We start from the raw sequence: 288,358 nt of genomic DNA, 5'->3' as shown, positions 1-288,358 counted from the left end.
CTGTGAACTTGGTCAGCCATAGTCGTCCTGTGCTTGCCTGTACCTCTGAGAAGTATATACCGAACAGAAGGGTTCCCAGGACTGAGCCCTGGGAGACGCCACTTGTAACCGGTTTAGAGTCGGACCTAGAGCCTGCAACTCTGACCGTGTGGGTTCTATCTCTGAGCCAATTGGCAACCCATCTCATGACGTAGGGGTTTATGTTCAGGCTGGTGAGCTTGTCTATAATACCAGAATGGGGAATAGTGTCTAAAGCCTTTGCGAGGTCTAGGTAGGCTGTGTGAAACTCCTTTCCCTTGTCTAAAGCCTTGGTAACTGTCTCAAAGAAGTCCATTAGGTTTAGGAGGCATGATCTGCCCTTAACATTTGGACGCAACATGTACAGCTATCACCCCACTATTGCCTGGAATAGACTCCCACTAGAAATCAGGACCCTTACATATCCTAAACAAGTTAAGACAGCCACCAAAGAGCACTTTAAAAGTCACTGGTCCTGCCACTGCACTCTCCCTGCTTAAACATCCCCTACTTCTCATACCGTAATCTACTTTCTGCCCTTAACTCACTCTTCTCACTAGATCGCCCTCTAATCTTCCTTGACTACTCTTTCTACTGTCTTCTAAAATCTATTAAGCAAATTGCCTCAGATAAATATTCTATTGTAATTGTCTTGCCTACATGCAACTGCATCATGATAAAACTGGGTTTTTGTACCACTTACCCCAAAAACTATACTCATCTTAATGACATATTTCTTTTTATACATCTTGAAATAGTTATGCTGTACTCCTGATTATTGACACTGTATAACATTGTATTGCTACTTAATGCCTTGTAGTAATCGTGTAACATTGCTGTTTAATGCTAATTTATAATGAAAATTGTATAATATGTTGAAGCTTTTCTCCCCGAGCCTCCGCTGAAAAAAGGCTTTGCAGTTGAGTCGGACAATCCCGGTCAACAAATGTAAAATAAATAAAAATAAATAAATTACATTGGGATGAAACAGCTAGGCTTGAAATAACCTGCAGGTCAATGGCCTAGTAATCTCCTGTGATCCTATGATATGCAGCAAAGAGAGGTAGATCGATCACTGTGGCTCAGCCTGCCATCCCTTCACAGGTTGCAGCACTGACCCCCAGCACTTTGGGGTCCCAAGCCGTCAGTGTTCCCTCCACAACCCCTGCTGTACATCAGTGCTCCCCAACCTTTTTTGCACCATGGACCGGTTTCAAGTAAGACAATTTTCCAAGGACGGGCTGTGACATCCGTGCCCTGGCCCAGCAATCAAGGAGGCTCAATCCTCACCACTAACACCAGTGAGGGGCATCTCATATAGGAGGAAAGGATAACAAATACACACAGTAAAGTGCAATTTCCCTTAAGAGCACACAGAGATTACAAGACAAAGTTCAAGTGCCCAGGCTCTCCCAGGCTTTTTCAAGACCTTGGCTCCCTTGCTCTCCAGGTCCCCAATAAGACTCCCCACTGGCACAGCTATAGGGTCCAGATCTCAGCATAGTGGACAAGCTAAAACCTCCAGCACCTTCTCTGTCCAAGCAGTGCTTCATGTCCCTGCCCAAGTAGCTGACACACACACACACACACACACACACACACACACACACACACACACACACACACACACACACACACACACACACACACACACACACACACACACACTTTGAGAAGAGTTTATGTAACCACACAGACACTCCTGGGGAAGGCTGGCACATATTCTCCAGCTGTGCCCCCTTTTCCCAGACTATACGGTAGTACCAGCTGCCACCACCCGCTAATATTTATTAGCTACTCAAAGACCCTTAAAAGGGTGTCCAATTATTACTGTGCAATATTATTATCCAATTGGTAGTATAGCCCAGGGCTAAAGCTATTAGAGTGGCTTTGTACAATTTTAACAAAGGCATGCAAGCACTCTAAAGAACTTAAATTATCTCTACACAAACTGCCACAGTTGAAAGGGTTTAAAAATATTTAATAACAAATAGTCAAAACACAAGACAATACTTTTTCCTACACCGTGCCAGACAAGAGTTCAGAGATCACAGAGAAATACTTAAAATAATCCAGCAGTACAGTTTTGACATCACAGAAAAACACTTAGTCTAATCTTTCTAGTTTCTAGCTATTTCTAAGAGAAAGCACAAGTCTAAGATAAACTTACATATAGAGCATGACAGTGTTGGATTGTCAAGACAAAAATGCTTAATGCTCTCTGATTCTCTCTGTTTTTAAAATCACATTCCTGGCTCACATTACATCATTCTTCACACTTCCCTGGGTTCCCAGGCTAGCAGAAACTGCATTTACATTCTTCACCTCTGGGCAGAAGCCAGAACAATAAAGGACATTTATGCATGCAAATTCTGGCCATTAACTGTGGCCTTAAAATAATAGCAAGAATTCCTTCATCTAGACAGGCCGGAGCCGTGTTTACATCAAAGGGTCACAACATGCTTTACATGGTCAGCAGAGTGCGCTCTTGTTACATTTTTTTCAGTTCCACATGTAAAACTATTTTACCATTTAAGACAACAAGCCTGTGGTTTACATTAATATTTACAGATGACAGACTTATCTCCACAATTCTATCTGGCAAGGCTGGGAGCCTTCATCTATCTTCACCCAATCTTCACACCGGCCATGACGTGCATGCATAATAAGCGAGCAGTAATACCTGACTGGTTGTGTATTAATGTGTAATTAATGTCTACCCAGGAGTGCTATGAGGCCAGACGCTGCAGATGAAGGGCCTCTACACCCCTGGAAGGGCATTAATTGCACATTAACACACACCCTGGAGGACATTATTGTGTTTACAGAATGGTCTCTCTGAAATTGTTGTGTTGTATTTATTTATTTTTTAAGTACTATCATCTTTTTTTATATTTTTGATGTAAAATTGTTCCTCTGTCTAGTGTTTCAGACTTGCTGTAGTATATCTTAATGGTGTTGGAGGAAGCATTTTACATCTAAAATATAACACTTAAAAATAACCAGGCATTTTCTTTATTTTTTTGGTCCCTTACTCCTAAAACATTTGGTTTGTTGCCAGTCATTGGAGACTGAAGTCACTAAATGTCACACATTTGAGTTTCAGACTATTATTTTTTTCAGAAAATTCATACTAACACAAATCCTTTTATTTAAGCGAGTTTGAAATTTTATAAGATCAGTAATTAAAATCTGTTCCTATTTTTGAGCCTTTGTTCCCTCTTTATTTTAGGGTTTACCCAGATTTCATTAGGTGAAAGGTCCAGAGATATGCAAACGTCTTTATTGTCACTCTCACTCACTTTTTCACGCACACATCTGTTTCAGAAAGTGTATGCCAGCACAAATCCTAATAATCAGGTAAACTTAGTAAATATGTTTCTGTTTTGAGCATTTGTCCCCCATTTATTTTAAGTTTATCCATATATCTTGATCTAAAAGTCAACAGAGCATAATTTTCAACTGTCCAGTTTTTTGCAGAATGTCCAGATTTTTGCGTCGAATGTGTGGTCCCATCCTCATAATATGAGTAATTTTCTGGCAAATTATTGTGGATTGAAGTCATTAAATAATGACAGGCATTTGGGTTTCAGACTTCATATTTTTCAAATACATGCTCCTGAACCCCAGCATGAGCGACTACTGAATTCTGATTAAAGACCCACACCCAGAAAAAGAGATATATGCCACTGGTGTTCACAATCTGGAAATTCCACTCCTTAAGCGAGGTCACTATCTATGAATATGCTGTGAATGACCAATGGATGGGGCAGTTTTGGTCCATTTTCATGCTTGGTGCGGTTACCACACCACTTTGTGGCATTTGTCCCTCAGAGGCTAAAAGAGCAGGGTTCCCAAACTCAGGTGTTCCCCGCACCAGCAGACTCCTCATTCACAAAAACTGTACCAGCCGTACATTAAAATTTATTTCCTCATTTTACAGTTAGTCCTATCACAGCCAGAATTTAGTCTTCTCAGCCTATGTAAAAGAACCTCAGCCACTAAACATTCCACTCAGCCGAAGAAAAGTAGCAATTCACCCTATTTGCTAGCAAAACACCACTGTCCATTCCCATTAGTCCTGAATCTTCACCCTATCATATACCATAGAACTAGGTTAAGCACCAATCAATTTTAGAGAACAAACTCTCGGCCTATTGGATGGTCCTCAAAAATGACTAGCCACACAACTTAATCAATGAATACAAAAAATGACAAATGACATGTCCTCCTAAAGTCTTAGTACTCATTGGAGCACTTCTCCCAACCTATGGTAGCTTAGAATCTTGAACTGTCTCCAATCAAAATTATTGTAGCTGCCTACCAGACTAAAAAGAGAATCGACGATGACACAGGAACCCTAGCATAAATAAAGGTTTTTGGATTCCTTTTGCATTTATCTGCCAATGAACTTAATAAACATGATTTGAATCCGTGACAAGCTTTATTGAGTCATTCTTTATTTTATGTTTTTCTTGGCAACATGCTCCACTCTGTCCTTGCTTTTATAATATATGCTAATGGAAACCCTGTTTCTCTAGCAAATTTCTATGTTTATAAGAGCAATATTTAAAGTCACTACCTATTATTTGTGGCTCTGTCCAGATTTATTGTACAAAAGGTTGAGAGGTATGGTCAAGAGGTATGCAAACTTCAATCATTGCTGCTGCCACTGCTGCCAGGGATCGCTCTCACTCTTACTTTCGATCTCACACACACACACACACACACACACACACACACACACACACACACACACACACACACACACACACACACACACACATTCTGCTTTCATTCACGCATTCACTCACACACAGACAGACACATAAAACACACTCATATACATATGTACACACATTCCCTTTTTCATTTCACTCCTTTACTGAGAGTTTCACTTCTTTCTGTGCGGCCTGGTACCAAATGATCCACAGCATGGTGCCGGTCTGCAGCCAGGTGGTTAGGGATGTCTGCCTTACATGATCCATCTGCATCAGGTAGCTGTGTCCCGGCAGCTGGTGTACTGGTACCCTCTGGCATTATTAGTAGTGGAGGTGGTGATTTTGTTACCCGCCAAGAGCTGACAGGGCTGGGGGGGGGTATAATGGAAAGGTGTCTCAGTGCCTGTATCAGCCATGTAGAAAAGGTGCATTTTCATATTGCCAAGACAATGCCACATCGAGCACTGACACAGGAAACTGAGACAGGAGACAGTGATGGAATTTGTGAGGGTGAGGACTAGATTCTCACTGTTCTCAGGCTTGATGTGGGTGCACCTTCGATGTCCCCTACCTGTCCCCAGTCATGGTGTCCCCTAACCTTTTGTGTCCATTGTGAAAATAGGAGGTACTGCCAGCCATGCCAGGAGAAGTAGGGCAGTGCATGTATAACTTATGCCAGCACAGCTATCTGGAATTTTGCAAATAATTATATGTCATTTGTATATCAAACTGATTTGTACAGATGCTTGTGCTGAAAATGTATTTGTAAGGTTTGCTTGTATTAAAATGTATCAACAGTGTGCCCTGCATGAAGAAAAATAAATGAATTAAATGTATACATTGTAACAGCATATACTGTAAGGGAAGAGGTTAATCCACCTGACTTTAAAATATATCTGAAATTAAATTAGTTTATGGTTTAATCCGTAAAGATGTTATCCCACAGTTTTGAAGGGAGCCAGAAACACTATGTTTCTAGTAGAGAATAGGTTGTAGCTCCTGTAGGAAGAGTAGAATGGTTTTATCATTTTATGACTTCCAGCAGCTGCTCCACATTTGAGCAATGCTCTGTCTGTGTGTATGGTAACATGTAGGTGCTAAACCCTGACTGCTTCTGTCAGCATGGATTGCATGGGAACCAGAAGTCAGATGACCAGATGTATGTGATGTCATTATGTATAGAAGTAATGTTTTAACACCTTTTCTTCAAAAATACAGACAACTGAGGAACCTTGCAAAAAACATACAACTAATGACAAAAAGTTATACTATAGCTCTGCTCAGCTTAACAACAAATCCAATCCTCGAAAATTTTGGTCAACTCTCAACAACATCCTTTATCCTGGAAAGCCTTTTAATTCCTCCCCATACCCTAACTCTTCCTCTCAGGAAACAGCTACCCTCCTGAATAAACACTTTATCTCTTCCATCCAAAATCTGGTAACCTCTAAGCCAAACTCTTCTTTGGCACCCACTTCTCTAAGTCCCACTAAAACAACTTTGTTTTCTTTTGAGCCAGTTCCCATTACTTACATCAAATCTCTACTACTCAAGCTAAAACCTTGCTCTTCTTCCAGTGACAATTTATCTCCTACATTCCTCAAACTTTCTGCTGACTCAATTGCCTATCCTGTATCTATACTAATTAATCGATCTATTCTGGAATCAACTGTCCCCACCCTTTGGAAATCTTTCTTCACTATCCCTCTTCATAAAGGTGGAAACTCCACTGACCCCTTAAACTACCGACCCATTGCCATTCTGTCCCCCCTCTCCAAGGTATTAGAAAAATGTATTCACTCACAGCTTCTCAATCACCTCCTCACACACCACTTACTTACCTCTACCCAACATGGATTTTGTTCTCACCACAGCACCACCACTGCCCTCCTCTCCTTCACTCATATAATTGCAGAGGCCCTAGACAACAATAAACTAATTTCCTGTCTCTTCCTAGATCTTTCCAAAGCCTTCGATACTGTCTCTCATCTTCTACTACTATCCAAACACGCAAATCTCCACCTATCCCCCTCCACACTTGCCTGGTTTAATAGTTACCTATCTGGCAGGGAACAATCTGTCAAATGGCTCTCATCCTCCTCACCTTTCCTTCCCATCTCCACTGGTGTTCCCCAAGGCTCCATCTTGGGACCCCTTTTGTTTAACATCTTCACCAATGATCTTTACACCTCATGCAAAGAATCCTCCCTTATTCAGTATGCCGACGACTCCACACTTATATCCATCTCAAATAACATTCCTGAACTACACTCCCTGACCCAACAGGCCCTACTATCCACTGAACAATGGCTCTCTCTCAACCTATTTATCCTAAATCCCAAAAAGACCAAACTCCTACTTTTCCTTCCCCGTTCTCTTTCTCATCACAAAACCTCATTTTTTATTACATCTTCTAAAAATACAAGCATCCAACCTGACACCCACACAAAACTTTTAGGGGTCATTATTGATGACGAACTCAAGTTCAACCTACACATACTCCAATGTATAAAAAAACAAATGAGAAACTAGGTCTGCTATATCAGAACAAAAAATTCCTAACCCATGAATCTAGACTTACCCTGGGCCAGGCACTCCTCCTCCCCTCCCTCTTATACGCCGCCCCAGTTCTTACCAATATCCAGGCCTCCAATCTAAACAAACTGCAACAGACTTACCATAAAGTAGCCAGATTCATTACTAACTCCCCATACAACTCACACCACTGCATTTCTTTAAACTCTTTTCAATGGCTTGAACTTCCCCAGTTTCTGCTATCTTATCAATTTCATATGCTACACTCTATTCTTTATAAACCCTCCTTCTGTCCATCTCTATCTTCCTTACTCTCCATCTACATCCCATCCCGGACCCTTCATACTTCTAACCAACAATTACTTGATATCTACCACCCAAAAAGGTCAGTAGGCAAACTACTCTACAAACACTCCCTTGTCCATGCTTGGACAGACTTCCCCTTGACTTACATTCAATCTCCCACACCTCACACTTTAAAAATGAACTAAAAGCTTATTTTCTCAATTCCAGAACCTGCCCTTGCCATGACCCTACCTAGTCTTCCTTCACTTTAGGTACCCTCAAAAGGACCATACTTAGTACCTCATTACACCTCTCTCTCCAATGTGTCTACTATGCATTTGCACAATTTTATACAAACAAAAAATGTTTATTGTTGACCTATTGAACTTATCAATGTAAAATTGTTACTTAGCTTCTTTTTAATGCAACTTTAACCTTATGCATGTAACCCAACATATATGTGAATTGTTTTGCTATAACTGCTATTATATCAGTATTGTTCAAAATTGTACTTGTTTTAAAATGCATTACTGGAGCTTTTCTCCTCGGGTCTCCACTGAAAATGGGCCACAAGCCCAGTTGGACAAACCTGGTTAACAAATGTCAATAAATAAATAATAAATATAAATAAATAATATTAGAGGAGACTGTAGTCTCAGGAGCATTCTGTATTTTGTCTTGGATCTGTAAGCAAGGACCACTCACCCATCTTGCCTTGCTCTATATTCAGTAAGTAGGAACAGTAATTATTTTATTCAATCAGGAATAGATAGTGAGACTAGCTAAATACTGTTTTTCTATAATTGTGTGAAACTTTATATGTGTGTTATTTTTAATATTCCCTGTGACTGAAACTCTGGTGTTTATTGTAAATAGATATTTAGTATTTTCATGTTCTTTTATTATTTATTATTAAATATATTTAAACTTCTCATTGTGAATGGTCCTTTTGGAAAATATTTAAGTTTTGAGAGTATTTGCACATAGTTATTTGGTAATAACTCTGGCCACTCATGAAAGCCTGGCTATTTGGTCAACATTACCATTTGTATTACTAATAATTTTATCGGTATAATTGGATACCCTTTTAAGAGCCTTGTAGTAACTGACTAGTGGCAGTGAATATACCTTATAGTCCTGGCAAAGTTGTTGGAGAAGGTAATCTATCCCAGCCTTTCCCAGGTGTGAGTGTGTGTGTGTGTGTGTGTGTGTGTGTGTGTGTGTGTGTGTGTGTGTGTGTGTGTGTGTGTGTGTGTGTGTGTGTGTATGTGTGTGTCAGCTACTTGGAGCAGGCACACAACGCACTGGTTTCACAGAGAGAGAGTGGTGGAGGGCTTGACCTGGGCACTAGGCTGAGGACTTAACTCTGCAGCTGTACCAGTGGGGAGTCTTATTGGGGACCTGGAGGGAGACAGATAGAGAAACCCAGATCCTGAAGTGAGTGTGTTCCCTGTGTTCTCTTAAAGGAAAGTGTGCTTGATGCAGGGAGGTCTGCATTTGAAAATACTGAGTGTATCCATTTGATTTCCAAATGAAAGTCCCTTTCCAGTTTCAGTGGTGAGGATTCAGGCTCCTTGATTACTGGCCCAGAGTGCGGATGTCACATCCATCACCATTCCTGTCTGTCTTGTTTGTCCTGTATGTCTGCACCTGCTTCCTCACCTAGCCTACCTACCTAATCTAATATCTTTCGGCTTTTCCCAGTTAGGGGTCACCACAGTGGATCTCCAGTCCGCTAATGATTGGCAGTGGATTTTTACGGTGCTGAGTTGCCCGGCCGACACCCAATCTTCAAAGAAGGCACACCCATTCACGCATGCACCTACCTGCATGTCTTTAGATATCAAATCGACTGCGGGGAGGACATGCAGACTCCACACAGAAGGCGCTCCAGTCGAGAATCGAACATGAGAACCTCTTGCTGTGAGGTGACAATGCTAACCGCTGCACCACCGCGGCCCTAAGTACCTAACCTACCTACCTGATCCTTATATTCCTAAGCCCCTCCCTAACCTTCCTCTTTGAAAGTAAAAAAAAAAAAAAAGTAAAATAAAAAATGGGCAGCTGTCCCACAAAAAAATAAAGACCCCATTCATAGATCTCTACTTCGCCTATGTGTCTACTTGACACAAATGATTTGGTACAATTTGCTATACCACATTATTCTGTTGTTGTCACATACCCTTGGTGTGGTGACAGCCCAAGTTCAGCAAATTCTGTCTAAACTTCTACATTTATGTTGTGAAGAAGTGGATAGCTGTGGTTCTCTCCCACTACCTTTTTGCAAATTCCTTTATTCTTTCCCTTGTGCCCCCCCCCCCCACCATTTCACCACTTACCTGTCAACCAATTTTTCACATGGTTAATCTGGTCAAAAAATAGAATCACATACAACACATATGGCCAGAAATGGCGCATAAGAAAGCTTTACCCCCCCCCTCAGCATTTGCGCAGACATTGGCATCACACACCAATAACAACTGATGAGGGATGGCTTTTCATGTCATATGGCAAAACTTGGTTAGTTGTTGACATCATCTGAAGTATCAGTTATCCTTGCACAACGGTGCTTAAACATGCCTCCAATCAAAATACAGAGTAAAGGCAGAGTAAAGGAAATAATTGGCAACAGTTACTCTAACAGTTCTTTGACTACTGGATGTAGCCAAATGCAACTTCCTGTGTGAAATGTTGACATAAATCAGTTTTCTAAAGATTCATTTTTCACCACAGCATCAAGAGTTTGATTCCAGATGTACTGTATGGGATCTACCTGACAACATCGACACATCATAACTCCGACAACGACTTCACCGGCGCCAGAAGATCGACAAGTCAGAAGACCGACGGAGGAAAACACCGACGCCGAGAACACTGAGATGGGGAAAGGATGTCTAAGTATACGGTAATGACGGCCGTTAGGGTGCTAGTAAGGTAAGTGTGCGATGTTGACTGTCTGTAGGGATAGGGGTGGGATAAGTGAGTTAGGGTTAGGGCGCGGGTTAGGTAAGGGTGCAAGTAAGGTAAGTGTGCGATGTTGACGGTCTGTAGGGATAGGGGTGGGATAAGTGAGTTAGGGTTAGCGGGTTAGGTAAGTGCAGTAGTGATATTTTTGGGTTAGGGCGGTTAAGTGAGTTAGGGTTAGGGCGCGGGTTAGGTGAGTGTGTGATAGTGACGGACCTTAGGGTTAGGGTTTCGGTTAGGGTTGTAGATAGTTGTGTATGTAAGGGTTAGTGTTGGTTTGTAAGGATTTTGGTGTGCTTGTGTTGTGTGTGTGGGTTTTGGACAGGGGATTTGTTTTGTTTGTTGTTATGATGTGTCGAGTGTATGAGGTGTCGTGTTTGTGAACTGTCGATTATGTGGTGTCGGTGAAGTCGTTGTCGGTGTTATGAAGTGTCGATGTTGTCAGGTAGATCCACTGTATGTCATATTATTTTTACTGTGATATTACACTTTTATGATATGTTTCATGACACACACCTTAATAATTTTTCGAGTTAAAACCTTTAATTAACAGATTTTTAATAATGTTGCAAAAAGCATTTGCAACCACATCCATGACCATAAGGAAGATTTAGTAAATCACCCTTTATTCTTCTCATGTCTTAATCAGGTTTTGCCTGTCCTGCAGCTTCTTGATACCCAAAGCCATCAGTTACTGATGCAGAGCACGCCTGATCAATACTGAGGACATACCATAAAGAAGTGCATTTATGACCCATAATACCACCCTTTCATATCTGTCAGTCCAACTGTCTCTGCCTTTACCCCTTCTCTTTTACCACATTGTTGTTAATTATTCATTATGCTTATGAATGTAAATATAATCTTATGGCATTTTCATACTGTCATTATGTTGCTGAAGAATAATGCCTCAGTTTTCCATTGGCTGAATAGAATATCATTCTTCCTTCAAAGGTGTGGTTTTAACATGTGTAAAGTAAGATTTCCTTTGTGGTGTGCTGATATAATGATAAAGTTTATTGACTTAATTTTTCATCTTGACAACAGTTTTAATGCATTAGGTGAAACTCTTACTCCCTGTTTTTATGTGTCTTTGCTGTGAATGTGTTGCCTTTGTATCTGTGTGACCCCCTTCTATTTTATCAGTTGTATTCCTCAGCATTTGTGTGAGGGCTGACAATGAGCAAGTGTAGTATATGATGCTAAATGGCATTTCAAGTGTTATTGCAAAATATAGTGAGTTTTTGCCTTACATCGCATTGTACACTCAATTAATTTGTGATTTCCCTTGAAGCATATCTCATATGTAGTAGGTATAAAAGATTATTTCAGTAGGCATTACTGACACAGTTTGGCCAAGCAACATGTTTATGATAATCATTCCTATGTATTCTTACAGTCATGATCAAAGTGAATTATGATAATCACATTCTAACTCTTTTCTGTAAAATGATCTCCATACAGGTTTTGAATCCTGCTTCAACTCTGCTTTTTTATTTAGCTCACTGAGCTTACACCTTGTGTTACAGATAAAGTTAGGTTGTTGTTGTTGTTGTGTCTTTCGGCTTTTTCCTGATTAGGGGTCGCCACAGCGGAACTCCGGTCCGCTAATAATTGGTAGTTGATTTTTACTTGCCGAGTTACCAGCCCTGACGCACAACCTTCAACGAAGGTACGCCCATTCATGCATGTCACCACGCAGAAGACGCTCTAGCTGAGAATCGAACTGGACACTTCTCCACTAAGTACTGTCCAGAGTGCTGATGGCCGTGCACATCGCCACTAAGCCTGTTTGCACTATAGAAGGCTAACCTGATTAAAGTATTTACTTCTTTCCAATGTTTGCTCTCCTGCAAATGTCACGCAAACGGGAAAGCAAGCACAACATTTAACTGTTCTAAATTTAATCAGAATCACAACATTTCCTCTATACTCCTTATTTGTGCAAAGGTTGTCAGAGAGCACCAGTGAACACCACTGAACACTGGTACTTCGTAGTTCAAGTTCAACGCATCAACGTATAATCAAGCATAATTTAACACTTGCCAAAGTCTGGGTAAAATACATTTTTCAGCATTGCACTTCAGGAGCAGATTTTAAACAAAAACAAGTATTATTACTGGATTATATTACTGCATTATATGGAAATTGCTTAATGTACTCATGTGAAATGCAGTGAACTGTGTGGTTAACTGACCATTTCATTCTGGGCAGTTAGATGTGCACTGCAGTACTGATGCTTACAAATAATATACAACCACATACAGCCTTGGCACGCATACTTCATCTTTACTTATCCCTCCTGCGTTACAATATTAAGTGTTGCTTGGAATTGAAAGTACACATTCCCTGTGCATGAGTACATACCATTGCTAATATCAGTACCATTGGATTGCTCTGCAGGCCAGGCATAAGTCTCCCCTAAGAAGTCCATATGATACAGAATATAATGACAGGGACATTAGTCGGTCTGTGTAAGGCACATGTTGGAGCCCCTTGATTTTCTTTGTTAGAAACCTCTGAGGTCTGTCTAATTGCTGCAGGTGCTTAGTACAGTGCATGCCAAACAGGGTGTTATACTCAATTATGGGCTGGATAAATGCAGTGTATGGGGGGATTATAACTTCTTCTGCTCTCAAGGTGATGTGTTTACTAATCAAATTTGCTACATAGAAAGCTTTCCTTACTACTCTGTAGCATATCGCCTACTCAGAGGTGATCTCTGCCTAACATATAAACCTATGTCAAACCCAGAGCTGTTGGACATGCTACACCTAAAGAAATCCCAATCCCTCTGAGCTACACGCTCTAGGGACCTAAACCTTGTCACCACAATAAACAAGACATGCTGGAGGGATAGATTCCTATCCCAGAGACTTCCCATACTCTGGAACAGGCTACCCATCTATGTCAAGCAAAGTTCTTCATTAGCACTCTTCAAGAAAATTCTTGACGAGTGGATGGGAAATAGGAAATACACCCTGTGGATCACTTCTGTGTCTCTGCTCATCAGCGGCACAGGAAAATAACTTTCTTGGGTGGCGTAAGCCAGGGAACCTTGTTGGCTAGGCTTGCATAGGCCCTGGGGCCGATAGCCTAGTACCTACCTATGAACCTATGAACCTATAGTAGACACATGGTGGTCGAATCTAAGGTTGCAATCAACTTTTGATCCCAGGTCCCTTACCACTTCATGGGTACTTAGGTTATTGTTGTCGATTTGATAGTGTGAGGAGACATTGTTTGTGCCAAAGGGAATGATATTGCATTCCTTTGCATTCAGTTTGAAACTGTGACTAATACCCGAGTCAGTGGTCTGTGTGAAACCCACCTGGAGTATAATGACATAATTTGGGGATTCAATGACTGGACCTAGTTTGTAGTTGTCTGCAAACTTGGTCAGCCACAACCCCTTAGTTTGGACTTGAGCTTCTGAGAAATATATACCAAACAGTAATACCAAACAGTAGGGGGCCCAACACTGACGCCTGTAGCACCACACTGGTAACAGGTCCGCTGGCTGATGTGGAGTCACCCACTTTGATAGTGTGTGTCTGGTTTGTGAGCCAGTTGGCAAACCATCTTACAATGAAAGGGTTTACATTCAGTTTGCTAAGTTTATCAGTAATGATTGAGTGTGGGATTGTACCGAAAGCCTTTGCCAGGTTGAGGTATGCTGTGTGCACAGATATTCCTTCATCAGTGGCCAAGGTCACATTTTCAAAGAAATCCACCAGATTTAACAGGAAGGATCTGCCCTTCACGAAGCCGAATTGGGTAGGATCCAGGGTTTGGAGGTCACCTATGTCTTTATTTATGAGGTCCATAATGATACGTTCCATGGCCCTACAGATGAGGCTTTTCAGGCTTATGTGTCTGTAATTCCCTGGGCATGTTGCTAGGCCACCTTTGTGGAGGGGAATAACTGTTGCTGTTCTCCATTCCACAGGAACAAAGCCTGTGGTTAGGCTATGATCGAAAAGGGTACATAGTGGTGATGCTAGTTCATATTTTAGCCTGTTTAGAAGACAGCTTGGGATGTCATCTGATTCCATAGAGGCTGTGTTTTTGCCTTGAATAAGGCTTTGAAGACCTGCTCTTCAGATATGTAGGGTGGTGGGGAAGTTTGGGGGAAGGTTTGTTGTAAGTTAGCAGGGGATAACGGGAGTGAAATTTTAACTAAACCTATCAACTAGCAAGTTTGCTGTCTCTGTGGGGTCAGTGTGTTTGATACAGTTGGCCACTAGTTTTGCAAATGATTGGGTCCTACCCTTTAGGTTACATGTCTAGCTGTAAAAGGCCTTATGGTTATACTTGGCTGTACTTGCTAAATTCCTCTCAAAGAAGCCTTTGGAGGATTTGATAAGTTGTCTTATTTGCCTGGTTAGGCAGAGGAGGGTGTTTTTCCATTGTTGGGGCCTTGCCTTTGTTTTCTTGGACAGTAACATTTTGCATTTATTGTAAAGTTTGTTAATGCTGGATGTCTAACATGACAGCTTCTTTTTACTTTGGCCTCTGGGTTTGATTCTTTTTGGTATGGCCGAGTTTATACACATGCAAGTGATTGTACAGGGCTTTAGTGTAAGCTTTGGCATAGTTACTACTTCCAGCTTGGGTTGGGGCTTGGAATGCATTTATACTTTCACCTAGGAGGGTATAGTTTGCCATGGTGAAGTTTTTCAGTCTGATTTCAGCCTTTGTGAGTTCTGGTGTTAGTGTCAGCTTGAAGGTGACTGATTTGTGCTCAGCTTTAACTAATGAGGGTCCGACAGTTACAGCAGTGCGTCTGTTTGACACGTTGGTGAGGACCAGATCCATAATGTTTGTCCCACTTGTCGGGTATGAACAAATTGTTCCAGGGCATTTGAATTAACAAAATTGAGGATCTTTTGCACTAATGAGTTAGGGCTAGCGTAGGTTTCCCATTTGATGGTAGGATAACTGAAATCACCCATAATCAGTGTGTTTGGTAAAATTTGGATTGTCTCCAGTTTGGTCAATTAGGATTCGTGAGCATCGTGATGCATTCTTAGCTATGACTTGAATGGTGGTATTACCCACTATAACCTGGACCTGGAGTAACTCCATGGAGTTGTCCATTCTAACTAGATGGGAGGTGAATGTATATCTACTATAGATTGAAAAACTGTTTCCTTTGGTTTTTACACATTCATTTTGTAGTCTGAAGGTGTGGAAGGCATTGCAGCCTTGCAAGGCCGGGATACTTTCTGAGGCCTTAAACCAGGTTTCTGTGACTGCACAGACATCTGCATCTTCTAGTGATAGAAGAACTTCCAGGGAGTGCAATTTTTGGTTTAGTCTCCTAGCATTTAGCAGCATGACCCTTATTTTGTTTTGCTTGGTTAATTTCACATTAGTAATGTTGTTTTCCAGACCTTGCCTAAAAAAGGCACTATGGGGGAGGCAACAGCCTTTGCCAGCAGCCGAAAGCCTAGAAGTGCCAGGAGAAAACTGTCTCTGGCAAAGCAGTGAGGTTTGTCAACCATGGATTTCCAGGATGACAGGAACTGGAACCCCTTTGAATGACACCAAAAATTGAGCCAATTATTGAAATCAATCATTTTTTGTTTATACTGAGCATCATTCTAGGTGAGGGTAGTATGTTGCTCAAGGCTAGGGGCATACCTGCCTGGAACACATATTGAGAGAGCTCAATCATGTCTTTCTTCATATAGTCCAGTGACGTACATCTCAGGTCATTCACACCAACATGAGTAATGACAGAGTCATAGCAGTACTCGTTACTGAGAGACCTGAGTGCATGTGTGAGCTAATAAATCCTGGCACCAGACAGGCAATGGACAGTGACTTACTCTTTGTCCAACCTGGTGAGTGGGACATCCGTGTGTCTCACTATTGAGTCTCCAATGACAAGAAAATTTGTTTTTTGAGTAATATGCCTTACTGGCTTGGTGGGTGTTGCTATATGTCATGGGTACTGTGGGGACTGTGTTAGTTGTAGCAGTCTTGTGTTTTGGAGGTCTCTGGTGTTTCAATAAGTTTTTCTTGAGAACCTCTGCATATATAAATTTATGTGTTTGATGTGTACTATGTGTATGAGTACTGGTATGTGTATGAATAGTGGTCCTATGAGCATATGTTGTGGTGGGTGAGTTGACAGCCTTCTCTGTGTTACTAGTTTGAGTGAGAGAGAGCATGAATTCTAGATTCTCTGTGTAAATACATCTCTTGACCTCTGTACTAGAGTGTATAAGTAGAAGGCTGTCTGCGTACATGAGGCAATTGCTAAAGAGACCCAAGTCAACAAGGTTGGCAGGAGAAACAAGGGTAGTCCAACTGTCCATAATGCTAGTTTGATGACTGTTATCACTAGAAGTGGGTATTCAGAATCAATCACAGAACAGCTCTGTGGATGGATATTTCTTCCTGGGTTTTAGGGAAAACTTGTTGAATTTATCTGTCTGACTTTGGCACACAACTGTGCAGTAGTGCACAGTGCTGCACAATATGCAAACAAGCAGAAATCTGCTCAAATGTAGGGTCTAAATACCAGTAGCTAAACACTTGAAAAAAATTAAAAAAGATTCAAAGGGACCAATGAGGATGCTTATTCCAAGCCCTAGACCAGCCTTCCTTTACCAGACAGGTCCCAATCAGCCCAATTCTCTCACAACAGTGCAGATAGGCCCCTTCCAATCCAAGATGGCCTGGAAAACATGCTCAGAACAAACAAACCACCACAAACAGTTCTAGAAGCAGCAAGCCTGTATCTGGACTATTCTGCAGCTACTTGCTACCCTAGTTTCATGGAGAAACACTAGAGAATTTTTAAAATAGCAGAAAAATAGCAGTGAGATACTAAAACATGGTCAAAATGGAAGAAAATCAGCAAGGAGGTTTTAAAGAATGTTTTAAACAGTTATCAAATGAGTTATTTAAACACTGCTTGGTGAAAAAACCTGCACAAGCAGAACAGATATGTTAAAAATAGTGCAACATACCAGTAAATATTTAGCAAACAGTGAAACTAAAAAAAGCCTTGTAAACAGTGAAAACAGCAATAAAATGTGATGTAACAGGCACAGTAAAGCAGACATTTACAGTACAACAGTGTAATTTAGTACACAGTAAATTAATACAGTATATGATGATCCATTACTGCTTCCTTGTCCATCCTGTGTTTTACAAGTGTGTATGTCTCTTGTACACAACACAGGTATATATCATTCTCAGTTCTGTAATATACATTGACAGCATAACTGACCTAAGTTGACAGTGTGTATTTATTCTTGATCACAAGACTGTAATCGCTCCTTCATATCAACAATTATGGATTTGCAGAAAACCTTCAACATCACAATATCTTCTCTGACACAGAATGCAAAGCTACTCCTATCTACAGTGCACTGTTAGATTGTAGAAGTCAGACTTCTGCAGTGGTGTTTGTGTTAAGTACTGTGTCCTCTAGCTTGTGTAACTAGATAGGGGTTTTAATCTCACAGTAGTAAATGTGCGTGTGCATATGTATAGAGTTGTGTAAATATGGCCTTAAGTACTGCTGGCCTCCATAAAATAGAAGCCTGGAGTACATTTTGCTCTGCAAGGTGAGTCTGCATCAATGTCTGACCCTTCTGCTAATTTCATCTTCTCTGCAATGCAATGCTGATGTCATCCTCTATAAAGTGCACTGTCACACTGTAAAAGTCAGACTTTTGTGGTGGTGCTTACATTAAGTACTGTGTCCTCTAGACTGTATAACTGGGAGTTATAATCTCATAGAAGTCAATGTGTGTGTGTGTGTGTGTGTGTGTGTGTGTGTGTGTGTGTGTGTGTGTGTGTGTGTGTGTGTGTGTGTGTGTGTGTAGAGCTTTGTAAATATGACCTTACATAGTACTGGCCTCAATAAAATAGTATCATGGGGGAACTTTTACACTGTTGAGTACACATCAATGTCAGACCCCTTCTCCCAACATCACCTTCTCTGCAACAAAATGCTGATTTCATCTTCTATAAAGTGCACTGTCACACCATACCTCTCAACTGTACTAAATTCCCCAATATTTACCGGTTTTGAGGGCAAAATAATGGAGTGCCACAAATTTCTGACTGGCCCCTTCAATTCCCGATATTTGAAGGAAGCAAAGAAAACACATTCTATTGAAACTGTGGAAGTGTTAAAAAAATCAGACCAAACTTGTGAAAATGCCATAGGCAGCAAAATCTGTGTAGTCCTTGCTATCTTTTAAATGGTATTCCAAGTCCGAATAATATGTAGTAAAATCTTCTGCAACCATGAATTGTTGTGATTCATTAGATCACTGAGCATGTCATGTTTGTACGGATGCTGTGGTGTGCAAATTACTTGTCTGCAATGAGACAAGCTAAATCTGCATGACAGCAAAGAAGTTACCTCTGACCAATAAAGGGTGCAACAGTGACAGTTAACATCACACCATCGAGTACCGTTTACTTTCTTCACAGCATTCAAAAGCTGCAAAACACTTCGGAATCACAGTGCCAACTTTACTATAGACCTCCAAACAGCTCTCATTTACTTTAAGTTCTTGGAGATACAGAAACACAATGCACCCTTAAATCCGACTTGCCCACTGAGCTACACCTGCTGGAGACGCATAGTAGGATGGTATTTTGGATGGCTGCCAGAATACATAAACATGGCCAAAAAGAAAGAAAAAAGTTCTGTGACAAGAGTAAGAAATAAACAAAATTTGCAGAACACAAATCCATAAAGCTTTCCCAAATAATGGGTTTTAATCATGAGTAGCCATTTAAGTTCTCCACAATCCCATCAAAATAACAGAACATTTGAAGTTAATGTAAACTCTGATAATCTATCAAAACCCCAAAAGACAAAGACAATCCTACACACGTTTCACATGCTCATCACCTTAGTCTGATAACAGAGTGTCGAAATAAAGCTACCCTGAGCAACTAACTTGATATTTTACACAACTTCCAGCTCCGCCCAAGTCCCACCAAAATGGGCCTGTTATGTGACATAAATGAGAGCCACATTATTATGCCTTTCAGTATACAGTCGTCCTGCCATTAGTATGTCACAACCATCAACAAGGTGTGTGACTGTTTCCAATTCAGTTTTACAACAGGTTCATAGGTAAGTACTAGGCTATCTGCCAGAGGGCATCTATAAGCCTAGCTAGAATATGCTGGCTTTCGCCGCCCCCCTTAGATTAGTTCCCTGTGCTTCTGTCCAGCAGAGCCATTAGTTCCCTGTGCCTCTGTCCAGCAGAGCCATTGCAGTGATCCCCGGCATACATGTTCTGTTTCCTGTCCACTCGTCAAGGTTTCTCTTGAAGAGTGTTAGTGAGGGGCTATGCCTAATGTAGACTGGAATCCTGTTCCAAAGCATGGGGAGTCTCTGGGACAGGAATCTATCCCACCAGCATGTCCTATTTATCGTTGTGAGGTTTAGATCCTTAGAGCTTGTGGCTCTTGGGGATTTGTTTTTTTTAGGTGAAGCATGTCCATCAATTCTGGGTTGGACATGGCCTTGTATGTCAGGCAGAGATCACTTCTGAGTAAGTGGTGTGCAACCGAGTACAGCTGGAGTTTCTTCAGTGGAGCTGTATAGGGCATCTGTTTGAGGCCAGTGATCCTCTTGGTGAGGTACTTCTGTGGTCTTTCCAGCTGTTGCAGGTGTCTTGTAAGGTACATCCCAAATGGGGCTTTGTACTCTATGATGGGTCTGATGAGTGATGAGTAGAGGGGCACAATAACCTCTTTTGTTCTAGATGCAAACCCTTGTGTGATTGGATGGGCCACATAGAAGGATTTTCTAACCACCTTGGCAATATGATTATCAAAGGAGAGATTACTATCTACTTGGGTCCCCAGATCCCTTATTACATTTTCTGTATTTAGGGGACTACCACCTATGTGGTAGCTCGCAGGTACTTTGTTTTTTCCAAAGGGGATGACTATGCACTTTTTGGCATTTAGCTTGAGGCCATGATTTTGATACCAGGTATCCGTCTCAGTGAGACCCTTCTGGAGGATGTCTGTATCAGCCGGAGAGTCAGTTATGGCCCCCAGTTTGCAGTGGTCTGTGAACTTGGTCAGCCATAGTACTCCTGTGCTTGCCTGTACCTCTGAGAAGTATATACCGAACAGGAGGGTTCCCAGGACTGAGCCCTGGGAGACGCCACTTGTAACCGGTTTAGAGTCGGACCTAGAGCCTGCAACTCTGACCGTGTGGGTTCTATCTGTGAGCCAATTGGCAACCCATCTCATGACGTAGGGGTTTATGTTCAGTCTGGTGAGCTTGTCTATAATACCAGAATGGGGAATAGTGTTGAAAGCCTTTGCGAGGTATAGATAGGCTGTGTGAACCTCCTTTCCCTTGTCTAAAGCCTTGGTAACTGTCTCAAAGAAGTCCACTAGGTTTAGGAGGCATGATCTGCCCTTAACAAAGGCAAAAAGGGTAGGGTCCAATGTTTGGGGGTTCCCAATGTCTCTGTTATTTTTCTCCCACATGTTCAATGGACTTTGTAAACCAGCATGTAAGCAGCGCACTATCTTGGGCCACCAATATTAGCCTTACATCTCTTGGTTTGAATTCACATCTCCTTAACCATTCCTGCATTTGTTCCTGATCACCTTGAGGATATTCCAGAAGTTTTCTATACTTGCAACTATATTTATGCATTTTTCACATTTATTGCTTTCTCATCTGGTCCCTCACCTTATATTCTTTCCTTTGTTTTTTGGCACATTCAGTTGCTGTCTGATTTTTATCTACTTCTGTTTTGATTTCCATTCCTGCTTGATGCCAATATGGCTCCGCTAGATTAAGCAGACAAGTCATCTTAGATTTATTCTCCTCATGTTTAAAAACTTTCACTACATTTGGGTCTTGTGAGGTCCGCAGATATGTGTGGAGTCCCATGATTGCAGATCTATACATGTAATCAATTTCAAAGGAGGCCCATCCCTCCTTCTATAATCATGGTATGCACTGATTTTTTTTATAAATCATTTGATGAGCATGAAGCATCCTTCTTATTTTCATATATTCTATGCAACATGTTTTGGGGCCAGTCAATCCCTCCAAAACTGTAAGTTAGGACAGGAAGAATAAATTGGTTTATAGCTTGGATTTTATTCCTAGATGGCAATGCTGTTTTCAGGATTACTTTAAATCTTCTAAAGTATTCTTTACAAAATTTTATTCACATTTGTTCATGTTTTATTGTTGATCCTTCTTCAATTTCCAAATATTTATACACTCCTTCTTGCTATGTTCTTTTATATCACATTCTTGTCCCAAACTGATGTTTTCCTGCTTTAAAGGTTGCTTTTACACATTTATCAAGACCAAATGGCATTCTTATATCATCTGAAAAAGTTTTGACTACTTGCAGTTGTGCTTTCAGTTCGTCATCTGATGAACTATACAGTTTTCAATCATCGACAAAGAGAAGATGAGAAGTCTTTACACTTCGTTGTTTTCTATGAGCAAAATTATAGTTACGGCCTAAGCTGTTAAATAGACAGGTTAATGGGCTAAGGGCAAGGCAGAATAGCAGCGGTGACAGACAGTCACCCTGGACCCCTTTGAATTTTTATCCCTGGAATAATAATTTGCCCTTTATCATGGCTTAATTACAAAGTGGTCTGCCACTGTTTCTTGGTCACTGTAATGTAGTCGATCAGTGTAGGGTGTGTCCTATATACATTTTTAAGCACTCTTTTATCCATGAGTGTGGGATACTATCGAATGCTTTTTTGTAGTCAATTCATGGCATACTTAGATTCTTTCCCTTTTTACAGTTCTCCACTATGACTTTATTCAATAACAAATGATCCTATGTTCCATATGACTTTATTTTTATTGCCCTTTTGTTCTACTGCCATAATTGAGTTTTCTTCTAAATGACTATAAACTCTGTCGGCATCAATTTCCATGTATAGTTTATATGTTATTGGATGGCAAGTTATTGGTCTATAATTTTTAGGGTAGCTTGTAGATTCACTGTTAAGTAGGAACATTGGTTTTCCTGTTGTTAGCCAGGTTGGTGTCTGTTCAGGGTGTGCATATAAATAGTTCTTACTCATGGGTAAATCTTCATGCAAAGATGTTAATCCTTTTAACCAAAAGTTAGGTACTGCATCTGGGCCTGGGAGTTTCCAGTTAGAGGCTTTTCTTAACTTTGTTTCAATCTCTCTGGCTGTTACTTCAACCCATTTCATATCCCATACCTTTAAACTTCCTATTCTTTTTTACTTCTTCTATCCATTTAAATCTATACTGCCAATCATTAGCGGACCGGAGTTCCACTGTGGCGACCCTTGTCCGGGAAAAGCCGAAAGACAAACAACAACAACAACCTCTTCTATCCATTTAGCATCTTTGTTATGTTCCACAGGATCTTCATAGATACTTCTCCAAAATGTATCTATTTCTTTCTTTTTTTTTTTTTTTTTTTTTTTTTTTTGTGGTCTTTCAATTCCTTTTACATTGTTTCCTAATTCTCTATAAATCTTTTTTGGGTCATCAATAGATTGCTTATTTTGTACTTTTCCTTAATATTTATCTGTGTATCTTCTAAGTTTTTCCACGTGTTGAGATTTTTAGTTTATTTCCTTTAGTGCATGATAGATCTTGGTCTGTTCTAATACTGTGCATTGCTTTTATCATGTCTATCTTTCTTAATATTTTTGTTGATCTGTTCCCTCTTCTATAATCTTCTAACAGTGACACTTCTTGTCTTAATTGGTTTATAGTTTTCTCTGTTCGATACTTCCATGATGGTATTCGATTTCTCCCCTTCCTTTCCCGCACTTCTCTGTGTTCTTATGGTAGAACTTTATCAGTTATCAATTTAGCTGCACAGTAATATATTTTATTTACTTTTGTTATATTGCATGGATCTCTGCGGACAGTCCTAATTACTGTGTTCATTTGTTCTATCAAAACCTCTGACTTTTTTGGGTTTTATTGACCTTCTGCAGTCTATTTCTTTCATTGATCTTAACATGTCTATCTATGTCTATTAAATCATGTAACTCGTCTCTTAGCTCATTTTCTTCTAAACTGAGGGCACAATTTTTATTTTCCATTTCCTGTGGGCATTATATAGAAAGTTCTATAGCATCTTCCTGTGGCACATTCTCTTGAATTTCATCCTGTGCCATCCATTGCTCTGTCATATGGGAACTCACTGGCCTGCCACTCCTCAACATTGACTGCATCAGAGTTTCCTGTTTCTTCCCTTGCTGTCTAGCTTCTAGTGAATGTTTATACTGTTTACTGTGGAAGGCTCCAAAATGTCTTCATATGGCACCAGGCCAATTGCTTTCTTGTTCCACTGGTTTCCCCTTAATTTGGATATCCATTGCTGTATCCTGTTGTGGTGCTTTCTGAATTAGATTTTCTACACTGAATCCTTCACTTTGCAGGTAATCCATAACCTCAGTTTCTATTTCTTTACCTTCTCCATTACTAATCTCCTTTTCTACCTTTCCTCTTTGTCTTCTTATTTTTTGTATTGTAAAGTTTTCTATGTCGGGATTCCTTTGCCTGTATTTATCTTCAAATATCTTTGGTGCTGCTCTTTTTATATTGATTAGTTTTGCTTTCTCCTTTGCATAAAATTACACCATATTAAATCTCTTTTTCTTTCCCATGTCCATATTTGTTCTTCAGATGTCTCCTGATCTTCCTGCTTTTCCTTACTTTGGGGAATCACTCTATCATGCTGTGATGTAACCTGTGTTAGACCTTTTATACCAAATCCTTCACTTTGCAGGCACTCCATAACTTCAGCTTCTATTTTTTTAACTTCTACTTTACTAATCTTCTTTTCTGCATCCCTGTTTGTGATGTATTATAATATTGTGAATGGCCGTTGTTATTCTTCTTATGGATCTGCTTCCAAAGTCCCATTCTCTCTTTATTTCTTGAATATCCCCCTGCTTCATCATCATCCCTTTCCACTTTGAATTATTGCTTAATGGTTCTGTTCTGTACATGAGCCTTAACTGTGTAGCTCTAAAATATCCCTTCAAATCATGTAATCCTAAACCACCTTGTTCTGAAAGGAGCAACTTATCCCACCTGACCTTTGCCCTCTTTTCCTACCAGATAAAATCCTTCAACTCTTTATTAGTTACTCTCCACAACTTTTCCTCTGGTTTATAAAAACACTTTTACTGCTTGTATCTTGCTATCCACATCCATAAGCAAGAGTTTCCAGTTTGTCAGTTTTTGTATTATCTTTTGTTTAATCTCTTCCCACATATCCTTAGCTGCCATAAAAGAATCCTTTTTATCCCATACTCCTAAATACTTCATTTTATTGTGTCCCCTTACATAATGATATTGCTGAACTAATTCATGTGTGGTTACATAGTTTACAGCTATAGCTTTTGTTTTGTCTGCATTCATTTTATATTCTAAAAAAACTTGAAACTGTCTCAGAATGTTCCACAATACTGATATGTCCTTTTCTGGTTTTATCAGGTACAAAATAATATCATCTGCAAATAAAGGCAGTTTTTCTTGATTACCATGCCAGTTACACCATTGAATTTCTGAGTCCCTTATTTTCTTTGCCAATGGTTCTAAATATAATGCAAATAACAAAGGGGAAAGAAGAAACCCCTGCATGGTTTCTCTCCTTTGATCCAATTTATCAGAGAGACAATCTCCCAATTTAATTTTTGCCACCAGTCCATTATATATCCTCTTAATTAACCCTATTATTATATCAGGGATGTCACAGGTTCTGTAGTGTAGTAGTTATCACATCTGCTTTACTCGCAGAAGGTCCTGGGTTCAATCACCAGTAGAAGCATTATGCTCCCAGTGATAAGCAAATGCTTCCATTACCCTACTCATAAAATCCCAGCTTAGTCTGTTATATGCCTTCTTTGCATCAAGACTTATCAAGAACAGCTATATTTTCATACATTCACTTCCCTCTGGATCATCATTGTTTTATTAATGTTGTCAAATGTTTGCCTCCCCTCCAGAAAACCACATTGATCCATATCTATTAATTTTGGCAACACCTTTGCCATTCTTTTAGCTATTAGAGACATAAACAATTTATAATCATGATTTAAAGTTGAAATGACCCTAAGTGAAGTTGGGTCTAATAGGTCTTTACCATCTTTAGGTATTACAGCCACCAAAACTTTCTTCCAAGATGTTGGTGCTTCCCCTCCTTTGAAAATGCTGTTAAACAAAACCTTCTTGATCTTTATCACTTTTTTTCCCTCCAAGCCTCCAAACCTTCACAGGAATACCATTCACTCCTGAACACATCCCCTCAGAAAGACCACATGTCACCATCCTCATCTCATCTCCTGCCATCCCAGCTGACAGCCGTTGATCCTCATACACCTCCAACCCTGGGTCCATAAACATCTCCACCTGTACTTTTTATTGATTACCACATTCCTCTGCTTCATATAAATTTTAGCAAAATTTCTGAAACATCTCCAATACTGCCACAGGATATTTGGTCTTCTTTCTTCTCAAAGGTTCCCCAGGCTTGGTAGCAACCCCCTGTACCCTTCGCATAAGTAGTTGTGCCAACAGCCTTTGGGCTCTGGAGTTACAGTCAAAAAAAGCTGCCCAACAGCAATCCCTGTAAACTTATGCATACCTTCCAGACATTCCCCCACCTTCTCCCCAGCACCTTGCAGCCACACACCCCACCCTGTGAGGCACCCCCACTCTGTAGCACTTCAACCTCCATCAGACCCTCTAAACAACTCCTGACACTTCTCAACCATCTCTCTCTCTCCCCTCAATTTCTACCCTGTTTTTAAACTCCATTCCATCCCACTCACTAGCCATAATTTCTGAAGAAATCTCCATCCTTCCCAATAGTTCTTGAATAATTTCTACCACCCATTTCCCAAATTCGTCTCCTTTCAACAGGCAGGTGGGAAAGTGACAGAGTCTCATTCCTACTTCATTACCCTTCATTTTTATCTTAGTTGTTTTTGGAGCATAATCTGAAATAGTCATCGGATGTGTGTTGAATCGCTCAACCAAATGCACATGTTCCCACAAAATACAATTTCCATCTAATCCAGCTCAGTCATTGTACCTTGTAGAATAATATGTAAATTCTGTCCAAGTTTTTACCACTGAATTCATGTCTTCCATGCCAAATATTTTCATAAATTTCTTCAGAAATCTACCCTCTGTTGCTATATTTTCTCCTCTAGGTCCTCAGATACATCCTCACTGTTGCAAATTACCCCCCCCCACCTATAAGTAACACTCTCTACTGAAAGCTGATTATTTCTCCCAAAATTGTCTGAAGATCCATAATAGCAGTTTTAAGTGGAATATGAATACATGCCAGCATAATAATCCTCCCCCACCAGTAGCCTCTTAATGCCACAAATCTACCATTACTGTATTTTTTCCTCTATAACTATTGGAGCTCCTCTGGTAATTAGTATAACTACTCCCCTTTTCTGTTGTGCCCGATGTTCTGCTGAAAAGCAGTAGTGCAGGTTTTGATAAAAAAAAAAAAAAAAAAAAAAAAACAAAACATCCATTTGGGTGCAGAATCTTCCTGAGGTTATTGGTCCTTCACAGTTTATGCATCCTTTTGTCCTTTTCTGCCAGATACTTTGCCAATACAGGCTTTCTCATTTGCAGGGTTCCAGATTCTGTTAGCTGGCCCCAGTAACATAAGATTCATCCATGTGTACTCCAGAGGACTTGTAGTTGATTGGTGAAGAGTAGTCTATTTGCTTTGGTGAAATTCCTGTGCTAAAAAAACAAATGAGTATATAGGTCATCTCTACACCTCTTCTGGTCATTTCAGAGGAACCCCTCCACAGGGAAACTGAGTTAGAAAAATATACCTGGGAGTCTCTTCTTAGCCTCCTATTGAGCTAAGAAATAGGAGCCCAGAATGATTACAGTACATCTAACGGCTCTTAGTTTGTTGGCTAGAGTCTCTGATTTACAATATGTTGCTACCAAACATTTGCTGACAAGTACATTGCTGAAGAGCTGGGAATCCCTGGGATAGGCTCATGGCAGTGGTAACTGATGCTCAGCAGCCCATTGGGAAAATGCTATTGCAAACTATTTTGTGGGGAGGGTCCATTTGTTAGTAGCTGATTATCACACCTATGCTCAGTGCGCCAAATTGATCACAAGTGCTTTTCATGTTAGTGAGCTATTGGGCTGACCGAACTTGGAGTCATGTTCATTGTGGATATTGCTGTCTTGGTATGGGTTGGTAGGTCCAAGACTGATCAAGCCAGGTTGGGTCATTATGTGATCCTGGACAGAGCTTCAACCCTCATTAATTTGTCCCCTGAGATGGACTATCAGTCTTAGGTATTTTCCTTTTTCTAGTGCATATGACAGTTTTTTTTTTTTTCTTTCTGAGTGGGGCACCTGTGGTACCCAAAGATCTGTATGTTTGACTAAGCAAAGGTTTGGCCATCCTGCTCCTCCCAAGTACTTGCTAGTCATTCTGTTTTTTTTTTTTTGCACAGGTCAAGGTTTGGATTTTGCTTGAGAGGGCCAGTCCATGGATGTAATTAAAAAGTTGGGAGGCTTTTCTTCAAAAGCTTTTTTGTTATATCAGATAGGTTTATAGTTTAAGTTGGGAATGTTGTCCGTTGCACCATCTAATATTTGGTGTTTTGCTTTCATATCATCTACAGGCTTTGATCTTAGGCCATTCAATTATTTAGCAGATAGCCAACGCAGTGAAGGTTCAAGGTCTTTAATGTGACCTATAACCTGTGCAATTTAATTGAAAAACAAACTTTGTTAGGGGAAAAATATAAAAAAAAAAAAAACGTACAATAAGCTGGTTGCATAAATGTGCACACCCTTAAACTAATACTTTGTTGAAGCACCTTTTGATTTAATTACATCATTCAGTCTTCTTGGCTAGGCGTCTATCAGCATGGCACATCTTGACTTGGCAATATTTGCTCACTCTTCTTTGCAAAAGCGCTCCAAATCCATCAGATTGCGAGGGCATCTCTTGTGCACAACCCTCTTCAGGTACCCCACAGATTTTCTATTGGATTTAGGTCTGGGCTCTGGTTGGACCATTCCAAAACTTTAATTTTCTTCTGGTGAAGCCATTCTTTTTTTTGATTTGGATGTATGCTTGGAGTCATTGTCATGTTGAAAGGTGTAATTCCTCTTCCTCTTCAGCATTCTAGCAGATGCCTGAAGGTTCTGGGCCAAAAGTGACTGGTATTTGGTACTGTTCAGAATTCACTCCACCTTGACTAAAGCCCCAGTTCCAGCTGAAGAAAAGCAACCCCAAAGCATGATATTGCCAACACCATGCTTCACTGTGGGGATGGTGTTCTTGTGGTGATGCGAAGTGTTGTTTTTCCGCCAAATGTACCTTTTGGAATTGTGGCCAAAAAGTTCAACCTTGGTTTCATCAGACCATAACATATTTTCCACATGCTTTTGGGAGACTTGATGTACTGTTTTGCAAGTTTTAGCTGGGACCGGATGTTTTTCTGTTTAAGAAAAGACTTCTGTCTTGTAACCCTACCCCATAGCCTAGACATATGGAGAATATGGGAGATTGTTGTCATGTAGTACACAACCAGTACTTGCCAGAAATTCCTGCAGCTCCTTCAGTGTTGCTCTATGTCTCTTGGCAGCCTCCCTGACCAGTTTTCATCTTGCTTTTTCGTCAATTTTGGAGGGACATCCAGTTCTTTGCAACGTCACTGTTTTCCTATATATTCTGCACTTTTTGATGACTGTCTTCATTGTGTTCCATGGTATATCCAATGCTGTGGAAATTTTTTTGTACCCTTCTCCTGACTGATATCTTTCAACAATGAGATCCCTTTGATGCTTTGTAAGCTCTCTGCGAACCATGGCTTTTGCTGTAGCAGTCAACTGAGTACATGTCAGGAAAATCCTACTAGGACAGCTGAACTTTATTTGGGGTTAATCAGAGTCTCTTTAATTGATGGCAGGTGTGTACCCAAGAAGACTGAATGCTGTAATTGAATCAAAAGGTGCTTCAACAAAGTATTAGTTTAAGGTTGTGCACACCTATGCAACCAGCTTATTGTATGTTTTTTATTTTTTTTATATTTTTCCCCTAACAGATTTCTTTTTCAATTGAATTGTACAGGTTATAGGTCACATTAAAGGTGGGAAAAGTTTTGAAATTATTTATTGTGATCTCATTTTTTTATATCACAAAAACCTGGCATTTTAACAGGGGTATGTACACTTTTTATATCCACTGTGTATGGGGAGTTTAAAATATCAAAGACACACCTTGTAGTAATATCTTGATATATTTATCTAAATGTCACTATACTGCTAGTTAATCAATAAATCTATCCATGTATCCACAACCCTTTTCCCATTTTCCCATGTGGGTTTAGTGTCACTTCAAGCTAATCAATAAATAATCAACAGCAAAAATAATATTCACTTTACTGACTTAGCAGCTTTGTTTCTGCCCCTCACACTGCAGTTGTAAAAAGATGAATTTGTCAGTAGCAAATGGTGACTTGAACAATCATCTTTATGACTATTACTGTAAAAAAAAATCTACAGTGAAGTAAAGATCTGGCTAAATGAAGTTTTATACTTGCTCCTCTGCAAACAGACCCCGGGAACTATCACCCTATAAGCCTAACTAGCTTTGTCTGCAAGGCTATGGAGCGCATTATCATGGAATTCATTAACAGAGACACTGGGAACCTCCAAACACTGGTTCCTACCCAGTTCGGCTTTGTTAATGGCAGATCATGCCTCCTAAACCTGGTGGACTTCTTTGAGACCATTACCAAAGCTATAGATGAAGGAAAGGTGGTACACACAGCCTACCTAGACCTCACAAAGGCCTTCAACACCATTCTCCATTCTGGTATTATAGACAAGCTCACCAGCCTGAACATAAACCCCTACATCACAAGATGGGTTGCCAACTGACTCACAGACAGAACCCACATAGTGAGAGTTGTGGGAGCTAGGTCCGACTCTTAACCGGTTACAAGTGGCGTTCCCCAGTGCTCAATCCTAGGACACCTCCTGTTCGACATATACTTCTCAGAGGTACAGGCAAGCACAGGAGGACTATGGCTGACAAAGTTCGCAGACGACTGAAAACTAGGGGCTATAACTGACTCTCTGGCTGACACAGACATCCTCCAAAAGGGTCTCACTGAGATGGATACCTGGTGTCAAAATCATGGCCTCAAGCTAAATGCCAAAAAGTGCATAGTCATCCCTTTTGGAAAAAACAAAGTACCCACAAACTACCACATAGGTGGAGGTCCCCTAAATACAGAAGACGCAATAAGGGATCTGGGGACCCAAGTAGATAGTAATCTTACCTTTGAAAATCACATTGCCAAAGTGGGTAGAAAATCCTTCTAAGTGGCCCACCTAATCACAAAAGGGTTCACATCCAGATCAAAAGAGGTCATTGTGCCCCTCTACTCATCACTCATCAGACCCATCATAGACTACAAAACCCCATTTGGGATGTACCTTACAAGACACCTGCAACAGCTGGAAAGACCACAGAAGTACCTCACCAAGAGGATCACTGGCCTCAAACAGATGCCCTATGCAGCTCGACTGAAGAAACTCCAGTTGTACTCGGTTGCATACCGCCTACTCAGAGGTGATCTCTGCCTGACATACAAGGCCATGTCCAACCCAGAATTGATGGACATGCTCCACCTAAAGAAAACCTTATCCCCTCGAGCCACACGCTCTAGGGATCTAAACCTCACCAGAAAAATAAATAGGATGTGCTGGAGGGATAGATTCCTGTCCTAGAGACTTCCCATGCTTTGGAACAAGATCCCAGTCTACATTAGGCAGAGCTCCTCGCTAACACTCTTCAAAAGAAACCTTGATGAGTGGATGGGAAACAGAAAGTTTACCTCTGGGATCACTTCAGTGGCTCTGCTGGACAGAGGCACAGGGAACTAATCTAAGGGGGCGGCGAAAGCCAACACATTCTCGCTAGGCTTATAGATGCCTTTGGGCAGATAGCCTAGTGCTTACCTATGAACCTATAATAGCATTAATAAATAAATATCAGTTTGTAAGATCAGATTACATGCAAACTTAAACTCATAGTTTGTCACTGTTCAGAATATTTTAAGAGCAACTGTGACAGAATGAGCCAAAGGGATGGGCAAATAACTTGGTATACAAAGATGTATCTGTACATTTAAATGCAGTACATGGATTTCATTTTGTATATTCCTGAAGATCGTAACATTGTGGTTTTTTACTTGATTTACCATATTTTTGAAAACTATTAACTTGATTCCAAAAGTCCTGCTCTCGGGGTGTGTCCACATACACCGAGAGCAAGTTTTTTGGAATCTGGTTCCCAGTGTAAGCCTGTTTATAGATCTGCCTTACACCAAAGTAAGTCATTTACACTGAGACCAAGTCTTTCACAATTAGGGCAGACCTAAACTGAGAGCAAATCTTTTGGATTTTGGCCCTATGTTTTGTGTGCTAGTTGCATTCTTTCCTACAATAAACATTACACTACTCATTCAGTAATAAAACATGCTGGATCTCAGATGTATCTGGTAACAGGCACTGTTATTGTAACAAATGTATACCAACAATGCACACGTACTGTTTTGTTTTGTGCCCCTTTTGTCCTTGAGCACTAAAATGTCTATTATCAAAATGTGAGCAAATCCCCCCCTACTTAAATATACCAACTCTGAGACCGCACTACAGTGCCAAAAATGGTGGGCAGACGTTGGATAACTCTGTTAAGAATGGTTGACACCTTAGCAGGTATAGCAGGCAGTGCTCCAACATCAGTGTTGTTGGTGGTGGGCATTATCACACACTGCAGCATTCCAAGACAAAGGCATGAAAGTGAATATCTGAGAGGTTGGTCACAAGGGGTGACCAACCTCTCAGATATTCACTTTCATTCTTTGTCTAGAATTCTGGAGCAAAGAAGTTGAGGGTACCCCTCAACTTCTTTGCTCCAGAATTCTAGACAAAGCCAAAGGTAATAGAGAGGCAAAGTGCCAAAATCAGGGACAACTTTTAAATGTTACTGTAGTTCAATTAAAAAAAGTTAATAGGACAACAGGTTTTGCATCAACATATATTTTCTGAACAATACAATGGAAGTCTTTCATAAGTTTCCTTTAATAGTTGCATAAAGCAATTGTTTTATATCTGAAACACCTAAATATTATAAGAAACAACATAAACAAATAAAGTTGTATAAGAATGAGCTTTTATTTTTGCAAACAATAATGAAGTCTTCGCCTTTGCATTGATTGTGAGTATGGTTTATCCTGCAAAAATGTTATGTTTCTGTAAAAAGAAAATTGCCCCACTTTGGACAATTGAAAAGGTGGTAACCCTAGTTTGAAACTGACAAAATAGCAGTATAGACTAACCTGGTGGCCACCTAGAAAGCTGCTCTAGCAGGAGCACTTTTCCAGTGTTTGTTTATTTTTTGGTGTAAGAAATTGTTCCTTTAAATACACGTTGAATGAATATAGGAAAGACTGAAGAGAAATTGTGAGAAAAGGGAAGAAAAATGTAATCTGGGTGATGCAGGTAATTGGTGCACTGGGTTTTGTGGGGGAGTGCTTTGGAAATGTTTTGCCTAGTGCAGCAGTTGACCAAAAGCCAGTCCTGCCCCCCCCCCCCAAACAAAAGACAATCTTCCTCTGTAGTCCTCCTGTACTGGATTGGGATGAAACCAAAGGTTCAAAAGGTCACAATTATGTATTTCAACTGACTGCTGTCATACATATACACAGCACACCTCCTCACTCTTTACCCCTTCCACCAAGGCAACCACCTGTATGTGTGTCTGATTTGTGACTGTTAGGAAAATGAAAAAAATAATGACTACAGATATGTATTCTACTTCGTTGCTCCTAGACAGTACACTGCCCCTACAAGGTATAATAACTTTCTTTGTACACCTCTGAGGTCTGTGAGCAAAGGCGGATCATGATCAAATGAAGTCTTGGGCAGGGTAATGGACCAGGGATCCCCCCACCCCCAGCAACCATTCTAGTGTCCCATTGCTTGGTTTCACACAGACACAGTAGCCAAAGTATTCCAGCTTAATTCTCTCTCACACAAGTCCTGCAAAACCAGATTATTGACTTGTTTAAACATTTCTAGATAGGTGCATAAAGTACTTTCATCCAAAGAGTCCCCACAACTATAACCACTATGACTGTGTACACCCATTATTGTTATGAAGAAATAAATTGCATGTACTTTAGTGGTAGCTTTGGATAAACTACATGAAATTGTATAAAGATCACTAGCACCATACCATAAAATCCAGCCATGTGTAACAATTTTAATAGAAGAGTTGTGTCTTTTGGCTTTTCCCGGTTAGGGGTCGCCACAGCGGAACTCCGGTCCGCTAATGATTGGCAGTACATTTTTACGTGCCAAGTTGCCAGCTCTGACGCACAACCTTCAACGAAGGTACACCCATTCACGCATATCTCCACACAGAAGACGCTCTAGCTGAGAATCGAACAGGACAACATCATACTGTGGGGCGACAACGCTACCGCAGCACCACCATAATTATAAGATTTTTATTTCATTTTTATTTAACATTTTGTTTACTGGGAAAGTTTGACTTGGAACGAGCCAGTTTTCAGAGGAGGCCTGGAGAGAAATGCTCCAAACGCATGTCTTTGAAGATGTGGGAGGAAAGCCTCACAAAAACAGGGAGGACATGCAGACTCCACACAGAAGGCACCCCAGCTGAGAGTTGAACCAGAGAACCTCTTGCTGTGTGGTGACATGACGATGCAAACTGCTGCACCACTGCATGTGTTATCAACCACCTGATAACACATTCTAAGCATACCACTCAACCATTTAGAGCAAGAAATCTGGACAAAGCCACAAATAATGGGGGGGACAAAGGTCTAAAAATAGGGAGGGGAACTTTTTAAATATTCCTCTTACAAACTTAGAAAGTTGATAGAATAACAGGTTTTTCATTAGCATGAATCTTCTTAAGGATATGAAGTCTGAAAATCAAATGTCTGCTATTATTTGCTGACTTAAGTCCTCAATGATTTGCCAGCAATTTGCCAGAAAACTACATGGAACAAACAATATGAGTAAAAAATCTGAACAGTTGAGAGCTAAGTCAATATATGCAGTCTCTGCAGAAGTAAGTCATCTGAATAATTCCAAGTCAAAGAGAGCCATTCTAATGCAGAGGTTGCTACTGGCAAACAACTTTGTATTTAAGTTATCAACAGCAGCATGTATAGCAACGTTTTTAATAGTGGCATTATTGTGTTTTAAAGATTATGTTCACTTCATAAAAATGTGGTAGGCTGCCTTTAGTCTTCCTTACAAGGTGTCTCTACCCTGGCTGCTGCAACCAATCAGGTCCTTGCTTCAATGAAGTGGACTTGATGGAGTGCAGCTTTTAGCTGATGTCATGAGCAGCTACAGTAAAGGAGAAAAAGAAATGAAACCGTTTGATGGGCAAATCACGGCAAAGGCAGCAAGGAGTTGGCTGCACTATTGGGGGCCCTTGTATGCAGGGGGATAATTGAGGGGGGGCCCGCAACCGTGGGTTTGGCAGGTGCCTAACGCCGGCTATGGTGTGCTCACAACCACACATTTGTCTGTGCTGTTCTGTGTGTATCTGCCTATCCCATGCACACTGACCAGTCCTCCTTTCTCCTGTGTTTTACTATCACCCCTCTCGTCTTCCTCTTTCAATACATACATGAAATGTAAATGTTACCCCCTCCAAAAATGAAAGTCTTGCCTTACCCTCAACTCCCATATGCTGTTCTTGTATGTGTCCCTCAGCTTGCTGTGTTACCATTTTCCCTTTCCTTTAGACCACTTTCCTCCCCTTAATGCATCTGACAGCTGCCCATAGATGTGGACCTCATACCTCTGTAGTTGCAAGCTGTACACGGTTATGTGCTGCTTTGTGCCATCCTACTGGGAGATCCATTATCACATAGGTTCATAGGTTCTTAGGTTCATACTAGGCTATCTGCCCGAGGGCATTTATAAGCCTAGCCCATAGTTTTGTGGCTTACGCCACCCCTTTAGTTTGGAGAAACTATGCCCATTATTTTGCTGTGCCTCTGTTGAGCAGTGACACTGAGGTAACCCCTGGGGTGTATCTGCAATCTCCCATCCATTGGTCAAGATTCCTCTTGAACAAGGCCAGCGAGGTGCTCTGCCTCACATAAACCGGGATTTTGTTCCACAGCATAGGGAGTCTTTGGGTGATGAATCTATCCCTCCAGCACGTCCTATTAATAACCGTGTCGAGGTTTAAGTCTCCGCCCTTGTGGCTCTGAGGGATCTAGATTTTTGAGATGAAGCATGTTCATCAAATCTAGGTTTGACATGGCCTTGTATGTCAGGCATAGGTCACCTCTGAGCAAGCGGTAGGCAACTGAATATAACTGGAGTTCTTTCAGTCGGGCAGCATAAGACAGATTTTGAGACCCTTTATCCTTTTGGTGAGGAACTTTTGTGGCCTCTCCAGCTGCTGCAAGTGTCGGGTCAGATACATTCGAATGGGGCATTGTACTCGATCATTGGTCTGATGAGTGATGAGTATAGGGAGACTATGACTTCCCTTGATCTAGATGTGAATCCCTTCATGATAAGGTGGGCAATGAAGAAGGTCTTCCTAACTACTTTAGCAATATGAGTGTCGAATGAAAGGCTACTGTCAACCTGGGTTCCCAGGTCCCTAATAACTTCTTCTGTGTTCAGGGATTGCCACCTATATGGTAGCTAGGGGTAACCTTATTTTTCCCGAAGGGTATGACTATGCATTTCTTGGCATTTAACTTAAGGCCATGGCTCTGGCACCACTTATCCATTTCTGTGAGACCCTTCTGAAGGATATCTGTGTCGGATGTGTTTTCAACTACGGCGCCCAGTTTGCAGTCATCTGCAAACTTTGTCAGCCATAACCCTCCTGTGTTTGCTTGTACTTCAGAAAAGTAGATGCCAAACAAGAGTGGGCCCAGGACTGAGCCCTGTGGGACACCACTTGTGACAGGCTTTGAGTCTGACATGGCGCCAGCAACTCTGACCCTGTGGGTTCTGTCACTCAGCCAGTTTGCAACCCATCTTGTAATGTATGGGTTTACATTTAAGTTGATGAGTTTTTCAATGATACCCGAGTGAGGTATTGTATCGAAAGCCTTCGCCAGGTCTAGGTAGGCTGTATGGACTGTCTTTCCCTCGTCAATGGCCTTGGTGACTGTTTCGAAAAAGTCAACCAAGTTTAAAAGGCATGATCTGCCTTTGACAAAGCCAAACTGGGTTGGATCCAAAGTCTGCAAATTCCCTATGTCTTTATTTATGAGATCCATTATGATCCTCTCCATGGCTTTGCAGATAAGGCTTGTCAAGCTAATGGGACGGTAATTTCCAGGGTCGGTGGAGGCACCGCCTTTGTGGAGTGGGACCACAGTCGCTGTGCGCCACTACCTGGGTACGTATCCGGAGGTGAGACTAAGATTAAACAGCTGTCCTAACTGTGGGTTTAATTCCTCGTTGAGTTCATGGAGCACACAGCCGAGGACACCATCAGGTCCCATGGATGCTGTGTTCTTTGCCTTGGAGAGAGCAGTTCTCACCTGGGCATTAGAGATGTTTGGGGGCTACAATCATTTGGTATAGATATCTCTCCTTTAGGGGGGGAGTTTGCACTGAACCTGTCAGCCAGTATGTTGGCAATGTCTGTAGGATCAGTAATCTTCACATCATTTTGAACTAATTCTGAGCATATCTGGGAGTTTCCTCCTAGGTTTCTGACATAGCTAAAGAATGCCTTATGGTTGTCTTTAGAGTCCTTAGCTATTTTTTCTCAAAATTAGCTTTGGATGATTTTATGAGAGCTCTTAGCTTTTTACTTATAGTGATCAGCGGTGTCTTACCTTTTAAGGATTTTGCTCTATCTTGTAGTAGCTTTCTCCTTTTGTTGTAGAGTTTGTTTATGGCTGGGGTCCACCAGACTGGGCGCTTGCCTTTGGTACAAAGAGTCTTTGTTTTGCTTGGGATTGCCTGATCCATGCAGCCCTGCAGGTGCTGGTAGAAGGCATTTGTAAGTGATTCAGCGGTTTGAGTAATGTTAACCGCCGGCTCAGGGGCCTTAAAGGAGACCACACTAGTCTTTAGAAGTGTGAAGTTGGCTTTCGAGAAGTTCTTTACTGTGGTCTTTTCATTTCGGAGGGGCGGGATGAGGACCTCCAGCGAGATTAGTTTGTGATCAGATCTCACCAGTGAGGGGTATACTTCTGGCGTTGAACATTGTGCTCCCATGTTCGTGATGATGAGATCAAGTATGTTCTCTCCTCTTGTGGGGATGGTGACTAGTTGTTCCATGGCATTTGAGTTTATGAATTCCAGGAACTTTTGGGCTAGAGTGTTTGGGCTTGAGTAGTGTTCCCAGTCTATATTAGGGTAGTTGAAGTCACCTAGTATGATGGTGTTCGGAGATACATTTATCCCCTCCAGTGTTTTCAGGAAGGCCATATGAGGTTCCTGAGTTTGCGAGGTGGCCTGTAACATGCTACAAATTGCAGAGCAGTCTTGCCTATGGTTAATTGCACCTGGATGGTTTCCGATGCATCGTGCGATGCCACCAATCTTGAGATGTGGGTGTCCTTGATGAATATGGATACCCCTCCTCCTTTCTTGGTATTGTCCGGGTTTTGGGGCCGGAACGCATGATATGAGGTAAAACCTGATAGTGCTGGGGTGCTCTCAGGAGCCTTGAACCAGGTTTCTGTCACAGCACAAACATTGATGTTCTCCATACTGAGAAGGACCTCGAGTGCATGCATCTTGAGGTTGAGACTTCTGGCATTGAGCAGCATTACCCTTAGTTTTTTTTCTTTGTTTTGTTCTAGGGTGGTAAGTTTAGAATTTGAGCCTTGCCTAAAAAAGGCACTATGGGGGTGGCAAGAGCCTTTGCCAAAATCCGGAATCCCAGGGGTGACAAGTGCAAGCCGTCCCTTGCGAAGCAGCGTGGCTTGTCCAGCATGTCATCCCAGGCAGACAGACATTGGATCCCCTTTGAATGACACCAGAATTTAAGCCAATTGTTAAAGCTGATCATCTTATCTCTGTATTGTGGCATCATTCTTGGTGAAGGTAGGATACTGCTCAAGGTCAGGGTCATACCTGCTTGGGCTACATAATCAGAGAACTTCTCTATGTCTCTTTTCATGTAGTCCAAGGAGGTACGTCTCAGGTCGTTAACACCAGCGTGGACAATGATTGAGTCATACTTGTACCTGCTGTTGAGAGACCTGAGTGCATGCATTATGTGGCGGATTCTAGCACCCGACAGGCAGCTTACTGTGACCTTCTCCTTACTCAGTCTGGTGAGCGGGACGTCAGTGTGTCTGACTATGGAGTCACCAATGACTAGTGTGTCTGGCATTGTGTTTGGCCTTAAGGGCTGTGACTGCTTGACACTCTGACTGTGTGGTCTATGTGTTGCAGGTGTTGTGTTCTGCGGTGGTAGTTGTTTGGGTGTCTGCTTTGGTGGCCTCTGCTGTTTTGGTAGATTTTTGATCAGAGCCTCCGAGTATGTCTTTGTGTGTTTATGTGTATGATTTGAGGTTGTGATGGTATTATGTGAGACTGGGTCTATGGTGTGTGTGGTTACCTTCTCCTCCTGTCTGGTCTTGCCAGTCCTATGTTGAGAGAGCTCAGCCTCCAGCTTGGCCGTATAGTTGCATCTCTCATGTATTTGTGTTTTGTGGGAGGAGGAGAGGGTTGTCTGTGTACATGAGGCAATTGTAACATTGCCTCAATATTCCCAGGTTCACCAGCTGAGCAGGAGAGGACATTAGCAACTGATCCCTCGACATGCTAGAAGGAATAGACAGAAAAACTTTAAAAAAAGGTTCTGGGGGATGTGGGTGACCGAGAAATGGGGTTTGCTTTTTTGGGGTACTTTCTATAACAAAAGTGCTGTATCGAGGTGATAAGTACTGTAGGAGCAAGTGCTTAGCTATATAGATAGAGAATAGTCTACTTGGGAGTCAAGTAGAGATAATTTATAGTTGTAGGATACACTAAATAGTATATAGTGGTATAGTAAATAGTGGTATAGTCATTTGAACTATTACACACTGCTTTATCTGGATATGCAGTGGTTTATGAGGTACTGTTTTCATAGCTTTCATAATTCACATCCACGGTTCCATGCAGCTGCTATAATGCCTTGTGTTTTTTGTATATTTAACACTGCACCAATGTGCCTGCTTGCATATTTGCACTGCTCTTCTGTGTAGAACTGGATGTAGCTATCTGCATAAAAGCACTGCCTGCCCTACTTTAGAGACATGATTAGTCTACGTGTTGCCTGGCACAGCCACAAAGCTGTGCAAGCCCTGTGCAGGCACATGGCTCATTTCAAGCTTGTTATTTTCATAGCTTGTAAGCTTCAGTTATTCTTTATTTCTACATAGAGTAAGTCTTATATTTTACACTTGCAACTCATTATGTATAAAATTTCACTGCACAGTTCACAACTCACTGACAACACGCATCTATGACTTTTTTCCAGCATGAGATTAGATCAGTGGCTTTTTCAGTGTCAAATCATATTCTCTCAACAGTCTGCCTCTATTTATATATGCAGAAGCAATAGACTACCCCATCTCAAATCTCCATTGCTCCATCAGTAAAGCATAGGTCCTTACCCTCTGGAAAAAAGGCACATTCTTCCTCTCCACAAAGGAGGGCATGCAACTAAACTTTCCAACTACAGACCGTCCTCTCAAAAATACTCAGAAATGCATTCAGTCACAACTCTTACATTATCTCACACAAAATAACCTCCTCTCTTCATCTCAATGGCTTTCATCCCCACCACTGTACTGCTACCACTTTACTTCATTTTACCAGTACAGTAAATACAAATAGAAATGACAGAAACCTGGTGTCTGCCCTCTTCCTTGATTTATCTAAGGCCTTTGACATGGTCTCTCACCCTATTCTTCTAGACAAACTTCATAACCTAGGACTCAACACCATTATATATCATGGTTTCATAGCTACCTCCAAAATAGAGCTCAAGTCGTCAAGTGTCAAAAAGACATCTCATCCTTTCTCCCTGTCCCAGTTGGTGAACCACAAGGATCAGTCTTGGAACTTATTCTCTTTAACATCTTCATCAACAACCGACATAAAACCTGTAAAGCTGCATCCCTAGTAAGGTATGCAAATGATGCCACAGTTATCTGTATCCCAAAAAACATCAACAAACTACAAGAACTTACCCAGGAGTCCTTCTGCTGTACAGAAACCTGGCTGACATCTGCCAAGATATTCTTTAACCCAAGTAAATCCAAACTAATCTTATTTGCTCCCAAACAATTTGCAATCAACAAAACCTCCTTCTCAATTATGTCATCCAAAAATCAAACTTGTCATACATACTAAACTGCCAGACATCTGTGTAGATGAGAACCTAAAATCTGACACACATCCAAAATATAATGAAACAAATGGCACCAAAAACTACATTCTCTCTACACAGCCAAATCTTTCCTCTCAGACACTATAAGAGACAGTGCCTCTTCTCTCCTCTTGCCTACTCTAATGAATTCTGCTTCCATCCTTAACAACATCCAAGTGACCTTGCTAAAAACCTGAGCAACATTACTAGAAAATAGCATGATTCACTGCCAACCTTCCAAATAGAATCCCACCACTGTGTCACCCAAAGGGAATTACAGTGGCTGGCATTCCCACATTGTCAACTGTCCATCCATTTCCAAACTCATATAAATATGTAACCCTTCCAGGCCACTACGGTCATCAGAAAATACCTATTATATTTATCTAAACCAAACAATTTTGCTGGTAAATCACTATTCTCCCACCACCTCACTAAATCTTGGGAGTCCATTTCACTAGCAATACAACAAGAATATTCCGTTAAAATCATTTAAAACTCAGCTAAAGTCCTACCTACTCATTTGCCAGCTCTGTACGTCTGATGTTCCTGGATAATTTCCAAACCCTTACTGTCACTGATATGTGCTGATTTGTGCCATCCTACTGCGAGATGAGGTATCCAAATGGAGAGATGATGGGTCCGAATGGGCAGATGATAAATCAGCAAGCAAAGAAGAGTAGTATTACTGGAACTGAATTCATTATCAAGTCTTGGTGAGTACCTTCACAAAGTGGACCCTTTTTTCACAAAATCTCACCAAAATGATACTGATATATAGACCATATTTTATACAGCATATATCATGGACAGAAGTAGGTTAAAAATAAAAATGACAGCTGGGTGCACAAGACCCAGGATAAAAAAATTACCCAATCCTAGTAGGCACACTGTTTCCAGGACTGGTAAAAATGACAGTGTAGAATCCTTAAGACATTCCTACAATGGGGCTAGGCCAGGCTCAGGGGGAGAATGTGCCCCCTGTTGTAGAAGGAAGTAGCAGTCCACAAAAATCACAAAAACTGATAGGCCAAAAAAGAGCCATAAAGATGATAGAGTGGACTATTGAGGATAAGAAAGAAATTTTGTATTGTTACTAGTATGCAAGAAGCCCAGAATTTCCAGACAGAAGATATACAAAAAGATTAAGAGAGAAATTAGAGGAAAGAAAAATACTCGCACAAGAAAAACTGCCAAAAGCTTCAAATGAAAATTTGTCTTCATTAATACAACAGATTTATGAAAAGCATTATATAGACCAATAAATCTTGGGCCATTTGGTAAAAGAAATGACCAAGGAAGTGCAAAAATATAAATAAAATCTACAGATTTTTGAAAGATATAAAAAAGAAATATGGACAGGAGAAAGAAAGTAAGATCTGATATGGTGCAATTTTTACGCAAAGGAAAAAGACAAATTAATACAAAAGAAGCAGCCCCAAAGATATTTAAAGAGAAATACAGGCAAAGGAATCCAGATATGGAAATTTTCACAATACAAAAGGTAAGATCACAAAGCGGGAACACAGAACAGAAGATTAGTAAAGTAAAAGTTAAAAAAATAGAAGCTAAAGTTATGGAATACCCGAGAAGTGAAACATTTAGTGTAGAAAGTCTAAAACACAGGTTATATCATAGCATGAAGGAACATTTTACAATACAAAATATAAGAAAACAAAGAGGAAAAGTAGAAAAGAGGCATAGTAATGGAGAAGTTAAAGAAATAAAAACTGCAGGTAAGGATTATTTGCAAAGTGAAGTTTTTTAGTATAAAAAAATGTAACTCTGATAACACCACAACAGGATAGAGCAATGAATACCCAATTTAAGGAGAAACCAGTGGAGCAGGAAACATCTGATCAGCTGCCATATGAAGATAATTTGGAGCCTTCTACACTAAACCAGAACAAAAGTTCAGCTGGAGTTGCACAACAAGGGAAGGAACAGGAAACAGTGGTGACTCTGATGCAGTCAATGCTGTGGAGTGATAGGCCAGTGAGTTCCCATATGAAAAAAGCAGTGGGTGACACAGGATGAAATTAAAGAGAATGTGGCACAGGAAGATGCTCTGGAACTTTCTATAGAATGCTCACAGGAAATGGAGAACAAGGAATGTGCCCTTAGTTTAGAAAAAAATGATCTAAGAGAAGAGTTGCTTGATTTATTAGAGATGGACAGATGTATTAAGATCAATGAAAGAAATAGACTACAGAAAATAAACAAAATGTTAGACGTTTGATAAAACAAATGAACACATTAATTAGGACTGTTCATAGAAATTAATGCGATATAACAGAAGTAAAAAGGATATAGTACTGTGCAGCTAAATTAATAACAGAAAAAGTCTTACCACAAAAAAATGGCAGGAAAGAAAAGGGAGAAATCAAATGCCATCATGCAAGTATCAAATAGAGAAAACTATAAAGTAATTAAGAAGTGTCACTATTAGAAGAATATAGAAGAGTGAACAGATCAACAAAAACACTCAGAAGGATAGATATGATAATAACAATGTGCAGTATCAGAAGAGATCAGGATCTATTGCCATTATCTCAAATAATAAACTAAAATTATCAGCACAGGCAGAAAAACTTAGAAGATATAAAATACATATAAAGGAAAAGTATAAAATAAACAATTTATTGATGATCCAAAAAGGTTTTATAGACAATTGGGAAACAAGGTAAAAGGGGTTAAAACACCACCAAAAAAGAAGAAATAGATACATTTTGGAGAAATATCTATGAAGATACCATAGAAAACAACAAAGATGCTGAATGTAGAGAAGAGGTAAAAGGAAGAATAAGAAGTTCAAATGTACATGATATGAAATGGGATGAAGTAACAGCCAAAGAAACTGAAACAAAGTTAAGGAAAGCTCCTAATTGGAAAACCCCAGGCCCAGATGCAGTACCTAACTTCGTGCTAAAAGTATTAACATCTTTACATGAAATTTAGTCGCGAGTAAAATCTATTTATATGCGCACCCCCAAAATAGACAACAGGTTGGTTAACAACAGGAAAAACAATACTCCTATTTAACAGTGAACCTGCAAGATGTCCTAAAAACTATAGACCAATAAGTTGCCTTCTGATGGTGTATAAACTATACACTGGAATTGATGCAGACAGAATTTATAATCATTTAGAGCAAAACAGGGCAGTAGAACAAAATGGTAACAAAAGAAAGTCATTGTGACGATGTGAGGTATTGCCAGCTATGCCAGGAGAAGTAGGGCAGTGGATGTATAACATATGCCAGCACAGCTAGCTGGAATTCTGTAAAGAATTATATGTCATTTGTATGTCAAACTGATTTGTACAGATGCTTGTGTTGAACAATGCATTTGTAAAGTTAAGTGTTAAAAACGTATCAACAGTGTGCTCTGCTGGACAGGAAAGAAATATACATGTACGTCACAGTGTACTGTATTGTAACTGATTAAATGTATACATTGTATCAGAGAACACTGGAAGAGAAGAGGTTAAGCTCAGCTCCAGCTAACATTGAGAAATAGTAAGAAATTAAATTACTAATTTAGGCCATAAAGATCATATCTTACAGTTCTCAATGCACCCAGAGACAAAATGTCTGTACTAGGAAGCTTCCTGCATTGTCATTGGGGTAAACTGATTGCTTCTCTGGAAGGGTGGAGGTTTGAAATTGTTTTATGACTTCCAGGAGCTGCAGCAGATCTTAGCAAGGCTCTGTGTGTGTGTTATTGACACATGGGTGCTAAATCCTGACAGCTTCTAGCCAAGGGGTTTGCATAGGAACCCGACATTAGATGACAGATGTATGTGATGCTATTTTGTAATCTAGGACTAAAATAACATTTAAAACTATGTGAGATTGAAGTCTCAGGGCACTCTGACATAGGACTACTCACCAAATTCAACTTGCCTTGTGCTAGTAAGTAACCAGGGAATAGTAACTCTTTAGATTAGTCAGGAAAATATAGTGAGATTAGTTAAGTACTGTTTTTCTGTATCTATGTAAATCTATTCATCTGTGTTATTTTAATATTTCCTGTGGTTGAAACTCTGGTGTTTATTATAAATAGATATTTAGTACTTTCATATTATTTTCTTATTTATTATTAAATATATTTAAACTTTTCATTGTGGCTGGTCCTGTAGGGAATATTTTAACCTTTGAGAGTACTCATATCTGTTTGGTGACTGTGTGGCCACTCCTGAAAGCCTTACTGCATTGGTCAGACTACTAATTTCACTCAGTATAATTGGGTACCCATGTAAGAGCCTTACAGTAGCTGGATTGGGAGGGTCTGGTAGCAGTAACTACCTTACAGTCTGGGCAGAAGGGGGAATAGCTAATAAACCTGTGCCAGCCTTTCCCAGGTATTTGTGTGTGTGTGTGTGTGTGTGTGTGTGTGTGTGTGTGTGTGTGTGTGTGTGTGCAAATCAAATCTCAAAGACAGTTTGTGTGTGTGTGTGTGTGTGTGTGTGTGTGTGTGTGTGTGTGTGTGTGTGTGTGTGTGTGTGTGTGTGTGTGTCAGCTACTTGGAGCAGGGATACGAAGCACTGGTGTCACAGAGAGAGCAGTGGAGGACTTGGCTTTCACACTTGGCTGAGGACTTAATTCTGCAGCTGTGCCAGTGGTGAGCCTTATTGGGGACCTGGGGAGAGACAGAGAGAAAAAACCCAGACCCCAGGCTGAGAGTGTTCCATGTGTGCTCTTAAGGGAAATTGTGCTTGATGCAGATAGCTGCATCTGGAAATACTGGGTGTATCCATCTTTGTTTCAAGTGAATGTCCCTCTCCAGTATCAGTGGTGAGGATTCAGGCTCCTGGATTATTGGCCCAGAGTGGGGACGTCACAGTCATATGGAACATAGAATCACTTGTTAAATGAAGTCATAATGGAGACCTGCAAAAAGGGAAGACTCTAAGTATGGTATGGATAGACTACAAAAAAGCATTTGGTAGTATCCCACATTCATGGATAAAAGTGTGTTTAAAAATGTATAAGATATACCCTATATTGATCGATTACATCACAGCAACCATGAAACAATGGCAAAACACTTTGCAGTTAAGCCATGATAAAGGACAAATTATTATTCCAGGGATAAAAATTCAAAGGGGGATATTCCGGTCTGACTCTGACAATGCTGCTGTTTTGTCTTGACCTTAACCCATTAAGTTGTCTTCTTAGCAGATTAGGTCATGACTACAGTTTGTCTCCCAGAAACCAACAAAGTGTAAAGACTTCTCATTTTCTTTTTGTGGATGATTTAAAACTGTTAGTTCATCAGATAAGGAACTTAAGGCACAACTGCAACTGGTCAGAACTTTTTCAGATGATATAAGAATTTCATTTGGTCTTGATAAATGTACAAAAGCAACTTTTAAAGCAGGAAAGCTGCAGCACCAAAAAAATAGCATGGGACAGTAAGTGATATAAAAGAACACGAGCAAGAGGGAGCGTATAAATATTTGGGAATTGATGAAGGATCAACAATAAAACATGAACAAATGCAAATAAAATTTAATAAGGAATTTTTTAGAAGACTAAAATGAATACTGAAAACAGCACTGACATCTAGGAACAAAGTCCAAGCTATAAACCAGTTTGCTCTTCCTGTCCTAACTTACAGTTTTGGAGTGACTGACTGGCTCCAAAAGGTGTTGGATCAGTTGGACAGGAAAACAAGAATGATGCTTCATGCATATCAAATGATTTATAAAAATCAGTGTATAACAAGACTATATATTCCCCATTCTGAAGGAGGTATGGGCCTCCTTGAAATTGATTACAAGTATAGATCTGCAGTCATAAAACTGCATACTTATGTGCTGACCTCACAAGACCCAAATATAGTGAAAGTTTTAAAACATGAGGAGAATAAGTCTAACACGTCTTTCCTGCTTAGGTTAGCAGAAGCATAGCAGGAATGGAAGTCAAACCAGAAGTAGATAAAAATGAGGCAGCAAGTGAATGTGCCAAAAAACAAAAGAAAGAAGATAAGGTGCAAGAAATGTAGAAAATGCATAAATATAGATGCAAGTGTAGAAAACACCCAGAATAATCTTATGTTGATCAGGACTGAATGCAGGAATGGTTAAGGAGAGGTGAATTTAAACCAAAAGATGAAAGGATAATATTAGCCACCCATGATGGCGGACTAAGTACATGTTCATTTACAAAAGTCCAATGAACATGTGAGAGAAGCAGAAATGTAGGTTTTAAAATAGAATTGGAAACAGTTGCACATCTTCTTGCTAGTTTTGTGACATACTAATGGCAGAAGGACGGTATACAGAAAGGCATAATAATGTGGCAAGACTGTTGGATTTGGGATTATGCAAACATTACAGTACTGAAGTAGCTGAAAAACATTGGAAACGTGAGCCACAAAGCATTATAGAAAATGATGGTGTATATCACATGAGATGACCCATTACCAACAGTTCAAAAAATAGATGTGAGAATATCAGATATAGTTGTGTATGAAAAGAAGACAAAAGTAGTAGTGATGGTTACAGTGCCTTATGTACAGAGAGACAGAAGGTCATAAAATACCAGAATTTGCATGCAGAAATGAGGGCAGTGTGGAAGAAGGATACCCAGACAGTTTCAATAGTAGTAGGAGCAATGGGTCTTATAAAGAATAATTTACAGTTATACTTAGACATGTTACTGATACATGTAAATCAGTATGAATTGCAGAGGAGTCAACACAGGGAACATTGCAGGTGCTGCAAAGAGCACTTCTGGCTAACATCAAAGACTGAAACAATACTAATTTCATGAACTTTAATCATATTTTGACCTAGGAATGGGGTCCATTCCTGCCATGGTATTAGAAACCCAACAAGACTTGGAGAAATGAAAAACAGGTATCACCACTCTTTTGTGTAACTGTCCATATTACAACTACTTCTTCACAATCTCTATCTGAGTATCATCTACCCCCCTCCACTACTATCTCTAGCTCCCTTTTACCTGGACCTCTTTCATAATTTGTAACCATCTTCATCCCATGATTATTTCACCGTCTCCTACTCAGTATCTATATTCAGCTGATTCCATTTGAACGTAATTACACTCATAAGCCTGATATTTGCTAATATTTTATTGTATTCTTCATTTAACTGTAATGGTTTCAATAAATGTCATATCATTACAATTCTGTGCATGTTTACTATTCTATAATCAATTAACTGTCATATCATTACTAGTCTATGTATGTATGTATGTATGTACATTTATTATGTAAATCTTCTCTAACTGGCTTCTTCTCATTCTGTAAAATGGAGTATTTCTCCCCGGATCTCCACTTAAAATGGGACTTGTGCTCAGTCAGACTATTCTGATAAACTAATGCCTTTTGGCTTTTCCCAATTAGGGGTCGCCACAGCAGAACTCCAGTCCGCTAATGATTGGCAGTGGATTTTTATGGTGCTGAGGTGCCAGCCTGACACCCAACCTTCAAAGAAGGCACGCCCATTCACTCAATTACCTACATGCATGTCTTTTAAACATCAAACAACCACGGAGAGGACATGCAGACTCCACACAGAAGGCACTCCAGCCAAGGGTCGAACCAGAGAACCTCTTGCTGTGAGGCGACAACACTAACCACTGCACCACCATGGCCTCCAACTATTCTGATAAACAAAAGCAGTAAATAAATACATAAATGTAAAACAACAGTAGTATCCAGCCAAACACAGCATGACACAATGTATAAAAAGATATGCTTTATTAAAATAACAAACAATGAGTTTATTTTAATAAAGCATATCTTTTCTTCTGATATTATGTCAGATCTGTAAAAATCGAAGTGTTAATAGTTACTGCACTAGGTCAAGGCATGAAATCCATCAAACCTTTACTCAGTAGTATTGAGCCCTTGTTTACTAGTCATATGCCCTTATTCTTTATTGTGTTACTGTTTTATGCCTTGTTGCAGTTATTTTATTTGTATTTGTTAATTAGTGTACTTTAAACAAAAACAAAGATAGGCAGCAAGCTGTAGAATTCCAACCAGTTGATTGTTAGTGCTTTCGTTCAGGAAATACATGAACTTCTTCAGACAAAGAAACCCCAAGAGTCCTCAGTTAAAATAAAACTGTCAGTTAAGATGAGATAATTAATTATAAAACCAATTAACATAATTTGAGAAATTTAAAGAGACAGTGTTATACAAGGTAAAATGTATATGTAAATATACAGAAAAAGCATGTTGTAATCTGTGTCTGTTTTTTTTTTTTTTAAATACTTGGCGTAGTTTATTTTAAATACTTTATGGTGTCTCCTCTTTTTGTTTAAACTACCAAAGGAGAACAATCTATATTATATGAACATGTACTTACCTACTGTCAATGTGGAGCTTTTCTCCCCGGGCCTCCGCTGAAAATGGACATATATCCAGTCGGACCTTCCCAGTCAACAAATGTAAAATAAATAAATAAATAAATAAATATAAATGCTTTTTTTTAAATCAGCAACAATTTTAACATCACAACACATCAGTCTTATTACTTAATTTTCTTGTGTATATAAATTAATCTAAATACTGTTAAATGCTAGATGACAACTTGAACATTGATGGTGTAGATTTTGTTACGTATGCAAACTTTATTAGTTACCATAATGTGCTGGCACTGCTGACATCTCCACACTTTCTCATCCCCGGTTGTTGGGGCCTTTTTGATTGTTCCTTTCCAACAAATCTTTAAAATTTAGGCCTCTTCTATAGGTAATATCTGATCTATCTCCCAATTTCATATCAATAGCACTGTCCCCTGATATTATAGCTCAATTTTTAATCATAATATTCTTAATGGCATGTGCATCAATAGAGAAAGTAGTAAGAAAGCTTATTCTGCCATCATAATTCCTAATACTATTCTCCCTATGCTCATCAGGGGGCGTATCACTTATTGTTTCTCCATAACCCCTGCATAGAATAGTTTTAAAATGACCAGTAGTCCTTTTAGTAGCCACTTCATCAGACAATTGTTGAAAAATCTGTTCTGGGTAGCCCCTTTCACGAAACATGACTTTCAATGTGTTACATTCAAACAGAAAGTCAGTCTCTGATGAGACCATTCTGGCTGCCTTAACCAGTTGGCCTTTAATAACTGCCCTTTTCTGGTGGAATGGGCGGCTACTACTAAAGTGTAGAAAAGCGTTTGAGTAAGTAGTTTTCCTGAAAATACTAGCCTTAAATCTATTATTGGGTCTATCTTTAGAGAATGACACGTCCAGAAAATTAATGGAGTGTGTGTAAAACTCAAAAGTGAAATCTAGGAAGTCTGTGAATTTGGAGATTTCATTAATAAAAGTTGTTACTAAATCTAGACTTCCTTTCCACATAAAAAACATGTCGTCCTGATATCTAGTATACCATTTTACATTTTCCTTGAAAATGGAGTTCTGAAATAGGAAATGTCTTTCCCAAAATGCGATGACTGAATTTGCAAAACTGCCTCTGCATGAGGAGCCCATGGCTACCCCAGTTTTTTGCAAAAAATATTCTTTGTCAAAAGCATAAAGTTATTATTCAAAACTAGGTCTAACAAGGACACAATTACATTTATCTCTTGCTGGTCCATCCCTTTCAAAAATAGAAATTCACTAACCCATTCAATGCCAACCTCTTGAGGTATGACAGTATACAGATCCTTTACGTCTACCATCAAAAAATTACACCCTCTGTCGAATTCAAGAGAATTAATATTCTCTAAAAAAACCCATGAATCCTTACAAATTTGGGGTTCGCTGCAAATAAATGGCTTAAGTTTACTGTCTACATATTTAGCACATGCATAAGTAATGGATCTCCTGCCATCCACAATTGGCCTAAAGGGTGGATCCATTATACTTTAGTGGATTTTGGGAGATCCAAATAACACTGGTGTTACTGGTGCTCGCATGCATACGTAATTATATGTGTCTATATCAATACTATTTTCCCAAAACAGGTCATTTAAACTTTCTTTGATTCTTCTGTGTGCACTATTCATTTAATTTAAACTAACTTTAGAATAACATTCAGTAGATAAAACATTTGACATTTTGTTAATATAATCCACTTCATCCATGAACACAAGGCCACCACCTTTATCTGGCTTCATTACTCTAACATGGCAAATTTTCAAAAAGTTAAATTGTTCAGATTCATCAACTGTCATATTTTTAACTTGTCTCTGTTGATTTTTTCCCAGTAAAGACCTTATGTCCATCTCACAAATACGTTTGAATATAGCAAGAGACTCATTAACAGGAGGGCTGAAAACACTAGATATACGCAAATCATTGTGTATAGCAGACTGATTCCCAAACAAAACTGCTAAATTCATTTTACGTATGTATAAATTTAAGTCAATGATAGTTCTTGCTATATCAGCTCTCTTATCTGGTATGAATGTTAATCCTTTAGCCAGTAGTTCGATTATTTCGCTGCTGATGTACATAGAGGAGAAATTATACACTTTAAAGTCCTCAGATAAGTTAGTAATAATGTCTGGTACCTTTTTTATTTCCTCTTGTGATTCTGCTGCTTCCGTTGGTATCCCCCATTCCTCTCTTGTTGTGAATTCTTTTGTTTGTTTCTGACCACCTGAAAATCCCGGCTAGTAGAAGAACCATTATTCTGGCGTTCATTTAAGTATTGTCCAGTGACTCTTTGCTGATTTTCTCTAACCTGTTCGTTGCACCTTGGTAAAGGTGTCTGTAACATGCTGTCATCATTATTCTGGTCAGGTGAGCTTAGTTGGGGGCATTGCAAAGTATTTGAAGCCTCTCCTTCACTACTGCTGTCAAGGGAACTAGAATTTGTTGAATTCAATGGGCCTGAATATGCGTTCTCATTAGAATATGCAGTTACATCTCTTTTAATTTTCTTCTTTTTAACTTCAGCCACTCTGTTTATTGTGTGATCTGTGCTTGTAAAAATGCGAGCAAAGTCATACCTGTATCGCTGGAAATCAGTATCTGATAATATTTGATGCTCCAAAATCTCTAAATCACTTTGCAGAGTGTCAGTTTGTGAAATATATTGTGTGATGAGCATTTTTTAAAAATTGAAGCCTTGCTTATCAAATACGCCAAGCAACTCCAGATGGAAGGGTAATTTATTAATGAGACCAACTGGATAGCGCCATTGGCGGAGTCCCTTAGGTACAATTTTCTTAGCTATACTCTCCTGGAAGTAAGAAACTTCCAATTGAAGTTTCTGACATTTTAAAAGTTTTTGATCAAAACATTTCAAATTACTACAGATGGAAATAAGCTGGGGCTCTTCTGCAGCATTAGAAATTACATTAGTGTTGCTGGAGCTGAAAAACTGTGGAGCCCTTAAATAGTCAGACATTGTAGGAATTGAATTCAATGCCAGTTGTTGTGTGGAGTGTATATTATGCATTGTACTCGTTGTATTAGTGACCCCTTCACCATGTGAAGTGGAGGGTAGTCCATTATTGATATAATTATTTAGAGGTGATGCAGAAACTGCTGCATAAGACAAAATGTTACTGCTTACATTTCGGTTGTTAAAACCAGATCCAGGTATTCCACTAAAAGTTGTGTTTGATGAATCCAATCTCCTGGAAAGGTTATCCACTCGCTCAAGTAGTTGCTGTACTAGGAGGGTTAAATTCCCTACAACATTCGCCTCAGTGTTGTACCCTCTTGGTGTACTAGCTCCATCTTGGGAAAAAAGTGGCTGAGAATTAAATGCAGCTTCTCTTGCCATACCAAACTGAATAAACACAAAACAAAAAATAACAACAAACAAACTAGAAAAACTCTGTAAAAACACCAAGGCGAACTGGAACGCAATAAGAGAAGGCTGAAATAATAAAATAATTTATTGAACTCTCAATAAAATTAGCGCTTTCGGCGGAAAAACATACACCGCCTTCTTCAGATTACACAGCAGGACTGAGGAAACAATTATTTATACATTAATGCAAGGTAGTTACCCAATGAAGGTAAAGTGCATTGTTAAATGAAACATTGTCATGACGACCTAAAAGTTAAATCAACCACCCGTAAGCATTTGCAATCCCCTAACAGATGCAAAAAACACATGTAAGAACGAAAGATCTAAAATGCATTTCTTGCTCATCGTATTATTAATGACCAGAAAGATATCTTCTGTAACATTTAAATAAACCTTATTCAAGTTGTCAAAATACTAGAATTATTGTTAAAACAAACAAAGGCTAAAATAGGTCACATTCACAAAAGCTGTACGGTAAATCCGATGTAAGGTAGCAACAGTTTAGGTATCTCTTTAAGTTGCCAGATCGCAATAAAAAAGTTGCAAAGATGCCGCCAGCTTACATTGCAGTGTGAAAACAAGTAAAAATACATTTCTATATACAATTACAAGATAGCCTTATGTTTTCAGATGAATTCCTTTACCATTGAATAATTATAAAAGGTAAGACAAACGCTAACTGAACTAGTATGCTAAATAGAACTAGATGTTACCAATGTATATACAAAAGAGACATATGTACATTATAAGCCCTACAGTTTATGCGTTTCTGCCAAGAATGGAGCAAAACTAAAAAGCTAAACTCACAGGCCTAATAAGTACTAGAATTTATCTATTATAGGCTAGCCACTTCAAAACGCATTTTATAGAAAGAGCCTCATTTATACCTGGTGTTACATGTGCCCTGGTGCGAATTCATCTGAAAACATAAGGCTATCTTGTAATTGTATATAGAAATGTATTTTTACTTGTTTTCACACTGCAATGTAAGCTGGCGGCATCTTTGCAACTTTTTTATTGCGATCTGGCAACTTAAAGAGATACCTAAACTGTTGCTACCTTACATCGGATTTACCGTACAGCTTTTGTGAATGTGACCTATTTTAGCCTTTGTTTGTTTTAACAATAATTCTAGTATTTTGACAACTTGAATAAGGTTTATTTAAATGTTACAGAAGATATCTTTCTGGTCATTAATAATACGATGAGCAAGAAATGCATTTTAGATCTTTCGTTCTTACATGTGTTTTTTGCATCTGTTAGGGGATTGCAAATGCTTACGGGTGGTTGATTTGACTTTTAGGTCATCATGACAATGTTTCATTTAACAATGCACTTTACCTTCATTGGGTAACTACCTTGCATTAATGTATAAATAATTGTTTCCTCAGTCCTGCTGTGTAATCTGAAGAAGGCGGTGTATGTTTTTCCGTCGAAAGCGCTAATTTTATTGAGAGTTCAATAAATTATTTTATTATTTCAGCCTTCTCTTATTGCGTTCCAGTTCGCCTTGGTGTTTTTACAAAACAAAAAATACTCTTGTAACCAAAAACAAAACAAAGATAGGCAGCAAGCTGTAGAATTCCAACCAGTTTATAGTTAGCGCTTTCGTTCAGGAAATACATGAACTTCTTCAGACAAAGAAATCCCAAGAGTCCTGAGTTAAAATAAAACTGTCAATTAAGATGAGATAATTAATTATAAAACCAATTAACATAACTTGAGAAATTTAAAGAGCCAGTGTTATACAAGGTAAAATGTACATGTAAATAAATATAAATGCTTTTTTTATAAATCAGCAACAATTTTAAAATCACAACACGTCAGTCTTATTACTTAATTTTCTTGTGTATATAAATTAATCTAAATACTGTTAAACACTAGATAACAACTTGAACAACTCAAACAAATGGAAATATGAAATTTGTATAAATTATACTGATAGATATGTATAAATACATACTTATAAATTCATTCAAGTATTAGAAAAGTTGTTATACAACTGAATTTCACCTTTGTAGGGCTTTTAATTTCAAAATACATTTTATCGAGCAGTATTGTGGAAAATTTAACTGTGAAACAGCAGGAGTAGTATATGCTGCTTTATGCCAATGTTGTCAAAGCTACTACATTGGTAAAACTGAAAGAATGTTTAAGCAGAGAATTTCTGAACACCAATACCAAATTAGTAGGGGTAATACCACAAATGCTTTGGCTAGACACATCCTAGATTACCCCACACATAAATTCCAGTTTACAATATTACAACAAATAGTTAGGAACATTAGAGGTGGGCCCTGGGAATTAAAGCTTGAAGAACAGGAACTTGTATGGCAAATTAAAACATATGCACATGTTCCACCAGGACTTATTGAATACTGCTCGATAAAATGTATTTTTAAATGAAAATCCCTACAAAGGTGAACTTCAGTTGTATAATAACTTTTCTAATACTTGAATGAATTTATAAATATGTATTTATACATATCTATCAGTATATATGTATACAAATTTTATATTTCCATTTGTTTGAGCTGTTCAAGTTGTCATCTAGCATTTAACAGTATTTAGATTAATTTATATACACAAGAAAATTAAATAATAAGACTGATGTGTTATGATTTTAAAATTGTTGCTGATTTAAAAAAAAACATTTATATTTATTTACATATACATTTTACCTTGTATAACACTGGCTCTTTAAATTTATCAAGTTATGTTAATTGGTTTTATAATTAATTATCTCATCTTAATTGGCAGTTTTATTTTAACTGAGGACTCTTGGGGTTTCTTTGTCTGAAGAAGTTCATGTATTTCCTGAACGAAAGCGCTAACAATAAACTGGTTAGAATTCTACAGCTTGCTGCTTATCTTTGTTTTTGTTTTTGGTTACAAGTTTATTTTTTGCTTTGTGTTTAATTAGTGTACTTTAATTAATCTACGCAGTATTTGATTACAGGTGCCTTCATGAACTTAATGTTGAAGTTGATTGCTCTTCTTGTAATGACTCACATCTCATGCAACTTCTACATTTTAGAAGTATACTGTTTCATACACTAAGTATGTGACAGTAGTTAATAGCATTCTGAGGCAAGACTATCAGACTACTCAATCCCATCTTAAAAGGTAATTTCATTTTTGTCTGAGTGTGTGTGTGTGTGTGTGTGTGTGTGTGTGTGTGTGTGTGTGTGTGTGTGTGTGTGTGTGTGTGTGTGAGCATGCATATGACAGGGGAATAGCATAGGAATAAACACATGCAAGGATTTTGTTGAAGTTTATGTCATGATGTTCTATAGATGATATCATGCAAATCTGGAATAAAAATATTGAACAGTAATGTTATGAAGAAATGTTTGCCAGAAAAAGTCCATAGTCACAACTCTGGCAGTTAATAGTACCATAGGAAGTTACTAGGATGATGGCCCTGGGGCCCTTACAAACATAGCCAAGTTCTGCCCTTGTTTCCATGATCAACACCTATTGCCCCTGTCCAAGAGAGACACAGGGGGAACCCCCCAGGTGAATTTGTGGTTACCCATCCAGTCGTCCAGATTGCACTTCAAGAGGGTCAAAGAGGTGCTTTGCTTGACATGAATTGTGAGTCTGTTTCACAGGTGCAGTAACCTGTGGGAGACAAACTGTTCCTCCAGTAGGTTCTATTAATGTCACATATTGGGTTAAGGTCTTTAGAGCGAGTAACTCATGCGTCATTGGACTTACAGATATGCAGCATTTCCAATAAAAGAGAGTCAGAGATTGCCTTATACGCAAGGCGGAGATCGCCTCTGAGTAGTCTGTATGAAATGGAGTAAAGTGGCAGTGATTTCAGCCATTGCATATATGACAACTGCTGAATATCTTGAATTCTCCTTGTGAGGAACTTTTGTGGTCTCTCCATTTGCTGTAAATGCCTGGAAAGGTACATACCAAAAGGGGCATTGTACTCAGTTATTGGCCTGATGAGGGAAAAGTACAGGGAGATTATGGCTTCTTTTTTTTATGGAGGCAATGCCCTTACTTATGAGATGAGCAATATAGAATACCCTTCTTACCATTGTGGAGACATGGTGATTAGGTAAGATTGTTGTCAACCTGTGTGCTCAGGTCTTTCACAACTGGGTGCATGTGTAGGGTGTTTCTGTTGATGTGGTAGTTAGCAGGAACATCACTCTTACTGAAAGGGATGATAATACATTTTTTTGCATTGAGTTTAAGGCTGTGACTTTGGCACCAATCATTTGTTTGCATAAGACCCTCTTGTAGGATATTGACATTGTTTGGGGATTCTATAACCGCTCCCAGTTTGCAGTCATCAGTAAACTTTGTCAGCCACAGACCTTTAGTTTTTGCTTGTACTTCTGAGAAATAGATTCCAAACAGTAGAGGTCACAGGACTTATCCCTGTGGAACACCATTGGTTACAGGTCTGCTGTTGGAGGTGGATTCCCCTATTTTGACTGTATGGGTTCTATCAGTGAGCCAGTTAGTGACCCACCTAACGATATAAGGGTTGATACCTAGCTGGGTGAGTTTGTCAATAATGCCTGAGTGGGGAATAGTGTCAAAAGCCTTGGCCAAGTCCAAGTAGGCTGTTTGCACAGTTTTCCCCTTATCCAGGGCTCTGGTGACTGTCTTAAAGAACTCCATCAGGTTTAACAGGCATGATCTCCCTTTGACAAATCCAAATGGAGTAGGGTCAAGTGTTTGGACATTACCTATATCCTTGTTGATAAGGTCCATGATGATTCACTCCATGGCCTTGCAGATAAGGCTAGTCAGGCTAATAGGTCTGTTGTCCTCAGGGTCAGTGGAAGCACTATCCTTGTGCAAGGGGATAATGGTGGCCATTTTCCATTCAGCTAGGATGAAGCCGGGGCTTAGACTATGATTAAAACAGTACCCAACAGTGTTGCTAATTCTTGTTGGAGCCCATGTAGGATGCAGCATGGGATGTTATCAAGTCCCATAGATGCTGTGTTTTTGGCTTTATAGACAGTATTTACAACCTGCTCTCTAGAGATACAAGGTGGGGTCAGGTGTAAAGAATGTCATGGGGTATGTGTGGTGTGGACAGGGGAGTGACGTTTTCTCAGAACCTGTTGGCTAACAGGTTTGCTGTGTCCACAGGCTCAGTGTATGTGGTATCATTAACTACCAGTTTGGTGCAAATCTGGTACCTTTTAGTCTACAGATGTAACTAAAGAGTGTCTTATGGTTGTCCTTAGTTGAGGATGTTAATTTGGTTTTGTAGTTTGCTTTGGAGAACTTCTTGTGAAGTCTTATTTGCTTGTTTAAGCTGAGGAGGGAGTGTGTCCAGTTTAGGGCATGCTCCCTCTTACATTTAGGTTCATAGGTAGGTACTAGGCTATTGGCCCTAGGGCCTATACAAGCCTAGCCAAAAAGGTACCCTGGCTTTCGCCACCCAAGAAAATTATTTTCCTGTGCCCCTGTCAAGCAGTATCACAGAAGTGATCCCCGGGGTGAATTTCCTATTACCCATCCAATCATCAAGATTTTTTCTTGAAGAGTGCTAATGAGGAGCTCTGTTTGACATAGATAGGTAGTCTGTTCCAGAGTATGGGAAGTCTCTGGGACAGGAATCTATCCCTCCAGCATGTTCTGTTTATTGTGGTGACAAGATTTAGGTCCCTAGAGCATGTAGCTCGGAGGGATTGGAATTTCTTTAAGTGGATCATGTCCAACAGCTCTGGGTTTGACATATCTTTGTATGTTAGGCAGAGATCGCCTCTGAGTAGGCGATATGTGATGGAGTAAAGCTGGAGTTTTTTGAGGTGGTCTGCGTAAGGCATTTGTTTGAAGCCAGTAATCCTCTTTGTGAGGTATTTATGCAGCCTTTCCAGTTGTTGTGGATGTCTTGTGAGGTACATACCAAAAGGGGCGTTGTACTCTATAATGGGTCTAATGAGTGATGAGTAGAGGGGAACAATGACCTCTTTTTTTCTGGATGATAAACCTTTTGTGATGAGGTGTGCCATGTAGAAGGATTTCCTGACCACTGTGGCAATGTGATTATCAAAGGAGAGACTACTGTCCACCTGTGTCCCAAGGTCTCTTATCACACTTTCAGTGTTAAGTAGACTACCGCCTATGTGGTAGTTCATGGGTACAGAGTTTTTACCAAAGGGGATGACAATGCACTTTTTGGCATTGAACTTGAGACCATGTCTTTGACACTAGGCATCTGTCTCAGTGAGGCCCTTTTGTAGGATGTCCACATCGTTAAGAGTTTTGATTATGGCTCCTAGTTTGCAGTCATCTGTGAATTTAGTTAGCCAAAGACCTTCTGTGTTAGCCTGTACTTCAGAGAAGTAGATACCAAACAGGAGAGGACCCAGGACTGAACCCTGTGGTCCTCCACTTGTCACTGGTCTGAAGTCTGATTTGGAGTCTGCTACTTTCACAGTGTGGGTTCTGTCAGTAAGCCAGTTGGCAACCCATCTTGTGACATAGGGATTTATACCTAGTTTAGTGAGTTTATCTATAATTCCAGAGTGGAGATGGTGCTGAACGCCTTGGCGAGATCTAGATAGGCTGTGTGAACCACCTTACCCTCATCTATGGCTTTGGTGACTACTTCAAAGAAGTCTATCAGGTTTAGGAAGCATGATCTACCTTTTACAAACCCAAACTGTGTGGGGATCCAGAGTTTGGAGATCTCCAATGTCTTTGTTTATGAGTTCCATGATGATACGTTCCATGGCCTTGCAGACGAGGCTCATCAGGCTAATGGGGCGGTAGTTCCCGGGGTCTGTTGTGGCCCCCCTTTGTGGAGTGGGATAACTGTCGTGGTGCACCATTCAATGGGCACAAAGCCTGAGGTGAGGCTATGATTGAACATGGTACTTAGGTGGGGTGCCAGTTCATTCTGTAGTTCATGTAGAAGGTAGCCTGGGATGTTGTCAGGTCCCATGGATGATGTGTTCTTGGCTTTGGAGAGTGAGGTTTTTACCTTTTGGACAACAATTACTTTTTATTATTGTAAAGCCTGTTAATGGCAGTTGTCCACCAGGCAGGTTTGTTCGTCCTTAAAGAGCTTGTTTTGGTCATATTAGGTACAGCCAAGTCAATGCAGATATACAGGTGTTTTTAAAAAGGGTTGGTGTAAGACATGGCATAGTTGCCAGTTACATCTGAGGGGGCAGGTACAGTGAAGCTATTTATACCATCCCTTAGAAGGATATAATCTGCTTTGTAGAAGGTTTTTAGTTTAGTTGCTGCTGGGGGGGGGTGATAGTTACTTCGAATGAGACTGATTTGTGGTTAGATCTGACAAAGGAAGACCTCACAGTGGGGGTGCTACAGCGGTCCCCCATATTGGTAAGCACCAGATCCAACATGTTGGCAAATGTAGTTGTGGTGCCTACCAGCTGGTCCAAGGCATTGGCGTTAATGAATGTGAGGAACATTTGGGAAGTGAGTTTGAGCATGAGTGATTTACCCAGTCAATGAATGGGTAAGTAAAATCATCGAGAACCATGGTGTTTGGATGTATCTTGATCGATTCCAGTAGATTAAGTAGGCAGAGTGGGTGTCTTGCTTCATGGAGGGGATCCTGTAGCTGGCAGTTACTTGAATAGGTGCCCTGCCAACAGTTACTTGCACCTGAAGTGTCTCCATGGAATCATACTGTTTAACCAATCTGGAGGTGTATTTATCTTAAATGAATATTGATACATGGCATCCTTTAGTTTTGACACCTTCTGTTTGTGGTCTGAACATGTGGTAGGAGGTGTAACCCAGTATGGTTGGGGTGCTCTTTATTGCCTTGAACCAGGTCCCCATGACTGCACAGATGTCAGCATCTTCCAAAGTGAGGATTGCTTCCAGTGAGTACAGTTTCATGTTAAGACTTCTAGCATTTAGCAGCATAACCTTGGAGTTGTTGTTTGATGAAATATTTATGTTGGGAATTTTGTCCTTGTGACATTCCCTAAAAAAAGGCACTATGGGGGTGGCAAGAGCTTTTGTTTGAAGACAAAATTCAGAACATTCAGGCATCTGCATCATAAAGTCTGTGAGATCCTATAGGTGGAATTTTGCATAACTGGTATAAATATACTGAACTTTAATAATCTTACTGAGGAAATAGTTGCCAGTTTAAGTACATATGTAGAATTTTGACTGTAGTAATGTTTTGTGATAAAGCTTTCAGAATTCTCAGTTTATATGCCTATTTTTGCAGTCTGGAGTATTCTTTTTATCAAGATCATTTTTCTGACCCCTGTCTCTGCCAAACCTCAAGCCTCTGCCAGTGTCCATCCATTCATTCTTATCCCTGCATTGAGAGCAATCCATGGCATGGTTGTTACAGACAACCATGAGGAATATTTTCTGTTATGGCCCTATCCCCATCCCCAGTGCTTAACTTGCATGTCCTCTGCTATTCCCCTGGCAAATGTGTGCTCACACACACACACACACACACACACACACACACACACACACACACACACACACACACACACACACACACACACACACACACACACACATCCCATGAGGGCTACATTCACTAGCTTGAGAACACCAGTTCTCTGCCCCCTGGGGGGAGAGCCAGAGTGAACTGCTCAATCCTATCCTCACTGTCAGACTCTGAGAACATACTTGAACTTGAGCCACTGGTCATAGTTCGGACTTTATCCTCATATGTCAGATTTCCATGAAGACTGTAGTATCATAGTGCAATTATATCTTGAAAGATGAGTTCACAGTCATGTTGCAAAATTTTGTTTCCTGTCTGAAATCATCTTTTGGGATCAAAATAAGCATGGGCAGTACAGCTGTTTTTATGAAAGGGTCCCATAGATGTATTTTGCAAATCTAGTACAAAATATTGAACTTAATGAAGTAAGGTTATTAAAAAAATCCTTTCCAACCTCCCTGACCAAATGGCCACTTCATTCCAGTGTCTTGCAGTATAATAGGAGTAAGATCTATCCAGTGTTATGCCATCTTCTGTGTATTTGGCCTGTTTTTATTCCCTGATATCCTTCTGCTTTGTAGTTGCAGGTGGCCTGCCAAATCAGGGCTTCAACGCTGGCCTTAGTATGTGTTTGTGCTTCCACATATAAGTATGTACTTGCACACAATGCACTTGATAATGTAAGACCCATTTACCAGGTGTTCCATGTTGCCACACCACCCAGTGTTTACCAGATGACAACTGCAGAGTGGCTGATACCATCTCATGCATGCTGAGACTAGAGAACCTGGACCTTCTCCCATCTCAGGCTAGCTCATTCATCTCCCAAGTCACTAAATGAACCTATGATGAGATGTTGTCAATTTTCATTATGTCCTCAACCTGTGGGATTGGCTCCGATCCTTGGAACCAACTCAGCTGCTACAGTAGCTCATGGGAACGAAAAACTCTCAAGTTCAACCCTTACCCACAATGCTCCTATCCTAATACCTCAGATCTTGTTTGCCACTTTGTGTTAGATATGGTGTCATTTCTCTCAAGCCAGATGAATGATTTTCTCAAAAGTCTTAAATTCTTTATGTATTTAAAACTCTTTACCTTTTTGTATGTTTGTACTTTTTGATACTATTACTAGTATCCCCCTTTTTCTAAACCTAGTTTTCCATCTTGTACACTTCTGTGTAGCTCTTAGATATCATCACTGATATCTTCTGTCTTTCTATCTCCTCTACACTTTGTGTAGCCTTTAAATATCATAGTTGATATTTCCCTCCTGTAAAAAAAAAAGTTCTGCTGTTTTACTGTTTACCTTTCTTTTGTTGAACTTTGTAAGGAGAGTGTGTGTGGTGTGTTTAGTTGCTTCAGTGATGGATAAAGAAAAGGCCCAGTGGGCTTTAAGTGCTGTGAGAAATGTGGTCACAAGATTCTCTACTCTGACTTACATTCTCTGTGTGTATATTCTTTGGCACTCCTCCCTCTTCAGGAGGACCACTCCATTTGCCACTTCTTCAGTCTTTGTGCTGTCATTGAGAGAAAGATTAAATTGATTCTGAAAGGACTCCATCAGTTCCAGGTTTGAAGAAGGCAAAATATCGGTTCTGTCCTCTCCTTGAGATTCAACATCTAAATTGTCCAAGCCTTTGGCTCCGATGGTATTGTCAGAACTGAAGAGTACTTCCACTCAGCCATCAGACCCGACCTCATCTTAATTTCTGATCTGACAGGAAAAAAGACAGGTTTCAGTGCCGAGTTCTTCAGATCCAACACCTCAAATTAAAGATTACTATCTACTACAATTTTCATACTCGATATTCACCTACAATTGACTCTTTCCCAGACAGGCTTCCTTCTCCCTTTTTGGGAAGACCCAGATCTCCATCTGTCTTGTCCACTCGTTCTTCCAGATGTCTTACTGAAGATGATGTGGAGAGATAGGGGAGGAAAATTCTCTGGGTGCAAGGTGTGACAGGGACAACCTTGGTTCCTACCCACACAGGTTAAGGACTGTAGTCTTTTGCTACTCCTCCTTTACTTCCTCCTCTGACTTTGCTAGAAGCTTCAGAGTCCATGGTTTCAAGCTGTCTGGTACTGACTATGACAGATCTGAAGACATCCTCACCTCCAGACCCATGATTTCTCTGAGTTCTTTGGTTCAGTTGGAACCGGAGACCTCTCAGAGCCATATCTGTCCTGTTGGTTCTGAGGGGCGAAAGTTGACTCCTGATTTTTCGGAGCAGTCTCTGCACCTTGGGGCTTCATCACAGATCAGCTCAGCTCTGGCTTTTGCCTTGGGAGGAATCTTCTCAGGGCGGGGAGACTCCATGGATCCGAAGTCTGCCCTCTTGGATCGAGGATCCTTTCCTTCTCTGGATGAGCCTGCTTTTGAGGCTATGGAGAGAGCCATGTTTTCTTCAGTCACTAGGTAAGTCTCTTCTGTCTCAGAACAGCCAACTCTGTCACAATTTCCTTCAGAACCTCAACCTTTGCCTCCGCAGGGACAGCGAGTAGCAAAGTCTCAGGTTTCCCAGAAGAGTGCCCCCTCTACTTCTGATACCTCCCTAGAACACCCCACTGAGGTGGTTCCCAGGAAGAAGGAGAAGTGCAAGAGGAAGCACTTGGAGTCTCTGGAAGACTTTATCATAGAGGACACAGATTTTGGTGAGGGCGAATGATCCCCACTGTCACCTCCTGATGATGTTTCATTTGGAGACATCCTAAAAGTCCTTAAGCAGAATGGTGATTAAAGCTCACCAGTCCTTCGTCTGAGGAAACCGTGCACCTGCAGGCCTTTGGTACCCACCCTTCTACTTCTTATGTCACTTCGCCCACTGATGAGCTCATTGAGTTGTTCTCTCAGTAGGCATGGAAGGCACCTGATTCCACTGAGTCAATCTCCCGGGCACCTGACAGAATTATCACTGCCCCCAGGCATAAGCCGTTCTGGACAAAAGGTTTACCTGTGCATGCCATGGTTGTGGCAGCAGCAAAAAAAAACAGGAAGTAGAAAGTTCCATCCATCCAACAAACAAGGAGCCTCTGATGGATACAATGGATAGATTTAGAGCTGTGCATTGACCTCTGCCTGCCTTCTTATGAACTACCTGGCACCTGGCACACACTTTTCAGAAGACTTGGAAGGATTTGATTAAAGATTCCAATCCCCTCTCAGAAGCTCTTTGAAGGAAGGTCTGTTAGTCTGTTATCCTCCCTCAAGGCCAAATTTCAAATTCAAGGCATAATTTCACATGTAGCCAAAGGAACGACCAGAGCAGTAGATGGGTTCGCTATTAGAAGCTTGTGATGTTTTGCAGAGCCATTTTAAGTATTTGTTCATCAATGCTTCTTTTGATGGCATGTCATTATTTGGCTCTAAAGTTAAGGACACATTGACCAGCTGTCAGAAAGATGGAAAAATCCTTTCTGCTGTGGGCGTATATTTTTTTCCACTCCACAAAGATCTTGTTCAAGGAATCAGTGCAGGGGTAGAAAAATGTTGTTCAGGAAATCCCAAAGGTCTTCTCAGGACACATGTGTGCTGGTTCTCCCTGGGGCAGAGGAGGGAACTCTAATGGGAGACGCCACCCTCATGGCAGAGGGGGCCTGCAAAACCAAGGGTACAGAGATTCTTTCTTTTGTAAACCCTTTCAACTCTCCTGAAAGAAGGCCCAATTGTCCTCCTCCGGAGACATTTGGGGGTCACTGGTCCCTGCATCAGAGAGCTTGGCTTCAAATAACTATTGATACATGGGTGCAGAGGATTATATCCAGAGGTTAGATTATACCATTTTCCCTTCCTCTGTCCACTTACAAAAATATCCCAGATGTTCCATCCAGTCAAAGGGAGCAAGCAGCAATACAAATACAAAAGCTGCTACAAAAAAGAGTCATCCAGGACGTCCCACCAGGCCAGAAAGAATCTGGGATTTACTCAAGGTTCTTTTTAGTGCCAAAAAGACAGGGGACTGGAGACCAATTCTGGATGTCAGCAAATTAAAGAAATCTGTTGGCGAACCAAATTCTGAATTGACACAGTTCAGTCCATTCTTCTTTTTTTAGAACATGGTGACTGGATGTGCTTAATAGACCTTCAGGATGCATACTACCATATAAAGATGCACAAGCGATCCAGAATGTTCTTGTGCTTCGGGCTGGGAGCTAGTCACTACCAATTCAGAGTACTGCCCTTTGGCCTCACCACAGCCCCCAAGGTGTTCACCAAGTGCATGGCAGCAGTAGCAGCTCTCTTGAGACTGCAAGGATTTTGTGTGTTTCCATATATGGTTGATTGGCTCATCACAGCAACTACTAGGCATCGACTACTAGATGCAAGAGAAAAAGTTTTCCAAACATGCTCCTCCCTGGGCATAACTATAAATTACAAAAAATCTTATCTGGAACCAACACAAACAGTGGATTTCATAGGGCTTCCTTAAACACAAAGACCACAATTGCCTCCCTTAACACCACAAAGACTGGAGACAATCCATTTTCGAGTCAGGAAAATAACAGCAACAAAGTTCCAGCAAGATTAGTTATTCAAATGCTGGGGTCCATTGCAGCATCAATAACACTTGTTCCCTTGGCTAGATTTCACATGAGAATTTTACAATGGCTGCTTGCAACACAATGATCCATTCTTTATCAACAAATGTCAACACCGATTATAATCACCAATATCTGCAAAAGAGATCTTATGTGGTAGGTTCAGTTGGATCAAATTCTGCAAGGTCGTCCTTTCATTCCCCCATAGCCCAAGGCCACAGTGACCACGGATGCTTCCCGGCTAGGGCGAGGGGGCATTGTCTGGGGAGGACAGTTCAAGGCACTTGACCCCCAGTAGAAGACAATTTGTATATCAACATCCTAGAGATGAGAGCAGTGCTTTTAGTGCTGGAGGCCTTCCAAAATGCTCTTCCCTTGGGGATGATTGCAATTCAAACTGACAACATGTCAGTGGTTTGATACATCAACAAACAAGGAGGAACCAGATCATACCCATTATGTCGAGAAGCTCTCAGAGTGTTATAATGGGTGATCTTATTCAACCATTTTCTAATAGCAATGCGCATTCTGGGGAAGTCCAATGTGATAGCAAACAAATTGAGCAGGTGCATACTTTTATCTCATCAATAGTCCCTCAATCAGAAAGTATCAGAAAGGATATTCCAAAGAAGGGGTCAGCCATGCTGTGATCTATTTGCCTCTCCCCTAAACAACAAGTGCAGTAACTTTTTTGCCATGTTCTCCCCCCAGAGGGAGAGTTACCAAGGGATGCTCATCTTCACAATTGGCCCCCTGTTCTCCTATATGCTTTTCCACCAATTCCATTAATTCCCAAATTCCTACAGAATGCAATCAGGTTGAAGAGCACAGTTATCCTCATTGCATTTTATTGCCCTCGACAGACTTGGTTCCCCTTCTTTTGGCCTCACCTAATTCAACAGCCTTGGATTCTGGATCCAATGCCACATCTCTTGTCTCACCCGACAGCCATGACTCATCCAGACATTCCAAATCTCAAGCTTACAGCTTGGTTTCACCAATTCCATTAGTAGTCAAACAACCTATGTTGTCTTCCCCTGTCCGACACATATTGTTATCTTCTCGTAAGCCTTCTGCCCAAAAGCTGTACTCTAATAAATGGAAGAGATTTGCATATTAGGTGCTCCAGAATGACACTGAACCTTTTTTGGCTCCAGTTCATGACATTCTCCATTTTTAGCTGCGCTTTTCATTGAAGGAGCATTGGCTTCCACGATCAGTGTACAATTAGCAGCAATATCCAATTTTCACATAGGCTGTCAAGGCTCTTTAGTCACTTCTCACAAGCTTTGTAAGGCTTTTTTGATGGGTACACTTCTTTTAAAGCCTCCTTACAAAGATTCTCCTCTTGCTTGGGACTTCCCTTTGGTGTTGCAAGCAATCACCCAATCTCTCTTTGAACCTACAAATAAGTGTGATATTAAGTTTCTGACTTGGAAAACAATTTTCTTGGTGGCAGCAACTTCTGCAAGAAGAATTTCAGAGATTCAGGCTTTGTGTTCTAAACCTCCATGTCTAATTTTTTACAAAGATAGAGTCTCACTCAGGACTAACTCCACCTTCCTACCTAAGGTGGCTTCAGATACCAATATCAACCAATGTATTAATCTGCCAGTATTCTTCCCCAACTTTTCTAACAAAGGTGAATATTGTTTATATTTGTTGGATGTTCATAGACAATTAAGATTCTGTCTTCTTAGAACAGAAGATTTCAGGAAGTCAGACCAATTATTTGTCTTCTTCTCTCATACCAGACTGGGAAAAAACTGTTATCAAAGTACGTTTAGCCAGATGGCTCACAAATTGTATCTCATTCATTTATACCAAATTGGGTGTTTCCTTATCAAAACCCTTGTGAGCCCATTCAACCAGGGCTGTAGCAACTTCAGCTGTATTTCAGTCTAGAGCTTCCATCTGTGCAGCAAGAACTTGGGCTACTCCCCATACCTTTATTACTCATTACGAATTGGATCTGGTCTCCAGGGGTAGAGCATCATTCGGCTCAATGGTGCTGAGGAACATCCTTCCTTAAGTCCACCCAGGATATCAAGAAGCTAGGGACTCTGTCCCACAGGTTCAGGATAGAATGAAAATTGACATCAGATAAAGAAGTTATGTACTCACCATAACATTCCATCTGTGTTGTCCATTTTCATTCTTCCTCAACTACCCACCCTCAAACCCCCTGCCCCTGACTGCTGGAAGAAAGGATAATAAATAAAATATTACTCTCTTTTTGGTATATATTTACAGTTCAAGATATAGTCTCCATGAAAGCATTTATCTTTTCTTTCAGCAAACTCGTTCTGAGGTAATTAGGATATGTGCTCAGTTACAGTTAGGATTCCATTCCTTTAATCCATAGAACCGGCAATTTCAATAGGAATAACAGTATATATATATATATATATATATATATATATATATATATATATATATATATATATACAGGTAAATGTTATTATGCCACTAACAAAGGAGTGTTAAAAAAAGGTAACTTAGTTGTCTCAGCACATTTCTCTATGCTTTGCAAGTTCACCCTAGTATCCCATGTACCTTTAGAAATACTAAGAAATAGCTATTTCATGGCCATAAGCTTTGTCATTGCTATCATTTAGTACAAAAATGTTACCATTCACCTGCACAATTTCTCCCTCTTTCAGTTAGTTTCTTCATGTACATGAACTAGCATTTCTTTCAGTATGTTTCTTTAGTTCCTAGCCTTATAATAACTCTAGATTATTTATTCATGCCCATTATTTGGCTCACAGTCCTTTCATATTCTATGAACATGTCACTGAGTTATTTGGAAGCTTCAGCATACATTCCTGTACAAGGAATGCTATGCTGTATTTCGCAGTTTTGCATAATATTTGCCCCTGTGTCTGCTGACCATTAAGTTTCCCCTAGCTCTGGAAGGGCTGTCATCCAGGCAGCCAGAGGAGTTGCTTTTGCCATCGCTGGCATCATGGCAATGAAGGTATGTTTCTTGTAAGTTTTAGCACCCCACCTTGAATGGGAATGTGCAACTAGGCTCACTATGGGGGGGTCATATGTCTTCTTAAACATGTATGCACTTATGTGCACCTGCTGAGTGAGTGTGAGCCAAACGCACTGCCTAAAAATATTGACACCCCTCCTCTGAGGGATTACGGTATAGGACACCCCGATTTTCTCTCCTTGGCATAAGGATAAGAATGCCCATCCTCATAATGCTAGTTCCAGCAGCTACCCTTTGTTCACCTGGATTATAAGTGTTGTAGTTATGCCTTTATCTTTCTAAACCAATAGAGCTAACTTTGTATTCTGTATTTGCAAGACTTCAGCTCCATGAATTAAATTCAGTACAGCATATACTGCACAACTTGACTGATATCTCCTGCATGTTCTATTTAATCTTAAACTCTGTTTCATAGTCACAGATTCATAGATATTCCAAGGCTATTGAGTCTTATGATGATTTACACCTTGTCAGTACCCTCCCACAAGTTGGCACTTCCTTTCTCCAGCAGGGCCATGCCAGTCAATCCTAGAAGAAATTTGTGATAACCCATCTAGTTGTCTAGGTTATGTTTAAAGGAAGATAGTGAATTAAGCTGGTTAACATGCAGAGGAAGTTTATTCCAGAGGTTAGGGATGTGTTTGGTTATATCTGCTGGTGAAGATTTAGCTCCCTACTTGGAGCCATTGGGCATATGTAGATACAGGAGTCCCAGGGCATCTAGGCCTCTAATGGCACAGTAAGCAAAAGAGAGACCTTCCCTCAATCATCCATAAGACACTGAATAAAGGTACAGAGCTTCCAGCCTCTCTTGATTGCGCAGGGATTTTAGGCCTGTAATGTTTTTGGTTAGGAACCTTTAGGGTCTTTCTAATTTTTTGATCTGCTTAGTGAGATGCATTCTAAAGAGGGCACTGTAATTAATAATTGGCCAAATCATTGCTAAGTGTAAGGGAGTTGTTACCTGTTTAGACCTTGAGTAGTATTCCTTCGGCAGTTAGCTATGCTAAAAAAGGGAGGCTTCTCTGACAACTGTTGTCACATTGTAGTCTAAAGAGGGGGAATTATCAATACAGGCTTCTAGAACCCTGGCTATGCTTTCATTTTGTACTGGTATGTTGTCTATATAGTATAGGGGGTTTTCTACTAAAAGTGATGATATTACAGTTGTTATTTAAGTACAGTTCTTTCTGGAGGGTTTGTGTGTCAGAGGGTGACTTAACAACAATCCTCAGTTTACAGTCTTCTGCAGTCTTTGTTAGCCAGAAGTATTGTCTCTCTTCTTAGAGATCTGAGAAATAAAGGCCAAAAAGGAAAGTTCCCAGCACCAAGCCTTGAGGGACATAGTTGTTCACTTTCATACTTTTTGATGAGGCTCCCATTTTGTTATCCAATTTACTAGTTATGGGCTGATTTTTAAAGCATTTAACTTCTGCAAGATGTCAGAATGGGGAATGGTTTTGAAGGCCTTGGCCAGGTTAAGATATGCCGTGTGCACTGCATGGCCACTGTCTACAGCCTTTTTAAAGAAGTTTATAAGATGGAGTAGACATGCCCTACCCTTCCCAAAGCCAAACCACTGGAGATAAAAAAGCCAAACATGGGGGGCCAGAATACCAAAGGTAAGTAAATATGACATCGGCTGTCGTCGGTTGTAAAGGACGTCAGGGCATCCAATACAAAGGGAGGCAGCCGACGTCACTTCCTCAGTCTTCCTTGCCGTGGAGCCTGAAGCAGAAGCATTTTTTGCATGAGTGCCAGCCGGCAGTTTACCTTTTTCATTTCCAACTACAAAGTCGAAGTCAACTGCAGCTAAGTACCCCGTTGGGGATCCTCTTTTCTTGCCTTAAAGAATGTCAGAAAAGGTTAATAATTGTCTTACCTATGGAAAGCAGATTCCCCATAGAGATTTTCATTCCTATTGTATTATTTGTTTAGGCGTTGACCACGACGTTCCTAATTGTGATCTCTGTGCTTCCTTTAATCCGCGTACTATTCGTCGTCGGGCTAAGCATTTTACTAAACATTTTGGAGTTTGGCCTAAGTTTGTCAGAATGGCGTCCACTGGTCTTCAGGCTTTGGATATCCCTAAGAAGCATAAGGATAAGGACCACGACAGGCTTCAGAGGGTCAAGTCCTCAGATGATGTTAAGTTGGTCATCAGTCCTGAGGTAGCCAGTGAGGTGCCTTTGCAGCCCCTGCAGTCCGTGGAATTTCAACTGCAGGCCTTGGTTGAGACCATTTCAGAGTCCCCCAGGCCTCTGGCTTCCATTTTCTCTTCTGACCTTCTGCCTGTCGCCTCTTCAGCTGGATCCGGAGCCGCTAGGCTGACTCTGGTGTTCGAGGCCTCTGTTCTTCGTTCGGACAGCAAGCTCATGCCAACGACCTCTGCTGCAACTTCGCCGGTTGTCAGGCCTCCTGAGTCCTTCAGACTTGCAGGTAAATCTTTCAGTCATAAGCCTGTAAAAAAGCAGGCTTCGGTTTCCTCTCGTTCCCCTCAATCCCAAATGGTTAAAATGGCTAATGACCTGTTGACTCTTATTAGGGGTTCACAGCCTCCTCCTTCTATGAGGAGTAGGGATGTCTCTCTGGAGGCTTTGTCTTATTCTGGTTCTGATACTTCTAGCATTTCAACTGATGAAGAGTGAGTTTTTCAGTTTTTTTCTCCTTTCGAGGATTCAGATGCAGAGGAGTCCATTCCTTCTGCTTCTCCTCCAGAGGATTTCTCTTTTGGTGATACTTTGAATACTCTCAGGGAGCATTTTAAATGGGAGAGTCAGGATTATCCCCAATCTAAGAAAAGGATTAGGGGGGGGGTTGGATTTGCCTCAGCATAAGCCTCTGGCTATTCCCCCAGTGTTGGAAGTGGTTGATGATGTTTTTCTGGAAAATTCCTTGACTCCAAATTCGGTTCCTCCTGCTCCCAGGAAACCTGACAGGTACTATAGAGTCCCTGATTCTCATGTGTTTCTTTTCAGGAATCCATTGGCTAATCCAGAGGTTATTTCTCAAGGCCCTAAAGGAGTTAAGGCCAGTGTTACCAAAAATCCTGTTCCTTCTGACAGGGAATCTAGGAACCTTGATAGGTGGGGTAAAAAAGTTTATACCTCTGCCACTCCTGCTATTAGGTCTACCAATTGTCATTTTCATATGCTGAAATACCAGCAGCACACCTTCGAGGCTATTAAGTCTAGGATAGCAAGTATGCCTCTTTTGGCAGAGAGTAAGGATATGCAGGGTTTGCTGAATTCTGCCATTCTTGTCAATAAACATTTATTACATTGTGGTTTTGACATTCTAGAAGCCTTTTGCAGGGCTACAGCCACTGGATCTGTTATTAGAAGGCACGCTTGGCTCAGGGAACAGCTCCTTCCAGAGCCTGTCAAGGCTAAGCTTTTAGATGTACCTTTGCATAAGGACAATCTTTTTGGCAACAAAGCAGAGGAAGTGCTCAAGAAGATGGAGGATAAGGCCAAGTCTATGCAAATAGTTAAGGACTTTCTGCAGGTTCAACCTCCTCGCTTTAGCAGGAATTACCCTTTTAAGAGTTGGACATTTCCTGATACCAACAGACAGACCCGTTCTAGGACTAGGGGCTACAAATCTTCTAGGGGGCAGGTGGTTACCCCTTAAAGGTCTAAGTGTTGGCATGCTTCCACTTCCAAGGCGGGAAGTTCTAAGCCTGCATTTCAATCCAAACATTCTCAATGACTCTATCCAACTTTTGCCAGTTCTTGCCTGTCCGGAGAGTCCTTTAGGGGGAAGGTTGGCCTTTTTTGCAAATGTATGGGCCACTATCATGGATGACAAATGGGTACTGAGAACTGTATCCCTAGGTCACAGGTTTTCTTTCCACACCTTTCCAGTACCCAAAGGATTTCCGGGCACTCCTCCAAATCAAAGGGCAGAAGTAGAAAAACAAATTTTGTCTCTGTTACATCTGGGAACAATAGAATCAGTTCCTGCTCAGCAGGTAGGCCAGGGGTTCTATTCCAAACTTTTCCTAGTTCCAAAAAAAAGCCACCTGGTGTCCTATCCTAGATCTATTCATTCTGAACTCTTTCTTGGTAACTCCAAAGTGCAAAATGCTCACTCTGCATCAGTTACTACCAATGTTAGAAAAGGATTCCTGGCTGGTAACTTTGGATCTCAAAGAAGCTTATCTGCACATCCCTACCAGGAAAAGTTGCAGGCAATACGTTCATTTCAGGGTGGGCAAGCAACATTATCAATTCTCTGTGCTGCCCTTTGGCTTATCTACTGCTCCCAGAGTTTTCACAGAGTGCCTGGCTCCAGTCATTGCTTTTTGCAGGCAGAAGAAAATTCAGATTTATCCATACTTGGACAACTGTCTAATTCAAGTAAATTCTCAGGAACAGCTGTTAAAGGATTTAGAATTTGTAAAGACTCTTCTTTCTTCCCTGAGTTACACTCTCAACGAGGAAAAATGGTGCCATCCAAGGAGATAACATTCCTGGGAGCGAGTCTGAACACAGCCACCCAGAAGATATATCTCACCTAGGAGAAGCAGACAACTCTTCCAGTTTACTTCAAGGATTTGGCAAGCCTGTTCCAGCTCCCTGCAAGGAAATACCTGCAAGCTCTGGGATACATGGCTTCTTGCATTCTCATGATTCTGTATGCAAGACTGCATATGAGGGAATTGCAATGGTACCTCAAGAACCTTTGGTGTCAACACACACAGGACCTGAATATGATAATTCCACTGCTTCCATGTCTGCAGACAGAGTTTCTATGGTGGACAACAGCCCATCTACAAAACAAAGGCATGCCTTTTTGCCCACCCCCTGCCACTCAAGTTCTTACCACAGACGCATCGGAGTATGTCTAGGGAGCTCATCTGGATGGCAGATGCATACAGGGAAGTTGGAATGCCCAGCAGATGCACCTGCACATAAATCTGGAGGAGTTGATAGCAGTTCAGCAGGCCTTAGTAGCTTTCAAGCATCTTCTTTCTCCAGGAACTCTGCTCATCAGAACAGACAACACCACAGTCATGTGGTACATCAACAAGCAGGGAGAGACTCATTCTTATCCCCTGTGCAGGCAGATCATGAATCTCTGGTACATAGCAGCATCTCTGGGCCTGTATCACCTAGCTCAGTTTCTTCCAGGGAGACTCAATGTTCTAGCAGACCAGTTGAGCAGACAGACCCTGGATCCTCATGAGTGGCAACTGAACAGAAGAGTCTTTTACAACATCATTCAACATTGGGTCACTCCTCAGGTGGATCTTTTCTCCTCCCCAGGCAACCATCTTCTACCTCTTTTTTGCACCAGACAGCATCACAGCAGAGCCTGGAGAGTGGATGCTCTGTCCTTCCCTTGGACGTGGCTGTCAGTTTATACCTTCCCTCCCCTTCCTCTTCTTCCCAGAGTATTATTAAAGATCAGGGACGAATGGCCAAGGACTATTTTCATAGCTCCAGACTGGCCCAGACAGCATTGGTATCCTCTGCTTTGCAGTCTCTCCCAATTTCCTCCTTGGCATCTTTCTCTGAAGCCAGATCTTTTGGTTCAGGAAGGGGAAACATTCTACATCCTCATCTTCAGTCTCTCCATTTGGCAGCATGGTTCATTGTATGACTCCGTCCTTTTCTTCTTCCCTTTCCCAGCAGGTGGTTAACGTGCTTCAAGAGGCCAGGAGGCCTAGCACTAGGAAGTCCTACGCTGGCAAATGGGAAAGATTCTCCCACTGGATGCAGGCTAGAGGGGAATCTTCTTCTCAGCCTACCCTTCCTCTGATCCTGGAATACCTGGCTGATTTGCTTCAGGTTGGTCTTTCTTTTTCCTCTATCAAGATCCATACTTCAGCCATTTCTGCTCATTGTTCTTTTGAGCAACCCATTTTCTCTCATCCCCTGATGAAAATGTTTCTCAGAGGTGCTTGCAAATTAAAACCTCACAGAAGGGCACCTACTCCAGCCTGGGACCTTAATTTTGTTGTAGAGAAGCTCACTCTTCCTCCTTTTGAGACAGCTACCACTGCAGATTTAAAGTTTCTCTCTTGGAAGACTGCCTTCTTTTTGGCTATAATGTCAGCAAGGAGAGTTTTGGAGTTGCAAGCACTGATGGCTGTGGAGCCTTTTCTTATTTTCCATGCAGATAAGGTCTCTCTGAGAACCAACCCCTCCTTTATGCCTAAGGTGGTTTCCAGCCTGACTCTTAATTAATCCATACACCTTCCTACCTTCTTTCCTAATCCCCGAAATAGAAGTGAAAAGATCCTAATTCTCTTAATGTGCACAGACAGCTCAGGTTTCACCTGGACAGGACTAAAGACCTTCAGAAATCAGCACAGTTATTGGTCAGTTTTGCCTCAGGAGCTCAGGACAAGGCTGTTTCTAAGCAAACCATTTCTAAATGGATTGCACATTGTATTACTTTTGTTATTCTTTTCATGGCAAGGCTCCTCCTCAAGGGGTTAGGACCCACTTAACAAGAGCAGCTTCCACTTTTGTAGCCTTTTTAAGGGGTGTCCCTAGTAAAGGCATTTTGGAGGCTGCCACATGGTCTTCAGTTCACACTTTCACAACGCATTATAATTTGCCTTTGTTTTCTAGAGCCAGGCCAGGGTTTACCACTGCTGTTCTGCAGGGCATTATCTCCAATCCTTGATTCTGTTGGTTCCTCCTCCCTTTTCTTTGGGCTTTGGTAATCAACCCATTGGTTAGGACTGCAACAGTGAAACACGATGAACATAGTACAGTTGTGTACACTTACCATAAATGTAGATGTTTGAGTGTATTCACTGTTGCAGTCCTGGTTTCCCTCCCTCCTTCCCCCTTGTTGGTCCTCTCCTATTCTTTTTTCCTAAGGTACAGGCAAAATTTGGTATTATTTGCGAATGTTGGTTTTGGTTTAATCCTTGTTTTTGGGGGGCTTCTGACTGTTATGGCAAGAAAGACTGAGGAAGTGACGTCAGCTGTCTCCTTTTGTATCGGACACCCTGATGTCTTTTACAACTGATGACAGCCGATGTCATATTTACTTACGTTTGATATTCTGGCCAATCGAGGGCTACCAGGAGCCGGATAACCCATTGGTTAGGACTGCAACAGTGAATAAACTCGAACATCTACATTTATGGTAAGTGTACACAACTGCATTTTTCTTCTCCGTTTGCAAAGAAGATAGAGAAAGTAAAGGTTCAAAAGGAGGTTGTCTCTCTCCTAAGGAACCTGGCAACGAATGATTAAGAGAGAGAACAAAAAAACAGATCAGATTAGTCCAGTAAAACATCATTGGATCAATCGGAGATGTCCAGTCTGGCCCCAAAGACACCCAGATGTTCAGATCTGGAGCTTCATCAGATCCAATCACTACCACTCCCTTTACATTTTTCTCTGTAACTTGTGAGTCTGAGGTTTTATTCCCCAAATCTGCAAGAGAAACACTGTTCTTGTCTTCCTTCAGCAGCTTCATCCTTTGGGTCCTTCAGTTCATCAGAGTCTTTCAAAAGCTGATTTAGAATATTCAGCTGGGAGTCATCCTGGTACTGTTCTCTTCAGGAGGTCTGGGCACAACTTCTACTGCCCAAACACTGGTTTCTCCTGTTCCAGTTTAACTGTCTGAACTGAAGCTCATGGATCCAAGTATAGCCAATAGAGCACCACCACTGGAACCAATGGCCTTTTTGACTTTGGTATCCCTTACTGTTTTGACTCTGGCACTGTCAGATTGGGTTAAGTCTCAGCGCCAAAGCATCAGAGCCGAGGCCCAGGGGTCAGAGTCAACCCTGAAATTCTCAGATCCATCCATTCCCCTCAGTGTCTCAGTACTCGAAGGCTCAGCACAGTTGTTGGCCTCGAGCTGGGTCAGGTCAGTGCTGAGAGTATGCCACTCTTTTCCCCTGCAGATTGGCTGGCTGCTGTCTTAGTCCTGATTTCTTCTTATGCCTTTGAGGTATTTGAGAGGGTTCTGTCCCTGTTGAGAGAGGTCTCTCTGCCACAATCTGCTCCTGACCTCCATTGGATCTTGTTTCTGTATCCACTCATCAGGCAAGCTCCACATCTGATGCTGAACCTTCCCCAGAAGACCACATATGGTGTGTGTGTGTGTGTGTGTGTGTGTGTGTGTGTGTGTGTGTGTGTGTGTGTGTGTGTGTGTGTGTGTGTGTGTGTGTGTGTGAGTGAGGAAATGGGCTTGTAACAGGAGACACTTAGACTCTGCATTGTCATCAGTCACTGAAGACACAGATTTCAGTGAGAGAGAAGGTTCCCCATTATCCCCTCTAGAGGATGTCTCCTTTGGAGACCTTCTGGAGTTAACAAAGCAAAGAGGAGGTTGGTGCTGCAAAGCTATGTATCCTGAGAAGTCTGTGTTCCTTGAGACATTCAGGGTTGGCTATTATACCTTCTCGGTACTTCCACCTACTGATGAACTAATAGACCTAGTTTTTCAGTGGCATGGAAGGAACCTGATGTGGTGGAACCAGTTCCCATGAAAACCTGATAAGATTTTGGTAGACCCCCTAGGATTAGACTCCACTGGAGCAAGGATCCCTAGTAGATGCTATGGTTGTTGCAGCAGTATGCAGAAAGAGCTGTCTAGAGAGCCTATGGCTTTGTTCAGATTTGGGAAATGAACATATGCTTCAGCATCTTTTGCAGTCAGAGAACTGAACTAGCTAGCTCATATGACACATTTTTAGAGGGAATTGACAGGTAATCTACCTGCAGGCATCCAAAATTCAATGGAGTCCCAGATGTCTACTCCTCAGTCAATAACTAACGTATCAATGCATCTACTTTCCAACACAGCTGCTGGTATAATCAGGGCAGCAGGCACTGGCATTGCCATTTGATGGCAAACCTGCATGCACCTATGCAACTTCACAGAAGGCTTAAAGACATCCTTCGTCAATGCCCCCTCTGACGCCCCTGCCCTGGCCCAGTAATCAAGGAGCCTCAATCCTCACCACTAACACCAGTGAAGAATGTGCACATTGGGAGGATGACAAGTACACACACAGTAAAGTACAATTTCCCTTAAGAGCACACAGAGACCACAATCAGTTTGGGGCTGTTTTCCCCTCTCTCTCCAGATTTCCAATAAGACTCCCCACTGGCACAGCTCTAGGATTAAGATCTCAACTGAGTGGTCAAGCCAAAACCTCCAGCACCCTTTCTGTCCAACAAGTGCTTTGTATCCTTGCCCAAGTAGCGGACACAGGCTCACACACTTTGAGATTTGATTTATATACAAACACACAGACACTCCTGGGGAAGGCTGGCACTGGTTCACTAGCTATGCCCCCTTTTGCTCAGACTATAAGGCAGAAAGCACTGTCACCAACCACCCTTATCAGCTACTATAAGGCCCTTCCCAAAGGGTGACCAATTCTGCTGTGTAATGTTACTGTTATCCAAATGGTAAGTATGACCAGAACTATTAAGGCTATTCCAGAGTGGCCTGTACAGTATCACCAAATACATATGCAAGTACGCTAAGAGCTTAAATATCTCTATACGAAACCAGCCACAATTAAAAGGTTTAAATATATTTAATAATAAATAATAAAAGTAGAAGACAATACTCATTAACTCAACACAGTGACAATATACTTCAGAATCACAGGAAATATTTTAAAACAACATTGCAGAACAGTCTCACATAAATACAGAAAACATCTAGATTACTCTTCAGATACTATGCCCTAAATGTCTTACTTACAGATCTAGGCAAATACAGATGAGAAGTGAAGAAGAGATGTTTACAAGTCCAGAACAAAATACAAAATGCACAGACTTTCTCTCTAAGATACTTCTTAAATTAATACTACACATTACTGCTGGGTTAGCTAGACGACATCACTGTTTGACACCTGCATCTAGTTCCCAGGCTAAACAGATACCAACAGAATTTAACGTCTCTATGAAAAATACTTATCTTTTAGAGGCTGACACTTATCTCTTAGAAGCTTGCCTGAAACTGGAAGTCGTAAAACAATTACCTTGGAAACCTGTAATTACTTTTGTTTCCAGACAATAGAAAGAAACCCATAGCTTAGACATCCTGTCTCTTAGCAGAGATAAACCAACTTTATAGCAGATCATAAAACTGTTTACTTATTTTCTCAGAGTTTGCAAGTTAACTCTGTATATCCCAAATTCTACTATGAAAACATACATTTTCACAGGCATGTAGTCCATATACATTTCTGCCCTTCTCCAGCAGAGTGCACTGTGGTTACATTTTTGAAGCTCAGCACATAACATATAGTTTAATCATAACATATAGTTCTCTTACATTTGTAAAACAAGCCTGTGGATCATATTAATATTTACAAATGATATGGGATTATTTACAAAATTCTATCTACCTGGACTGGCAGCCTTCACAACCCCCCCTCCCCACGAGAACTCAAGCTAGTTTTTCCAAGTAACCCTTGAGAAACATTGCTTGAGAGGGTTGAGTCTATCTGGGAATACCTTACCCCATTCCCTGTCTTGAGAGTCCATCTGTGTTGCCATTGCTATCCCCATTACGGTGCTGCATTGTCATATCATATGCTTGCAACCTTAGGCTCCCCCTTAGCAACTTGTCATTTTGCTTGCTGGCTCCATGTAACCATGTTAGGGGATTGTGATCGGTAACTACAGTGAATTTTCTTCCATACAGATAAGGCTGAAGTTTCTGCAGTGGCCACACTATGGCTAGACATTCCTTTTCAACAGCTGCATAGCATTCCTCTCTGGGTAGGAGCTTACGACTGAGATAAACCACTGGGTACTCTTCTTCCTCTGAAGAAATCTGGATAAGTACAGCCCCCACACCATGGTTCAAAGCATCCACCTGCACAACAAATTCTTTGTGTAATCTAGACTGGCTAACATCCCAAAGCTTCTTTAAGCTTCTGGAATCCCTGCTCACATGCTGGGGTCCACATTACCTTACCTGGCCTGTTTTTCCTTGTCAGGTCTGTGAGGGGAGCAGCTATGCTACTATAACTGGGGACGCACTTTCTGTAGTACCCTGCTCTCCCTAAAAATGCACTCACCTGCTTTTTGGTAACAAGCACAGGCCATGCCTGAACGGCTTCCACTTTGGCCAGTTATGGCCTGATCTTACCTCTCCTCACTCAATGTCCCAGGTAGGAGACCTCTTCCATACCCACCTGGCATTTGCTCACCTTAGTGGTCAACCCTGCCCTCTATAGTCTGCCCAGCACAACCCTGACATGCTGAAGGTGCTTTTGCCAGGAATGGCTATAGATGGCAATATCATCTAGGTAAGCCAGGGCAAAATCTCCTGCTCCTGCTAGGATATGATCTAGCCAGCATAACTAGGAACCAGAACAACAAATACCAAAATGAAAAACACAGTCCAAATGTTCCAAGCAGGTCCACACCAGTGAAATAAAAAAACAATTTCTTTATTGCCATAGTAGATTTAGCACTTTCGTCTGCTTATACCACAAGACTTCTTCAGAATCTACCTTCATACTGTTCAAGCACATTTAAATACTGCAGGAACAAAACCACCTGATCCAATAAAACAATTAAACATTTAAAGAAACACTACTTTCAAATATATACATAAACATACAAACATAAAAATACAATTATGTATCTAACGACATAACATGTGTGTGTATGTATGTCACCTCTAAGCAAACCATCTTTTTTTTATATAAAAATATAATGAAATACAAAATACAATATATAGAAATTGTATAAAACAACCCAGGTTTAAACATTGTAAGACCTGAGTTTCAAAATGCTGCTAATACTAAAGTCTTCATTAAGCCCAGGAGAAATGTGAGCCTGCATCCTAATTTGCCAAATCAATTCTTTGGCTTCTAACAAATCCTGCCATGGGCCACCCCTAGGATTTTTATACACCTGCTCAACTCCAAAAAATAAAAGCTTATGTTCAGGGTGTTGGACAATGTGTTTCGCTAACACATTAGTCATTTTCTGATGTCTAATGTCCAACAAGTGCTCATAAATCTGATCTATAAAACGTTTCTGAGTTTTGCCAACATAGAATTTAGGGCAATGATTACATTGGGCCACATAAACAATACCTCTTGCATTGCAGTATTGGAATGCCCTTCAGCTGGACTCTGCCTAAAAAGGCATTAGGGGGCATCAAAGGCTTTAGCTAGTATGTGAAAGCCTTTGAATGAGAAGTGCAGGCCATCCTTAGTGAATTAAGCTGGACTGCCAAGCATCGTGCTTTGTACTGACACATACTGGATTCCCCTAGAATGACACCAACTATTTCATCAGTTATTGAAACCAGTTATCTTTGTATCTAGGTACCATTCAAACTGAAGGAAGGATTCTGCTCAGGATCAGTGTTTTACCCACATTTGTAAAATTCATGAAATTTTCTGACATGTCTCTATGTATGCCCATCAGGGTTTTACATCTCAAGTCGTTCACTCCCATGTGAACCACTACCATATCATAGTCATATTTGTTAGGAGTTCTTAGGGCCCTTGCAATGTTAAACATCTAAGCACCTGAAATACAGCAAACAAAAGCTTTCCTTGTCCAGCCTAGTGAGTGATGAGTCAGTTTGCCTAACAATAGAGATACCTATCATTAAAACATTTCTGTTGCTGCTGGATTTATGTGCGCATTGTACTATGCACTGTACACATTGCAGATATATTGCATTTGTTATTTGCTGCTGTTGGTAGCTAAGTGCCTGCACTTTGGACTGCTTCTGAAAATGATCAGTCAATGAAGAAATAATGATATTGGTTTAATTTTATTGTCACAGAAAATTGCATCATTCCATGGTAGACTATCACTCACAATGAATAATATAACTCATTCAAAATGCTTAACAAAAATAATATACCAAATGAACTAGTAATACTACATAAAAGATAACCACTTAAATAGAAAATAATTTCCCAAAATAACACAGGTAGTTTTAGTCAGTGTTAATTCAAGTAAAGTTGCAAACAGGGATAAAAAAAATCATTTGTTTAGAAAGAGCGTTCTGAAGTTTTTTTATGGGAAGTACATGCAAACAAGGTAGTCTAATATGCAAAGCATCCATGTGTCATAAAAAATCTAATTTGTTTCCTTATCGGTTCTTATGACAGAGAAAATGTCTAACTAAAGATTGCCAGCAATGCACTTATAGGACATTCATTAGTATCTTACTTGTGATAACAAAATTTGTTAGTACTCTGTGAACTAATTAACCCATTAACTGCACTGTTGTACAATGTTCCTTTTGAGGGATTCCCAAGTACTAACTTCATGCTTCCCTATTTAAATTAATACAACTGCTGTTCAGAATTGAAAAGTATATGCCAGCTTCACAATCAATTTATATATATATATATATATATATATATATATATATATATATATATATATATATATTCAGTTCTCTTAAAAGACATACATTGCTTGACAGACTAATCAGTTATATACTGCTAGATCTCAAAACAGTCCTAACTTTAGAATGAGAACTATACTGGCTCAGTGGCTGCTGCCCATGTTTATGTTTGGGTATGGGAATGCGTAGAAGTATTTAGGGTAAAGGCATATCCCATTTAAAAGTAAATCCATCTGTAATGGGTCGGAAGATATTTTGTATGCCAGACGCTGGTCAACTCTTAGCAGTCTGTTGGATACTGAGTATAGTGGCAGGGCTTTGAGTCGGTCCATGCAGGACATGTTGTTTAGGCCGTATATCCTTGTAGTAAGGTATTTCTGGGAGCATTCTAGTTGTTGCATGTGTCTGGACAGATACATGACAATGGAAGCATCATATTCAATGGCTGGCCTAATGAGAGCTGAGTAAAGGGGACAATGACATCCCTAGATCTAGACACAATCTGTTTATAACCAAAAATAAGGCACTGGAAGGTTCATTAGAATAAAATCCATTATTTTATTGATCACACACAATATTACAAAACATAAAGCACATCTAGAATGCATTAACTGTATCACCGTGTTTTCATCACAAAAAATTTTTCAGATGAGCATACCAACTTCCGAAACCCCTTTATATACAGAAACATCCCCAATTAATCAATTAACAAACTGTTATACTTTTAAAAACACAGTGCAAAAAGCTATATACACAAACAATGAAACACAATCATTTGTTGGTCAAGCAGGAATCTTATAAAAACATGTAAACAAAAAATAAGTATTTAAAAATATTTAAAAATATAAAACCCTTGTAAAACCATATATAAAACACAGTTGTGTAGGGCATACAAAATGTTAAACTGCACCATCTGCTGGACAGTCACATAATTTAAAGTTTAGCTGACCTAAGCTTTAATACTGGCATCAATGAAACCATCTCACTCAAACCAGGATACCTAGTAGCTTCAAGAACTAGCTGCCCGTACAGTTCCCTGTATTCTAGGAATGTTTCCCAAGGGCCGCCCCTAGGATCAATGGGTAATATTTCTATTACATAAAAATAAAAATTAGCTCCTGCACAGTTCAAAGTATGTTTATACAGAGAATTGTTACTGTTCATCTTTTTTATATCGTACCTGTGTTCATACATTCTTAACTTTAATTTTCTCTCAGTTTTATCTATATAGAATGCTTCACATTTGTCACACAAGGCTAAATAAATAATACCATTAGTATTGCAATTGGCAAAACCATTTGTCTTAATAAGTCTGTCTCTACTTTTCAGATGAATCATCTCTCCAACTTTGACATAAGGGCATTGGGGACAACAACCACACTTGTGTGTGTCCCTTTTATTAGAAAGGTAAACAACTGTCCTAGGGGTACCATTCTCCAAAATGATTTTAATACAGCGCCCCCTTCTTTAAATACACTTAAAAGGCTTATCAAATATATACTGCAGCTTTGATGTACTAGCAAATCTGTTCCATTCTCTTTCTATAATGTTTCTGGCCAACCCAGCATCCCCGTCATAAGTAATAAACAAAGCACTGTTGTACCCATTATCACCTGACCTCTCCGATGTTTGAATATTTTCAAGGTCCTGATTGTAACTCCCGAAAACGTGGACAAACCTAGATTTTCTTGCTTCCAAAACTTCATTATATACTTCTGCTAGAAGCTTTTCTGGGTACCCCCTAGCCCTGAACAAATCCATAAGATAAGCAGTTTCATTAATAGAATCATTGTCATCTGAGGTCATTCTGGATATTTGAACAAACTGACCCTTTACAACCCCTTTCTTCTGGTGATGTGGGTGTGCACTGGTATAATATAGGTAAGAGTTCGAAAATGTTGCTTTTCTATAAACTCTAGTTTTGAAATTCCCTCCACCCTTACTGATACTGAGGTCCAAGTACCTCATCTCGTCAGAACTGATTTCATACATAAATCTTAAAAAATCTGTGGTGGAATGGTACCCCTAGGACAGGTGTTTACCTTTCTAATAAAAGGGGTACATACAAGTGTGGTTGTTGTGCCCAATGCCCTTAGGTTAAAGTTGGAGTGATGGTTCATCTGAAAAGTAGAGACAGACGTATTAAGACAAATGGTTTTGCCAATTGCAATACTAATGGTATTATTTATTTAGCCTTGTGTGACAAATGTGAAGCATTCTATATAGGTAAAACTGAGAGAAAATTAAAGTCAAGAATGTATGAACATAGGTACGATATAAAAAAGATGAACAGTAACAATTCTCTGTATAAACATACTTTGAACTGTGCAGGAGCTAATTTTTATTTTTATGTAATAGAAATATTACCCATTGATCCTAGGGGTGGCCCTTGGGAAACATTCCTAGAATACAGGGAACTGTACTGGCAACTAGTTCTTGAAGCTACTAGGTATCCTGGTTTGAGTGAGATGGTTTTATTGAAGCCAGTCTTAAAGCTTAGGTCAGCTAAACTTTAAATTATGTGACTGTCCAGCAGATGGTGCTGTTTAACATTTTGTATGACCTACACAACAGTGTTTTTATATGTGGTTTTACAAGGGTTTTATATTTTTAAATATTTTTAAATATTTATTTTTTTGTTTACAAGTTTTTATAAACTGTAAATAATGTATGTTTTTTATAAGATTCCTGCTTGACCAACAAATGATTTTCCATGTACTTCTGTACTTATTGTGTTTCATTGTTTGTGTATATAGCTTTTTGCACTGTGTTTTTAAAAGTATAACAGTTTTTTAATTGATTAATTGGGGATATTTCTGTATATAATGAGGTTTCAGAAGTTGGTATGCTCATCTGAAGAAGTTTTTGTGACGAAAATGCGGTGATACAGTTAATGCGTTCTGGATGTGTTTTATGTTTTGTAATATCGTGTGTGATCAATAAAATAGTGGATTTTATTCTGGTGAACCTTCCATGCCTTATTTTTGGTTATCAGTTTACTTTTGGCACTTTTTCCACTTTCTTTGTGTATACAATCTGTTTATACCTACTTTATAACCTTTTTTTCATAAAACAGTCTCTTTGTTTCATAGTGAAATCCTTTATCATTTCTTATGCTGATTTAAAAAAAACTAAAATGTCATACTTTATGGCAATACATACAAATTATTATTTTGTTTTCTCTTTACCATGTATACTATAGTGATTTCAATGTTCTGAATACAGGCCAAGTTTTTTGGCTACTTCAGATTTTCTTGGAGTTTTTTTCTGTGGGAAGGGATAGTGAGGATATGATTCTGCTAGAAATCTGGGAGCATGCTGATTTGTGAAGACCACAGGAGTTGCATTGCTGGGAGAGGCCTCCATCTGGACACTAAGCAGAAAGTCTGTACTGCTTCTAGCCACATCATGTAATGCAGCCATATCTTTGTGTTCATGTGTTGCATTCATTGTCACTGGCACTTCACAGGTGAGTAGCTTATTCGCTGGTGACTCATTTCCTGGAGAAGATGATAATCCTTCATTTTCAAGTGTCATTTCTTCATCTGCATCTGTCACTTCATCTTCACTGTAAGCATTGCGTAATTCTTTATCATGGTTAATTCCAAGGTGAATAAGCCATGGTGCATTATGGTCCTGCAGACTGGTATTACAGAGCATGTCTAAGGTGAAACCATCATCATCATCATCAAATATGTGATCTTGATATGCTGTTGGTTGTCTTCCATCTGCATTAACCAAGACTGCACTAACCAGTGCTTCTCCACTGATGGACCTGGGGTTAACTGTAACAGAAAAGGGGCATTTATTGAAAATCACAATATATTTCAACTTGTGTGTTTTATTTTTTCAACAATATAAGTTCAGCATTACCAAGACTATTAAAGAGAAGCATTATCCTGCTTTGTGGTACAGTTTGTTGATGGTACAGATACACTACTTTTGTGGCCATACACTGTAATAGGTATGAAACATTGCTATGTTTTAAGGCTGAATGACTCACTATTTATGTTTTTAGCTATGGAAGGGAAGACTATAGATTCTACTTCCATCTTCTCTGGTACACATCATAGTAGGGAAAACACAATAAAGGTTTTTGCAACATTAAGGTAATGGCCGACTTTATGGGGGTTTATATTTACTTAGTGAAGTGCAAAACAATACAAACTGAAATCAAAATCCATGTGAGCACACATAATAAGATACTTAGACAGCAACAGTTAAACAGTCCTGACCTGACAGCAGCCATGTCAAATTACACAGAAATGGTAATTAAATGTGAAAAGTAAGTAAGTAAAGAATGATATGGATTGCTACATTATATATCTTTACAAATCATCAGTGAGAAACAGGAAGTAATGCATTTACTTTTTGATTTTTGTTTACTGGAAAAGTCTGACTGGGCTCAGGTGCCCTTTTTCAGTGGAGGTCTGGGGTGAAAAGTTCCAAGATATCATATTTAATGCAATCAATATTTACAGTAACACATTTTATGGTGCAGTTTCAGTGAAAATGTAGCATAATAGTATAATAAGATTTGTATTAATAATCACAAATACTAAATTTACAAGCCTTGTACTAAGACTTTACAGTTAGAAGAGTAGTGTATAAGATAGGTAGAAGTAATTTAAGAAGTACAATAGAGTAAGGTACTAGGGGAGATAAGCAAGTTTGAGTGTTAATGGAGAAGTAGTGATAGAATAGTAATGTGGTTTTGCTAATTAGAAGTAGGTATAGTAGTTTAAGAAGTACAATAAAGTGAGGCATTAGAAGTTGATACTCAGCTTATGTGATTTAGTGGTTTAAAGGGAAGTATTGCAAATGTGATGAAGGATGTTAGAGAGCTATGTTCCACATGAGGAGCAGGTGTAAAGCCATGAGGCAGAGAGGAAGTCTTTTAGTAACGGTTTGAAAAGATGATTCAGTCATAACTGATTATATATAGATAATAAATGTTGATAATAAATAGATCTTTGACAGATGAAAATTATCCTTGTGCAGAAGTAGTGGTTGAGAGCCTTCTGGACTCTTCATGAAGTTTTGGAAGCCTGGTCTCTACAAACATAAAAAGGATGTTTACTATTAGAGAAGGATAGTTAGAGGTTGTACAGTATTTTCTTTTGAAGAATTAATGAATTTAAAAACGAGAATTGTGAAAATGGCGTAGGTAAACCAGTCATCCAAGCGTATATAAATAACTGCAGGAAACAGATAAAGGAGGCTCCGGACCACAGCAAATCCAAGCATTACCGAATAAATACTTTAATGCTTGGATTTGCTGTAGTCCAGAGCCTCCTTTATCTGTTTGCTGCTGTTAATTAATGAATTTAGTCTAAAGGAAGTTAACTACTAGAGAAAAGAAGCTATAATTAAACAATCTTGAGATGTCTCATGGATATTGACAGTGCCATGAAAAATAGTGAGTGGGATTCACAGAAAAGTGCTGTGGATATGTACAGAGCTTTTATAAATCTGTGGCAATCTGCTGCAGTGAACATTCTTAATTATGAATGCAGATGGGGACATGCAGTGCTCTGGAATGGACAGCTCTGCTCAACTGCAAAAAACAAGCAGGGTGGCAGCCACATAATCTCACAAATCTGTGCAGTAACACAGTTGCCCAGTAGAGTAGAACAAGAGAGTTATATCTGTCACATAAGTAACCACAGTGTCTGTGAGCCCATTATGTAGCACTCACAATACCTGTGAAGAGAAGTGCAGAAGCTGTACGCATCTATGACTACTAACAAACATCTAGCAGTAAGACAGCCCAGCAACACATAGCAGTATATAAAGGAAAACTAGCATGCTTGGTAGTGCATCTCATGGCACAGCAGCACAAATCATTGTTCCACAGACATCCGTTTATACCATAATAGCATCTACAGTGTGTTATGAAGATGCATATATGAATGCCATCATGATGCATAAAATGGGGTGAAAATAGGTGTGTAGTAAAGCACAAAATGGGGATGGCAGCAAACAGAGCAACACACACTAGTGTAACATATAGGAGGGTGCAAGATAGGGAAGGCAATTCTTCTTTTTTTCAGGGATAGATCTCCCTTTTACATATATGAAATAACAAAGATCACCAATGGCTCTGGTGAAAATGCTTCACAAACAGGAACACTGTGCATCATGAAAAGTGAGTCACAAGATAAACAAATACAAAAACCACAACAGAGCTGCAAGGAGATGGCGGTCCTCAGTGTTAAGGTAGATGACTGTCTTCTCTTCCTTGTTATTTGTGCAAAATTAAAAATAAGAACACTTAAATGTTACAAAATTAAGCAGCAGTAATAAACTGTCCAAAACTTCAGATGTTAATGCCAACAACCTGCATAGACTTAATTCTGCTTTTTCAATTAAATGCATTCTTCAGCTTAGGAAACTGGACCACAAATTATTTTATTAATGTTTTTGACATGACATGTTTGCGTCTTTCTTCCCTTTCCTTGGACATTTCTTATGCCTGTATTTTTTATGGTTTTTGCTTGTTTACTGTTCTACTACAACATATACATATGCATAGTCATTTGCATTTTTCCACACATTTTACTGATTTTCCTTTATCAGTGTATGATTGATTTTTATGGAGGCTACATTTTGTCAGTGATGTGAAGAAGCCCTGTGGGTGAATGTGCTTTTCTTTTTTGTTTGTTTTTAATACACTTATGATTACAGCTTTCATTTTGATTGCATTTTTATCTGTGATGTTTCTTTATATTGTATCTTTTCCAAGTTTACTATAGTGGGTACTATTTTCTTGATTCATGTTCCTGTTGTCACAGATGCATGTGCGCATGTGAGCACACACATAGACACACACACACACACACACACACACACACATAGACAAGCACACACGCGTGCGCGCGAGCGAGCGTGCACGCAAACACACTCCACTTCAGCTGTCTCTTTTTTGTTTTGTTTCTTTCTAGTATTTTTTTTTTTAGTTTATCACTACTTTTGGAAGAATCTTGTTATCATTGATGCTAAATAGCGTTTAGTGAAGGGAGTTTTGTGACACCTTGTTCCTGTCTGGAGACAGACTTGGAGTTAATTACTAGTTCTGCACTTCAGTTTGTTTAGACTTTATATTAGTACTCTTTCTGTTTCTTTTCTTTAGCTTGGATTGTAAGAATTGGCATGTGTTACTTCAAGCTAACTTTTAGTTATAGGCTAGGGTCATTAGTATGTATGAGGTTGTCAATCTTGATTTATGATCCTTTGTGCTTTTTATGTACGTATTAGTTTTCCATGGATTAAAGCTGTTATTGAAATGCTGATCTGATGAAGTCTAGTTGGTGGGCAAAACTGCTTATCACAAATTAAAGCTGAGTTATTCCTTTGATTAAGCCTGTTTGAGTTTGTTGCTTCAGTAACTTCCTAGAAGAGGAATTAACATCTGAAGTTTTGGACTGTTTATTACTGTTACTCAGTATTGCAACATTTAAGTGTTTTTATTTTTCATTTTTCACAAATAACAAGGAAGTGAAGTCAGTCCTCTATATAAATGCTGGGGACAGCTATCTCCTCACATCTCTGTTGTGGTTTTTGTCCTTTTTTTATATGCAGATAAGAAATGAGGGTGAAGGGTAACAGGAAACAGGGGGAGGAAAGAATGGGCTTAGGTGGACGTGCAGAGATAAACTGACAAATACATAAGTACAAACAGGGCAAATGTGCACATGCACAAGGATGCAAAGACATGAGATAGACAGCGACACATAGAGGGCTGACAAATGATGTTGGGCAATGCAAAATGCATAGGGGTGCATACACTTTGAAGGGAGCACATGGTGGGGGGGTGAGATGCTGGCAACTGTGTAAGCTGTTACCTAGCCCAGAGGGAAGCTACACTGAGCCATCACTAGCATATGTTGAACGCATGCCTGTTGGCATGGATGAATTCCCCCTGTGGTAGCCAAGAGTCAGTAACCATCAGTTGACTGACTCTGCAATCTTCTCTAGAAGGTGTTGTGTGCAGGCAAAGTATAGATTCAGTTCCCTCTCAACCACAGACTTCACCAACTGCTGTAGTTGTGACTGGTCATCTACAGCAAGGATGCTGGGCTACTAGTTGGCAAGCAGTCAACCCTCCCCCAGCAAGATGCTGACATCTCTTTATTTTATTTTTATTTATTTATTTTACATTTGTTAACCGGGCTAGTCTAACTGGATATATGTCCATTTTCAGTAGCGGCCCGGGGAGAAAAGCTCCACCTTATGCTAAATATAACTGTAGAGCACAAAAACACAAACACAACAGAAATTTCAAAATAATACATTACAATACAAAATTGCACCTGAATAACATTGTAAAAACACCATCAGAGAGAACATGAATACACGGTATAGTAATACAATAGATCTAGGAGCAACTGCCAGGATGAGGGGTTGACAGTTGACATGAGGGGGAGTAAGAAAAAAAGTAAGTTAGGATAAAAATTAAATTAATAATTTAATTTCAAAAAGAAATATATACTCAATTAAAAGCAGATGATAAACATACAACAGTTAAGATAAGCCTGCTAGAAGTAGTAGCAATTTTAGGATCGGATATACTAAAGGGTAGTACTCTGACAATAAAAGACTGTGAAGAGGAAGAGCCAGAAAGGAAACTATATATCCTGACTGAGTTATTTTGGCTGGGGAATAGACAGTATTGCTAAGCAGCCAGTTTAATCTGGGTTGGTTCATGGACATAGCCATTGTGTTTTAAGGAATGATTTTAGCTGAGTTTTAAAGAGCGGTAATGATGTAAGTAATTGTAGATTGCCAGGAAGCCTGTTCCAGATTTTCCCTACAGAATTAGCAAAGAGGGAGTCTCCAGCCTTGTTAAAGGATTTCTGAATGGTTACTAGTAATTTATTTGCTGAGCGAAGGGTAGTAAGATTTCTATAGGGAGGGATTAACTTCCTGAGAATAGGAGTATTATTGGGCTGATGAAGTATTTTATGGGTGATAGTAAGTTCTTGAAGTAGTAGCTGATTTTGTAGTTCAAGCCTTCCTAATTGTTTAAGATTGAGACAATGGTGAGTTCTGAAAGGTGTGCCAGTGGCAAATCTGGCAATGTTGTTATAGGAGGTTGCCAGTTTGTTAAGGTTACTTTTGGAAAGATTGGTATAGATGGGTGCGGCATAGAGGAGGGTAGAGATTAAGTGGGTGTGGGCAATGTTGGTTCTGGCTTCAGGGGTTAAGAAAGATTTTATTCTGTACAGAGAGCCAAGTTTTCTGTTAACAGTTTTGATAGTTGTGTTGATATGTGCATCAAAGTTCAGATGTTGATCTATTGTTATGCCTAATAGTTTGGTGGTTGGGTCTGGAGCCATCGTAGTACCATTATTGGCCTTGACAAACAAAAATGAGACAAACTCTAATATGCATCTCTGTCTAGGAGTGTCACATTTTCAAATGCATGAGATTGTTTTATGAAAACATAATTTTCCAGGACAACTTATACCCTGTAGGGGTTATGCAAGATAGCGGACTTCGCTTTGTTGTCAAAATGAAAGGTTTTTTTTATTATTATTTTGGGTGGTTTCTGCTGTTTCATTTCATATTAAGGTGTTTTGGATACAAAATAACTGTTTGGGAACTATGTTATCTGGAAATTCTTGGAGTTTTGGACATTTTCCATACTTTTTTCACAGGTCACAACTGCCCAAATTGAGACAGTCATACCATACAACTGTGCATATTTCCATAGAATGTGGAGATTTTTCGTAATATTTTTGGTTTGCTCCTCATAAAATTTGTAATTTTCTAGCAAATCTCTTAGGATTTAAGTCACCAAATACTGACAAACCTGATGTTCATAAGGATCATTTGCATATATCCCAAATGCCTCTGATACAAGAGGTTTGGGAGGTCACTCAATGGAAGTTCTAGCTTTGCTGGAGTTTCCATTTTAACTCCGCACAGCTAATCAGGACCCAAAACCTGCAGCAATAATATTCCACTTTTAAGACAAATGCCATGATAGCTCAATATGTCCAAAAACAGCAGCCTTTATTAAAACATACACAATAGCCAAGCGCTTTCACCTGGATATTACCAGGCTTTCTCAAGGATCAAGTTCATATACATTCAATGTAACTCTTTAAATAGTTAAAATCCTGTCACCTGACTAACTAATCAATCAATTTAGTTGAACATTCTGCTTTGCAGTAATTACAGAACAAACTGTTGTTATAAAAACTAAACAATTTAAAATCATATTTTAAATTAAACTGTATAAAAAACACTAAGAGCATTTTATGCATAAAACTTTCATCCAATTTACACAAATATAATTGGTGTTATGTGTTCTATTTACTGTCTATTGTTTCTTAAAAATGTTCCTGAAGAAACTTTATATTAAAATGATCCTCTCATGTTTCAGGGTGCCTAAACAACTCAAATAGAATGGTAAACTCTACTTCCTCACTAAAATTTCTCATGTGCACATCTGTAAAACCCCACTTATATCTAGTATCTTACCATATGCGCTAAGTTGATTAGAGGGAAATTCTTTTCTCTTAATATAAGTTGCCCTGTGCTGTTTCAACCTATTAAGGAAAGGGGAATCCATAGTGTTACAGGCGAGCTTTCCTTAATTTCAATACGCTTTTGATGTTAATACTGTCATTCAAGCCTGGGGACCTGTTGGAATTCAATTTCAGTTGCCAATACAGCTCGATATTCTAATCTGGTTTCCCAACTTCCACCTCTGCTGTTCTGTGTTACTTGTTCTAGTACCATAAATTTGATATTCATTTCTTTACATGTAAGGGAGTGTTTGTAAAAGGCATTACTCTCTTTCTGCTTAGCTACATTGTTAAAATGTTCATAGACCCTTTTCCTCAAGTGTTGTTCTGTTTTTCCTATATAAAAACTGTCACAGGTTTTACAGATCCCTAAGTACACTACCCCTTTTGTACCACAATTATGATGTCTCTTTGAGATATACTTAAATTTCCTGGAAGGGATGTTCACTCTATCCTGATTTATCATGGCTTGACATTGCTTACAATTGCCACAAGAATAAGTGCCCCATTTCTTTTTGTTTTTATCCATGTCCAAAATATGTATAGTTTCAAAAATTTCCTTGAGATTCTTATTTCTTTTTCTTACAAAATGTGGTTGATCTGTAACAAAACATTTTGTTTCTTCATGTAGACTCAAAATGGGCCAATATTGAGAAACAAAGCCCTCAATTTCTTCAGCATTTTTATTGAAGGTGTAAATAAAACTGTTTTTAACTTCCGTTACATTCTGTTGATGTTTCTGTGTAGGGTTGGGAGAACCTGCTCCCAAAAGAGGGGGGGTAATAAACTTCTCTTTTCCGGTAAATCTCCTGTGCTAAATTGTCAAACAGGACCTCTGGGTAACCTTTCTCCATAAAATAACTTCTTAAATTTTGCACTTCTTCTGTGAAATCTCCTAATGTACTACACATTCGAGATGCTCGGATCAACTGGCCCTTAATGATACCTTTCTTTTGGAAGTATGGATGTCCACTGTTAAAGTGGAGGTAAGAGTTGGAGTATGAGCTTTTCCTATATAGTTTGGATTTAAAACATCTGTTGTCATAATCCTTCTCAATGGTTACATCTAAGTAGTGTAATTTATTCTTGTCAATGTTGTATGTAAACTTCAAGAAAGGTGTAGTGTTGTTGATGTATTGCCAAAACTCTATAAAACTCTCCTCCTCTCCCAATTAAAAAATACAGATGTCATCCAAAAACCTTCTGTAGTACAAAATGTTATGCTGCCATCTACTGGAAAAAACAAATTTCTTTTCCCAGAAGTACAGGACTATATTTGCATAGAGGGATGCACATGGGGCCCCCATTGCCACACCTTTCTTCTGACAGTAAAATTCTCCGCTGAAATGGATGAAATTGTTCTCCAGGACAATCTCCATGAATTCTAACAATAGGTTAGTGGTTGTGGCCAATTGACCCCCCTCCTTTGCTAGAATTTGGCTAAACCATTCTAGACCTGTTTCATGTGGAATACTCGGAAAGAGTTCGACCACATCCACCGTAACCATTAGAACCTGGGAATTAAAAGACTTTTGATCAATTTGTCTTAAAAAATCCCAAGAATCTTTACATATGTGGGCAATATATAGTCCTGTACTTCTGGGAAAAGAAATTTGTTTTAAGGGCCAGTTGATCCGAGCATCTCGAATGTGTAGTACATTAGGAGATTTCACAGAAGAAGTGCAAAATTTAAGAAGTTATTTTATGGAGAAAGGTTACCCAGAGGTCCTGTTTGACAACTTAGCACAGGAGATTTACCGGAAAAGAGAAGTTTATTACCCCCCTCTTTTGGGAGCAGGTTCTCCCAACCCTATACAGAAACATCAACAGAATGTAACGGAAGTTAAAAACAGTTTTATTTACACCTTCAATAAAAATGCTGAAGAAATTGAGGGCATTGTTTCTCAATACTGGCCCATTTTGAGTCTACATGAAGAAACAAAATGTTTTGTTACAGATCAACCACATTTTGTAAGAAAAAGAAATAAGAATCTCAAGGAAATTTTTGAAACTATACATATTTTGGACATGGATAAAAACAAAAAGAAATGGGGCACTTATTCTTGTGGCAATTGTAAGCAATGTCAAGCCATGATAAATCAGGATAGAGTGAACATCCCTTCCAGGAAATTTAAGTATATCTCAAAGAGACATCATAATTGTGGTACAAAAGGGGTAGTGTACTTAGGGATCTGTAAAACCTGTGACAGTTTTTATATAGGAAAAACAGAACAACACTTGAGGAAAAGGGTCTATGAACATTTTAACAATGTAGCTAAGCAGAAAGAGAGTAATGCCTTTTACAAACACTCCCTTACATGTAAAGAAATGAATATCAAATTTATGGTACTAGAACAAGTAACACAGAACAGCAGAGGTGGAAGTTGGGAAACCAGATTAGAATATCGGGAGCTGTATTGGCAACTGAAATTGAATTCCAACAGGTCCCCAGGCTTGAATGACAGTATTAACATCAAAAGCGTATTGAAATTAAGGAAAGCTCGCCTGTAACACTATGGATTCCCCTTTCCTTAATAGGTTGAAACAGCACAGGGCAACTTATATTAAGAGAAAAGAATTTCCCTCTAATCAACTTAGCGCATATGGTAAGATACTAGATATAAGTGGGGTTTTACAGATGTGCACATGAGAAATTTTAGTGAGGAAGTAGAGTTTACCATTCTATTTGAGTTGTTTAGGCACCCTGAAACATGAGAGGATCATTTTAATATAAAGTTTCTTCAGGAACATTTTTAAGAAACAATAGACAGTAAATAGAACACATAACACCAATTATATTTGTGTAAATTGGATGAAAGTTTTATGCATAAAATGCTCTTAGTGTTTTTTATACAGTTTAATTTAAACTATGATTTTAAATTGTTTAGTTTTTATAACAACAGTTTGTTCTGTAATTACTGCAAAGCAGAATGTTCAACTAAATTGATTGATTAGTTAGTCAGGTGACAGGATTTTAACTATTTAAAGAGTTACATTGAATGTATATGAACTTGATCCTTGAGAAAGCCTGGTAATATCCAGGTGAAAGCGCTTGGCTATTGTGTGTGTTTTAATAAAGGCTGCTGTTTTTGGACATATTGAGCTATCGTAGCATTTGTCTAAAAGTGGAATATTATTGCTGCAGGTTTTGGGTCCTGATTAGCCGTGCAGAGTTATTTTATTGGTTTATCACCTCATTTTGACTTTTTACCGGAGTTTCCATTTTGTTTTTACTGAATGGTTTTTCAGTATACTTCTCACTCGTTTTAGTTTGTTGTTTGGAATATTTTTGCAGTGACCGTAATGATAATGGACATCAGCTGGGAGTAACAGCCCTGTGTTTCAAATGCTTAGTGAAATACGTTGATGAGGTCATAAGGCAGAAATATGCATATCCACAGCTAGTGGGGTTTGGCTTTAACCTGAAATTGTCCAGTAAAACTATGAAACAAGGCTTGAGTTTTCATTTTGTTTTTACATTCACAAACGTCTTAGTCCAGAAAACAGGGAAATATTTTAAATAGGGAAATATTTTAAATATTGCTTTTATAAACTTAAGATAGTTGCTAGAATAACAGAATTTGTGTTAGCATGCATTTTCTGAAGATATCCTAGGCCTTAAACACTTGTCCTATATGGACAGATAAAAAACTCCCAACTATTCTGTCTTAAATGGCCTAGTTAGAGGCGATCTCTGCATGACTTACAAAGCCATGTCTGACCCAGCTCTGTTAGAAATGCTCCATCTAAAGAAATCCCAATCCCTCTGCAGCACACGCTCCAGAGACCTCAACCTCATTACCACAATCAACAGAACATGCTGGAGGGACAGGTTCATAACCCAGAGACTGCCCATGCTATGGAACAGACTTCCCATACATGTCAAGCAGAGCACCTCACTGGCCTTCTTCAAGAGAAATCTTGATGAGTGGATGGGAAATAGAAAATTCACCCCAGAGATCACTCCACTGGCTCTACTTGACAGAGGCACTGGGAGCTAAGGTCAGATGGCACAATGCCAGGGTAATACTATGGGCTAGGCTTGTAAAGGCTTCAGGGCCATTAGCCTAGTACACACCTATGAACCTATGACAGTAAGAACAGTAGGTAAAGACTTAATCGTTGGAGTAAAAAGCAGTAGTTTTTTTTTTTGGCATTTAGTAGGAGGCATCGTTGTTGGAACCATTTTTCCACTGAGTTAAATACAGCTTGTGTAATGGTTTGAAGCTCATCGAATGAGGAGGCAGTACACACTAGAGTAGAATCATCTGCATACTGAATGCAGGTGGCTTGAGGAATATCTAAATGCAGATTGTTAATAAATATAGAGAAGAGGAGAGGTTCCCAGGATAGATCCTTGTGGGACCCCTAGATTAATAGGAAGATGAGATTAAAGGTCATTGTCCCAGAGGACAGCTTGCTGTCTGTTTTCTAAATAGGACTTGAACCATTTTAGTGCCTGTGAGCTGAATGAGAGTGTTTTTAGAATGTCCAGAAGTATTTGATGGTTCACCATATCAAAGGCTTTAGAAAGGTCAAGAAAGAGTGCTGCAGAGAGCTTGTTATTGTTACAGTGTTTATTAATGCAATCAGTGAAGGACAAAAGAGCAGTAGTGGTGCTATGGAAAGATCTAAAGCCATGCTGACAGTCAGATAGTAGGTTATTTTGGAGAAGGTGATCAAGCAGTTGCTGGTGGATGCATTTTTCCATTACTTTGGCTAGAGGAGAGAGTAGGGCTATGGGGTGAAAGTTTGAAAGTTCAGTTGCGTTACCACCCTTGTGTAGTGGGATTATATGAGAGATTTTCCAGAGAGATGGAATGGAGCCTTCGGAAATGGTTCTATTGATAAGAATGGAATTGGGGTAGGATAGTACTTTAGCTGCAGTTTGCAGATATTCCGTTGGTAGAAGATCAGCAGAGGGGGTGCAAGGTTTAATTTTGGTGAGTAGGGTAAAGATATGGGATGTAGGAACCAGCTTAAGTTGAAAGGTTGGGAGTGTGCTAGTCCGAGGGGATGGGAGGGATGAGTTACCAGGAGGTACGGAGTTGGCAAGAGAATGAACGGTTTCAGTAAAGAAGGTATTAATGGTGTCAGCAATCTCATTAGGGAGGTTTGAGGAGAGTCCAGCAGGGGTTGGAGTCTTGGTGTGGCCTGGGTGTAAAAGTTTACGTATAGCAGACCAGAAAGTTTGTGTTTTTTGTTGATGTTTGTGATGGAGTTTAAAGTAGTAGTTCTTTTTGTCAAGGAGTATTGCTTTTTTGGTGGTATTTCTTAAATGTTTATAGTTCTGGTGGTCTATTGGGTTTTTAGTATTTCTCTATTTATACCAGATCTTATTTCTTACTAAAATTTTTTGTCTACTCTCTTTTGTAAGCCAAGGAGCAGTTTTACTTCTAGTTCTTATAGATCTAGTAGGGGCATGGTATTCAAGGATTTGTAGGAATTTGGAGTTAAAAAAGGATACTGCTTCCTCAAGAGGGAGCAGTTTTAAGGGATACCAGTCACAGGCCTGCAGCTCAGCTTGGAAGTTAGATGGATTAAAATTTTTTTTGTTCCGAGTGGTTTTGAAGGTGGTTTGGTTGGGAATAAGGGTTTTTTTGCCTAATTATATAGGTGAGGTAGTGATCACTTATATCGTCAGGAAGGGTATTTGCTTTGTAAGAATGGAGATGGCTATTTACTAGCATCCAGTCTAAGGTGCTTTCTCTTTTAGTTGGTTTATGGATTCTGGTTGGAGTAGTGATAATTTGTGAAAAACCATGGAGATTTATATAGAGTGTAGATTGAGATGAGGTACAGCTATTCCAGTCAATGTTAAAATCACCAAGTACAATGGTTTCTTGAGGGAAGGAGGAAGAAAGCCATGACAGGATAGTTTCAAGGGTGTTGATATTGTTGCCTGGAGGTAGGTAAGAACATATTATGTAAATGGACTTGCTAGCATTGATCTGAGACTTAGAAATGAGGATTTCTGCATGACTATCTAATGGGTGCTGTATGTCTACTGTGGAAACCTGTAACCCTGACTTAAACAAAATAGCTACCCCTCCACCCTTTTTGGTTGAACGGTCTAATCTTATTATATTATAACCTGGTGGGATAATTTCATTGTCCTTTGTTACTGGTTTAAGCCAAGTTTCAGTTAGACATAGAGCATCAAAGGAATGGATTTCTAGGAGAGCATGGAGTTGGCTGATTTTATTATTTAAGCTCTGTATGTTCAGGTGACCAATGAGTAAGGTGTTAGTAGTTTGAATAGAGGTAGAGGGAGTAGTAAGTTGGGGATGGTAGGAGTTGGAAGGGGTGTTGTTGCCTGGTCCTGGGTTAGGATGAATATCACCATGGAGTAATGGGTTTTGATGAAGAATAAGTAAGAACTTTAGAAGTTTATAAAGACTATTTTGCGACTTTCTAGATTGTTAGAAGGTAATATGAGCTATTCTATGAAACTGTGGGGAGAGGTAAGTTGAGGTAGAGGTGATGCATGCATGATCTGCCATCATCCTTCCAACAACCTTAGTGGGAGTGTGTTGTGGCTGAGGTTCCTTGGCAACTGCAGAGTGCAGACACAATGGGAAAAGTGCCTTAAGTATGTTAGTTCAGTGACTGCAATGGTTATACCCTATGGTATGGCATATATCACTAAAGACAAGCTTTTCTTTCTAAAAGTCTTTTCAGCCTTCTGCAGCCAATCACACAGTTAAGGTCAAATTCTGTCAATATTGCAAAGGGAAAGGATACATTTATGAACTGTGAAAGGTAGAGGGGACATGGTCAAAACAACACATACAGTCCAATCACCCACAGCCTTGCTGTTGATTGTCCAGAAGTCATGCAGGTGTGTGTCCCCTGCACATAAGTACACAAAACTACACAGTTCTATTACCCTAGAACTCATGGTGACTGACCAGCTACTATAATGTTCCTTTCAAATGTATATGTATCACCCCCATTCGTATAAGCTCCTTGTACTACCTTACCATAAAGAGTGCAAATTACAGACAGACCTACAGAAAGCAGGAGAACATCCATACAGTGCAGTAACATTACTTTCCATTACCAAATCCTCACCATATTTTAGCCCCTCACCTTACATCACCATAAATAGCAATTACATATGACAGACATGTAGGTTTTAGAAACATAGTACAAAACACTGAAAACACATCCCAAAAAATGTGTCCAATGACAGACACAAATAACAGTAAGATTGTTGTTGTCTAGGCTCTGCTTCCCACTGTTGTTGTTCTTTAGGGTGGTGGCTGTACAGGTCAACAAGCTTATGCTTGTACTGTTCTCCTGTCCCAGCAGAACCCATAGCACAGGTGAGAACCTTGGCCAGGTCATACCAGACATCAGTTTTCCTAAAAGAGCTATCACAAGGGCCCACTAACTACTTCCTTTACTGGCTGTAAAAGACATACAGCATAACTTTTGTCTCCTTCATGCAAAAGGTAGGCACTATTCAATGGGCACCAGCAGAAGTAGCTGTTAGTTTGCATCTATACCCAGAAAATAGTAGCAGTTTTGAGGTATATAATGGCAGCTAGTGAATCAAACACACCATGATTTCTGACTCATTAACAGCACAGTCCAGCAATGCACAGTTTGTGTGACTTATACAAGTCATCTTCACAAATCTGTGGAAGTTATACCTCTTTTGCATGCCTCAGAGATAAGCTGCTTCGTTTTGTCATTCTGTGTGACAGTGGAATTAGGGCTCATTTACCTCTGGGCTACTTGTCTAGGTATAAAATTGCAGTACTTGATAATGTGGCACTTTGTGCAAGGTTTTGCACTTATTCAGTGGGTTAGGAGAGGTGTCTGGAGTAAACATTTATCCACATCTATTCTACTTACTTAAAGGTGTGCATCTACAGCTGATGCTCACTTAGCGCTACCCTCTTGTGTTGGAGGTCCCTCTATGTCCATACAGATGTATGTACCTCAAAGTCTTAGACTGCAGACATTTCCACTATATGTATGCTAGTTCATAGGTAAGTATTTGGCTAGCTGCTCTTGCAGGCCATTTTAAGCCTACCCAATTTCCTTTCAAAGGTGAAAATTGAACCTTGTACTTTGTGTTTGTGAGGTAAACACCTTAACCATAATGCCATCCCCTCAACTCCCCTTATACCATTAATGTATCTTTACATCTGATGTTGCCTTCATTTTTCTTCAACCTGTGGGTTTCGGATCTGAGCATCAAATTTGACTCAGCTGTATACCAAAGCTCTAGCCTCCAACATCTGAGCTCCTCCCCTACCCATGATGCTCCTCCCCTCCAATTCACTCTGATCTCATTTGCTGCATGTTTCTAAGCATTGGATTCTTGGACTCTGAGCTTCTCAGGGCTTTTTTTTTTTTTTTTGGTCAGTGAGTAGAAATTTGTTGGCTATCTTAGCTTAAATTTATAGTTTGCCTTCTGTATCTCCTATCTTCTATTTTCTGCCGTATAGCAGTTTCTAGGATAAAGTTTTTTGTCTCTTTCTTTCCCTCCCTTCCCTACCAGCTTAAAGATATATATATATATCAAAGATTTCTTATTGGTGTAGAGGTTTAAGTTTAAACTTAACTCTAACTATTTTAACTTTATCTTGGTGTGTGTGTTTTTGCCATGGGTCTCTGATTTTTTTCCTTTCAGCATGGCCAATCCTAAAGCTGCTGGGTTTAAGAAGTACAGCACTTGTGGGCACAAAATCCCACTTTTGGGTCTGCACTCAAAATCTGCGGTTTGTTTTGGGGTGGCTCACCTGGATTCTGCTTGTTCTATCTGTGCTGGCTATACTCAGTGGGTGCTCATGGATTGGTGCAACAAGCTTATTCTGAAAGGGCTCCTTCCTAGTTCTTTATTTTCAGCCACTCCATCCACTTCAGGGGCTCAAACCCCTGCTAAAAACATAAAGAGCAGAAGAGATCCCCCAGTAGATCCTGTCATTTGGGAGAACCTCCCACCAAAACCTACAGACCCTCAGATTTGACTACTTCGGCTCCTATAATCATCTAGGCCTCCCCTCCATGCTGGAGCTGAAGCTTCTCCCCAGAACTGGTGACAACCAGACCCAAGTCCCCTCTCCTACAACAACCCAGGCCCTGTTCCAGGCCTGCTTCAGTAGCTTCTTCTGTTAGGTCCTCCTGAAGCCTTTCTGAAGCTGAAGTAGACAGCATGATGTTCAAATTTCTCAAGGCACAAATTCAGCTGGGGATCTTGCCTGCTCTGCCCCCTCCTGGATCTGCGAACAATATTCCTACCTTCATTCCTATCTCTCCTTCTCCAATCCAACCCCGGATTTCGAAGTTATCAGGTCTGAGCCAAAACAGAGCTGACAGGTACAGTTACCTCAACTCCAATAGCCTCCCTGACTTGCCCTTCTCCAACTGTTTTGGAGCCAAGTGACTCACAGATCCATAGCTTTAGTGTCGGTTCCAAGAGGTTGACATCAGCTATGAAATTTTCAGAGCTCTCTCTTCCTCTCAGGGCTTCGGTGTTTGACAGCTTGCCTCCAACTCCTCACTCAGATCTGGGGGTGGTTGGGGTTTGTGGAGCTTCCCCATTGACAGGTTCAGCTCCAGTGGGGGTGCCTATTGTGTCCCAATCTCCCTCGGCATTCAAGGTGGTGCAGAGGGTTCTCTCTGCACCCAGAAGAACCTCAACTCTACCTGGTTCAGATGCCAGCCCCCCTCCAGCAGCCTTTGTGCCTGAGACATCTACTCTGTCCCCTCTGGGATAACCTACTCAAAAGGACTTCCAGTCTACTTCCCATGTGGAATCCCCGGAGTATTCCCCAGAGCACCCCACCGAGGAGGTTCCTCAGAAGCATCAGTGCAAAAGTAGACACTTGTATTCCCCTTTGGAATCCCTCACAGAGGACACCGATCTCGATGATGGGGAAGGGTCCCTAGATCACCACTCAAGGATGTCTCCTTAAGAGACATCATGGAAATCATTTGCCAGAAGGGTGGTTGGGTTGGTCTTTCAAAAGCCCTAACCCAGAGGAATTGGTGTTTCTGAAAGCCTTTGGGTAGGGTCCATCTGCTTCTTGGGTACCCCCCTGCGGACCCCCCCCCCCTTATTGACCTTGTGCCCTGCAAGGCATTGAAGGAACCAGAAGCAGTGGAACCAATTCCCAAGTGGCTGGCCTGATAAAATCCTTAGTGCCCCTTCTGACTGCCCACACTGGACTAAGGGAATTCCCGTCACCAAAAAGGAGCAGGCCCAGCAGAGTTCCACTGTTCATCCCCTAATAGGGAATCTAGGGCTTTGGACAGGTTCAGAAAGTGGGTTTACGCTTCAGTGACCTTTGCATTGTGAGTGCTGAACTACTTGGCACATGTAACCAAGGTACAGAGGGACTTAGTTAAGGAACTCTCTAGATCTGTCCCAAGGTCTATGTCTGCCGAGGAACAGAAGACCTTTTCCTCGAGAATGGCCACCATCCAGTCTATTTCTAACACATCCATGAGGTTGATTTCTCATGCTGCAGAGGGTGCCTCATTGGCGGCCGGATCAGGCATTGCCACCAGGCACCACGCCTCAGTGCGGCTATGTGACTTTTCAGAACCCTATAGGGCATCCTTTGTTAATGCTTCCTTCAATGGATCAACACTTTTTGTACCAACAGTTAAAGACACACTCTTCCAAAGTGAAAAGGGTAAAAAAACCTTGTCTGCCATTGGGATATACTTCTGTACCCCACAACTGACCTTTTCCAGGAACCAACGTGGAGGTAAAAAGTTGTGGTTTCATAAATCGCACGGTACTTTTCATGATTCACAAGGGGACCTTTCTCCCAGAGGTAGAGGGGTAAATGGTTACAATGGCTGCCCACATGGCAGAGGGGTCTGATGAACCAAGGGTCTCAAGATTTTTTCTCGGACAGACCCAATCAGCGATCTTAAGGGATTGCCCAACTGCTTGACTCTGGAGGCAGTTGGGGTGCATACCTCTCATCCTTTTAGAGCAAGAAATCTGGACAAAGCCATGAATAAAAGTGGGACAAAGGCCTAAAAATAGGGAGAATTTTTAAATATTGCTCCTACCAACTTAGAAAGTAAATAGAATAACAGGTTTTGCATTAGTATGGATTTTCTGAAGGGTATGAAGTCTGAAACTCAAATGGCTGTCATTATTTTCTAACTTCAGTCTTTAAAGATTTGTCACTAATTTGCCAGAAAACCACAATTTTATGAAAAACGGACCAAAAATATAAAACAAAAATCTGGACATTCTGCACAAATCTGTACAGTTGAGAGGTATGGCCACTGGGGGACATTTGTCTCTACACCCAACAGCCTGGCAAGCCATCACAAAAGATCACTGGGTGTTGAAAATTACATCCAGAGACTTCTCTTTTTCTAAAAACCCTCGCCAAAGAAAATCCTCCCCGATGTTCCACCCAATCAATGGGAGGCTGCAGCGTTAGAGATTTCAACGCTGCTCACAAAAAGAGTAATTCAAAGTGTCCCCCCAGACCAATTTGGATCAGGCATTTACTCCAAATTCTTTTTATTGCCCAAAAAAATGGCAGAGGGGTCTGATGAACCAAGGGTCTCAAGATTCTTTCTCGGACAGACCCAATCAGTGATCTTAAGGGAATGCCCAACTACTTGACTCTGGAGGCAGTCGGGGAGCATACCTCTCATCCTTTTAGAGCAAGACATTTGGACAAAGCCATGAATAAAAGTGGGACAAAGGCCTAAAAATAGGGACAATTTTTAAAAATTGCTCCTGCCAACTTAGAAAGTAGATAGAATAACAGGTTTTGCATTAGCATTGATTTTCTGAAGAGTATGAAGTCTGAAATTCAAATGTCTGTCATTATTTTCTAACTTCAGTCTTTAAAGTTTTGTCACTAATTTGCCAGAAAATCACAATTTTATGAAAAACAGACCAAAAATATAAAACAAAAATCTGGACATTCTGCACAAATCTGTACAGTTGAGAGGTATGACCACTGGGGGATATTTATCTCTACACCCAACAACCTGGCAAGCCATCACAAAAGATCATTGGGTATTGAAAATTACATCCAGAGACTTCCCTTTTTCTAAAAACCCTCGCCAAAGAAAATCCTCCCCGATGTTCCACCCAATCAATGGGAGGCTGCAGCGTTAGAGATTTTAAAGCTGCTCACAAAAAGAGTCATTCAAAGTGTCCCCTCAGACCACTTTGGATCAGGCATTTACTCAAAATTATTTTTATTGCCCAAAAAGATGACCTCAGATCCATTCTGGATCTCACCTCTCTAAACAAGTTGGTTGCCAACTCAAAGTTCCAAATGGTCATGATACAGTTCATTCTGTCCTTCCTGCAGAAGGACTACTGGATGTGCTCTATAGACATTTCAGACACGTACTATCACATCAAGATGAAGAGGCACTCCAGAAGGTATCTCTGCTTCAGGCTGGGATCCAATCACTATCAGTTCAGAGCACTGCCCTTTGGTCTCACCACAGACCCCATCCAGGGTGTTCACCAAATGCATGGCAATTATGGCAGCTCACCTGAGATTGCAAGGATTCTAGGTGTTTCCTTACCTAAACGATTGACTCTGACTTGCTCCCACCAGGCATCAACGTTTAGAAGCCAGAGAATACCTATTCCATCTAACTTCAACTGTGGGCATTTCCATCAATCTAAAACGTCTCATCTTCACCTGGTCTAAGTCATAGACTTCACTGGAGCACGTTTGGACACAGTTTGATCTCTAGCCTTTCTACCTCCAGACAGGATTTCCAATGTCAGAGTTCATGTCAAACAGATAATGGACATTCCTTCCCCCAAGCAAGTCTTGTCCTAAGGGCTTTAGGGTCCATGGAATCCACAATTACTCTGATCCCATTAGCCTGCCTTCACATGAGAGTACTTCAATGGACCTTAGTCGTACAATGGTCTCTCCTACACTATCCATTAAATTACTCTATCAGGATCTCACAAGCTTGCAAACAGTCTGTTATTTGGTGGATCCAATCCGACGATCTTCTCCATGGCTGCCTGTTCATCCTACCTCCTCCCACAGCCACTGTGACAATGGACATGTCCCAAATCAGGTGTGGGAGGGTATTATCTGGGACAGATGAGACTGGTGCTTCTTGTGCTGCAAGCCTTTTATTCCTCTCTTCTAATGGGAACTACTGCTATTCAGACAGACAACATCTCAGTGGTATGGTACATCAACAAGCAAGGAGGAACCACGTCTTACCCCTTGTGTCGAGAGGTCACGAGGTTGTGGCAATGGGTGATCTCTTCCAACCGCTTTCTCATAGCAATGCACATTCCAAGGAAAGTCAAACATCCTGGGGGACAGATTTAGCAGGACCATTCTGAGGCCTCACGAGTGTTCTCGCAATCCTTCAGTGGCAAATATGATCTTCCACAGATGGGGTTAACCTTGCTGCGATCAGTTCACGTTGCCCTCCAACAGCAAGTGCAGCAATTTTTTTGCCCTGATTCTTCCTCAGGGACAATCATTGAGAGGCGTTGTAGCCCATGCTTGGCCCCCTGGTCTGCTCTTCACCTATCCTCCTCTTCTGCTCATTCCCAAATTTCTGTAGAAAGCTCAGAGGTTGAAATGGCAAGTCATCCTCATCGCCCCTTTTTGGTCAAGTTTGGTTCCCCTTCCTTTGATCTCACCTAGTTTGTTCACCTTGGACTCCGGATGCCTCTCTAGGCCTGTTGTCCCATTCCTCAGGACACTACCATCTGGATCTTCCAAACCTGAAACTAACTGTTTGATTACTCTACATCCAATGATGGCTACAACTCCCAGGATTTCTTCCTGAGTTAGAAAAATTTTGATTGCGGTACACAAACCATCCACGTGGAAGCTATACAACAGCAAGTGGAAGAGGTTCTCCATATGGGCTCATCAGAACAATCTAGATCCTTTTTCTGTACCAGTTTCAGCTGTGTTGGACTTCTTGCCATATATTTTTAGTAACAGGGCTAATTTTTTAACAGTGAAAGTGCAACTGGCAGCCATTTCCAATTTTCACATGGGGAAAATTCTTTCTCTGTAGTGTCATCTAAGTTGCGCAAGACCTTGGAAGGTACTTTTCTCCTATGTGCTGTACTTCCCTGGGATCTCAATTTGGTTTTACAGGTTTTAGTTTCATCCCCCTTCAAACCTTCAGCTAAGGTAGACTTAAAGTTTCTGACTTGGAAAACCAATTTCTTGGTGGCTGTTACTTCATACAAGAGAGTATCTGAGTTACAGGCTTTGTCTTGCAAGCCCCCATATCTGATTTTTCACAAGGACAGAGTTACTTTGCGCATTAAATAAAATAAAAATGGGACTCTGATAAAGGACTGGTACTAATACAAACTTGTATATAATAAAACAAAATTAATGTCTCCTCCTTAGGTGTCTGATACTAGAGGTAATAACTGAAGGGATAAGAGGACGAGACTTTAAAAATCAGACAGAATTAGCAGAGCAGAAGTGGATTCTCCTCTTTAATGCAGATAGAGCCCCCGGTTTCAATGGGGTTCTTTCACTAAAACCTTTCCTTAAAGCACATGCCTTGAAACATTAATTTAGACAGGACAACATTTTTAAGAAGATTTTAAATAGAATGTACTCATTAAGTTTATAAATTTTAGGATTTACATTTTTCTATATATAACTGTACATATTTTTTATCTATACTTGCATTTTTCTGATTGATTTTGAATAGGTATACTGCATTTATGAATCTTGTTTCTTTAAGAAGTATGGGTCAATACAGTCCTAACTGGAGTCAGTTAGTTTTCAATTGCTTGTACCCATTTTACTTGTTTGTGTTTTACTATTTAAACAGAGTTTGTATTTCACAGAGTGAGTCTGATGAAGCGATTTGAACTATCGCAAAAGGGCTTACTTTTATTCTGAATAAATTTCTTTTTGTCTAGCTGTGTTGGTCCGGCACTTTTTTGTTTTATTATATACTTTGCGCACTAACCCTTCCTTTCTGCCCAAGGTCACTTCTGAGGCTAACATAAACCAAGTTATCAATCTGCCTGTTTTCTTCACTAAATTTCAAAATAAGGGAGAGTATTTGCTTAATATGCTGGATGTACATAGACAACTCTGCTTTTATTTAGATAGAACCAAAACCTTTAGGAAATCTGACCAATGTTTTGTATTCTTTTCTAAGTCCAGATTCGGTAAACCAGTTTCCAAGGTTACACTAGGTCATTGGATAACTAGTTGTATTAAACTTGCATATTCCACTAAGGACATCCCCTTACCTTGCTACATTAAGGCCCATTCTACTAGATTTGTTTCTACCTCTTCAGCCTTCTGGTCGAAACTTCCTATTGATGAAATTTGTGTAGCTGCTACTTGCTCAAATCATCATACCTTTATTTCCCATTACAAACTGAACATTATTTCTAGGAACTGGGCATCCTTTGGTTCTGCTGTGCTCCGGAATATCCTTCCTTGAGGGCTGCCCAAGTTTTTTCTGTAGTTGGGGACTCTGTCCCATAGGATGAAGAGCAAATGAAGGCAACAACATCAGATAAAGAAGTTATGTACTTACCATAACATTCCATCTGTGTTGTTGCCTCTCATCTGCTCTTCAACCTTCCCTCCTTCCATCCCCCTGCCTTCTGAAGGACCTAATGAAAAATTTTGGACAGATACTTCTGTTCTGATCTTTGAGCTCCTGAAGTATCCCTGCATGACTTATTCTTTTACCTGTAGATAATTTCTTCCTGTTTATTGGTATCATGATTATGTGATATGCTATGCAGCAGCAAACTCAATCTGAGGGATTTGGATGAGAGGAGCATCATGGGTACGGGAGGAGCTCAGATGTTGGAGCCTAGAGCTTTGGTATGCAGCCGAGTGGGATCCGATGCTTGGATCTGAAATCCATTGGTAAAAGAGCCAATGAGAGGCAACAACACAGATGGAACATTATCATGAGTACATAACTTCTTTATTAGAGGGCTCATGTCCCCTTCACCTGGCACCCTGCAGATGACTGTGATTTTAGCGGGCAATATGTCAGCCTGCCATATGAAGCCTTCTTGTATACATACCTGTAGTACCTAGTGGAGGTGCTGTCTCTGCAGATAGTATATGGGACCCTAGGGGAAACAGGTACATCACCAGTATCTGTACACCTATCTGTTCCATTCTGAACATTACTATATAGCTGAGTTACCTATATTTCTACAAATACCATCTTAACTGATGTTATCAGTATAGTTTTATGTGCCACTGTTTTCACAGCTGTCATTATGCCCTCAGACTGTGATAGCAGACAGAGTCTGGATAACTTCATCCCAGCTACAAATCTTGCTGCAGACACTTAGAACCCATGGTTAACACCTGCTATGGAGAAGGGGTGTTGATCATTCGCTACAGGGGCAGGCATGTCTGGCATTGCTCTGTAACATTAATGTTATTGATAAACACATACTGCAGCAATGCCATAGGCATGTTACAGACATGACTGGCTATGTTAAGGTGAAGGTTCAAAAGACAGCATCCAAGATTTCAGCCATGGGGTGGCCCACGAGACACAATCGCACTGATGGATGTGGGGAAATTTCTGGTTCCTCCTTTTTTAATTTCTCCATATGTTTTGGGTTTTTAATACTGTGACAGGAATGGAACCCATTCTTAAACCAGGGTACGATTAGAGTTCATGAAACTAGTAGTGCTTCAGTCTTCAGTATTAGCTAGAAGTGCTCTTCCCAGCACCCGCAATGTACCCAGAACTGCCTCCTTTTGCAGTTCAGATTAGGTTACAACATACCTGTAAATTCTTTTTCTTTGGTCCTGTTGTTGCTCCTACTGCTATTGGCACTGTCTGTGTTTCTTTCTTCGACATCGCTCTCATTTCTGCAAGCTAATCCTAGTATCCTATGATTTTGTTTCCCTCTGTAGATAAGACAAGATGATTGCTGGGTGTTACAATTTCAATGATTAATGCTACTTTTATCTTTTTGTGTATTTTTGGACTACTACATCTTTTTTTTCTTGCATCCATTTTTTGAACTGTTGATATCTGGTGATCCCATGTGATCCAAACTTCACTGTTGGTAATACTTAGTGGTCCATTTTTTCATTACTTCTCAGTTACCTCTGTATTGTAGGGTTTGCATAATCCCCAGTGTAACAGCCTTGCAACATTACTGTGCTTTTCAATGTATAGACCCTCAGCCATGAGTGCATCACACTCAGCAATGAGCTGTGTAAATTTTCCAGTTCTGTTTTACAGAACCTGCATTGTCTGTTTCTTCCATTTTTTTCAATAAACTTTGTAAACCAGTGTGTATTTAGTCCAATATCCTGGGTTGGCATTAGTAGCCTTTCATCATTTAGTTTCAAGTCATCTCTCCTTAACTATTCCTGCATCATATCTTCATCAACATTGGGTGGTTTCTGACATTCTCTGTACATGCCACTATATTTCTGGACTTTACGTTTTCCTTTTCTTCTCATCCCTTTCTTGATATTCTTTGTTTTTTGGCACTTTCAGTTGCTGTCCGAGTTTTGATTTTTCTAGTTTGATTTCTGTCCTCATTTTGTTCCAAAATGCTTCTGCTAAATTAAGCATAGATGTAATTTTAGACTTCCCTTCATGCTTTAGAACTTTCAATATGTTCGGATCTGATGAGGTCAACAAATATGCATGCAGCCCTACATCTGCAGATTTATAATTGTAGTCCATGTTGAGGAGACTCACACCTCCTTCAGAGTGAGGGAGATACAATCTTGGCTTTGCACTGTTTTTTTTATATATATCTAATAAGCATGAAGCTTTTTTTTTTCTTGTGTTCTTGTCAAAGTGATTCAAACCTTTTGAGGCCAGTCTATTACACCAAAGCTGTAAATTAGAATGGGAAGAGGAAAAATTGATCTGTAGCTTAGACTTTATTCCCAGATGTAAATGCATTTTTCCATATTAGCTTAAAGCTTCTGAAATATTCTGTAGTACGCTTTGTTCTCATTTGTTCATGTTTTACTGATGACCTTTCATCTATTCCCAAATATTTATGTAATCCCTCCTGCTTTATATCACATTCTTTTCCTAAGTTGATTCTTTTTTGTGCTGCAGCTATTCTTTTTTTAAATATTGCTTTTGCACATTTATAAAGACTAAATGTCAATCTTATATCATCTGAGAATGTTTTAACCATTTGTAGTTGTGCTTTCAGATCCTCACTTGATGAACTATACAATTTTAAATCATCTATAAAAGAAGTTGATGAGATGCCTTTAAACAACGTGGTTTCCGGGAGTTAAACGGTAGCTATAACCTAGCCTTTTAAGTAACTGTAACTGTAAACTAGCCTTTTAAGTAAACAGTTTAATGGGTTAAGAGCAGGACAAAACAGCAGCAGCAGCAACAAGGAACCCTAAATGGAGAAAGCAGTGATGATCCTACTTCCTAGGATTAACCAGAAATACTCTTTGCAGCCAGATATTACGCAGTTACATCTGAACACTCCATATATATATATATATATATATATATATATATATATATATATATATATATAGTTATCCTTTGAAGATGCAAATCTTTATGATGGCTTCATTTACATTTACACTTTCACTTGATTCTATCGTTATTCAGACAAAAGTTTGTTACATTTGACATGTAAACTCTCTGGAGTCTTTGGATCCTGATAGACTTAACATACTCATTTATTTGTCTTCCACTTTAGTATTTTTTCATATCAGACACACACACACACACACACACACACACACACACACACACACACACACACACACACACACACACACACACACACATAAAATGTTTCTAGAAAGCCAGTCTTGTTAATATATACTATAGAATGATGGTTTCAGAAGTGATCTGACATTTGTAAATGGTACCAAAAGATTAGATGGCTGTGGGTTCTATCCCAATACCAGGCCTTTTGGTTTGTATTCCAGCACTAACACTGTATTATGACATGGAGCAAGCTGTACTACTGAATGGCTGTCTTTGAGATAATCATCTAAACTAAGTTCCTACATGCCTCCTCCAGTGACAGTCTAGGATAGTGGTGAAGATCTCCTGGCACTCATTCATCAAACGTTTCTTCTAAGATCATTTTCTACTTATTATACATATTGCTTCCATGTACTAATATCATATCTATATATGTTTTATACATTTAGGAAGTCCTGTGGTAATGTACAATTTGTATCGTTTGCCACATCGCATATATAACATAAGAAAATATAATATTTATTGTACTTATTTAAATCTACCAACTGAGGTATAATATTTTGTCAAAAAACTGTTCTTCATTATATTGCCACATCCTGTTTAGATACACCCAATTTTTCTCTTAATGTCATGCGAGAGAACAATTTTTAAAATTTTACTATTGTAGCTCTTCTTTTTCATCACAATATTCTGTTGTGTATCTTTACTGCAGTGCTTTTTTGGGATTAATGTAAAATCAATCAACCAATCAATAAATAAACGTACAGTACGTATATGTCCTGCATTAGTCATTGATAAAACTTTACTTTTATAGTTCAGACTTCACACCAGTCTATTTTTTTACATTACAGTTGTCATTTTATACATTTATTTTCTTAGTGTCCGTCACTTTATCCAAGTTTTTTTTCCATTTTTAATGAAAACAAGTATCAGTGCCCCTTTTTTCCGCCAACCCTGTCTTTCTTTCTCACCTTACGTATCCCTCCTTTCCTTATATATTCACATTATTATTTATTTGACACTAATTAATAGTTCACTATGGATCAAATAAAGAGACTCAATCTAAATATTAGCTGGCACAGTAAAAGTTTTGATTATTACCCTGGTGCTTAATCCCCATTTATTGCACAGTTCAGCTTTCATTTCAGCTTTCCTTATGTTGTTCACCCATTGCTGTTTAATTCATTTTCCCCCATTGATTCATAAAATATTCACTCTGTCATTTTCAGAGTTTTTCTTTGTACCTTTCATAGCAGAAGCATTTCTGATTATGTTTTGTTTATAACACATTTAGTTTTACTGGTAAAATGCCTATAGCTATTGGGCTTTCCACATCTCTTTGCTACTGGTAACTGAAGTTAAAGCAACAGCACAAATCACATCTTTAGTGAATGCTAACTATTGAACAGTAATTTTTAAATATATTATCTTTAAAGGACCACTATGGAAAAAAAATGAAAAAAACTTTCTTTTATCTTTTCTTGCATTCCCACACATTTCAAACCTATATCCACAAGAAAAAAAGTAGTCACTACTAATTTTATTCTATTTGTAATCCCTCAATGCCCTCCTAGGGGCAGATATCCTGATGAGTGCTTGTTTTCTTTTGAAGCTGAATATTCCCCATAATGCACTCTGTGGGCACTGTATATGTGATTGCAATGCCCTTTGCTGGACTGTCACATCACAGGCCCATTGACTTAGAATGGAAGAACTGAGAAGCAGTGCTAATTTTGAGTGGCCTCAGTAAAAGTATCATTTACTGTCCTGCAGTGTCTCTTACAAATGTGTTTCCTGCTGATGTGTTACCCATTCTGTGAAAAAACTTACAGAAGTTTTAGCCCACTGCTGACATATCATACTTTTAAAGTTTCAGCTTTTGTGTACTTCATTTGCTTTACATATTACTCCTCCCATCTTCTCTCCTTTAGTCAGCTATCACATTTCAGCCCTGCAACCTTCAGCTAATTAGTCATTTATGCATTACAGTAGACATCAGACAGATCAGTCTGCCTGGTGTGCCAGTATAAGTGCCCCCTCATCTTTCTCCTTACTCCTATCATCTGAATAGCACTTTCACAGTAAATAATGATACAGAATGTTTTTATCAGTCCTTAATACACAGTAATGATACAGAATGTTTTTATCAGTCCTTAATATACAGCAGTCTAAGTATTCTTGAAACTGTGCTCTGTAACATACACAGATTGCAACTCAAAGTCTGCTGACAGACATGTATATGTCTGAAAGTTAATACTTTTATCATCAACTTAAGAATGGTCTTATTTCAGACAGAAGTTTACATAGCTTAATAATTTTAATAATTTAATAATTTTCTTGGGTGGCAAAAGCCAGGGTACCATTTGGCTAGGCTTATATAGGCCCTAGGGCCAATAGCCTAGTACCTACCTATGAACCTATGAACCTATGAACAATGCAACCTTCAGACTTGTTACTTCTCAGACAGGCCAGTGATGTCACTGCAACATTCTTAAGCTACCATATAGTGTGTCTCAGTTGATATAATAAAATCTTTCTTCTTCTAAGGCGCACTATACCTTTTAAAAGCATCTGGACTACCCAAATAACAATGTTCTCTAAAACAGCCATATTATTATTTATATTCACCTTCCAGATCCACAAGTCAAGTTAAGGCCTGGTTAATGCACAATGTTGTTGAATTCTGCCTAATAAAATATTAGACATGATATTATACTCACTATTAAGTACTCTCAAACACTCCTGCTGAAAAGAGTTTAAAATAATCCTTTTGGGGACATGGAATTCATAGAAACTTTGCATACTATGCAAGTACCTCCGTATAATACACAATAAATTTGTGATTTATAAAAGCTTTGCTGCATAGCCATGCAGAAAGGCTCTATTCATTGCCATAGTAGTGCAAGATATTATGTTAATGGAGAATGTAAAGGTGTGACCTATGTTAATGAGATTTCTTCCCTTTTTGGAGCACATCCCTGCAAGCAACCTTGTGCTGTATGGGATTCATAGATGTTCATACTACACACATTCTGTGCAGACTCAGTTCTTCAAAGTTGTAAGTGTGTACAACAGTCTTACCATGCACTCCTGTGAATTTCAACAATGGGAATTTTTGCAAGCCAATGTAGGTAACCCATGTTCTGTTTGGATGGGAGTCCATATATGTGTGCCAATAAGTGTGTATCTGAGTCCTGGGACAGTGTGTGAGTAGGTCTATGAGTGTCAGTACATGAATGCCTAGTGTGTGTGTGTGTGTGTGTGTGTGTGTGTGTGTGTGTGTGTGTGTGTGTGTGTTTGTGTGTGAGACTATGTCTGGAGGGACTCAACTACTTTTTGTGGTAGCTTTCCAATAATGATTTCATTGTCATATATATATATATATATATATATATATATATATATATATATATATTAGAGGGAGATTTCCAATACTAATTTGTAATACAAGTAATTTGTAATAATATGTAATACCATACTTTGCATGTGTTTTGTGGAGCTTAAAAAGGCATATGCCTATATACCCTTCAGTTTCTTGTGGAAAGAGCTGTGGCAGTACAGGGTCTCAGGTCTGTTTTTTCATGTCATTCAGTCCCTGTATTAAAGGAGTGGGAGTTGTGAATGTATTTTCAGTGTTAAGGTAAATACATTCAGGATGAGTGTAGGTTATGTCTTATCTGCCCTTTTGTTTGTTTTTTCGTGGACAGAATATCAAGGTGTAGTCGAGGACTTCCAAGATGGCTGCATATTGAGTAACAGCTTCACTCTAGCTCTCCCAGTCTGAAAACAGAAACAAAACAGAGAAGGCCAGTAGACCTTTGTGTTTATGGGTAAATTTCAGTAACTGGCAAGTAAGTGTAGTGCCTGGATACCAGGGAAAAAGAAGTAGAGAGCACCTAGAGAAAAATCAGCTACAAAAAGTGTGGAAGAAACTCTGACTGGGGAAAGTTCTGCAGCTGTTCAGCAAAAAGCAATGTAACCTCCAGATATGACATTCAGTAACCTACAGGAAGATATAAGACACCTGCTCATAGACCTGGTTAAAATAAATGAAACACTGATGGAGTATATCAACACAAACAACAAAAGACTGGAAAAAAATGGAAGAAGCTTTAAACAGATGTTCAGATGAGGTGAAAAGGCTGCAAAAATCAGAAGCTGAAATGAAGAAAAGCTGGCTGAATATGAGGCTGCTCAGGAAGAGATACTTTAAAAAAATAATAGAATTAGAGGACAGAGCACATAGGGAAAACCTGACATTTTCAGCTATACCAGAAAAGATGGAAGGAACAGGCTGCATTAATTTTATGAAAGCACAAATAAGCAACTGGACTGGTATTCCACAGCAGGAGTTGTTAATTATAAGGGCACATTGTGTGTGTAAACTCCCAACCTGGCTATGAGAAAGCAACCTAGAACTTTAATAGTAAAGATGCAGTCCTACCAGCAGAAGGAGATGATTCTGACAAAACTGTGGCAGAAGGACAAAATATTAAAATTGGGAGACAGCAGAGTGTTTGTAGAAAATGATTACTCATTGTACACCAGGCAAAAGATGAGTAAATTAATCCCACTGTTCAGGGAATGTTGAGACACAGGTATGAGATTCAACCTGCTGTACCTAGCTGTCTTCAAGGTATTCTTCACTGGAGGGACAAAATCAATTTTTTGATAAAGTACAGTCTAAACAGGAAATACAAAAGTTTGTCCAACAAAAAGTGAGCTTTGAAACAGAAAGATATTCTGCTTTTTTTTCAAACACCTTTATTGAATTATCACTTGTGACTTAGGCAGATTTGCATTCATATAAAAGTGATCAAACTATATTAACATAACAAACATTATATTTCACATATATTTCTATATATCATATAACCTAAGCAATATTACATAAATTATTCAATTCCTGCTTTTTTTATACAAGAAACATCTTCATTAAACCATCACTTACTACACAGGCAATCATACATTTATATAAATGAAAACAAACTGCACCAACACAATCCTAGTTGCAACCATTTTACATCACAAACCGTACTGACACACTCCCAGTTGCAAATATTATATATCACTTATAATCTACCCAATCTTTCTCACTCAAACATTGCATAACTCGTTTAAGTCCTACTGCCTTTTAGGCCTCATACCTCCCTTGTATGAACTGTTCCCACAATTCCTGTTTTTTTTTCCTATGTAGTTTACTCCTACCCTTTTCTAAAGATCTCAGTTCCAGTTGTTTTATCTGTTAGTATATTCACTACTTCCAGTATAGTTGATTTAGATTTTGATTTCCATTTTCTAGTAATTGTTTGACAGCCACCATTATTAGACACAGCAAGGCCTTACCATGTCTAGGCAATTATGATTCTTTATGGTAGCTCAGAAATAAACATTTCCCTCATCAGAACAATCTGCTCACCTAGCACCTCCAACAGTACATCCCGCAGGGAATCCTTAAAGTCCGGCAACTCACCGCAATTCCAGAAAATATGCCCCCAATTATCTCTCTTCCCCTTCACACCTCCAACATGAGATTCTGCTCCTTGTTCTTCTGTTAGTAAAGACCACAGAAGACTGTATCTTTGAAACCTTTTCCACAGTTTCAGCGGAAAATGTTGGAGAGAAGGAAGGGAGCACATGAGTTGACTAGAAGAATTGAGAGTACATTGGAAATTAATCAGGGGCAGGATTTGGGAGATGGAGATGAACAGTAATAAAACCAATAACGTAATGTAGGATTACAATGCAATAATTATATTTGTGAAATATGACAGAACAAGAACATTTGGAAATATTGAATTTGTTGGACTTGTGGGGGACTCTACAGTATATATCCTACTTCATGTCATTAATGTTCAGAAAATGCTTTGGAAAGGGGAAGAGAGGGGAGAAAGCTAAATGTAAATAAAACATTTTTTTCTTAATAATGCTATTTTATGTGGTGTATGGTTTTCTTTGCATGCTATAAAGTAAAGCTTTCTCAGTTATTTTTAATTGTAATGGGGATTGTAAACAGGTGCTGCTATTTTTTTACTTTTTCCATTTTTCTTTTTGTTCAGTTTTAAGAAATGTAGGCACTGCAATGTAAAGAAAAAGCCCAGTTAAAAGACCCTGACAAAAGAAAAAAAAATGTGCTTTTTCTCATTTTTGCAGTGGGGAATGATTGGATTAAGGGACTTCGATTGATTTAGTAATGAGTTTTAAGAGAAAGCAAGTAAATGAAAAAGAATATTGAATATTATGAGTTTTTTTCTAGCAAATGAATGTATGCTTAGTAGCAATTCTGTATCAGGCCCTCATGTCTCCATTGAAACAATCTGATAAAGAGAAATTGACTGTCTCATTCTTATTTCCCTTGTAGACAATCTGACAATGAGAAATTGGCTGTCTGGTTCTCATGTCTTCATGGAGACAGGCTGATAAAGAGAAATTGGTCACAGTCTGGTGGAGAGTGATAAGCTGGGGGAAAAAAGAGAGAGAAATTGGCTAGGAGATAATGTTTTCTGAAAGCATTCAACTGGGAGAGCTACAAAGATAAGACAAAACCAGTTAGGACTTAGTAGAAGCACAGGCTGTACCATGCATCTTAGCATAGATAACCTTTCTTTTAGCTTAACTCAAGTTTGTGAGTGTGGTTGTCAGTTTGGGACATTTGTTCCTATTAGGAGGGTAAAACTTCAATATTTGAAGATGTACATAGTTTTGTGTTTTAGTATTAAATTAATAGGTTTGGGGGTATTGGTGGCTTGTTTATTTTTTGTTTGAGGGCTCTCAGTAAAACAAAAAAGTTTTCGAAGATGTTACATAGGCTCAAGTGGATGTGGCAAGAAAAAATATATTAAAGTTCAACCTGCCAAACAGTTTATGCATGCAACACATTAGAAGGAACTAGACATTTAACAAAAAGGTGTTATACGTAAAAGGTTTGAATAATAACTTTTTTAGTACAATGTTGCTTTCTGTAATGTCTTTAAATGTCAATGGTCTCACAGATAAATGCAAAAAAGAAAGAACAGTGAACTACATTTAAAAATGTAAAGTTCAAATAACTATGCTACAGGAGATACATTTGGAAGGAACTGAACATGAGTATTTGATAAAGAAACGTTTACAGTATGGTTATTCAGTGGACTATCTGGGACAAAGGAAAACAAGAGTACTTATATTAATTGCAAAATGATCTACAATAATGATAGCAGAGGATAAAAAAGATAATAATGACAGGTTTGTAGTGCTAAGGGCTACTGGCAATTGAAGAGGATTACACTGGCATGTATTTTTATTCCACCTAAAACTGTTATAATGGAGTTAAGAAAATTCGGGGAGAAATAATCAGTTTTCAGCAAGGAATATTACTTATAGCTGGGGACTAGAATATGATTTGTGGCAGTGAAGAGGTGTCTGGGAGGGCCTAGAAGGGAAAGTATAACAAAGGAGAGTAGACTTTTGAAGAAATTTATGAAGATATTTGGCATGGGAGATGTGAATTCAGTAATAGGATTTCGAAATGAATTTACATATTATTCCCCAATATATAAAAACTGGGCTAGGCTAGACAGAATTTACTTTTCACAGGAACATGTGCATTTAATTGAAGGTCTTGATGCATACCCAATAACTATTTCAGATCATGGGCAAATAATAACTAAAATAAAATCACAGGTTAATGAAATAAAAAATGAGACACTGGTGCTTTCCCACCTATCTGTTGAAAAGAGAGGAATGTAAAGAATGGGTAGTGGAGATTATTCAGGAGCTATTCGAGAGGATATAAATTACTTCTGAAAATATAGGTAGGGAGTGGGTTTAAGGTGGAGTTTAAAAATAGGGTGGAAATAAAAGAAAGGGATCTATAATTAAGAAGTAACAAAAATTATTTAGAGGGAAAGTTTAGAAAGATTGCTGTTAAGCAATTGTTTTTTGATAACACTAGAGCACAAACACTTTTAACACAACAATTCAGGCAACAGAAGATAGAAAGGGCTATCACCAAGCCTACGGAGCCTGTAACAAGGAAGGTAACAAGAGATCCTGTAGAGGAATTGGAAATGTTATGGAAATTCTATGAAAGTCTGTATAAAGCAGAGAATATGGACGTCAAGAAAAGATACAAATGGAAATGTTTATGGAAAATTTAAATATGCCAAGGTTAGAAGTAGCTGAGGTTCAATTACTAATGATTAGGATAGGAGGAGATGAGATAGATGTGATATATAACCAATCTACAGGAAAGTCTTCAGGAATAGATGGTATTCTTGTGGAAGTTTAGAAGCTAGGAGGGAAAAAAAACTGATAAAGATCTGGAATCTTTTGTTTAATGGTATTTTAAGAGGAAGAGAAGTACCAACATCCTAGAAGAAAGCAGTGGTACCTGTAATACCTAAAGAGGGTAAAGAGCAATTAGATCCAGCTTCATACAAGCCCATTTCAATACTAAACCAGGATTATAAAGTGTTCTTGTCTATAATGGCTAAAAGAATGGCAAAAGTAATGCCAAAATTGATAGATATGGATCAATGTGGTTTTGTGGAGGAGAGGCAAACATTTGACAATATTAACAGAACACTGATGATACAGAGGGAAGCAGAATGTAAGTAATTGCCATTGTTGTTGGTGGGTCTTGATGCAGAGAAAGTATTTGACAGAGTAAGCTGGGACTTTATAAGCAGGGCAATGGAAGCATTTGCATTTTGTGAAAAAATGTAAGGTTGATTAGGAGGATATATGAGGGATCGGAGGCAAAAATTAAAGTGGTTGGGGTCCTCTCTGATAATTTCTGCTTGAGCAGAGGAACCAGGTAGGGGTGTCCTTCTTCCCCTTTGTTATTTGCATTACATTAGGAACTATTGGCAAAGAAAATAAGGGACTCAAAAATTCAAGGATATAATTGGTATGGTAGTCAAGGAAAGCTGGCTCTATTTGCAGATGATATTATTTTATACTTGACAAAATCAGAAAGCAACATTGCAGTGTTGTGGAACATTTTGAGACAGTTTCAAATATTTTTGGGATGCAAAATTAATGAAGCTAAAACAAAGCCAGTAGTGGTAAATTATGTACCCACATATAAATTGGTTCAGCAATATCCATATTTATGGGGAGATGATAACATAAAGTATTTAGGAGGGTCCCCTTTACATGGTCTACATTCCATAAAGTTGAAGACCATATGGTTGAGACCATATGATCGACTTTTGAAACGTCGACCAAGCAGAACAGGCTTCTCCATACAGTGCAGAATGGAAAGATCTTGAAGTTGGTATATTTAAGTTCCGGGGGATGGCTTGCCCCCCTGCTAGCAATGTGAAGGTGATCGTTGTGTTTTTTTTTTTCTACATGGTCGGCATTTCAAAAGTCAATCATATGGTCTCGGCCATATGGTCTTCGACTTTATGAAATGTCGACCATGTAAAGTAGGCCCGTTTAGGAGTATGGAATAAAAATGATTCTGGTGTGACAACTACGGATGTGTGGGAAGAAACTAAACAAAAGATAAAACAAAAACGGAGAAAATGGAATCTTTGTTACATGGATATGGACAGTAAGATACAAGCAGTTAAAATATTTCTAGTCCCATTTGTTTTATACACAGTTCAGACATATTTTTATCAACCAGAGGAGAAGTTGTGGATAGCAATTAATAAAGAGCTTAAGGACTTTATCTGGGAGGGGAAGACAGCAAGAGTCAAATGGGATAAACTGATTCTTCCAGTAGAACAAGCCAGCTTGGGATTACCCGGTTTGAAGGAGTATTTCAGAGCTGCACAGTTAAGGCTCCTAGACATGGCACAAGCAGAAAACTATAATTCAAAGTGGAAAGGGATGATGATGAAACAGGGGGAAGCTCAAGAAACAAGGAGAGACTAGGATTTTGGATGCACACCTTTAAGAAGAATAACAATAATCATACAGACTATTAAATTTATAAAGTAGCAGAAAGTATCTTGAGAACTAAGCCAACACAGGACTGGAGAAAGGAGACTCTGCAGATAAGGATGACTGCAATTAGGCATATAGATAATAGGCAAGAGTGAGCTGGAATTTATTGGAGAAAACTGGCAAAGGAGCCAAGGTATTGGGAGAAAATAGCTGGAGAGGGAAAGATGATAAAATGGGAAGACATTGAGAATTTATTTGGACTGCTGGTTAGAGATTGCCTTCTCTATCAATGATTGATATTAGAGTATAGGCAAAGAGAAAGAAACAGGGGGTACTAAATGAAAGACCAGCACTGGTAGAGTGTTTAGTCGAATCTAGAACAGAAGCTGCCATTAAAAAAGGAATAATCAGTAGAGCATATAAAATATTGCATGACAGCTATATGAATCAATCAGAGGAGGTTAGAAAGGATTGGGAAGAGAGACTGGATAAGCAATTCACAAAGAAACAATAGGAAGATATATTTATGTCTCCCAAATATGCAACAAAATCTAGAAGATTTAGGATTTTTGCTTGGACATGTTTACATAGATATTTTTATACACCAAGTAGACTCCAGAGAACTTTTTCCTCAGGTAGACAGCAAATCGTGGAGGTGTTATGTGGAAGAAAGAGGTAACTGAGAACATATTTTCTGGGAATATAGTGAGCTGAGTTAAGGATTCCCTGCATGATGAACTGTCAGAGATGCTGGGTGGGTGGATTGTTGTGATGAGGGAAATTATTTTTCTGAACTATGATACAGAATCAGAATTGCTGTGTCTAATTATGGTGGCTGCCAAAAAAAGCAATTAGTACAAAATGTAAATCAAAATCTAAACCAGTTATACTAGAAGCAGTGACTATAGTAACAGAGATAAAACAACTGTAATTGAGATCTTTAGAAAGGGGTAGGAGCAAACTACATAGGAAAAAATGGGAATTGTGAGAACAAAACATACGGGGGGAATGAGGTTTAAAAGAAGGCAGGACTTAAATAAGCTATGTAATGTTTGACTGAAAATGATTGGTTAGATTATTAATGATGTATAATGCTTGCAACTAGGATTGTGTCGGTGTGGTTTGTTTTGATTTATATAAATATATCATTGCTTATATCATAAGTGATGCTTTAATAAAGATGCTTCTTGTTTAAAACAAGGGTAGGAATTGAATAATGTATGTAATGTTTACTTAGGTTATATGATATATAGCAATATATGTGAAGTATAATGTTTGTAAATGTGAACTTGTTAATACAGTTTGATTACATTTATATAAATGTAAATTTTCCTATTTCTTAAGTGATAATTCAATAAAGGTGTTAAAAAAAGAATATCAAGATACAGTCAAGGTCTGGATTTTATCCATTATAAGAATGTAAGGGACACATCTTTGTTGTTTGCAAATGATGGTGTCCTTTAACCTTATTACACCATGATCTCCAGTGCATATTCTAATGATTCAATGCTGAGTAAGAAGAGATCTGGGTAAAAATCATCAGCTCGGAATTATATGTTATGGTTCCTTTCTGTAAAAGAGTGGATTAGTCTCTCCAAGTGAAGGGGGTGTAGCTATTTTCCATGGAAAAGTTTAAGTATGTTGTGGTTTGTTCTTGAGTGACACTAACAGGAAGTGGGAGATGGTACAGTGGACTAGTGCAGTGGCAGCAGCAGCACTAGCACTTCAAGCATTTTACTGGAGTGAATCAACTATTTACTGTTAAGTCTATGTCTTCATCCTTAGCGATGGTCACAAGCTTTGGGTGGTAGCCCAAAGACCAAGATCATGGATGAGGTTCCTTCTCAGGATAGAGAAACTGGATAGAGGAACTGCCTCTCAATGGCAGAGTGAAGAGCTTGGTAGTCTAGAAGGATTTTAGAGTACAGCCCTGTTGCTTTATGTGCTGAGAAGTCAATTGAGATTGTTTGGGCACCTTGTGAGGATCCCTCGTGGGTATTCCCCATGGTAGGTATAACAGGCACAGTCAACTGGGAGGAGGCCCTAGGGACTGACGCAAGATATATTGGAGGGTTTATGTTTCTCAGTTTGCCTACGAATGATTGTGAATCCCACAGGATTGTTGCTGGGGTAGGGAAGTCTGGTTTACTATACTTGACCTACTACTGCCTCAACCCTTGTCATTTCAAAGGGTTTAATAAATGATGGTGCTATGAACTCCTAATGAGCATCATCAGGAGTTTGACTGTTCCAGTCTCTGCGTGCAGACTTTGTGATTCTGAACAAGTCAGTTAACCAGACAGTGCTTCTGGGTTGCTCTTGAAGAAGGAACACATTTACCTCGTGGGCTTTCCCATTTAACTAATAAACTAAATACATAAATAAATAAACAAGCAAACAAATAAGTGAATGAATATTGCCTGCACATATGAAGCAGGATGGGTTTATTCATGTATTCAGTATATGCTGTTCTCTAATCTGTTATACTTCTGGTCTGGTGTGTGTGTGTGTGTGTGTGTGTGTGTGTGTGTGTGTGTGTGTGTGTGTGTGTGTGTGTGTGTGAACGTGTGCGCTAACTTATTTCATATGCGTTCTCAAAATATTAACACTGCAAGTGTTCAGAAAGGGAGAATAAGTTTGTCAGTCTTTTCAAATAATACAGCTGGAAGCCCGAGAGCAACAAAAAAAAAACAATATTTAAAGAAAGTTAAAGAATCCCATATATTGCAAAAACTGCTTTATTCAGGACATCATAGAATGAAAAACAGCAGCTTGTAAGAAACATGAAAACTTTTCAAAGAAGTTATTACAGGATTTACTAAAGGCAATACTTATTTATACACCACAAGGAACATGTTCTTAAGCTTCTTAAACTACAGTAGAAGGGACATGAATTAGAAATGCAAGAAATAAAACAACAAATGCCAGAATATTTTTACAATATATAGCAGTTATACAAGTCCTTTATCGAAAACCATTTCAAAAAGAATAAACTAGACTTATTATGAGTAAAGGAAAGATAATACCAAAAATATAGCATGTTGGACTTTATAGAAATGGGACTATAACAAGAAATGTGTAAGTTATGCTAAGAATTACCTTTTGATATTGTGGTAAGCAGCACAGAACCTCTGTCAGAACTATCAGACTACATTGGAAGAGTAAGTAAACATAACGTTTTTCAGAAATGCAGGGCTTATGTAATCCAGTTAAAGAAATTCTAGGGAAGAATGTAGCACATTAGGTTAAGACTAAAGTAACTCCATACTTAGTTACACAACATAAACTTCACAAGGCATTTATGCATTGGAGTAAACTGTTTTGGTTTGGATATATAACTGTTTTAAAGAGAGTTTATGAGAGCATGTAGCTTTAATTGTTCTCATCTGTGAAAAGAATGAGAAAATACAGTGGTGTAAGTAAACTTTCCTTAACTTTAGATGTTCGAATGACTACTGCTGCAGTAGCCTAAGCTAAGTGCTGTTATATCCTTTTACGGATATAATAGCTAGCCTGATTCCAAAGCTTCAGGGCATCTTGTATGTGCTTAAACCATTGTCAGCTTGGGAATACCAAGTCCTTCATAGCTTTCATGCCAACAGAGAAAGGGAGGCTAAAGCCCTGAGAAGTACAATGCTAAGAAAATAATAATAATATTAATAATAATAATGATGATGATGATAAATATCCAGATCCTGGCATCAAAAACCTACAAAATAAGGGGGACAGAAGGTGAGTATGGCTACTGCAGCAGTGATCATTTGAACATCTGCTGTCATGTTAAGTTTACTTACACAAATGGACTATGTTCTTCATATGGATCACTGCTAACAGTAGCCTAAGCTATTGGGATAGATTACCATAGTTTATATTGTCTGTGGGGAGGAAGGAAGAGTGTCTGCAAGCCCTTGGAAAAAGGTCCTAGCAAAGCCTGTCCTAGACCTGAGATGGAATCTATTTCATAGTACTTGTAAAAGTGTGCACAGATGACCAATTTGCTACTTCTAGAAAGCTTCTAGAATTCAACCATTTCAAAAAAGCCACAGATGAAGCCAAGGTCCTAGTAGAATAAGCCTTGACTCTGCCTAGAATAGTTTTGTTGTGATGGGTATAACAAAAGTTAATAGCAAGCGACAGCTGTTATTAAACAGTCTGACTTGACACAGGTTGCCCCCCTTTTTGTTTTTATACAAGAAAAGAACAACAGATCATGGATCTTGCAAGACTGTGTTCCGACAAGATAGTACTCAAGTTGTCTGTAGACAACCAAGGTAAGAAGCATCCTATCTCCTACGTATTAGGTTCATAGTGTGAGAATTAAACCTGGCACAGAACCGACAGCAAGAAACGTCATGGTCAGGGCCTAAGCAAGGTAGACAGTAAGAGTGGAAATCTTTATGAGGTATTTGTTTTCCACACGATATACAATTATTAACTTTTTCTGACATCGGAGGAGCAAGAAAAAAGTTTCCCCAACGGGATACTTAGCTTGAGAAGAGAAGTAGAAAACTTCGGACCGATGACAATCAAAGCACGTTGTTCTGAATGCGCCAACCAACGACTTGCGAGCTGCTTTCCACCGCACAGCAAGAAAGACTGGAGAAGATGGCGTCGGCTGTTAGCTTTATACCTCTGCGTTCTGACGTCAGGGTACTTGCTGGTGCAGCCGATGCCGGACCCAGACTTTGGAATTCTGGCCGACCTCGGGCTGCCTGCTGGCAGGAACACCCTACAGTTATGACTGCAACAGTGAAACATGAAGAACATCCTCAAATACTACTACATGCATAAATAAAATATTTGTTCTAAAGGATACCCTGTTTTTGCAGAAAATAATATAAGTCTGGCCTAGCTTGCAACTCAGATACACTTCTTGCAGAAGGGCAGAGCTAGCAGCAAAACTGTTTCTCATGTTAAGAACCTCAGCATACCCTGGTGAGCTGGTTCAAATAAAGTAACAGATAAATCTTCATGAGAAAAACAGGTCATAGGATATTAACTCACATAAATAACATGGAACCAGAGAACACTAGCCATGAATAGGTGTGGGTTCTTTTTTTGGCAACAACTAAAAACCCTTTTCCCTTCAGTAATAATGATTTTCTAGTAGCATGATTTGTTGCCTCCTTTATACCCGGTGCACATCCTCAAAGGAAAAAAAAAGCACTTAATCTGATTATTGGAATAAATATTTGTTTTATTTATTGGACTATTCTTGTGGAATATTGTCATTTTTTGAACAACTTTATGGTGAAGCTGCCTTTATTGGGTGCTGCGTGTTGACTGGACCTTGTGTGTTATAATTATATTTAAAAAAGGTGCCAGAAGGGTATAACATTTCTAAGATCCAAGAAGTCAGTTATAGTTGTTATGGAAAGCTGTATCAGACACCTATGGTCTTGTGTGAGTAGATCCAGTCTGTCAAGAGCTTGTGGAAATTGACCCTGGTCATTCCAAAAGAAGGGAGAACCACTGTTGCCTAAGCCAGAAGGGAGCCACCATAGTAATCTTTGGAGAGTCCTTCTGATTCCTCATAAAGACCCTGAATATAACTGGAAAGGGTAGAAAAGCATAGAGAAAAATTCCTGTGCAGGGAAAAGGAAAAGCGTATGTCTTCCAGGCCTTCAGTGATGGGGACCTGGAGAAGAAAGTCTCCAAGTAATAGCATGGAGGCAAAATATCTATTTAAGGTGTTCCCAAAGATGCATCAAATATTGGATGACCCCCCCCCCCCCTCGATACAATTTTCATTTGTGAGGATCTGTCCTGGTCTCCAATGCAATTTTGCTCTAACAGTATGTAATATGCCTGTAGATTGAGATTGTACTGAAAAACTGTATTCCAGGCTACCATAGCTAGTCGAAATGAAGGGTAAGAACTGGTTCCTCCTTGCTTGTTTATGTACATCATTGTAGTATTGTCTGTAAAGAATTATAAAGGTCCCAGGGACAAAAAAAATGAAGAGATAGTGGAGTACATTTATCAGTGTCAATATCTCTATCATTTTTATGTGTTTGGGTCTGTCTTGTTTGTACAAAAGACTTTGCACTTTTATCCCAATAGACACTGCACCACAAGCAAAGTCTAGTGTGTTGGCTGTGACCTGTGTTGTAGCTAGAAGGGATAATGGGAGATCTGGATTTTGAAATATGGTGTCTCCAAAAAAAAAATTAATAATAATAACTTCCCTATTCATAAACCACAAAATTGGAAACTGAATTGTCAGGAGATGTACATGTTAGAACCATAGACATTTTAGGTATCAGTAGAGTCTTTCAGCAGGTATCATGAGAATTATAGATGCCACGGGAACCAGAATCCTGAGAAATTCCCTTCCCAAGACAGTAGTCTAAGTAGAAAAACTCAGGAATAGATCTAGTTAAAAATCTATGTTCTCTCATGGAAGAAAAGCTGTTTGAACTGATGTGCACTAGAGACACACCAGGAAAATAATCATGTAAAAATGTCAAAAAAGATATCTGCAAATTCTGCCTGGAATCCAAGTCTGTTTAGGAGATCCTATACCCAAGTGAGATATCCCTGACACTTTGAAAAAACCTCTGTAAAGAAAGGCCAGTTGTCTAAACCTGTACCTGAAATGATTCTAATATCACAAATACCTCTTCTTTGGAGTATTTTAGCAATAGCTAGAAAAACAATTACAAAAAAAAAAAAAATGGAAAATGAAGACTACTATCTCATTCAATAATGAATTTATCTGTTTAGCAAAATCAGTATGTAATAACAAAACACTTAAAGAATGAGAACTAAAAACTAAAAATGTGACAAATTATCAGCATAAAAAAAATTAAAAAGCTTACTAGAAAAGTATTAATTATATTAGAAATGTTTTGAATTTTATTATAGACTTTGTAAACAGTATGTACATAGTTTCATGAGATTGTTAATAATTTTGCAAATTATTATTGTTTTTTTTTTAAATCAAATATTTTTTTTAAATAAATATGTAAATACCTTGCAATCTGCAATTGGCTAGCACAGGAGATAGACACTTTGTATGTACCCTTAAAACACTGGATAGAACAAAGTGTAATGTAAAGTAACTGATAGTATGATCCAGAGTCAGAAAACCTTGAGAAACTTCTGGCATGTGAATCTAGGAATGTGATGAAATATATTTTTTGAAAATATGCAGTTGTCAAAAACTCAAAAAGGAAATTAAGGAATAGCATATAAAAAAGCAAAACTGAATAAAACTATTCTCAAAGAGGAATAAGGAGAGTTTCTAACACTCTCAGAGTAAGTATATGTTCCATGAAAGGATATAAAAGAAGGGTTAAGAGTGGCAAGTGAGGGAGGAATCCTTCAAAAAGGAGGAAGAGCTTCCCACTGCCAAAAGTAACCTTGATGGGTTTAGGGTTTGCCAGGGTGGGAGTGGAGAAAGCCTTGTAAAGAGTCATGCAAACTTATCAGACTGTCTACAGTACTGGGGTGTTCCTCCAATTTTTGGAAACTCCCTGCCAAAGCATTTTAAACATATGTCTATCAGCAGCTTCCTGGGACTCTTTATTTGATAACCATTTGAAATACAGAGATTGAATATCTGAAAGTGTGGGCTTACTTATACTAAGTCCGAGATAACAGTATAAAACCAGCTACTTTCCCAGCAACTCATTTTTATCCACAAGATTTTACATCATCCCACAAATACTCCCATACTCTGTAACCTCTTCAATACCTATAAAAATCTTCCAGCCCTAAGATGCGCTAAGAAGTTACAAGTAGCCACCATAAAATCCAACAACAAATCTGGGCACTGCCTGTTCTCTAACTCTGTTGGTAAAACTTGGAACAATCTTCCAAGCAAACTAACATCCCTTACATCTACCGATCTTTTCAAGAAACAATTAAGAATCTTCTTAAAAGCCCAAAGGCTCTGCCCTTGCTCCAATCCTGATTGATACTATTCTCCCCTTGTCTTAACGCTTCTCAACTAAAAACATTTTTTTTTTCTGATACTTTTCTCTCCTCTACTAGCTTTGTTGGAACAAACTTTTTTTACACCCTTACTATGCTGTGTAAATTCATGTACATAAAATGTTTTCTTGTGATACAAATGTCCAATAACAAAATGTCTTCCTATCTGTAACCTTAGAACTGCTGCTTCAACATATGTTAATCGGTTACATAGTTATGTAATTGTATTTTTCAGTTTTTTTGACTCTATGTATAATATTTTTTCTTGGAGCTTTTCTCCTCAGGCCTCTACTGAAAATGGACATATATCCAGTTAGACTAGCCCAGTCAACAAATGTAAAATAAATAAAATAAATAAATAAATAAAAAATAACATTTCTCAGAATATTCCCTTCCTCCGAGGTATAGTAATTTTGGAGTTGGTATATATAAGTTGTGGGGGTTTGAGGGATTACCCCCCACATTGGGAAATGCAGGGGTAGCTTGCCGCCCCCCCCCCACTGGCAAAAATAAGTTTAAAGGAGAAGAACAATTTTTTGAGATTTTCTCATTTCTTGTGTTTTTGGTATTTTTGTTTTCAGCTGTTCCAGCACTTGGCATTTCAAATGCCAAACTTTCAGTAGGAAACCATTTATTTTACTTTAAAAGAAGGTAATAGGGAGAGCATTAAATCCCTTGACCAAGTTGGAGAAGGAGGGCTGAAAAAATGAAAGAAAGTACAGTTGTGTACACCTACCATAAATGTAGATGTTCAAGTGTCTTCACTGTTGCAGTCATGACTGTAGGGTTCTCCCCTGCCGGCAGGCAGCCCTCGGTCGGCCAGAATCCCAAAGTCTGGGTCCGATGTCGGCTATTCAGCTACGCTCCCTGATGTCAGAGCACCAGGAGTACAAAGCTGACAGCCGATGCCATCTTCTCCAGTTTTTCTTGTCCCAGATGTCAGGAGTCCCAAAATGAAAAAGGTCCCAAAACCTTTGCAAATACACCTCAGAAGAATGGTGAAAAGTAAAAATAAGAGGGGACAGGAGGGAGGGAAACCCAGACTGCAACAGTGAAGACACTCAAACATCTACATTTATGGTAGGTGTACACAACTGTACTATGTTCATCGTGTTTCACTGTTGCAGTCATGACTGTAGGGTAGAATCCCAAAGCTGAAAGAAAGGGAGGTGGTCATAAAGAAGAAGAAGGGGCGGCTAAAAGGCCCTGCAAGACTGCAGAGGCAAAGCCTGCCCTAGACTTAGAGTAGAGAGGTAGATTGTAGTGCTTCGAAAAAGTATGCACTGAACTCCAAGTTACAGCTTCCAAAATGTCTTTGGTAGGAACTCCCCTGAAGAAGGCCACAGAAGTGGCAGCAGCTCTGGTGGAATGAGTCTGTATACTCCCTGGGATTTGCTTTCCATGGTGTGAATAACAAAATCTGATTCCATGAGCAATCCATTTAAAAATGGTCTGTTTTGAAATGGCTTTACCTTGGGAACTTGAAGCATAAGAAACAAACAATTGTTCTGATTTTCTGATGTCCTTGGTTCTGTCCAGGTAAAAACGTAGTTGTCTGTGTACATCCAAGGAATGTAAGATCCTTTCCCCTTTATTTTGAGGAGTGGTGAAAAAGGTTGGCAAGTGGATAGTTTGATTTAAAGCCACTTTGGAAACCACCTTAGGCATGAAGGTAGGATTAGTCCTCAAAGATACCCTGTCTTGATGAAAAATAATATAAGGTTCCACAGCCATAAGAGCTTGTAACTCTGAAACTCTCCTGGCAGAGGTTAGGGCTAACAAGATAGCTGTTTTCCAAGATAAAAACTTGATGTCAGAAGAGGCAGCAGGCTCAAAAGGAGGCAAGGTTAGTTTTTCCAGAACATAGTTGAGATCCCAAGCAGGAATGGGAGGAGATCTAGGAGGTCTTAAGTTCTTAGCTCCTCTGAGAAACTGTCTCATGAGCTGGTGGGAAAAGATGGGAGGGTCTGTATTATAATGAGCAGAAATAGCAGAGGCATGTATCTTAATGGAAGAGAAAGAGAGACCCTTATGTAAGAGATCTGTCAAGTAAAGTAAAATTAAGGTAATGTTAGGAAGAAGAGGATCAGAATCCTGAGCCTGCATCCAGAAACAAAATCTTTTCCATTTTCCTGCATAAGATTTTCTAGTGCTAAGACGTCTGGCTTCTAAAATGACATCCATAACCTGCTTGGGTAGGAAAGAAGAAATCAAAGGCCCTGGATTAACCAGGCCGCCAGGCTGAGAGTTCTGACATGAGAGTGTAGAACCTGACCCTGATGTTGGAACAGAAGGTTCGGAGACTGAGGTAAAACCCAAGGGGGCTCCAGACATAGGTTTTTTAGAGTAGGATACCAAAACTGCCGAGGCCAATTTGGAGCCAGCAAGATTATCATCTTGGGCTTGTCCAGTTTTATCTTCAATAAGACCCGAATATTTTGGTGTCCAGCATCCACTCGTGTGGATCCGAAAGGTTTCTGCTCAGACTGTCTGCCAGGAAGTTTTGTTTCCCTGGTAGAAACTGAGCTTGAAGATCCAGATTGCAAGCTAGAGCTGTGTTCCATAGATCCATGGCTAGTCTGCAAAGGGGGTAGGAATGAGATCCCCCTTGCTTGTTTATATACCACATAACTGTGGTGTTGTCTGTCCGTATTAGTAGTTGTCCTGGTTGTAAAAGATTCCTGAAGGCCAATAGAGCTTTCTGAACGGCTAACATTTCCTTTAAATTGATATGCAGGTGCTTCTGATCCTTTGTCCAAAGGCCCTGCAGACAGTTGCCCTGAAAATGGGCTCCCCAAGCATAATCCGAGGCGTCCGTGGTTAGAATCTGAGTGGCAGGAGGCAGATGGAAGGGTTTCCCTTGTTTAGAGCACATGCCCTGGACCACCAAAGAAATTCCTTTTGAAGGCAAGGAAGGACAGAGATCAGAATGTCTAAACTGTGGCAATGCTGAGACCATACACTTTTTAGGTACCACTGTATTTTCCTCATGTGTAGTCTTGCATATGGTACGAGAAGGATGCAGGAGGCCATGTAACCCAAAGCCTGCAGGAATTTCCTTGCAGATAGCTGAGTTAAAGTTGCCAAGGTTTTGAAAGTTGAAGCCAGCTGAAATTGTTTTTTGGATGTCAGAAATGCCATCTGGGTTGTGGTGTTTAGAAGAGCACCCAGAAAAGTTATCTGTTGTGATGGTGTCAAATTGGACTTTTTTATGTTTATAGAGAATCCCAGGAACTTGAGGAGGTTCTGTACAAATTCTAGATGCTGGAGTAAGACATCCTTGCTGTCTGCCTGAATTAGACAATTGTCCAGATAAGGGTAAATTTGAATTCCCTTGAGTCTGCAGTAAGCTACTACTGGAGCCAGGCATTTAGTGAAGACCCTGGGCACAGTAGATAATCCAAAGGGCAGCGCAGAGAATTGAAAGTGCCTCGATCCGGCTATGAACCTGAGGTATTTTCTGCGATCCTGCCTGATGGGAATGTGTAAATATGCCTCCTTTAAATCCAAAGTTACCATCCATGCATTTTTGGACAGCATTGGAAGTAGCTGCTGTAGAGTAAGCATCTTGAATTTTGGAATCTCTAGAAAGGTGTTCAAGATCGACAGATCCAGAATGGGTCTCCATGAGTTTTGCTTCCTTAGGACTAGAAAGAGCCTTGAATAAAACCCTTTTCCCCTCTCTGAAAGAGGAACCAGTTCTATGGCATTCATAGCCAAAAGAGCTTCCACCTGGTTTAAGGCCTCCGTCCATTGATGTTTTGGAAGGTCTGGTCATCCGCTTGGCCTTGGCAAGGTATGAAAATGGAATTTGTAACCTCTTAAAACCACATCCAAAACCCATTTGTCTTGGGTTATTTGAGTCCAATTTTGATAAAAAAGAGAGAGTTTTCCTCCGAGAGGGGCTTCCAGGGAAGAAATTCCTGTAGCCCCACAGAGGGAGTCATTGAGTTTGTTTCCTTTGAGATTGTGACCTGTCCTCTCCTCCCCTAGGGGTGGATGCAGTCCACTGTCTTGGTCTATAAGCAGCTTGTGATTGAGGCCTCCCTCTGGAACATCTATATCTACCCCTCTGAGGCCTATCTGAAGTGGGAAAGGAACAATTTTTCGAAGGACAATTCCTGCTAAATCTAGGAGGCTGTACTTGTAAGAAATCTTTAACTGTTTGCATTGATTTTGCCTTATCCTCCATCTTTTTAATCACCTCTTCAGCTTTTGATCCAAACAAAACATTAGGCTGAACAGGAGCATCCAATAATTTTGCCTTTACCTGTTCAGGTAAATTTTGTTCCTTTAGCCATGCATGCCTCCTAATGACTGTGCCAGAGGCCGCAGCCCTACAAGAAGCCTCCAAGGCATCAAATCCACAGTGTAAACCATGCTTCCCAACCTGTTCAGTGGCATGCAATAAATCATGTAATTCCTTATCCTCTGCACAGGCAGAAATGGAAGTAAGCTTTTGTTTTAAGACAGACAATAGAAATTGCTGGTATTTAAACATATGAAACTGACAGTTTAAAGCCCTAATGGACAAAGTAGCAGAAGTGTACACTTTTTTGCCCCATCTTTCTAAGGATCGAGAATCCTTTTCAGTAGGAGTAGGATTTTTGGCAGAAGCGGCCTTAGGACCCTGGGAAATGGTTTCAGGGTCAGCAGAAGGGTTCTTGTATAAAAACTGATGGGAATCAGGAACCCTGTAATACCTATCAGGTTTCACAGGAGCAGGAGGAAAAGAGTCAGGGGTTAAGTTAGCCTCCGAAAAGGCATCATCCACAATATCCAAAACAGTAGGGATAGCCAGGGGTCTATGTTGGGGGAAGAAGAAGAAATTCCCTCAGCCTTTTCTTGGATTCTGAATACTCCTGTCCTTCCCAGTGGAAATGTTCCCTCATTTCATGCAAAATTTCCCCAAAAGAGAAATCCTCAGGGGGAGAAGCTGAAGGAATGGATTCTTCAGCATCAGAATCCTCATAAGGAGGGAAAGAATATTCCTGATCAGAAGAAGAAACTGAGGAAACAGAAGCCTGATCAGAGGAATCATAAGAAATATCCTGCCTTGGCCTTTTGTCTGGAGGGGGATGAGAACCCCTAATCATAGTAATCAATTCCTCCGCCGTCTTGAGTAACTGCTTCTGTGACTTGGGAGCTGGTTCAGAAGAAGCCTGTGTAGAAGTCTTTGATTTTGAAGGAGTCTTTGCCTTTGTCTTTGGCTTTGCCTTTATTAGTAGCTGAGTAGGCCTGAAAACCCCTTCGGAAGCCGGTACCTGCACAGCGGCTCTGGACCCATCCGAAGGAGCGTTGTCTGAAGGTCCTGCAACAGAAATATTTAAAGGCCTGGTTGGCTCCTCACGAGAGTCCGTTTCGGCTATCGGTTCTGAAATGGCCGACGACAGGGGCTGCAAAAGCGCCTCACTGACGGCCGAACCTGAAGCTGGCTCCGCTTGTGCGTTATCATTAGATTTGGACCTCGGAGGCCTGTCTTTATCCTTGCGATGTTTATGAACTCCGGTAGCCGGGACCGTATCCGACGACATTATGTAGTTAAAGCGCCTACCGAAGTAATGAAAAGCAAAATCGTACCTTCGCTTAATTGTACGTTGATTGAATCTAGCACAAAACCAACAACTAGCTACATCGTGGTCAGGGCCCAAGCAAGCAATACAGTAAGAATGAAAATCCTTATGAGGTATTTGCTTCCCACATGAAATACAATTATTAACTTTTTCTGACATCGGAGTGGAGCAAGAAAAAAGTTTCCCCAATGGGGTACTTAGCTTTGAGTGGAGAAGAAAGTCTTTGGACCAAAGTATATCAGTAACATTCATCAGGAGTCCGCCGACCGGCAAATGCGAACTACTATCACCGCACGGCAAGAAAGACTGGAGAAGATGGCGTCGGCTGTCAGCTTTGTACTCCTGGTGCTCTGACGTCAGGGACCGTAGCTGAACAGCCGAAGCCGGACCCAGACTTTGGGATTCTGGCCGACCGAGGGCTGCCTGCCGGCAGAGGAGAACCCTACAGTCATGACTGCAACAGTGAAACACGATGAACATCTCATGAATCAGCATACTTCTGTCATAACACTTCATAGGGACCTCTGACGCAAATGGTCCAAAGCTAATATTCTATCTAAAGAATTCAAAACTGCATTTCTAACATCTTTTGGAAGGTTTTGAGAATGCAGCCAAGCAAATCTCCTCAAAACAGTCACTGACAAGAGCCCTGAAAGTAGCATCAGTAAAAAAAACAATTACAAAAAGCAGCTTACTCCTTAGAAGACGGAAAAATGCCGAAACCTTCCTCATTTTTTAAGAGGCAAACAAACAAAAACAAACATAAACATAGGAGCTTGACAGCTGAGAATTTTAAAAGCAAGTATTGTAAAAGAATACCCCCTCACAAAACTATCTTCCCATCTTAGACAGAAGAAGGGAAGAATTAACCAGATGTTTAGCAGCATCTGGGTTCAGAAAAGTAATAGCTGCTGGATTTGATCTGGGAAGAGTGTATAAAAACTTAAAATGCTGAATAACATATACATTCTGTCTGCTTTCTAGGCTGGCAGCATGCTGGCTATCAAGCAAGATACAGGCTGTGACATCTAAAGCAGAAAGAACAGAAGGAATAGGAGAAGCTTCTTGAAATTCCATTTGTAAGAAATAAATATTTACTGAGAGATTGAGAAATATATTTCCCCACTAAAGCATCTGTTTCATTCTAGAAAAAAGATACAGAGAAAGAGGATCCTTCAAAGGGACTGCACTTTTATTTATGTCCTGCTTACTTAATACTGTATTTTAATACTGTAAACTAAACTGCACTGTTTGTGCTGCACTTGTCTGCCTTACTGTGCCTGTTAAATCATGTTGCTGTTTTTACTGATTGCAAAGTAGTTGTTGCTACTTTTCACTGTTTGCAAAGCATCTGTTTTATGTGTTCTGTTTTCTTGCCAAGCAGTGTTTTAAATAACCAATATGTTTACTGTTTAAAATACTCTTCGGTGTCTCCTTGCTGTTTTCTGCTGTTTAAAACATTTTTAGTGTCTTACTGCTGTTTTTTTGCTGTTTAAATAAATATTTAGTGTTCTCTGCCTAAATTAGTGTAGCTAGCAGCTGTAGCATAGTCCAGATACAGGTTTGCTGCATCTGGGTCTGTTTGTAGTGGCTGTTGTATTTTGAGCACATTTTCCAAGCCATCTTTGATTTGAAGGGGCCCTTCTGCACCCCTGTGAGAGAATTGTGCTGATTAGAACCTGTCTAGTGAAGAATGATTGGTCTTGGGCTTGGAGTAAGCACCTTCACTGGTTCTTTTGAACTTTTTAAAAGTTTTTTTTTTAAGTTTTTAGCGTCTGGTATTTAACCCTGAGTTTGAGCAGGTTCCTGCTTGTTTGAACCGAGCTGAACTGGGATGGGCCACCAGCAACATCTCAGAGCTGAGATTCCAGATGACTAGAGACTTCTGAGCTTCTCAAAAAATAAGTTGCCTTTTTTTTGCTTGATTATACAATTTACTGCACTTTTATTTGTGTTCTGCTTATTTAATACTGTATTTAATGCTGTAAACTAAACTGTGCTGTTTGTACTGCATTTATCTGCCTTACCATGCCTGTTAAATCATATTTTGTTGCTGTTTTTACTGTTTGCAAAACTTTTTTATTTTCACTGATTGCAAAGTAATTGTTGCTACTTTTCACTGTTTGCTAAGCATCTATTCTGTCTGTTCTGTTTTCCTGCCAAGCAGTGCTTTAAATAATGGATATTTTGCTATTTTAAACATTTTTAGTGTCTCACTGCTGTTTTTCTGCTGTTTAAATCCTTTTTTAGTGTTTGCCTAAATTAGTGCAGTTAGCAGCGTAGCATAGTCCAGATACAGGTTTGCTGCATCTGGGTCTGTTTGTAGTGGCTGTTGTATTCTGTGCACATTTTCCAAGCCATCTTTGATTTGAAGGGACCCTTTTGCACCCTTGTGAGAGAATTGTGCTGATGAGAATCTGTCTGGTGAAGGGTGATTGGTCTTGGGCTTGGAGTAAGCATCTTCACTGGTTCTTTTGAACTTTTTAATTTTTTTTTTTTAAGATTTTAGCTTCTGGTATTTAAGCCCTGAGTTTGAGCAGGTTTCTGCTTGTTTGAACCAAGTGGAAGTGAGATGGGCTACAAGCAACATTTCTGAGCTGAGATTCCAGATAACTAGAAGCTTCTGAGCTTTTCATAAAAATATAAGTTGCCTGTGTTTTTTTTTTTTTTGCTTGCTTATACTGTTTACTGCACTTTTATTTGTGTTCTGCTTATTTAATACTGTATTTTAATACTGTAAACTAAACTGCAGTGTTTGTACTCCATTTGTCTGCCTTACTGTGCCTGTTAAATCATATATTGTTGCTGTTTTCACTGTTTGGAAAGCGTTTTTTGCTATTTTCACTGACTGCAAAGTAACTGTTGCTACTTTTCACTGTTTGATAAGCATCTGTTCTGTTTTGTTTTCCTGCCAAGGACTGTTTTAAATAACTAATTTGTTTGCTGTTTAAAACATTATTTAGTGTCTCGTTGCTGTTTTTCTGTTGTTTAAAACATTTTTTAGTGTCTCACTGCTGTATTTCTGCTGTTTAAATAATTGTTTAGTGTTCCCTACCTAAATTAGTGTAGCTAGCAGTTGTAGCACAGTTCAGATACAGATTTGCTGCATCTTGGCCTGTTTGTAGTGGCTGTTGTATTCTGAGCCCATTTTCCAAGCCATCTTTGATTAGAAAGGGCCCTTCTGAACCCTTGTGAGAGAAGTGTGCTGATTGGAACCTTGTGAAGGGTGATTGGTCTAGGGCTTGGAGTAAGCACCCTCACTGATTCTTTTGGACTTTTAAAATTTTTTTTTTAAGTTTTAGCTTCTGGTATTTAAGCCCTGAGCATGAGTGGGTTTATGCTTGTTTGCACCTCACACAGCATCATGCACTGCCACGCAATTGTGTGTCATAGCCGGACAGATAATTTTGACAATTTTTCCCTTAGATACAGTGGTAGTACATTAGTGTAGTCCTGAACTTTTGTATATTTCTGGTCTAAAAAGTATTCCTAGTGAGGTGTGACCTATTAAACCACTAGCCAAAAACACCCATCTACATAGCACCTCCTAGATCAGTACTGAAAGCACCCCCTTTGGGATAACAGTTCTTTAAACCTAACATTATGGACAGTTGGATTACCCTTGTTTCTCCTGCCAGCCTTGTTGATTTGGGTCTCCTGAGGCAGTGTAGCAACTCTCAACAACCAAAAAAAGATGGAAAACCAGAGAAAGAATAAACTAGTAATCCAAAACAATCTCCAGCCACAGCAGGTACCCAATAAAAGCAGTCTCACGATATAGTTTCACTTGGTTTGTTAACAAAAAACAGGATTGAACACTTTCATTTCCCTCCAGGAAACTTAATCAGAATCATAATCTTCTTCTTTCAGCTTTTCCCGATTAGGGGTTGCCACTCATGATTGGCAGTGGAGTTTTACAGTGTCAAGTTGCCAGCCCGGTGCCCAACCTTCCACAGAAGGCACACACACAGACACTCACACGTAGGGCCAATTTAGAGTGTCCAGTCCACCTACAGCATGTCTTTGGGATGTGGGAGGAAACCGGAGCACCTGGAGGAATCCCAAGTGACCAGAGGGAGGACATGCAGACTCCACACAGAAGGAACCCCAGCCGAGGATCGAACCGGAGAACCTCTTGCTGTGAGGCGGCAACGCTAACCACTGCACCACCATGGCTGCCCTTCATCAGAATCATAATACCAATTGTAATTGTAGTTTAAATAACAATCAAGGTCATCCCATTGGTCAACCTGAATAAAAACAACCAATAGAGACAAGACTTCAATTAAACATTCAAAACATTCAACTCTTGAAACAAAATTCTAAGTATCAAAAGCACAAAAAAATATTTTATATATATATATATATATATATATATATATATATATATATATATATGTGGATACAATAAAAATATAAACATATATGTATAAATATATAAAAGGCATATATGTGTGTGTGTGTGTGTGTGTGTACATAATTAAAAACATGCATAAAAATGCGCAAAATTACGTACATTATTTTCATACTAAAACCATAGTCATGGCCAATTTTAATGTGTCCACTATACTTTATCATTTATTTTAACTTGTTTGCTCTAAGTTTTAGTGCTGAAATTAGCGATATATGGTCATTTAATCCAGTACATGTTGTTACATCCAACCGTAACTGCCATATAAACTCTCTAAATTCCAGTCTACTTTCCCAGTCACCCCCCCACCATCCTTTGGAACTGTCTCTAACACCCAAAATTTGACTTCAGCATTCCTACAGTGCAATATATGCCTAAATAATGCATTGGTCTCTCTCTTTTGTTTTATATCATAAGTGTGTTCGTATATCATTTGTGTCAAATGTCGTTCCATTTTACTCACATAGTATGCCCAACAGGTGTACAGTAGGCAAGATATACAACTCCTTTGTTAAACCAAGTGTGGTAACCAGTAACCCTTAATATAAAAGGTATGGTGGGGAGCAACAAATTGCCCTTATTGGAAATAAAGGCACATTGGGAACACCTTCCACACCCGAACGTTCCTTTAGTACGATCCATCCTAACCTCTGATTTTTGCCCACATTTCTCCAACATATCCTTAAGGTTGTTATTCCCTCTAAAACTGTATGTTCATTTTCTATTAAATATATCCAACATATTGGGCATTCTTTTGAACATTTCCCACACATTATTAATGGTCTTTTTTATCCAAATAGTGTCTGGGTTATAGGTAAAGACTAAATAGGGTGTTTGACTGTTTTGAGAATCTGGAGGAATTTGTGTCCCTAAATCACCACTAAGATTTTGACTTGTGGTGGTATCATCCAAACCACCATAGGTAACAAGCTTTGTTAAAAGAGGGACATATTTAGTACCCCAACCCCTCATAACTTCCTCTTTAAGAGGATTAATAATATTGTCAGGGTAACCCCGTTCTGAAAAAAGCTGATGCACGTGTTCCAGTTCATTGAGATAATCTATCTGTTGGGAAGTCATCTTAGCCACCCTAACCATTTGCCCTTTTACTATGTTCTTCTTCTGTAAAGGGGGATGGTTGTTGTCAAAATGTAGGTATGAACTGGAGAAACATTTTTCCTCTATACCTCAGACACATAACACTCAGAAAAAAGATCCTTTATAATGCACACATCTAAATATTGTAACTCATTGACACTGAATTTGTGGGTGAACCTCAAAAATTCAGTACTGCTATTTAAATATTCAAAAAAATTGGGTATAAGATCATGGGGTCCTTTCCATACTACAAATATATCATCCAAAAAAAGGAAATATCTTGCTATATGACAACTAAAAACTGAATCAAACACAAAATGTCATTCCCAATATAGCATAACTATATTAGCAAAAACGGGAGCGCAACAGGCTCTTATAGCAACTCCGTCTAACCGATGATAGTATTCCCCCTGAAAGAAAAGAAAATTGTTCTTAAGGACCAGTTCCATATTTTCCAGTACTATTCTAAATGTGTTGTGATCCAGAAAACTAAATTCAATTATCATGTGTTCAAACCATTCAAGCCCTGTAGTGTGAGGAATAACTGAAAACAAATCCTTCACATCAATGGTGAGAAATGAATAATCAGAGTTGAACTCAAGCTGACCCATTTTACTTAAAAAATCCCAAGAATCAATTAGGATGTGGGGGTATGATTTGTAGAATGGTTTTAATTTTGTATCCACATAAATGGCCAAAGGTTGGTTTTTAGAGCCTTCCGACGTCACTATAGCTCTGAGGTGGGATCCTGGGAATTCGAAAAATGCTTGGCACAAGTGGTTTTTCAACTTTTAAAAAATTATACAGTTTGCAATCTATAAGCCCTTGTAGGAAATTGTCTTCTAAAATCAGGTCTATTTTCCTATAGGCTATGTGAAGTTCATTCCTAGATACAACCGTATATCGTGCATCTGTATTTAATATATCCATTATTTTAGCTGTATAATTCCAGTTTTCCATAAGGACAACACCTCCCCCCTTGTCCAGCTTCATCACACTCACATTGAAGTGGTTATATGTTAATTTCTCCAGAACTTCTTTTATTTCTGGATTTAAATTACTATGGAAGTATTTGTTATTATAAAACTTGTTCCTTACCTTCTTAATGACCACTGTCTCAAAATTGTTAATATCATTGTGCAAAGGAGGATTGTGAAGTTAAACAACCTTAAACAGTAGTTGAACCAGAATCAGTGGCAAACATCACATTCAAATTTAATTTCCTAGTAAATAGTTTGATGTCAATAACTATTCTAGCTAGATCACCTTTTTTGGTAGGGATGAAAGTAAAGCCCTTCTTAAATAAAGAAAAATGACTATCCTTAATAGTCATGTCAGTATAGTTGTAAATGAAAAAATTACTGTTAGGTTACTTTATCAAATAATTGTCCATAATAATGTAATTATTTTGTGAAAAATTCCCATAACTCTCAACAACCCTCTACTAATAACTCACTCTAGTACAGAGTGCGTGCGAGAGATGTAGCTACACCAAGAATCTTGAATGCCTGCTTTATCGCTCTCAAAACAGTAACACTGAAGAGGTTGTCAACTCACCCACCACTATTCATGCACATAGTACCACTACTCATACACATAGTATGCATCCAACACATAAATCAGCATACGTGGAGGTTCTCTCAAAAAAATTACTGAAACACCAGAGACCTCCAAAACACATGACTGCTACAACTAACGCATTCCCACTGCAAACAAGACACATAGCAACACCAGTGTCTCACCTGCCAAGCTCTTAATGTGTAACACTTATAAACCAAATTTTCTTGTAATTGGAGACTTCATAGTGAGACACACGGATGTTCCACTTACCAGGTTAGATAAGGAGAAAGTCACGGTCAGCCGCTTGTCTGGTGCCAGGATTCAACAGATCACGCATGCACTCAGGTCTCTTTGCAACAACTACCGGTACGACTCTGTCATATCTCATGTTGGAGTGAACGACCTGAGACATACCTCATTGGAATATATGAAGAGAGACATGATTGAGCTCCCTGAATATGTGTCCCAAGCAGGTATGTCCCTAGCCTTCACAGCATATTACCCTCACCTAGATCTCCTAGAATGATGCCAAAGTATAAAGAAAAAAATGATCGATTTCAATAATTGGCTTAGTTTTTGGTGTCATTCCAGATAACTAGAAGCCTGAAGTTTCTGTCAGCCTGGGATGACATGGTCGTCAAACCTCACTGCTTTTCCAGAGATGGTTTGCACCTGGCACTACTAGGCTTTCAGCTGCTGGCAAAGGCTCTTGCCTCCCCATAGTGCCTTTTTTAAGCAAGATCTCAAAAACAAAACTGCTGAAATGAAAATTGCCAATCATAACAAAATAAGGGTTATGCTGGTAAACACTAGGAGCTTAAACCAAAATTGCACACCATGGAAGCGCTCCTATCACTGGAGGATGTAGATGTTTGTGCAGTCACAGAAACCTGGTTTAAGGCATCTGAGAGTGCCCCAGCCATGCAAGACTACAATACCTTCCACACCTTCAGACTGCAAAATGAACGTGTGAGAACCAAAGGAGGTGGTGTTTCTATCTATATTAGAGGTAAATTCATCTCTCGACTAGTTAGACTGGACAACTCCATGGAGTCACTCCAAGTTCAGATTACTGTGGGTAAGGCCTCCATTCAAGCCATAGCTAGTTATAGATCCCTCTCCATGGATAATGATGTGCATGAGGCCGACTTGACCAAACTGGAGTCAATCTGAATATTGCCAAACACTCTGGTCATGGGGGATTTCAATTATCCCACCATCAACAGGGAAACCTACTCTAGCCCTAACTCACTAGTGCAAACATTCCTTGACTTTGTTAACTCAAATCCCCTGAAACAAATTGTTCAACCCCCAACAAGAGGAACAAACATAGTAGATCTGGTCCTCACTGACATGACAAACAGATGTTCCACTGCAACTGTCAGACCCTCATTAGTTACATCGGACCACAAATCAGTCACCTTTGAACTGGCACTAACACTAGAACTCACAAAGGGTGAAGTCAGACTATTTAACTTCACCAAGACAAACTCTACCCTCCTACGGGAAGGTATAAATGTATTCCAAGCCCCACCCCCAGCTGGAAGTGGTAACTACACCAAAGCTTACACTAAAGCCCTGTACAATCACTTGTATAAGTGTATAGACTCAGCTCTTTCAGAGAGAATCAAAGCCAGAGTCCCAAGTAAAAACAAGCTGCCCTGGTGGACATCCAGCATCAACAAACTTTACAACAAAGGCAAAAAGTTGCTGTCTAGGAAAACTAAGAGGAGGCACCAAGAATGGAAAAGCACCCTCCTCAGCCTCAACAGCCAAGTAAGACAACATGTCAAATCCTCTAAGGGTAACTTTGAGAAAAACTTAGCAATCACAGCCAAGGATAACCATAAGGCCTTTTACAGCTGCGTACGTAGCCTAAAACGTAGGACCCAAGCATGTGCCGAACTAATGACTAACGGTATCATACACACTGATCCTCGCAGAGATAGCAAACCTGCTGGCGGACAGATTTGGTGAAAATTTCACTCACTTACCCCCTTCAAACTTATCACAAACCTTGTCCCTAAAACCGCCCCCCCCTACATATCCAAAGAGCAGGTCATTAAAACCTTGTCTAAGGCAAAAAAACACAGCCACTATGGGACCAGAAGTCATCCCAGGCTGTCTTCTAAACAAACTAAAACATGAACTAGCATCACTATTAAGTACTCTATTCAATCACAGCATAATCACAGGCTATATTCCTGCAGAACGGAGAAAGGCAACAGTTATTCCCCTCCACAAAGGTGGCTTAGCAACAGACCCAGGGAATTATAGACCCATAAGTCTGACCAGCCTCATATGTAAGGCTATGGAATGTATTATCATGGAATTCATAAATAGAGATATAGGTGACCTCAAATCCTTGGATCCAACTCAATTCATCTTCATGAAGGGCAGATCCTGCCTATTAAACCTGGCAGATTTCTTTGAAAATGTGACCAGGGTTATTGATGAGGGCAAATCTGTGCACACAGCATACCTCAACCTGGCTAAGAACTTTGACACAATCCCATAATCAGGCATTACCAATAAAGTTATCAAACCGAATGTAAACCCCTTTGTTGTAAGATGGGTTGCCAACTGGCTCACAAACTGGTCACACACTATCAAAGTGGGTGACTCCACATAGGATCATAAGAAGTTACTAGGCTAATGGCCCTGGGGACCTTACAAGTCTAGCCAAGAGTTTATCTCCAAAAAAGAAAACTCAGTCAGCCCCTGTTAATGAGGGACAAAGGTGGAACCCCTGGGACAAATTTATGGTTTCCCATCCACTCATCAAGGTTGCGCTTGGGTCAGTGAGGTACTCTGACATGTACGGAAAGTCTATTCCAGAGATGGGGCAGCCTCTGGAAGACAAACCTGTTTCTCCAGCAGGTTTTGTTGATTTGGCATATTAGATTTAGGCCTATCGAGTGGGTAATGCGCAAGGAGTTAGACTTATGGATATGGAGCATCTCTAGTAGGCCAGGGTCCGATATTGCCATGTAGGTGAGACACAGATCACCTCTGAGCAATCTGTATGACACTGAGTAGAGTGATCGTGATTTAAGCCTGTCCACATAGGATAGGTGTTGGAAGCCATGGATTTTCTTTGTGAGGTATTTCTGTGGCCTTTCCAGTTGGTGCAGGTGTTTGGAGAGGTACATACAAAATGGGGCATTATACTCAATTATACGTCCAATAAGGGAGGAGAACAGAGAAGTAATAACCTCCTCTTTTCTGGACGCAATACTTTTACTTATGAGAAGAACCAAGTAAAAGGCTTTTCTGACCACCGCCGCCACATGATGGTCAAATGTGAGACTGTTGTCAACCTGAGTACCCAAATCTTTCACAACAGTGTGTGTACTTAAGGGGTTGCCGTTGATGTGATAATTAGTAGGGGCCATGATTTTTACCAAATGGTATGATAATACATTTTTTTTTGCATTTAATATAAGGCCATGACTTTGGGACCAGTTATTTGTAGCTGTGAGACCCTCTTGCAGTATGTTAACATCAAATGGGGAGTCAATGATAGCACCCAACTTACAGTCATCTGCAGACTTGGTCAGCCACAGGCCCTTTGTCTTTGCCTGGACCTCTGAGAAGTATATGCCAAACAGGAGTCGTCCCAGGACAGATCCCTGGGGAGCACTACTAGTGACAGGTCTGCTCTCGGAGGTGACGGCACCTATTTTGACCCTGTGTGTCCTGTGAGCCAGCTGGCCACCCATCTGACTAGATAGGGCTTAACACCAAGTTATGTTAGCTTTTTGATGATGCTGGAGTGGGGGATTATGTCAAAGGCCTTGGCCAGGTCAAGGTAAGGTGTATGTACTGATTTTCCCTCATCCAGGGCCTTAGTGACAGTCCCAAAAAAGCCAACTAGGTTCAATAGGCAAGATCTGCCCCTGACAAATCCAAATTGGGTGGGGTCGAGTGCTTGGAGATTGCCTATGTTCTTGTTTATGAGATCCATAATAATACACTCCATGACTTTACAGATCAGACTTGTCAAGTTGATAAGGTGATAGTTTCCTAGGTCAGTAGTGGCACCACCTTTGTGCAAGGGGATGACAATGGCAGTTCTCCACCTTGCTGGAATGAAGCCCATAATTAGGTTGTGGTTGAATAGGGTGCTCAATAGCAAAGCTAGTTCTTGCTGGAGATGGTGCAGAATACAGCCTGGAATACTATCAGGTCCCATGGAAGCTGTGTTCTTTGCCTTGGATAGGGCTTTTAACACTTGATTTATGGAGGTGTGAGGTGTGGGACAAGTATCGGGATGTCAACTTTGCCTTTGGGGGGTGATAAGAGGATGCAGTTTGCACTGAACCTATCAGCTAGCAGGTTGGCTAAGTCAGCAGGATCAGTGTAAGTGGTACCATTAAGTACTAGCTTGGAATGGGCTTTGCCATGGAGGTTCCTAAGATAACTAAAGAAGGACTTGTGGTTTCCCTTTGTTTTGAAGGATAGTTTCAACTCATAATTGGCTTTGGAGGTTTTCACTAGTGATCTAATTTGCTTGTTGATGCTGAGGAGGGAGTTTTTCTGATTTAGAATTTGCTCCTTTTTACCCCTGGACAACAGTTTCTTCCTTTTGTTATAAAGCCTGTTGATAGAAGATGTCCACCAGGCAGGTTTGTATTTCCTTGAGGAGCAGATTTTAGTTCTGCTGGGTATGGCTGAGTACGTGCAATTGTATAGGTGCTTGTATACTACATTGCTGTACTGTGCAGCATAGTTGTCTGCATCATTTGAGGGGGCAGTGGTGTGAAGCTGCTGATACTCTCCCACTGGAGGTTGTAGTCAGCTTTTGAGAAGTTTATTTTGCCTGGTTATGGCTGGGGAGGAGTTGGGTGGGACAAACTTCAAATGAGACAGACCGATGATCTGATCTCACCAGGGAAGAACATAGTATGGGAGTGGTGCAGTAGTTGCCCAGTTTGGTGAGCACCAACTCCATTATGTTATCTCCCCTTGTGGGAGATGAGACCAGCTGATCAAGTGCGTTAGAATTGAAGAAGTCAAGGAAATGTTGCGTGAGTGCATTAGTGGAGGAATAGTTCACCCAGTCTATGGTGGGGTAGTTGAAGTCACCAAAGATCAGGGTGCTAGGGGGTACCTTGATGGAGTCAAGTAGGTCCAGGTAGGAGATGTGGGTGTCCTGAGACATGGGGGGTCTATAGCTGACTATAACATGGATGGGTGTCTTGCCAACTATCAGTTGCGTCTGGAGTAATTCCAGTTCATCATGCTGGTAAACCAGACTGGAGGTGTGCCTGTCCTTAATGAAGAGACACTCCACCACCCTTAGTCTTTCCGACCTCATTGTGGGGTCAGATAGTGTGGAATGAGGTATAGCCTGGGAAGGCAGGGATGCTCTCTGCTGCCCTGAACCAAGTCTCCATGACTGCACAGACATCAGCATCTTCCAATGTGAGGAGAGCCTCCAGTGAGTGCATTTTCAGATTAAGGCTCCTAGCATTGAGCAGCATGACCTTCAATTTGCTTTTTGAAAAATATTTTATGTTGGAAGATTTGTCTTGGGACATAGCCTAAAAAAGGCAAAATTGGGAAGGCATGAGCTTTGGCCAAGATCCGGAACCCCAGAGGTGACAAGTAGAGGCCATCTCTGGCAAAGCATCAGGGCCTGTCAACCATGTCATCCCAGGCAGACAGATACTGGATCCTCTTTAGAAAAACACCACAAACTAAGCCAATTGTTGAAGTCAAACATTTTTGTTGGTATTGTGGTATCATTCTTGGTGAAGGTAGGATGCTGTTTAGGGCTAGGGTCATACCTGCCTGGAGTACATACCCTGAGAGCTCAATCATGTCTCTCTTCATAAAGTGCAGGAAGGTACATCTCAAGTCATTCACACTAACGTGGACAATGACAGAGTCATACTTGTACCTGTTGTGGAGAGACTTAAGTGTGTGTGTGATGTGGCGTATTCTAGTGCCTGACAAAGCTGACAGTGACCTTCTCCTTGTTGACCCTGGTGAGGGGACATCAGTGTGTCTCACTACTCTGTTCTCATTGACTAGTGTGTTTTGTGTATTGTTATGCCTTATGGGCTGCATTGGTTTATTGTTATGCCTAATGGGCTGTGTTTGTGAGACACTGATATGTTGACTACTGTGTATGATGTGATTGGTGTTGTGTGTAGTGTTTGTGAGTGTGTTTTGGGGGTCTCTGTTGTTTAGGTAAGTTTTTGTTGAGGACCCCTGCATAGATGGGTGTATGGCTCTGTGATGTGGGTGGTGTGGTGCTTGTACTGGCTATCACCTCTTTGTCAGGAGTACTAACTGTGGTGTGAGAGAGCATGGATTCCAGCTTGCTGATGTTGATGCATCTTTTGCAAGTAGAAGAATTATGTGCTAGAAGAAGGGGTCTGTCCGTGAACATGAGGCAATTGCTACAATGTCTCAGTATCCCCATGTTGATCAGGCTGGCAGGAGAAACTGATGGGAATTGTCCAGACATAGTGCTCTGAATATCTAGTGGCAAACTAAGGTAATAAAGTAGAAGGCAGTTAAGTAATAGCAGCTGAATAAAACATAAATATTTTTTTTAGTTTACTGTAGAGGGAGAGAAGACAGCAGATTAAGAGACTATATGGATTATCCTTCCCAAGTGCCCTTTCTCTGTACACAGCAGAAGAGATGAGACTGGTAGGAGTATCTGAAATCAAAATATGATCAACCAGCAGACCTGTCACCAGTGGGGTGCCACAAGTGTCAGTGCTGGCCCCTTACTGCTTGGTATATACTTCTCAGAATTTCAGGCCAAAACTAAGGGGCTGTGACTGACCAAGTTTGTGGATGACTGCAAACTGGGTGCAATTATCGAATCCACAAATGATGTCAGCATACTTCAGGAGGGTCTTACACAGACCAAGAACTGGTGTGTCAGTCACGGTCTCAAACTAAATGCAAAGAAATGCATCATCATTCCCTTTGGTAAAAACAATGTACCTTCACAGTATCAAATTAACAACAATACCTTCGTACATATGAAGTAGTAAGGGATCTGGGATCACAAGTAGACTGTGACCTTAACTTTGACCACTATGTGTCTACTGTAGTAAGGAAGGCCTTCTACATAGTGCACTTGATTAGCAAAGGCATCGTCTCCAGAGCAAAGGAGGTTATAATCCCTCTATACTTGTTGTGAAGAGTGGGTGAAGACAGATGAAGGCTGCCAGCCGAGCCAGATAGAATTTTGCAGATAATTCTGTCATTTGTAAATGTGAATGTAAACTACAGGCTTGTTGTCTTAAATGTAAAGAAATAGTGTTACATGTGGAACTGGGAGAAAATGTGACAACAGTGTACTCTACTGACCAAAGTAAAGCATGTGGTGACACTGATGTAGACAGTGGTGCCGAAGGGTCTAGATGAAGGAATTCTTACTGTTGTTTTTACCAAGAGCTAAATTGCTAGATTTAAACATGCAAATGTATTTTTATTGCTCCGCTTCCTGACCAGCTGCAAGATAACAAAATGAGATGTTAAGAATGTAAATGCAGTTTCTGTAGCCTGTGAACCCCAGGAAAGTGTGAAGAATGATGTAATGTGAATCAGAACTTCAATTTCAATTTAAACAGAGAGAACCAGAGATTATTAAGCATTTTTGTCTTGACTATCCAACTCATCAGCACTCTGCCTGTTTTCTTATGTAAGTTATCTTAGACTTGTGTTTTCTCTTAGAAATAGCTAGGAACTAGAAAGATTAGACTAAGTGTTTTTCTGTGATGTCAGAACTGTACTACTGAATTATTTTAAGCATTTCTCTGTGATCTCTGACCTCTTGACTAGCACTGTGTAGTAAAAGGTATTGTCTTGTGTTTTTTTATTTATCATTAAATATTTTAAAACCTTTCAAATGTGGCTGTTTTGTGTAGAGATAATTTAAACTCCAGAGTCTGTGTAGTTGTATAAACTCTTATCTCAAAGTGTGTGTGTGTGTGTGTGTGTGTGTGTGTGTGTGTGTGTGTGTGTGTGTGTGTGTGTGTGTGTGTGTGTGTCAGCTACTTAGGCAGGGACACGAAGCACTGGTTGGACAGAGAGGGTGCTGGAGGTTTTAGCTTGCCCAGCTAGGCTGAGATCTGGACCCTATAGCTGTGCCAGTGGGGAGTCTTATTGGGGACCTGGAGAGCAAGGGAGCAACCAGCCCCGGACTGACTGTGATCTCTACGATGTGCTCTTAAGGGAAATTGCACTTTACTGTGTGTATTTGTTATCCATTCCTTCATATATGAGATGCCCTCTATGGTGTTAGTGGTGAGGATTGAGGCTCCTTGATTGCTGGGCCAGGGTACAGGTGTCACACTTGGCACTAATCAGGCCCATAATTGAGTGTAATACCCCTTTTAACATGTACCGTACAAAGCACCTGTAGCAATTGGACAGACCGCAGAGGTTTCTACCAAAAAAGATCAAGGGACACATACCTTACACAAACTGACTAAAGTCCCTGTTACTATACTCAGTATTGTGCAGACTTCTTAGTGGAGACTTATGCCTGGTTTACAGAGAAATCTCTGACCCAAATCTGATGAATTTGCTGCACATCCATAAATCAAATGGGATTAGAGCTAACCATTCCCGGGACCTAAATATGGCCTGTGATTTGAACAGGATGTGCTGGAGGGACAGATTTGCCTCCCAGCAACTGCCACATTGTTGGAATAGGCTGCCAATTCATGTGAAGCAGAATACCTCTATGACACTGTTCAAAAGGGACCTGGAGGAGTGGATGGGGTACTGTAAATTCATACTGGGGATAGTGCCCACAACCCTCCTGCACATGGGCAGTCATTATTAAACACATTCCTGCGTATTGATGGTATTACATTGGGATGAAACAGCTAGGCTTGAAATTACCTCTGGACCGATAGCCTAGTAACCTCCTATAATCCTATGATCCTAAGCTACACTGTCCTCAGAATCTGAGTCAGAAGTTTGTGGAGTCAAAACCTAAACTGTCCCTGACAATTAGAGGTTTAGTTTCCTAAATCTCTTCAGAAAATGAAGAATCCCTTTTTCTTTTACCTGGAAATAGCCACACATGAAGAACCAAGAGCCTGCACTAAAACTAGAAGCAACCCCAATAAATTACTCTTATCCTAACTTAGACAGGAGAAGACATACGTTTTTGTTTCTTTTGACAGGAATTTTTGAAGAATCAGAACCACTATTGCCTGCAAAAACTTCCCTAGAGATGGGCACGACTTTCTGGCCAGACAGAGTGGCATTTTCTGACCCTTCTCCCAGGACCTAAAAGAGTGGTTCTCCTTTGTTCACCAAGGGCACTCCAGCAGCTGCAGAGAACATGTCTAACCCCAAGCCCAAGGTGGCTGTAGGGACTGTATCAGTGGGACCCAAAGAAAAGTCGAGTTCTCCAAGGACCCAGCTTTGGCTACAGCAGAGTCACACACCTGCAGCTGAGGCACTTTAACAGCTTGCTGTCAGGGCAAAAGCTGTATAACAATTTACTTTTTTTGTAGCTGGAAGAAGGAAGAACTGAGGAATCAGGAGGCTGTTCCATGGTTAAACTGAAAATGTGCTTGATTCCCAAGGAAGCATAGTAGCAATTGTTGGAAAAACAGGTGATTTGTAAAATAAGCAATTTATTCCCTGTTAAAACACAGTAAAACACTTTAAACACTTACCCCACCCCCCAAAAGTAAAATAAACCAACGTTCACCAAAGAAAAGGTAGTTTAAAATAAGATTTAATACATTCTTACCACAAAAGTAAAAAAGTAAAAAAAAAAAAAAAAAAAGCACACAGAAAACTCTCTTTGGCATCAGGAAAGCTCTGAAGGATTGTCACCCAAACATGTGTTTTAGTCAGTTTAGCTTGGGCACGTGCAGGGTGCCCTCAAGCTTTGGAAGCTGCCCAGCTGTTATATCCTTAGCAAGATATAACCCACATAGCTTAGGCTGCTGTGGCAGTGATCCATATAAAGAACATTACTGAATACTGGAGATGTATTATGTTGTCATGGCAATATATTACTAGTTAGTAATATGCTCAAAAGAGACCAGTTGGCATAATGGTTAAGGTCTTCGCCTAACATGCATAAGGTACAAGGTTCGATCCTGACCTCCGACCAATGTCTGTTTGGAGTTTGCACATTCTACCTGTGTCTCCATGGGGTTTTTCCCACATCCAAAAAACATGCTGAGTGTTCCATCTCAAAAAACTCACCAATGAATGGAGCTGTGAGCAGCATCACGGACTCTACATGGTGCCTTATAGGGGGAAGAGTTGTACAGACCAACCGCTATGGGGATCTACTGTGGTGTGTAGTATCAACAAGACAGGAAAACATGGATCACAGACTGCTTGCCGTAGCCACTCAATGGTGTAAACAAATATGGCTGTAGGTGATTCAGTAATGTTGACTAATGTCACCAAAATGGGCATGGGTAGTTACCAGTGATAAGTGGGTTGAGGACCTGGTCTACTCTGACCTGTGCCAGGGACCATTGCTAATGATGGGAGGGGTATATATGCATCTATTGGCCAGTGTGTGCCCAGCATAAAGCCCAGCAGCCCTGGGTCAATAAGCTACTGGCCGGCCGGTGTCTAGTTGCCCAGCCTGGGTTACCTGGGATAGCTCTGTTGAGCAAAAATGGACGTAAAACCAGCCAACCTGCAAACATGAACTGAGAATTACTATGCTTAATGTAGGTTCACTGACAGGGTGTAGCTTGGAAGTGGATGACATGATGATACGGAGGAGGCTAGACATCCTATGTATCCAAGAGATGAGATGGTAGGGCAGTGCAACAAAGCCACTTGGCTTGCTATCCAGACTCTACTACTCAGGAGGGGGACAGGCTAGAAATGGTGTAGGAATGGTGGTGAGAGAGAGGCTTCAGAAGGCAGTGAGGGATATCATCAGAATTAATGACAGATTTATGGCAATCAGACTCTAGTGTAATGATAGGGCAGTATTCATAATCTCAGCCTATGCCCACAGCAGGGTTGTGATAGTGAGGTAAAGAGTGCATTGAGACAGCAGTTGCAGGACCTACTAGATAAAGCAGGCCAACATGAATTGATGTTAATAATGGTGACATGAATGCACATATTGGGACAGAAAGAACAGGATATGAGGACTGCCTGGGTCCACATGGGTGGGGCAACAGGAATAAAGAAGAAGCCATTCTAGATTTCTGTCTGGCAAATGGCTTGATAGTAACCAACACATGGTTCAGAGAGAGAGAGAGAGAGAGAGAGAGAGAGAGAGACAGTCATAAGATCACGTACAAGCGTAGCCAACATGCAACTCAGGTAGACTTCCTCCTAGTAAGGAAAAGGCACTGGGGTAGAATCCATGATTGCAAAGTCATCCCCAGTGAAATAGTTGGCCCACAGCATAAACCACTATTTGCCATAGTCAGCTGCAAGCAGTGGTCAGAGAAGGCTCTAAGGTCAACAGGGACTAGGCTGAAGACCCAGAAGTTGACTGGAAAGAAAGTACAACAGTTCAAGGAATTACTCTAGCACCCCAGGAAGAGGAGGAAATAGCTGGAGTTGAACAAGAATGACAGTGCCTAAAAACAGCATGTGTGAGGACTACAGAACATGTATGTGGCTGAGCCAGGTATGGAAATAAGGTACAGAAGGAAAGCTGATGGTGGAATACAGAAGTCCAGGAAGTCATAAAAAGAAAGAAGAAGTGCAGGAAGATAGAAAAAAACTGACCAGGCTATGAATGACTACTGGTTAACTAACAAAGAAGCTAAGAAAGAAGTTGCAATAGCAAAGAATAGGGCATCGTAGGCACTCTACCAACCTCTGGAAAGTGACTCAGTAAGTGGCACAAAGAAATTATATCATGTTGCAAGGCAAAGACAGAAAGATAAAGAAGGTAGTCAAACACACTTCATAAGGGATGCTAGCAACAACCTGCTCACCAGTCCACAGGACATCAGAACAGATGGAAGGAGTATTTCCAGCATCTTCTGAATGAAAAAAACCCCACAGAAACTGTACTGTCCCAGAAACAGCCTACGATGAGAGAAGAAGAAGAGCCCACCCTAGAAAAAGTAAGAACAACACTAAGGAAAATGAAGTCAGGGAAACCAGCAAGCTCAGATGAGGTCACAGCAGATATGATAAAGATGCTGGGTGAGATAGGGGAGAAATGGCTCCTGAGGGCACTCCTAGCAGTGTGGAGAGAAAGGCATATCCCAGATGACTGGAGAATAAGCATACTCATGCCAGTGTACAAGAATAAAGGGGACATCCACAACTGTGGGCAGTACAGAGGCATCAAACTCCTATCACATTGGCTGAAAGTTCTGGAGAGGGTGATTAATAAACAGATATGCAGAGTAGTAGAATGTAAGATGGGAGATGAGCAGCTCAGATTCAGATCAAATCAGGATGCAGCACAACTGACCCAATGTTTGCAGTGAGACAGATATTTGAGAAGAAGCTAGAAATGAGGAGAGAGTCCAACTGGGCATTCCTAGACTTGGAGAAAGCATATGACAAGGTCCCAAGAAAGCTGATCTGGGCAGTACTGCGGTGGTTTGAAGTCTCAGAAACACTGGTAGAATTAGTGCAGGCTATGTACAAGGACCCAATGGCTCAAATATGAACAGTGTTCGGCCTCACAGAGGGGTTCCCAGTGGGAGTGAGTGTACACCAGGGTTCAGCTCTGAGCCCACTGCTGTTCATACTGGTGATGGACTACATTAGCAAACAAGTTGAAGGTGGCGAATCAACAAAGTTGCTGTATGCAAAAGATGTGGCATTACAGGCAGACTCTGAGCTAGAACTTCAGCAAATAATAGGAGAATGGAATGCAAAACTAAAGGCACATGGGATGAAACTAAGCACAGATAAGACAAATGTAATGGCAGCAAACTAGGGAAAATCAGAAGAAGCTGAGAATAGAGATAGAAGGGAAGATAGTGGAACAGGTAAACAGCTTCAAGTATTTGCAATGGTTGGTTGAGAAGAAGGGAAGTTTGAATGAAGAGGTCAAAGCTAGAATCAGAGGGGTTGCAGCCAACTTGTATAGAGTGTCTGGTGTAGTCTATGACAGAAGAATGCCAAAGAAGCTGAAATGTAAGGTGTACAAGACAGTGGTGTGACCAGTACTACTGTTGTTGTTTGTCTTTTGGCTTTTCCCAGTAAGGGGTTGCCACAGCGGAACTCCGGTCTGCTAATGACTGGCAGTAGATTTTTACGAAACGCTGAGGTGCCAGCTTGACGCCCAACCTTCAACGAAGGCACGCCCATTTACGCACACATGTCTTTCGAACGCTACCCAACCACGGGGAGGACATGCAGGCTCCACACAGAAAGCACTCCCAAGCCCAGCCGACTGTATGGTACAGAAACCAAGGCAGTAAAGGCAGAACATAAAAATAATAACATTACCGGACCAACATGGCTGGCACAGAAGCTGTAATTTTATTAAAAGTATAAAACCAAGTAAGCACTTTCGTGATAGTACTATACTCATTGTCTCGTAATATTTTAGTTGTTTCCCATTGTACTAATGCTAAGTTGGAGTACCTATTCACACATGCTGTGCCTATAGCCACGTCAACTCGCTGTAGAAAGAACTCATCTCCAAATATGAACACATTATTCTTTTTGCTGATTGCAAAACTAGAAACAAAGTATATTTTAGTTTTTTCGTATATGCTGTGTTTTTTTATATAGGCAAAACTAACTGTTTTTTATAGGAGCGAGTCCTAGAGCACTATCGGGACATCAGGAATGTTAAAGATACTAATGCATCAGCAACAGCATGTCATTAAGGAAGGTAGTGAACTTTTAGTTATGTACTTACCATAACTTTAGATGTTTGGAATCCATCTCGCCTACATTCTGTACTGATGGGCTCGGAGCCGATCCTCGGCTCCGACTCGGCATGCCATGCTATAGAGTGAAGCCTCTTATTGGCTGAGCTATTCTCTATCCCAGGATGCACCACCACTAATCCCCCAGATCTTGTTTGTCCGCATTCATGCACACACACATAACTGTTTATATAACATTGCCAGATGTTTCAAGATGAAACAATACAATTCGGACCGTCTGATCTCTTCTGATCTCCAAGGCGGGGGGAAGGAGGGTGGGTTATTAGGAATGTAGGCGAGATGGATCCCAAACATCTAAAGTTATGGTAAGTACATAACTAAAAGATGTTATGTGATCCTATCTCGCCTACATTCTGTACTGATGGGACAGCGTCCCTAGCACCTAATTCCTGGGTGGCTCACTGTAAAACACTCCTGAGCACTGTGGAACCAAATGAAGCTCGCCCCCGAGATGCCACATCCAATTTGTAGTGGGAAATGAAAGTGTGCGGGGAAGACCACGTAGCTGCAGCACAAATGTCACTAATGGCAAGCTTAGAATGGAATGCTATTGAAGTAGCCATAGCTCTTGTAGAATGAGCTTTGACAGAGGTCGTAAGCTCTTTATTAGAAGAGGAATACGCCTGACTAATACAGTCCCTGATCCATTTGGCAATAGTGACCTTTGTGACGGCTTTGCCCAATTTATTATCCGAAAAGGGCACAAACAATTGATCTGTTTTCCGTGTTTGTTGGGTCCTGTCTAAATAAAAATGCAATTGCCTATGAACATCCAATGTGTGGAAGATGTATTCCGCTTTGTTTGAGTACTTTGGAAAGAAAACTGGAAGTTCTAATGACTGTTGCAGGCAAAAACTGGAACAAACTTTAGGGACAAAAGATGGATCAGGCCTGAGGGATACTCTATCTTTGTGAAAAACCAGGTACGGTGGTTTTACAGATAGAGCTTGAAGCTCTGAAACTCTTCTGCCAGAAGTAATCGCGACCAGAAAGGCAGTTTTCCAAGAAATTAATTTCAAATCACATGTTGCTGCCAGTTCAAAGGGGGAGGAGGTTAAGGCACGTAACACCACATCGAGATCCCATGGAGGAGCAGGATGAGAAATCGGAGGTCGTAAAAGCACAGCACCTTTCATGAAGGTTTTACACAATCTGTTGCTCATTAAAGGTGGGTTTATAGATTCATGGAAATTGGAAATAGCTGCCAATTGGACCTTGATGGTAGAGACTGAAGAACCTTGATTGAATAGGGAAGTCAGAAATTTCAGGACTTCCGATACCGGAACAGTGATGGGATCCAGACCCCGGAGTTGAGCCCAAATAGCAAATCTCTTCCATTTGCTAGTATACAATTTCTTAGTGGCAGACTTGTGGGCCGAGGATAAGATATGTATGACTTCCGGGTCTAAGGGGCAACTAAAATCATTTTGCTCCCCAAGTGAGACGCCTTTTGGATCACTCTGGGAAGGAGGGGAACTGGAGGGAAGGCGTATAGCAAGCCGGTGGGCCAAGGATGGGCTAATGCGTCCATAGGACTCTCCCCTGGAGCTGGAGTGAGAGAGAAGAACTTTCTGCACTTCGCATTCAGCGGGGTTGCGAAAAGGTCGCAACAAGGAGTTCCCCATCTGCTGAAGATCTGAGTTGTCACTGCATCATTCAGAGACCACTCATGAGGAGAGAGGATAGTTCTGCTTAGTCTGTCGGCTATCACGTTGGATTTGCCAGGGATATGAGTTGCTACCAGAAAATGTCTGGTCGCCACGGCCCATTCCCAAACTCTCATGGCCTCTCTGCAAAGAGGGTAGGATCTGGTCCCTCCCTGCTTGTTCAGATACCAGACTACTGACATGTTGTCAGAGTGAACAGCAATTACGCCCTAAGGGAGGTAATCGTGGAGGGCTTGTAGAGACAGAAATACCACCCTCATGTCTAAAATGTTGATATGATGGAGACTCTCTTCTGAATGCCATTTGCCTTGGACTGACCTGCCCAGAGAATGCCCCCCCACCCCATCTGGGAGGCGTCCGTTGTCAATGTGGCCATAGGAGGAGGTGGAACAAAGGGTCGTCCCTGATCCAGATTGGAGGGCACCAGCGAAGGTCCCATTTGCAGGTTTCCGTGATCCATATGAGGTGACTGAGAGGGAGATCCTGAAAGGACCACTGTGTCGAAAGGAGCCACTGGAGAATTCTCATATGCAATCTTGCTAAGGGGACTAGAAGAACAGTGGCCGACATAGAGCCCAATAGCTGCAGGACCATCCTGGCTGGAGCTTTGGATCTGAGAAGCAAGACTCGGACTTGAACCTGTATAGTTTGTATCCTTTCTGTAGGAAGATAGACCCGCATTCGGTTTGAGTCTATCTCTACTCCGATGAACCTTATGCGCTGAGATGGCAGCAACACAGACTTTGGCCAATTGAAGGTGATTCCAAGGGAAGTGCCTAGTGATATTGTGGCTTGTAGGTTCTGCAATAGTAGACGCCTGGAGGTGGCAGTTAGGAGCCAGTCGTCCAGATACGGAAACACCTGGAATCCTAGACTCCTCAGGTGAGCAGTCACAACCACCAAACATTTGGTGAACACCCTGGGGGTCTGTGGTGAGACCAAAGGGCAGTGCGCAGAACTGAAAATGACTGTCTCCCAGGCTGAAGCGCAAATGTCTCCTGGATGCCTGATCTACCAGGATGTGGTAATAGGCGTCCTTGAGATCTATGGAGCACATCCAAACACCTTTCTCCAGCAGTGGGAGAATGGATTGTAAGGTGACCATTCGGAACTTGGACTTTTTGACTGATCGATTTAGGATGCTGAGATCCAAAATGGGCCTCAAGTCCCCGGTCTTTTTTGGCACCAAAAAGAATCTTGAGTAAGTCCCTAATCCGATCTGGTCTGCGGGGACCGGTTGGATGACTCCTTTTTGAAGCAGCTTTGAGACTTCTAAGGCTGCGATTTCCCGTTGACTGGGTGGCGGGTCTGGGATTTTCTTGGACGGCGGTGGGGAGTGAGAAAAGGGGATGGCGTAACCAGCGGCGATGATTCGAAGCACCCATTGGTCCTGAGTGATACCTTCCCAGGCTTTTAGGTGCCTTGAAAAACGACCCCTGACTGGCTCCGGAGCTGCACAGTCGGGCAATCCTTCAGGGATTGTGGAAGGCTGAAGAGCCACGAAAGGACTCACGGTCTCCAGTGTTGCGGGGGCCTCTGCCGCCTCTGGGACGGCGTCTTCCAGAAAAATATTCCCCTCCTCTGCCTCTAGAAGGGGGATCGTCCTGCTGCAAGGGATAAGACTTCTGGGATTTACGGAACCACATTTTCCCTCCTCTTTTAGCCTTGGGATAAGGCCGAAAGGGAGTGGAAAATCGTGCCCCTACGTCAGTCAAAGTCTTACCTTCTTGCTCGCAGCGGGTCAATGTGTCCTTTACCTTGGGTCCAAACAAAGAGGACCCATCAATGGGAGTGTCGGCAAAGGAAGACTTAAAGGCTTCCGCAAAATGACACAGGCAGAGCCAGGCTTGCCTCCGTAGAGCAACACCAGTACCCGCCGCTCTACTCGCCCCCTCGGCTGCATATGAAATGAGCCTCATGGACGAGTTTGATATCGATGACAGCGTAGCCAACTGAGAGCCAACCGTCTGGGCCAGCTGCTCAGGTAGGTTACCCAAGAGGGTATCTGAAAGCTCCTTGATCAGATCCCTCTGAAATCTAGTGAAGTGCGTTAAATAGTTCAGGGACCTTAAGGTAAAGGCCGCTGAACTGAGGGTGTGCTTCCCGTACCGATCCATGCTCCTAGACTCCTTATTAGGAGGATGGACGGACGTCGAAGCCTCTGCTACATCTTGTTGGGTAGCAGATGCCACCACCAAGGCATCTACAGCCACACCTTTGGTCAAAAACTCCTTCTCTGGGGGTGCTAATAAGAACTTATTTGGGCGAGCAGACACCGGTTCCACAGAGTCTGGATGTTCCCACGGCCTTCGACAGATCAAATCTAGGAGCTCATCGAAGGGCGGAGACACCCAGGAGGCGGAGGGCTGAGCCCCGAAGGCCTTGAGGAACACCGACTCATCAGCGGAAGGGGGTTTGGAATGCCAGCCGCCTCGTTGTTTGAGGGCTTCCAAGATGTCTGCAAAGGAGACATCATCTGAGGATGACTTAGGGGACCCCCCGCATCATCAAGATCAGTGTCCGACGTGAGAGACTCATTGGGGGAGTCGACGTGCTTCCTCTTGCACAGTCTTTTCCTTGGGGGTTCCTCTGAAGAAGCTTCAGAGGGACCTCCAGGAGGGGGGAACCCCCACTGGGGGTGACCTCAGGCCCCGGGGCTCTGCTGTCTAGGGACAGGGGGACTACCAAAGACCCAGTCTCCATGTGTAGGGAAGGTGCTGGTGAGACCGTGGAGGTAGCCAAAGAAGATTTGGCCAAAGCACTCCTCATGGCCCTGAAGGCCGGACCGCCAGAGTCCTGGGAAGGTCCAACCCCCTTGGCCACAACAGTAGACGGTACCCCCGCAGCCGACGCACCGAGAGGAAGGCTTGGAACCGAAAACATCGGTCCCGAAGCGTCCCCCCCCAGGGCCGATGGAGGAGGTCCATGTACCGAACTCCGACTCAAGAGCTGGGGTTGGAGTAAGGGTCGGGGCCGACCCGAAAACCTCCATCGGCTCCACCAGCACCAGCTCCAACGGTGCCGAGGCTGTTGGAGGAGGAACCAGAACTACAGGGTGGGCCATCGGCTCCGAAGCCGAGTGGGCTGGAGCCGAAACTAATTTCTGGAATACAGGAGACTGAAACAGTCTTAGGAGCACCCTGTCGATGTCTGAATCCGACATCTTGGAAGATCGGGAGGAGACCGACCGGGTCCAAACCGACTTCTCCATCGGCTCCGAAGGACTGGGGGACCGGCTCCGAATAGACTCAACCAGTATCGGTGCCGAGGGAGATTCCAAAACAATTTCCCTCGGTGCCGAGGAGGGCTTCGGTGCCAAAGGGGAAGAGTCTGAGCCGGCAACCCTTATCGGCTCCAAAATAAGTGGAGCCGATGAAGGTGACCCGCCTCTCGAAGCCCCAGCCATCGGCTCCGAAACCAGAGGAGTCGAGACTGGAGGCATCGAGGCAGACCGTTCCGCCCTCGGCTCCGAAGTCCGTGGAGCCAATGGAGAAGCCTGCCTAGATTTCTTACTAGTCGGTTCCGACGGACTGGTCGGAGCCGACGATTTCTTTTTCTTGGCTGGAGAGGAAGAGGAAGATAAGGCCTCCTCGAAGGAGGGTTTAATCAGCCCTTTCAAGATCAATTTATTCTTCCTCTCTTGGAGGACCCTAGAGGAAAAAGCATGACACACGCTGCAAGACTCCTGTAGGTGTTTGGCGCCTAAACAGTACATGCATAAGGAGTGATCATCGGTGATGGACATTTTATAGTTGCATCTCATGCACTTCTTAAATCCTGAGGGTCTATGCTCTTTGGACATAATGCCTGTAAACCACTCACTATATCAGCAGAAAAAAACACTATGTATGTCACTGAGTAAAGATTTTAACAACAATAAAACCCTTTTTTTTTTTTTTTTTTTTTTAAAACGAAAGGCCAAAATTAACAAGTACAAGTACAAGTACAAGTACAACCACAAAAAACACCAAAAAGGAGGGCCAAGAACCCTCTAACTTAAACAGGTACTTGACCTCTCTAAAAATAAGAAGACTCACTAAAGAATAGGGGAAGGCCCCTCTAACTTAAACGGAAACCTTTCCCTGTTCAATCACACAAATTCACCACAAAAATTATCCAAAAACACACTGATACACAACGATAGCTGTTAAAACAGCTTTTGGGTAAAGAATAAAGAATTTCCTGACAGGAAAACTTTAAGAAAAAACAGCACTTAGCTCAGCCAAGTTCGAGACCACGTCCTAGCTTGTAAGCAGCAAACGAGATCTGGGGGATTAGTGGTGGTGCATCCTGGGATAGAGAATAGCTCAGCCAATAAGAGGCTTCGCTCTATAGCATGGCGTGCCGAGTCGGAGCCGAGGATCGGCTCCGAATCCATCAGTACAGAATGTAGGTGAGATAGGATCACATAACATCATACTTTTAAATTCTTAGTGTTAGAAATTATAGGAGATGGAATAAGAGGGGGTGATATAAAAAACTTAACAGGGATGGCTGAACATAAATGTATACTATACGTTAATGCCAATAAACCACCTAGTTTAAATGGCATGTGTCACTGAAACCATTTTAAAAGCATGACCACTTAAACACTGAATGGTTAATTCTTATAAGTAATGATACAAATGTATATGTGTATTATTAGATGTGTTCTTAAGATATATATTTTTATATATGTTTACATAACTGTGATAGAGTTTTAGGTACACATCCTTTAAACAGATGGTTTATCTTTGTTAATTGTGTGATGTAAGAAGTTTTTATAGGCAGAAGTGAATGCTGAGTACTTGATTGGTTGAACACTAATTTAAATTGTGCTATGATTTTGTATTACTTCAGTCTGATGAAGCGATTTGACTATCACAAAAGCACTTACTTGGTTTTATACTTTTAATAAAATTACAGCTTCTGTGCCAGCCATGTTGGTGCAGTAATTTTATTATTTTTACGTTGTTTGTTGTATTTACCTCTGAAACTTTATTCAGTTCTTGTTTTTACTTTTTTTCATTCAGTAAAGGCAGAACAGTTGAAGAAGCTAGAGGTGATGGAAGTGAAGTGCTTGAGAAGGGTGCTAGGATGCACACCGTGGGACAGATGAAGAAATGAGGACATAAGAGCAGACACCAATGTAGCTCCAACTGCAGAAAAGATCAAAGAGAATAGATAATGGTAGTTTGGACACGTGTAGAAAAGCAGAAGACAGTCTGGTGAGGAAGATTTGGGACAGACAGGAAGAAAGTAAGAGGAAGCGAGGACGTCCAGCAAAGAGGTGGATGGATTGTGTGAAAGATCTGCGACAGTCAGGCAAGAATGTTGAAGAAGGCAGGAGTGTGGCACTGAATCGAGAGAATTGGTGACAGTTAACATGATACTCTGACGCCATGTAGAAAACAATGGGAAAAGGGGGGGGCTGATGATGATGATGATGACAATATGTTCATTAAGATAAAGAAATACATGTGAGTGGATGCATGCATTTGCACATGCATATGTAAGCATGGAGAGAAAGAGAAGAAGAGAGAGAGAGAGAGAGGCACTGACTTAATTCTGTGACGTAAAATAAACATGCAGGTCTTAATTGTGCTAAGACAAATTTTCCAGTTAGGCCACTAGAGAGAGCAGGAGAGCTACATAATACCTATGTTTTGTCAAAGCATTTTATTTATTTATTTATTTATATTTGTTTACTGGGAGTGTAATGCTGGTGCTGTGCATTGAGGAATTCTGCCTCAAGGTTTGGTTATTTCTTGAAGTTTTGAACAACATGACAGCTTTAAATGACACAAATTTTATAGCAAACAGACAGAAAGGTGCAGAGATGCACACATACAGATTAGCAATAAAGCTCGTTTTTATAAAAATTGTTCATACTATAACTTTGTTTAGTTGCACACCTTATTCCAGCACCCTTGGAAACCTCACTTCAGTTTTTCACCTATGTATTTTTATTTAAACAAATCACACAGACTTGAACAATTTGTATAAACTATCCTAAACACAACAAAGCTAATTATTATTTACCTTAAAGCAATTAATCTAAAAATGTTTTAGCAGATTAACAAAATATATGGTATGTGCATCACACCCCATGCTTTTCAACCACCCCTTCATTAATATTCTTCATTACTTACTCAGATCACCACAATTATGTGTCACCCATGCTACACACATATGTCACCATAAGCCTTCAGGAAAATTTAGGATTACTTAGAAGGTCAGGGAGAGGACACATTCTACTATCATAGCCATAATGAAAGCACACACTCAAAACATTTAATGGAAACTTCTCCAAGGACTGAGCTCACTTTTTATCTAATCCAATTCCCCCTCCCCCTCATAAGACTCCAAAACCTTCTTCAACCATTGTTCAAACTTAGCAGCCAGTGTTACTGTGCACTTCCTGTTGGTTACATGAAGGCCTAAAGCGACCAGTGTTATCATGCTGCTTAATGTAATTTAGTCATGAAAATTAAGGAACAAAAGGAAGCTATGACATTTGGTAAGAGGAGGTCCATCCTCCGTAAACCTACTAAAACTAATGCTGTCAGGCGTTAGGACTGCTGGGCAGATGAAGCTTTCACAGGCTGCCAGAAACTCTGCCTATTCTATAACATACCATGGTGGCTAGCATTTTCAGACGTCATTGTCAGATTTATGATTTCTGACAGACATTTTACAACTTTTCTGTGAATAAATTTTTTTTTTCTATTCTACCATTTCAGTACTCATAACACTTCACTTTTTCTCAGTTTTGGAGTTTTCTTCACCTCGATTTTCAAGTTTTTTAGTGGGCTTACGCTAAGCTGCTCACAAAAATACATTTCTCTTGTACTTGTACATAATGCATATATTGTAAATAAGTTCAAAATGTTTATACTGTTCAGCCCATGTAAAATGTATGCATGCAATGTTTATACACTGCAAATAGCTAACATATTATACTATTTCTTTACATGTGTGTAATATGCTTGCATATGTCATTGCCTTATGGCACAGCTTATAACTGTAAATGAAAATGGTCATGTGAATAGCTGAAATAGAAAGATAGATAGATATATAGATATATAGATAGATAAATAGAAACTTTTAGGTTACCTCTAACCCTGTTTCCATTTTTCCACTTTTGATCCTTTGTGTACTATTGTTAAATCAGACTATTTGTTCTTTAATTTAGCTATGAAAGGAGAATTCTGCCCTAGAGAGAGACACAAGGTCTGTGTTTTCTCTGTTTTCTTTCTTACCTTTGTGGAACAATGCAACATACAGCAGTGACAAATGTGTAGGCAAATTACTAGTGGAAACTCTTTCTCTTGGTGATAGATCTTTGTAGTCAATCAAAAGAGGAGTTTACTTTCTTGGTTTTTGAAGTTTTCCCAAGCAGTTCATTCTTTACATTGTAAAAAAAAAAAAAAATAGAGTGTAAACACCCTAAGCACAATCATTCTACTTCAGTTGTTGTGGTACAGCCTAAAATTATGGAAGAGCCAGCTAAAAAATGTTAGCTGTTCATAGGTGTTTAGTAGGCTAATGACCACAAGGGCTTTTTTAAGCCTAGCTGTGCATCCCATACCAGTCTGGGACACATATTCTGAGAGCTCCATGGTGTCTCTCTTCATATAGTCTAGGGAGGTACATCTCAGGGCATTTACACCCATATGGAGTGTGACTGAGTCATACTGGTACCTGTGATCTATTGACCTGAGTGCATGCATAATGTGGTAGATCTTGGTCCCTGATGAGCAACTGACTATGACTTTCTCCTTACTCAGCCTGGTGAGAGGGGCATCAGTGTGTCTCACAATGGAGTCTCAATGACCAGAATGTTGGATTGTGTGGTGGCTTGCCTTATGGACTTAGAAGTAGAGGCTCCATGAGATGTGGTTGTGTGTGTTGATGTGGGTGTTGTTTTGAAAGATTGCAATCGGGGCTGCTAAGGGAATTTGGTATGTGTACTTCATCTAGGAGGTCTTTGGGGTTTAGAAAGGTTACATTTAAGTGCCTCAGCATACATGGATCTATGTGTCTGCTCTAAATTGTGTGTGATGTCCTGTGTACTGCTGACAACATTATTGACATTAGGAGTACTTTTATGTGAGAACTTTACCTCCAATGACATTGTATAAATACATTTCTTACAAATTATATCACTTTGTTTGAGAATTAACTGGTTGTCAGTAAACATTAGGCAGTTGTTGCAATGCCTCAGGATGCCCATCTCCACTAAGCTGGTAACAGAGATGGTGGGAAAGTTCATATCCTTGGCAACAGAACCATTTTTATTGATTAGACAGTTGGAGTGAGAATATAAAGTAATGTCATAAGTATCTGGTTTGCAACTCTGGGGGCAATGCTTGCATGTGTGTATGTCTGTATTTATGTTCTATTATATACTAGGTATGTTGTTTTTTCAGTAGTATGTCTATTGATCACAGTGAAAAGAGGGCATACCTACAAGTCATCACTGACTCTGCCTTTGTGTGTCTTTAGTGCGACGATATTCCCTTATGGTGAGTTTCATCGCTGTGTAATGTATTGTGCAAGCCAGTGGTACTTTTGTTTTTTTTTCCCCTTTTCTTCATTGTTATATGACCACGGAGTTGGGAGATATAACTTTGGGGGTTGTTTGTCATATTTTATCTGCTCACCATTTTTTGTTATATAATTTGCAATAAACAGTGAGTCAAAAGACAGTGCTTCACATTTGCACAGGTAAACTATGAAAGCAGACATACACAAGGGATATCTGATAGCATATACCTGTGTAGCTCTTATCATGTACCATCCCTGTTATTTTTAGTTACATAAATTCAGCTTGTGTGAGAGTGAAAATGTCTGCTAAAAATAAAAAGTCAGTAATGTGCTCACTTACACAAAGGTGATGTATCCAAATGTGGACCTAGTAGCTACATGCCATGTCTTCAACAGTTGAATTATATAAATATTTTTTTTCTTACAAGCAGGTGGCATCATATACTAACTTTCAATGTGATGTAGTTTTAAGTTTGCTGTGGTGTGTAGTGAGTTCTCTGCATGATCATATGCGATGCACATGTTTGTGTGAGATTATATGTAATAGTCCATCATATCTGGTTGAATATGTACTCTTAAGGCACTTTTAGTAATACCTCAGTTCACTCTATCTGCAGTTTATACATTCTTATAGTCACTATGTTTGTGAATTTTGCACAAATGCACTTTTATGCCAGTATATAGTTGAAACATGTTGGTAGGTTCTTCTACAGGTGTTTGAGTACCATATACTGAATTCTAACTACTCGACTGATGACCATGTTTTTCCACGGATCAATGGTTACACTGTTAAACACAGCGCTATCCCTGTTTATGCAAGACTGTTTTGCACTTTAATGAGGATTTTTTTATTTTTATTTATTTTTTAATGTGGCTTTTTTAATGTGAATTTTATACCGTCTTTTTGATAATGTGTTTATATTTTTCCATCATTTTTGTCACTATCTTTTCTTCTCTAGATGTGTTTCTGAATAGTATCCCACAACCCTACTCGAAGGAGGAAGAGTTGTGTGCTGATCTATATTCAAATTTTATATTAGTCAGATGTAAGATTTTTGGCTGGATATACCTGTTTTTTAAGGGCCTTTCATCCTACTTTCAATGTCTGCAGGTTGAGAGGTATGCACCCGTGACAGTAGATCGCCACTGGTGACAAGATAGGACAGTGATGAGAACACATGACCCAAAGCAAGCTTCGGCAATCACTGAAAGAGTGGGAAGAAGTGACATCATCATATGTTTATGGTGCAGAAGTCTCACTTGGGAGAACAGACCTAGGTTTTCTGTCACTGTCTCATGAACCTAAACATTTTCCTCAATATTTTAACAAGTTAGAAAATAGCAAAAAATTCATAATTTTACTTTACTAATTTTACTATAGATTCCTGAAAGCACTTTTATTTATTTCTCTCTAATCAGAAATGTCTCCTTTTAAACAGGACATAAAGCAGAGGAAGATACTATGAAGGTAATGTTTAGGAGGAAGTTAAGATCTGCACTCCTTAGTTTACCCTTTTAGCCAAGGATTTCTTATTAAACCTCTGCGTAATCCTCATAGTTTTTACAATTATGATCCTTCCCAGGACAAGATAAGCACATAATATGAACATCTGTAGATTAAATCTAACACCCACAAAGGCACTTGATTGTTGTTTTAAGGGAGTAATCCATTAGTTCCTAATAGCAGTGAAAGATTACATATTATTACTTAAAATTTCAAAACCAAATCCTGGAAAATTCAAAAGCAGCAACAGTTTATTACTGTTAAGGCTAGAATCAATGAACTAATGGCAGATGATTGAAGAACAATAAAATAATCAATAGCTTCATAAAAGGAAAAAAAAAAGAAGAAAACTGAGTTAGACCATGATCTCTTTTATAGGTAGTCTCCCTATAATGGACACAGCTTGAGATGACATAATCTTGTGTTGGACTATGGGATGCCCCACTCTTAAAAGATCTGGCTGCCACCCCAATATCTACCTGGCAGCTGACTCACAACTATAGTGGCCATGCTTAGCAACAGAGAGCCTTATGATTTACACTTTCAGTTCTAGTGATAATGTCAGAAAAAAAGTATTTTCTAGGATCCATGAAGTGCAGTATGTACTCAGATGGATTCTGAGGATGGGTCTAACAGGAAAGAAGCTGAACCTTTTGATACAAACTTTAGACATAAGGAATGGTTAGTAGAGTAGAGTCATCATATGCTTATGGAAAATGGGGTAGGGATCAGAGCTCATACAAGCTTGTAACTATAAGACTTGCCTAGATTAAACAACTAGTAAAGTAATAACCATGAATGAGGTAGAAATGTATAGAACATATTCCCTATTTACTGCCTCAAAAGGCTTCTTGTTGATATATCCAAAAATTTGAAACTGTGCATTAAGATGGAGTGCTATGTGACACATTTCCAGTATAATGCATGTGGGAAAGGTAGAAACCTCATGAATGAGATTACTTGTATATTCTGTACTTTACGACTTAGATGATCTGCGTGAGTATTGCTTCTCCCAATATATTACTACCTGCCAATTACAGGTTTAAGGATAGGCTAACTTCAAAAGCAGCACGGGCTTTACTTGTTTATATGCCACATTACCTGTCAAGCTGCCAGTACTGAGCTGAAAAACTCCAGTGAATAGATGAATTTTGAATTGTTGACAGCTAAGGTCATAGCCAGTATATCTTTAAAGCTGAGATGGGAACACAGCCCCTTAACTAAACAACACTCCAAATGCACTCTCAACCCTCAGCCACGGCACTCATCATTAAAAAAGAGACTGGGAAGGAAGAGAAATTGAACTCTTGAAGTTCCAGCTAACATATTTCACTCATCGGTTAGTTCATGGAATCAGTTAAATACTCCAGTTCAAGTGATCCTCAGACTAGTCCCAAAGACTCTTCTAGTAAATGTAGAAACTACATTATGTGAAGCCTGTCACTGTATACCTTCATGATGCCGGGCAGCATACAACTCTGAACAGTCAAGAACATCCCAGATTGTACCCACTAAGGTGCAAACCACGTAACAAGGATAACATGTCTTCATCATTCAAGCTCAGAAAGCCTCATCACCTCTGGAGATGTCCAAATTGAGGCATCATTTCTTAATGAAATGCAAGATTTCACAGAACAAATCACATCCTCAACTCACAAAGGAAAGCTGTTTAGAAGGTATTAATAAAATGAAGAATAAGGTTTGAGGAAGTAACATCACTGATTTTTTTTTTCAGTAAAGTACAAAGACATTTGAAATTGCTCACGTTTGTTCATGTTTTGCCAGCAGTTTGCATAGCCAGCTCTTTAACAGATAATTTACATCATCAAAATGTTAATTAGTTACTGTCTTTGAGAGCAGATAATACTATCTGGTTAATATTATAAAGTAAAAACACAGTAAAGGCTCCTTACATAGCACAAGCAGAAAACTAACTCAAAGTGGAAATGGATGATGATGAAATGGGGGGATGCACAAGGCACAAGGAGACACTGTGATTTTTGGATGCAGATCTCTAAGGAGAATAACAATAATTACATAGAATATTATATTTGTAAAGTAGCAGAAAGTATCCTAAGAATTAAGCCAATGTGAGAATTGAGGAAGGAGATTCTGCCAATAAGGATTACTGCAACTAGGGATATAGACAATAGGCAAGAGGGGGCTGGAATTAATTGGAGAAAACTGACAAAGGAATCAAGGGATTGGGAGCAAATTACTATAAAGGGAAAGGTAATAGAATGGGAAGATGCCAATAATTTATTTGGACTGCAGGTTAGAGATTGCCTTCCCTATCAAGGATTGATATTATAGTATAGACAAAGAGAAAGAAATAGGGGGGGGGTCCTAAACAAAAGATCAGCAGAGTCTTAGAGTTTTTAGTATAATCTAGAAAAGAAGCTGCCAATAAAAAAAAGAATAATTAGTAGAGTATATAAAATATTGCATGATAACAGTTAGAATCAATCAGAGGATGTTAGATAGACCAGGTTTCAAACAGCTACATAAAAACACAGAGCTTTCTGTAAAGATTCAGAAATATAATACAGATTGACATACCTCATTCAAAATATTTGAAAACTCCAGCAAGAAGAAAAAAAGCTGTTATGAAATTTGAAGGAAAAGAATATTGTGAAGAACCACAGTTCCCCAAAGTACTTTAAAATGTGTGCTGGTAAAGAATATGAACTAGGCTATGTTTACATTATGTTACACAGCAGCTAAACACTTCTTAATCCAGATTTGGAATAAGAGCAGTTAACTAACTACTCAGAGAGACCAGAGGTGCATTAATTCTTGAAAGATTTAAGTACATCATTTGGCTTCACACACACACACACACACACACACACACACACACACACACACACACACACACACACACACACACACACACACACACATTCTTATCACAGTATCCAGATTTTTATAAAACAAAAATGAAGAAGAATGGTGTATATTAAAATAAAGCCAGAAAATAAAGTCCCAAGCATCTTATGCAAGGTTTGTCATTTCTTAGGATTAATATCAGATTTCACATAAACGTTCTGAAGTTAGATGAAAATGGACCTACTCTGAACTTCAGAAATAAACTTATCAACTTTTACATCCAGAGTTAGTGACAAAACCAAAGTTATTAGGGAAAAGGCTTCAACTAAAGGGATACTTTATAAATACTATAACTGTTGACTTAGAATTTCTCAAAATAAGTTCTAATTTTATGGATGTATGGAGCAAACGTCTGAGAAAAACTTAGGGGTTAGCCCCAAAAATCTTGAGAGTTGAGAGGCTAAAAACATTCACTTATACTGCTTCTGCTACCCAAAATACATGCTGGAGAGGGGCAGACAGTAGATTAGAGTTAGTTTGCAAATGAAACACGTTTCGTTTTACAGCAAACTCTTTCAGATTTCTGAAACAATATCCCACAACATCATTATATGTATCAACTGAGAGAAAATTACTATTCAGGGAGAATTAGCAGCAGCAAGTTAAGAACAGATTTTACAAGAAAAAGAAAAATAATCTGGTTCCACACAGCAGTGAAAATCAATATGTCCTTGTAGTAAGGTAAGTGCTTTCTCAGAATAACATCCGCTTCATCAGACCAACAGGGATAGAATAGCAGTTACATTTTTAAACACTAAAACATCCAATCAAAAATCAGATAAAATGTGCATCAAAAACTAGCTTTTTAACAATAACTTTAATGTTATTAACATTGCCACTTCTGATATAGTGTGAACCATTTCAACACAAAGAACATTGAAAACAGTTAAAATTACAAGACACATTTTTGTTCAAGAGTTAAAGTGTTAACTGTCATAGAACATTACACAAAGGTTTTGAAAAAGCAAAATCAAAGCAAACTGTCCTGTATTCACTGTAATCCAATGGCATTGTTCATAATGGTGAAAATACATTAAGATTCCAAATCAGCTATAGTGGGAGTCGTTGCTCGTTTTTCTGACGAGGAGTTTCTTGCTGAAAATTGAACGCTGCAGTGAGTTTCATTGTAATGTGTTGTACTGGGTGAGCTGGCGAAGCATTTTTAGGGCTTTCTCCTTTTTCTCCACTGTGGTGTGACTATTGATTTAATATATATAATTTAGGGGTGTGGTATCCCCACATGAAGGGGTGCAAGGGGCTTGCACCCATGCAAAAAATTATTTTTCTTTTCTTTTTTTTTTTTTTTACAGAGTATTTTTGAACTCTTATCTTTTGATGACTGGAGAGTCAAAAAACTGTGCCACAATGAATCATAGGCAAATCGTCCAGAGTTATTAATACTTTTAAAACAAGTGTTGTAAATAACTATTTCCTTCATATTGTCTTCATTTGAGCAGTATATTCATTTTTAAAGTCTGCTCAGGACACCAGCTAAACAATGCTGTGACAGTACCATGTCATTGTATGAAACAATATCTAAAACATTATTTTAAACCATCTTTGCATGCAACAGATAACTGCTTCCCACATATGGTCTTACATGCAGTAAATGATTAAAGTATTGAAGTAAAATATTCTAATACTTCTTATATATCACTGCCTAAAAAATGAATACAAGGAGCAGCACTGAGAAGAACCTAAAACGTTTTGAGTGGCTAAGAGATCTGGTTAAGCCCACCCTGAAGAGTGGGTTATTATTTTATCAGGCAAGCAGGTGAGAAAGACCTGGCTTGTTAATCAGGAAAATAAACAATGTGATGCAAAATCTAAATCAAATGACCATCCCTTAGTAGGGGATATAATTCAACAAAAAAAATAGGGACTATACAGATATAAAGAAGAGGTCATTGTTCCCCTCTACTCATCACTCATCAGACCCATTACAGAGTACAATGCCCCTTTTGGTATGTACCTCACAAGACATCTACAACAACTGGAAAGGCCACAAAAATACCTCACAAAGAGGATTACTGGCCTCAAACAGATGCCTTACGCAGACCATCTCAAAAAAACTCCAGCATTACTCCATTGCATATCGCCTACTCAGAGGCAATCTCTGCCTAACATACAAAGCTATGTCAAACCCAGAGCTGTTGGACATGCTCCACTAAAAGAAATCCCAATCCCTCCGAGCTACACGCTCTAGGGACCTAAACCTTGTCACCACAATAAACAGAACATGCTGGAGGGATAGATTCCTGTCCCAGAGACTTCCCAGACTCTGGAACAGACTACCTATCTATGTCAAACAAAGCTCCTCATTAGCCCTCTTCAAGAAAAATCTTGATAATTGGATGGGTAATAGGAAATTCCCCCCGGGGATCACTTCTGTGGTTCTGCTTGACAGGGGCCCAGGAAAATTATTTTCTTGGGTGGCGAAAGCCAGGGTACCTTTTTGGCTAGGCTTGTATAGGCCCTAGGACCAATAGCCTAGTACCTACCCATGAACCTATAATGGGGTTGGGTACTTGGTTTGTCTTAGTTTTGATCTCAGTAGTCCATTCTTTCCAATTCATTTTTTTGTAGTTGTATTTGTATGGTACTGTCAGGCAGCAGTTAACATGTAATTATGTGTACACTGCTTGTACACACAATGGAGCATGATTATATACTCAAGCATGATATTTTGATTATTACATTGTGTTGCATTCTCTAACTATGTATTCTCATCTTAACCCCTCTTGCACTATAAGGTATGAAGTATACTTAGCCATTTATTTACTGTCTGCCTTTGTCTGCACGTGTGACTTCATCTTAGTGAAGCATTGTATTATCAATCTTATGTTTTACACTGCCATTATGGATTTATTCTACTGCCTTAATCATTCAATTTTTCATACATCTAAATAAAAATTTTTGTATCCTGTCTACCTTAGAGATAATTTATTCTTAGTATCAATCACATGTTAATAAAGCTGATTTTGAAATTATTTTCGTAGTAGTTTAGCACACATCTTTATACAAAGCATGTGTATTCTGCTTACAAGATTGGTCTGAATTTCCACATTGTTAGTTTAGTATACTGACATTCTACAAATGTTCATTTAATCTGTTGCTTTTACTTTCAGTTAAAATGTAACCTGCATATTTTGTAAGCATGTCCTGAAGGCAGAATGACAGGTACATCTACAGTGACAAAACAGGATACAAAATAAAATCTTGCATTACGATAAGTTTATTGAAAATCCTTTGTATGAGTAAACCTTCAATACTTACTCTAATTTTGACTCTGTTAATTAAAAATGCATCTGTTTACTAATTGTGGTGTCTACGTGAGTGTTAAAGAGTTATTCATTAATTTTAAAAGTACGAACTAGCTCATTTAATAATAAACTTTTACTTATAGCACAACTTTCTCTTTCTTATATAAACACATTTCACTTAAAATACATGTTGAGTATTAATTTTATTTTGCAAATTGTCATGCTTTACACAAGTAATTAAACTCCATCTTAAACAGTTATAGAGTTCAGTGGAAATGGCTTAACACACCAGACATCTTCTCAGGTGTACGATACATGCAGCTTTACACAAGTAATTAAACTCCATCTTAAACAGTGATAGAGTTCACAGACATCTTCTCAGGTGTACGATACATGCAGTGATAGAGTTCAGTGGAAATGGCTTAACACACCAGACATCTTCTCAGGTGTACGATACATGCAGCTTTACACAAGTAATTAAATTCATCTTAAACAGTTATAGAGTTCAATGGAAATGGGTTAACACACCAGACATCTTCTCAGGTGCACACATGCAAACATATATTTGTTTGGTAGAACTATATTTACCATGTTTTATTTTGTTTTACCATGCTAACAAACTGTATATATGCAAATTAGCTGTTAGGTCCGAATAACTAAATGATTAGTGAGTGAGATAATGACATTACTTCAACGTTAAGATGGTTTCCATAATTATATAACTTATCTTTCACTCAGGAGAAAAGATTGGCAGCTCAAATGTTATAGTCCTTCACCTCCACCCTTCAGCTTTTCTCTTTTATTACCATAGATGTAGATAAGTTCACTGTGGTTCTATTTTAAGCACATTTTATAGTATGGGCTTAAATGCAAATACAGTCACTTAGTGAATGTTAAACAATGTGATTCATAACAAATGACAGCAAGAAGAAAAATACTCCCTTTGAATTCATAAGCCTAAATTCATAAGAATCCAAGTATGGTTATCACTTGACTACTATTAATGTGTCTAAACTTTACAGACAATCCTTAGTTTGTCAATAAAAAAGCAGATTTGTAGCAGAAACTACACTTTGGGTAGGGTTTCCTTAAGTGGCAATTATGTACTTTATATGCTACATGATTTATTGTCTGTTTCATGCACATTATAGATAAAACAGGAGACTTGATAACCAAACCAAGTTTAACCCAAAGTGACTTGTGAGGTGAAAATAATGTTGTGTATTCATTTTATTCTTACTGATTTGTTTTGTCTGTGAATAAAGCTGAGAGCTGTAGCCAGTCATCTCAATTATCTTAAAGATCCCCCCATACTTTGCCTTTTACCACCAGATTCCTGCCCCTTTACTGTAGACTAACATGGAGCACATGACACAAAGATAATAAGCATCTTGCTTATGGGTGGTATTACTTCAGTGTTAAACATTGCTCTCCATGAAGACAAGACAATATTACTTGGTGTGATCATGGTTTTGTAGTCTAGAATTGCAATGGACCTGGTGATGAAAGACAGATGAATGTAGCATTAGCACTGCTTCTACCATTATTGTATGGAACTGGCCCACATACATGCCAAAACATGTATTTCAGATAATTTTTCATCTGTTATTGCTGGCTGGTGATCAGTGCATTTTGTTTCAGCTGATAAGAACAACCATATAAATACACCATGAAAGACCCTCCATTTTCTCCCATTCATTACAGCAGTTGTGACCAGCCAGACACTTTTCAAAAGGCTGGTCTTTTGGCACCAGCAGAAACTGAAATGTATCTCCTTTCTCCATCTCTTTAGTTCCACATACATAACAGAACTTAGACAGCAGTTCCCATCAGTAGTAAATAGAACTCATCTGTGTTCCACATTATTGAAGAGGAAGCTAAGGTGGATAACATAGGAACAAATGAAGAATAGTTGATAAGTGATCACAGGGACCATAAAATGTCTGACCATATATAAGTCCAAGCAGACATGCACATAAAATGTCTCAATATTCTTTTCTGAGCACTTTATAGCGCTTACCTCCCAAATCAAGCACGGCCATGCATTTATTTATTTCAGATTGTAACTGGGGAAGTGAGCTGGTTGATAGATTCCTTTCAGCAATGGCATGGCTCAGAAGTACATTGTAACATATTTATTTTTATTTATGTATTTAACATTTGTTAAATGGGAAAGTCTGACTTGGGCAGAGTCCATTTTCAGCGGAGGACTGGGAAGAAATGCTCCAGACATATGTCTTTAGAATATGGGAGGAAACTGGAGGACCAGGAGGAAACCCATGCAAATGCAGACAGGATGTGCAGAGTATGTGCAGAAGGCACCCCAGCCAAGAATTAAATCAGAGAACCTCTTCCTGTGAGGTGACAATGCTAATGCTGCACCACTGCACCCTCCCTTGTAAATAAGACAAGGCAAGCAAACAACTTACTTAAAAACAATACACATCAACTAGCATTTTTACAGTATGTTTAGTTAAGTTTAGAAAGTGAGTTAGAAACCTTTTCCTTCAGGTCTTGTTTATTTGTTGGTATAGATTTAGGTTCCTAGTGTGAGTATTTGCAGAAGCACTGGCTTTGTGAAGGAGCAATAGGCTATAAGAGTTGCCTCCATTCATGGACATATATAACATTATAGCGCCAAGTGAAAATTTGATTTGTTTAATTTCTCCAGTGTCACCTGATAGCACTCTTCATTCTGCATTTCATACAGTTTCACAAGTGCTTAACTGCATTGCATAGATGTACACTACATGTGCTGATCTAAAAAATATATATCTTATAGGTTCATAGGTTCATACTAGGCTATCTGCCCTGGGGCAATTATAAGCCTAGCCCGATTCTGTATGGCTTATGCCACCCCTTGATTTGAGTATACTGTGTCCTTTTTAAGGTTTAGTTTACTGTGCCTCTGTCTAATAGTGACATGGGAGTAATCCCTGGGACAAACTTATGATCCCCCATCCACTTGTCGAGATTCATCTTGAAGAGATTCAGTGAGGTGCTCTGCCTCACATGAACTGGAATTCTATTCCAGAGCGAAGGGAGCCTCTGGGTTATGAACCTGTCCCTCCAGCAAGTTCTATTTATTTCTGTGCTGAGGTTCAAGTCCCTCGAGCGTGTGGCTCTAAGGGATTTAGATTTACTGAGGTGGAGCATGTCCATTAATTCTGGATTTGACATAGCTTTGTATGTCAGGCTTAGATCGCCTCGAAGTAGGCGGTCTGCAACTGAGTAGAGCTGGAGTTTTTTTAACCGAGCAGCATATGGCATCTGTTTGAGACCCTTGATCCTCTTGGTGAGATACTTTTGGGGTCTTTCTAATTGCTGCAGGTGTCGGGTAAGGTACATCCCAAAAGGGGCATTGTATTCTATGATGAGCCTGATGAGGGATGAATAAAGGGGCACAATTACCTCTCTTGATCTAGATGTGAAACCCTTTGTGATGAGGTGGGCTATGTAGAAGGTCTTTCTAACCACTTTGGCAATGTGGTTTTCAAAGGAGAGATTGCTATCAACTTGGGTCCCCAGGTCCCTAATAACTTTCTCTGTACTTAATGGGTTTCCGCCTATGTGGTAAGTTGTGGGCACATTGTTTTTGCCAAAGGGTATGACTATACATTTTTTGGCATTTAGCTTTAAACCATGGTGCTGGCACCTGTTATCTGTCTCTGTGAGACCTTTTTGAAGGATGTTTATGTCAGCTGGAGAGTTGATTATGGCGCCCAGTTTGCAGTCGTCTGCGAACTTGGTGAGCCATAGTCCTCCCACGTTTGCCTGTACCTCAGAAAAGTATATACCAAACAAGAGTGGTCCCAGGACAGAACCCTGTGGGATGCCACTTGTGACCGGTTTCGAGTCTGACATGGCTCCAACAACTCTCACTCTGTGGGTTCTGTCTTTGAGCCAGTTTGCGACCCATCTTGTGACATAGGGGTTTATATTTAAGCTGGATAGCTTATCTATGATGCCCGAGTGGGGTATTGTGTCAAATGCATTTGCAAGGTCCAGATAGGCTGTGTGGACTACCTTCCCTTCATCTATGGCTTTGGTGACTGTTTCAAAGAAGTCAACCAGGTTCAAAAGGCAGGATCTGCCCTTGACAAAGCCTAACTGGGTAGGATCTAGTGTCTGTAGGTCCCCAATGTCTTTGTTTATGAGCTCCATGATGATCCTCTCTATAGCCTTGCAGACTAAACTAGTCAGGCTTATGGGGTGATAGTTTCCAGGGTCCATAGAGCCTCCACCTTTGTGGAGTGGGACCACTGTTGCTGTACGCCATTCTGTGGGCACATATCCTGTAGTAAGGCTGAGATTGTATAGCTGTTTTATTTGAGGGATTAGTTCCTCTTGTAGTTCATGTAGGACGCAACCTGGGACGCCATCTGGTCCCATGGAAGCAGTGTTTTTTGCTTTGGAGAGGGCAGCCTTCACCTGAGCATCTGAGATGTTTGGGAGGCAGCCCTCTGCCGGGATAGATACTTGCTCTTTTGGGAGGGATGGGGGGGGGGGGGTTTGCACTGAACCTGTCTGCCAGGATATTGGTGATGTCTGTGGGTTCAGTGTATTTTTTGTCATTTAGAATCAACTCAGAACAAGTCTGGGAGTTGCATCCCAGGTTTCTAACATAACTGAAAAAGCCTTATGATTGTCTTTGGTGTCCTGTGCAATTTTTCTCTCGAAGCTGGCCTTGGAGGATTTTATGAGGGATTGTAATTTTTTGCTAGTACTGATCAGAGATGCCTTCCCTATTAGGGATTTTGCTCTATCATGTAGTAGCTTCCTCCTTCTGTTGTACAGTTTATTTATGGCAGGGGTCCACCAGACTGGACGCCTGCCTTTGGATGATTGGGTCTTGGTTTTGTTTGAGATAGCATGATCCATGCATTCCTGGAGATGTCCGTAGAATGCATTTATATAGGATTCTGCAGTTTGGGCTGTAGTTTCCACTGGCCCTGGGGCCTTGAAGGATTCCACTTCGGTTTTGAGAAGTGAGAAGTTCACTTTTGAGAAGTTTTTCACTGTGGTTTTATGGGCTGGGGGTGGGGTCGGGATGTGGACATCCAGTGAAATTAATTTATGGTCTGATCTTACCAATGAGGGATATACTTCTGGTGTGGAGCATAGAGTCCCCATGTTGGTAATGATCAGGTCTAGTATGTTGTCCCCTCTTGTGGGAGTGGTGACTAGTTGTTCCATAGCATTTGAGTTTATAATTTCTTTGTTTTCTATTAATATTTTATGAAACTAGTTCTTCATATTAATTTATGTGTACAGTTTCAAAGGTCAGTATTAAGCTAGCTGCTCTTATGGATCATTTTAATCCTAAACAATTTCACTTAATGAGAATCAAACTCTGTACCTCTTGTCTAAGAGGTAAATATCTTAACCATTATGCCAACTCCCAACCCATAAGTGAGGATATATTTTTGTCTCTCAACAACACCATTGAGACAAATGTCTAAATATACAGACCTCTTGCATTGGCCAAGAATTTAACTCAGGTAAATGCTTAAAAGGGAGCTATGCTCACCTCTATAGTATCAATGCCACAAAAGCCCATCCACTGATTAACTTTGTATAATTGCTCATTCTTCATCAGACATTTCTTTTTTTGCCATTAGACATCGATTTCTGTTGTTTTTTGGGGGAGGGTTGATTCTATCAACTGCATGTTAAGCCTGCTGACTCAAAAGTTCCAAATTTTTAAAATGATCTTTTCAGCTATCAAACCCCATGAAAGAACTTTGTAGCAAAATTAAACCTGTTTTGTATCTGTGGCCTTACATGAAGTGACAGAAACTAAATCTTGAACTGCTATGCTCAGGAATAAAATCAAGCAATATCAGTTATAAATTTCAGACTTTGGTCATACATAGTTTTCTTGTAAGCATGTCTGGATGAAAATTAAATTATAACTGATGGTGGTAATAATATGAGCTACAGTCAGTTTATCAAGCTGGCTTTCATCAATGCAGATGGATGGAGTCAGTCAGAATTTGCTGACAAATGTGCACATTTAGAATAGCACTCTTCATTATTGAACACATTGTAGTGATAATAGTATCATCAGCCATTCTCATATATATATATATATATATATATATATATATATATATATATATATATATATATATATATATATAATATCCACCAAGGTGATATATAACATAGGAGGATGCAGTCTTTACCCCCATTCCAGCCTCCTACACAGGGGTCTGTGTCCCCTCTAATTCCTTATTAAAAGAAACTGATGACAATCAAGAGATGTTTGAATAGTTAGTTAACAGAATATCCTGACTTTGTTGTGTTGTTATGACCCTTAACTAGCTGTAATAAAAGCTTATCTAATATTGTATACTGATCTATAACACAGCGATTAAAAAATGCAATTTATTAAATTAAGGCAGATCTTCTATTTAGTTTTGAAGTCATTCCATTTATTACACAATAAAGAAAAAAAAGACTTTGATGCTACTTGTTCTGCTCAAGTCTGTCTGCACTTAAGCAATGGAATTCAGTGGCTAAACTCAAAAGTATTTTCACAGCATCCTCATACATTAACTATTAATAACGAAAACATATTTGTTTTCCATATTTGAAAAAAAATGTCCTCTCATTTTGTTCTTTTGCATGACAGTCTAAAAGATATAACAAATTATATCAATGTTTCAAATTTTAAAAAAAATCATAGCTTATGATAATGGTTGAATTAATTCAGACTTTAAAATTTAGGACACTGTCACATTTTCTCACTAAAACAAAATGTACAATTTATTATACTTCTTTGAAACTTTTTAACAAAGTCCATGTAATAAATATCATATATTACACCACTGTGTACATTCATGGCAAGTAAATAAATCCTGAGTAGGGTTGTGAAAACATGTGGCTTTGTTTTGAGCCTCAATGAATCCCATTAATGTTATTCATACCACACCAAGAGTTATACAGTCATGGAGTTCGATTCTCCAAATTTGCTAGGAAGTTAATACTGCAGACTCCTAACCAGGCAAGTTGTCAGGAATTGCATAACTCCATCACTAACTAAAAACAAGAATGCTCTAAGTAGTTTCAAGGAAAAAGTTCCATAAGTATATCTTCTTCAACTAAAATACAAAGTGTTATACTTCTTCATGGTCAGGTAAAGCTTATAAAGATGTACTTGCATACTACTCATACAAAATTCTAAATTTGTAATCATGGCATTATAGTTCAGCTTTATGGAGGAGATGGAGTAACTAGGGAATGGAAATTTTGTTTGTTTGATAATTATCTGCTCACACAGAAAATAAATGTAATTATTAGAAATTATTCTTCTTAGAAGTGGTAGCTTTAAAACAAAATATGGTAGACCTGACTAGCTTAAAACCAAAAAGTAAACATCTTGCAACATGATACAGTTTACCTTCCTCCCATCTCCAGCAAAAAAAAAAAAAAAAAGAATAATTAATGCAACACCATCTCTAAAATGTCCAATAATTCTTAGTGTCTTCAATATAAATCTTCTTGGTCATCAAAAGAATGGCATTAACAAAATACTAGCAAGCCTTGGTCTGTAAAAAATAGTACAAGTATCTACCCAGTCTAATCATTGGTCAGAAAAAGCATGGCTTTCATAGGAAGACTTTACATATGATAGTTCCAGTATAGCCTAAAGTCACTTACTCCAAAGATTTTATCATTTCATATTCTTCATAACAAACATGTTTGGAGTGACCATAGCTTTTCAAGTTTAGCTCCAAAACTTTGGGACTAATTGTCTGGCTCCTTGAAAAATAGTGAGAGGTACCTATTTTTCTTTTTCGAAACAAATTGAAAAAGGGGCTCTCAAAAACTGCCAAGTACAATTTTTTCATAGGATAATATACTCCCATAATCTTCATAGTTGCTTCTATTTCTTCCACTCCTAAACTTTACCTAATAGTAGTTATCACACGGATGTAAACCTTAAAGTCTTCCAAAAAGCCTAGTATTCCAAAGAAGTAAAAATTGTAATACTGGATATTTTTTTTCTCTTCTGGGTATGCACCCTAAATGCTAAAAAAGGAAGCAATTTACATACAGTGGGGATTTTCTCATGCCTAAATCATCTGAAAAAGGTATATGACTCTGTTTACCAGGGTAGAGTTCTGATCTCAATGGACCAGTTTCAGTCTCAGCTGGAAGTACATAAAGTATCAAAATAAAAGTATACAAGATTGTACAATGATGTAAAGATAGTTACAGTTGAGTAGATATTCAGTAACACACTTAAAAGGGTCGCATAAGACAGATGACCTCATAACTGCATATAGTACTACATATTTCACACATATATATTATGTACAAAATGCTTTTTATAAACAGGAGTAAGGAGAAAAGGAATTTTGGGTGATCAAAAAAAATGTAATCACCCCTTAAGAAACTTTATTGACATTTTGAATTGAGGAGGGTGGGCTGCATAGGTAAGCTAGAGGCTGGAGGTTAGTGTGGGTGAAGTGAATGTCTATTGACTGTTTAGCATTATATGTGAGAATATGACATAAAGAAAAGTGAATAATGGTATTATCTCACATGTCCTGAATAGTGGCATTTGCATTTAGAATTGTTTAACATGTTGGTTTTCAACTCAGTCCATTAAGATGGGTAAGAGGTGACTTTTTGAGAAGCGATTGGAGAGAGTCTCTTAACTTTCAGTACACTGAAATTTGATTGTTGGAATTTCCAACAATAGTTTCATAGGTTACAGGATGATATCCTTTAGGTAAATTTAGGAGCTAAATGAGCAAAGAATCAAAGTGTAAGAGTTTAAATAACTGAGAGATCAGTAAGAGATTAACCCTATCTGACAGGAAGCCAATTTGCCTTTTCTATTTTAAAACAATGGTGCTTTTTTATGTGGAAAAATATTATAGGATCATAGGAAGTTGCTAGGCTAATGGCCTTAGGGCCGTACAAGCCTAGCCAAGCTCTCCCCTTATTTCCATGATCAGCACCTATTTCCCCTGTCCAAGATGGACACAGGTGGACCTTCCGGGGTGAATTTGAACCCATCCAATTATCCAGATTGCTTTTGAAGAGTGACAATGAGGTGCTCCATTTGACATGAAGTGGGACTCTGTCCCAAAGGTGTGGTAACCTCTGGGAGACAAATCTGTCCCTCCAGCAGGTTCTATTAATGTCATATACCAGGTTAAGGTCTTTACAGCGAGTGACCTGTGTACCATTTGACTTGCAGATATGCAGCATTTCCAATAAAGCAGAGTCTTAATATGCAAGACAGAGATCGCCTCTGAGTAGTCTTTATGAAACAGAACAAAGTGACAGTGATTTCAGATTATCCACATAGGACAGATGCTGAAGACCTTGAATTTTCCTTGTCAGGAATATCTGTGGTCTCTCCAATTGCTGTAGGTGCTTGGAAAGGTACATACCAAAAGGGGCATTGTACTCAATTATTGGCCTGATGAGGGATGAGTACAGGGAGGTTATAACTTCTTTTTTCTGGAGGCAATGCCCTTACTTATGAGATGAGTAATATAGAATGCCCTTCTTACCACTGTGGAGACATGGTGATCAAAGGTAAGGTTGCAGTCCACCTGTGTGCCCAGGTCTCTCACCACTGAGTGTATACTTAGGATGTTGCTATTGATGTGGTAGTTAGCAGGAACATTGTTCTTACTGAAACAGATGAGAATACATTTTTTTACATCGCATTTAATGCTATGAATTTGGCGCCAATCATTTGTTTGTGTAAGACCCTGTTGTAGGATGTTCACATAATTTGGAGATTCTATGACCACTCTCAGTTTGCAGTCATCAGCAAACTTTGTCAGCCACAGACCTTTAGTTTTTGTTTGTACTTCAGAGAAATAGATTCCAAGCAGTAGAGGTCCCATAACTGATCCTTGTGTAACACCACTGGTTACAGGTCTGCTGTTCGAGGTGGATTCCCATCTACAATATAAGGGGTGAGTTTGTCAATGATGCCTGAATGGGGGATAGTGTCAAAAGCCTTGGCTAAGTCTAGGGAGGCTGTATGCACAGGTTTCCCCTCATCCAGGTCCTTGGTGACTGTCTCGAAGAATTCCACCAGGTTTAACCGGCATGATCTCCCTTTGACAAATACAAACTGAGTAGGGTCAAGTGTTTGCTGATAAGGTCTTCTGCTTTTTTAATTTCTCCAAACCTTCTGGGTTTCTAATACCATGATGGGAATGGACCCCATTCCTAAGTCAAAGTATGAATAAATTTCATGAAATTATTATTGTTTCAATCTTTGATATCAGCCAGAAATGCTCTTTGCAGCACCTGCAGTGTGTCCAGTAATGACTCCTTCTGCAATTTGTATGGAGTAACATATATTAGTAACATATCTAAATATGATCGTAGATTCTGTTCTATAAGACCCATTGCTATTACTACTATTGGAACTGTCTGGGTAGCATTTTGCCACATTGCTGTTGTTTCTGCCTGCAAATCCTGATACTTTATGACTTTGTGTCTATCTGTACGCAAGACACTTTAGTCACTCGGTGTAGCGATTTTAATGATCAGTGCTACCTTTGTCTTTTTTCCATGGACCACTATATCTGGTTTTCTCACATCTGTCTTTTAAACTGTTGGTAATGTGTGATCCCATGTGATGTACACTTCAGCAATTTCTATGATGCTTTGTGGCTCATGTTTCCAGTGTTTTTCAGCTACTTCAATATTATAATATTTGCACAATCCCCAGTGCAACAGTCTTGCCACATTATTATGCCTTTCAGTATACAGTCCTTCTGCCATTAGTATGTCACAACCAGCAACAAAGTGTGCAACTGTTTCCAATTCTGTTTTACAAAATCTACACTTGTCTGTTTCTGCCACATATTCAATGGACTTTGTAAACCAACATGTATGTAGTCCACTATCCTGGGCCGTCAACATTAAACTTTCATCTTTTGCTTTGAATTCACCTCTCTTTAACCATTTCTGCATTTGATCCCGATCAACATGAGGTTGTTCCAGGAGTTTTCTATACTTGCAACTATATTTATGCATTTTCCACATTTCTTCCCTTCTCATCTGATCCTTCACCTTATATTCTTTCTTTTGTTTTTTGCCACATTCAGTTGCTGCTTGACTTTTATCTTCTTCTGGTTTGATTTCTATTCCTGCTTGATGCCAATATATTTCTGCTAGACTAAGTAGGGAAGTCATCCTAGATTTATTCTCCTCATGTTTCAAAACTTTCACTATGTTTGGGTCTTGCCCATGAGGTGCTCCATTTGACATGAAGTGGGACTCTGTTCCAAAGGTGTGGTAACCTCTGGTAGACAAATCTGTCCCTCCAGCTGGGTCAGCAGATATGTATGCAGTCCCACGATTGCAGATGTATACGTGTAATCAATTTCAAGGAGGCCCATACCTCCTTCGGAATGGGGAATATATAATCGTGGTATGCACTGATTTTTATAAATCATTTGATGAGCATGAAACATCCTTCTTGTTTTCCTGTCTAATCTATCCAGCACCTTTTGGGGCCAGTCAGTCACTCCAAAACTGTAAGTTAGGACAGGAAGAGCAAATTGGTTTATAACTTGAACTTTGTTCCTAGATCTCAACACTGTTTTCAGGATTAATTTAAGTCTTCTAAAATATTCCTTACTGCAATTTATTTGCATTTGTTCAAGTTTTATTTTTGATCCTTCACTAATTCCCAAATATTTATACACTCCTTCTTGCTCAAGTTCTTTTATATCACATTACTGTCCCAAACTGATGTTTTCTTGGTGCTGCAGCTTTCCTGCTTTAAAGGCTGCTTTTGCACATTTATCAAAACCAAATGACATTATATCATCTGAAAAAGTTTTGACTACTTGCAGTTGTGCTTTCAGTTCCTCATCTGATGAGCTATACAGTATTCAATCATCGACAAAGAGAAGATGAAAAGTCTTTACACTTTGTTGCTTTCTGGGAGCCAAATTATAGCCATGACCTAATCTGTTAGGACATTGAGCTGTCTATTTAACAGATTGTTTAATAGTTTGATGCATATGGTTCGATCCATATGCATTCAAGCTATTAAACTTTCAAGGTCCTAAAGTAAACCCGGATATTCCAGGGTGACTCTTAAGTACAAGGAAAAAGAGCAGTGTTGACAGAGTCACCCTGGAATATCCGGGTTTACTTTAGGACCTTGAAAGTTTAATAGCTCGAATGCATATGGATCGAACCATATGCATCAAACTATTAAACAATCGAAAAAAAATACACAAAATAAAATTTAAACTAGTGTAGGCGGGGGGGGGCAAGCCCCCCTGTGCCCCCCACACCCCCCGCTACTTAAATATACCAACTCTGAGATCGCACTACATGAAGTAAATGGAAATCTCCACCTATGGAGATTTCTGTTTACATTTTCGATGTTTTGTGCTTTCGGTTTACTCGTGTCGAGAATATCGTATTTGATATTCTCGGACTTCGAGCACATAAAGTAGACCCGGAATATCCCCCTTCCGATTTTTATCCTTGGAGTAGTAATTTGTCCTTTATCATGGCTTATTTGCAAAGTGGTCTGCCACTGTTTCATGGTCACTGTAATGTAGTCAGTGTAGGGTGTGTCTTGTACATTTTTAAACATGCTTTTATCCATGAATGTGGGATACTGTCAAATGCTTTTTTGTAGTCTATTCATGCCATGCATATATTCTTTCCCTTTTTACACGTGTCAATTATGACTTTATTCAACAGCAAATGATCCTTTATTCCATATGACTTTCTTTTAATACCCTTTTGCTCTATTGCCATAAATGAGTTTTCTTCTAAATGACTATAAACTCTGTCGGCATCAATTGCAGTGTTTAGTTTATATGTCGTCGGAAGGCAAGTTATTGGTCTACAATTTTTAGGGTACCTTGCAGGTTCACTCTTAAGTAGGGTAATTGTTTTTCCTGTTGTTAGCCAGGCTGGTGTATCATTGGGGTGTGCATATAAATAGTTCGTACTCATGGCTAAATTGTCATGCAAAGATCTTAATACTTTTAATCAGAAAGTTAGGTACTGCATCTGGTCCTGGGGTTTTCCAGTTAGAGGTTTTTCTTAACTTTGTTTCAGTCTCTCTAGCCATTACTTCATCCCATTTCATATCCTGTACATTTGAACTTCTTATTCTTTCTTTTACTTCTTCTATCCATTTATCATATTTGTTATGTTCTACAGGATCTTCATAAATACTTCTCCAAAATATATCTATTTCTTCTTTTTTGGTGGTCTTTCAATTCCTTTTACATTTTTTCCCAATTCTCTATAAAACTTGTTTTGCTTATTTTGTACTTTTCCTTTATATTTATCTGTGTATCTTCTAAGTTTTTTTGCCTGTACTGATATTTTTAGTTTATTATTTGTGATAGTGCATGAAAAATCCTGATGCATTATAATACTTCACATTGCTTTTATCATGTCTATCTTTCTGAGTATTTTTGTTGATCTGTTCCCTCTTCCATACTCTTCTAACAGTGACACTTCTTGTCTTAATTGCTTTATTTTTTTCATCTATTTGATACTTCCATGATGGCTTTCAATTTCTTCCCGTCCTTTCCCTTTCTACCCTATGCTCTTGTGGTAGGAATTTATCTGTTAGTAATTTGGCTGCACAGTAATGTGTCCTATGCATGAATATCTATGGACAGTCCTAATTACTGTGTTTGTTTTATCGAACTTCTAACTTTTGGGGTTTTATTGACCTTCTGCAGTCTATTTCTTTCATGGATCTTAATATGTCTATCCATCTCTATTAAATCAAGTAACTCTTTTCTTAGATCATTTTCTTGTAAACTGGGGCACATTCTTTGCTCACCATTTCCTGCAGGCATTCTACAGAGAGTTCCAGAGCTTCTTCCTGTGTCACGCTCTATTCAGTTTCACCCCATGCCATCCATTGCTCTTTCATATGGGACCTCACTGGCCTATCACTCCAGGGCATTGACTGTGTCAGAGTTGTCAGTTTCCTGTTCTTTCCCCTGCTGTATAGCTCCAACTGAACCTTTGTACTGGTTTCCTATGGGAGGCTCCAAAGTATCTTCATATGTCAACTGATTATATGCTTCCTGCTCCACTGATTTCTCCTTAATTTGGGTGTCCATTGCTCTATCCTGTTGTGTTTTTATCTGAGTTAAACTTTCCACACTAAATCCTTCACTTTGCAGGTAATCCATAACCTTAGTTTCTATTTCTTCTTCTTCTCCATTACTAATCCTCTTTTCTAATATCCCCCTTTGTTTTTTTTTTGTGTATTGTAACATTTTCTACATCCAGATGTCTTTGCCTGTATTTCTCGTCAAATATCTTCAGTACTGCTCTTTTTGCATGGATTAGTTTTGCTTTCTCCTTTGCATAAATATTGCAGCATATTAAATCTCTTTTTCTTTCCCATGACCATATTTCTTCCTTGGATGCCTCCTGCTACTCTTGTTTCTCCTTACTTTGGGAACTAATTGTTCCATCATGCTATGATATGACCTGTGTTAGACTTTCTACACTGATTCCTTCACTTCGCAAATATTCCATAATGTCAGCTTCTATTTTTTTAACTTCTACTTGACTAATCTTCTGTTCTACAGTCCCTCTTTGTGATGTTATTTTTTTTTATTGTGAAAATTTCCATATCTGGATGCCTTTGCTTATATTTCTCTTCTAATATCTTTGGGGCTGCCTTTTTTGTGTTGATTACTTTGGCTTTCTCCTTTGCATAAACATTACACCATATCAGATGTCTCTTTCCTATGTCCATATGTCTTTTTTATATCTTTCAAACATCTCTAAATTTTGTTCTTTAAATTTTCGCACGTCCTCCGTCACTTCTTTTTCCAAATGGCACAAGGTGTCTTGGTCTATATAGTGTTTTTCACATATCTGTTGTGTTAATGAACATACATTTTTATGTGAAGCTTCTGACACTTTTTTTTTATGGAAGTATTTTTCTTTCCTCTAGTTTCGCTTTTAATTTTTTCGTATATCTTTTGTCTAGAAACTCCAGGTCTTTGATTATTCACTCCATGGCCTTGCAGATTAGGCTAGTCAGGCTAATAGGTCTGTACTTCCTGGGGTCAGTGGAAGCACCACCTTTGTGTAAGGGGATAACGGTGGCTGTTTTTGATTCAGCTGGGATGATGCCAGTGCTTAGAGGATGACTGAAAGTGGTACCCAATGGTGGTGTTAATTCTTGTTGGAGCCCATGTAGGACACAGCCTGGGATGTGTTTTGTTTACTGGGATGATCTTACTGGGTACTCAGGCCCATTTTCATCAGAGGCCCAGGGAGAAAAGTTCCATTAGAGTTACAAAAAATTACACAAATTACAAATAATTTACAGAGGAAAAGGAATCAGTTTCTTAGCAGTAAAAATATGGTTTAGAATCATCCACTGAGTAATACAATCAAGATAGAGGTTAATACAATTTGAATTCTGTATGAGTGTTATACAATAACAGGTTGCATTTACTTATACAACAATATACAAATTTCATAAAAAGCAGTATAAAGTTATAAATAGAAATAGAATTTCTTTACGTTTACAGGATGACATAGGAGAGCTGGAAAGTTAGGGGTTGGTGATAGTCTAGATAAATGAGAAAGAGAGACAGAGAGTATATCAGTCTGGGTGTGAACAAGAACAGAGCTAGGAGGAATCTAGCTGATGTTTTATGTTATGCTCAAAGCACAGCTGTCCTGTTTTAGTTTGATAGGCAGGATGTTCCACTGTCTAGTGACATAGGATGAGTATAGTGAGTCCCCAGCTTATTATGGAATTTGGAAGTTATAAGTAGGCTAATGAAATGAGTGAAAGAATACAATTTTTAGGTTAATGAAATGAGTGAAAGAATACACTTTTGACTCGTTTGACCTGTTGTTTACATCAATTTATAAGTTGTCTAAAAATTTGTCACTTTTTTGTGTTCTATCTTTATACTGTGTCTCCTAGGTTTTCCCTCTGTTTAGCATGAGCGGTTTAATTTCTTTGTTGAGTTATGGAGCAGGATTATTCTTGGTTGTTTTTGTTCTTATGGGAGCTAACTTATTTAGATTGTTAAGGAATGTTTCATTGAAGTATTTAACAGCATCTTCTAGATGTATTGGGAGAGGTAGTTTATAGAGGTGTCTGTTAAAAGAGGAGAGTATGCGTACTTGTTTTAATACTGTATGTTTGGGGGGTCTGATTAGTTTGTCTTGTAATAAATGTGGGGAAATGGCCATTGATGTTGTCTGGGAGACAGCCAAAGGTGTTTATATTTCAGGGTGAGGTGGTAAGGATCCATTCTAGTAGTGAATGCCTGTTGCTGTGTTTGTTGATTCTAGTGGGTGAGGTAATTACTTGAGTGAAACTGAATAGGTTAATAGAGAGGGTTGGGGAGTCACTGTTTAGAAGTAAATTGTCTATATTTACATCCCCAAGTATAACAATTTCTTTACTTACATTTGTGGGAAACCATTGAAGGAGGTCTTTGAGCATGGGAATGTTATTGCATATGAGAATAACAAAGGCAGCAATGCAAACAGTCTTGTTCTTGTTTGAGTGTAGGACGGTAATAGATGTTTCTGTGTTGGGATAGTTGGGGTAATTCAGTAGGTATCTGGTGATGTTTAGTGTGCTTTTAAAAAGTATTGCTATCCTGACAGCTTTTTTTGTGTACTCTATCATTGCTTATTATATTGTTTCCTAGGGGAGAATGTCTTCATCTTTAGTGTTTGATTTAGCTAAATATCGGTGATGATTAGAATGTCTGGGTTGTGTGCTGCAATGCCTGCATGGAGATCTGGAATTTTGGTGTAGATGTTTCTGAGATTTATGTGCATTAATAGTAAGTTGTGGTTAGAATTAGTGAGTTATGTGTCAATGGTGAATACTAATGGGTTAGATGTGGTTTGGTTGGTTTGAAGGGATGGTCCAGGGTTTGAGTGGATGTCTCCATAGAGTGGGAGAATGGAAGTGTGGTGAGAGAAGTTGTACCAGTTTTTATATGTATCTCTTAGGATTGATACTGATATATGGGTCTGGTCATTCTCTCTGATGTAACTTTAACTGTATTGGGTCTGAATTCCTAATGTGTAGAGACTGTGTGCAATTTTGTAGTTGATGGGTGGGTGTTTGCTGATTAGGAGTATAGACTTGGTGAAAATAGAGGGATAGGGAGGGGGAGTGTGGTAGGATGTGACAATGGTGAGTACGGTTAGTATAACTGTGAGAGCAGACTGGAAGAGTAGCATATCATACATAAGTCAGGGGAAGATGGAGTTAGCTGGGTGGAAGTTATGTGCTGTTTTGTTGGAGCAGATTATGAGAAGTGAGTTATGTGGGCCTCTGATATTAGTTTGCACCATTTCAGGAACTTGAAAACCACAAATGGGATTTCAAAGGTCAAAAAACAAATTCTGTGAGAGAAGGACTCCTTTATCTATCAAAAATCTGGAAGAATATGGCATAAAGTGACATATTTTACCAGCCTTGAATAGAAGGTAATTTATTTTCTATCCAGTTTTGTCAAAGTGTATATTAAAAGTGAGGAATGAGCCCAGCCATAATTCTACGTATATAAATGAATTGACATTCTCAGTGTCATAATTGTTCACAGTTTTGATATGTAATGGGCTGGTGCATTTGGCAAGCCTTGGTTATCATGCATTTGGTCTTGGATGAGTTAAGAAATAGATTTTTGCTAGTAATCAAGGCAAAGAATGAATACAACTGAACTTTGCACCAGGGTTTGAAGGGAATTACTGGAATAGAAAAGGACTATGCTGTCTGCATCTTGTAAGACTGGGAGCAGATAAATCATAGAGGAGTTTAGTTTTTAAACACCTTTATTAAATTATCACTTAAAACAAAGGCAAACATAGAGTAACAAAAAAGAAAACAAACCACATTGACATTTTCCATTTACATACAGTATTCATTACATTTCTTTTCTTTCTTTGTAATTGTCATCAGTCCAATACTACATAAATTGTTCAATTCATGCCTTCCCTTTTACCTCACTTTTCCTCCTCCTGAGCATTATTATGCATGTATTGTTCCCACAGATTCCATTTATTTCTATATAATTTGTTCTTTCCCTTTTCTAAAGATCTTACTACCAATTCTTTTATTTCTTTTTTAATATTTATTACTTCAAAAAACTGGTTTAGACTTTAATTTCCATTGCTTTTCGGCAGTCAGCATAAATAAACCAACCTAATAAGGCCTTATTATGTCTAGGCAATTCAGATTCTGTCTCAGCTCAAAATAATAATTTCCTCAGTTATAGCCATTAACTCACCCAGTATTTCTGACAGAGTAGTCTGCATGGTATTTTTCAAATTTGCTAACTCATTACACTCCCAAAACATACGTTCTCAGTTACCTATTTCTTTCTCATCACACCTCCAATATTTGTTATCTACCTGAGGATTTTTTTGAAGTATGCTTGAAGTATAAAAATACCTATACAAATACTTCCAAGCAAAGATCCTAAACCTTCTGGACTTTGTTATATACTTGGGATCCATACATATGTCCTCATATTTTTCTTTTGTAAATTTCTTTTCCATTTTCCATTATCTCTTCCCAATCTTTTCTATCCTCCTCTGATTGATTCTTATAGTTATCATGAAGTATTTTATTTGCTATATCAATTTTCCCTTTTTATCAGTAGCATCTATTCTACATTCAACTGAAAATTATATCAGAGTGGTCTTTCACTTACTATCTCTCTATTCCTTTCTGTTTGCTTATATTCTGATAGCAATCTTTGGTAGGGAAGGCAGTCTCTCATAGAGGAGTTTATAAGTTTTAATTAGAAAATTAGTTGTTTAACCAGAGTATTGCTTTTGGGCCCCCGCCTTATTCTTGTATGTAGTTTATAACAATGGAGTGGTTTACAAGGTCAAAGGCTTTAGTCAGGTTGATAACAATTGCACCTATAAGGAAGTATTTTCCTATGTTAATAAGGTGGAATTCCATATATTTGGCATAATGTTTTATGCGAGGCATAGGCTGTAGATGTGCAGGACTTAGACTTGATTGAAAGTGTATAACTCAGGGGTGTATATTGTATGTACATGGTGCATCTAGTGGAATTTGTTCAAGGAGTGGTATAAGGTATTTTCCTTAATTAGTTTGAAGTAGAAAAGATGAAGGAAAGGTTCAGGAGTTAGTGCATTGTCTGAAGACAGAAAATTGTAGTAATGCATGGTTGGGAGAGTACCAACATTTTTAAGGAACTCTACAAAGGTGAATGAGGAGCAGGAAGCACTTGATAATGTATTTCGGTCTCACCTAGTTAGGCGATTAACTTCTTTCCGTAAAACAATTGGTTTATTAATTAATGAATTTTGATTAGACTCAAAGAAGTTGGTTTTGTACCATTGGAGTGACTGTTTTGCAAGGTTGTGTAATAGGGTGTATTGTAAATGTGTTTATTGGTTTAATTGGTTGTCTTTCACAAACAGACACTCAGTGTAATTTGGAATACTGTACACTGGGCTATTACACCTGTGTTATGTTGGATATACTGTACAAAAATATTTCAAATATTTTACTTTTTACTGTTTTGAGGTTGACATTCAAATATTTTATGTTGTTATTTACTACCATGCTCTTTGACATATATTATGTTTTATGGGATTTTATTTTTCTTGCGGTTCAGCTTCTGTGATGAATCAAAAATAGACCAGTGGTCATTTAACAAATACAGATAAATAAACACATTATAAATTTTGAAGGACAATCACCATAGAATCAGTTTGTTTTAAAACTGGTGGCCTTAGGGATACATGATAAAGGTGCAACCTAAAAGAAACTGCCACCAAACTAACAAGAAACCAAACAATCAAACTTCATTAGTTTTAGAGCTATAGCTATAATATAGCATAATTGTTTTAATCCTCAGTAAAAGTTACTATAATGCACCAATACAATGGAAAACAGTTTTCTGTGTCAAGCAATGCTTAAATGTATATCAAGAGTCTGTTATATAATTGCAAGTTGCAGGCACTAAAAAATCTTTACCTGATGGAACAGAGACTGAGTACTGATTTTTATTTCTGTTTATTTCTCTATTTTGTCATTTATGTCTGATGCCACCTCAGAGTATCATTTGGATAATTACAAATTAAGACTTTTATATGGCGGCTTATTTTGTAGATAGACTGAAATGCTCAGCCTGTTCAGTATTCCAGTTCTATTAGCAAAATACCATTGCATCTCTTTTGACAGATCTAGTGAATGATGCCAATAGAATACTTTCTATAACCTCCATATTAAAATATTCATTTTCATTGGACAGTATTAATATAGGGGAATATGATTGGGTCTTTGATCATAACCAACTTATTAAGCATTCAAGACATGGATACCAATAAATTCACCTGATAGTGCAGTGAAATGAGAGATAAACTGGGAATCCATGTTGAAACCATATTAGAAGAGATGATTGGAGGTTCATTCATAATTCTTTGTGGTCCATGGAACTTAATTGGCTCCATGTACTCACTACCAGTTACATGAATAAAGTGTAGAACCACAAAGTGTTTCACAGTTTTGAAACATTAAATTCCTGCTGCTGGCACACAAACAGTGGGCAGAAGCAAAGTTTCCTCTGAGGAACTAATGGCTTTAAAAGCTGTGAAGCACTTCACTCTGTCATTTTTTAAAGTGTGACAGCTGCTGTTCTTTGACAGTCACCACTGGGTGCCATTAATCTCCAGTGCAAAAAATGATCTTAACTAACTTTAGAAAGGTGTCAAACAAGCTTGTTTTTCCTCATTTTGGAAAGCAGTACTGGCAAACCATGCACTACAGATGGTTTTACTGAATGATACAGCACCAACCTTGATTATCTATTTGCTTTAAAATCTTTCTCCTGAATTTCTCTATAATTAGAAAATGAAATACAATTCCCATAAATAAACAAAATAAACCAAAATAAATACATCTTACTTAGTCTATGCATTAACTAAATCTACCATCTCTCTCTCTCTGTATATATATATATATATATATATATATATATATATATATATATATACATATATATATACATATATATATATATAAGCAAAACAGCAGAAAACAGCAAAGGTAAACTGAAGCATGACTTGTATCACCATTCAGTAAAATAAAATCACATTTATTTTCAAGTAGGTAAGCCCTTTCACCAAAAAATGTGGCTTCATCAGACCATTTATAAGTAAAAGTACATAAACTGCCAAACATTTCCATTTATACATAACACCTCCCCCTAATTAAATTCAAATGTTTGTTGTAGCAAATCTATTCAGCACAAAATGTCCCCTAGTTGCTTGACATCATAAACAGATTAAAACAGCAACAAATTAACAATTTAGTTGCTGATACGTAAATAAAATCCACATTATAATACTCAAAATTCATCACATAATAAAATTTTATGCACGCTCCACTTTAAAATATATGCATATCTCATCCTTAGCAGCATAAATTGTATTGTGCATCTATAGATCAACTAGCTATCTAGTTGCTTTTGTTGTATATAGATCGTCACACAATAATAAATTTATACTTATATAATTAGGGGGAGGTGTTATGTATAAATAGAAATGTTTGGCAGTTTATGCACTTTTACTTGAAAATGGTCTGATGAAGCCACATTTTGTGGTGAAAGTGCTTACCTACTTGAAAATAAATGTGATTTTATTTTACTGAATGGTGATACAAGTCATGCTTCAGTTTACCGTTGCTGTTTTCTGCTGTTTTGCCTACATTTTACAATGGGGACTGTTTGCTTACTGGGGAACATTCTTTCTTGGATATATATATATATATATATATATATATATATATATATATATATATATATATATATATATATATATAGACAGGCCTAGGACACATGCTCGACTAGCATATGTCCGAATCACAATACGTCAAACACACATACAAGAAAGCAAGAAAGCGCTTAACATCGAAAAGCACTTCCATGTATGTGTAGTTCAAAAATAAAAATCTACATTTCTGCAGGGGAGCTTCACCCCCCCTGCACCCCCAATATCCCCCTACTTTAATATTCTCACTCCAAGATTGCACTACAGTGGGGAAAAGGGAATTTTCCCTTACCCGCACTGTAGTCCGATCTACGAAACAGGCACACATACTGGAAGCGCTTTTCGATGTGCGCTTTCGTGTATGTGTGTTCGTTGTTTTGTGATTCGGACATATGCTAGTCGAGCATGTTTCCGGATCCTATATAGACATACACATACCTACATATACACACACACACACACACACACACACACACACGCACACGCACACACACACACACACACACACACACACACATATATGTTTTATATAGAGTGTGATGAAAGGAGATACTGCCAGCACAGCTAGCTGGAATGTTGTAAATAATTACATGCCATTGATGAATATCAAAATGATTTATATAAGATGCTTGTGTCACAAATGTATTAGTAATGTATGTCATGTTTATATCAAAGTGGTCTGTACAGATGTTTGTGTTGAAAAGGTATTTGTAAAAGTGCTGTGTTTAAAATGTATCCATGATGTGCCCTTCTGGAAGAGAACAGAAACGTACATGCAATATTGTAACTGTTTAAATGTACAGTATATATTTTAACAGTGGAAACTGAGATACAGGAGGTTAACATCAGTCAAGTAAACTTTAGAAAAAATATCTGAAATTAAATTACTTTATAGGGCGCAATAAAGAGGCTACCTCTCAAGTTTTCAATGCAGCTAGAGACACATAGTCTGTGCTAGGAAGCTTTCTGCATTGTCCTTGCAGTGAACTAATTGCTACTTTTGAAGCATGAAGGAATGCAATTGTTCTATGACTTCCAGCATCTGTCAAAGATCTGAGGAAAATCCCTTGTCTGTGTATTTTTACAGGTAGATGCTAAATGCTGTCACCTTCTAGCAATAAGGGTTTTGGCCTGGGAACAAGAAGTCAGATGACCAGAAATGATGTCATTCTGCAAGCTGTCCCAGCAGTAATATTTTAGATATTAATTTGAGAAGTCTCTTAGTGAGACAGAGCATTTCGTATTTGGTCTTGGACCTGGCAATAACCATTCACCACAACATCTGCCTTGCTCTAACAGTAGGTTTCTAGGGAACAGAATAACTCTCTTAGCTCTTTTAGCTCCAGCCAGGAATATAGCGAAGCTTAGTTTAGATTTTGTGAGCCTATACTGCAACATTATTTTAAATATTTCCTGTGGTTTTGAACTCTGATGTCACTGTGAATATATATATATATATTTAGTATTGTCTTGTTCTTTTATTATTAAATATATTTAAACATTTCATTGTGGCTGATCTGTGTAGAGATATTTTGAGAGTACTTGCATATTTATTTGGTGACACTGTGTGGGCCACTCCTAATAGCTTTGCTCTTTGTCAAACTACCCTTTATATTAGTATTAATATTACACAGTAAAATTTGGACACCCTCTGTTAAGGGCCTTAAAGTAGTTGATAAGGGGTTCTGGTGGCACTGGTAACTACCTTATAGGCTGGGTAGAAGAGGGCATATCTAGTAAATCTGTTCCAGTCTTTCCCAGGTGTGGGTGTGTAAAACAAATCTCCAAGAGTGTGTGTGTCAGCTACTTGGGCAGGGACATGAAGCACTGGTTGGACAGAGAAAGTACTGGAGGACTTGGCTTGGAACCCTGGCTAAGGACTCAAGTCTATTGCTGTGCCAGTGGGGAGTCTTACTGGGCATTTGGAGAAAGAGGAAGAAACCAGCCCCAGACTGACTGTGGTCTGTCTATGCTCTTAAGAGAAATTGCACTCGATGCAGAGAGCTGCATCTGTAAATACTGTATATGTACTTATCCTCTCAGTCTATGTCCCCCACTGTTGCCAGTGGTGAGGATTGAGGCTCCTTGATTACTGGTCCAGTGGAGGGCCATCACATAGCGGTATTCGTAATTGGGCAGCCTGATGATTGCATTAAAAAATGTAATGAGGGAGATAGGAAAGACTGAAAAAGGGAAGACATAACAAAGAGGGGAGCATAGAAGGAGGGCATCAAGAGGGTGTTTCTGAAGGAGGTGGGAAAGGAAGGATACTATATTTTGTCGGGGAATAACCCCCTTGTATTTTCAAATATTTTTATATAAGATGGTAGTTTGGTTGGGATGTGAGTAAGAGGGTGTAGGAGAGAGGATGAAGGGGGGGGGTTAAGAGACATTCTCAGGCCACATGACCTCAAGGTTTCCACTGCCTGATGATGTTGCAGTGGAGGACCCTGATGCTGAGTGGGCAGGAGTCTGTGGTGGAACAATGGTCTGTACCAACTGCAGCAAGTCTTTTACCCACTGAATAGAATCCTGGACTGGCAGAAGTCATCTGTCCACTAACTTCTCCACCAAGTCCTGAATCTAGTCCCAAAGGTCATGTTTAGTGAAGTTTGCCAGGCTGCCATGTGCCAGGGCCTACAAAACAGATGCCATTGCCCTGACCCTATGATGACAGACAAAGGGTGAGCATTCCCTAATCTAAGAGGCACATGGCTGGACTACTCTTAAGGATTCTGGACCTGTAGAAAAATGAACTGAAAGGGGACAGAAAAAAAAAATAAAGACGGGCAAAGTAATTAATAATTAAAAGAAGAAATGCCAACAATAAATTCACACATGTTGTTACACATTATTCCAATCTTTATTAGAAGTGAAATGATTTTTTTTATTAACTCTTTATTTAACGTAATCAAGATGTCTGGCAAATGCTTATGGATGAGATCTATATCATATAATCACATTTCAAAATGTCAAAGCACCTTTACTTGACATGAAAATGTCGAACACTGACTTGTCGAATGGCCAAAACACCAATTTATTTCTAAGAGAAAGAAATCGGAAGGCCAACAGACAACATGACATAAAAACTAACATATTTAAGTGGGGGGGCTTCACCCCCCCACACCCCACTAACTAAATATTCTAACTCCGAGACCGCACTACAGTCGGGGAAAGGGCAGGTGTGACAGAATGGCCAACCGATTTCTTTTCCTTGGAAAGAAATCAGTGTTTTGGCCATTCAACAAAGTCAGCGTTCGACATTTCCATGTCGAGTAAAGGTGCATCAACATTTTGAATGTCAATTATATGATATTGATCCTTATGCATGCATAGGAACAATAAGTATATTGCAATCAAGTGCTGGTGTTTTTATACATTTGCAGCTTATCAACTCTAATGATATATGCTAGTTTAACATAAGAAATGGTAATACATTTGAAATTTCATCCAGATACGGATTTGACTACAATACTGTACTGAAAGCACTTTGTTCTTCTCTTCTCTTTGTATATAAACATTCTTGCAGTTATATATAGTAACAAAATCAATGAGAGAAAACAAGATTTATTAACTGATATATATATTTTTAAATGGAAAGTTTTTTTCTCATACTTACCATCATATTTAGTTAGTCCTGACAGCCTGCTATTTTGCCGAGTGGAGTTATACTCTATTTTCTTTTCCGCTACATACAGAACATATAACAGCATGGTTGTTTACCTGTCTCTGACTTTTTTCCCTTAATATCTCTTATATGACTGCTAGTACTACTATGGAAGGCACTGCAGTTAGTGCCACACTTGTTTAGTATATGTGCTTGATTCATTAAACATTTATTCATATCTGAAATATTCTTTCATTTATTAGGCATGGAAACAGTAAAGCACAGTGTATTATAATTGCTAGTACTTAATACAAGTTGAAATAGTAGGAGTGCGTCTTCCTTCAAATTATTATGCTTTTATATGTGTGCACAGATTGCCAGTTTGAGGAAGAGGTGTTGTATGCAATCTTACTATACACTTTCAGTGTAGATTCTACTTTCAGATATTATGGCTTGCATGCTTAAGTTGCAGTTTTAAGTAATACAATGTGATTTTTTAGGCAGAGGCATAAGCTGTACACACACATAAAGATGTAACAGTTAAAATGAAGTTTTAACTTATTCCCAGATCAAATTTTGTTAAAGAAAACACATTTACTTTTTACAGATGGATGAAGTACAAATACTTCATGGCAAAATATGTGCTTTGATAATTTTATGCTTGATAAATATAGGAACATATGGGGATTGTGTAGCAATAAATAAATAAGTAATAAAACTGGTTATCTCTCACTAAACTATGTGCTGGTCATTCATTTGATACTGACTTCACCTCCCCTCCCCCAATCTCCACTCTGACTAGGGCATGGTACTTGACTGAGTTCAGCCATCTTGAATGTGCAGTTAATACTGTGGAAGAAATAACTGTCTTATACAATTATCATAGTAATAAATATTTTTTTCTGTCCTACACAAAACAAAATCTTTATTTACAAAAATTGCATGTATTTCAATACTAAGATAATACCTACTGTAGATGAAATTGTGTGGTAATGCAATTTTCTGTGTATAAATGCATACATTTATATACATAAAAATAATTGTAAGCGAACCCATGCAGATGTGCATCTGTATTTTACAGACATTCTGTATATATGCATATTTACATATATTTTTTAATCATCCATATATATTTGTATTTATATACAAATGTCTGTCACCAAATAAACATTTCATATTTTTGTACAGATCCAGTTCTGTCTGCAGATATGTTTATGTTTTCTCATTTATTATAATTCCATATAGATGTATATGTATATATATATATATATATATATATATATATATATATATATATATATATATATATATGCAGTTACACATGCATTTTTTCTAGAGTACACATTCATTTATGCAATATTTTATAGTTTATTTTTTAAACGTATGTTTGTTATGATTTAAAAAATACTATATAACTCTGTCTTCTCACTGTCACCTGGTCTACCCACTCAGCCAGCTGATCAGGCCCATGCTTCTGTAGGCCATCATACCTGCGTCAGCACTGGGGGCCAGAGCAGGTGATACTAGTCAAGGTTGACAGGTGCTCACCCAATTACTGCCAGATGTCAATCTTTTTCCAGTCAGAACCTCTTACTCAGGTTTCAGTCTTATCCAGGGATGAATCCCTAAGAAGGTAGAACATAATCTTTTCAGACCCGCTTATTGTGTGGCCTTGTGCCTTCACAGGTGCTGCTATCAATACAAACACCAGTACCACAATGAAGAAAGTATGAGCATGGCTGTAGTTCACAGGTTTAGAACCACTACCTCTTGGGTATGACATCACCCTAACCAAACCTAGATAACAAGCAGGGGCATTAGACCTGGTACTGTTATTACTGGCAAGTTTGGTTTTACTAAAAATGCTTTGGTGCTTACATGCTTTATAAAGACTTACATTCAAATTACATTTATATGGTGGATAAATGTTATTAATCAAACTATCCATTTTTATCTTGCTTACAACTGTTAATACTTGTGTGCCTTGCTGCTGTTACCTTTTTGAAGTATCACACCTGAATGTCAGGAAGGAATAACTTATTTATGCATTCCTAATGTAGTGTAGCAGCCATATTAATTTTTTTTTTTTTTTGCATTTCTTAATTTATTTTTGCTGAAATAAATCCTATTGTGTGCTAGTATCAGCTTTTGGTGAATGTTGATTAATTTGAGGTGATAAGTTGTTTTAGATCTTGGGCAGGCAGGGATTATTGTTCATGGTTGTACAAACTGATATTGTATGTAGCTCTATTTTCCCTTTTCTAAACATTGTCACCTTAAAGAATAACTGATGTTATCTGTGCATTCCCGTGGGCTTCTGTGGATTGTAAGGTACTGCTATGGATTCTGACACCATCCTCAACGTTTTCAGAAGTCCCTGAGGCCACATTCACAACTATCCAAGGCCTGGTTCTGTTGATAAATTGCCTTACACATTACCATTTTACTCCAATTAATAGAGATAAGCATAAATAGACCTAATTTGCATGCAAACTTCGTAAATGATCCTGAACTTATGCCAATGAGTTTAACACTGCAATATTAACTTGTTATTACTCAAGTTAGGTAGCAAATGGTTTAGGAAATTACAGGCTTTTTAAGGCGAGCAATAAATATTATAAATGTTACAGATTAATATGGAACAGTTCAAAATTATGTTAGATTACTGGGTTTACCTGAAGAAATGCTTATTTTACTGATACACAGTTGGATGACTTAAGTAAATACTGTACATCTATCATTTCTAAATGGAAATTCATTACAGCAGCAGTGGAAATGTGTAATGATCATAAAGAAAGATGTTATTTTGCTGTAATTTAGTGACTGTGCATGTGACACCTGTGCCCTGGCCCAGCAATCAAGGAGCCTCAATCCTCATCACTAACACCAGAGAGGGTGTCTCATATGAGAGGAAAGGATAACAAATACACACAGTAAAGTGCAATTTCCCTTAAGAGCACACAGAGATCACAGTCAGTCCGGGGCTGGTCGCTCCCTTGCTCCCCAGGTCCCCAATAAGAATCCCCACTGGCACAGCTATAGGGTCCAGATCTCAGCCTAGCTGGCAAGCTAACCTCCAGTACCCTCTCTGTCCAACCAGTGCTTCGTGTCCCTGCCCAAGTAGCTGACATACACACACTTAGAGATAAATATTTATACAACTTCACAGACACTCCTGGGAAAGGCTGACACAGATTCTCCAGCTGTGCCTCTATACCCAGACTATATGGTAGTAATTCCTGCCATCACCAGCTAATAATTATCAGCTACCCAAAGGCCCTTAAAAAAGTGTCCATTTATTACTGTGCAATATTATTATCCAATTGGTAAGTGTGACTAATCAGTCATAGGTTCATAGGTTTATACTAGGCTATCTGCCCTAAGGCATTTATAAGCCTAGCCCAAAGTTATGTGGCTTACGCCACGCCTTATGTTAGAAATAATGTGCCCATTAGTTTGTTGTGCCTCTGTCCAGCAGTGACACAGACATGATTCCCGGGGTAAACCTACGATCTCCCATCCACCGGTCAAGATTTCTCTTGAACACAGCCAGCGAGGTGCTCTGCCTCACATGGACCGGGATTTTATTCCACAACATGGGGAGTCTCTGGGTGATAAATCTATCCCTCCAGCATGTCCTATTTATATCCGTGCTAAGGTTTAAGTCACTTGCTCTAGTGGTTCTGGTGGATTTGGATTTTCTGAGGTGGAGCATGTCCATTAATTCCGGGTTGGTCATGGCCTTGTATGTCAGGCACAGGTCACCTCTGAGCAGACGGTATGCAACTGAATAGAGTTGGAGTTTCTTCAGTCTGGCAGTATATGACAGGTTTTGGAGTCCCTTTATCCTTTTGGTGAGGAACTTTTGGGGTCTCTCCAATTGCTGCAGGTGTCGGGTGAGATACATCCCGAATGGGGCATTGTACTCGATCATTGGTCTGATAAAGTGAAGAGTACAGGGGAACAATGACCTCACTTGATCTGGATGTGAATCCCTTCATGATCAGATGGGCAATGTAGAAGGTCTTTCGAACCACTTTAGCAACGTGAGTGTCAAACGAGAGGCCACTGTCAACCTGGGTACCTAGGTCCCTGATAACCTCTTCTGTGCTTAGTGGGTTGCCATCTATATGGTAGCTTGGGGTTACCTTGTTTTTCCCGAAGGGTATGACTATACACTTTTTTGCGTTTAACTTCAGGCCATGGCTCTGGCACCAGCTATCAGTTTCCGTGAGACCCCTCTGAAGGATGTCTGTGTCCGATGTACTATTCACTATGGCACCCAGTTTGCAGTCATCCGCAAACTTTGTCAGCCATAGTCCTCCTATGTTTGCCTGTACTTCTGAGAAGTAGATGCCGAAAGTACAGTTTTGTACCTACCATAAATGTAGATGTTCGAGGATCCACATTGCTGCAGTCCTAACTATTGGGTAGTCCGCTGTCCAGTCGCGTCAGGGTACTTTATTGCCCCAGATGTCAGAAGACCCTAAAAAGACAAGGCCAAAACCAAAACACACCAAACATACCTGCACCAAAACATATACAATATATACAAAGGTACCAGAATATAATCTCACCTACACAACCACCCCTAAACACAGAGGGAAGGAGACTGCAGCAATGTGGATCCTCGAACATCTACATTTATGGTAGGTACAAAACTGTACTATGTTCTTCATTCCACATTGCTGCAGTCCTAACTATTGGGTAGAATCCCAAAGCAGAGGTAAGGGAGGCTGGCAAATCATAAGGAAGCAGGAGCTGATAACATGCCTTGCAAAATAGCTGTGGCAAAACCAGCCCTAGACTTAGAGTAGAGAGGAAGGTGGTAATGCTTAGAGAAAGTATGCACTGAACTCCAAGTAGCTGCCTCCAAAATATAAATGCTGTTGAAGTGGCAGTAGCCCTAGTGGAATGAGGCCTAATCCCAGCTGGAATCTCTTTGCCATGATGAGAATAACAAAATGCAATGCAAAACCCAATCCACCTAGAAATAGTTTGTTTTGACACAGGCTTGCCCTAGGAACTCAAAGCAAAAGAAACAAACAACTGCTGAGACTTTCTAAAATCCTTAGTCCTGCTTAAATAATAACGCAATTGCCTGTGTACATCTAAAGTGTGCAAAATCTTTTCCCCTTTATTTTGGGGATCTGCATAGAAAGTAGGCAAATGAATAGTTTGGTTTAAAGCCACACTAGAAACCACCTTAGGCATAAAGGAAGGATTAGTACGTAATGATACCCTATCCTTATGAAAAATCAAAAAGGCTCAACCGCCATAAGGGCCTGTAACTCAGAAACCCTTCTTGCAGAAGTAATGGCCAACAAAAAAGCAGTCTTCCATGACAAGTATTTCAGGTCAGCAGTAGCTGCAGGCTCAAAAGGTTGTAGAGTAAGTTTCTCCAACACAAAATTGAGATCCCAAGCAGGAGTAGGGGGGTCTTATATTCTTTGCCCCCTAAGAAATTGCTTGAATAAAGGATGTGAAAACAATGGTGGGTCACAATCATAGTGAGCTGAAATTGCTGCAGCATGAATCTTAATGGAAGAGAAAGACAAACCTTTGTCCAATAACTCAGTAAGATATTGAAGAGCCACACTCAAATTAGGCTCAATCTCCAAATTATGTGCTGCAGTCCAAAATAAAATCTCTTCCATTTTTCTGCATACACCTTCCTTGTACTAGGTCTTCTGGCTTCCATAATCACATTTAAAACCTGTTGAGGAAGTTGAGACCTGCTGTCTTTCAAAACAGAATATGCCAGGCTGTTAGATGAAGAGTTTGAAGCTTGACATTGAGCAGATGACCGTCCCTCTGAGACAATAGGTGTGGAATCAAGGGTAAAGGCCATGGAGGCTTCCTTACCAGACTCCTCAGTAATGGGTACCAGTGCTGCCAAGGCCAATCTGGAGCTATTAAAATCATCCTTGGCTTGTCTTGTCTGACCTTTAGAAGCACCTTTGGGAGAAGAGGCAGAGGTGGAAAAGCATACACATGAAGATTTTTCCAACTGAAAGAAAGAGCATCCACTTTCCAAGCTGTGTGATGAAATCCCTTCGTGCAAAACTTTGGCAGCTGGTGGTTTAGTGGAGAAGCGAACAGATCTATGTCTGGAGTTCCCCATGACACTGTCAATTTTTGAAATACATGAAGATCCAGTTTCCACTCGTGGGGATCCATGATTTGTCTGCTTAACACATCTGCTAAGGAGTTCTGTGCTCCCGGCAGAAACCTTGCCTGAAGAGTTAGTTGCAAGCTGAGTCTCCCATAAAATCATTGCTTGCCTGCACAATGGGTAAGAATGTGTTCCCCTTGTTTGTTGATGTACCACATGACAGTTGTGTTGTCTGTTAGAATCAACACCTGCCCTGGAAGAAGTAACTCCTTGAAAGCCATTAATGCAAACTGGACTGCTAACATCTCTTTCATGTTGATATGTAGATGCAGTAGTCTGGCAGGCCACTTGTCTTGTATCCACTTTCCATCTAGATGAGCTCCCCAAGCAATGTCTGAGGCATCTGTCGTTAGAATCTGACTTGCCTCTGGCCGGGTCACAGAGAGTCCCTTGTTTAGGTGACATTCCTGAGCCCACCACAAAAATTCCTTTTGAATGCAAGGTATTATTTGAATGACAGTGTCCAAATCCTGGCAGTGCTGTGTCCATAGATTTTTGAGATACCATTGTAGCTTCCTCATATGCAGTTTGGCATTGGGAAGCACCAGAATACAAGATGCCATGAACCCTAAGGCTTGAAGGACTGTCCTTGCAGTCAGCCCGGACTGAAGAGATAATTGATGGAAGTAACTGGAAAGATTCTTTTGTTTGTCCGGGGTTAGAAAGGCCATCTGGGCTGCTGTATTCAGTCTCACACCCAGAAAGCACATGTCTTGAGAGGGTACTAGACTGGACTTTATTTCGTTCACAGAATACCCTAGGCATCTTAGCACTGCTATGACATATTCCAAATGCTGTAGAAGGTCTTCCTTTTCTTGAGCCAGAATCAGGCAGTCGTCCAAGTAAGGATAGATTTGAATTCCTATTAGCCTGAAGTAAGCTGTCACTGGAGCCAGAACCTTTGTGAATACTCTGTAGATAAGCCAAAGGGCAATGCAGAGAACTGATAATGAGAATTTCCAGCTCGATACTTTCTGCAACTTAGTCTTATAGGCACATGAAGGTAAGCTTCCTTGAGATCTAAAGTTACCATCCAGTGATCTTTGCCCAGTAGAGGTAAAAGCTGTTGTAACGTCAACATTTTGAACTTTGGAATGTCCAGATAAGTGTTGAGGATAGAAAAATCCAAAATTGGTCTCCACGTGTTCCCCTTCTTTGGTACTAGGAACAGGCGAGAATAAAATCCTAGGCCCCTTTCTGGCACAGGAACTGACTGAATGGCTCCTATTTGGAGTAACAGCGAAATTTGTCTGCGAGCCTCTGTTCTTTGTAGAGAAGGAATGTCTGGCATGCCTTTGAAAGGAGGCAAGGTATGGAAATAAAACCTGTAACCGTGGTGAATGATATCCAGAACCCATTTGTCTTGGGTAATTAAATCCCAATTTTCTTTGAAAAGAGACAGTCTTCCTCCTAGAGGTGAGGTACTGGCAGCTGAAAAGGCAGGTCATTGGGTCTGCAAGGACTGACCCCTACCCGCACCAGAAGTCTGAGCAGGTATACTCCATGTCCTAGGCCTAAAAGAACCTTGAGCTCTGCCCCTACCACGTCTAGACCTACCCCTAGACTGGGAATCATAAGCAGGATAAGTCCACCCCTTAGTAGGCCAATTTCTACTAAACTTGGAGGCTGCACCTGCAAAAATCCTTAACAGTTTGCATAGACTTAGCCTTGTCCTCCATTTTCTTTAAAACTGCTTCCACAGGCGAACCAAACAACACATCAGACTGTAAAGGAGCATCCAAAATCCTTGTCTTAACATGCTCAGCTAAGTTCTGATCTCTCAACCAGGCATGCCTACGAAGAACAGAACCAGTGGCAGCCACCCTGGAGGAGGCCTGCACAGCATCAAAACCACATTGCAAGGAATGTTTACCCACTTGTTCAGACACATGAACTAAATCCTGCAACTCTTTACACTCAATACCTTCCAGAGCATCCACCTTAGATTTCAACTGTGAAAGAAGATAATTCTGATATTTTAACATGTGAAACTGACAATTCAACGCCCTCATGGCTAAAGTGGAAGAAGTATACACTTTCTTTCCCCATCTATCCAAAGCCCTTGCCTCTTTATCAGGAGGGACAGGATTTTTAACAACTGAGGCCTTCACACCTTTAGGCCCCTGAGAGACAGTTTCGGGTCTGCCCTAGGACTCTTAAAAGATACTTATGAGCGTCAGGCACCCTATAATACCTATCCGGTTTAACTGGGGCAGGAGGCAAAGAATCAGGATTCAGGGAAGCCTCTGCAAAAACATCTTCCACCACATTCAAAACAGGAGGTATAGCTAAAGGCCTATGCTGGGGTAAAACAAGAATTCCCTAAGCCTTTTCCTGGAATCAGAGAAATCTTGCCCTTCCCATTTAAAATGCTCCCTCATGGAATGCAGAGTCTCTGAAAATGAAAAATCCGCAGGAGGAGAAGCTGAAGGAGTAGAATCATCCACATCAGAATCAGAATAAGGAGGGTACTCCTGCAAGTCTTCAGAAGACTCAGAAGCCTCCGAGCATTGCTCAAAACTCTCAAACTCAGGTTCCACCCTAGGCCTCTTATCAGGAGGGGGCATAGAACCCCTTATCATAGTAATCAAATCCTCTGCCATTTTAAGCATATGTTTCTTAGGCAAAGACCCTGAGGCACTAGGAGAAACCCCCACTGAAGCAAAACTTGGCCTGCCCTCAAAGAAGCCTTGGAAACAGAAGGGAGGCTCTAACCACCTTAGGAAGAGAAGGAAGAAGAGCCACCTGAGAAGCGCCCTCAGCCTGGCCTACTTCCTGAGAGGATACATCCTGAAACAGTAAAGTCTCTCCCTGAGACTCCAAAGAAACACCTGGCAAAACCTCCGGCTCCACTGAGAAAGAACCGACGCCTGGGACTGTCGGTTCTTCCACTCTAGGCTTTGCTACTTTGTCCTTGCGTTTTTAGCGCATCCGGCGGCATTTTATAATTACAACGCTTCCCAAACACTAACCTGGCACAGTCTAACCTTCTCTTAATAGTGCGTTTGTTAAATCTAGCACAAGAGCGGCATCCAACAACGTCGTGCTCAGGCCCTAAACAAGGTATACACAAAGTATGGTAATCCCTATGAGGTATCTGTTTCCCACAAGAAATACAGTTATTCACTTTTTCTGACATCCGGTTAAATACTGAGGCAAGAAAAACCAAAATATTCAACTTTGATTCGGTCTGAAACTCTGACTTCAGAAACTTTCAGAACGCCAACCTGCACTCGCAAAATTGCTTCTGCATCGGACCATGCGGCAAAAAAGACTGAGGATATGACGGTCATGCGCATTAGTACCCTGACGTTGGTATTCGGGCCGACTGGACAGCGGACTACCCAATAGTTAGGACTGCAGCAATGTGGAATGAAGAACATCAATAGGGGGCCAAGGACTGAGCCCTGTGGGACACCACTTGTAACCGGCTTGGAGTCTGACATGGCTCCAGCAACTCTAACCCTGTGGGTTCTGTCCTTTAGCCAGTTTGTAACCCATTTTGTGACATATGGGTTTACATTTAAGCTGGTAAGTTTCTCTATGATACCCGAGTGGGGTATTGTGTCGAAAGCTTTTGCAAGGTCAAGGTAGGCTGTATGGACTGCCTTTCCCTCATCAATGGCCTTGGTAACTGTTTCGAAGAAGTCGACCAAGTTCAAAAGGCAAGATCTGCCCTTGACAAAGCCAAACTGGGCTGGGTCCAAGGTCTGCAAGTCCCCTATGTCCTTGTTTATGAGTTCCATTATGATCCTCTCCATAGCTTTGCAGACCAGGCTTGTTAAGCTTATGGGGCGGTAATTACCAGGGTCCGTAGAGGCACCGCCTTTGTGGAGTGGGACCACAGTTGCCGTATGCCACTCCTTGGGCACATGTCCTGTGGTAAGGCTAAGATTAAACAGCTGCCTTATGTGCGGGTTTAGTTCTTCATTGAGTTCATGTAGCACACAGCCGGGGACACCATCCGGTCCCATTGATGCTGTGTTTTTAGCTTTAGAGAGAGCAGCTTTCACCTGCGCATTTGAGATGTCTGGGAGGCTACACTCTGTTGGGATAGTTATCTCTCCTTTGGGGGGGGGGGGTGAAGTTTGCGCTGAACCTGTCTGCCAGTATGTTGGCAATGTCTGTGGGTTCAGTGATTTTTGTATCATTTTGGACTAATTCTGAGCATATCTGGGAGTTTCCACCCAGGTTTCTGATATAGCTGAAGAAGGCCTTATGATTGTCTTTTGAATCTATGGCAATTTTTTTCTCAAAGTTTGCCTTGGATGATTTTATGAGGGATCGTAGTTTCTTGCTAGTACTGATCAAAGATGCCTTCCCTTTTGGGATTTTGCTCTATCATGTAATAGCTTTCTCCTCTTATTGTAAAGTTTGTTTATGGCTGGGGTCCACCAGACTGGACGTTTGCCCTTGGTGGAAAGAGTCTTGGTTTTATTTGGGATTGCCTGATCCATGCAGTCCTGAAGGTGTTCATAGAAGGCATTTGTAAGGGCTTCCCAGAGATTGGGATGTGGTTTCCATTGGCTCGGGGGCCTTGAAGGATACCACACCTGTCTTGAGTAGTGTGAAGTTTGCTTTAGAGAAGTTCTTCACTGTGGTCTTTTTTATTTGGGGTGGGGGCGGGATGTGGATTTCTAGTGAGATTAGTTTATGATCTGATGTCACCAAAGAGGGATATACTTCCGGTGTGGAGCATTTTGTCCCCATGTTTGTGATGATGAGATCTAGTATATTTTCTCCTCTTGTGGGGACGGTGACTAGTTGAATTTATGAACTCCAGGAACCTTTGGGCTAGAAAGTTGGGGCTTGAGTAATGTTCCCAGTCTATATTCGGGTAGTTGAAGTCACCCAATATGATGGTGTTTGGTGATACATTTATACCCTCCAGTGTCTTCAGGAAGGCTGTGTGGATTTCCTGAGTTTGAGAGGGTGGCCTGTAGCATGCTACAAATTGTAGAGCAGTTTTTAGAGTGGCCTTGTACAATAAACTCTATAAATATACAATGCAATGTACTGTAGAGCTTAACGTATCTCTACACAAACCAGCCATAGGTAAAAGGTTTTAAAATATTTAATAATAAATAATTAAAACACAAGACAATACTACTACCACCACAGTGCCATTCAATAGTTCAGAGATCACACAGAAACTTAAAATAAGTATGCAGTACAGTTCTGACATAACAGAAAAAACACTTAGTCTAATCTTTATAATTCTTGCTATTTCTACAAGAAAACATACTTCTAAGATAACTTACTTACATAGAGCAAGGCAGTGCTGAGTTGAATATCAAGACAAAAATGCTTAATAATTTCTGGTTCTCACTGTTTAAATTGAAACTGCAGTTCTGCTAAAACATTACATCATTTGTTTGCATTTTCCTGGTTCCCAGGCCACACCAAAACTGCATTTACATTCTTTTACACTTAGAGCAATAAAGGACATTCCACACGTAAATTCTGATCATTAACTTTAGCCTTAAAATAATAGGCAGGATGCTTACTCCAGACTCATCGACTCCAAATTCTAACTTCAAAGGACATAAAAAACATAATTTTAATTTCAAAGAACATTTGAAATGCTTGGCTTAGTTTTCCTTACATCAGATGACAATGTTGCTATAATATTGAAGTTCACATTTTACAGTGTTTTCTTTCATTTAAGAAACAAGCCTGTATTTTATATTTATATTTAAAAATGATAAAATTATCTATAAAATTCTATCTGGCTAGGCTGGCAGCCTTCATCCTTCTCTACCAGTCGTCACAGTGCACACACATAGCAGAAATACAGGGATTTAACTACTGTGAGGTTTTGAAATGTCAAGGATTTTTTTGGCATAACAATATACATGTGTCTGTCACTGCTGAATGAAAAGTAACAGTATGAGTACAAGAAAGTGATGGGGGAAGGCTGGATCTGTTAACAAACTAACTTAATATTGTGACTCCATTCATAATGATGCAAACATTAATAAGCTGGACTGACATTCTGCACACACACACACACACACACACACACACATATATATATATATATATATATATATATATATATATATATATATATATATAACTATAGGTTTTGTATCACCTAACCTCTGTTTTTTTGTGATGATAGAAGGCATGCTTTCAATGTTGTGTTGTTTGACTGACAATTACATCATGTTAATTATACTTTGAGTACTTTATATGAATGTAAATTTGCCTATGTCACAAGTGATAATTCAATAATGGTGTTCGGAGGCAAAAAACATTTTTGTGTGCAACTGTTGCATATTGTTTTAGGCTCATTAATGATGCAAAATCAGACATCAGGGCATTGCAAGAATAATTTTAGCCATAAGGAAAACCACATCCTCATGGCAGGCCTTAGGACATATGGCTAACGTCATTTTGGAAAAGGGGGTTCCTAACAATCTGTGAGGGCAAAGGCCTGGAATTAAGTGGTTATGGATATTGATGCTACTGATGGAAGGAACTATGCATTAACACAATGCAAGAAGAGGGCCGCTGACTTAGTAGGACATGCTGCAGCTAATGTGAGGCAGAATGCAATTGTCTGTAGAAGTATTGTGGGAGGACATCCTACACTTACTCCCTTTAACAATAGATGAGGAATACCTCCTCTCTATTTGAGGGGATGACTGTGACACAGAACATGATGGGATTGAAATAATTGGAGGTGGTGTGAAGACTGACTATTACCAACATCTGCAACAGGAAAACATGTCTGCTCTGGAAGGTTAGTTTAAAAACAGTAACATATATTTATACAGATAATTAAATGGTGACAGAATAATTAAATTTAACACGTGACATTTACTATGAACAGATGAACCCTTCATGTCTGCACATAATAACATTGAAGGCAGTGGTCATCCACATCTCTTTACTCAGCATACGGCACTGAATGCTACCTCTTTATTAGTAATATATTCAATTCATTTTTACAGGGTCAGCAGCAGAAACAAGCACTTCCACTATATCAATATGTTTGGAGTATATCAGCAGCAGAATGACTGATGATATTGATAATGTTAACATAGTTATATTTATGAGGGAGCCTAAGGAAAGTGGCACACAGCCCCTAAATTTAATGTCAGGATCTCACACCCCACAACATGTTAGTAACTCCAGGAAGTGACAGTGTATCACAAAGTCAAGCACTCACTGGCATTATACTCTAGCTTGGACAGGGAGAAAAACCCACCCATCTCTAAGTCAGTGTCTTCAAACCTAGACAAACACTTTCAGGATGATTGCAGAATTGTGTCCACAGTGACACCTTTACAAAGGGGTACCAGGCACAGGAATCTGTCACAGCTACCACAGGAAACACATAAAGATTTGGCTGCCCGGCAGAAAATGTGGTGTGACATTGTTAGGGCTCAAAGCCCTGCCACAGAGAGTCAGCTGGAAATGGTCAGAGTCCTCCATGGTGTACTTGAGAATTTCCAGCACTACATGGACAAAGAGTAGGTATAATTCCACAATCACACTTATGCATAGTATGGTAGGACATCAAGCATCCATGGCCACCTCCATTTATATACTAGTTAGAACTTACCGACTCAAGTAGGAGTCAGTCTCGGAAAAAGATGGGGTACTGTCTGGACATGTAGGGGCAGGTCACATGAGGCTACAGGTGCTTTTCCAGAAAGCACTATAGTAATGGGGGGGGGCAAGCACAATATAGTTCATGCAGGCCACATTAGCATTCATCTACACCTTGCAGAACATCTCATTTGAGGTCTTGGTCCCGCAGCACTGTCAGATCAGTATCTGAAGGATCATCTGCATTACGTTTGTTACATCATCAGACTAACTCACCATCCAACTCTCATGACAGCCAATCTTCAAAATCACTTCTACTATCAGCTACTTTACCTTTAGGAGATGTGTATGACACATTTGAGCTTGACCTATTGTAATTCAAGTGCGGCATTTCCATTACTTACAATCTGAACTTCACACAGAAGTGTCAATGTTTAACTCAAAGGGAAACATGTTATTACATAAAGTAAAAAAAGACAAACCAATAAATAAATAAATCTGTGCACTTAGGACACTTTTGAACTACATGCATGCATTTCATTCCTATAATGGTATTGCTTAAAACATCAAGGAAATGTGTAAAGCTGATCTTCATAACAAGATTGCAGTGATTGTAACCTTTTATGATCTATGCATTACCATTGTTACAACTGGCAATTACCTACAACTCAAAACTAGTAATACTCGAGTATTCAAAGAGACACTAATAAAAAAAAAAATTAAAGTATAAAATGAGTATCCTGCCATGTAAACAAATATCTCTCCCATTTCCCCTCCCCACTACACAAGGGATACTTTTGTATTTCAGAACACAGATTACTGTATATGACAAATAAAATAATCTGATGTCCAGTACCTTAACAGAGAACATTAACTCTGTTGCAAGATGTACAACCAAAAACAGCTTCTATTCTCAGTCTGTGGGCTTTCCAAAGACAATGGAGGTGACTGTACTCCCCTGAGATCAGCAAGTGAAACTAAGGAAAGAAAGGCCAATTATGCGGGGCGATATTTAGGTAGAATATTTTGGAAAAGGGGCACTTTACAAGAATTCCACTGCACGCTGAACAAGAATTTCACAGGCTCTACCAATGTAGAAATAGGTCATATTTAATACTGAGGAAACACTGCATAATATAAAAAACAAAGTGATATGTTTATACTCACTTATAAGCTACAAAACATGTGTTAAATATTTACATAATACTTTTTATTAATTTTATCACCTGAGGACATTCAGTACATGCATACTTTGGAACACCTCGTCAGCACAATGTGTTGTGCAAACAGTTAAAAATGTGATTGTTTCATATATAGTACTTTATGACATAACTGAACAGGAGTCAGCAAGCACTCAAGCATGACTTTTACAAACAATGATATGAGTACCTGTTCTGAAATAACAAAAAAAGAATTACTTAAAGATGAGAGGGAATGGCTGATAACAGTAACATCAGATCATGCACCACACAGCACAGCTCACAGATACCACTGCATGTATCAGTTATGCTCTGTGCATTTTTACAACAAAGGAAACACTAATCTGAATGTCATGGTCCATTGTTCTGGACTAGACGCTGCCTCTTTACCTGTGCAGCTGCATGCTATGCACGGACCTGATGCATGGAGTCCTTACTACTGCTACCAGACGGCTATCATTACTTATACTGCAATGGGAAGGGGAGTTGCAGAGACAGCATGGGTCACATCCCCACCAGACCAGTAAATTATTATGTTATGCAGAATGCAACATGAAATAAATATACTACATGCAGTAAGTGGGTCATATTGAAGGGCACCCCAGACTCATCCAGGCATCTGAATCTGGACTTCAAAATTTCAAACACCCTCTGAATGACAATACTGGTCTGGTATAAGGCTGTGTTATAACTGTATTCAGCAGCTCCACTTGGATTTCTTACTAGCATCATTTGCCATAACCCTAGTGGATCCAGCGACACCTGAAAGAAGAAGAAAAAAAAAAAAAAACGAGAGTGAGAGATATAGGAGATGGGGGTGCTAAACAAACAAAAAGTGGTTTAGTATTCATCAGTACATTTTACCATGAGTAACTAAAATAAAATTAAAAAATAAATAAATAAAAGTATGTTTCATTTACCAGCAAGATGACCACTGGACATTCTACCATGCAGGAAGAGGTGGCAGACTGGTATGCCAGATATGGGAATTATGTGCACTGCCAGGATGCTGGGCAGAGATGTTGGTGATGCACCCCCATGCATTACACACTGCCCGGCAAATGATGGAATGGCAGCCCTTCCTGGTGTGGTACTGCTCACCTATGAAGGGGCCCTGATTGCAATATGGGTGCAATCTATTGCAGAGTACCTCAGGAAAAATGTGCCACCCCATAAAAGGCACTCAGAATCTAGGCTCAGTCCTGAGGTGACACCAGGAAACTGATGTACTGATTCACATGTGCCAAGAGTACATCAGGGAAATGCCAAAGTATCCTCGAGGCAGAAGCTTGTGAGATACAGTAGTGTCCCCAGTCTGTCTCTGGAAGGTCCCAGTGGCAAGTATAGTGAGGCCTTTAGTATCCACAGGGCTAGGAAGGCCATGCATCCCCTGGTTCCCCTATGGGGGCCATACATTCTCAGTAAGTTTCAATATCCCTGCCCAATCTAAATCTGTAAAGCTCCTGATTATTAAAATTATGGTGAGTTATTCTCTGCCTGTTTCTCTGCCTTTTTGGCCGCTGAGCACTACTGGGCACAGGTGGCCTTGGGTCTGTCAAGACAAGCAATTCACACTGTCAAATAGCAAGGCTAGCAGCAAGGGACAGCATCATTGTAGACTGCAAAGATGACAGAAAAGGCACAATTCTGCCTTTTATAATGAATCTGTGGACAACACAGAAATGTGCGAAATTCTGACTATGAATCATACATAGGCAGGAAAAGGATTCATTAGAATAACACCATTTTACATAATTTCTCATTTGCATGTCATTATAACTTCACAGTACACCTATTTGTGACCATTGCACATTACTGTAAATGGCTCTATGAATCACACCTTTCCTACAGAAATGTGTGGAAAGTTTTTACCACCCAAAGTTTATATCTTTGTCACTGGATTGCTAGTCCCAGTAGGCCAACAGATTTCCTCCTCTTTCCTCCTTTTGACTTCCAGAACCACAGTTTTATCAATTTTCAGGAATCCCAGGCTGAGATTATCTTGATCCTGAATCAGCCCACAACAACCTGCTCACTGATACCTTATTTGAATAAATATAAGTAAATATCTACAGCAAACTCATAGCTTAGATCATGTGTCCTGCTGTACATTTATGTTCCTACAGAAGTGGCTTTAATGCAAGTAGTCAAGAAGATATTGGTGTAGCAGAGCCATCAGAACCTTTAGTTCATAAAGTAAACAGGAACAGGTAAATGATAAACATCTTCTTCTCTTTACTTTATCCCTGATTATATCATCTAAGTACTGTGCCCAGCTTTTTTCATTGTTATATAGGTGCATATGCAAGAACTAGGCTAGCTGCCATTGTTGGCCACTTTAAGCCCGGCCAACATACCCTTTTGTGGTCGCAATAACCTATCCCATTTGGTTTTAGTTTGGCCTTCCCATCCCATGGTCGATAATAATATATTACCCATGATAAGAATAACTGGGATCATACCATAGATAATTTGAGGGGACTCATGGATGGGAGAAAGCATTTAGGAGCTGCATCTGTCCATTAGTAGTACAGGAGGCAGTCCTGGATATATCTTCTCTTTCCTTTCCATAACTCTAACTTGGGCTTGAAAATTGACAGGGATGAAGTTTGTTTTATGTGGATGTGCAGTCCATTTCAGTGTCCTCCAGCCACATTTCCATCCCATCTTATTGATATATTTTTTTCAATTTCCAACAAATTCTTCTAACTGGAATCACTAGCATTACCTTATGATTTAATTCTACTCAATGATTTTCTCCACCACTCCCAGCAGACAAACTTCCCAGTATAAACCAGTCCCTCTTCGAAAGAGACATAATGACACAAGTAGGAACACTGATAATGGTACTATCTAAATGTTGGAAACATAAGGGTTGGTGAATACACCTATACAAATAACAGAGAACTCAACTTTTTTAGGTATTTTGAACCTCACAGAATAAAAAGTTTGTTACTGTCACACTGAAAATATGTATGCCTCTTCCAAATTCCATGCATGCGATGTTTAAATGCCCATAGGTTAACTCTAAAACAATTGACAGTCATAGCTTCACACTAGGCTGTTGATCAGGTAGTCGAGCCTAAAGATCACAATACCTTAGTAACCTACAACACAAAAAACAACTATATCATTTCATCATGTATGGTTCCCTGTCCATTCATCCAGGTTGCACTTAAAGAGGGTCAGAGAGATGCTTTGCTTTTCATGTAATTGAAGTTTATTGCATAAAAGGATTCTTTGAGAGAGAGATATCTCAGCAGCAGTCCTATTTATACTGTAGCAGAAGTTTAGGTTCTTTGAGTGGGTGTTTAGGGTGTTGTTCATTATGTGGATGTGTCAGAGCTCATATAGGATTGGATCCTTTCAGCCTTTGTAGTTAAGGCAGCAGTCATCTCTTGAGCCATCAAGAGACTGTAGGAAAGACAGAACAGAGAGAAGGTGTTTTAAGGTGGTTAATGTAGTACAAGGAAGACATGTCCTTGCCTAAACATGTGGCTGAACTCAAAATATTTCTTCAATGAAAGACTCAAGCACATGCAAAACAGGGCATTATGCTCTATTATGGGTCTGTTGAAGAAAGACTTATCATTTCTTTTTTTTTTTAGCAGGAAACATTTTTATTAAATTATCCATTATGACATAGGCAGTCATACGTTTATATAAATGAAAACAAATCTCATTAACATAATCCCAGCTGCAAGCATTTTACATCACAAGTGCTAGTAACACAATTCTAATTGCAAACATTATACATCACTGTCAGTCATTACATGGCTCATTCAAGTCCTGCCTTCTTTTAAACCTCATTCCTTCCCTGTAGGTATTCTTCTCACAATTCCCATTCTTCCTATGTAATTTGTTCCTACCCTTTTCTAGATATCGCAGTTCCAGTAGTTTTATCTCTGTTACTATATTCACTACTTCTAGTACAGTTGGTTTAGACATCGATTTCCATTTTCTAGTAATGGCTTTTTTGGCAGCCACCATAATTAGACTCAGCAAGGTCTTACTATGTCTAGGCAATTCTGATTCTGTCTCATAGCTCAGAAAAATCATTTCCCTAGTTACATCAATTTGCTCACCCAGTATCTATGATAGAGTAGTCTGCAAGGAATCTTTAAAGTCAACCAACTCATTACACTCCCAGTAAATATGTTCCCAATTACCTCTTTATTCACTATCATGCCTCTAACATTTGCTGTCTACCTGGGGAAAATTCTTCTGGAGTCTGCTTGGGATATAAAAATATCTTTGTAAACATTTCCAAGCAAAGATCCTAAGTCTTCTAGATTTTGTTGGAAATTTGGCAGATATAAATATATTCCCCCGAGTAATCATTTCTCTTGACCTATAAAATATAGCCTGGTAAACAGACTGGCTAGATAAAAGGATTTACTAAGAAAAGTAGATACATTTTGTCAAAGGATAGTTCATTGTCAATGAAAGTACTCAGGTCCCTAATAAGTGAGTCAATTTTCAAAGGGGTATCATCTATATGGTACAGGCATGGATGCCTGTGTTTGCCAAATGACAAAATACTACATTTCTAGGCATTTAGCTTAAGGCTGTGGTCCACGCACCACTTGTTTGCATGTGTTAGGCTGTCTTGGAGAATCTGGAAGTCATCTAGACAGTTTATAATATCTCCAAGTCTGCAGTCATCAACAAACTTGGTCAGTTACATGGGCTTGACATCAGAAAGAAATAACAAAGAGAAGTGGTTCAAGTATAGATTCCTGAGGGACACCAATAGTAACATCCCTTTTTATGGTAACTTGCCCCTTAGATTAATAGATCGGCTTCTGTCAGTAATCCAGTTTACTGTCCGGCAGGTAACATAGGTGTTTCTTGCTGATAATGCTAGGATGAGGGATGGCATCAAAGTCTTGGGGTCCTGGCCAGCTTGAGGTAAGCAGTGTGAACTGATTTTCCTGAATCCAATGCATCAGTGACTTGTGCAAAGAAGTCCACTAATTTTAGGAGGCAGGATTGACTTTTAATGCACCCATAGGTGGTTAGGTCAAGGGATTGTAGACTGCTGATGTCCATGTTAGTATGTTTTCCATAATAATATTCTCCACTGCTTTACAAATAAGGCTGGTGACCTTATATGTCTAGAGTTTCCAGGGTCAGTGGTAGGTCCTCCCTTGCAGAGAAAGATGACTACAGTAGTTCTCCACTGCTCTGGCATGAATCTAGGCAGAGATTGAATAGGTTCTCTAGTAAGTCTATAAGGGTATGCTTGGTGCTGACTAGAAGGCAGCCTGGCACATTGTCTGTGCCCATGGAGCTACTATTTTTCGCTTTGGAGACAGCCCTCTCTTAAAAGTCTCTATGCTACTCTTCCTTGTCTTCTCCAGCTGGTCTTCCTGCCCTCCTCTACATCACATACAGCTCAGTGGAGATCTACACATGCCCATACAAACATCAGCATCTACCTCAGTTGTGCCACCCCATGCTTCTGCCTTCACCAGCCTCATACTAACAAAGGTGCATGATCATCTGCTTTATTTTATCTTCTGCAGGTGAGTAGACAGATTCCTAGGTACGGTGTTTCAGAAAATGTAATTAACAGTTTTCATCCTACCTACTACTGATCTACTCACCTTTCCTCTCATTGTTGATTGTCCTTGTTATTTCTGATTTAAATCCTTTACATTTTCACTCCTTGTTGTTTGTAGACTACAAAAGACAGTGATACATAAATACTATTTTAGATATCTCACCAGTGAACTCCAACTTCCTTTTCTCTTCTGCTTCCATCACTACCATTGCTGGGTTGAGAAGGTGATGTTGCTATGTCCTACAGCAGGGTGATCGCTTCATTATTTTTTATAATATATTATATTCACATTTTGCTTTTTACTTTTATGAATTGTTCCTATTATTTTCTTCGATCTCTGAGCCCAACTGAGTTGATAGTTAGATCTGGAAAATTTGATAGGCAAAGTAAATATTTTCTGCATTTCAAATAAAATACTATTATGATTAGGGTAGTTTTTGAAAATTAAGTAGATCTTTTTTGTTGTATATATTATTAATTTTGTGATTCTACCAAATGTTTTTGTTGAATTTACTTGTATTTGTGTCTTGCCAGTAAGTGCTCACAAGTGCAGAAATTAGAAATACCACATAACTTACTGGTAGTATTCTCAGCAAACATGTTTGGGCATTGAAAATAACATCCCAACCTGTTGTTAAAGTGTTTCATTATTTCATCATAGTTTCCATTGGTAAAGTCTGGGAAGGATGCTTTACTTGTGGTAAGAGTTTGATTTTACCATCTCTTCAGTTAAGAATATAATCTTACAGAATGCAATCCTATTCATCGTGATGCAATTTTATATAACTAAGGAATAATACTCTTTATAAAATGCTACCTGGTCTGAATTCTCTGATCTGGTAATCAAATACCATAATGCCTTCAAAACAATTCCTCTTTAGAACTCCAAAGTGCATATCTCATTGGAGGCATAGAATGTCATACTTAATCTGTTATTTTAAAATAATTATGCTCTATGCTTTTCTTTGGTGTTTGTTACTGTTCCTATACACCTCCTTTTACTCTCAACTTCATTCTTCAGCATGTTAGCTATCGTTATAATAAAATGTGTAGATACTGTATACGGTTTGCTGTTATTCTTTGTTATTCATCAATAAGTTGTAAATTGTTATATTTGTTGTATTATTTTATATTTCTATTCAATGTTTCAAAATTAGAAGTTATGTACTCACCATAACGTTCCATCTGAGTAGGTATCTTCATTTGTCTGCAACCTTTGGGATACGGATCCGATCTTGGATCCGAGCCAGCAACTTCTATCACAGCATAGATCCGAGCTCCTAACTCCTCCCTTTACCCATAATCCCCTGCCAACCCTGACTGACCTCAGATCAAGTTTGCCCCATAGCACAGCTAATACTGTGTCCCAGAGGGAGCTAATCTAAAGAACCCCAAGTAGGATCATTTTGGTCAGGGGGAAGGAGGGGGGATGGTTGCAGACAAATGAAGATACCTACTCAGATGGAACGTTATGGTGAGTACATAACTTCTAAATCTGAAGTAGGACTTCATTTGTCAGCAACCTTTGGGACAGAGTCCCCAGCTACCTAAATCTTGGGTGGCCTTCATGGAAGGATATTCCGGAGTACTGCAGAGCCAAAAGACGCACTACCTCGGGAGACAATATCTACTTTGTAGTGGCTTATAAAGGTATGAGATGAAGCCCAAGTGGCTGTGGAACAAATGTCATCCAGAGAAACTCTAGCCTTGAAAGCAGCCGATGTAGCAATGGCCCTCATAGAATGAGCACGGACTCCCTGAGGTGCAGGCCTTCCCGAACTCTGATATGCTAAGAGAATACAACTAGATATCCATCGGGAGAGGGTAACCTTAGAAACCGACTTGCCAAAGTTGTTTTTGGCAAAGGAGACAAACAACTGATCGGATTGCCTATGACCAGTAGTTCAATGAGTATAAAAACGTAGTTGTCTGTGTACGTCTAAAGAGTGCAGCTTATACTCTCCTTTGTTTTGATAGTTGGGGAAGAATACTGGAAGATTAATAGATTGATTAATGTTAGCCTCCGACGATACCTTAGGTAGAAAAGACGGATTGATCCTGAGGTGAACTCTGTCTGGGTGGAAGACTAAATATGGTGGTTTGACACAGAGAGCCTGGAGTTCCGAGACCCTCTTGGTTGAAGTTATGGCCACCAAAAAGGCCGTTTTCCAAGAGAGGTATTTAAGATCAACAGTGGCCGCCGGCTCGAAAGGGGGGCTAGTCAAGGCCTGTAAGACTAGGGATAAATCCCATGGGGGTACCACCTCCTTGACCGGGGGCCTGAGAAGGAAGGTACCCTTAAGGAAGGTCTTACACAGTTTGGAAGTAATAAGCGGGCCTGACTCCTGCCCTACATGATAGTGTGAAATTGCAGCAAGTTGTACCTTGACCGTGGAAGAACTAGTCCCCTGGTGAAAGAGAGAAGTTAGAAAATCTAGAACTGACGCTACCGGTGCCGTAAAAGGATCTAAATGACGGTGCTCCGCCCAGATGGAAAAACGTTTCCATTTACTCCGATAGACCCTTCTGGTGGAGGGCTTGTGAGCTGCTACTAGGATGGCTTTAACTGGTGAAATTCCAGGAGTCCTTATCAGGAGTGGAACTGGAGCAACCAAGCCGTCAGCTTTAGGTTGGCCAGGTTCGTAGTCGGAAGACCCAGGGGGGTGTGAGATGAGATCCGGAAGGGGATCCAGCATCCAGGGCAGATGAATCAGGTGAGACCATAGGTAAGGGAACCACTTCTGATGAGGCCAGAATGGGGTAATGAGGATCATCTTGCTCCCCAGCTGACTGGCTTTCTGCAATAGTTTCAACATCAGGGGCAGAGACGGGTAAGCATAAAGCAGACCGCATGGCCAAGCATGAACTAGAGAGTCTCTTGGGGACTCCCCCGGAGGGGGGATCAGAGCGAAGTAATCGTTGCATTTGGTATTTGAGTGAGAGGCAAAAAGATTGCAACAAGGTCGCCCCAATCAAGCAAATATTTGCTCTGCTACTAGAGGATTGAGAGACCACTCGTAAGGAGTCAGGATAGTACGACTGAGCCTGTCCGCTAATATGTTGGACCGTCCTGGAATGTGCGTTGCGATGAGAAAGCGGTTGGTGGATATCGCCCATTCCCACACTCTCATGGCCTCGCGGCAGAGTGGGTAAGATCTGGTTCCCCCCTGTTTGTTGATGTACCAGACGACTGACATGTTGTCCGTCAGTACTGCAATCGTCCCCACCAGAAGAGGGTTGTGAAGTGCTTGCAAAGTCAAAAGCACCGCCCTCATCTCCAGGACGTTGATATGCAAAGAGGTCTCTATGTCGTTCCACGTGCCTTGGACTGTTCTGCCCGAACAGTGCCCCCCCCACCCCAGGCGAGAAGCGTCCGTGGTCACTGTGGCGACTGGTGGAGGCAGCGAGAAGGGGCATCCCATGTGGAGATTGGAGGACTGGAGCCACCACACAAGCGACCTTCTGCAAACCCTGCTTAGGGGGATGGGATAAGACAGGGGATTGCGAGATAGGGAACATTGTACCTGGAGGGTCCATTGTATGACCCTCATATTCAACCGGGCCAATGGCAGCAGCGGAATTGCTGCCGCCATGGACCCTAGAGCCCTCAGGACCAATTCTGCCGAAGGAGCTTGAAGTTGAAGGATGGCCTGCACATGCAACCTCAGGTTCTGAAGCCAATCTGGAGTCAAGAAAGCAAGCATCAGTCTGGAGTCCAACCTCGCCCCTATGAAATCCAACACTTGTGTAGGAGCCAGGGAGGACTTGGCCGTGTTGATGGTCAACCCTAAGAGTGGAGCCAGATTGAGGAAGTAATCCCTGCATGAGCAAAGAAGATGCCTTGTTGGGGCGTAAGGAGGCAGTCGTTCAGGTACGGAAAGACCTGAATTCTCTGGAGTCTCAGGTGGGCCGCAATCACTGCCAAGACCTTGGTGAACACCCTGCGGGCTGAGGTGAGACCGAAGGGAAGGGCCCTGAACTGGAAATGGCTGGCTCCCAGCCGGAAGCGGAGAAACCTCCTGGAGCGTCTGTCTACGAGAATATGATAGTACGCATCCTTGAGGTCTATTGAGCACATCCAGTCGTTCTCCCGTAGTAGTGGGAGGATAGATTGCAGAGTGACCATCCGGAACTTTACTTTTTGTACTGCCAGGTTCAAGAGAGAGAGGTCCAAGATGGGCCTCACGTTCCCCCATCTTTTTTGGCACCAGAAAGAACCTGGAGTAAAACCCTGATCTGTGCTGATCTGGGGGGATGGGCTGGATGGCTCTTTTTTGTAAGAGCTGCTGAATTTCTGCAGCAGCCGCCTCCCTCTGATTGGGTGGTACATCGGGGAGGCTTCTGATTCTGGGGGTTACAAAAAAAGGGAATTTGGTATCCTCTGGATATAACACGAAGCACCCAGTGATCCGTTGTTATAGACTCCCACATTGCTAGGTGCTTCGAAAAATGTCCCCCGACTGCCTCCAGAGTGGAGCAGCCGGGTAACCCCTCAGGGGTTCTGCGTGGGCCTCTCAGAGAAAGGTTCTCTGGACCCAAAATTCCTGGGACCCCCTCTGCCTCTAGGGCGGCGTCCTCCCTGTCCTCCTCTGCCACAAGAGGACTGGTTGTCCGGAGCAGACTGGGATTGATGCGATTTCCGGAACCACATCTTCTTCTGACCCTTTTGGTTCTTGGTAAAGGACCTCTGGGGAGCAGAGAAGCGGACTCCGATGGCAGACAATGTCTTCCCGTCTTTCTCGCTCTGGACAAGGGTGTCGCGAACGGTTTTGCCAAACAAAGCAGAACCATCAAAAGGGGCATTCGCAAATGACACCTTAAAGGGTTCCGAAAAGTCACAATGTTGGAGCCAGGCTTGCCTCCTCATGACCAGCCCGACTCCGCCTGCTCTAGCGGCTCCCTCAGTGGCGAGAGACAAGAGTCGCATAGAGGTGTTGGAAATAGAACGTAGGGTGGACATTCGGGAGGAGTACAGTTGCTTGTCCCCTTCCGACATGGACCCTGGAGGGGAAGCAGCGTATTCTTTAATTAGATCCCATTGCATCCGAATGACGTGTGCCATATAGTTCATGGCCCTCAAGGAGAAGGTCTCTGAACTGAAGGCCCACTTCCCAAGGCGGTCCATCGCATGAGACTCCTTGCTCGGCGGATGGACCATGGGGCTCTCCTGAGCCAACTCTCTTGGTGACTGCCGCCGCCACCAACATGGCATCCACAGGGGGACCTTTGCTCCAGTGGGTTCTCTCTGACGGGGGGCTCAAGATTTTGTCCGGGCGCTTGGGAATAGGCTCTACAGTGTCCGGCTCCCTCCAAGCCCTAGTGGCTATAAGATCCACCAAGGGGTCAGGGGGAGGGGACACCCAAGAGGTAGATGGCCCTGCCTCAAACTCCTCTAGGAATATGGACTCGTCAGAGGAAGCCTTGGGGGCTAACCACTCCCCCCCTGATTCTGAGCATTTCTATGATGTCTCCAAAGTAGACATCCTCAGGGGGTGACCTTGGGGAGCCTTCCCCTTCATCCAAGTCCGTATCTTCAGTGAGGGACTCAGGGGAGTCCATGTGCCTCCTTTTGCACTTCGATTTGCGAGGGACCTCCTCAGGGGGGCTATCCGAGGAGTCCTCACCAGCAATATCTTGTTCCAATGGAACACCTAGAGGCGCTGAAGCAGGCTGCCCCGAAGGCCGGGTGAGGGGAGCCAGGACCAGCTGAGAGGGAGTGCAGGGGGGAGCCGAAGCCAGGACCGGAGGCCTGGATGTACTCAACAGTACCCTCTCCACCACCGCGAAAGCCGAGGGGGAGCCGCTCTCTGACGGATCCGAGATCCAACTCCCACTCGGATCTGAGGCAACGGGGATCGGACCCGGGGCCGAGACTGTTGGATCCAAAGGATCCGCGTGCTCCAACCGGGACAGGACCGAAAGCACACTGAGTCCCTCAGATCTGAAGCTCGGCCCATGGCTCCGAGAGGTCAGATCTGACAAACTCGAGGGAATAGTCAGAGCCGAAGTGCCTAGCACTGTCGGCTCTGACCCACCCCCGGATCCAACGTGGCTCGACTCTGACAGCTCCGAACCCGGGAGTCGGGTCGGAGAAGGAGCGATAGGAGCAAAAAAAAGGGGTAGAGCTCCCCCCCTTGAGGGGGGGAGGCAACAGCACTCCCATCTGCATCTGGGCCTGGATGAACCTCCTTATCATCCGGTCCATGTCCGCATCCGACATACTGAAGGTGGACCTCGAGGAGGCCACCGAGGCAGGCCTGGAGTGCCGCCTCGATGACCTCGACGGGGACAGGGTCATCTCCTCCTCGGGTCCCGGTGAGAAGCAAGGGGATCGGATCCGAGGAGGAGGCGAATGAGAAATCCTGGAGGGAGAAGCCCGTTTGGCAGGCGGGGCCGAGGAGGAGTCTTCGGCCCGCCGCTTAAGGTGCTTCTTCCTCCGCATCTCTTTCCTGGCCTCCCTCACCTCCGAAGCCACAGTGGGAGGCTGAGTCCCGGTCAGAGGGAGGGGGGCAGGAGTGGCCGCTACCGAAGACTGGGTAGCGGTCACAGAAGTACCGGAGGCCAGAGCCGGGTCTGGGGGCAAAAGGCCCGCCAGAACCAGCTTCGACCTCCGATCCTTAAGTGCCCTGGGGTTGAACGTGGCGCAAATCGCGCAACCCGAGAAGTGCTCAACCCCAAGGCACCTAACGCACCGAGTGTGGCCATCAGCTGGTGAAAGCTTGTGACCACACTTGGTGCATTTCAAAAAATAGCTTTAGGGGCCTCTGACATCACTAAAGGAAAACGCACACGTTAGGCCCCTACACACTAGACACACACACACACACACACACACAGTGACCAGCGAGGGCAGGGAGGAGAAATAAAGATAAAAATTTTAAGCTAATTTAAGCTAAAGTAGTTAAAATAGGACCAGGGAACACCTAAACACACACACAAACACTCGCTCAAAAAGAGTACAAGAAAGAAATTAAAATTTTCTTTTCTCACAAGAATACACCAAGAGCTCTGGAATCTAGCTGTTACTTGAAGAGCGGCAAACTAGATCTGAGGTCAGTCAGGGTTGGCAGGGGATTATGGGTAAAGGGAGGAGCTAGGAGCTCGGATCTATGCTGTGATAGAAGTTGCCGGCTCGGATCCGAGATCTGATCCGTATCCCAAAGGTTGCTGACAAATGAAGTCCTACTTCAGATTAAATATTTTCAATAAAATGTTGAAAAAATATAGTCTGATTTTACCTTTAGATTGAAGATGATGCTATAATGAAAGGAACAAAAAGGTTCTAGTGTTTTAGTATATCTGTGCTATTGCTATCCCTATTCAGATTTTTGTACTTTTCTTTCAAGCTGTTATGATTAACATAGTCAATATTTTGTCATATTTATTTGGCACTGAGCAGTTTGCCTAGACAGTTTCTGAGCAGAAAAAAATCCCACATGAGGAATGTGTTTTCACTGATTTTTATATCCTTGAATTTAGTTAGAAAATCTTCATGATCTGCAAGGGATGCATATGGCAGATTCCAAAAATATAACATTCACTGATACTAGTTATTGTATGAGCAGTCTCTACACCTTATGTTCTTGCTTTCTGGATGTTAGTTGTTTTTGTCTATATATATTCATTGTCCTGTAATTTTATGTGAGTGACTAAAACCATTGCCATATGATTTTATGGCATTAATCAGTCTGATGAAGACTTATTATAGACAAATGTACTTACAACTTGATTTGTTTTAATAAAGTCTAAAGTGTGCTGAGCATCCCTTTCTTTATGTTCCATACTCTACAGTTGAATTTCTTTTGTTAAGTCAGAATAATGTAAAGAGGAAGATGGAGAGGCTATAAATGACTATGAACTGTCCTACAGAAAAGAAAGTACAGTTGTGTATAGTTCTGTAAGCAAATTTACCACGACAGTAGATGTTGAAATGAATACTGCTGCAGTAGCATTAACTATATGGGTTATATGCTGCCAAGGATATAACAGCTGGCCACCTTCCAAAGTCTCTGGGCACTTTCCATGCTATCAAACTGTCAGGCAGCTTGAGGTGAGCTAACTAAAAAGACAGGTTTGGGCACCAAGCCATTCAGAGCTTTCATGCCAACACAGAGGGAGGCTGAACCCTGGAAGAAAAATGCTAGGAACAACAAAAATAATTGTCCGCACCCTGGTATAAACAACAAATCCAAAACAAGAGGGATGGAGGGAGGGAGCGGCTACTGCAGCAGTGATCATTTGATCATCTCCTGTTATGGTAAATTTACTTACACAGCTGTACTACGGTCATCATACTGATTGCTGCTGCAGTAGCCTTAGTTTTATGGGTAGATTACCCTAGCTTAGTACATTTGAGAGGTGGAAGAAGTGTCCTGGAGCCTGTGGAGAATGGTCCTGGCCATGCTTGATCTAGACCTAGAGAAGGAATTAAGTTTGTGATGCTTTGTAATAGTATGTACAGAGGACCAACTTGCTGCTTCTAGAACACTTCTAGAATCCAACCCTTTCCAAAACGCCATAGATGAAGACAAAAACCTGGTAGAATGGGCATCAACCCTGCAGGAATAGTTTTGTTGTGCTGAGTATAACGAAAAGTAATGCTTTTACACAGGTTGCTAAAAAAATAAAAAAAAATAATGCAAAGCAGGATTGCTATATGATAGAGTGATGTGGCTATGGAACAAACTTCTAAAACATATAAAATAAAGTCCATCTCTATATTTCTAAAAGTCAGCTTGAGAAGTTTAGGGCCTTCTGATGATGTAAATCAGTAACACACTTTCTAAATTCCGTAGCACTCCTGTCGCTTTGACCTTGTGTACTGTGTATGAATGCATAAAACAGATGATGTCTGAAACCTGCCAACTGCCGGTAATGTTGTCTTATCACTCAGAATAATGATGCTCATCATTTGACAACATTGCTCGTGTCTTAAGCAACTAGCCAGGAAGAAAAGAAACTGGCATCACATAGGTCTCTTTCTCCCTTTTTCCTCTTTCTTTTGTATTAGAGGCCAAGATGTTTTATCATGATGTTAAATATATTAGTATTTACATGTCAATGGATGGTGATACAGAAGACACTATAGGTGAAAGGTAAGGACATGAGCATTAGGGCAGTCATACAGGTTGGTTGAGAGAGAAGTAAAACAGCATGCTAGTAGATTTGAAGAAGAAAGCAATCACTGCCTCGGTAAGTTACTTGGGGTGTCTTCACTACCTGGAAGTGATGCTGTCACTATCTGTCACCGATTCCTTACAGATAAACGTCAGTGTACAGACAAGATTCTCTAGATGCCATGCATCAGGTCTAAAGCACACAGTGCAACAGGGGTTGTTTGCAAATAAGTAGCATGCAAACTGTTAGGCACAATGGCAATTCTGAAAACATTTTCTAGTTTAGTAGTTTCCTAGCTGTGTCTGAATAAATGCATAGTTTAATTTCACAGTGATGGAGCAGCATGAATTGGAGACTGGCATACTGATTAAGGTGTTTACCTCGCAGTCACAAGGTATAGGGTTTAATTCTCACCTTTGAGGGAAACTGACTAGACTTAAAATGGCCTATAAGGGCAACTAGCCTAGTACCTACTTATGAACTTCTCTAGTCTGTATTACAATAACAATCAATAACTGAAGAATTTACCCTGCACAGAAATTCCTCCTGTCATAAGCAGCCTTGCTGTGTGTTTGTTCATTGTCTATTCCTGAAACTTCAGAAACCCTATCACCAGCTCAAACACCTCATGTCTGTGACTTTTTAAGCTTTTCAAATACATTCCACTAAACGTCAAGGAAATGCATGTGGTTTATCTTTGTTTACACTGTAGAAAACTACACTGAACAGAGAAGACAGCATGTTTGGCACCAGAGAGGAAGAGCTGATATCCAAATATAAAGCAACAGCAACTTTTACTCTTACAAAAGAGGTATTACTAGTAAGAAAATGCAGTTCTGTACATGAAACTACAGAAAATATCTGTGTTATGCACGTCATCATAACATACCTGTTCGGAACACAATCACATGGGATTGTAGCTTCTGTTGTTGTTTTCTGCAGTTGTATTGCTCTTCCAAAATACTAATATCCATCTCGGATAGCCCTCCACAGCATGTGTACTCTTGTTTCAGCATGTAAGTCAGTGAGGAATGGCCTCTTGAATGTGCACATGACCCTAGCACTTGCTCCCACAAGGAACTAAAATTCAAACATCCCTCTGATAACATCACTGTTTCATTTGCATTTCGCAAACAGACCTTCATTCATCTGATAGTCATAAATTTAACAATGAAGTTTTTGAAAGTAAGGTAGCATTCTTCCTAGCCCTTTGACTGCTGTCCACACAGCAGTAGCTGTTGATTTGCCTGAAAGGAAACTCCTGAGATGGCAAATACTTCAACAGGCTCCTTAAGCTTTTGTATGCACAGTAAGTAGGAGAGTCTGCTTTTTATCACTATTGATCTACAGGGCTGAAAAAAATCAGCCCACACCAATGTACACAAGAGCAATGAACAAGTCAAGTGAAAAAACATATTGCACACCTACTGCAATATATAAAAAACAGACCTAATATGTGGTTTTTGGGTAATATTTTGAGTTTTAAATTTGTTTGTTTGCGTCTTTCGGCTTTTTCCGGTTAGGGGTCGCCACAGCGGAACTCCGGTCTGCTAATAATTGGTAGTGGATTTTTACGTACCGCGTTACCAGCCCTGACACACAACCTTCAACGAAGGCACGCCCCATTCATGTATGCTTTCCACGCAGAAGACGCTCTAGCTGAGAATCGAATGGGACAACGTCTTGCTATGAGGCGACAACGCTACTGCAGCACCACCATTGCATAAATGACGGGTCCAAAAAGTTCTACTCTTCTAGTCTGCTAACAGTGGCTATGAAGTCTGTATCTTTTGACAGAGCATATCAACAATGTAGTAGCTAAAAACTACAGTGCTAAAAATGAACTGAAGGCTAGAAAACTGAAATATGGTATGCCCTACCACACACACACACACACACACACACACACACACACACACACACACACACACACACATGCATCTAGTACAGCTATGTTTCCATTTCAGCTTAATTAAATGAATCATGAATTACATTTTCCAGATTTATTGAAAAAATTACATTTGGAATTTGACATATTATAGCTCATTTATACATGTATTTAATTCATATGTGTCTACTAGGCTAATGACCACAAGGACAGTTTTAAACCTAGCTATGCATCCCAAATTTCTGACAAGTTCTGATAGCCTTGATAAGTGTAAGCAGGGGTTTGGGAGATGAACCATTTACAGGATACGTGTGTCTATTAGAGACACAGGTGCCAAACTAGGGATGAATTTCTGGTTTCCTATCCAATTGCCTAGCTGCACTTGAATTGGGTTAGGGAGGAACTCTGCTTCAGATGGATGGGGAGCCTGTTCCATAGATGCGGTAGGCTTTGGGATACATACCTATGTCTCCAGCAGGACCTAGTTAAATCACAGGCAAGGTTTAAGTGTTTAGAATGGGTAATTCTGGTGCTGTTAGTTTTGTAGATATGCAGGGGGTCCATCAGAGTGGGGTTTGACAATGCCCTGTATGCCAAACATAGATCTCCCCTCAAAAGCCTGTAGAAGACAGAATAGAGGGATAGGGTCTTGAGGCAGTCTGCACAGGATATTTTACTTATGCCCTGTATTCTTTTCGTGAAGAACCTCTGTGGACGTTCCAATTGTTGGATATGCCGAGTTAGGTATATACCAAAGGGGGCATTGTACTCAAGAATAGGTCTGATGAATGCTGAATACAGTGGAACAAGGACTTCACTGGACTTAGATATCATACCTTTGTTTATAAGTTGTGCAATATAGAATGATTTCCTCACCACTGTAGACACATGCTGGTCAAAGGCTAGATTACTATCTATGGGTGTCCCTAAGTCCCTGACTACTGGGTCAATTCTAAGGGGTGTGTTTTCAATATGATAGTTACCAGGGATGGATGACTTTCCAAAGGATACTATTATGCATTTCTTGGCATTTAGTTTTAGTTCATGGCTCTGACACCAGTTGTTTGTCTGTGTCAGTCCCTCCTGGAGATCATTTATGTCAGTGTGAGATTCAATTACAACTCCTAATTGCAATCATCTGCAAATTTAGTCAGCCAGAGACCACTGACGTTGGCCTTTTTTTCTGAGAAGTAAATGCCAAAAAGGAGTGGTCCAAGGACTGATCCCTGAAGGACTCCACTTGTGACTGGCCTCTTTGTAGAGGTGGACTCCCCAATTCTAACTTCCTGGGTCCTATCTGTGAGTCAGTTGGCTATACGCCAGGTGACATACAGGTTTGCACCTAACCTCCTGTGTTTGTGATAAATGCCTGAGTGGGGTATTGTGTCAAATGCCTTGGCCAGGTCAAGGTAGGCAGTTTGAACAATTTTGCCTTCATCCATTGCTTTGGTGACCTTCTCAAAGAAGTCCACCATGTTGCGTAGGCATGATCTGCCCTTGACAAAACCAAACTGGGTTGGGTCCAGTGTCTGGAGATTTACTATATCTCTATTAATCATCTCCATGATAATTCTTTCCATGGCTTTACATATAAGACTAGTGATACTTATGGGTCTGTATTTTCCAGGGTCTGTAGATGGCCCACCTTTGTGCAGCGGGATGACTGCTGCCATTCTCCATTCATGAGGCATGAAACCTGTTTGGAGGCTACAGTTAAATAGTAATTCCAGAGGCCCTGATAGGTCATGTTTCATGCTATTTAGAAGACATCCTGGGATATTGTCTGGGCCCATTGATGCAGTGTTCATGGTCTTAGAGAGAGCATTAAGGACCTGTTCCCTAGTGATAGTAGGGGGAGTTATATTTGATGATATTTCCTGAGGGAAGATTGAGGGGGAGAGAGGAGTAAAGTTGGAGCTGAATTTATCAGCCAGGAGGTTTGCTACATCTTCTGGCTCAGTATAGGTGGCTCCATTTACAATGAGCTCTGCACACAATTGTGTATTGCATTTGAGTTTGCGGACATATCTAAAGAATGCTTTGTGGTTGTCCTTGGCCTGGGAGGCCAAACTTACCTCAGACTTGGCTTTGGTAGACTTTATTTGTCCTTTGAGTTGTTTGTTTAATTTGACGAGAGTGCTTTTATCCTGCTGGGTACTGCACATCCTAATTTTTGCCATAATGTTCCTCTTCCTGTTATACAGCCTATTGATTTTGTGATTCCACCAGGGTGGCATGGCTTGATTTTTGAGTTAGTTCTGTACTTCTTCCTGATAGGTATGCTGCCTCTATGCAGCTACTAACATGCTTGTATAGGGTTTCTGTGAACAGTTGTGCATAGGTAGCAGTGTTCACAGGGTTTATGGTGGCTTGAAATTTTGCCAGATTCTCAATAGCCGGAGGTTAGCCTTAGAATAGTTACTGAATATTCTAGGTTTAGCTGTGGGTCAAAGTTTTATTTTTATTTCAAAGGAAACCATTTTGTTGTCTGACCTTATCAGGGAAGGCATTACAGCAGGGGGTGTGCAGCACTCTCCCATATTAGTGAGGAACAGATCCTGTATTTAGAAGGCATCCTGGGATATTGTCTGGGCCCACTGATGCAGTGTTCTTGGTCTTAGAGAGAGCATTAAGGACCTGTTCCCTAGTGATAGTAGGGGGAGTTATATTTTATGATATTTCCTGAGGGGAGGTTGAGGGAGAGAGAGGGGTTGCACCCCTGGATGGTGTATTGACTATCTAGGCCAGGAAGTTTGTCTTTACAAAATCCAGGAATCTCTGTGCATGTACATTTGGTGTTGTATAGGATTCCCAGTTAATAGTGGGGTAATTAAAGTCACCTTGAATATGGTATTGGGTTGGGTGGTTAGTGTTTCTAATATGTTAAAATACATGATATGGGTTTCCTGGGTCATACGGGGGGACCTAAAACCTGCAAGGAAGTGGTATTGGATTTTGCCTATGGTGATTTGAACATGGATTAGCTCAAGTGCATTGTCCTACATGACTAGCCTTGAAGTATATTTACCTTTGCTGTAAATAGAGACATCTCCACCTTTAGTCCCTGCCTGTGAAGTAGCTGGCCTAAATGTATGGAAGGCATTATAACCTAGCACTGTTGGTGTGCTCTCCGTGGCTTTAAACCATGTCTCAGTGACTGCACAACATTCTCTAGGGTAAACAGAGCTTCTAGGGAGTGAAGTTCTTTTTGTTTAGACTCCTAGCATTAAGCAGTAATACCTTTAGATTAATTGAAGAGTCCCAGCAGCCATCAGACCTTTTTTTGGGGGATGACATAATTTTACTGACTTTTAACTTCATTTTCTGTTTCTGAGCAGGGCTTTGGCAGCCATACCATTTCAAGTGCCCACTTCTGCCAGTCAGACACAGTATGTGCAGTTGTCATTCACCCTCATTTCCTTGCAGAACTTCAGTGTCTCTCCTGCTTTTGCTAATCTCCGCTGTAGGTACCCTTGTTTTATGAGTGATACCTACATGTGACATTTGAGTATAATATCAGTAAGGGAAGTAGTTGGTGGAGACATAAATAACATTTTCTGATGGCTGCAATCAATATTTTTTATGATCGGCTATTTCTTACCTTTCCTTTTGTCATTTGTTCTGTGGCTGTAACATCTGGTAACATGATGTGGCATCATTGGAATGACTGTCATTAGCACCAATGTATCCATGCCATTCACTTTATTCAAAAGGTACTTAAAACATGGAGCACGTTGTGTTCTTTCTTCCAAGAAGATATGTGGTGAAAAGATATTTTGGGCCATGTATATGTCTACTGTTACAGTAATTAAATGAACTGTTGTGTAAATATACAAAGTTTTATAAACTGCATTGAGACTTTGGATGTTGAATTTTTATATATGTAAGGCTAGATGGAAAATCTGACTGACATGGAAATCTAGGAAGGGTATTTACATATGTGTACTTTTTTTTTAAAAAAGCACATGGAAATATATTAACAAGAGTAAAAGTTTTATTAGCTAGAAGTCTTATCCATGTCTAAGGAATGAACAGCCTTAAAAGCTCATCAAGTTATAACAGAGCCCTAATGACTGCTATTACAGTGGGTATATTAACATTATTTGGCAGTGATGATGTGTACAACTTAAACTTTGCAAACTAAATTTTCAAGGTAAAAAAAGAAGTTGAGTTTGGAAACTGTGCGAGTATCACTCTGATGAGGCTGAGGCTGAGGCTGCAGAGTTGGCAGGTCCCTTGTGTATGCATGACTCCTCCTTGATTTAGTGCTTATTTAAAAAGAAACTGTTTTACTTTCAAAAAAAAAGTCATGAGACTATCATTATAGACATTTCAAAGGGATGACAATGCTACATGCATTTGACATTTGCCACATCACCTCAGTTAGATAAGCAGGATGTTCATTTTCAAATGGGACATCAGAGGTGTAGTAATTATGCAAATACATTTCTTAAGGCACCAGAGAAATGGTGTGCATTGCACGTGTAACATAGGTAAGAGGAGGATTTTATTATATTTGATTATAATTGATGCACATATGATCAGAACATCCTGATGTCATACTCTGTAGCACGATAGTTTTTGGAAATATATAGCCTAATTTCATACTCCCCTACCATTGTTTTATTTTCGTTGTCTTGTTGATTAATGTTGACAAAAAAAAATGAAAACAATCAATGACACACTGTGCATGCTCTGAGACATTAGTTTGAAGCATATAAATAAAAAAATGCATTTTGCAGAGGAGTAAGTGCCCAGCATCTCTAGCTTTTTAAATATACCAACTGCAAGATGGTACAACACCAGGGGAAAGGGCAGATTCCCCAACCCTGGTATTATAGAGGTCTTGGACAAAAGTTGACAGCTTCCTTGTGCACCAAATTAGGCAGGCAGGAAAGTTGTTAACTGAATCAAAGATTGATCAGTCTCAGGGCTCTCATACACATATTTATATATGTGTATGTCAAAGTATCATAGTAACACAAATTTGAACATCAAAAGATTGAACCAAAAGGATCAAAATACAAAATATTGAGAAAATTATTTTGCACCTCCTGCTAATTACATACACTAACTCCCACTGTACCACAACCTCCGGCAAAGTAATGCCAGCATTCTGTGATCATATGATTATTCAGTTGTGTCTGCCAGCATTAAAGATGTTCAGTATTACGAATGTTTGACTTTATGAAGTGTTCTCCTATCTATATCTATATCTATGTCTCTATATATCTATATCTAGGTCAACAAACTAGAATGTCAACAGCAAGAAAGTCTACCACAAAAGGTTGACAGTTGTGCTAGATCGGCAATCCCCAGGTGAGGGAATATTCTCTTTCCCCAGGTATTGTGTGACCTCTGAGTTAGTATGTATAATTAGCAGGGGGTGCAGAGGGCAAAAAATTATGTTACTTTGTTTTTTGTTGACTGCATGCAGAGAGGATTTTACTTGTGCATGTGTAGCTGAGTGTCGGTGTTTCCAATGTTGACCTTTTGTGGTTGTGATGTGCAGACCTAGTGAGGTAGAATCATATCTAACCTGGACCAAAACACCAAAGGCGGAGGTGTGTCCATATTCATTAAGGATATCCACACCTCCAGGCTAGTTGCACAGCATAATGCATCCAAGGTTATTTAAGTGCAACTAACTCTGGGCAAAACAGCAATCCAAATTGTAGCTTGCTACAGATCCCCCACCATGCCCCAGGATTCCCACTCCTCTTTTCTTGATATACTGGAAAATATTAGGGTTCAACCAAACAACCTAATAATGGGCGATTTTAACTACCCTACCATTAACTGGGAAAACTACTCATGTACAAACTCCTTCGCTTACCACTTTCTGTAATTCATAAATTCCAATGCCCTGGATCAACTTATTCACACCCCCACCAGGGGCAACAATATCCTAGACCTAGTCATTACCACCATGAGTGATCGGTGTTCCACACCTGAAGTCAACTCCTTGTTGGTCAGATCCGACCATAAGCAAATCACCCTAGATATCCTCATCCCGCCCCCACCCACCATTAAGGAAACCACGGTAAAAAGTTTCTCCAAACCCCAACTTTATACTTCTTAAGACAGAAGTGGTGAACTTCATGACACCCATGCAGATGGACAATACAGTTATGACTGCTGAATCCTACACAAATGCACTCTATAAGCACTTACACGAGTGAATGAATCGTGCTACCCCAAACAGAACCAAGATGCTATCGTCCAAAAAAAAGAAGCCAATCTGGTGGTCCTCTGCCATAAACAAACTCTACAACAGAAGGAAGAAAATGTTGCAAAAGAGGGTACAATCCCATGAGTGGAGGAGCTCCCTGGTCAGACTCAGTAAGAAGCTGAGATCCCTTATAAGATCCTCCAAAGCTAGCTATGAAAACAAAACTGACACTGATTCTAAGGGAAACCACAAAGCATTCTATAGCTATGTCAAGAATCTCAGTGGCAACACCCAGATCTCCTCTGAGTTACAGCACAACAGCACAAAAATTACAGAACCAACTGATATTGCCAACATCCTGGCAGATAGGTTCACTGCTAACTTTACCCCCCCCACCCCCTAAAGGGCCCATATCTATACAGGAAGAATGCAGAGTCCCTGTAATCACATCTATGCAGGTAAAAGCTGCACTCTCTAAAACAAAAATCACAGCATCCATGGGACCGGACAACATTCCAGGCTGCGTTTTACATGAACTTCAGAATGAACTGGCTCCCCACTTAAGCACCATGTTCAATCATAGTCTCACGTCAGGCTTTGTGCCCACTGAATGGTGCACAGCAACAGTTATCCCACTCCACAAAGGGGGAGCCACCACTGTTCCTGGGAACTATCACCCCATTAGCTTGATGAACCTGGTCTGCAAGGCCATGGAATGTATCATCATTTATTTATTTATTTATTTATATTTGTTGACCGGGAGTGTCCGACTGGATGTAGGTCCATTTTCAGCGGAGGCCCGGGGAGAAAAGCTCCACAGTTAAAATAAACAGACAGTAGTTACATTGGATTACATAGCTATTATGGAACTCAAACAAAGACATCGGTAACCTCCAAACTCTGGACCCCACCCAGTTCGGGTTTGTGAAAGGCAGATCATGCCTTCTGAACCTGATTGACTTCTTTGAGGTAGTCACCAAAGCCATAGATGAGGGTAAGGTGGTTCACGCAGCCTATTTTGACCTCGCCAAGGCTTTTGACACCATCCCCCATTCTGGAATTATAGCTAAACTCACTAAACTAGGTATAAATCCCTACGTCACAAGATGGGTTGCCAAATGGCTCACTGACAGAACCTACACTATAAAAGTTGCAGACTCCAAATCTGACTTCAAACCAGTGACAAGTGGAGTACCACAGAGTTCAGTCCTGGGGCCTCCCCTGTTTGGTATCTATTTCTCTGAAGTACAGGCTAAAACAGAAGTCCTCTGGCTAATTCATGGCTTCACCCAACTAGTCCAGTTACCAACCAAGATAAATAAAAACTCCAGCAAGCACACTACCCTGGATTGGATACTAGTCAGTAAGAGCCCCCAGTCATATATAACAGGCTGCTTATCAGATAGCCTCAGTGATCACTCCCCAACATTACTATTCAAAAAATACCTATGCCAAGCTAAACCTGTCATCTACCGTCAAATACGTAAAAAACTAAACTTTAACCCACTCACCTTCATCTCATCCCTCAAAGAATGTAACTGGCATCCTCTAAAGTACCTCAGTCTAGATGACACAGTTGAATTTTTTAATACTAACTTCCTGAACATCCTTAATTACTATGCCCCCATAAGATTTTCCAGAACCAAAGCACAACCCTCCCCATGGCTACAGAAAACCACTAAGTCAGAAATAAAAAGCAGGGATAAAGCCTGGGAGTACTGGCGCAAAACCAAAACCCCCTCCGCTAGACAGAAATTCCTAGAACTACGCAATAGAGTCAAAAAGCTAATAAAACAGAACAAATTCCAATACTACCAGTCTGCCCTAGACTCCTCACAACACAGCCCCAAACAATTCTGGTCCTCCATAAACTCCATCCTTCACCCAGGTAAAGTCAGTACCCCTCCTCCTAACATCCCTCACTCCTCAGAAAATATTGCTACCTCATTCAACACACACTTCACACAAACCATACTATCACTAGCTAAACAACACAACACCCTCCCCTCCAACCCATACCTTCAACTAGTAATCTCCCCACTGCCTTCTCTTTTTCTCCTGTACCTACCTCCAACATAAAAAAACTCTTAACTAAACTTAAACCCACCAAATTAGCAGCAGACAACCTCCCAAGTGAATACCTACAAATCACAGCTGATGTTCTGGCCTACCCATTATCCATCTTGATTAACCGATCTCTGTCAGAAAGTTACATTCCCACACTGTGGAAAGTATCACATATAATTCCCCTCCACAAAGGCGGACCCTCCACAGAACTAACCAATTACTGCCCCATAGCTATTCTCTCTCCACTCTCCAAAATACTAGAGAGATGCATACACTCTCAGGTCTCAGACTTTCTACTTACTAACAACCTCCTTTCCAGTACTCAGCATGGTTTCCGACCAAACCATAGCACCACCACTGCCTTACACTCCTTTACTAACACTATCCTTCAGCATAAAAACAATGGCTATCTCTCCTCTGCTACTTTCCTAGACCTATCTAAAGCATTTGACATGGTCCCACACAAACAACTTATCTCTGTCCTCAATAACCTATCCTTCTCACAATCAGTCACCAACTGGTTTCAGAGTTACCTGTCTGACCGCCAACAATCCGTTGTATGGCAGAATGACATATCTCCCCAACTACCTGTCTCCATAGGGGTTCCCCAAGGATCCATGCTTGGACTCCTACTCTTCTCAGTTTACACCAATAATCTAGCCTCTGCCACCAAACATGGCACACTCATACAATACGCAGATGACTCAACCATCATCTGCTCAGCCCAGTCCCTACCCAAACTGCAAAAAGTCACACAGGAAGCCTTTTCCTCTGTTGAAACATGGTTATCCGATGCCCAATTAATACTCAACCCAAACAAAACTAAACTACTCATCTTCCAACCCACCAAACATACTCAAAACAACACTCACTTTAACATCACAGCAAAAGACAACACCACTATATACCCAACTGAACACACCAAATTGCTAGGAGTGGAAATAGACAATAAACTAAAATTTGACATTCACATATCCATGACCATAAAAAAAGTCCACAAAAAACTATGAGAGTTATACAGAAATAAGCAATTTCTCACCAAAGCAGCAAAGATTTCAACAGGAAATTCCCACCTTATCTCCACCCTACTTTATGCCTCTCCAATATATACCAACCTAAGGCAATGTGATCTAAACAAGCTAGAGACCTGCTACAACAAAATCGCCAAATTCGCCACAGGGGCATCCTACCGTAGTCACCACTGTCTCTCACTTGCTGAATTGGGCTGGCTTGAACTCCCTCACCTCCTTCAGTGGTATCAACTCTCACTCGCCCACAAACTAGTAAACCATCCACTAAATGTCCCATCCCTCCAGAATCTACTCCAACCCTATTGCACCACCAGACCACTAAGATCCAGCAACAAAAATCACTTGCAGATCACTAAAGCCAATAACTCTGCTGGTGAAGCACTATTCTCTTGCGCCACAGCCAAATTATGGAACTCACTCCCACCCACAATTACCTCCGTACCATCATGCACCCACTTCAAAACTTTACTAAAAGCGCACCTAAAAACATGTTTGCTATGCCCTTGCAACTCCCACTCTAATATCATCCACCCCATCCAACCACTACCTTTCTCTCCACTCCACTAACTACCTTGATTATAGCAAGCTCAGATGCTCATAAGCCTAGTACTTATTATACAGCAGGAACTTCTCATTGTAACATTTGTTAATGTCTGTTATGTATTTCACAGATAAAGATTCTAGTTGTCTACTGATGTACTATGTTCTTCATCTGTAAATATATTGTAAGTAATTGCTATGTTAAATTGTTAATCGCTATGTAATCCAATGTAACTACTGTCTGTTTATTTTACTGTGGAGCTTTTCTCCCCGGGCCTCCGCTGAAAATGGACCTACATCCAGTCGGACACTCCCGGTCAATAAATAAATAAATAAATAAATAACGAAGTACACAGATGACTGCAAACTAGGAGCCATAGTCAAGTCCCCAAATGATGTGGACATCCTACATAAGGGCCTCACTGAGACAGATGTCTGGTGTCAGAGGCATGGCCTCAAGCTCAATGTCAAAAAGTGCACTGTCATCCCCTTTGGTAAAAACTATGCACCCATGAACTACCACATAAACGGCAGTCTACTTAATGCCGAATGTGTGATAAGAGACCTTGGGACCCAGGTGGACAGTAGTCTCTCCTTTGATAATCACATCACCACAGTAGTCAGGAAATCCTTCTATGTGGCACATCTCATCACAAAAGGGTTCTCATCCAGGAAAAAAGAGGTCATTGTTTCCCTATACTCGGCAATCATTAGACCCATTATAGAGTACAACACCCCTTTTGGAATGTACCTCACAAGACATCTACAGCAGCTGGAAAGGCCACAGAAATACCTCACAAAGAGGATTACTGGCCTCAAACAGACGCCCTACACTGACTGTCTCAAAAAACACCAGATTTACTCTGTAGCATATCGCCTACTCTGAGGAGATCTCTGCCTAACATATAAAGCTATGTTAAACCCAGAGCTGTTGGACATGCTACACCTGAAGAAATCCCAAACCCTCTAAGCTACATGCTCTAGGGACCTAAACCTTGTCACCACAATAAACAGGACATGCTGGAGGGATAGATTCCTGTCCCAGAGACTTCCTATACTCTGGAACAAGCTACCCATCTATGTGAAGCAAAGTTCCTCATTGGCACTCTTCAAGAAAAATCTTGATGAGTGGATGGGAAATAGGAACTACACCATGGGGATCACTTCTGTGGCTCTGCTCAACAGGGGCACAGGAAATTAACTTTCTTGAGTGGCGTAAGCCAGGGAACCTTGTTGGGTAGGCTTACTTAGGCCCTTGGGCTGATAGCCTAGTACCTACCTATGAACCTATGAACCTATAATATTTATGCGCGTGTTCTTTTTTATTAAATTTGTTAACTGGAGTAGAGCACTGATCCCAAATATATTTATTTTAGTCTCAGTCCAGGTGTAAAACACAGTACAATAAAATCGTTAATTGTAGTAAAGATGTGGAAAATTCAATACAAAGGTTTAGAAAATTCACAAGGAGCATATTTACATTGTAATCAGAGAGAAAGATCTAATATAGTGAAATGTAAAGTATATACACAATTTCGATCATAATGAGACACATTAATAAAGTAGTATTCCAGTAAGGTATCCTGCATTTTCACGAATCTAAGTTGGGAAATGTAATTGGTGAAATGAGTGAAAGGTATAATTGACAAGAAAGAAAAGATAAGGTTAGTATGTGAGCACTGGTTGTCTACTGAGGATGACTAAGATTGTGGGCTAGATAAGGGGTGCAAGGAGAACAGAACAGAGATGGGAACAGTTGGGTTCAATGTATAATTTGTGGCAGTGACGCAAGTGAGGTAAGAGTAAGAAGACTGATAGAGGGGGAGAGAATGTAGTTGGAGTGTCTGGATAGGGATAAAGGGAGAAGAAAAGTTAATGCAAAGTAATTGCAGAAGATTTACTTGGGAACTGTTCAGTGAAACTGAGTGGGAGATGTTGAATGGGTTATTGTGGAATATTACATTTTGCTGTTACTGCTAAAACAGTTATAGCTGACCTTTTTAGTAGGTGTTAATTAAGCTTCTTTTTGCATACTTGGATTACAGATGATTTCTTGTAGGCGGGAAGACGTTTTGCCAGACTTCTGACGCAAAACAATAAAGATGTGTTTACTGCAGGTTTTTTTTTTTGGATAAAATGTTATGAAGAGAGGGCAGTTGGGAAGGCTGGTATTTGAGAATGAAAATCCTTCGTCTGATTGTGAACCTGCCAGTAAGGTATGGAAAGCAGTTTTGGTTGAGACGTTTGTAGAGGAGTGTGCCTAGAACATTGATTTTTTTTTTTTTTTGAAGACAGAGCAGTGATATTCTCTGGAGAGGCAAGGGTCATTATATGGCTAATTCTTGTTTGTAGTGTGGCTAAATTTTTCTTAAAGGCTGCAGATATCAGTGGGAGGGCACAGTCTAATTTTCCATTAGGATTCCTTTCTCAGTGGCTTTTTTACCTGATTAAGAAAGAAAGTGGGAGATTTTCCAGGCCCAAAAGACAATACAGTGCATTTTCCTTAGGATTGTTGAATATGGAGTTTAAAGTTTAGGCTTTGATCTAATTTCTGATCTTGCTACTTGTGCCTCTTTATTAATTGCTTTGTACTGGCTATAGACTGATTGCTGTCTGTAATAACTGACCTGAGAGTGGAAGGGTCACTGTAGTAGAATGTGTTGCTAAATCTCCCCTCACTTTGGTCTCCAGTTACACTCAGTCACCATCTTCCTTCACAGCGTAGGTATATGCCATGTGCCATTACAATTATATTTGTTCTAAGATTATGCAGAACAATGAAAAGACCTTGGTAGTGTGTTATATTTGTATCAATTTCATTCAGGTCAGATAAGCTTTATGTATGTTGAGCCTGTGTATTTAACAAGTATGTATTTATGCAATTTCAGCTGGTGTTTAGGTATAAGTAACACTCTTTTGACATATTGGTTAATTCAGTGACTGTTTACTAAGTGATGGTTTTATATGGTGCTTATCAGTGTAGTGATATGTTATGATAATTTGCTTTGTGCAACTCTTTATACTGTATTACTATGATTCTTTACCAGTATACCTCCTGCAAAACCTATTTTGACCTTATGTTCATAAATTTTCTTACCATCTCTCTACTCTTACAGTAACCCATATTCTCTTGCTCTGATTTACTGTGGTCCTTCTTACATCTCTAGAAATAAATATTAACTTTATTGCCTGGATATAATGTTACAGTTCACTAGAGTTGTTTTTTTCTTTCCTTTCCTTTCAGAGCTTGCGTGTGGTCACTACATTCAATCTTGGCCTCAGTATTGCAAGAGCTATGCCTCAAGGCCCAATTCCTGAAAGCTTTCCCTGAGCACTCTGTCTTTGTGCAATGTAAGCAAGTCTAATATGAAGAGCCAATGTAATAATTTTAACTAGTCAAATACTTGTTCTGCCCTGTGCTGGAAAATGGATGTAATATTCCCCCCAAAGGAGTAGTCCTTGTACTGTAAGGACCAGTTACCGAATTGGCCACTGCCATTTCTCTTGACTAACAGATGACAGTGCATATACTAGTAACTTAGTCTCTCTAGCTTCCTGATTACAGTAGTCAGTAAATGAAAGAAAACCTGTTCCACATTATGCTTCCTTGTTAATTGCTTTTTACTGGCTATAAACTGATTGCTCTCTGTAATAATTGACCTGAGGGTGTAAAGCCCGCTATGCTCCCCTACCCTCAATTCCTATGCAGCCCCTTTATATTTCCCACATACACATTTCACCTGGAATACACATTCCTTAAACCTCCCCAAACAACCTTACTACTATCATACAACAATCCTATTGCATTTTCCTAGTTCTCAACTTCCATCAAGCATTTAGCGTCATTCCCAACAACCTCCTTCCCATACTGATTTGCACTATATTCATTCATACTTAGACCACCTCCTCAACAGTACCTATTATTTTACATTTCAATTTATACTTTCCCGAAATAACCCTCACTAATTTCTATCTTAATTACATTCTCATACTCAACCTTTTCAAACACCTCTATTTCTCACATTTCAGAAATGTAAGAAAGGTTACCAGGACAACCTCTTTTTATTCATGAAAATACTTCATTTCTACCTACCTTCTACTAGCTTTCAGACTCCACCACCACTAAATATTCTACAGCCCTGCAATTTCTTGCTTCCTCCTTGACTCCTACTTCCCCACTACCTACCATCAATAAAACACAGATCTCTTTACGTAATCATGCTGCTTCTCAGCTTGTCCCCTATTCTTCTCCTACTGAGCCACATGTCATCCTACCATGACTCGATAATAGCTCTCAACATCTGTCCATCTCTATCCCAAGCATCAATTCAGACTTCCTCCATAAACTCTCCACACATCACAACTCTATTTCAACTAAAATCAAAATAAAATTAAGTAGAAAAATTCTCTTCAAAAAAAACAAGAAGCAATAATACCTCAATATAGTGAAATCCTCCAAGGAGGAGACATTCACCCTAATGCTGGTCCCACCTGTTACAACCAACATCAAGGAAATTTACTTCTACATACTAGCCTAACCCTACAATTATCAATCATCCACCCTAGTAATCTAATTTTTTGTCACCATAAATATTAGAAACATAAGAAATAAAACTACTGAACTACATGCCTGTATTACCAAACACAAACATGATATTCTTCCTATAACTGAAACTTGGCTTAAACCCATCATAAATTACTCTAAAATTATTACCCCCTGCTATAATATAATCTATAATGGTAGTCTAAAGAGGAAATGTGGTGGGATTGCTTTAATAGTTCCTAACAACTACCTCATTTCCCACTACCTCTCATTTCCTCCTATTTCCTCTCAAACTCAGGAACCTCACATGGCCTTCCTGAAAACACTGTAGGGGATAAATGTATCTCCAAATACCATCATACTAGGTGATTTCAACTACCCTAATATAGACTGGGAACACTATTCAAGCCCAAACACTCTAGCCCAAAGGTTCCTGGAGTTCATAAACTCAAATGCCATGGAACAACTAGTCACCATCCCCACAAGAGGAGAAAACATACTTGATCTCATCATCACGAACATGGGATCACAATGTTCAACACCGGAAGTATACCCCTCACTGGTGAGATCAGATCATAAACTAATCTCGCTGGAGGTCCTCATCCAGCTCCCACCTGAAATAAAAAAAGACCACAGTGAAAACTTCTCAAAAGCCGACTTCACACTTCTAAAAACTAGTGTGGTCTCCTTTAAGGCCCCTGAGCCAGTGGTAAACATTACTCAAACCACTGAATCACTTACAAATGCCTTCTACCAGCACCTACAGGACTGCATGGATCAGGCAATCCCAAACAAAACTAAGACTCTTTGTACCAAAGGCAAGCGTCCAGTCTGGTGGACCCCAGCCATAAACAAGCTCTACAACAAAAGGAGGAAGCTACTACAAGATAGAGCAAAATCCTTGAAAGGTAAGACACCTTTGATCATTATAAGTAAAAACTAAGAGCTCTCATAAAATCATCCAAGGCAAATTTTGAGAGAAAAATCGCCAAGGACTCAAAAGACAATCATAAGGCCTTCTTTAGCTATGTTAGAAACCTAGGAGGAAACTCCCAGATATGCTCAGAATTAGTTCAAAATGATGTGAAGATTACTGAACCTACACACATTGCCAACATACTGGCTGACAGGTTCAGTGCAAACTCCCCCCCCCAAAAGGAGAGATATCTATACCAGAGGATTGTAGCCCCCCAAACATCTCCAATGCCCAGGTGAGAACTGCTCTCTCCAAGGCAAAAAACACAGCATCCATGGGACCGGATGGTGTCCCCGGCTGTGTGCTCCACGAACTCAATGAGGAATTAAACCTGCAGTTAGGACAGCTGTTTAATCTTAGCCTCACCTCAGGATACGTACCCAAGGAGTGGCGCACGGCGACTGTGGTCCCACTTCATAAGGGCGGTGCCTCCACCGTCCCATTAGCTTGACAAGCCTTATCTGCAAAGCCATGGAGAGGATCATAATGGAACTCATAAATAAAGACATAGGGAACTTGCAGACTTTGGATCCATCCCAGTTTGGCTTTGTCAAAGGCAGATCATGCCTCTTAAACTTGGTTGACTTTTTCAAAACAGTCACCAAGGCCATTGATGAGGGAAAGGCAGTCCATACAGCCTACCTCGACCTGGCAAAGGCCTTTGACACAATACCCCACTCAGGTATCATCGAAAAACTCATTGGCTTAAATGTAAACCCATACATCACAAGATGGGTTGCAAACTGGCTAAGTGACAGAACCCACAGGGTCAGAGTTGCTGGCGCCATGTCAGACTCAAAGCCTGTCACAAGTGGTGTCCCACAGGGCTCAGTCCTGGGACCACTCTTGTTCGGCATCTACTTTTCTGAAGTACAAGCAAACACAGGAGGGTTATGGCTGACAAAGTTTGCAGATGACTGCAAACTGGGCGCCATAGTCGAAAACACATCTGACACAGATATCCTTCAGAAGGGCCTCACAGAAATGGATAACTGGTGCCAGAGCCATGGCCTAAAGTTAAACGCCAAGAAATGCATAGTCATACCCTTCGGGAAAAACAAGGTTACTCCTAGCTACCATATAGGTGGCAATCCACTGAGCACAGAAGAAGTCATCAGGGATCTGGGGACCCAGGTTGACAGTAACCTTTCGTTTGACACTCATGTTGCCAAAGTAGTTAGGAAAACCTTCTACATTGCCCACCTGATCATGAAGGGATTCATATCTAGATCTAGGGAGGTCATCGTCCCCCTGTACTCATCACTCATTAGACCTATGATTGAGTACAATGCCCCATTCGAAATGTATCTGACCCGACACCTGCAGCAGCTGGAAAGGCCCCAAAAGTTCCTCACCAAAAGGATAAAGGGTCTCAAAAATATGTCTTATGCTGCCAGACTGAAAGAACTCCAGCTCTATTCAGTCGCATACCGCTTGCTCAGAGGTGACCTGTGCCTGACATATAAGGCCATGTCAAACCCAGATTTGATGAATATGCTTCACCTCAAAAAATCTAGATCCCTCAGAACCACAAGGGCGGGAGACTTAAACCTTGACACGGTTATTAATAGAACGTGCTGGAGGGACAGATTCATCACCCAGAGACTCCCTATGCTGTGGAACAAAATCCCGGTACATGTGAGGCAGAGCACCTCGCTGGCCTTGTTCAAGAGGAATCTTGACCAATGGATGGGAGATCGCAGATATACCCCAATGATTACTTCAGTGTCACTGCTTGACAGAGGCACAGCAAAATAATAGGCATAGTTTTCTTCAAACTAAAGGGGTGGCGAAAGCCACATAACTATGGGCTAGGCTTATAAATGCCCTTGGGCAGATAGCCTAGTATGAACCTATGAACCTATGAACTACGACAAACCAATACCAAAATTTAGTTCAGCAGAGCTTCTTATTACTTTCCTGAAAAATAAAACGTATAAACAAATATGTATGACTGTCCTCTATACCTCTCAACCTGTTATAGCAAGAAATCTGGACAAAGCATTAAATAATGGGGGGACAAAGACCCCAAAATAGGTACACCTTTTAAATATTGCTCTTACAAACTTAGAAAATAGATATAACAACAGGTTTTGCATTAGTATGAATTTTCTGAAGGATACAAAGTCTGAAACTCAAATGACTGTCATTATTTTCTCACTTCAACCCTCAATAATTTGGCAGTTATTTGCCAAAAAACACAATTTTATGAGAAACAAACCAAAAATATGAGGCAAAAATCTGGACATTCTGTGAAAATCTGTACAGTGAAGAGGTATGCTATCCTCTACATCCCTCAGGGTAACAGTATAGCTACACTGAAAGATATCTTGCATTTGATATCCATAACAATTTAACAACAAAAAAAACCTACAAGGTGATGAAAATATCAATTGATTGAACATACCTTCTAATTCTCCTACATCTAGCATGAACTTATACAGTTTCACACAACTAATTAATAGCCCCACACGTTATAGCAGGATATCAAATTCATTATTAGACTGGATCATAGTGTCAGACCCTAGCAAATTCAACACCACAAGTACAATTTCAAACTCTCTCTGTGACTATCTCTCAATCTATATAACCAGCTTTTACACATATCCACTTAAACAGCATGTTTATAAAATAACACACAACCTGTCCAAGTTTAACCCAGAAATATTACTACCCTATCATTTATTAACTAGATCATCCTAAAAATCCTCCCTTTAGATGATGCTGTAAATGAATTCAATACAACTTTCCTAACTGTCCTAACTAGCCTTGCACCTCTTAGAAGGAAGTTACTAAAGATGACAAATGCATTTGGCTATCCCAAAAGAGTAGAATGCTAATGCAGGATAGAGAAAAGCATGAAAAGAACTGCAAAATATAAACCACCACAATATCTTGACAACTTCAGAATATTCAGCAACTGATCTAAAAAGCAAATAAATGAAGACAAAAAATATTTCTTTATTTATTTATTGACATTTGTTAACCGGGTTTGTCCAACTGGGCCTGTGGCCCATTTTCAGTGGAGACCCGAGGAGAAAAGCTCCAGTAGTACATTTTAAACAAGTACAATTTTAAACAATATTGATATAATAGCAGTTATAGCAAAAAGATTCACATATGTTGGGTTACATGCATAAAGTTAAAGTTGCATTAAAAAGAAGCTAAGTAACAATTTTACATTGATATAGTTCAATAGGTCAACAATAAAAAACTTTGTTTGTATAAAATTATGCAAATGCATAGTAGACACATTGGAGAGAGAGTTGTAATGAAGCACTAAGTATGGTCCTTTTGAGGGTACATAAAGGGAGGGAAGACTAGGTAGGATCATGGCAAGGGCAGGTTCTGGAATTGAGAAAATAAGCTTTTAGTTAATTCTTAAAGTGTGAGGTGTGGGAAATTGAATGTAAGTCAAGGGGAAGTTTGTTCCAAGCATGGGCAAGGGAGTGTTTGTAGAGTAGTTTGCCTACTGACCTTTTTGGGTGGTAGATATCAAGTAATTGTTGGTTAGAAGTACGGAGGGTCCGGGATGGGATGTAGATGGAGACTAAGAAAGATAGAGATGGACAGAAGGAGGGTTTATAAAGAATAGAGTGTAGCTATTGAAATTGATAAGATAGCAGAAATTGGGGAAGTTCAAGCCATTGAAGAGAGTTTAAAGAAATGCAGTGGTGTGAGTTTTATGGGGAGTTAGTAATGAATCTGGCTATTTTATGGTAAGTCTGTTGGAGTTTGTTTAGAGTGGAAGAGGACTGGATATTGGTAAAAACTGGGGCAGCGTACAAGAGGGAGGGGAGCAGGAGTGCCTGGCCCAGGGTAAGTCTAGATTCAGGGGTTAGGAATTTTTTGTTCAGATATAGCAGACCTGGTTTCTGGTTTGTTTTTTTTATTATACATTGGAACATGTGTAGGTTGAACTTTAGTTTGTCATCGATAATGACCCCTAGGAGTTTTGTGTGAATAGTTGTATTGTTAGAAGATGTAATAAAAAAGGAAGTTTTGTGATAAGAAAGAGAATGGGGAAGGAAAAGTAGGAGTTTGGTCTTTTTGGGATTTAGGATCAATAGGTTGTGAGAGAGACATTGTTCAGTGGATAGTAGGGCCTGTTTGGTCAGGGAGTGTAGTTCAGGAATGTTACTTGAGATGGATATAAGTGTGGAGTCGTTGGCATACTGAATAAGGGAGGATTCTTTGCATCACTGGTGAAGATATTAAACAAAAGGGGTCCCAAGATGGAGCCTTGGGGAACACCAGTGGAGATGGGAAGGAAAGGTGAGGAGGATGAGAGCCATTTGACAGATTGTTCCCTGCCAGATAGGTAACTATTAAACCAGACAAGTACGGTGGGGAATAGGTGGAGATTTGCGAGTTTGGACAGTAGTAGAGGATGAGAGACAGTATTGAAGGCTTTGGAGAGATCTAGGAAGAGACAGGAAATGAGTTTATTGTTGTCTGGGGTCTCTGCAATGATATGAGTGAAGGAGAGGAGGGCAGTGGTGGTGCTGTGGTGAGGACAAAATCCATGTTGGGTAGGAGTAAGTAAGTTGTGTGTGAGGAGGTGATTGAGAAGCTGTGAGTGTATACATTTTTCTAATATCTTGGAGGGGGGGCAGAATGGCAATGGGTCAGTAGTTTGAGGGGTCAGTGGAGTTTCTACCTTTATGAAGAGGGATAGTGAAGAAAGATTTCCAAAGGGTGGGGACAGTTGATTCCAGAATAGATTGATTAATTAGTATAGATATAGGATAGGCAATTGAGTCAGCAGCAAGTTTGAGGAATGTAGGAGATAGATTGTTAGTGGAAGGAGAGCAAGGTTTTAGCTTGAGTAGTAGAGATTTGATGTAAATAATGGGAACTGGCTCAAAAGAAAACAAAGTTGTGTTAGTGGGACTTGAAGGGGTGGGTGTTGAAGTAGAGTTTGGCTTAGAGGTTACCAGATTTTGGATTGAAGAGATATAGTGTTTATTCTGGAGGGTAGCTGTTTCCTGAGAGGAAGAGTTAGGGTATGGGGAGGGATTAGAGGGCTTTCCAGGCTAGAGGATGTTGTTGAGAGTTGACCAAAATTTTCGAGGACTGGATTTGTTGTTAAGCTGAACAGTGCTATAGTATAACTTTTTGTCATTATTTGTATGTTTTTTTGCAAGGTTCCTCAGTTGCCTGTATTTTTGAAGAAAATGTAGTTGTTTAGTTTTAGTCCTGGTTTTCCAAGCACGATCTCTTTGTTTCATAAGGGACCTGGTCTCTTTGGAGAGCCAGAGAGCATGATTTGATTTTACTCTGATCTTCCTAGAGGGAGCTAAGGAGTTTAGAGTATTCATGAAGATGCTATTGAAAGTGCTTACAGCATCGTTTAGGGGGAGGTGTTTTAGGATGGACCAATCTATGTTGTGGAGAATGGAGTTAAATTGGGATGAACTGAAAGTTGTTAGTTTTCGACAGTCTTTGATAAGGTGGGGTTTAGGAATATGGGAGTAGTGTCTTAAGATGATGGTAGGGAGATGATCAATGAGGGAGTCAGGTAAGGTGGTGGGATTGTGGTATTGGTGGGGGGAATTGGTAAGGATCCAGTCTATGATGGAGCTGGAAGTGGAATTTTTATGGAAGCGAGTGGGGGATGTTATAAGTTGGTGGAAGCCATGTAGGTAGATACTGAGTTGGGGGGAGTCAGTTGTGAGTTTGGACCAATCAATGTTGACATCACCAAGGATAAGTGTCACATATGGTATGTTGTGGGAGAACCAGGATAGGATGTTTTCTAGAATGGGCAGATTGTTACCAGGAGAAAGGTAGATAGAGGCAATTGCAAGTTTTTGTGTGGATTCCGATGGCAGTTAAGGATGATGATTTCAGCTGGGAGGAAGTCAGGAATTGGGGAAGGGTATGGTGATAGGTTAAGGTTGTTTGAGTAGAGGATGGCCACGCCACCACCTTTTTTTACAGGTCTATCAGACCGGAAGATATTATAACCTGGTGGGAGTATTTCACTATTTAAGACTTGTGGCTTGAGCCAGGTTTCAGATAGGGAGAAGATGTGAGGAATATTGAGAGCTATCCATAAGTGCAGCTCAGTGACTTTATTTGCTAGACTCTGAATATTCAATGAGTAAATAGTTAAGTATTTGGATGGAGATGATTGTTGTGACTGAGGATGGTGACTGTTAGAGAAGTAAGACGGGGGCAGTGGAGAGGTAGTTTTGGGGAAAGAAGAGGGGCCAGGGTTGGGATGGATATCTCCAGAACAAAGTAGGTTTTTAGTGAGGAGAGAGTGTGTAGTAGATGGAGTTTGTATAGTTTTGACTTAGTTTTGACTTAGCTTTGTGGGAAGGTTTAACTGTATTATGGATAGTTTATATAGACTTGAAGTAGTAAAGAGATTAGGGGAGATAATAAAAGATGAAGTAGTTGGATATATGGTGTATGAGTGAGAAGCTGGTGAACATAGGAGTGGGTCAGAGAGATTGTAGTGGTAAGAGGTGGAGATAGAGAGAATAAGGAGTAGTGTAGAAGATATTAGAAAATAATACATGTTGGAATAAAATATGGTCAGATAGAGTAGGTAGAGACAGTGGTATAGAAGAAGTGGTGTTGACAAGATTGACAGATTAATAAGGTGGTTGTGCAATAGGCAAGAAGTGGAATTGTAGTGGCTAGTGGGACAGGTAGGGGAGGGATAGTTAAGTATAAAGGTAATTGTAATGGGGTGGGTGGGAATGGGAGTAGGGGAGCAAAGTGAGCCTGAGAGTAACTATATTACAATAACTTTCAGAACAATATTAAACATAACCCTAACAATTCTGGTAAGCCATTAAAAATCTTACATCTTGCTTAAAAATTCAACCCTAACCCCTTTCCCAGTAACTCACCATTCAAAACTGTAATACAGTTCAACTCATATTTCATAGATAGTATAGCATCACTAACCAAGGACTCCCCAACATCTAATTCCAACCCTGCCCAGCAGCCACGTATTACCACATCCACTTTCACCTTCAGACCTGTGCTCACATCCTATATAAAACTACTCAAACTCAAACTCAAACCATGCTCTACTTCAGCCGATGAGCTTCCAACTAGGTACCTTAAAATAGCAGCCAATAGCATTGCCTGTTCTGTCTCAGTTTCTTATAAGTAGGTCAGTCCAAAAATTCCTAATTCCCTCTCTCTGGAAAAAAACAATTACATATTATCCCTCTAGACAAAGGAGGAAATTCAACAGATATTATTAACATAAGAACTATAGTAATTTTATCCCCCTCTCCAAAATATTGAAAAAGGCATTCAAAAACAACTGCTAAGCTATCTCCTGCAGGAAGAACTCTTATCCCCCTATATAACATGGCTTCTGTCCCCCTCATAGTACTAACACTGCACTACTAACCTTTACAGATACTGTCAAAAAGCTAGAGATAAAGACTAACTAGTCTCCTCCTTATTTCTAAACTTGTCTAAAACCTTTGACACAGTTTATAACAGCAAACTTCTACTTAAAACACACTCACTAGGTCTATCTCAGCCCACCCTTCCATGGTCCAAAGGCTACCTATCCAATAGGTATCTGTCAGTAAAATGGCACTCCATCCTCTCTCCATACCTCCCAGACATGACCGGTGTAACAGAAGGCTCTGTCCTTAGTCTACTGCTCTTTAACATTCTAACCAACACCCTTCACACATCCACACAAGAGACCTCCCTAATACAATGTACAGATGACTCCACAATCATATGGACATCTGACAAGCTGGCACATCTCCATAAAATTACTCAGGAAACTTTAAGAGCCACTGAAACATAGCTACGTAACTCACAACTCATGTTGACCCCTCCTCCAAAAACAAACGTTTTTTTTTCAGCATATTCTTCTCTTGTGAAAAAATATACTTTAAAATTCTCTCTTTCTCTCAATGATGCAACCAATGAGGTCACTTCTCATAGCAAATTATTAGGAATTATAGTGAATAATAATCTTAAATTTGATCTGCATATACAAAACTGCATAAAAAAAACTCTTTACAGAGCCAAAAACTTTCTTACTAATGCAACTAAAACTAGACTTACCACAAATAACCTCCTAATCTCACTACTTTATAGTGCCCTCATCTTTTCTAACCTACAGGCATCACAAAAATCAAAACTTGAGTAATGCTATAATAAAGTGGCTAAATTTGCAGAAAATGCCCCTTTCAGAACCCACCACTGTATAGCAGTAAAAAGCCTAAATTGGTTATAACTACCTCATCAACTAACATATACACATCTTCTTACTATCTATAAAATTATCCAGCATCCATCAGCGTGTCCAGCACTAAATACCATTCTACACAACTATGTTCTCAATTGGTTATTATGATCCAAACCTATGAAATCTGCAGGGCATGTTCTGTATTTATACTATGTTACTAAGGTGAGTAAGTCCTTACATGTATCTATCAGGTCAGTACCCTCCTCCCAGTCCTTTAAAACCATTCTGAAAGACTTCCCATCCAAAATTTGACTCTGTTCCTGCTCAACCCAGGGATAAACTATATTCTTAAATATGAACAAGTACCTATTCATACCTTAAACCTCGTAACTTTCCCTTGCTCACTTGCTTCCTTATTTCAATCAACTTCTATCCCTGATTCTGTTTCTAAACATGCCATAACCTTTGTTTTTTGTCTCACTTCGTATTGCAGTTCCTGTTTGTATTACACTAACTTACCTTACATTTATCTATAAACTGGCTAAAATCTCTCCAAATATTAAATCGTCATATAATTTGTATCTGTTCTTAACCAATGTTTTCACATTATGTCTAATTTGGTATAATTATTTAAACCATGGATTATTTTCTATTATTTTTGAAGATTGTAAAATTATTGTTCTTAAAAATGTTTTTGTAATACTTTCGAGATTTTCTCCCTTGACCACCGATGAAAATGAGCGCCTACCCTGTCAGACTTTCCCAGTAATCAAATGTCAATAATAAAACAAGAGCTGTAGGCATTTAAATGAGATAGTGACTATCTACATCTATATCTATCTAAATATCTATCTAAATATATATATATATATATATATATATATATATATATATATATCCATTTAGATAGACTGCACTTATACTGTGCTCACAAGCCCAACAAAGGGCTAATACAGTCTGTTTTTTTTGCTATGAATGAAATTATTAAAATGTCACTGCACATTCAAAGGCCAGTGAGCCAGGACACTTGAACAGCCTTAAGGAATAATGTGTATATCTCAGATGATGTCGCTGTCATTTGTTTTCCCTCAGATATTGATCTATTTTGCCATGGTCTTTCTGTTTGATCCCATATGCATTTGCAGTGGAGCCTTTTGCTCTGTGCTTGTGTGTGTGTGTGTGTGTGTGTGTGTGTGTGTGTGTGTGTGTGTGTGTGTGTGTGTGCGCGCGTGCGCATGTGCATGTGTATACCCATATAGCTACCTGTTAGGTACCTATTAGAAGAACAAGCAGGTTGTCAAACATGAAACAAGAGAATCTGAATACCTAGAACAGGGCTACAAAATTGAAACTGTAAAACTTACTATATATTCAGTTACTGCAGTTCAGATAACTACTTTCATGTTTTCTTTTTTACATACTTTATCCTATCAGCTACCACTGATTTCAGTCTTTTTAAGCCAGCTCACTGATGCTTCCATCTCCTATGATTCCTTATACATTGTTGATAACTTTTTTGTTCTCTTTTTGCCCTCTGTGTTGCAGCTGACCTCTGCTGCTAAGTGACCTCCCCAGTGTTAATAACCTTCTAGGTGGGCCTGCCTTGGTAGGGTGAGAAGGAGATTGGTAAACAGCTTTCATGGGAGGTAAGAGAGAGGCCAGATTCCCTGCAGCATCATAGCTCAAGGGACACACATGTACCCACCTATGTGTTGATGTTTCCTATCATCTGCATTGACTTAAATGCATGTTACACCAGTGTGCTTTTACCCAGCTATGCATCCCAACCGTCTCTCTCCAAAGAGAGGTGAGCAGTCATAGGCCTCACCATTTCTCTCCCCTCCCCTCCCTCCTTTCTACATGCTGGCTACAGCATGTTGTCTGGGTCATAGTCAAGATTTTATCCCTCCATGTAAACAAAAGTAGCACATATTGGTAATATTCTGGTATGCCCTTTGGTGGGAGAGCCTATCTCTAGATTAAGCCACTTAGCTCATGCAAAGTTATAGCGTTCCCCGCACCACCAGCTGAAGAGGGGGCAGGCAAGCAGCTATCACACTGCAGTTTGTTGAGGTGTTTATGTGTGTACAATGCCTTAATTCCTCTCCAGTGTGCTAGAAGACACACATATTGTGGGAATGCAAGTGGACATTAAGGGAATGTGGCCCATCCTCCCTGGTGCCCTGACCACAACATTGCTTGTTACTGACCCCTCAGCATTTCCTGGGCTCCATTGGGAACTGTTACGATAAACATGCCATAAGTCTCATCATTCACCTTGCTTCACTCATAGGCTTCTCCAGTGCCTTGGTCAACAGTCAAACCCACATCTTCTGAATCATAGTCAAACCTTTATTCCCTTATGCAATAGCGACAGCAGTGTCATATTTTCTGCAAAAGGTCTTGCTCATTTGCACTCCCTGTTATAGACAGTTGTGCTTGTACCCCCTAGCACCATACACACACACACACACACACACACACACTAAATCTGAGGTCTTAGTATCTTGGAAATACCATTTTATATGAAACCCATTTACTAAGAGGTAATGTAGCCTTGGCATCAGTGTATTATTGTTATTCCTCCTTTTTGGTGACTATTTTGGTAGACTATATATGCTATTATTTTTGACAGACACGTTTTCCTTATGCAGGCTAGTTATTTTTTTTGTTTGTTTTTTACTAAAATCTATTGCATTTCATTTCAGATGAATAACCACCTCAGTGTTTTTGTTTCAGATTCACACACAGTGGTGTGAGCAGGGCACCATGGAGGTGGCCACATACCCAGAACGCTCACGTGTACTGCCACCATCGGGGTCCAGCTCACATTTAACTATAAATACAATGGTCACTGGATTACTAATGACTCACTGAAGAAAATGTCATGGTCAAGGGCTCATGGGGTAAAAAAACTGACATGAAAGTTTTGGCATGCTTTTAAAATCTACATGGTCAGAGAAAGAATTTTACCAAAATTTTGACAATTTTTCCTCAGTACCTGGAGATTAAGATTATCTCCCAGAATGTATGCTTCAAAAACTAACACACTGATGATTCTGTCAAAAAAGAATGGTAGCAAGTCACTTCATCAGTACAGGACAGGACTAACACTAAAAATTGACAGTTTCTATTGCAAAATGAACTTCATCCAAGATAACTGTGCAAAACAAAATACGTTTCTCATATCTCTGGTTCAGCAACAAGGTACCTAGATAAAAGACGTAAAATAATTTAATGACATTTACAAAAAACTACATGAACAACAGCATCGAACAGAATTCCTATTAAAATGAATAACTGGCTGACAAAATAGACTTAGACCACACTGGAACTATTAAGAAGATTTGGAATACCTGGAGAAATGGAGGGAGGATACTTGGTAAACTTCCTTACAGGGTGGTTACCAAAGGCAGTAAACTTACAGGAAGAATTATCCTACATGATACAAAGAGCTCTCAGTCCTTAGGTAGTAAATGTTTTAAACACAGTACACTTCCAGGATCAATAACTAAGTTAATTTCAAGTCTAGAAAAACAACATATGTTGAAATCTGCCTGGTTCAGTGTCCCAATAAAGACTGAAAGCAAAATCATAACACATAACCATAACTATGCCATATAAACATGGAAAGAGGAGACAATGTTGTCCTTTCAACAATTTACCTAAAATAACTTCAAAACTCACATTTTATAGCCAGGACCAAAAATAAAAAAAATAAGGCTGGGATTCTTAAAAATATTATTGCCAGTAGTATTTAGGAAACACTGCAGTACTCAGGAGCAAGGCAGCAATATAATGTCATTCAGAGACATGATAAACCTGAATGGTGCAACACCTCATTAGCAGGTCATTATTATGTCTCTGAATTGAGCACTGCACAGTTAGATGCAACTGCACTAGTGTTCCCAGTACCAGCCCATGTAATACAATTACATGAGGACCTACACACCCGCAAGCACACACACACTCAATATATTTATTTAAATATATATATATATATATATATATATATATATATATATATATATATACATAGTTATATATATATATATATATATATATATATATATATATATATACAGAGAGAGAGAGAGAGTTATATATAGTTACATATAGCTACAAATACATATTTAGAGAATGGGGGATCCATGGCTTGCATCCTGCTTTTAGAACAAACGTTCTCCATCAGGGTATTTATATACAAGTAATGCCCACTTAAAAATGAGTCCGCCGCTTCACGGCTGCATATCAAGTTGCTGTGGAGCTCGGACAGGAAAAAAAATAATGGCTGTCATTACTGTACTCTCACTAAGCAGCATTTTTGCTGTTTAGCGAGTGTAAAAATGTTCAATAGTTGTACATTTTACAAAAGAAGTGTGTATTCCTCATATACCTTAACAGAGACCCCATACTGTACTTTCCGTGGTTCCTTGCCATGCTGTTGTATTAGAACATTACAGTATTTGTTACATTTATCCCCGCATAGCTGTCATCTATTAAATGTAATATTTCTGTGCTGGTTATTTGCCTCACTGTCAGTTAGAATGACATACTTAATTATTGATTCATGAACACAATTTCCTTTGGACACTTACATGTTTGGGAGAGGATATGGGGGGGGTGCATATATTATTACGAATCATGAAGGATGCATGACAAAGAAACTGTCAAGTAATTGTTCCATTATAGCAGTAATCAAGCCATGCACATTTATACTGACAGCATGAGTAAGCAGTTGTTCTGTGACTGTGGATCAGTATGAAAACACCGGGTAATAGTATTTTCATAGATGTATTTTGCATTACATGAGCTTTTCTACTCATCACACCTCACCATTAGCAAAAAGAGGAACATGGCATTCTGTTTTTCTAGGAGTACTCAGTTGAGAATTATTAGGGTATTTTTATTATTTTTATTCAATTATTTAATAGATGACGGTTTTATTTATTTCCGAATTTGCTCCATCCTTACTTTGTAGTGAAAGAATTCTGGGCAAACGCAAAATAATGTGGTAACTTCTTCTTCTTCTTTCGGCTTTTTCCCAGTTAGGGGTCGCCACAGCGGAGCACCTGTCCGCTTATGATTGGCAGTGGAGTTTTATGGTGTCGAGTTGCCAGCCCGGCGCCCAACCTTCCACAGAAGGCACACACACTCACGCACTCACTCCTAGGGCCAATTTAGAGTGTCCAATCCACCTACAGCTATGTGGGAACAAATACCTTAAATCAGGGGCAGGTGTTAAATATTTCTGTTATAAACTTGGAGGGTTGGTGTTGTATTAATGTGACATTTCCTGAAATATATGAAGTCTGAAACTTAAATGTGTGTCATTATTCACTGACTACAGATATTAATGACTTGTTGGAAAACTACTAATTTTATCAGGAACAGACTAAAAATATGAAGCAAAAAAAGGCTAGATGGTCTGCAAAATTCTGGATGGTTGAGAGGTATGTGTTCAGAGCTTCAGCCAAATCCAATCATCATCCTTAAAGCTGTTATTCCTGTTTTATATGTGTGTTTGTGAACTTGTGTGCTGTTGATTTTCATGTGTTTCTGTTGGAAGTCAGGACTTCTGACCTTTTAACCGTGCTATCAATATTTTTTAACAACTTTATTTGCAGTTTCCCACTCCTTTTGCAACATTTTACTGAAAATGTACCACCCTTTTATTAGCAGATGTGTTTTGCATACTGTGTAGAGTCTAAGCAGACGCAGTCTGCAGCCCCTGAGACTATTCACAGTTTAACATTTTCTGAACAGGAATGATTTACACCTGTGAGTGGATAACATTTGCTGAATAGGAATGATTTACACCTGTGAGGATTTCCAGGGTCACAAAAACTGAACAGCAGTTCTAAATTTAAGCTTTTATTCAACATTTGCACTTGCTCTCTCCTGTTTTCACAAAGTATGGGAGGTATACAGTGAACTAGGGGTTTTCTTTGTCCAGAGTCTCTTTTGTTGGCAAACACTACCCTTGCATTATTATGTTGATGTATGTGTTTATAACAGTAGCATTCTTGTAAGGTAACTGTAAATATAATTTTCTAAATGAAAAGAAAGTTTGAAACTCAAATATATATCGCCATTTAGAGACATCAGTCTCTAATAAATGGCGACAGAACAAACATTTTAGGAGAAAGGAACCAAAAAAATAAAGTTAATACCTGGACATTTTTAAAGTGTTATATTTTTGGATGTAAAATGTTTCCTCCAACACCATTAACATATACTATAGCAAGTCTGAAACATTAGGCGGAGGATCTATTTTGCTTCAAATATATATACATATATATATATATATATATATATACATATATATATATATATATATATATATATATATATATATATATATATACATATATATATATATATATATATATATATATATATATATATAAATACAGTACTTAAAAAAAATAAGTATGTAAAACACAACAATTTTACAGACAGCCCATTCTCTAAGTGCAATAATGCCCTCCAGGGTGTGTGTTAATGTGTAATTAATGTCCTTCCAGGGGTGTAGAGGCTAGGGTTGCCAGCCCTCCGTTTTTTTTCTGGACTATCCGGAAATCAAACTGATTCTCCAGTAGTCCGGAAAACACTGTACAAACTCTGGTATTCTGTTTCAAAAAGGAAACAGACTATCAGAGTTTGTACATCGGCTGATTTACTATGCTTTTTTTACAGAAAAACATAGTAAATCAGCCGAAAGCAGGCAGCTGGAGTGAAGAAAGAAGGCGTTCCCTGCCGAGTGATGTCATTGTGATATCATAAAATGGGTGGAATGTGGGCGGGAGAGGGGGTGGGGTGGGCAAGGTTATTGGTGATGCGAGGGATGTGGCTTTACTCCAGTTTTAGCCACGAAGGAATGTGACAACCCTAGTAGAGGCCATTGGGCTTCATAACACCCCTGGGTGGGCGTTAATTACACATTAACACATACCCTGTCAGGCATTAATGCTTGCATAGACAGATACATATATATGTATACATAGACATAGACACAGACACAAACCAGACACACACACGCAAACATACAGTCTCACAACTGAATACGTGGCCCCCACAAAACTGGCTTTGCAATACTCATCTGCTGTGTTCCTAATAATCCTGCCCCTGCCACATTAATGACTGGGAATATACCATCTTTGACAGCACACACTTTGTTCACTTTGCTTCCCAAATAGCACTGCAGAGTTGTTCTCTGAATCACTCTAGCATGCTATTCCAATCCTGGCAAAAAGTTCTGGGGAGGTATATATATTAGCATTAGCTGTAGCCCCTGGAATACTACATTTGTATCCGGCCTTTGCCCATGAATCTGGTGTGTTATTAGAGACCGATCCTTCTTATCACTGTAGTGCTACAGTAGTCTCTGAAATAATGCATTGAGACATCTTGCTACAAACAAGAATGCATGGTGCATTATTCATTTCTGAATCCCAGCCAATGGCCAATTCATAGTCTGCAAAAAGGAAACACTAATGGTCATCCACTGAACTCCATATAAAATGACAGCTATAAAAATGTATTTAAAATGGGTTTGTTTTAAGTTTCTAAGCTTAATTCATAGATGCTATTGACATTAGATGGGAGGATATGTTAGGATAAGCTAGTCTGTCACTGTTTAATATAAATATAAAACTTCAGTTCTTGCTGATATGTAGAGAAGCATTAAAGATGGTTATTGAAACAGCTGAAAGTTCTTGTATTTATTTTAAATCTCCCTGAAGTATTTAGCTTTAAGCTAGAAAACCAGTTATATGTATTAATTTTATAGGTAAAGATTATGGTGACAGTTTAGCGGCCAAATCTATAAGAGACAGTTAACCTGTGCTGAAATTTTAGGCAGCCTGCATGCTGAATTAAGTTAATTCATTCTACCAGTTGTTTTATCTTTATCTGTTTACTGACTTTTTACCTTCTACTACTACTCTCACCTCTTTTTCTTTTAGCAGTTTTATTGACTGCATCCTTGCACTGCACTTCAGGTTACCTTTGATTACTTGGAATGATAGTATTTTACATTTTATTTTGTCCATCACTGGTGACTGTGTTGCTGTTCTTGGCTTCCAGTAGCCACATTCTTTAGTTAAATCCACTGAGGTGACTTGACTGGTGGCAAGGGGAATTCATGAAACAAGTGGTGAAGTTGTGGAGAGCAGCTGTAGCTGAAGCTGACTTTGCTGGGATATCTTGACAAAAGACCTGTCGAGTTTTAAGCATGGACATGGCTGTATAGTACAGAATTATATCATCCATGGTCACATGGTTAACTACAGCTATCAACATTGTTTGTTTTTTTGAGTGGGTCTGTGTGCTACTCTGTTTTTTTTTTTTTTTGTGATCAGCAGTTGTCTGTTCAGGAATCAGCACTGCCTTTCTTTCTCCATATGCCATCTGACCTAGGGCTTCTGCCCTTTGTTTTGAAGAGGAGATTACTGCAGCATATCAGAAAAAGGATCATAAACTAGGAGGAATACTTTATCAACCTCCAAGGCAGCTGAGTTGTGACTGCCACACTTGTTGTACTTGCCAGTGTCTGTTATTGTGAACTAGAGGACCTGTTTCTTTGTTCAAGTTATTTTGCTGGAGACGCTAGGACTTCTGTATTTGGAAGTACTAGTTGTTAACCGGAGGGATTTTATGGTTTTGTTTTTTACACCAAGGCCATAATGGCACACCACAGCAGTAGGATAATCTTAGTATATGATGTACTGAATTTCATGGTTCTTTTCTGAAGTGTTGAACATTTTATTTTTGACCACGTGGCCGTTTTATTACCACTATTTGCTGAACTCACTATTCTTCTCTGCTGAGGATTTGAACCGCAGCTGCTGATTTGTCATTTGCATCATTCTACTTTCCATTCTTTCTCTTGAACCATTATACGTTCACATACATTAATCAGCTAACCTTCAAAGGATTATACTGGATAACACTTATATCTGTACATTGGATAACACTTCTACCTGTAATAATCTTTTGCACAAGATGTTGTAATTTACTTTTCTAGTTCCCGTCATTTAATTTTTAATTAGCAAGGGGAAAAGCAACACATGTAGATATTTACTGTGACATTTGTCTGCTGGTAGTAGGCCTTTCCATTTCTTAGACAGCCCTACCTTAGTGAATGCATAGCTGGCTTTAGGCACCAGTGAACACTGAGATCGATGGGGGCCCCTGGTCCTGGGGGGCCACACCCCTCCCACCCAAAGCAAGTTATCTTATCTTGATAGTTGGGAATATGTCTGTTAAACCATCAAAAGCTAGTACAGCAGTCTTGTATGCTTAATAAACCGGGTGGGGGGTAATAACTCTTATTTATATCTCCTTCAAAAGTCAAAGATCTTTAGTTACAGTAACAGTGTTTTGTCAAGTAGCAGGCTTCACAATTCCATTAAATATTTTACCACTGAAATAGTGCCCCTGGCTTAGTTAAACCCTGTTTCTGGACATCCTCTCCACTAAAATTAACAACATAGCTAGCTGTAGATACTTTCAATACCTGTGGCTGCAGGGGGCTCTTAATCATCCCTGACTGTGTGGTTGCCCCACAAAAGCTGCTGTTGGCTGGGGAAAATGAGGAGAAAAAATGTAATTAATTTTTGCTTGTACTGTTTAATCTGAACAGGGCTATGGTACAACTCTCTTAGGATAAAGCTGATAAATATGAACAGAGAGAGACCAGCAGCAAAGAGAGACCAATCTCAGTACACACCATGGAGTTTTAGAGGAGCTAATGCTTCTGATCTTCAGGGATGGTTTCTCTTTCAGGGAGTTTAATAAATGCTGCCAGAACGCCAGATACTGTAACTCTCAATGTCTTTGCTGAAGAACTCTGCTCAGTGCAGAAAATAATAGCAGAATAAAGGCTCAAAATGAGGATCACATTTTAAATATTACTCTAATTCACTTAAAAAATTTCTAGAATAGCACATTTTGCATCAACATGCATTTTTTGGACAATAAGAAGTATAAAACTATGATGTCTGGATTTGCTTAATTGATTTGCCTGCAAATAAAACATTTTATTTATTTATTCATTTTTTATGAAGGACAGAGCAAAATTATGAGGTAAAATCAAGGAATATCTGTGAAATCAGGGACAGTGACAGGTATTAATTTACTCCTCAATGAGGTAAAGTGACTTACTCCTGCTGTTTGATGACTGCTAAATAGCAGTCACTGATCTGGTGCGGCAGTACCAGTGTTGCACAATGTATTGCTATTTGCTGAAATAAGTACAAAACTAGTATTGCTGTGACTTATGCATAAGTGTGTGCGTATAAAAAAATATCACTGATTTTTATCAGTGCACACATCCAATAATGCCAGGACACACACATTTTTCTTCTGGGTATCAATAAAAAATGCAACTGACAAGTAATTATATTTTCAAAGTAAGGCATAAAATATATCACAGAATATTCAGACAGTTGTATCTTCTAGGAATCTGGTGGTCCCCTACTCCCCAGACTGTATAAATGGATGGGGGGTCCGTTATTCATCCTTGACTGTGTGGGGGCCCCACAAAAGCTGTTTCTGGTTGGGCAAAAATGAGGAGACAAAAATGATTTAATTTTCTGTCCATGCTCTTTAACCTGAATAGGGCTGTGATATGACCCTGTTAAGATAAAAATGACAACGGCCTCTGCTATCAACCACACCCACGTTCCTCACAATCACACATCAGGCATGTATACAGGTAGCTGCCTTTGCTGGTTAAGGTTGAGGAGTGAGGAGGCATGCTATGTATATGTATTTCAGCAGTCACTTGAAATACATAACTGTGGCCATTTGAACCACTGCTTTCATCCCAGTCTAACACCAGAGGGATGCATAGGCAGTGATTGTCTTTTTGGGGGATTAGGGAGGCAGGCAGTATTCTAAGCCAGGATCTTTGTATCCTCACAGCAAACTGGCTTGTTAGTTTATTGTGAGCTACTGTTTTGTCAGCTTTGAACATTAAGTCTTGGGCATAACTTATATCTTCACTGAAAGACAAAAGTAAGACTGCAATTCTTTTTCTTACGCATGAATTTTGTTTAGGTTACTGTTGGATTAAAAGGTTGGGAAATACTTTAAAATACATTCTAGAGCATCTATACCCCCTATGGCTTCTGGGACAGTGGCTTGAGTTATTTCCTAAATGCTTATTACTGTGCTATCTTTGTCAGGAAAGGTATGTTGAAAGGATGCAAGGAAAACTAAAGCTGAGCAGCAACACTGAATTTCTTTCTTTAATCATAATTTCTGTTCAAGCCATCACTGGATGAAAATGTTGTGCAAAAATAAAAAAAAGGCCTAAAAGCATTTCAGAGGATATATAAAGCCATGGCTTCTTGAAAAAGCTGAAGAGAAAAGTAAAATATGAGAAACTGAAGAAAAAAGTAACTTGTATGGTGTGTGGAACCCAAGATGGGGAGAAACAGAGGGGAGCACTGGAGGATGTATACATGTTTTTGGGGGGGGGTCCTGAAACAGTAGGCAGTGCCCTAGGTCACCATTTCACCTAAGTCCAGCAGTGTATATAGAATTATTGTAATGTATCATTGTTACATCTAAATGACAATAACTGTGAATGTCTCTTTATGAGACAGGCCAACATACTGCGGTACATAGGCTTGCTGTAATGTAAGAGCATTGTAGCTACAGGTCAGTCTGTGTGTACTACTCCTAAAAGTTTGCAGCATGAGCTAAAAGGATGGATAGGAAGTCTGGCAGTGACAGGGTGATACTTAGAAAGTGTTCATGGGGGCCTCCAACATGACATTTACTGGGGGTCCCCAAAATGCTAACACCAACCCTGAGTGACTGTACATGGTCCCATGGCATTCTGATACTGAGTCATGTGCTCTCCCCCAGAAATGCCTGCTGTAAGTGATTTTATTCAGCCAAGTGATTCACAGAACCACTCAGCTACATGAATCATCCCAGCCAGATGCTTTAATTAACAGTCAAAAGTCGGCTTTCACCAATTACTTTCAATGGGAAAGACCACATTACAGGTGCCAGGGATTTTAGCAGAAAGGTGGAGGTGAGGGTTGTGTGCATGGCAGAGTGTGTTCATGCAGAGGTATGACTGGTCTTGGGTGAGCGAGAGTGTGTGTGTGTGTGTATGTATGTATTTGCCTGGGTGGGCACAGTATGATGGTTAGTTAGGGGATAGGTAAAGTAGGTGTGCATACACACACACGCGCGTGTGTGCATGTGTGTGTGTGTGTGTGTGTGCGCATGTGTATGTGTGTGTGTGTGTGTGTGTGTGTGTGTGTGTGTGTGTGTGTGTATGTGCTTGTGCAAATGTCTGAAAGTCTGTATGTGTGTGTGAGCTTTGGGGGGATTGCTACCACTTCTCTAAACTCCTTGAGACTAATGAGCAAAGCCTGTTATACTGGGTTGGGTAAAACACTATTCAGGGACTGTTAAATACTACTTTAAGTCATGTTAAATGTTAATGCAGCATGAAGTATGTTCTGAACAATAGGAAATATGATATAGTAATGTCAAGCATTATTGACTGACTGTAAAGGTCCACGAGAAGGGACAAGACAATGCGGAAGAGACACATTTTATGGAAGTTCTGTGACATCAGTGGTCAGCTGAGAGGTAAGAGAGTGTGTGTATGTGAGACTGAATATGTACATGTTATGTTGTAAGCGAAACAGAGAGATGCCTGTGCCAGCTCAACACTTGGGCTGCCAGCAGTGATTACCACAGTAAAGTGCTTATTAGCACTTGCAGCAATCACAAGCAATTCATAGATATGCAAATTAGACAATAATATAATTAGGTCTTTCTTCATTGCAGCTAATGTGTCTCAGAATTGGTGTTTTTCACAAACACATTAAAATGCCCTTTTAGCCACAGGAGTTAATGCTGACAGCTGGGTTCTTTCTGAATCCTGCTGATTACGTTATGGAACAAATCAACTAACATTTTTTTGTGAGGTGGAGGATACCAGAGTACCAGAGAAAACTCACAAACACATTGAGAAAACATGCAATCTGCATGTAGACAATGGCAGTAAGTCAGGACTGAACCCAGGAGCTGTGAGGTAAAGCTCTTAAGCAATGAACCACCATGCCATGCATAATACCTTACTTGTTATTCCAGCTCTTTTAGAGATTACTTTATATATTTTGATTACTATTAAATTATATACTTAATAGTTGACACACACTGGTTGTGAACATCCACTGTCTACAAAACCACACGCTTTGCTAATAAGGGCATTTCCTCCCCCTGAAGGGCAGTAATAATGGTTTTGATGTTATTAATGGCAAGGGAATAAATAGCAAACTGCCTTATGTGGGAACTGGAAAACTTCATCAATGTAAAAAAAAAAACACTAGGAATTCAACTTCAGATTATTTTTTTTTAATTTGAGTGGAATTTACAAAAATGGAATTTCACACATAATGATACTAAAATCACCACGATTGAATTGATAAGGATCACAGTCCTGTCTGCAAATTTGAAATGGAGTTTCATGTATTGATGTGACAAGTTTAAATAACTATTAATGTGAAGTTGTTAAATCTTGCCGTTTATTCTCACTGATGGGTTCAGAGCTGATCCTCGGCTCCGACACGGCCGATAGCAAAGCTCAAGGATTGCCAGTAGCTCAGGACCAAGCCCCTTGTCCCACAATGCACTGCTGGAATTACCTCAGATCTAGTTTGCCGCGGCAAGAGAGAGATCTCAGTGATCCAGTTAGCTCAGACCATTTTTGATAAATTGCAAGTTTTAAAAAACTTTTTTCTACTCTTTTTGAGAGATTATTCTTATTTATTGTGTGTGTGTGTGTGTGTGTGTGTGTGTGTGTGTGTGTGTGTGTTTCTTGTTAAAAATAATAATAGTTTAAAGTAGGTTAGATTGTAGAGATAGTGCCCTGTGTTGGCTTAGTTTTTCTTAGAGGTGGGCCCTTTCTTAGCCCTATTTAGTTTTACAATTTTTACTTGTTTAGTATATTGTTTAGTGTGGGCTTAGTTAGCCCTGTATTTAACCTTTACAGGTTAATTTTGTGGTGTGTCTCTTTATAATATGTCGGATGAGAGAGAAAAGCCTCACCCCAAATCAGGGTTTAAGAAATGTCCAGATTGTGGACAGAAAATGTCCGTCACGGACGGACATGTCCAATGTGTTTACTGTCTGGGGGCTAAACACCTCCAAGGCTCCTGCAGTATTTGCCACTCTTTTTCATCTAGGGTTCTCTTAGAGAGAAGGAGAAAACTCATAGATAAGAGTTTGCTGCACCATACTTTCTCTGAGGTGCTGGGTAGCCAGGAAGGTGCTAGCACTTTTTCCAAATCTTCAAAATCTTATGATTCTAAACAAACCAAGAAGGCAAAGAGATCAGAGGGTACAGGGTCATTGATTCCACAGTCCTAGGAACTGAGTGTCCCTTTGGTTCAGAGCCAATTCCCAGTCTTGAAGCCGGTCTCTGAGGTTCCCTCATCTCCTCTGCTCCAGTCAGCACCTTCGGTGCATTCCTCGAAGTCTTTGGTCAGCCTCTCTGATATGGATATGGATCGGCTAGTGCAGAAGCTTCTACGGGCACCAGGACTTGCTAAATTGTTGTTGGCCCCGGCCACTTCATCGGAGCCGAAGACCATTGAACCGGACTTGACTCCTCCTCCTCTGAGCCGTACTGGACTCTCGGAGCTGAAGGAGCCCGAACCGATAGTTGTTGAACTTATGGAACTGAGACCCACACCGGTGTTATCGGTTCCATCTACTCGGACGTCCTCGGCGCCGACCAAGGATGCTAGGAGCCGACACTCTCCTGTCAGGTCCAGGGAGGATAGTTGGACTGATTTGTCAGTGCCGACTCTTCCTCTCGGGGCTTCGGCTTGGATGAGCTCAGCTCCTACCTCAGGCTCGGAAACCATGGTTTCTGTGCCGGAGGATCGGACGGTCCCTCTGGATCTGTCTACCCCTTCTCGTCGGAGCCATGGTGCTTTCGATGCCATGAGGAGAGTCCTGTCTCCTAAGACATCGTCGGCATCAGTTCAGGCTTCCTTCTCCCCTCAAGCTCCTGTATCCACTTCTACGTCTACCAGTCCCCCTAACTGTGGAGACCCCAAGCCTCAAGTGGCCCCACAGGACGTCCCCTGCTCTTCTGAGACCTCCCCAGATCTCCCCACTGAGGAGGTAACCAGGAAGAGACTGTGCAAGAGGAGGCACTTAGACTCCCCCCAGGAGTCTTTCACATCCGACATGGACTTGGATTAGTCAGAAGGGTCCCCTTGACCCCCCTCTGAGGATATCTCCTTTGCGGAGATATTAGAGATCTTTAGTCAGAGGGGCGATTGGCAGTTCAAAACCCCTACTGAGGATGAGTTAGTGCTCTTGAAGGCTTTTGGGTCTCAACTGTCCACTTCTTGGGTGTCTCCGCCTTACGATGAGCTCATGGAGCTGATCTCTCGTAAGGCATGGGAGTCACCGGAGGCCATGGAACCTGTCTCTCGGAAGCCGAATAAGTTCATCGCTGCCCTGGTGGACAAAGCCTTTTTGACCAAAGGAGTGCCTGTTGTTGCCATGGTGGTAGCTGCAGCCACCAAAAAAGGAAGTGTCTGAAACATCCGGATCTATCCATCCTCCTAACAGAGATTCTAGGATCATGAATAGATATGGGAAACGCATGTTTAGTTCAGCGACTTTTTCTCTGCGATCGCTGAACTATTTAACCCATTTTACAAGACTGTAAAGAGATCTCCTGAAAGAGCTAGGAGATATTCTCTAGGGTACGGTAGCTGCTCGGGTTGCCGACAAAGTCAACACACAGTTCGCTACCCTAAACTCAGTTGTAAACTCGTCCATGCATCTCGTATCTTATGCAGCTGATGGTTCGAGTACAGCCGCTAGTTCAGGCATTGCTCTGCGGAGACAAGCCTGGATGCGTCTCTGTTCCTTTGCGGAACCCTTTAAGTCTTCCTTTATCACACCCTATTTGATGGCTCATCACTGTTTGGGCCTAAAGTAAAGGAAACTTTAACCAAGTGTGAGCAGGAAGGAAAGACCCTATCTGCCGTTGGAGTCTGTTTTCTACCCCTACTCAGCCCTACCCCAAGGGCCTTAGGGGAGGGAAAATGTGGTTCCGAAAAGCACAGGGATCCTTTCAGGACACACGTGGAGAAACCCCCTCTAGGGGCAGAGGAGGGGGTTATAACGGAAGATGCCACCCGCGCGACAGAGGGGGTCTGCAGCAACAGGGTGACAGATGGCAGTTCTCTGGTCAGCCCTACCAGCGCTCCAGAAAGGGGGCCTGCTGTTCGGCTTTGGAGGCAGTCAGGGGTCGCTTGTCTTTGTACCCAGAAGCCTGGCTAAACATAACATCAAATACATGGTTACAAAGCATCATTTCCAGAGGGTATTTCATACCATTCTCTTCCCCTCCTAGTCCTGTAAGCAGAATCCCAGATGTTCCACCCAGTCTCAGGGAACAAGCAATCGTAGAAGTCCAAAAATTGCTAGAAAAAAGAGTCATCCAACCAGTCCCAGCAGACAAAGTTGGATTCGGAACTTACTCAAGATTCTTTTTGGTACCAAAGAAAACAGGAGACTGGAGACCTATCATGGACCTCAGCAGACTCAACCAATTTGTAAAGAAAGAGAAGTTCCGAATGGTCATGCTTCAGTCCATTCTTCCCTTCCTAGGGAAAGGCGATTGGATGTGCTCCATAAATCTCAAGGATGCGTACTATCACATAAAGATGAACAGATGCTCCAGAGATCATCTGCGCTTCCGGCTGGGAGCCAATCATTACCAGTTTCGAGCCCTGCCCTTTGGTCTCACTACAGCCCCTAGGGTGTTCACCAAATGCATGGCAGTGGTGATGGCTCACCTGAGGCATCTAGGATTCCAGGTGTTTCCATACCTAGACGATTGGCTCCTCACTGCTACCACCAGGCATCAATTGACTCAGGCAACACAATATACTCTGACACTTTGCCATCAATTAGGCATTACAATCAACTTCGAAAAGTCTGCCTTATTGCCATCACAGCATACCGTTTTTATAGGAGCTGAGTTAGATACCTCAGCCACCACTCTACGTATTCCAATCGAAAGAGTCTCACTTATTCACCAACACATCATCTCACTGACAACAAAGAACAAAGCTACAGTAGCGGAGGACTTGAAAGCACTAGGTTTGATGGCAGCAGCAATCCTGGCTGTACCACTCGCAAGGATGTATATGCGAATCCTTCAATGGCTCATCTTCGCTCAGTGGTCCTACCAAAAGCTACCGATACACTACATGATTCTCATCACAGATTCTTGCAAGAGAGATCTTCAGTGGTGGTTGACGTCTCTTCATGTTACAATCGGAAGACCCTTTGTTCTCCCCCCTCAGTAGCCACTGTGACCATGGATGCTTCCCTGATAGGGTGGGGGGGCATTTTCAGGGAAAGACTGCCCAAGGCACATGGACGGATCAAGAGTTACATCTGCATATCAATGTTCTGGAGTTGAGAGCGGTACTTCTGGCGTTGCAATACTTTCAGGACTCTCTTCCTCTAGGGACAATTGCAATTCAGACAGACAACATGTCAGTGGTCTGGTACTTGAACAAACAAGGCGTAACCAAGTCTTACCCCCTTTGTCGAGAAGCACTCAGGGTATGGCAATGGGCTGTGTTGTCCCATCATTTTCTGATAGCAATGCACATCCCGGGGAAATCCAGTGTGATAGCGGACAAGCTAAGCAGGGCAATACTATTGCCTCACGAGTGGTCTCTCAACCAATGAGTTGCGGATCTGATTTTCTACAAATGGGGCCAGGGTTGCTGCAACCTCTTTGCCAGTCACATCAATACCAAATGCAGAAGCTACTTTGCCCTAATACCACCTCCAGGACATTCCCCGAGAGACGCACTCGTACACGATTGGCCTCCGGGTCTCCTATATGCATTCCCACCTATTCCATTGATACCCAAGGTTTTACAGAAAGCAAAGTTGCTGGGAAGGACAGTTATCCTCATAGCTCCCTACTGGCCTTGACAGATTTGGTTCCCCTTCCTTCACCGTCATCTAATGGAGGATCCATGGATCCTGGACCCAGTTCCGGACCTTCTGACACACCCGTCAGGGGACCTCCACCCTTCACTGCAGTCCCTGAAACTGACTGCTTGGCTATTCCACTTCCCCTAATTGTCAGGCTTCATTCGCTCTCAGATGATACAAGACAAATCCTTTTGTCTTCTCACAAGCCATCCACCAGGAAACTATACCGCAGTAAGTGGAACAGGTTCTCAGTTTGGGCCAATATACAGAATATCAACCCTTTCCGAGCTCCTTTATCGTCCATTTTAGAATTTTTGACAAAAGATTTTTAAAGAAAGAGCAGCAGCTGCCACAGTTCACGTCCAGTTAGCCGTCATATCAAATTTCCACCTTGGATTTGATGGGTTGAATGTTATGAGCCATAAGTTATCTAACGCTTTTCTTAAAGGTGCCTTTTACATGAGACCTCCTGTCAAAATTCCTTATTCTCCCTGGAATTTGAATTTTATGCTATCTCAAATTATTCTCCCCCCTTTCAAACCAGCATCTTCTTCTGCTCTCAAATATTTGTCCTGGAAGACTATATTTCTCGTAGCCATTACTTCTGCCCGCAGTGTGTCAGAACTCCAAGCATTATCTGTTAGGCCTCCTTACATGATTTTCCATGCTGATAGAGTATCTCTAAGAACAAACTCCTCCTTTTTGCCTAAAGTCTGTTCTGAATCCAATATCAATCAGGTCATTGAGCTGCCGGTCTTTTTTCCCAACCACTCTAACAAATTGGAATACATGCCGCACAAAACTTGATGTACCCAGACAGCTCAGAATTTATCTTGACAGAACTAAGGATATTAGAAAATCAGATCAACTTTTTGTATCCTTTTCGGAGGCCAGAAAAGGTAATCCAGTGGCTAAAACAACTTTATCTAAATGGTTATCAGATTGTATATCCTTTGTTTATGCAAATGCAAGCATGCCATTGACACACAAACCTAAGGCTCATTCTACCAGAGCCGTTTCTACGTCTTCTGCCTTTCAAGCTAGATTACCCCTTGACAATATTTGTGCTGCAGCCACTTGGTCTAAGCCTCATACTTTTATCACACATTACAAAGTAGATAAGGCTTCCAGAGACAGGTCTTCCTTTGGTTCCATGGTACTGAAAAACGTACTTCCATGAGTCACCCAAGATTGAGAGTGCTAGGGACGCTACCCATCAGTGAGAATAAATAGCGAGATTTAACAACTTCACATAAAGAAGTTATGTACCTACCATAACGTTCCATGTGAGTTGTTTATCTCACCTTTATTCTCACTTCCCTCCCTCCTTCCCCCTCCTGGCTGACAGTTGACTTAGAGGCTAGTACCATCCTGGTTATTCAGTACTTCTTCTTCCCCTTCGGGAAGTGCTTCCTTGTAGAAATAAATAAAAGGGTATATATGCTCGCAGCAAACAAGATCTGAGGTAATTCCAGCAGTGCATTGTGGGATAAGGGGCTTGGTCTCTAGCTACTGGCAAACCTTGAGTTTTGCTATCGGCCGTGTCGGAGCCGAGGATCGGCTCCGAACCCATCAGTGAGAATAAAGGCGAGATAAACAACTCACATGGAATGTTATGGTAAGTACATAACTTCTTTTTTTCTTATCATGTAATGGTTTATTTGGAGATGACAATTTTGGTAAAACATGGACAAAAAATTACTTAGTTAAATGGCCACTTGATTTTTTTTCTCATTCCTCTCAAGACAAGCTATTGATAAAATTAATATTTTTGAGGTCTGTTTCACATTATCAATAATATACTGCTTTGTCAAAATGCCCTTTTGGCAGAATTGGTTCCTTTGAATTATGCACAGATATCCTGTTTGATGTATTTATTAACAATGGCTGTGTTTTTCTTTTCCTGAAAATTCTACAGTTCACAATATTCACCAACTGTTGAAAGAGTGGGTGACAGCCTAATGGCTGATGGCCAGCAGGTACATGGACATGAAAATGCATAGAAAGCATATAAATTGGATGGTAGATAGCAAGAACTGAACTAGCAATCTGCAAATGGCAGGTTCCAGTGTATTTTTTCCTCAGAGACTGGACTTTGGCATTAGTCAGCTAAGAATGAATCTGAAAAGACTGCATTCTGGCCATAATTAAGAAAAAAAGTATGGAATGCTGAAAGAGGTTTTTTATGAAGTGGAATTTAGGCAAGGTTTGATCCCATTGTTGTCCTGCCTTTTCCCATCATCACTTCTATTTGCTGAATATCTTCATCAGTTCTTAAAAAAAAAAAAAAAGTATATTAAGAAGGAACCAGTTGTCCCATCCCTATGGCATACATGATTGAAGCCCTAATTGTCACCTGGACAACTTCTGTTTGATTAGCAGTATGGGCACTGGAGTGAACAGATCAGGAAGGCTAGAAGTGAGAGGCCATTGCTGGCTTACCGATCTGTGACAGAACTGGCTCTGTTTCATGGACTAGTGGTGTGCTGCATTTGCTGGGAAAGTCATATGTGGATGCGCTAACACTTCCCATGGATGGAAGCACACAGCAGAGCTCAACAAGTGTACTGTGGGGATTAAAATCTTCAGGGGTTGGGATGGCAGTCTTCTGGGACCAGTAGTTTTGCCCACTCCCTACTGTCTGATTCTTGTATCACTAGGGATGAATGGGCTGATTAGGCAATCCAGCCAGGGAACAAATCAGCCATAGTGCTACCACCTGAGCTGAAAGGTGCCCCAAGAAAGGAATGAATTGTCAACTGGCAATGAAAAGAGAGACACTGGACAAGACCCAGGGGATGGGGAATAAAAATGGATCATCTGGGGAGTAAAACAAAAAGAAATGTGTTTTTCTTTTTATAAATCATGATGCCCATGCAGACTGAATGGCCACACCATCAATTAACAAATTCCAGGAATAACCACATGTTGTTATAATGGCATAGTCTTCTAACCCAATAGACGATTAACTCAGTTGTTTTCTTCTTACTATTCCTCAGTTCAGACTTTGTTTATTTTAACAAGGTGCCCCTATGTCATAGGTAACCAACTATGTCTAAACAATTGTACACAATTCTTCATACTTTTATGTGTTAGCTGCTTGGAGTTGGTTCTCACCCTTCATATAATGTAGCTTTTACATCAGAATCACCTCTGCAGTCCAATATAACATGCACTGTCTGGGCTGATCCTTCTTTTACGAGCATTGCAAATACTATTAGATGCTTAACGTCATGAAAGGAGATACTGTCAGCCCAGCTATCTGGGATTTTGTAAATAATTCTATGTCATTTGTGACTATCAACATGATTCATAGAAGACACTTGTGTTACAAATGTATTAGAAGTGTATGTCAGGTGTATATCAAACTGCTGGTACAGAAGTGTGGGTTGAAAAGGTTTTTGCAAAGTTCTTAAAATGTAACCACAGCCTGCCCTACTGGAATAGAACAAAAATGTATCTGCACTATTGTAACTGTTTAGATGTATATATTTTAATAGTGGAAACTGGAATACAGAAGGTTGACTTCAGAAAAATAGCTGAAATTAAATTACTTTATGGCCAGGCCATAAAAAGATGTTATCTTTCAGTTTCAGTGCAGCAAGAGACACAATGTCTAAAACTAGGGAGCTTGCTATATTGTCTTGAAAGTGTTTTATTCCTTTATGACTTCCACCATTTGTCAAAAAGATCTGAGGTCTATGTATTTTCACAGGTAGATGCTAAATATATCTAGCTTCCAGCAGTGGGGGGTTTCACCTGGGATAGAGACAGGTGACAATAAATGAGGTCATTCTGAAAGCTGTATGCTGAATAGTCTAAGCTCTTCAGAATATAGCAACACTGTTTAGATGTTTTTTTCTTTATTTACTTGAGACTGTCCTGCAATGTTGTTTTAAATATTTCCTGTGATTTTGAACTCTGATGTCACTGTAATTATATACTGAGTATTTTCTTCTTATTAAATAATTATATTATTATTAGTGCCTGCCCTTCCCAGGTGTGTGTGTGTGTGTGTGTAAATCAAACCTCAAAGAGTGTGTGTGTCAGCTACTTGGGCAGGGACATGAAGCACTGGTTGGACAGAGAGGGTGCTGGAGGTCTTGGCTTGGTCACTCAGCTGAGATCATAACTCTATAGCTATGTCAGTGGGGAGTCTTATTGGGGATCTGGAGAAAGAGGGAGAAACCAGCCCCGGCTTGACTGTGGTCTCTGTGTGCTCTTAAGGGAAATTGCACTCGATGCAGAGAGCTGCATCTGGAAATACAGTGTGTGTAACTTGTCATCCTCCCAATGTATGTCCCGCACTGGTCTCAGTGGTGAGGATTGAGGCTTCTTGATTACTGTTGCCAGTGGTGAGGCGTCACATGTATCGGTTGGTAGTGGTAGGATATCCAAATACTGGGATTCAGTGGTGTGGATATTGAATTCCTATAGCCTGTAAGCAGTGGTCATTAAAGAAGGTGCTTGTACTCTCAGTCAGCCACACAGTGAACATTCAGACTTCCATATCACAATAGTTTTATTTTATTGTTAGCTTAGTTAGTCAAGGAGAGCAGGCAAGGATGTCAGCAGAAGATTATGGTAAGCTGGCAAAGAGCCAGTTGATTGAGATGTGCCCAGCCAAAGGACTGGGGCATGACAACCTGACTAAAGCAGAAATGATTGCAGCCTTAGCAACAGCTGCATCACAGACCAGCAACCAGGAAGACAACCAGACTGGCCTTAGGGATATACAGTTCTCAGAAAATGGGCAGTTCAATCTTTCCACAGAGGACATAAAAGTCCATCTGGAGTTAAACAGACTTAAACTGGAGGCCAAACATTTGGAAATAGAATCAGCAGAGAGACTGTCACATTTAGAGGCGGAAGAAAATGAGAGACTGTGGCAAGAAGCGGCATATAGACTGAGACATCTGGAAACTGATGAAAATGAGAGGCAGAGGCAACATGAAAAAACGATGCTGACTCTTTGCCAGGGTCATGGAGGAAATGGGGAAGGGAATAACTGAACCTCAGAAGGAGCAAAGGTCAGTAAATTTCTTCGACAATTTACAGAGGGTGATAATTTTGATAGTTTTATTCATATGTTTGAAAGGGTATGTAAACAGAATAATGTTGACCAAGGGCTCTGGGTATGGTTTCTGACCCCCTTACTCCATGGTAAAGCTGTAACTACTATTTCTAAATTGTCTGATACTGATTTCTTTAATTATAATACGGTTTAAAATTGTTTACTAGAGTGCTTTAAGTTAACACCTGAGGCTTATAGAAAAAAGTTTCATGAGCACAGATGCAAGGCAGATGAAAGTGTGTGTGAATACATTGCTGAATTAAGCACCTATTTTCATAGATGGGTGAGTGGGTGTCAGATCAGCACTTTTGAAGGGCTGGCAGACCTGTTGGTGAGGGACAAGCCCTTAGCACTTTGTCTGAGGACATGAGAATCTGGTTAGCAGATAAGGAATGTAATACCGCAGATGAGTTGGGGAAAAAGGGAGACCTACACCTACCAAGCAGGGCATCACTGCACAGGAAATGGATACCTAGTGCTGCTCATGGGTCTAAGGGAATCCATGGTAGGCAACCTAAACTGCCCCAACACAATCTGCCAGTAGCAGGGGAAGCCGCTAGTTCAGGTACACGGCTAGGACCAAGGGTTAAATGCTTTAAATGCAACCAGTGGAGCCATGTAGAATGTAGTTGTCCATGGAGGCAAAGTGGGAAACAAAGGGTGTGAGAGCCAGTAAGTGGGAATGACAGAATGCCAGCAGTAAGTTTTCTGGAGACAACAAGGATACCAAACTGCCAGAAGAGGTTATATCCTATCTTAGTAGAGAGGAAACAGGCCACTGCAAAGAGATACACAACCTCTGACCTAACTATTGTGAAGCCTGCAATGGTTAAAGAGGAGCACTAATTGCTTGGGCAGAATACTCCAGTCAGAGCTTTAGGAGGGACCCCATTCCAAATACCTTTGGCTAGGATTCACCTTGACTGCAAGGCTGAAAAGGGAAGCAAGCAAGTAGGTGTGTTTGAAGATATCCCTACTGATGTCCTGAAAGGGAATGATTCTGATAATGCAGTACCTTGTGTGCATGCAGTTACAAGCAGTCAGGCTTGGAGAAAAACATGTGGGTCTGGTAGCCTGGGGGGACCCAGACAGACCACACACTTGAAGCCAGGACTGGTGAGGTGGTTACTTCAGAGAGGGCGCTACCCTGTAGCAGTGAGACTGAAGGTGAGCCACAGCTGCTTGTGGGTACTGATATTCCCTGGGACAGAGTGACTGCAAGGGCAGAGGTGAGTAATAGCACTCAGGCTGACAGTGAGGCACCGCTGTCAGAGAATACCAGACTTCCACTGGAAGGGGAGCTGGGAAGGGTTACAAAGAGAGAATTGAGACAGCATCAGACCCTACATTACAGGGCTTGAGGGAGGTAGCCAGAGAGACACCTGATTCTCAAGGAAAGGGGGATCTGTATACTGGGACAAAGGGTTACTGTATAGCGAGTAGACCCCTGAGGGAGGGATAGAGAGTGAGAAAATACAGCAATTGGTAGTGCCCAGAGCCTACTCTCTGGGACTTCTAGCCATAGCCCATAATATTCCCTTTGCAGATCATATGGGCATAAAGCATACCAAGAGACACAGTATGCAGAACTTTTATTGGACTGGGATTTCCATGGATGTAACAGGGTACTGCAAGACCTGTGAGCAGTGCCAAAAAGTAGGCAAAGCAGGAGACAAGGTCAAGCCTCCTTTGATGCCTTTGCCTGTGATTGAGGAGCCATTTCAGAGGGTAGTTATGGATATTGTGGGGTCTCTGAGTACTCCAAGTTTCACAGGGAAAAAGTATATTCTAATGGTAGTAGATTATGCTACCAGATAACCTGAAGTGGTGGCCCTAGCCTCCATTGAGGCAGGAAAGTTGGAAGATGCTTTGTTAGAGATTTTCAGCAGGGTAGGTTTCCTAAAAGAAATACTGACTGACAGAGGTGCCAATTTCAAGTCAGACCTGCTAGCTTGTCTGAGGTAGCACTGTGGGATGAAGCACCTAAAGACCACCCCCTACCATCCACAGACCTGGTGGAGAGATTAAACTCTGCACTAAAGACCATGCTATGGGCATTTGCAGACCAGTTTAAGAGGGAGTTGGACAATTACTTGCCCCATCTGTTGTTTGCTTACACAGAGGTGCCGCAGGGATTCACAGGTTTTTCACCCTTTGAGTTACTGTATGGGCATAGGGTGAGGGGACCACTAAATTTGATTTGTGATGAGTGGGAGGGTGAGTGCAAATCCCACAAGGAATCTGTTGTAGTATATGTCCTAAACCTCAGGAGAAGGCTCAATGAACTCATGGGCTTGGCCTAGGAGAACCTGGCAGAAGACGAACAGCAGAAAAGGTCTGGTATGACAGGAATGCTTGAAATGAAGAGTATGCTGTAGGGCAGCAGGTAATGGTTCTCATTCCTGTCAGACACAACAAGCTGCAGGCAGCTTGGGAAGGACCCTACAAGGTGGTAAGGAAGGTCAGTGATGTTAACTACATGGGTAGAATTGCTAGGCAGGAGGCAGGGGCACAAATCATACTATGTTAACATGATGAAACCTTACCAAGACAGGGAGGCTCTGGAGCTAAGTATTGGCAGTAGAAGGCAGGAAGAGTTGAAGGGGATCTATGGCTACAGGGAGCCAGCCAACAAAGTCCCAAAATATTATGGTGACGCCTAGGATTGCAGGGCATATGATAGGACAGTGGAGCACTGTACTGGGGTCAGCAATGCTAAGGCAGCTGGAATCTCAAGACAGGGCAAGACAGGGAATGGGATAAGGTATTCCCAGATAGGCTCATCCCGCTCAAGTAATGTTTCTCAAGGGTCACTTGACAAACTAGCTTGAGTCTTCGAGGGGGGAAGAAATGTCACAAAAGGAGATACTGCCAGCCCAGCTATCTGGAACTTTGTAAATAGTTCTATGTCATATGTGACTATCAACATGATTCATATAAGATACTTGTCTTACAAATGTATTAGAAGTGTATGTCAGGTGTATATCAAACTGCTGGTACAGAAGTGTGTGTTGAAAAGGTTTTTGCAAAGTGCTTAAAGCGTAACCACAGCATGCCCTACTGGAATAGAACAGAAATGTACCTGCACTATTGTAACGGTTTAGATGTATATATTTTAACAGTGGAAAGTGGAATACAGAAGGTTACCTTTAGAAAAATAGCTGAAATTAAATTACTGTATGATCAGGCCATAAAAACATGTTACCTTTCAGTTTCAGTGGAGCAAGACACAATATGTAAAACTAGGGAGCTTTCTCTATTGTCTTGGAATTGATTTATTGCTTTATGACTCCCATTTGCCAAAGATCTGAGGTCTATGTATTTTCACAGATAGATGCTAAATACTTCTAGCTTCCAGCAGTGGGGGGTCGCCTGGGATAGAGTCAGATGACAAGAAATGAGGCAATTCTACAAGCTATCCCAGCAGTAATATTTGATATATTAATTTAAGAACTCTCTGAGAGAGAGAGAGAGAGAGAGAGAGAGAGAGAGAGCATTCTGTATTCTGTCTTGGACCTGTCAAGATTCATTCACCACACATCTGCCTTGCTATGAGTAAGTCTAGGGAACAGTATAATTCTCTTTGATACAGTCAGGAATGTAGCAACACTCAGTTTAGATGTTTTTCTTTATTTACTTAAGACTGTCCTGCAATGTTGTTTTAAATATTTCCTGTGATTTTTAACTCTGATCTCACTGTAATTATATACTGGGTATTTTCTTGTTCTTTTATTATGTATTATTAAATATATTTAAACCTTTCATTGTGACTGATCCGTCTAGAGATATTTAAGTTCTGAGGGTACTTGCATATTTATTTGGTGGCACTGTGTAGGCCATTCCTAATAGCCTTGCTCTTGGTCAAACTGCCATTTGTATTAATAGTAACATTACACGGTAAGATTGGACAGCCTTTGTTAAGGGGCTTAAAGTAGCTGATAAGGAGTTGACTGGTGACAGAGGAAACTACCTTATAGTCTGGGCAGAAGGGGGCATAGCTAATAAACCTGTATAAATCAAACCTCAAACAGTGTGTGTGTGTGTCATATACTTGGGCAGGGACACAAAGCACTAGTTGGACAGAAAGGGTGCTGGAGGTCTTGGTTTGGTCAGTTAGCTGAGATCTCAACTCTATAGCTGTGCCAGTGGGGAACCTTATTGGGTATCTGGAGAAAATGAGAGAAACCAGCCCCGGCCTGATTGTGGTCTCTGTGTGCTCTTAAGGGAAATTGCACTTGATGCAGAGAGCTGCATCTGGAAATACTGTGTGTGTAACTTGTCATCCTCCCAATGTACATTCCCCACTGGTGCCAGTGGTGAGGATTGAGGGTCCTTGATTACTGAAATTTGACTAAACTAGGTAATTGCTAGTCTGAAAGTTAGACAAAAGGAATAAGTGCTCTTACCGTAGTCATATAGTGATAACATGTATAGGTTGGTGAGGTGAGGCTTTGCCCATCAACAGTTCTATTAGATGTTACGTTAGTATGTTATATACTTAAGATGTAGTGGTATTATTGTTTGGTTTGGATCAAAGTGTTAGACCGTGCACTTTTGTTTCTGAGAGAAAGATAATTATGTTGATGTTAAAGTGATTGTGTTTAAGGGGAGTTAATCCCCTTTTATTGCATGACCACTCACACTTCTACACTGAATGCAACAGTCAACATGTAGATACTCCAGTGTTGTCAGAGGGTCCTGCTTCTGAGAATGCTCCTGGTAAATATCCTTTCCCTGTGAGCTAAAGCATGGAAAACAGATGTGGTTGCTAACTGCTAAAGCACAGACTATTACTGTAGGGTGTTCATGAAACTCCCTCCAACAATGCCCTGTCATACTGCTCCAGCACCAAGGAGGTTAGCAGCTACTAGCATTAACCTGCATACTTGCCTGTCTCTGCATCATTAAAGTTTAAAGGAAGTTGTTAATAAGAAATAGGGTGATAGGAAACAGAGAGAGAATAGAGAGTGAACTGACTTAGAAGCACTCCTAAATAGTGGTGGATCAAGTGAGTAGAAATAGATTTGGGTTATGGTTAAAGAAATAAAATAGAAGATAAGTATCCTGCTCACAGCCAAAACATATTTCACTAGTACCTGACATCATTAGGAATATGAAGCAATAAATAACTTAGTAATCAACAAAATAAGTTCCAGTCATGGATAAATGGACTCCCTAAACATAATTATTTTAAAATAGGGCTACTAAATAGAAATATCAAGAATAAATTGCCTTCTTTATGGGATATGGGTATTCCAGTAGGAACCTAATATACTGGTCAGTACTGAATCATGACTTAAAAAAGAAAACTGTCCTTCAAATATCACAGGGGCAACTTTTAAGCCTTTATGGATAGCAGGCCAGGTCAAAAGATTTAGGAAGAAATGCTAGTAATGTCAAGAAATAAATGCTTATACAATTTAGGCCTGTGGAAAATAGTAGCACATGAGATGATGAAGCACCAAACTGGCTAACTAAAGTGATCACACCACAGTGAGTTCTGGATATATTCTTCTGCCACTGCCCCCCAAGAAACTGAAGGGGTTCTATCTGGTGATGCAGGGTTGCACCAGAAAATTCACATTACTAACAACGTGAGCTGCATGAGAACTGAGCAATAGATAACTAGCCTATGATATTCCCTCCCAAGTTATCATGGAACATACTAGACCCAATCCTGTACATAGACCAGCACACTGCCGGTTGTAGTAATCACAGATGTTCCCATCTGATGCATACCATCCCAGCTTCATTCAACCTCATTGAATGGTCATTGCCTGGTATCCATAACATAAGCATTAAAGAAGCCCTAAGCTGAACCTATCTGCAATAATGGAAGGTCATTCACTGTTAAGATGGAAATGACACTGGCCCTGCTGTTAGATACTAACAGTTTTAGCTGGGATGCAGTCTACAGAGAAACTGGTCCAATCTCTGCTTTGTTTAAATTTTGAGAAAATTTATTGTCAGTTCAAGGCAAACTGTTGCCACTCAGAAATGGAAGACTCAGAAGGACCAAGTGTTTCTGGAACTCCTCCAACATTTAAATTAAGCACAAAACAGGATCTGGCAACTGTGAAAAGCACCAGGACAACAATACCTTTTGTGACTTTATAACTCTTAGAAGGAAATGCAGGATTACCATCAACAGTGCCAAAACAGAATGCATCAGAAAAAAAATAGACTGCTCTGCTGAATCATGTGAAACCCTCCTGGAGGACCAGAGGAGACATTACTGGTGCACTGTTACAAATAAACAGCTTGATAGTGACATTAAGGAGTATACCTTCAGCACTGAGACCGCAAGAGTTCCTTCTTCTCCAATTACAAACCAGCCCTACCACTTTACCTAGCCCATGCCATGCAGTATATGCCCTGCCTTTCATTGCAGAGACATAAAAGTGGAAAAGTGCATGATGTGAGACTGCAAATCAGATAACTACAAATCATACGCTGCTCTATCACTCCTTCCCTCCATCATTTCTACACATTTAGTCCTCATTTAACCTGTTCTTACAACTAGTGTCATTCCACCTCATTTCAAACATGATGTAATTGTGTACTTACCAAAGATGTTTTGTCTAGCACCCTCTCACAATTACAGGTGCATTACCAATCTTATTCCATTTATGGAAATCCTCAAACAATTGTACACACTTGCCTGTTTTGACTGCATCAACAAGTTTGGGCTGCTTGGACTTATGAAATATGGACTGAGAAAAAGATTCATCACTGACTGTTGCATGCTGTGTTACAGACTTCTGTGATGATGTGAGGTATTAAAGCAAAGAACAGAACCAAACCAAACCAACGATTAAAGGACAAACTGTAGCAAAAAATACTGCAAAACCAAAAGAACTCAGTATGTCCACCAAGACTCAGTATAAAAATCACAAATTTGTAGTAAAAAACTACTCTGGTTTATTGTAACACAGGATAGGCATTTTCACAAATGTACTTCTTCAGATCCTAAGTTAAAATACAAACTTTTGGACAACGCTAAACAGTCGAAGTATGAGTTAATGTCCAAATACAAATGTGCAGCAGTGGAAGATAAAACTGATAATGTGTTCATTAACATAGTGGCATATGAAGAGCGTCTGTCTCTAAGTAAAAGGAAGAAGTTAGAGAGAGACATAATTGATTTTAAAAATGGCCATATATTTGTATGGCCCCGTAGTTATGGAAATATACATAATGATCCAGCTCTGTTGGCATCGACTACTAGTGAAGGAGGCATGGTTGAGCGACCAGGAAGAACTACAACTGTGGATGATAGGGAGATTTGGAATAGGTCAATAAATCAAAATGAAGTAATGTCACAGGCACCATCCATGGAGGGTAGGGCCGTGAATAGTGAATCAACGAATCAGAAGGAGGCAACGTCGCACCCATTATACCACAAGCACAAGAAGGGGCAAGACCGAAGAATGGAGTAAATGCTGTAGATGCCCTTGAACGTCCAGCAGCTTCCACTTTGGATTTTTTGGTAACAACACCTACGTTACCAGCACCGTTGAGGCTACCAGGGTCCATGAGTGTAGTTCATTCACCCAGTCGGGGGAGGAAGAGATGCAGACTCTCAGGGGAAAGGAGGACATAGAAAATTGGCTGAAACAGCACAAACACTGATATTTAACATTTCTTCATTTTACCTAATGGAGGAGCAGCAACGAGTGTTGAATAAGGGACTTTCTTTTCTTCCAGCCAGAAGTTTGCACATTGATGAAGTTATGGTGGATCTGTGGAAGTTTGTGAGAGAAGTGGCACTGAAACTGTTGTTTGTCAGTGATGGATCTACAAACACACAGGTAACGTTGAGAAAACCAAGTCTGTTTAATCCACAGCTGTCCCCGTGTTGAGTCTTTTGTTAAAGTGTGTAAAAATGACTTGTATCATTTGTTTAATTGGGGGAAATTTGACAATATATTTTTTAATATGACGAAAGAGGAGAATGTTGTCCTCAGGCAGTTGAAAGAGATCTGTGTACATCCAGTGGATAAAGGTGGAGCAACAGTAGTCATGGACACAAATGACTATGTTGCACGGATGTTACAGCTGCTAAGTGATAGAAGCACATACCTGCCAGTGACTAAACATCAAGTAAATATTTTTATTAATGATGTTAGGTTTGTTTTGGAAGATTTATTCCTGACTAATATGATAAGTCAGGATTTGTATAATTTTATGACTGTTGAACATCCGGTCATTCCCTCACTGAATGGACTTCCAAAAATACATAAAAGTATTATAGATCCACCCCCATGAGATCAGTGGTAGCAGGCAAGGGATGGATAATGGAGCCTCTGTCCATTTATGTAGAAAGAGAATTGAAATGTTTTTTGGACAAGGCTCCAGTGGTATTAAATGACACAGAGATGTTTTTACAGACTCTGGATGAATGTATTTGCATACTGAATTTTAAAGAGACAGATGTTCTTTTTGCTACATTGGACATTAATACCCTGTTTACCATCATACCAAATGAATATGGCATTGACTCTATACGCAATGTTTTGGTTAAATCTGATATTTTATCACATACATGTATAGAATTGATTTGCACCTTAATGGATTTAATATTGAGATATAATGTGTTTGTATTTGATGAAGGCATATACTGGCAGCAAAAGGGTGTGGCTATGGCCACACCCTGTGCTAACTGTTATGCCAATTTGTTGCTTGCGGAGTGGGAGGACAGGGTTGTGTTTATTGATCATTCTTTTAAGACTAATTTGTTGTATTATAAGCGCTTTGTAGATGCTATTTTTATTTTGTGGGAGTGTATGAAAGACTTACTACATACATTTGTTCAATACATGGAAACTAGTAGTTCATGTTTTAGACTCACCATGCATAGCTCAGATGAACATATTGATTTTTTTGGATACAACTATTAAGTTGAAAGAGAATGGAAGTCTTGACTCTGTTGTTTCGTAAGGATTGTAGGAAGAACAACTTGTTAGTTAGACATAGTATACATCCTAATAGAATATTTGGTAATATCTTAAAAAGCCAGTTTTTAAGAATGTCTAGGCTTCATACCAATGATGAAGAATATGTAGTAGCAAGAGAAGTTTTTGGGGAAGATTTTAAGGAATGCGGATATAGTACAGGGAAGTGGAAAATAGGCTGCAAAATATACATACTTTGAGACGTACAGATGGGGCACCTTTTTTGACTAGGCAGATACAACATAAGACTAAGGTACATCTTAATAGACCCAGATGTGGATTTTCACTGAAATACAGTAGCAATGTACAATCTATTTGTGATGTTGTTAGATGAAATTGGCCTATGGTAAGGTCTGACGATAAGGTTAAGGAAGTTGTGGGGAATGAACCTAGGTTCATTTTTAGGAACAACACAACCTTTAAAAGAGAACTTTACTATAGACCGTTCAAGAAGCAGGTTAAGTTAGAGTTGAGGGAAGGCACTTTCCCTTGTAGAAATTGTAGAGCATGTAATTTTATGTCATGCTCTAATTCTTTTATACATCCGACCACATGTAAAATGTACGAGGTTCATCTTAATGCCAATTGTAGAACAGAGAATTTGGTCTGTTTGGCTACCTGTGTGGACTGTTCATCATTCTACATAAGCAAAACCAATCAGAGACTTAAGGAGAGGGTTCTCCAACATCTAGGAGATATTAGGAATAAAAATAATACAAATGTCTTGTATGTCAAGGATAACAATGGGCATACTTTCAGGTTGACAGTGGTGGAAATAGGAATAATATTAGGGGAGAGGACCTGGTTAATAAGACTGAATATAGAGAGATGAGCTGGATAGCTATATTACAGGCACATAGGGTGCCAGGTTTAAATTATACTATACCTTTAAAACCTGCACTGAAGGTGAGGCCATTACATCACTGATAGAAGTGTTTTTGATTGTTTTTTTTTTTTTTACTTTTTAAATACTAAGGATGCTGTTTGTATTTTAACTTGGGATCTGAAGAAACACAATTGTGAAAGCGCTTGTCCTGTGTTACAATAAACCAGAGTTGTTTTTTACTACAAATTTGTGATTTTTATGCTCAGAGTCTTGGTGAACATACTGAGTTCTTTTGGATGATGTGAGGTATTGCCAGCTATGCCAGAAAAAGTAGGGCGGTGGATGTTTAACGTGTGCCAGCCCAGCCAGATGGAATTTTGTAAAGAATTATATGTCATTTATATATTAAACTGATTTGTACAGATGCTTGTGTTGAAAAATGTATTTGTAAAACTGCTTGTGTTAAAAATGTACCAACAGTGTACCCTGCTGGACAGAAAAAGAAATGTACATGTATTATTGCAACTTTTTAAATGTATATGTTTTAACAGGGGATATTGAAGAAAAGAGGTTAATCTCAAACTTTGAAAAAATAGTAAGAAATTAAACTACTGGGCCTAGGCCATAAAGATGCTGTCTCACAGTTTTGAATGTAGCCAGAGACGCAATGTCTGTAAGAAGTATAGTTTATTAGCTCCTGTAGGAATAATGGAAAGGTGTTATAGATTTTTGACTTTCAGGAGCAGCAGCAGATCTTAGCAAGGCTCTGTGTGTGTGTATTATTTACAACTAGGTGCTAAATCCTGGCAGTTTCTAGCAATGGTGGGGGTTGCATGGGAACCAGAAGTCAGATGGCCAGATGTATGTGATGTCATTCTGTAATCTATCGTTAAAAATAATGTTTAATACTATGTGAGACTGAAGTCTTAGGGCAGTCTGTTTTTGAAACCTGTCATTGAAGGATCACTCACCTACTTTATCTTGCCTTGTTCTAGTAAGTGACAAGGGAATAGTAACGCTTGACATCACTCAGGAAAATTTGGTGAGATTAGTTAAGTATTGTTTTTCTCTAACTGTATGAAACTGTCCACCTGTGTCATTTTTTAATATTTCCTGTGATTGAAACTCTGGTGTTTGTTGTAAATGGATATTTAGTATGTCATGCTCTTTTATTATTTATTATTAAATATATTTGAACTTTTCATTGTGGCTGGTCCTTTAGAGACTATTTTAACCTTTGAGAGTATTCATATCTGTTTGGTCACTCTGTGGTAATTTCTAAAAGGCTTACTGCATTGGTCAAACTATCATTCATATTAATATTAATTTCACGCAGTATAATTGGGTAACCTTGTAACAGCTTTAGAGTAGCTGGCTTGAGAGTGTCTGGTGGCAGTGACTACCTTACAGTCTGGGCAGAAGAGGACATAGATAGTAAACCTGTGCCAGCCTTTCCCAGGTGTGTGTGTGTGAAAATCAATTCTCAAACAGTGAGTGTATGTTAGCTACTTGGAGCAGGGACACGAATCACTGGTTGCACAGAGAGAGTGATGGAGGACTTGGCTTGGACACTCAGCTGAGGACTTAACTCTGCAGCTGTGCC

General features: G+C 40.1%; 1 protein-coding gene across 1 annotated transcript; it reads right to left on the bottom strand.

The window, feature by feature from the left end:
- Positions 1–85,017: 85,017 nt before the first annotated feature.
- LOC122797684 lies at positions 85,018–229,642 on the bottom strand. The gene is made up of 2 exons (XM_044066221.1): positions 229,368–229,642; positions 85,018–85,855 (listed from the first exon to the last, which is right to left on the bottom strand). Exons 1-2 carry the CDS (start codon positions 229,621–229,623, stop codon positions 85,278–85,280), a joined length of 834 nt encoding a protein of 277 aa, XP_043922156.1. The 5' UTR covers positions 229,624–229,642; the 3' UTR covers positions 85,018–85,277.
- Between the last annotated feature and the right edge of the window lie 58,716 nt (positions 229,643–288,358).

This window comes from Protopterus annectens, chromosome 3.part1 (genome assembly GCF_019279795.1).
Source record: "Protopterus annectens isolate FY-2018-M chromosome 3.part1, PAN1.0, whole genome shotgun sequence".
Classification (NCBI taxonomy): Eukaryota; Metazoa; Chordata; order Ceratodontiformes; family Protopteridae; genus Protopterus; species Protopterus annectens.
The sequence above is the reverse complement of the archived record's forward strand: the minus strand, read 5'-3'. Positions and strand labels throughout refer to the sequence as shown.

Excerpts from the sequence above, each read along its gene's own strand:
- LOC122797684 (XM_044066221.1), bottom strand. The coding sequence starts at position 229,623 with ATGAAGGTCTGTTTGCGAAATGCAAATGAAACAGTGATGTTATCAGAG. Across the intron at positions 85,856-229,367 it reads TGTGATTGTGTTCCGAACAG|TTAACCCCAGGTCCATCAGT; the intron begins GTATGTTATGAT and ends TTTCTGTTACAG.